Consider the following 241,035-nt stretch of genomic DNA (forward strand, 5'->3'; position numbering starts at 1 on the left):
AGCACTTTGAGAACTGACTGGTTTTATTCCGTTTCCTGGGAAGCTGGAGCTGCTTGTTGTTCTACACTTGGCAATTTTCCCAGCATCTAAATTTTGAACTAATATTTAGCATTTTCTTTACACTGGCATTTTTTAAAATTTACTTTTACTTTCAGGAGAAATTTGTGTCAAGTTAATTCACATCATCAAATGCAACAATAACTAAAAAAAAAAAAAAAAAAAAAAAAAGGTCTTCCAAGATATTTTCCAAAAATGTAGCTTAAGAGTTTTTCTGGCTCCAGTTTTCATCAATGCAAGATGTTTATGTTCTTCACAAATCTTACTGGGGTTTTCTACAGTAAGTTCTCTGGTTTCTTCTACTGTCCAGAATGATATTAACCTTAGAAAGGAGGGTGTATGAATATATGTATCATATATCCTCTTGTAAAAGATTTAGCTGCTTTCGCCCTCAGTGTGCATCACCGGCAATGAGATATATACAAGCAACAAGACTTTGTTGCTCATAGAGGGAATGTTTATATATATATAAATATATATAGTATTAACCAATGCCTCATCTAAAACACCTTTAATCACTTCGATTAGCTGTTACTACATGCAGGAACGACCCACAGACGAGACGAGGACGGAGGCATTAGGAGGAACCATGTGCTTATCTATAAGTTACACAAAGTTAAATACAACACGGGTTTCCTAAGAACAGCAGCAAACGGCAGCAGTGCTTTGTCAAGACAGATGCTTTGGGAGGAAAGAGGGGCACATGTGGGTGAGAGAGTAAGGCATGACTGGTTGTGGTGGACAGGAGAGGAGATCTGAGCAAGAAAGAAAGAAAGGAAGAAAGCACAAAGAGGAGCGGTTCCAGTTGAGTCACTGCTTGCTTCTTTTCTTGACCGATCGACCTCTCCAGCTCTCTCTCCACAACTTCAGGCCGCTTCCTCCGCTTCTTTCCCTCCCTGTAATTCGCTCCTCCGTTGTGCTGCGGCCTAAGTTCATGTGCTGCACTTGCGCATGGTCGACCGCAGCATCAGAGTGCACTCTTGAGGAACCTCTGGGTTTTCAATCATGCGCTGCCAGACCTGCTGCTCTTCCCCGTACGAGTCCATCCAGTCCACCTCGTTGCCGTAGCTTTTGCCTGCAGGAAAACGAGACAAATATTTGGTTCAGCTTGTTGGAGCGTTTAGAGATCCCAGAAGATGTTAATGTGTTCCATTAACTGAAAAACAATATTTACATTTTTAATGGTTTTGGTTAAATTACATCAGCAGGTATAAAACAAACTATGTCACATGTTTTAAAGTCATGTTTAAAAATCTGCTCCTAGTTTTGATCTAAAATGTCGCATCTAATTCTCAATATAACTTCATTACATTTTACCATCAAAAACCTTTATGTATTTTACTTGGTTTCATGCAGTTTTTAGAAATTGTACTCAAGTACATGTAAGTCAACTTATTTTTAATTGAGTAAAAGTTAGAAGTATCCAAGAAATTACTCCAGTAAGAGTTAAAAAACATGTCAGTGCAACTTTTTTGATTACATGCAAAATGGATTATGGTGGAAAATTAGCACTGAAACACAGCAGTGATGCTTTTCTACATCAGATTTGGTTGGAATATAACGGAAAATCCTGGAAGAAACTGGTAAAATACTTTTACCAGGCTTTTGACCCCAAGGAATAGCTTAAATTAAAGCATATTTATGTGGCCCAGTCAAAGCCCAAATCCAACTGATAGTATGTGGCAATTGATGTTCAGAGTTGCTTTCCATCCAGTTTGGCAGCTGAGGCCGTTTCTCAAACATAACCAAAAGCTTGCACAATAACAAAGCTGAATATCTCAAGGGGTTGAAAGGCACATTTCTGAAAAATATATAAAACTTTCCATCCACATAACAATGTTAATTCATGCTGGTCTATTGAGTCAAATCCCAATAAAATACACTGACGTTTCAGCTTTTAACGTCATAAAAATCCCCAAAAGTTCAAGGAGTATGAATAGTTTAGAATAGAAGCTAACAAGCAGATTATCAGCTGGTATTTTCCTCTCCTACCTGTCCCCGCTCCCAGCCTGACTCCTCCTAGGAAAACATTGCTGGACAAAGCCTCTTTGTCCCACACGGTCAGCTCCAGGCAGATGTTGTTGAGGTCTCCGTCCTGCAGGCCGCAGTAGGTGAAGGTGTGGTTCCACTGCGGGTTCACGGTGCGCCGCTCCACCGCCGTCTTGTGCTTGGTTGACTTGTTGTTGTCTGGGAGGAGGTACCTGTGGGAGAAAGTTTACAGCTTCTCGTTACTCTGCTGGGCTGCACGCACAGCTGAACACGGACCGGAGTGTCTCTGTTATGCGATTCTTAACATATGTTATCAGGAAGTGAGTCAGTGAACAGAAAGTAAAAGATTACTTGGGGCAAAAATATTGTCTGTAGCAGCAAGTAAGCAAAAAGCAAGAATCAAAAGATGGAGAAAAAAATGAAGTGACAAAGTCTTAAAACATTAAATGGTTTGAAGAAAAACATACAAAAAGTTAATTGAATAATTGAATATCAAAAAACAGAAAAAACTTAGAATGATTTCTCCTTAATGTTTCTTTAAATGTCTTTTATTATTCCCAATAAGTAACTAATCTCAAGGCAACGACAAAAACCATATTGACCCAGACGATTAACCATAGAAGAAAAAAGAAAAAGGACTAAATACAAGAAATACAAACTCTTAACAAAAAAGATAAAAACAGTAGTGAAATTATAAGATATGCCACAAAAATACATTAAAGGAAAAAAGAAAAAAGAAGCAAGGGGAAGTAAAAACGATTTATAAAAAGATTTTTACAAAATACATTGATTGAAAAACACCCATAAAGAATGCAAATACATTTTTAATGTTGTTATTTACAACACAATACTGATGGAGGTTACTGATTAATCAGAGTAGTAAAGGTACATTTAACATATATTTTTTTTTTTTTTTGCAACTTGAACATATTTACCAGGTTGGCAATTTAGTAAAAATTTAACTGGATGGTGGATTTTTTTTTTTTTTTTTTTACAATAAATACTTGTTCATATAAAGAGTGTAAAAGTCTTATTTTTCAGAAAACCTGAATCTCTCCTGTTAGATAATAAAGTAAAGAACAGAGTCTGGAAACTCAATGATTTTTCCATCCTTATCCAGATTTTTAGTAATAAAATCCAATTCCACACTTTCCAAGCTACTTTTCCACAGGAATCCTGCATATATTAAGATTTTGTCTTGACAAATTTCATAATTATGCATCCATTATGCAGAACAAATGTCAACACCCTTATGTGCCTGATCGTAATGTGTCCCCTCAAACATCCCAAGCTGCGTCCTGAATCTCATCTCACCCTTTCACAAACGGATCCGAAGTGCCTCCAGACTTGACCGCTGTTAGATTTTTGGCCCCTTTGACCAGCAGCTCGACCATGCCCCCTTTAGGCAGCGTGAAGCTGCTCGTCTTCTTGCCTTTCAGGAAGCTCTTCTTCACTGCAAACCCACGAGAAGACGCAGACAAAAGCGGAAGAAAACAGATTTGTCAGCACACACGACTTCAGCGCCGTACTTCAGAGACTACTGGGAATAAAAAAAGCTGCATGTTTGAAGGATTTGATCTCAGATGTGAGGGAGTTCTGTTTTTAGCTGCTGACAACTCAAAAAAATGAGTCATAAATAAATAAAAACCTTACAAGAAGAAATGTGTTTGACAACTCTCGGAGGGCTCAACATTTCTACACCTGAAAACAAAGAACACAAACTAAAAGACACACTCACACACATTGATCACTCTGGCTGATAATTTAACTGTCTGTAAACGCAAGGATTAAAAGCTTTACAGGTCCCAGGAGAAATGAAAACGGTGTAGAGTATTACTCAGGAGTTCTGCACTTTACAGTAAACAGAAAATGTGACATTTAATGGGTCTAATATTTCAGAGAGTCCTTATAAAGAAAGTCGGCGTCTGGGTGACCGATGACCCTTGAACCTTTCCATATTAATCAGAGCTGTGAGTGTGACGGCTGTCTGGATGAATAAGTCAAAGGAAGAGTGCGGTAGACGGCATCCAGAGGTGTGAGGGGTAAAACAATACCCCCATTATTAAGAGTGGACTGGGCAGCAAGCCGCCAGCGAGCATTTCACACATAAAAGTCTGAATATAAACCTGATTGAGTTTAAGTAGAAATGTTGTCATTTGTCTCTGGGAAAGAAAAAAAGATTGACTGTAAATGCTTCTGTTCAGGTTGACAGATACCAATTTATACCTAATATTTTAAATAAATTTTAAATAATAGTTTAAATAAATGCTCTGCAGCCACCAAAAAGGATCTAAAATAATTCTGTGTGGATATCTGAAAACTCTTCCATGCTTAATTTAAATTGCTTAGATGCCTGGTGTGAATCTTCGATTTGTAAAAGGTCTGAGGTCGGGGATTTGGACTGAGAAGGTTACTGGCAGCCTGTTCCATCCTGTTAGAGATTTCTGTATTGATGGAGGAGAAACGTGTGTGATTCAACAGAACAATTTGATCAATCTGACCCAAACTTCCCCCCCTTGAGATGAAAAAACAATTTAAACTGGTTGTAGTAATCAAGACACCATCAAGGCTGAAGTCTGTCATAACATTGACAGAACGGGTCTTCCAACAAGACAATAATATAAAAAAAAACACACCTCAAAGCTGGTTTGGACAAGATGAAGCATGTCTTCCTAAAGCCCCAACCTCCAAACTACTGGAATTGTATTTTCAGTAGTTTGCTTTATTTTGAGCTCCACAATTTCTGAAATGTGGTCAGATATCCATAAAGAATTTTGCCAGAAGCCCATTTATGTTGACTAAAAGCAAATAATCACGCTGCAATTTATTTATTTTTTCTGAGCCAGTATGTATCATTTTGACCAGTGTGAACTAAAGAAAGTCCATAGTTTAGAAAATGATTAAAGTTGGTGTGTTAGCTTTCTGCCCTGGAAGAGGAAACGCTCAAATATCTCTTTACGCGCGCAAAACAACATCACCTGGATATAAACTTTTCATGGTCAGTTTCAGTCATGTAGGACTTCCTGTTAATGGATAAAATGTGCCAAACCTGAACCTAAACTATTTGAACAAGGCAGGATATTCATTGCACAGTTTTCATTACATTTCGTTTTGAATCATATCTAGAAGCAGGGCGGTGACATTTCCCAGGGAAAGAAACCAACAAACAAATCCCCAGCTGTAAAAAAAAAAAAAAAAAAAAGTAAACAAACTTTCATCAGCACAGGCAGCTGAAGATTACACTAAAATTATATTTTTAAATGCAGCAGGTGGCAGGTGAGGATTCAGCTGTGTCCTAATTTACTGCAGAAAGGTTTAAAGAACCCTGTGCCACAAGGTCACGGTCTGAAAGCCTTCCTAAAACAATTACAGCTTCTCACTTTCACCTTTCAGATTAATTTCTGGTTAGCTGCAGCTGCAGCTGTAAAGTTGTATTACTGTATAACTTTATTTATCAGTTCCATCCTGATAAATTACAGTTTAGCATGAGGCTTTGAAGGGGAGCAATCCATAAACAGCAAGGGTAAAGTGATGGTTGGAGCGTATATTTAGGCTTAAATCAGTGTTTGCATGTGTGTGTGTGTGTGTGCGTGTGTGTGTATCCGGCTTCAGCATCTGTTTATTGAAATGGATTAGAGTTTGTCCAGGCTAATGCTTGTTCAGACGGTGCTGATTGCAGTCAGCTGCAGGTAAAACGCAGAAAATACCTAAGTGCCTCATTTACATTCAGTTCAAAAATGATGCTAATCAGAGAAAAAAGCCCATTGGACTGCAAGTCCAATGGGCTTTTTTTGAGTTGAGTTTGGTCCTTTCTGTTTTACAAATAATTAACATTTTCACATCCAACTTGCTAAAAGAGCCATCAAGATGCTGGAAGATAAGGAACAGAAAATAATCTCCAATGTCTTTCCCCGGCTCTGCAGCAATTGGTGATGAGATGAGAGCGAGAAAAGGCAACTTTTTAATAGCGACTTGTTGGGTCAGTTGGAACCGAGTGTTTAATTATAGCTGGGTTAGGAGAAAACTGCATTCATGCTTGTTAAAAATGATCGGCTGGCTGGCGGATTACTCATTATTACAAGCTCCTGCTGCGCTGCCAAACAGCGTTCTCACCCTCAGAGCTTCTTTTTATAGATCAGCAAAAGAAATACGAATAATAACTTCCAGAAAAACTAACTTTAGAAAGCGGCTACCTGTTTCAAACTAACAATAATTTAAATCCCAGCCTGTTATAAGTTTTGCAATTCTGGTCAAAAGTTCACATGAACTCGTCATGGGTGTGATTGTCATATTACTTTCTTATCGATTTATTTTACTACTTTTGTCCGAGGAGAAAAGCTGCAGAAGTTTGAGCGACTATTATAGATTTTGCTCCAATCCACAATCAAAACTATAAACATTGACTAAAAGCAGGATGGCAGGATGTCACTTTGCAAATGGCATCGCATGTTTCTTATTAATATTTAACAAGTTTGTGATGTAAACCTGACTAGATTTGATCAGTCATCTCGGGAGGACATGGAGTTTATTGGTGCAGACCTGGATTTAGAGCAAATTGTCCAAAAGCTTAACGCCAGTCTGCCAAACAGTTAAATCGTTTTGTCTGACCACAACATATTTTCTCAGAAGGAATTTAGTGTGTCCAGATGTGCAGCTGTACGTTTCAGCTGAGCTTGAGACGCCAGTTTTGGAGCACAATTTTACATTGTGATGACCTTAAAGTCATCTAATTGTGGTTATGATGGGTTCAGATTTTGACAATAATTTGTTTCTTAACATCCAAACACACTTTCTGTCACCTGTGAGTTCAAGCTCGGTGTTAAACATACCTTGAACCTGGTCCAGAGGCAGTGTGAGGTTTTTCTCTGCAGGAATGTACTTGAGCACGACAGTCAGCTCTCCTTTGTAGTGCATGGTGGAGTCGGTGCTGCTCTCTACCTGCAAACACACATGCGCAAAATAATCCTGAAGCATCTGAAGCTGCTTCGAAGGAAGATCGCATACGACACGGTGTACTGGCGCCGGCTCCTACCCTGGGCTGCAGAGAGTACCACTCCTCTATCTGAGAGTCGAACTCCCAGGAGTCAAAGGTCAGCTCCACTTCTCCCAGGAAGCTGTTGTAGCCAAAGCGGTCGTGGTGCCACACAGACACCTGCAGGGTTCGAGTCTCCAGCTGCGAGTGGCTGATCACGTACTGAAAAACAGAGGGGAACAACGGCTTGTTGAGATCTGTTGTTCAGACTCGTCAGGGATGAATTTCTGTGACTGACTCTCAGGTTCTCATTGAAAACGGGGTTGATGGTGTTGGGTCTGATGCTCGTCTTCCTCTTGCTCTGGCGGGACGTGTCAGGAAGCAGGTAGGTCTTCACGTACCTGCCAAAACAAAGTCGTTCGTCTTTTTTTTTTTCCACATTTACCACACTGACATGACTCTATGGGGACCAAATTATCATCAATTGTTATTAGGAAACCTCAGAGCGCTCTTACGCGTCTGTGCGCTGCCTCCTGTCGTCTCCCGTTGCCAGGTTGTAACACTTTTTCACCAGAACGTTGAGGGCGCCTGTTTTGTAGCTGTAGCTGATGTTGAGGAGAATCTCGCCGCTCACCCTGGCGTTTCCGTAGTCGCCCGTCTCGCTGTACATGCTCATCATGCTGTTGAGGCTGCTCTGTGACGCCAACACGACAGAGAAGACATGAGACGAGGGAGAGGAGGAGCCGCGGGCCCAGCTTTTTTGTAATTACTCGTCACCTCAGCTAATAGCGAATTATAGCGCAAAAATGAGACGTTCTCTGTGTTTATCAGAACTACAAAATGTAATAAACTGTAGTAAACAAAATCTTTTTTTGATAGGAAGATGAAGAAATGTGTAAGAAAAGGTCAAATAAAACGGAGGTTTATTTCAGCTAAATAAAAATCCCACAGAGCCACAAATGTTAAATCACCTTTTGAAAGAAAAAAAAAAGAAAAATCGTTTTTGATACATTTTTCTTTCATAATGTCAGGATTCACGAAACGTTTCATTGATCATTTCACCTCTTTGTCATTTTGCAGTTTTTCCCACTTGTTGTCTATGGTTGTAATGTGTTGCATTCATTTGACAATCTGAAACAATTAAGTGCAAAAAGTAGAACAATCTGAAGGGGAGCAGATTCTTTTCCACACCACTATTTAACCAGATGCATGCAGATATTAGAAAACAGACAGAAACAAAAATACCAAACCATGATGGAGCTACGTAAAAGCAATGTGAACAGTTAAAGCTGCAGCAGTGTGGCATTTTAATAGAAAGCTTGCGCTCAGCCGTGCTGACTGAGTTTTACCCATTTGAAACCAAAGGAACAAACCTAATTGTGTCTCTTGCACAATACATACCTGCAAACTTCATTTCTCTATGAAGAAAAGAGTCCCAACCACAACGGTAACAGCAGGTAATTAACTCTGGAGTAAGACTGACTGCTGGTAAACAGGAGGAGATAAAACCGTCTGAACCCAGCTGGAGTTAATCACAAAAAAGGGAAGTTTGCTTCACGCATTTCCTCCAGCTACCGACTGTGATGAAGACGACTTTTTTTTTTTTTTTTTTTTCTATTGTGGGGAGTTAGGGAAACAATAGAGACAAATATTAGCACAAACGTCCACTGAGCCAGGCAGGTGTATGCAGGACAGGTTTTTATATATTACTGAGCGATGGGTAGCAATATTTATGCTACGGCACTGCTGCATCTTTAATGTAGCAGGAAAACAGCAGCATGTGGAACCGTGAAACACGAAGACTCACGGTCTCAGCGTCCGAGTCGGGGATGTTTAGGTACCCCCACCTTCTTTCTGTGCCGGGAGTGGAGGACTGGATTCAGAACGAGCCGGGAGGAGAGGGGAAGAGAGGCAGAGGGAAGGTTGTTGAAGGAATAGGCAGAAAATGCAGCAAGACTGACACCAGAAAACCCCCATCGTGCACACACTGTTACCGTGGTGATTATCAGATAAAACCTCAGAGATTAAGAGTGGTTGGAAATCAGCAGAGATGGCCAGCGCAAACAAGCAGCAAGATAAGAAAAGTGGAGAAATGTTTCTGTTCTCACTGAACCAAAGAGAAGTCAGAGGGATAAGAAGCGCAGAGCAAAATGTAGGTTTTTTTTTTTTTTTACATTGTATGCACATACATGTCAATGAATCAGAATATTATAGAAAACGTTAATTATTTAAGTAATTCTGGCTGTAGCTGCACCGCTTTATGGCTGATAAAACATTAAGAATTTAACATATTTGCATTTTTAATACAGAAACCTCATCCCACTGAGAAGTACTGTATGTACTCAGCACTTGATCGAGGCCGATTTTGCATGATTTACTGTGTCGAGGCAGTGTCGCATTGAGGTGATCAGCCTCAGGATGTATTAAAGTCCCAGAGGCGTGAATCCATATTAAAGACAATGTATGTAAAGAACCAATAGACAATAAAAATGGTAACACTTTATTTGAAGGGGCGTGCATAAGACTGACATGACACTGTCATGAACATAAAGAAGTCTTTATGAATGTTTAAGACTGTTGTCATGAAATGTCCTTCAGTAAATAATGACACTTTAATGCAAAGTTAAGTCTTTTAATTGACTTTTAATGTAAGTTTTAATGCAACTGCATACAAATGTAGTTATTTACCAAACAATGCTAAGTTGACACTTTTAAAACGTTTAATGCGTTTTTGCATTAAAAGTGTCATTATTTACCAAAAGACACTTCATGACACCAGTAAACATCCATGAAGACTTATTCATGTTCATAACAGGTGTTATGTCACGTTTATGACCGTGTAATATTAGTCTTATGTACACCCCTTCAAATAAAGTGTTACCCCCCAAACATTAAAAGCATCAGCTGAACATGATGTATCTATTTATTGACATATTTGAACCTCTGAGCATCTGGACCAATAAATCCTGTCGAAACAGGACGTTCCTTTTGGCCTAACATTTCTACATTTTCCACAAATAAGACGGCAGACGTCTCTCGGTTTCCCGCGCGAAAGCATGTTTTTGCCGCGCAAGTTCCTCTGACGACACAAAGCAGGAACTCTCCAGCATCTCACACTGCAACTGCGTCATGCTAGTTTGCTTAAACGCAGCAGGTTTGTGAGCGTGGGAGGTTTTCTTGACACGGCTCATCCCGTGTTAGCACAGTCAACACAGAGAAAGCATGAATGCCTTGCTCTGAGGGCTTGTGTGCACAAGGACCAGAGCCGCGTCCGAGTGGCAGGGCAGCATGTAGGACTTCCCAGAGGATGTGTGTCTGTGTTTGGGATTGCTTTAACTCGGTGTTACCGTTGATGCGGCGTTGCTAAGGCGTCCGCCCCTGCTCAGGCTGTGTGCCGACATCAGGGCGTCGATGTCTTCCTCTGCGTCCTCGTCGGAAAACTCCTGCAAGAGAGGGCGATCGGATGAGCGTGACATCTGGAAGATCTGATCCGAACATCGCTGAGTGGGCGGACGGAGCCGGGCCCGGCCTAAGTAAATTCAATCAGTCGAATCCGGACTCGGCGTAGTAATCTGGTTTTCACGTGCTTGAAAACCACGGCGTCACTGCTTTTACAGTAAACTCGAGAGAATGACCGGAAGAGTGGGCAAAGGAAGGCGTAATCAGTGAGCGTTTCTCCGAACTGCTTCAAATGCAAATCGGCGAAGACGAAACAAAGCGGCGCCACACGCTGACCGCCTTCGTCGTCCGTCGCCATTTGCAAACTACATCTGTTTAGATGCTCTTTGAAGTGAGCTCTGATGTGAAATTAGCATTCAAGCCCACAGCTGATGGATCCCGGTGAGTTCATCGGCCCACGCATCCCAAGTTTGACGCGGTTACACAATAAAGTGCGTCGCAGGTGAGGATTTGAGGGAGGTTAGGACTGAATATTCGTTATCTGTTAACTTCAGAGTCAGATGAATCAGAGTGTTTGGGGTGAATTTGTTGGGAAAAGTGTGATCACTGAGCAGAAAGGATGAGACGAAGCGACCGCGCTCACCGCTTCGTTGAGCCCGGGGACGGAGCGGCTTCTGAGGCTGAGGCCATCGTCGCTGTGCTCGGAGCCCGGAGCTGACAGGTCCATCTCTGAGCGGCTGTGATCTGGTGCAGGGAGGGAGGGCAGAGGGATGGATGAAGAGGCAGCAGTCCAAGTTTAGTAGGTCAAAAGATGAAAAAAATAAAAAATAATAATAATTCAAGCAAAAATTAAAAAGTGTTTCAAATGTAAGGGTCTTTAGCTATCAAACATTTAATCTGATGATGTGGGACTTTTTTTTCTTATCGATTCTCATAATCTTGGCAGCATATTTCCTCTGGTTTGGAGAGATGCTACGGTCCTTTTAAACCTTTTTAGATTTGAAAACAAACTAAAAGGCTTTTTGAAGACGAGTGACAGAATAACTCTGCAGCATGAGTTCCAAAATTTATTAAAAAACTAAAAAATATAACTTAACGGGGGTAAATACTTATGTAAACACTTTTTAAAAAATAAATATTTTTATTTAATTGTCATTATTTTCGCAGAAATCAGTTTCACATTGACATACAAGGAGTTTTTTTTTTTTGCAATTTTTTGTCCAAATTACATTGCTCATTGATTTGTAAAAGCAATAATCTCTCGACTGCAAATCTTCCCTTTCTCTCTTTCAGTTGTTTCTTAACTTTTTAGCACCTTTGAGGTCGTCGTCGTTGTTGATTATTACCTCAAACCTTAAAGCATGACGCTGATGATTGAATCCCAACAAACTGTAAAATGCCTCACTAAATCAGATACTTAATGTGAGTAACAGGCTTAGTTACATTTGATTTTATGGTCTTTGGCTTCAATGAGGCTTAAACAATAGATTAAATAGACTTGATGTTAATTATTGAGCTTCAGAGCCACATGGGATATTTCCTGATCTTTGCAGGGAGCTGCTGCTGTTTTCCTGCCTTGTAGTTTTTTTTTGTTGCTAAGCTAATTGCCCTCAGGCTCTAACTCGATACTTAAAAAAAAAAAAAAAATCAAAATTGATTTCCTCTCAGTCTAATTGTTTTTTTTCCTCTTGAAACTACTGAATTATTCCTCTGTACGTGTCAGAAAAGGGAAACTAGAATTTAAAATTATAAGAGATCAAAAACTTTGACCCAAGCCGCTTCCTGCTGAAACAAAGCGGAGGATCACACGACTCCTGCAGAGGGACCAAAATCATTGCTAATCACATAGCCTGCTAATTAAATCAAACAAAGGAGCTGTGATCTGAAAATAGTAAAGGAGAGAACACCCTCCGCCCCGACGGTTCTGCATAAACCGCCTGACATCTGTGGTCACGACTGGAGATCTTCGTTAAAAACTAACGGCACTAATCAAAGCCATCCTAAAGCCTTCACACGCTCCAGCAAGAAGCTGAGACGACGGCTCTGACATCGAAAGAGACAAAGAAGAAGAGATTATACTTAAAAGAACACAAGAGCAGCAGCTAGAGATGAAGGAGCCGAAGTTAATGGTGTAATTTGCGGAGACGTGACTTCTGCTCTCAGCAGAGGGACTAATTTTATCCTTCCTGAGACACTGAACACGCCGAGTCGTCTCTCTCTCTCTCTCTGAGGTGAACTTAGCCTAGCGTCACCTCTGAAGTGATCTGCTGCTTCTAGCACTTCAGGAGGCTGCGAGCCGCTTATCAAAATGTTTGCGTGCGAGTTGTGCTTGTGGGAGCTGCGAGACGGCAGCAGGAGTCGTGCTGCTTGGAGGTGGGGTGCAGACAAGACGGGTCCGTGTTGCTACCTGACGACACAGACGCGCAGGAAACGGAGATGGTCGGCGTGCCCGAGTTTGCGAGGTGAAGTCCCGTCCCTTCCTTCTCGGGCAGACCCTCGCTGGAGCGCACACTGGCGACGCTCTCCGCTCCGTCGGGCTGCGTTCAAAAAACAAAACGCACAAGCTGCTGGAATAAACGCCAACCTTGGACACTTTATTTGGCGCCGAGTGTCTGTTCGGGTGCTACTGTCGCTGACCCTGACCCTCCTGTTGTTGCTGGGGTTGGGCGATTTATCTGGAGTTTGGGAACGGAGATTGTTGGGGACCGTGGGCAAACCCGAGGACTCCAACGCCACCGCAGCGCTCCTGAAAAGGAGACACGAACCCGTTAAACATCTAATATGGTGACGGGCTCACATGCAGCTCTGGTCATCCTGAGCATGAGTGCAATTTAATTTTGAGTTTATTTGGTGGAGATGTCAGATGCACAGATTTTAAACTTGGACTTTCTTTAAGCTGTTTATGCTTAAATATCTGAATACGCTCCCATTAACAACTAAATATATCCTCTTGAGCTAGCTGCAAATAAACCACACGCATTTTATAGCAATCAACAAGCTTCAGTTTTAATTATGTCTGAATATTTAAACACTTCTCAGAACTGAAGTTTGTGTAAAAAGGCTGAATTTCAGGCACTGACCTGACATTTAACCTGATTTATTTAGTTGTGTTTCCTTCTTTCGCATCATGATGGCGACTCCCACACTAACATCAATACATGTGAATATAACAGCCTACAAAACATTGCAACATTGGACCCATTGCAATGCAAATAAATAAATAAATCAGACTAACATTAAGCTCTTGGAATGACTTCAGCCTAAAACCTACTGAAAATTTATGGAATAAACTCAGTGGGACAGGAGACCATTTGATTTAAATCAATGTTTTCTGTGAAGTTTATTCTATAAACAACGGCATTAAAAAAATATTTAAAACGTACAAAATATTCTAGAGTTAATCCAAATATCAACTGTAGTAAGTGCAAACAGGAAATGTCTGGCATTTACACACAAGAAGGAAGTGAAATAATCCTAAAATGTAAATATTTTATAGGCTTTTAAACTATTATTTATGTCCAACAACCTTTTTAAAGACATGTGATGCTAGCTGGATGTCTAAATTAATCTTAGCAGATAATTTAACTTCATAAGTCGGGTATTTCATTCCACCTCCTAATAAACTCATAAAAACTAACAAACCAGCAAACAAATGGTTCAAGTAAATCATTTTAGATCCAAAGTCAATAAGACGTGCATGTTTACGATGGGCGTATGTAAACTTCTGACCTGCACTGCTACAAATGAAGCTCCACAAACACAAAACAAAAACATTTCTATTCAATTCTAACACTATAAGTTAATATTTTTTGTATAAGAGGATTTAAATGTGATGTTTGTCGGTACCTCTCAGAAACATGCTTTCCTGTCTTTTTTTTTTATAATCTTCTCATCTGATTGCTAATTGCTCTCCTGCAGTTTGTATTTTATCAGGACTGACGCAGAGCAGCGGCCTCGGTCAGATCAGGGCACCGAAACGGACCGATGAGAAAACGGTTAGGAAGGATTTCAGCCTTTTTAAATCCTATTTTTATAAGAAAGATTTAAATATTCAAGATCAAACCGCAGTCCTCAGTCCATTAAACAGAAAGCTCAATGCCAGTTATTCTTTGAAGATGCCTCATCTTTTAAAGTACAATCAGACTGACGTGTCCGGTACCAACGATATAAAGAAACTCTTTTTTTAAAATGTAAAATTCCCATGAAACCACCTTTAATCGATCTCTCCTAAAATCACACATCGTCTAGGCCTCTGATGTTATCACTTAGAAATATACACTTAATGCTGATAGAGCTTCAGAATCACATATTTGTTTAGTTTTGTTTGTGTAAATTATGTATTTCTTGTGTGTGTCACCTGTTTGAATGCTGACTCTGAGCAGAACGAACGCTTTGAGTATCTCCATCTGAAGACGACTTCGTGCTGACGCTGTCGACTCCGTTCCCTGGTTTCAGGGTGGCGCGGCTGCCTTTCTTACCCATCTTCATCCGTCTACACACACACACACACACACACACGCACGCACACACACGCACACACACACACGCACACACGCAGAGAGACATGGAGGTTGTTATCTGCTGTGCGAATGAAGCAGATCTAACTGGTGTCCATTACTTCACTGTCATTACTGTCTCCACTTTATTACACTGATTTGTGGATTCCCCAGAGGAAATACATTGTATATAAAGTGTCATTTCTATCACATTACAATTATTGTTCCATCTACTTACAGACATGAGGTGGTTTTATCAGCATTCAGAAGGATTTGGCAAGACTTTTACAGACATGGCAGACGTAGAGCCATCAGACTCATCAGCTACAAATGACAACCATAAAATTCAAGTAACTCATCAAATATACAGAAGATAATTTCTTCTAACTATGGAAATTCTCAGCATCATAACGAGGCTCACTGAAGCTTCACCTGCTGGTTGGACTTGAATTAAAATAAGTCTCAGCATAAAAATCTTCAGGTTTGTTAGGATTTATCTCCATGTTTTTTCTTTGCTCGTCTTGCCGACTGGTTTCTTTCTATTGGTGTCGTTTTCGTCTTTGAAACTTAAAGAGATGATTTTCATGTTTGCTTCTCGCCTACTTTTCCCCCCCTCTGTTGTTGATCGTTTTTAGATGTACATTGTGCCTCAACTTACTTTTCATCTGGTTGCATCCAGAGAGCTGTTTTCATCTAAAGACGCTTGTGATCCGACTCAGAGCTCAGAGAGAAGATTTTTTTTTAGTTATTAAACTGGGGGATTGGAAACAGTGCCGCAGCAGCCAGTGGCAAACTCTTTTATATTTTCTTGCCTCCCACAACGCTGTCCCTAATCAAACAGTCCTACAGAGATCCGATTTTATACCAAATGGATTTAAAAACGAAGATTTTTCTTTCTTTCTCGTCATGGCGCCTGTTTTGTTGCTAGAGGGTTAAACATTTACTGAATCTGTTATTCTGCATGACATGCTATGTTATGTTATGAAATGTTGCTACGCTGCTCTACATGATGCCATGCTGTGACATTCCATGTAATGTTATTTTATACAGTGATGTGCTATGCTACGTGATGCAATGTGATATTATTTCATGGCTTTCTGTGGTAAACAACGTTATTTTATGTTCCAGTTTTGAAATCCCAGCCTGGGGAGTTTTCATATCCATGCATGTTCAAAATAAGCATATTCTGGGTTAATTGATGTGCTCTATTTTTTCCTCAACTGCAATTATTTTGGTTTTCATGGTTGTTTGACTTGTTCAAAGTGACCAATGGCTACTGGGGACACCGGGCTCCATGACTCTGTCAGGATAAACTGCTAGAGACAGAGGATGGATGTCATGCTGTTTATATTTAACTTACATCAAGTGCAATTTGTCTTCTAAACACTTTGTATCACATCCTATGATCATCGTTTGTGGTTCTGAACTCTGTTTCAGCCAGTTATCACCCATGAAATATGCTCAAATAAAAATAACCCTAAACAATCTCCTCCTGGCAGATAACCAGGAGTCAGAAAACCACCGTTCCTTACGTTGCACTGAGAGTGGAATATAAAAAAATGCATTAAAGTTGTCAGCTCTCAAAGCAGGTATAAAACATTTCCTGTGGCAGACAGTTTTATTTCAGGAGAGAAAAAGTTGAATATGAAACTACAAATGTGCAAAACAATCAGCGCGTTTTTTTTTTTTTTTTTATTGTGTTGTGTTACACATTTATTATATCATGTTCCACTTTATAAAATTCAAACTTTGGCTCGGTTTATCTGAAATTCTTTGACTTCTGGAAAAGTTCACGTTAGAGTACGAATGAAAACACAGCTGCTCCAGGCAACAAGCAGGTTCATTATAACAAAAACAAATATGTCAAAGTGGGCTACTTCTAAACTGCAAATATCTGATAAAAAAAAAAAATCTCTTTGTTTCTGAGAATAACTAAAGCTCAGTGCAAAGTTCTTTGCCGTCCAAACTTTTATGATTAAGCAGATCTGTTTCATGCTGGTACCGTTTTGCGCCTTCAGAGACCACCAGACTGCAGTCGAGATGAGAAGTGATCACAGCTGGCAGAATCCAATTAATGTTTCTTTGCTTCAGGAAATGTATTTTAAAATACATTCCAGGTCTCTGACAAATCAAATAAATGTCCATTTGGTCATTTCAAAGGATCTTAGATTAAAGCGTGCACTCAGCTCAAAGAGCAGTTGATTAGATTTGAGGTTATATTATCCTGTCTGCATGTTTCCTACAATGTATGGCAAAAGGAAAGGGGGGGCGGGGGGGAACAGAAATAGAATAATCGGAGACTTTTGTATTTATTGGTTCATCTGTAGCTGATAGTGACTCACATTGACTGCTGCATCGGTCAGATAGGCTAATACTGCGCATTGTCACAACACTTATTTCCTGCCATAGCTACATTGATTTTCTTCTCCATGTTTTTATGTCGACGATGGGAGGCTGCAGGAAGTCTTCTCAGACACATCGAAAAGAATTTCAATGCGGCGAAGGCCTGGACTCCATCACAGGTGTTTTTCGTGTGAAAATGCGTCGTGAGCCCTTCGGATACGATCGTAACCCGTGTATTGGCATCTTACTTGATCTGAATCCTCCAAGAAGGGAGATTCTAGATAAATTCATTCACGTAGAATAAATGTAAGGTTTTCATTTTTCCAGTATCTTATTTGTGGTAGACAGATGTCAGCAATGTCAGATTAAAGAACCAGCAAAAAGAAGCTGACGGGAGAATGAAGCCAGTTAATTATCAAAGATTACCTGACCATTTTGAGCTGAGCTGCTGCCTCCTCTTTTCTATTCTGGATGTGAATTTCAGTGAATAAGACGTATGCATGGCGGCTTCCTCGTCATTACAATGGCTGCTGTTGGTTTTATTTGCTTCTCTTTTGTTGAATTGAGAACCATCAGAGCTCAAAGGTTTTACTACAGCCTGGTTGATATTCTTACAACTATAGTCCCTTTTATGATACACTAGACTAGACTTGTTATGGTGCGATCTGGATGTGGTAAGAACTTGGACAAACTAAAATGATCCTATTTGGACCTTCACCTGTGTAATAGATCTTCTGGTTTCAAAGGTCAGCTCATGTCTTGCTTTACTGGTTTTACTTTAATCTATAACATTTAGTAAGCAGGAGTATTTATTCTGAATTTTGCTTAAAATTAATTACAAATGCAGTTTTGCTACAATTTTAAATACACTTTATATTGATTTTTGATAAAAATTGTATCTACTATACGTGATTGCTGTCTTTTTTAAAATTAAAAATGAACTTTCAGACCAGTTGTTTGAATTTATTGTAGTCTTTAATACATTATGCAAAGCAGCGTGTTGCCCCCAGTGTGTGAAAAGGTTCCTCATTTTAGCCATTTAGCAGATGGCAAGCAACTAGGCGGCAGCAGCAAGATCCCTGGAAGAGCAGTTTGGTATTATTCAACGTTTTCTACTGAAACCCCTGTTTGAAATAGAAAAAGAAAAACATCTGTCTCGTAAAAATGACAGGATGTTAATATACTCAACATTGCTTGAACTCCTAGGGAAGTTTAAGCTTGAATCTTTTTTCATAAATTGAGGAAATTTGCTCAGACTTGCTGTTTTTTTCTCAACTCTTCAAGTTTAAAATACTGACTGCTCATAACTCCAGCCTCACTCCACACAACTCTTTGTGCCGTTTTCTCACCCTTTCTTTCTGGCACCATCCATGATGTTGCGCACTGCACTTCTGTTGGATTTTGGAGTGTCTGGTTTCTCTAGATCAGAGGACGCTGACAGGTTTTCTGTTGACTTTTTTTCTGCACCTTGTGACCAAAAACATTACTAATTAATAAAATCTGCACACGCCCAGCAATCGTACAGCACACAGAAGTCTTTTTGGTCATAGTTATGGTTTTATGGCGCTATCATTCAGACGTTAGCAACCAGACTGACTTGGTGGGGCGCTCAGGATGGTCTGCTTGATGACGTCACTGCTCAGCGCTTTCTGCTCAAAGCGCCTGGACCGTTCCTCCAGGAACCACTCTCCAGTCACCACCTTCAGCTCCCTGTTGTAAAAACACACACAATCCAAGACACAAAGACCAGCGGGTGAGAGCCGAGCAAAGGGTTTTCTCCTTCAGAATGGGCTCAGTGTAATCAGGCACTGCCAAATTATTAGTTTTTAAGTATATGGCTCCGAGACCAAGAACAAAAATGTAAAATATAAAATGCAAAATTTGGACAGAGTGTGAATTTTTTTGCTTCAAAAACTAAAACATAGCATTATTAAATCTAAAAACGAAAATAAAGAGAAAAGGATTGGTGAAAAAAAGATATTTATAATCTTTAATCTTTATTTTTATGTCAATTTCATGACAGTTTTTATTAACATGTCGATTTAGCAAACATTAGTTCAGTTATTGAAATGATGTACAACTAAAGAAGTCTAAAAAAAAAAAAACAGAGTATAAGAATCTATGTTATGGTGAAGCTGAAATTAAGGTCGTTAAAACTAGTAAACATTTTTGAGACTGATGTCTTGATCCTGTTTCTACTGAAATACATAATCTGGCTAAAATCCCTGTGTAAAATGCATCATACTCAGCTGTTTTTTAAACCTAAAAACCATTTGATTTGCCTATCTGGTGTTAAAAAATGGCTGCACCAACAATGAAGTCTGGTCACGGCGGCCCACGGTTGGTGGTTGTCACTGTGACGTATCACACTGTCCACATGCAGAGCATTAAGAGAAAGCTGCTGTCAGGGCAGATATGGAAAAAATCTATCATCATGAACAGAGTTCACTGAAGCACCAATAAATCTCTCCAAGTTTGACACAACCGGAGTAAGATGAACGAGACGGTGGTGAAACGTCAGCTGACCCACACTTTCAGAAATAAAAAGTGCAACAAAATGAAGCGGAAAGACTTTTAAAGTACAACAGACCAGATGGATATAAATAAAAAAAATGTAGCTGTGCTCACTCTGCTTTTCTTTTTTTTGGAGAATATTATTCGTTTTGGCTTCATCTTTGTCTATTTCAGATGAATCCTTTTAGAATCTGGAAAATACCAGATCTTATATTTACAGCCTCGTTTTCTTTAAGAGACTGTAACTTCAAAAGACCCAAAATGAACAGGACGTTTGTCCTTTTCGTCTTCTGAGTCCTTGATAAAAATAAAAATAAAACATTCTCTCATGATTGATGTTGAGTCCTGCATACAGAGATTTTAGTCATTAGGAACAGAAAAATATCTTTGCACTAAATAACATAAATTAACTGTTTGCATTTTATTTCAAGCTCCATTTAGCATCAGGGGAAATGTGGAGATTTATCCCCTCCCTCATGAGTAGGACATACATGCTCTGCTGATTTCACTAATGATACACGTGTTTTCTAGGATATTGAAAAAAAACTAAATACACTCCCTGGCAAACTGCAGCATTCAGAAGGAATAATCTAACATGAACGTGAATTGGTGCATTTGCAGATCAAGGCTGCATAATGTCTTTTAATTCATATGCAAAGAGCTGGAACACAGAGAAAAGCAACAGAGGACATAAATGGAGGTATTACAAATTAACAGATAATCAAACAATCATTTAAAACAGAGAGCGGAGGCCAGCAGACACAGAAGATGCGTCAGTGATGCATTAGGCGACATTACCAGCACTTAATGAAGATAAATGGGGGCTGTTGCATTTTGGCAACCCTTCAGGCTGAGCGGCTATAATGTGACTGTGCAAAACGTGGGGAATACAGATTTAAAAACACAGGAACCAACAAGGCCTGAGATGTGTGGTGTAACCCGGAACATGCTGAGAGAAGTGAAGACGTGTTTTAATGATGCAAACTGAAAAACCTTTGGGCTGGAAAATGAATCAATTATTAACGTTAGAAATATTTTTCATCTTAATAAAGGATTTTAAAAAACATTCAAATTTGTTAGATTTTCTTAAGTTGCATCTCTAACTTTGGGTTCCAAAAATGATTTTAAAAATGTAGCTTTTGTTGCAGGAGATGCATTTCTGATCCAGATCTGCTTCCTTGGAATTACAAACGCCAACACTCAACATTTAAATGTTTCTCTATCACAAAGCTGAGGGCTATTGGAGGCAAAAAATAAGACTATGATTTTTTTTATTTTTTATATGTTACACATATTTTTGAACAGTTGCTTGTGCCAGCATGTCAACAACACGTCAGACATGTGAAAAGTCTTGTGTTTTTGACCTTCCATACCTGGTGAAGCTCTCTGTAAATATTTACTCAACATTAGATCTGTAGAAACTTATAAATATAGGTTTGTTAAAGTGTTTTATTGAATATAAAAAAGATGCCTCCAATATATAATGCACTGACATACTGTAAATAGATCAAGTTAAATACATCATCAGGAAAGATCTAAATGTCTCTTTTGGCATTGTACATGTTATTGTACTTATGAACTGTTCATAAAAACACAACACGTTTCACTTATTCTCAATTGAAAACCTACATTTTTGTCCAGCTAATTAGTACTTTAAGGTACACATGCATTTGGCACAACAACTATAAAACAACTAGTGATTGATGTCTATAAAAGTTTAGAAACTGTCAACATCTGATCAATGGTTGTTTTTTGGTTTGTAAGGATTTTTTTTCTTCTTTTTTTCAGAATTAAACACAGCACCATAATCCCCCGAGGCCCCGATTGACAAATTGATGCAGATGTAGGATCGTTAATCAAAAAAAACACACACGTAGAGTCCATCCCTCCTCTCAGTTTCTGTTCTGCCTCTCTGCGGCTGACACACTTACGAAATCTTGGCGCAGACATTGCATCTCCACTTGCGTGAGCCGGCGATCGTTCCGCGACAGTCGCTGCAAACGCGCAGCCGGCATTCATCGCAGAGTTCGCCACGGTCAAAGATCAGCCCCAGAGTTTTGAGGCAGCGAGCGCACTGCCGCTCCTCAGAGTCCTGAGGCCGGCGGGAACCTTTCCGCTTGATCTCCAGCAGGTCGTTTTTTAACTTTCTGCAAAGCAGACAGAGAAGAGAAGGAAATAGGCAGACAGAAGAGAGAAGTAAAGTAGGCTTTGGGTGTTAAAATCCTTACCGTATCCTTTTCTCCTCACGTTTCCGCAGCTTCTCGTCTTTCTGCAGCACCTTCAGGATCATTTCCCTTTCGTGCTCCAGCAGAAAGGACAAATTTAAATCCTCGACAGCTTTCTCCATTTCTTCCATAGCCCAAATCAGCCCAGTGACTTTGTTTTGAAGAAAGACTCAGTGGGGACTACATTATACTCTTGGGCTCTATGATGCCCTGCAAACAATCGAGTGGCTCCTCTGCTGTTGGCATTGTCCAACTTCCGATTTACAAAGGTCCGGGCTCTGCACCAGCGTTTGCTCTTGAAGTCCAGAAGGAAACCTCTAAGACACGAATGAAATCCTGAAAAGATCAGAGAAACAAAGACATACATCAACAACTATCTATGGATTGGAGGTAAAAATCTCTGTTAACAATAATTAATAAATCCGTCTTTTGTCCAGTTCTAAAAACAAGAACAAAAGAGGAACTGATAGTAATTGGTAGATATCTGACAGCTCCACAGCGCCTCAACCACCAACCAATTAGACCTGGAGTACAGCGGCCATGTTTCTCTGCTTCCATTAGCAAAACCTCGACAGCATTTTCCTCTAAAAGCCATGACCAGACTTCTACGTGTTATCTGTACACCTGCATGCCGGTCGTTACAGCAGCTGGGCTTTTTTACCGACTGGAGGCCACAGCAAGGCTAGAGATGTCTCTCTAAGTGAACCGCTGCCAAGCACTCTGGTGTGAATTTACGTCAAAGTGTATCCGAGGCAACGGAGAGGCCTCCAGTCTTGTTTTTCAATTCAACAAAAGTATTCTCTCATCCTTCCAAGTCATTGATATCAGGTGTTATGGTCACTTCCCTAACACGTTTTTCGTGGAAGACCGACTCTTCTAAACGCCGTAAAAACTGCATGTCTGCTTTCCACCCTCTGAAACATTCATCCAGATAATGGAAACACCGTCCAACACATTTTTTCTGCATGGAAAAGCTAACAGTCACCTTGATGTTGCATCTTTTATTCAGGGATTAAAGCTAAGAATCAAAGAGTCGGTTGCACAGCACATTTGTTTCAATGCAATAACATTTGGGGAAGCAGCGTAGCTGAACAATTAACCCTATGATGGATGTTTTCACTGTCTCAGCCAGCAATCATGATCACAGACGGTCCGCTGAGAGCGATAAAAAGCAGTAAAAATGTCCCTCCTTCATGTAGAGCGGGAATGGTGAGTGGCTTTGATTACTGCTGATGTCTCATCTCTGAGAAATAATGTGTCTTAAATCAGAAAACAAATCAACAATATTGTTTCTGGAGCAGCAGATCCTGATTAAATGAACAGATGGGAAAAATTTTGCAAAGGAAAAAAAAAAAACTAAATCGCCTTCTCCAACCATCAATAGCTCTTGAAACCAACAGAGTAAAGTGAGCAGCAGAACATTTATGGGGGGGGGGGGGGAATCCTGCCTGAGCCTGGGTAATTGAAGTTGAGGAATAAAAATTCAAAGGAGAACAAGTATCAGCATAAGCTCACACCAGCCTCCTCCACTCCTCATTCATCCTCTTTCTTCTCTCGCCTCTTCCCTTCACTTTACATGAATTAGCACTAATGAACCTGCATCATCAAAACTTCATTTGCAGCCAAAGGCACATCGTGAAATCAGTGATTATGAGCATTTTAAGCTGCTCTGCGCCCAATGAAGACATCTTTCTTTTGAAGCTCGCGGTGCTCGGCGAATAAAGAAAACAAGAGGGGTTTGAGAATCCTGCAGATCTGAATTTCATTACAGCTCCAAATTCAGACTATTGATAGACCGCACTCAGCTGAACTACATGCAGCAAGTCATATATGGATTACTTGAGCAAGCAAACATGATTATATCCAGGAGAAATGGGGGAATAATCAGACATTTTATTAAAAAGCCACAAAAGTTCAAAATGTTTAGACAAATAAAAAGAGAAAGTCTGAGCTTTCAGATACCTTTTACCCCCTTTGGTCTTTAATTATCTTGTTAGCGGTTTCCAGCCTAGAAAAGGTCAGGTAAATTAAATATCATTATTCAGACTCTTCAAACCTTTTTACCAGCAATCAGCAGCTGTGCGCTCATCCAAAGCAGCTCTCCAAGACTTTGAATATTAAAAGTTATGCCAGAAACCAGAAGGAGTCAATGACTGAGTGCAGAGCAAAGTGTTTAGGAGGGGCGAGAGGGGAAAACTTTCAGAGAAACTACTCTTATTCTAATAGAAGAGTAATTTAAGCCATTTTTAATCTAAAAACTTGTTGAGGGGAACAAAGAGCTGCATGGCTGCAAAAGCAATGATAGAGTTGTTATCACATTGTTTCTTATCTTAGCATGAATGTTGTCACCAGCGCATGGATGAATTCAATGAAAAGTGAGCAAGCAATACAAAAAAGAGCATAAAAGTTGATAATGTAAAGATTATTTTGTAAATAAAACCATAAACCTGCAATAGTTTGACTCAAGGTAAGTAAACTGGTTTCCTCCCAGTCTCACCCAAACCTAAACGTAAGTGAAAACTCTCTCCATAAAATAACAACTCTACACCAGAAGCTCATTTTAGGTGGACTGGTTGACCATTCTGACTTGATGTTTTTCAGAAAAACTGTGTGAAAGACGGCCCAGGCCCTCATAACCCTGCAGCCATCAGGCCTTGCATCAGTACCCACAGGTGCACTGATGAATGCTTTACCACCAGGTTGATGTCATTTCCTGTCAGAACATCACAAACAACAAATGTACGCCTGACTGCATTTTCTGTCATTTGCACCGGGGCTCAGGATGGATGCATTTGGATATAATTTAGGATGTGATTGTACCAGTTTTCTAAATCACCAAGAGTTAAATTACAAATTCACATTTTTGTAGCATTTTGGGAAAAAAAAATAGGGAAATAGTTTTTGTATTATAAAACAAAACACTTGATTTATTACGATAAACTAAAGAGTCTTAAGATATTTTTTTTTATAGTAGGCACGGTTCAGTTGTTAGAATAAAGGTGTACCAATGTTTTAAAGAGCTTTAGAACATGTAAAATTGTCCACTGGGTTTAAAATCTTATTTATAAAATCTCAAAACAAATAGACAAAGTGACCAGGTGATTCTGCAAGCTTCAAATAGCTGGCTGGCTATAGTCCTACTTCAAACCAAGATAATATCAGCTTGCTCCAAAACACACACTGAGAAATCGGTTTATAAATTAGACTCAAGATTATTTTCAGCCTAATCTGCCTTGACCTGTCACAGGAAGATCGAATGCCCTGAAGTAGCGCTAACATTTTGGGCTAGCAACAGCTCTTCCTGTGTTACTATGAGGATTCAAAGCTGTTTTTACTATTGTGGTGCATTTTAATATGACGTGAGAGAAACCACAGAGAGGAAGTATAAACTTATCATAGTTTGTTTGAACTACTGGGACATTTCAGCTGTTGATTTAGGCTTCAAGAGAGCAAGAGAGAGCAAGACTTAACGTTGGTGACGAGAGGCTGAGCAGAGTTGCTCTGTTTCCTCCTGCTGAGTTTTAAACATCTGTCTACATGGACCATGCTAATTTTGGAAATGTTGGCAGGTTTTTATAAATCTCAAAGTTAAAGTAAAGGTTAACATTCCCTGCTATGTTAGTTTTGCTAACCACATTAATCACTAAAATAGGATACGAAAGGAAGCTCTCTCGTTATGTTGATGTTAACAGATCACAACAGGATGTCAGAAAACATTTAAACTTCTGTTTATATCATACGATCTTCTTGTTCTTAAGGAGGAACCAAAATCAACAATGCCTGTTTTCAGAAAACAAAAGAATAACAAAAATAGTCAATCAGAAATCGCATCAATGCTTATGTTACACTTTAAAGAGCAGAATGACAAAATGTGTCATATTCTACAGAAATAAATGGGGTTTATATTTGGTCATTTGCAAGGGACAAATACAGTCAACGGTGCATCTTTTGTATTTTATAAAGTTGATTTTGTAACATAAACTTGGATAAAGTACTTTGTATATGAAGAGAGCAGAGTAGTGGTTACTTTCATAGCTGTCTAAACATTTCGAAAGCATTATAGATATTTCTATTAGAACTGTAATAATATATTATTTTATTAGCAGTATTGATTTTAGCCTTTTTGTTTTAAATAAAAAGTTTTCTAACATATTGAACCATTTCCATGTCATACTTTGTATTATTGTTAGGTTGTCTGTAGATGTTTTTAGAAATGTATTTCTGTGAGTTTTAAAGCTTTTTTGTTTGTTTGTTCGTTTATATCTTGGCAGGTAATCCAAAGCACCACAGCTAATAAAGTTTGTTATGAATATTTAAAGCAGGAAGCAAAAACAAATACCTAGACAAACACACGTCACCTCAGCCTGCTGAGCCAGACGATTCTCCCGATACATGACAAACGCTCCGTAAACTCTGCCAATAAAGAGAAACTAATATTTATCTGAGCTTTTCTCATATTACAGAGGAGCTGTGTCTCTGTGTGTGTAGGTGTGTGTGTGTCTGTGCACAGGGGTGTTGTCCTGACGGTGCCCTCCCTAAGAACACATGACACACATCCCCCGGTGCTGCTTGCTGTGCCCTGAGTAAACACGAGTTTGCTGCAAAACCTCCCAGACGAGGAAACACACTTTCTCCTTAGCTCTGCACCAAACGACGCGGACTCTCAGCTTTTTAAACATCCTGGTTTCCACCTGTTAATCATAATCTACACTGTTTTGGGATGTATTGGTTAAATTGCTGCTGATCTGTGTTTGTAGCATCTGTCCGTGGGGCCAGAAAGCCGACTTGTTGGTGTTTTGTAACTTTTGCCAGCTGTCAGTGTGGCGTTTTCTGCAGGTGGCCGAGCTCACAGGCAGCAGAATCAATCTGCCAAGCAAGGACCACAGGTGAGCCGCAGACAGCTGGCCTTTGCTCGGCAGTAAAGCAAAGCAGGAATGAGTGAAAAATGAGCAAGAGGTACGCCGAAAACAGTCTGCAACGGCTGAAGAGAGAGAGAGAAAAAAAATGTAACCTTGCAGTTGAACCTCAAGGTGACGCGATGCTCCCTGAACATTTTGTCAACATTATCCCCAAACTGCTCAGCCACCCTGAGCCGAGACGATGGGTTTGTTTCCCCTCCTCATTGTTCGTGATTCGCCCACCAGAGCGTTTTGGCTCTGAACTGAAAACGCTCTCATGTTCTCTGAGGGATAAGCCTGTTGATTTTTAATACATTTTTCATTGTTGCCAAATCCTCCCCAAAGACCAAAAACAACAACGAACTGATCCTCCCAACATGTGTTGCCTCTGTAGCCAAATCCGGCCTTCCTGTAACTTATCTCTCCACCTTTAGCGTCACGATTGTTTTATTCACGATGATGAATATCAGCAATGCAGTAAAAAATAAATAAATAAGAGCCCAGAAATGTTCAGATTAATCTGTTTGAGAAATATTTTAACACAGATCATTAAATTTGAAAATTGTAGTTGTTTTCATCTTTTTTCTGTGCAATATGTGTTTTCCCCCCCGGGCCACGTTGGTTTGCTTGTCCCTGCTGCCGTGATAAAAAAAACAACAAACATCTGTTCTCTCAAGGTGTTTGTTGTTTTATCCTTTTTTTTTTTCCCCAGCAAATGTGTGCGGCTCTCGGGGATAAAGTTTGCCACAAGCTGGAAGTTTTGTCAACATTGGCAGGACATTATGGAGGCAATTAAGCACAAAATGTAAACATGACACTATTTTACTTGGCATGTGCCATTGCATCGAGGCAAGCTGAAAATGAGGCAGGGGAGAGAAAATATTGAACATAAACAGACGTTACGGCGGCGTGTGAATTTCCAATTCACTGAATGTGAACAACAAAACACCATGAAGTCGACTTTGTGGTAAATTACATGAGAATAATCATCAAGAACTCAACGGATCTATTAACAAATGCAATCTCCAACACATTTCACAGCTGTTCTGGAGATCTTATTAGCTACACTAAAACAGAAAAGCTTAGTTTGATATGTAACGTGAGAGTGAGGTAAAAAGGTTATGTTTCTTTTAGACGGTGTATGTAAATAACTGGTTTCCTCTTAGCCTTCCTTCTTCTTGTATTCTGCTCCAGCAATTCTTGAAAATAAAATGCATTTCCAGGTCTGCAAGGTAGCTTTAGATATATATATATATATATATATATTTTATATTTAAAGCCAGAAACTGTAATTGTCCTTGAGAGTTATACACAAACACATGTTTATTTTACGTTTACCATGAAAACATGCTAAATTAAAAACCCCTCTAATGCTACAAATAACAAGCAGGAATCAGAAAGTCTACCTCATTAACCACACGCCTCCAGTCCAGATTCATTATTAAACTATGTGTATAGTGAAGTTTTATTTGGTCTGAATAGGTAAAAAAAAACAAACAAAAAAAACATTTTTCTCTGCAAATGTGTCAAGAAAACAAGTAGATGTTTCATTCGTGGTCACTGTTTACAGCACACTTGCAAGATTGAGACATTAGATGCTGCGTAAGTAGTTTTATGAGAAAATGTAGGTCATGCTGAATCCTTGTGCTGAAATTTTTATTCCTCCTTCAGCTCCGGCCTTGTTGTTGCTGCAAAAATGATTCCAGGTTGTTTAGCCTTAGAGACAATGCACATGAATCAAACCGTGGCTCGTTGGCTGTGAATTAGAGGGTTGCTTTTCTCTGTGAGAGGTTAAAGATTTTCTCCTAAATGTCTCCAGCCACAAAAGGTTTCAACTAGATTAAATAGATCACAGTTCACACAGAAATGCATCTGAAAAACAGGGGAAACCAGGCTGGCAAACATTACACAGTTTCACTATTTCCTACAGCTGCACTGTCTGAAAGTGATCGTTAGCAATGTTACATTTCAAAGGATGGCCCCTAATTTACAGTGTGATTCACTGGATGCTGAATCATTAATGCAACATACAGATAAGTGTGATCGCGAGCGGCAGAACGCGTCTCTTAAGACCATTAAACAGCGAGCATTTTCAGCTTTCTTTAGTCAGAGCACAAGGTTTTCCACACATACAGACAATGGACTGGCTCTTAGGGTAGGAAACGTTAATTATTCATCCACAGGTCAATATCAACACACTTCACAGCTACTTACACGCATATCAAGCCAAACACTGGAGAATACATCACAGATCTTTACATCCTGCTTTAACAACTATGCCTTTAATCACCAGCAATAAAACATCTATCGTTGCTGTTCAACGCACTTTTGATTGGATTAGCACTGATTTATTTTTATTTTTTTTCATTTAGCATTTATTTAACCAGGTTTGTCCTGCTGAGATCAGATTTCTGTTTTACAAGGGAGAGACAGGCAACATCGTTACATTAAAAACAAAAAAATACATACATTAAAATGTGTATTTATCATTCAAGCCAAATATAAGCACTAACATTATCAATAAAAATTATTGAAGCAGCAATCTTTCGTAGCAATGACTCACCAGACAACAATTGGGTGGAAAGCTTAAGCATAAACTCTCCAAGAACCAACATTAACTATTTTACGGGCTGCATAAAACAGTACATAATAGCTGCATTTAGTCATATTTTCTAACAAGCTGATATTAAATCAGCAATAAAGGACCAAAATAACGAGCTCAGACATGCTGTCAATATTTGAAGTTTGCAAACATTATAAGTTTGAGATATTATTTTCATGAAAAACCACAACTGTTATCACAATTTTTGTTTTGTACAACATCAATAAACTATAAGATAACTCCAAATATGTATCTAGTCCCCAAACTAAGCAGTAAAGAGAGGAAAAAGAGTTTAAATTGTTTCCATTTCAACACATTTGGAAGAATTGCTTGAGACAAACGTGCACAGATTCAGGTCCGTCTGAGAATGTGAACGTTTCAAGGGAATCTAGGCATCTTAAAACATGACTTCATCTCGCGTCCCGGTTTTAAATGCTTCTGTTTATTCACTGGCACGTCCTGGCCTGTTCATAACAGCTGTCTGCAGCATCCAGTTAAATATTAATGGGAGCAGTGACCCGCAAAGACAAAAAAACAAACAGAAATGAAAACAGATCCATTTCTGCTGCAATGAATAAACTTCTTTGGTAATAATGTCAGATTTTCATGTCCCCTCCCCCCACAATGCATTCTGCTTTGTGGGGGGATGCAAAGAAGCACCGAGCTCTTCAGACTGACTTCTGGACATAAAATGCAGAGTCAGGCTCGTCTAATTTGCCAGCGGAGCCTCGAGAAGACAAGTGTTCTCTCAAAGGCAGCGAGAAGAAAAACAAGCCTCATGCTGTGAGGAGCCTGAAAGAGATCACGTTCAGAAATGCTTTCTGGCTGCTTATCTCGATTTAAAGGAAACAAGACCAATAAGATTTATCCTGCTATCTCTGCAGCGTCTCTCTCTCTCACTCTCTCTCTCTCTCTCTCCCTCTCTCTCTGTCTCTCTGCATATTGTCCACTTCCTGAGACAGGTCTTGTGAGAAATTCTGTTCCCCTGTGAAAATCTGTTCCCCCTGTGTCGGGAGCGCGCATTGCAGCCAGAGAAGTGGATTCGGCGGATCTGACCATTTTCACGGCGCTTCTGATCGATTTCTCGGTAAAAACTACTCATATAATCATGTCAGTGTTGTAACTTTCAGTTTAATCGGCAGCTATCAAAATAAAAATACATACGTAAGATATTTGGTTTCCTTTCTTACATCTTGTCAAATACTGTGATATGTAAAGCTAATTTTTCTTTTCTTTTTTTTTTGTGTAGATAGAGTGAGCCCTGGGGTTCAGTGTTCTTTTTGGGTGGGGGGAGGGAATGCGCTGTATGTAATATTTTATTTTATTTTATTTTTTTTGGTTGGTTCTGTTTGTTTTTGTATGTCTGTATAACAGAAAATTCTAATAAAACTATCTTGAGAAAAAAAAAAAATACATACGTAAATAAACGAGGTCTGGTGTGGAGGTCTTTTTACGCTGTTTTGTGTTATTTTAAACGTGAAGAGAATCGATCTTTTTTTTCAGCTTTTGTCTCGTAAGCCTCACAAATAAAAGTCAGTCAACAAACACAGGTTCCCAACACGAAGTGTGCATTTATAATTTTTCATTTCTGATAAAGGAGGAGGGAAGCTGGCTGATAGCAGGGCACAAAAATAAAGACTTCCTGAAAAGATCAGAGTGTAAACTTTTTGGCCAGTCACGTTCTAATGATAAATAAGGAAAATAAGGAAATGTCTAGTATGCTATCACACATAATAATTTTTGAGAATTTGGAAACAGTTACTTTTTATTTCCCAAAGTTATGGGGGAGAAGAGGAGAGAATGGATATTTCACCAGCCTGATAAAATCTGTTCCCCCAACTTAAAATGGAAACAAATTAATTTACCCACAAAGTCTTTTACTGTCTTCATTCCCTCATCATCAACAATAAATCCTGTGATTTTCATAACATTTGCTCTATTTTTGACAAAGTTAGGATGGGGGAACAAAATATCTTAACCGCCTGATAAAATCTGTTCCCCCTACTTAAAATGGAAACAAATTAATTTATCCACAAAGTCTTTTACTGTCTTCATTCCCTCATCATCAACAATAAATCCTGTGATTTTCATAACATTTGCTCTATTTTTGACAAAGTTAGGATGGGGGAACAAAATATCTTAACCGCCTGATAAAATCTGTTCCCCCTACTTAAAATGGAAACAAATTAATTTACCTGCAAGCCTTTTGCTGTGTTGATTCCACTCATTATCAACAATAAATCCTGCAAGTTTGAAAACATTTGCTCTATTTTTGCCAAAGTTAGGATGGGGGAACAAAATATCTTAACCGCCTGATAAAATCTGTTCCCCCCCTTAAAATGGAAACAAATTAATTCACCAGCAAGTCTTTTACTGTGTTGATTCCACTCATCATCAACAACAAATCCTGTGATTTTCATAACATTTGCTCTATTTTTGCCAAAGTTAGGATGGGGGAACAAAATATTTTAAGCGCCTGATAAAATCTGTTCCCCCTACTTAAAATGGAAACAAATTAATTTACCTGCAAGTCTTTTACTGTGTTGATTCCACTCATCATCAACAACAAATCCTGTGATTTTCATAACATTTGCTCTTTTTTTGACAAAGTTAGGTGGGGGAACAAAATATTTTAGCTTTCAGCCACCTGAAATAATCTGTTCCCCCTACATGAAATGGACATGTACAGTGAATTATTTTCTTTGTTACCTAAAATGTGAATCATTAAATGAAGCTGTTTATTTCAGTTTGCAGAAAAAACTCCTAGCAAAAGAGGTTGTGGATTTTCCTGTTTCCACTGCGGCGTCTACAGCATGAGGTTGGACATTGCTGTGAGACTTATTCTTAACAGTGGTTGTTATAACATTAATATTCTTATTTTGAGTGTTAATGAAAATTTTTGTCATGACTATAATTTGTATGTTTTGATAAAAAAAATATGTACTTAGCCAAACTTAATACATCAACATGTGAAAACAGTTATTTAACAAAATTGTTAAATATGAACACTTAATAAGTACAATAACTGAAACTTCAATAAAGGTTAATTTCAGATGTTTTTTGGATCTGTGTCACATGAGACCTGCTCCAACTCCAAAACTCACACCTAGACTCTTCAAATCTACACTAAATTATTCTCAACTAATAGCAGAATATTTTAATCCATGTTTGGGATTTGTGAAACCTTTAAGTGATTTGTCAGACTTCAATAAAGATGAGATTACCATTCACACTTGTCCCATGCAGTCTTTTTCAAAATCAATTCTAATTCTTCTTCTTGAAGAGGAGAATAATCTAGTCCAGATTTTAAGTGTCACATTTTTAATTTTTTCTAATAATGTTCATATGCAGGATGTTGGGGGTTTTCTTGACCCTCAACCGCATCTACTTTTAATTAACTACAGGAAATGAAATTATTAAGTTATAGACAAACAATTTTTGTTAATTAATGTTATAACAACCACTGTTAAGAATAAGTCTCACAGCAATGTCCAACCTCATGCTGTAGACGCCGCAGTGGAAACAGGAAAATCCACAACCTCTTTTGCTAGGAGTTTTTTCTGCAAACTGAAATAAACAGCTTCATTTAATGATTCACATTTTAGGTAACAAAGAAAATAATTCACTGTACATGTCCATTTCATGTAGGGGGAACAGATTATTTCAGGTGGCTGAAAGCTAAAATATTTTGTTCCCCCACCTAACTTTGTCAAAAAAAGAGCAAATGTTATGAAAATCACAGGATTTGTTGTTGATGATGAGGGAATGAAGACAGTAAAAGACTTTGTGGATAAATTAATTTGTTTCCATTTTAAGTAGGGGGAACAGATTTTATCAGGCGGTTAAGATATTTTGTTCCCCCATCCTAACTTTGTCAAAAATAGAGCAAATGTTATGAAAATCACAGGATTTATTGTTGATGATGAGGGAATGAAGACAGTAAAAGACTTTGTGGGTAAATTAATTTGTTTCCATTTTAAGTTGGGGGAACAGATTTTATCAGGCTGGTGAAATATCCATTCTCTCCTCTTCTCCCCCATAACTTTGGGAAATAAAAAGTAACTGTTTCCAAATTCTCAAAAATTATTATGTGTGATAGCATACTAGACATTTCCTTATTTTCCTTATTTATCATTAGAACGTGACTGGCCAAAAAGTTTACACTCTGATCTTTTCAGGAAGTCTTTATTTTTGTGCCCTGCTATCAGCCAGCTTCCCTCCTCCTTTATCAGAAATGAAAAATTATAAATGCACACTTCGTGTTGGGAACCTGTGTTTGTTGACTGACTTTTATTTGTGAGGCTTACGAGACAAAAGCTGAAAAAAAAGATCGATTCTCTTCACGTTTAAAATAACACAAAACAGCGTAAAAAGACCTCCACACCAGACCTCGTTTATTTACGTATGTATTTTTATTTTGATAGCTGCCGATTAAACTGAAAGTTACAACACTGACATGATTATATGAGTAGTTTTTACCGAGAAATCGATCAGAAGCGCCGTGAAAATGGTCAGATCCGCCGAATCCACTTCTCTGGCTGCAATGCGCGCTCCCGACACAGGGGGAACAGATTTTCACAGGGGAACAGAATTTCTCACAAGACCTCAACTGGAGCCGTATAGTCCCAGCTAGATGAAATCAATCGGCAAAGCACCATCTCTGCAGAAAGCTGAAGACGACGAGACGTCTCACACCGGCGGGCGCTGAAATTCACCGGAAGACCTCCTTCCTCCATTTTCCGTCTTACTGGATGCGACGTGTTTGTCCAGCTGGGAAAAAGTATTCCTGCCTTTCATTTAACCGTATCTCACTGCTTCGCTCCCCTGCTTTGTCTGGACTTGACAGATTCACACAAGCGCACAAGCGCTTCACCTCGGGGCAGATAGCATATCTGCGCCGCTGACCTGTCAGGCACACACTGTTCATGTCGCTGCCAATCGTCGCTCTTCCTCATCCTCTGAACTCCCCTGCATGTCAATGACTCTGTACACACACTGCACTGTCAATCAGAATCCAATTAGAAACCTTAATTACTCGCCTGTCTTACAGGTAATGAAGCGGCATTAGACGTTAATATGAGTAACTCACCTGCGCCGAGGCCGATACTTGGCATAGCGGTGACTGGCATTCTCTCCCTGCCAGATTTGGCCTTTTGTCTCTAATTACAAGACTGTGAGGAGGAGGAAGAAGAGGAGGAGGAGGGCGAAGACGCCACATTGCAGCAGGAAGAATTAAAGGAGGTGCAAAACAGAACCCAGGTAGAGCTTCAAGTCCAGAGATGGAGGTTTACGGTGTCATCTCCACACCCCATAAAAGGCAGTAAGCGCTGCTTTATGTACCAGAAATCATCAGAGCCAGCAGAGTGTTTCTAAAACGCGTGGCCACCTGGGAAAAGTTGAGAGCACAGAAAGAAAAGGTTCAAACTATATATATTTTTTTATTTAGGTGTGCTGAAGCAGAAAAAAGTCGAACTCGTGCTCTGCTGTGCATCTGGGGATTATGGCTCTCACATAAAGTAGTGACTCGAATGCAGACACATGTCTTAAAACAAGAAGTAAAATGGTCCTCTGACAGCTAACAGTGGATTTTTATCTAACAATTCAATTCAACTTAATTCAACTTAGAAAACAAGTATTTTTCTGACTATGTCGTGAGGTGGTGTGGTTGCGGTGAGGAGAGACGCAGAGACCCAGGTTAAGGTGAAGATGAAGATATTTAATGAAGATGCTCAAACAGTCCAACAGGCAGCACGGCAGAGAGACAGGCACACAGCCAAACACCGGTAGCAACTGAACGACAGGACTTTGTGCGAGCGAACACCGACCAGGACTTAGCAGTTCGACTGGAGAGTGTAGACGACATACAATAGACAATGACTACGACATGGACACTAGGGCTAACGCTAACCAGGACTTAACAGTTCAACTGGAGCGAACACTAGACGTCAGAACACTGACAAACGACGACACAGATTAACGACAAGGACCCGACCAGGAACACAGACAACAGGAGGGTTTAAATACACACGGGGTAATCAGGGGAATGAGACACACCTGGGGAGCAATCAACGGGGAGGACAGGACAGAGACTCACAGGAACACAGGACTGAAACACAGAGAACTCAAAAATAAACATACAGAAACACGGAACATAACAGTACCCCCCTCTCAAGGGGCGGCTACCAGACGCCCAAACAGAAAAAACCAAAACGACCCAACAGGGTGGGCGGAGGGGCGACGGCAGGAGGGCAAGAGTCCAGAAAACAGTCCAAACAAAAAACAACCCAACAGGGTGGGCGGAGGGGCGATGGCCGGAGGCAAGTGTCCAGAAAACTGTCCAAAACAAAGGAAAACAACCCAACAGGTGGGCGGAGGGACGAGTCCGGCGGGCGTCGCCGGCGCAGGAACCGGAGTCCCGGAGGCGGGTCTGGCGGGCGTCGCCGATGCAGGAACCGGAGTCCCGGTCTCTTCCGCCGCCGCAGGAAGTAGAGACGTGGAGGCGGGTCCGGCGGTCTCTTCCGCCGGCGCAGGAAGCAGAGACGTGGAGGCGGGTCCGGCGGTCTCCTCCGCCGGCGCCGCAGCAGGAGGCCCTCGGGCCCGTGGGGCCGGCTGGAGGCCCTAGACGGCCGGCAGAGGGGCCGGCCGGCGGGGGGCTGCGCTCCGGCAGCCGGTTCTGGAAGCTCTGGAACGGGCTGCTCGTCAGCAGCGGGCTCTGGAAGCTCTGGCGGAGCAGGCTGCTCGTCAGCAGCGGGCTCTGGAAGCTCTGGCGGAGCAGGCTGCTCGTCAGCAGCGGGCTCTGGAAGCTCTGGCGGAGCAGGCTGCTCGTCAGCAGCGGGCTCTGGAAACTCGGGGGGGATCAGACTCTGGAAACTCGGGGGGAGCAGACTCTGGAAACTCGGGGGGAGCAGACTCTGGAAACTCGGGGGGCTCGGGCGGCTGCGCTCCGGCAGCAGATTCGGGGGGCTCGGGCGGCTGCGCTCCGGCAGCAGACTCGGGGAGCTCGGGCGGCTGCGCTCCGGCAGCAGACTCGGGGAGCTCGGGCGGCTGCGCTCCGGCAGCAGACTCGGGGAGCTCGGGCGGCTGCGCTCCGGCAGCAGACTCGGGGAGCTCGGGCGGCTGCGCTCCGGCAGCAGACTCGGGGAGCTCGGGCGGCTGCGCTCCGGCAGCAGACTCGGGGAGCTCGGGCGGCTGCGCTCCGGCAGCAGACTCGGGGAGCTCGGGCGGCTGCGCTCCGGCAGCAGACTCGGGGAGCTCGGGCGGCTGCGCTCCGGCAGCAGACTCGGGGAGCTCGGGCGGCTGCGCTCCGGCAGCAGACTCGGGGAGCTCGGGCGGCTGCGCTCCGGCAGCAGACTCGGGGAGCTCGGGCGGCTGCGCTCCGGCAGCAGACTCGGGGAGCTCGGGCGGCTGCGCTCCGGCAGCAGAGGGCTCGGGGAGCTCGGGCGGCTGCGCTCCGGCAGCAGAGGGCTCGGGGAGCTCGGGCGGCTGCGCTCCGGCAGCAGAGGGCTCGGGGAGCTCGGGCGGCTGCGCTCCGGCAGCAGAGGGCTCGGGGAGCTCGGGCGGCTGCGCTCCGGCAGCAGAGGGCTCGGGGAGCTCGGGCGGCTGCGCTCCGGCAGCAGAGGGCTCGGGGAGCGGGAACGCAGCTGGAGACGGGCAGACGGAGGTGGCGGCTGGAGACGGGCAGACGGAGGTGGCTGGAGCGGATGCTGGAACTGGCGGAGGTCTGACAGGTGTGGTGAATACTTTCCTTGCGAGGAATTCTTCATAAAGTTCTTGAATTAGGTCCATCAAGAACGGGTCGTTATGGAACATGTTGAATAGATGATGGAAATCTTCCTCATACTCCAAATTATAAATGTCCGGGGATTTGAGGAATGGATAGACGGGTGGAACTGTGGTGGTGGTTGCTGGGTCCATGATGATGGCGTTCCTCACCGGTAGTGGTCGGGTCCTTCTGTCGTGAGGTGGTGTGGTTGCGGTGAGGAGAGACGCAGAGACCCAGGTTAAGGTGAAGATGAAGATATTTAATGAAGATGCTCAAACAGTCCAACAGGCAGCACGGCAGAGAGACAGGCACACAGCCAAACACCGGTAGCAACTGAACGACAGGACTTTGTGCGAGCGAACACCGACCAGGACTTAGCAGTTCGACTGGAGAGTGTAGACGACATACAATAGACAATGACTACGACATGGACACTAGGGCTAACGCTAACCAGGACTTAACAGTTCAACTGGAGCGAACACTAGACGTCAGAACACTGACAAACGACGACACAGATTAACGACAAGGACCCGACCAGGAACACAGACAACAGGAGGGTTTAAATACACACGGGGTAATCAGGGGAATGAGACACACCTGGGGAGCAATCAACGGGGAGGACAGGACAGAGACTCACAGGAACACAGGACTGAAACACAGAGAACTCAAAAATAAACATACAGAAACACGGAACATAACAGACTAAATCAGCAATTAGATTAAATAGTCAAAGTGACGACTATTGTTTCAAGTGATGGGAGTAAATGTGTTTGATTTTAAAATGATTATCTATCTATTTATCCATCCATCCATCCATCCATCCATCCAACCATCCATCCATCCATCCTGCCTGCTGGACTGAGAGCATGCACGGTCAAACATACATGCTGAGTACAAAAACAGCAAACACGTTGGCTATCGACTACGTGGAGCAATAAGGGCCAGTTCTAATTTCAGTGGATTGCATCAACAGCAGCCCTGCTGTAATAGAATGGAGTTCCTTTCAGATTATTATTTTCCCAGCTCCCAGGCCTCTTTTGTTAATGGCATGTTCGTGACGGGCAACGACTAACAATTAAAACGCTGTCCTCACAGCTATTGAACCCGCGTGTCACCGTCGCTGCAGCATTACAACTCTCGCCGGAGCGCTCGTCAGTAACGACCTATCCAGCCTCCGGGCCTCTGCTCTCTTCTGTCGGGCCAAATGGAGCAGAAAATAAGAAAAGCAAACCGACATTTTCAGAAGCTCTAAATAACGTATCCAAACATGACCTTTCAGCTGGCCTCTCTCTTTCTCTCTCTCTCCTCTTTTCTTCTTTAACCTTTACTTTGCTGAGTTCTGCTTGCTGCATCTGCTGGTGGGATTTCAGCCTCTAATTAAGGGGAAAATTACAAAAAAACAAAGTGCTTCTCTTCATCCAAGCAAACAAGAGAGTGCAGTGATACGAAATAAATGCGTGTTTATTTCATTGCGTACGAGTGAAAGAATAAAGGACCAGCAACAAGAGAAAGCCCACCTGAACTCCAGGACGACATTTGGAAAGGTACTCAGTAATAACCAGAACAAAGAGCTGCGCTGTAAAAGCCTCAGTTTAAATTATTTACCTTAAAACAAAGCAGTATGTGAAAGCAATGCTAAACAAAGACAAAGCAGCATTTTTGGTCTTTCTTTCTGCCCCGGATCGCTGTTGCATGAAGCTAACGCTTTCCTGAATACACTTGAAATGTTAATGGGTGCTTTGAAATGAAATTGCTTCGGCATTATGAAACAGAATCATGTTAACAAATATCCAAAGCCCCTTATTGGAGATGAAGCTTTAGCCTTAATCAATCTTTTTAGTTTTTTATTTATTATTTATGGCACATTGAAGCATATAAAAGAAATCTACAATTGAAAAAAATATATTTAAGATGTAATATTCTAAGAAGCTTTTCACATTTCAACAACAAAATAAAGGTTTTTGTTCGTTGTGTTTTTTCTTTCATCGATTCTGCTTTTCATCTCAATCCACCATGTGAGTTGTGGGTCAAGCTGTAGAAACCATGTTAACCGTATTTCACCAAGATTATTTAGTTTTATAGAGTTTCCATTGGAGAAGTGGATCAACACACACGCATGCACGCACACACACACATACACGCACGCACGCACGCACACACACACACACACACACACACACACGCACGCACACACACTCACACACACACACATCTGCCGCCTCAAGCTGACTTCCTGAATGCAGCTTGCGATTATGTTAATAAACACAGCCTGACATTTTAACATTATTATCTGGTAATAATGACTTTTTATGAAAAAAAAAAACCTGTAGCTTCAGTTTCCAGCAGACAATTTATTAACAAGATCTTTTACAACGGGCAACACACTAAACCACTTTTATAAGAACCAGTGAGGAAGGTTATTTGCCAACGGTAATTACTTCAGAACTAAACAAAAGAATGATTTCTAACTTCAAAATGAAGGCTGGGTACAGCCAGTGCTCGTCAGCGTACAACACGATGACTATCTTATTTCAATTCTGGTGTGCAGCCGCCTTGATAAATCTGCTTGTTTGTGTTTATTTGATTAATTAAGAAGAGGGGGAGGTCTCCTTCTGGCCGAGGCAGAGACGCCGAGGACGAGTGTTGACCTTTCCACCTCCAGTCTCCAGCGTAATCAGCGCTTCCCGAGTCTGAAACCGGCCAATTTGTTCTGCCAAAACAGAGTCCAGCCTGGAAGCCGCAGTCTGCTGCTGGCTCCACACGCCGGGATCTGAGCGTAAACTGTCAGATGGATCAAGCGTCGGAAATCTGTTTTGTAGGGAAACAAGTATCTTCAGCCAACTCAACTCTACAAACGCAGCTCTTTTAGAAATTTGGGATTTTCGAAATGTGTTTCATCGCAAGCATTTTTAATAAAATCCCTAGTTTCATCCAGTCGGATATGTTTTTTTCTTTTTTGCTGCTTTTAAAAAAAACAAAAAAACAACAGATAAGAGCTTCAGATATCGAGGCGGGATGTTATTAACCTAGATTTAGTCGTAGCCTCGACTGCAGCTGCTGAGGCTTCACTGCCAGAGAAGAAGACCTTCGGGTTGCATTCAGCTCCCTCTTCTTTCACTAACACGACTGAATATTTCATAACTCCAGCTCCGCCACAATGAGCGGCTCTACTGAAACAACAGCAGGCTAACGGAGTAAAGTCAGAAACGCTGGCATTAATCACAGAGGACTGACTGAACGGTGTGTGAAATTTTTATTTTATTTTATTCAGCAGCATGCAGAAACATGGAGGACACACTGAAGCCTCCGAATGAAGATTATTAAGTGAAATCAAACTGAGAGCACATGTTTCCTGTTTTAATCATTTTACTTCCCAACTAGACTCTTTTTTAAAAATATTTTTAGGTTTGTTTAATTTGAATTTTAGAGTCTCGGTTCTGTGTGGTTACCTTCAGAGTAAACTATTTCATAACAGCCTGAATATGAGGTCAAACAACTGCAGCTATGAAATAATCAAAAGGCGGTGAGCAACATTTAGAGGCTTGACTGTTTTGACAGAAAGGGCATCGTGATTTGTGTTTCATCAAAACCAGACACAATTACTGAATCCTCATGTAAGAAAGGAAAGAAAAAAAAATCTAAAGTTCAGAGCTGCTCCAGGATTTCTGATTAGCTCTTGGTACATTTGTCACAAAGATACATATGAAAAGTTACCGAGCCTTGGCTCAGCTCGTGATTTCATTATTTGTAGATGCTGATGTTCTGAAAAAGGACTTAAAAGTTGTCGGGTTGTGAAATATCCTGTTATTAAAGCATGCAAGCTACAAGAAGTGAGAACAAAAGAGCGGGGCTGCGGAGAGGAAGCGACTGCAGCTAAAACCTGATCTCAGGGCCTGATTTCTATTTGGGTTTTTAAAGTGGTTCCAATGTTGAACCAGGCTGAGCCACATTCAGCTTTTTTCTGTGAAAGAAGCCAACATGCTGCCACAAAACAAATCTCATTTTCAAAAACTTCACAATCATACTAATTATACAGGAACGGATTTCCATTTCCATCGCAGGAGTTTACAAAAAGGCTTTTCAAATCAAGCTAAAACTCTCACATTATTTTCATATAATGTTGGGAATTCACAAGGACTGACAACAGATGGTGAGAATAGTAAAAAAAAACAACAACTGGGATTGACACAAAGAAGCAACTTTTAGGGTCATTTGGTGGTTCTATGAAGCACTATGACGGATTAATTATTTTCAGTCGAGTCTGATGGAGATACAAACAGTCAAAACGAGAGATCTTACATAACTGAGCCAGTTAATGACTAAAACATGATGGATACTAACATGGATGCTGAGGCCGAAGCAAACAGTATAAGGCCAATGACGCTCTTCACATATTTCACTGGTTTGAATCTGTTTTCCTTTTTAAAGTTCATTATTTAATTAGTTTCCATGCGTGTTTGCTACATAGCTAAATATTTGACATCTCCAAGCAGCAGTCATATACAGACCAAATGTGGTAAACATTAGGCACTCTACAAAGTAAAACTAAATTAAATTTGTGGCTTGTATGTGTATGTGACTGAATCAGGTGCTCAATTCTAGATTTCCCTTATCCAGTCGTTACAATTTAATTTGTTCTTTCTGTTGGAAATAAAAACGTATAGCTTCAGCTTTCGACTGACTGAAACGTTGGCGAGCGAAGTGGTGGAGCTGTGACGGGGCTTTGACTGGACCCCTTATCAGTCTGTCTCCTTGACAGTAAATAGATGGAGAAATGAAAGAGTTTTGCAGATCCCTGAAGGATACAAAGCTGGGGCTTGAAAAGTTTAAATCCGATCATTTTAATTCGCCCTGATCATCTTCAAATTCATCTCCATGCTGAAAAATGATCAAGAAACAGATGCAATGTTTTTAGGATTTTCATGTTAATGTAAAGAATAGCAGCCAAAGAACAAATATCCATCATAACAACTAATAAAAACTTAGCCAATTGTACTTTGAGCTCATTAGCATTGTTAGCAGTACTTTGTTATGTAAACGAATGCCTACTATGATGTTTCAGACAAAAAAATGATTGATGCACAATATATCACAATTTTATTATCACAATGTTAGTATACACAATCTCAATAAATAAAAGAAGAGCCTATAAATTTACCAACTATATCACATACTTTTTTGATATTGTGCGCCCCTCATTTGGTTGTATAGAGGCTGAACTATGTATTATATATGGGTTTGATTGATTCTGATGCAAAGCCTAACCTGTGTGTTTTAAATGCCTCCTCTGTAAACGTCACATCATTTTTTTCGGTATCTGTGCAAAAGGACGTCCAAACAACACAGGGCTAATTCAGAAATGTTGTTTTAATCAACATGCAGTGCTTGTGAACATCCCCTACAGTCTTGACCAGCTGACCTCAGATCAGTGTCTACCTGCAGCGCTGCAAACTGGAATCAGACTCGGTGCTGCAAGAGGATTTATTAAAAATAAATAAATAAATAAAAAATCCCCGGTGATATTAACATACCGACATTGATTTTATGAACAGATTTAGAAACAAGTTGTTCAATACAGCACACTGACTCATAAATAACTCAGTGGCAAACAAACAGCCTGTGAGTGATACGTGAGCTCATGGCATCCTCACTTTTATGAACGTCGAGGTTTTAAATTTTAGGGTTAAAATAGACAAATTAAATCCAAAGCTAACAGCAGTTTTAAACGCTACGCTCCCAACATTTTGATTTGTTGTTGGTGTCTACCAAAGTTTAATGGTAGTTCTTTTATTTATGTATTTAGCACATTTGTAACTATGAGCACCACGCTCCCATTAGTTTGGAAAATCCCTGTTCCCTTCCAAAAAATGAGGAAACTCTGGCCGCGGAAGTAGAAAGAGTCAGATAAATTGACTCTGCTTGTTTGATTTGAAATGCACTAACGATTCTGGAGAATAACAAATATTTGGAAAGAAAAAACAGTGGGTGAAACATGTCAACCGTGGCAAACGGCAAATAAAATAAATAACAAAGATTTCCTGGAGATGATTCGTGTTTTTCATGCACAGCAAATGACCGCAGCGTAAACACTGCCACCAGGGCACATGTCCTGTTCACAACTTTTAAGGTCAACACCTAATGTTTTTCTGCATATCAGTCACAAAATGATATTAGAGTATTTAATGAATGGTTCTAAATGAACAAGAATAATTAATCTGAGCTATAATCCCTCAGCCAATCCAAGCAAAACCATTTCCTCATGATCTAAGTGAGTATTTTAACGTAATCACTTACTTAAATAACATCAAATGTTATTAGAGGGAACTAGAACCATTGAATCCTGAATAATCTGGATAAAATGGACATTTGTCTTTTTGTCCTTTTGAGATAAGTAGAGGAAAATGTAGGGAGATTTTTTATTTGTCATCTTACGTGTAGGAGATCCGAGTAGTTTCCATTTCTTTACTTGCTGTCAAAACTAAATTATGTTCACATCACAACGTTTATCGTTGCTGTTCTGCAGACAGACCTGAAGCTCAGCAGAAAGCGAATGAAGAAACCTTTTATCTGTCAGATTATTGCTTCTATAAACTCTTTCAGACAGTTCACAGAACAGAGCGAAGATTAACGATCTCCATATTGAGGTGTGCTATCATCTAAAAATTAAATTTCCTTTCACTGCTCTCATAGAATAACCATCGCCTTCTTGCGTTGTTTCCCCCAAAGTCACGGTCCGAGCAACTATAAATCTGCAAATTTCTATGTTTTTAAACTCTTTGTATGAATAAAACATTTGATAATTTAGTGTTGAATCCTAAGTCCTGCCTTAGAAATGAACCTTTTACAACTATTAATTGATTCAGCTTGTTTGGGTGGTAACCAGACGAAAACATTTCAGGGACAAATATTACACTTTTCTGAACAATATTAAACAATGAGCAATAAGAAATAATAAAGAATCAATCCTTAAATTATATAACATCAAACAGGCTAATTGCAGCTACTGAAACAGATGAAATGTCTGCGTAGTCTTAATATACACAGCAATAAAAACAAAGTTATGACATGAGTCATATGGGCAAATGGAAAATAAGGTTCAGTTTAAAGTCTGATGAAGTTGAAGGCTGGTAAATAAACCCACACAGAGAACAATCTTTGCTCTCTAGAACAAACATAGGTGAGGCTGACTGAAAATAGAGATCATTTTCCAAGATTGTAAGACTAAAATGCTCGGAGAGTCGTTATTTAAAACCGCATCAATAATTGTTCATCATATATGGAAGAGAAAAACTGACAAAATTCAGTCTGATCTCTTGAAACTATTCATACATTGTATTTTTATGTAATGTGTTTAAGACATAGAAACTGGTTTGTTGCTTGTCACTGGAATAAAGGGTCAGTGACATAAAGAAGCACACACAACTCCAAACTGCACCTATAGGTTTAGGGGAGTTGTTTGCTGCAAATTTGAAAGAAGGTTTTAAAAGTTGAAATTTAAGTTAATGATAGACTTGTTGACCAATAAAAAAAAAGACCTGGTGATGAATCTAAAGGGAAGATGGAGCAGAATGCAGTGCTGCGGTTGCTGCTTTCTATGAGCAAGGCCTCTTAGGAGTCCAGTATTTTCACAATCAATTTTTTTTCTTGGTTGATCTTCTTTCTTCTTCTCTGTCAGATTTCTCCCCTTCAGGGGTCACCGCAGCGAATCATCTGTCTCCATTTAGCCTCGTCCTCCGCTCCCTCACAAAAACTAACTTCACGTCTTCTTTCACATCGTCCATAAATCTCTGTTTTGGTTTTCCTCTTGGCCTCCCTGCCCTGTGGCTCCAACCTCAGCGTCGTCTACCGCTTAATGTCACAATGATTTATTTAGTCTAGTTCATATTTTATTTAGCTACAACTACCAGAAATGTTCTAGAGATTTTTTTTATTACTCACCTATTTCCTGTATGTCACCATAATCGTCTTGAATGCTTATTTTATATTTCTGTAAGGGTTGCTTTCTAGCATAATCTCCACTTGAATATGACTTTACAGACTCTTTTCCCTTTAATTATGTACCAGGTGCATTTAAACTCTGCTTTCCAATAATATGTTTGGCCAGTTGGAAGAACTTTCTTTGCTTTTGGTGCCAGCATCTGTGAGTGATGAGATCCTGAAGCCCAGAAAGACATCTTGGATGTGAAAATGTGTATTAATTGTTATTTAAATTGCATAACATTATAATTTTTCCAAATATTTTTTTTTTTTGTAATAAGGCTTTTTGAAACAGTGTTTTTGTATTATTTAATGTTTAATATATGTTTTGCCTTTGAAGAAAATATTCCTTTAATCTCATGTAACATAATTGTATTTATTGTAGGCACGGCTTCATTCTTTATAATGTTTTGCATGTGGTGTATTTTAAAAACAATTTCTCACATTCATTGTTGTCATTACTGCACATTTTCACCTTTCCAAAAATATTTCTTGACTAAACGTGACATTATTGCATCTTAAATCCACAGAAAACCAAATTAATGTCTGTTTGAAGAGCACCAGAGCTGTGTTGACTTTTCCACTCAGCACATCCTGGTAGGCATCCAACGGCAATAAAATACCAAAAGTTACAACATTTAAAAATATTTCTCATGTGATATATATTTACACTTAGGATTTTACTATCTGCCGTTTAATATCTGCTGCTCAAAGCACTTACGGAGGTAAGGGTCCTCATATTCCAGGTTTAAGGAGGGCAAAAGGAAAGCAGCGCCCTCTGACATCACTGCAATCTATTACTCAGCCAAACCATTTCTTCCTCCAAATTGCATTTCTGCTTTTAGTTTCTTTTTTCTTCTTCTAGCAGCAGCATGAGTATGGATGTCGTGTTTATAGGTTTCCCACTGATTGCCTCGCTGCGGCCCAGGCTGAAGAGAGGTGTGATGTATTTCAGAGCCCAAATGGAGCTTTAGGCTGCATGTAAAATCGCCATGCAGCAGCAGCAGCAGCACACTTTGTGAAGCGATGGACAGGAACGGCTTCAGAGCGAGTGGGAGGAAGGGAGGGAAACCCCACAAAACACTGCCCTCCAGGGAGCAGATCTCATTCAGCACAGCAGCTCTGATTAGCGCAGATACAGAAGCTCAGGCTATCAGCAGATTTAATCTGGATCTAATCTGTCTCTTAGCAGATCATTCTCATGTGTCAGAGACTGCTACGCATGCATCTCAGACATGAAAACAGATGCACGCTTAAAACACAAACTATTTACCAGTTCGGCATCAATGGAGCACGAAATGAAGCAAAAATCACGATCCAACGCCTAAAACGTGTTCAATTCAACTTTAGATATTGAACTAAGATACTGCTAGAGGTTAAACTGGACTACCAGCTAATTCAGTTCATCTCAAAAACAAACAGTTTATACTTTTTCAAAAAAAAAGAAACTAACATACATGCTAATAGTTTCTGCTGAATACTTTGTTTGGACCTAAATACCAACTACAGATGACGCTTGACTGAAAAATGAAGAAAAGATTTCAGTTAAGAGATGCAATTTGAGGACATTTTATGTGTCCTTCAACAACTACCTGCTTAGAAACAAAGACAACTTCATTTTGTTGTTTTAAAACAAGTATCTTATGGCAATTTACCTTTTAGTATTAAATCAACATTCTGCTGAGATGATAAGTCACTGTGATGGACTGGTGACCTGTCCAGGGTTTAATCCATCTCTTATCCAATATAAGGAAACACATGTTTCCTTATATTGGATAAAGGAAATAGAATATGGATGGATAACAAGTCACTCCTCAATGTAAGTTGCAGAATTTGTTTTTATTTTTAATCTCCAACAACAAGGCGACGCCACCGTTTTCTTGAATACAACCCGTGTTCACATTTCTGTCCTCAATCATATTGTCTGAGTGTTGTTAAAAAAATGTTTGATTGTTGTGTTTATAAAAAACAAAGGCTTCTCTTGTCCAATAAGAAACAAAAACAGATTTAAAATAGCAATTAGTGAGTAACGTACAAAGAAAATCTAAGCTTCATGTGACGCCAATCGAGCGCCTTATATATAAAAGTTTCAAAATGCTGTTATTAGAAAATTATAAACATTTATAAGAAATGCTTCAGCTGCTGGGGGAAATTATTTTTTATTTTCTGGGAAAATGTTGCTACTGCAAAATAAATAGAAGTTAACCTTAAATTTATGTTGAGTCATGAATGCAGGGTGGTGCGTCTCAGATTTCCTTCATATCTACACCTTAATATGTTCTTTGTATGTAAACAAAAGTTGTTTTTTTTATGGCTGCTCAAATAACAGAAAGTAAAAGCGACTTATGACCTAACGGACAGCTCCGTAGCCTGGAATACCTGTGACACAGTCACAGTCAAACAGGGTGAAACCTCTGCTATAATACTGCGTCTATATCTGTCAGCGTACGCTCACGTCGTGGTGCTGAAGGGGCTCCGTTCTCAGTTGCCTCATCGTGGAGATGCAGCCCTCTAATGCTGTGTGACTGCTCTCCCCAGGGGTTTCTTTTCGCTCTGCTGCCTGAGCCTCGGTGCCTGCACGGAGAAAAATTAGGGAATCCCTGCATTCGCCAGCTTTCTCTGCTGCTTTATTCATCCATTTGTTCCCCCTCCCCATCCTCATCCCCCTCTCCCTCCAGCCTGAGTGCTGTGCAAAGGCTCAGTTATCATTAGGGAGGTATTCCTGTGACAATGATAAAAACAGCCGCGGCAGATACGGCATCTTTTTTGCTTATGGAAGCCAAATGAACCAATTTGGAGGAGTGCCACTGTGACAAATTATAATATAATAGGATATCTTAAACTGAACCCTGGCTTCTTGCTTGTGAAATTCACTGCAGCATACATTCTTAGCAGAGATCATTTGAACCAGAAAAACATGCCTAGAGACAATAAGAGTGGATATTTATCACATCGTTTATCATTTATTACGTCATATTTTTGATTTATTGTTGTCATGATGATGTTTAAAACCACCGAGACTGTCTGTGGGAATTGTTAGCTTTGGTATTTTCTCCACTGTTTGTTCAATGGCAATATCATTACATGTCAATACATTTGAAAATATGATTAAATGCTGTTACTGTGTGCAGTTTAGTGATACAAATTATGCTTCTTTATGTGAGAAGGGGTAGTAGATAGTCACTTTTATCGTTGTCACAGTAATGCCACACAATATTATGACAGCACTTTAAGTCTAGTGGCATAAAAAATATTCATATCCTTAAACTTCTCCATACTTTGTTGCATTGGAAGTGAAAGGTTTTTAGTTTTTCTAAAGAGCTTTTCGTCATTGTGATACAGCTAAGGAAAGTAGTGCAAAACTATAAAGTGTAACATGATTTTTAAATGTTTATTCATCAACAAAAATAGAAAAAAGCATGGTGTGCATAATGTATTCAATCTGATGCCCCTAATAAAATCAAGTGAAACCAATATTCACCTAAATAACAGATTATTTGTAGCTTCTTGTCAGCATCAAATGTCTTATAATGAAATTTTGAATTTTTTTTAAGCAAATTTCATCTAGAAAAGCAACAGAACAAAGTTAGGCCATAATAAAACATATCCAGCCAGAGCAGCATCATGCTGTGGGTTTATTTTACAAACAAGGACGCAACAGTCAGCAATGATGTGAACATGAGTGGTCTGTTAAAGGCTGCAAAACACTCAAGACGATGAGAGAGGTTCAGCTACGATGGGAGGGTTTAGATTAAAGCATCTTCAAGTGTAATAATGGCCCAGTCAAAGTAAAGAACCAAATCCAAGTGAGAATATGTGGCAGCACCTGAACACTGTTCACACAAGCTCTGACGGAGCGTGAGCTATAAGCACACACACACTTTGCTTACTGCAATAACATGTTTTCTGTAGCTACTCACTCAGTGTAAGTACCCACTTAGGCCAGCAGCCAAATGCATCTGACAAGCGAAATAGCTACTTGGAAAAGCTGAATATATCTTTGTAATATTTTTACTTCGCCATGGCAGCTCAGACTGGATACAGATCAATGCTTGATGCCAAAAGGCTGTGTGTATATACAAAAAAAAAAAAATCCAGAGTAATTCACAACTCCTTAAACCACAAGTGGAGAAAAAATATTTTAATTTTAGTGACAAGATCAGAGGTGAAAGTAAAAAAAGATATACTCAAAAAAGTCAAATAAAATAAAATAAAACCCTCAACAGTTCTGCATCCTTTCTCAGTTAATCTGGATTCATTCTGGCTCTGAACGTAACAAATCGCCTCGTCTTTTTATCTGGACGAGGCGATTTGTTGCACACAACATATTTTGTGTGCAACAAAACACTCATGTTTTGTTGCACACAAAATATGTTAACTAAACATTCAGCTTAACTCAACGTAAAATCCGGATCTTTCTGATCATATGCAGGGGGCTTCAATTATGAACAATTAGTCCGACAATACAAACATCTGCATCTCCTCCCATCTCACATCATCATATCTGCCGATCTGAACCAAAAAACCTGCGAAGTGGAATGAGGTCAGCCTGTGTCTTCCTCAGTGCATTGTGTCATCTAACCCTGCAGCAGCAGCAGCAGCAGCAGCATGTGACCTTTTCCAGAAACACCATTCAGCCCTGAGGGGACATCCTGGGGAACCCGTGAGCAGGGTCAGCATCAAACAAGCACAGACACACACACACACACACACACCTGCTAAAGTGCTCCCTTCTTCTTGTCCTGGCATTTAAACCCACTTTTATCATTTGATCTAATCACCTCCACCTCCCTGCATGGAAGAAGTTAAAGTGCTACGGATCAGTGTTTTACTAATGCATTGGTTCATCTGTTGTCGGAGCCAGTGGAGGCGGCTGAAAGCAGGAAAAGGAGCTTTCCTGCTGCATTGCACCTGCCTAAACGCGCCTAACTTTGCAGGGGAAGTGGGCTGTCTGCTCCCAGTAATGTGTTCCCGGTCCACCGAGGTCGTGATGATGGACGGAAAAGCACCCCCTCCCATCCTTTCCTCCTCTATCCAAAACAAGAAATCACTCAAAAAATAATAATAATAATAAAAAAAAAAACCGAACAGAAAGAAAGAATAAACCAGGAACTGCAAACCGGCGACAGCGGCTGGCCACATGAAGCCTGATAACAGTAATAAAAATTGCACTGGGCTGACCGGCAGAGGGGAGCCTTACCTGGCGGCTGCGGGGATTCTCCAGCAGAGGAGCGGGGCAGTGCTGAGGAAATCAGTCCGGGAATCGCGCCGAGCGTGTCCGCCTGTCGGTGGGTCTGAGCGCCGTCTGAAGGCTGAGATCCACCGCCAGGGTGTTCCCGACAGGAGGGGGCGTGGTGTGCGTGTCAGTGTGTGTGCGTGCGTGTGGGGGGCACGCACGCAACCTCACAGATGTGTTTTTATTATTATTATTATTATTTTCCCTTTTTCCTTTCCTTCTTCTTCTTCTGTCAATACGAGTTTTATTCCCATGTTTGCGGACTTTATGAATGAATCCGTAGATAATTTCGCTCAGAGCAGCAGATCGCTGCAGAGCTGTGGGAATCTCCCCATTGTCACAGCCCACATTATGTACCGTGGATTTCCCTGCTGCCATCCGCTGGGAGTCTGGGTCTGTTTTAGTGGAGCTGCCAGCCGCACAGTGACCGTGGGGACTGGAGGTCCGGATGAAACACTGGTCAGTTTAGATAAACAGCGCTGTGAGACACAGATGAGATCAACAGATATTGATCTCGTTTGCTGTTGTGGTACATAAGGAATAACCTTGTTTGAGAGCTCCGTGATCTAATGCACTTCTCTCAAAGCTGCTCTTATTGAATTACACTCACATATAGAGAGACAGCTGATGAAAAATTGGCTTCTGGTCACTGTTATTGGCCTAAATTTACTTTTATTGTGTGATAGATAGATAGATAGATAGATAGATAGATAGATAGATAGATAGATAGATAGATAGATAGATAGATAGATAGATAGACAGACAGACAGACAGACAGACAGACAGACAGACAGACAGACAGACAGACAGACAGAAAAGACACTCGGTTTGTGTTTATAGTGGTAGAAAATTGTGAAAGAAAGCCTATTGAACCCATTCAGTCAATAATACCTTTGCAGCAATATCTAACACTATGCAAGCACTGTGATAGTGGAGAAGCATCATTTCTCTCATCTTGTATATGTGCTCAACAAAGGATTATTCTATTCTATTCTATTCTATTCTATTATATTATATTCTATTTCTAGCTAAATGGTTGTCCTAAAAGAGATATTTCAGAACAAACTGAGACACTTTAAATGAAACGTTTGTTTAAGGAAGAAGAAAAAAACAGAAGGAGAAAATTTAAATTAAAGACATTAAAACAGATCTTGATGGTTCATTTCCAATACCAGCTGTTAAAATGTGTGTATCCAAAGGATTCTAAGGTATCTGAGCAATTATAAAATTATTGCATGCGATATAGATTTTGAAACTTCCCTTAAGAAGGTGGTCATTTGTTCAGACTCAAAAGTAAGAATCCAGAAGTGCAAATTAAACTAACTGATATATTAGAAACTTTTTCCCCCCTACCAGAGTCTCATTCCACTGAAAAAAAGACATAACGGAGTTTACGAATCCCTGAAACCTAAATAACGAACGGCGCACTCATAATTCATCCCAGTAGGCGGCGCCAACACTCGGCGTAGACCTCTCATAGAGAAGAAGAAGAAGCGTTTCAACAGGAAAAACAGCAGTCATCAGGGATCATCACAAAGAGACGGGCGGTGTTTTGTATGCTGACAGGGATGGAGGAGTACACCTCTGGGGATGATGTGAAGTTATTTTTTATTCTTATACATTTATAAAAAGCTCTACGGTCAACGTTTTAAATCCGTGTCCGTTTGTCAAAGCAGTTAGCCGTTAGCTCAGTCAGTTCGCTGATGGGTGTGGTTGCTCTCAGCATCATTTTCTCTTTGTTTAACATCTATGATATTAAAAAAAAAAAGACACAATGACAGGTGTACTAACTGAGGGACAATATATTTACTTAAACATGATTTAATTCAATAAAGCAGAGGGTAATATATAACTAAACTAAAAAAAAAAATCAATCACTTGATGTTGCACTTATACTCAGAACAAGACAAATGTAAGACAGTTATTTCTGTGCCTTTTTGGCCTCTTAACGTTGTCAAATCAGGGTTTATGGTTGATCTGTGCTTGAATCATTAAAAAATAAGTTATGAATTAAAATGTCTCCTTAAATATGATTTACTAGTAGGATAAGATTTACTATCTTATCCTACTAGTCATTTACTAGTAGGATAAGATTCAGATTACAACATGGGTTTTTAAACTGAGCTGACCAATATTTTGCTAAATTTAAAGCCAACTTAACCTTTGTGTTGTCACAATCATAGCTGTGAATGAATCTGGAAATATTTTTTTTATTAATTTTTGTTTCATTTTAGATCATTTTAACATGTAAAGCTGTTACTAAACCTTGTAGATGATTTCTATGGGTCAAGTTATTTAAAGATTGTCATCAGTCTGCTCTTCCTCTTCTACAAAGTCTAAAAACTGTTAATGTAGCAAAGAGAAAATAAATTCCATATAAACTGAATTAACTGTTCTGTATATTGCTGCTTTTTGACTTTGTTGCAGTGGTAGTCATTATAGTTGATATGACATTCAACCTATACTACTAAATATATATATAAAAAAAGAGTGGTTTGCTGTTCTGTAAAACCAACTTCATGTTTCCTTCCATTGCATTTCTTTCAAAACAATCCTGCAGGGCAACTTCAACACTGACGAGACCAGCGTCTTGGTGAAGGAGGTAAGATTTTACACCTTAAAATTATGAGTACCAAACTTCATTCAAATGCAGTGCAGGTGAAAATCCCCCTGGTTGTCGCTTTGCCTCAGTGTATCGAAGGAGTGATCGGCGGAACGGACTATAACCACAACAAAGTGAACCAGTGGACCGCCAACATCGTTGAGCATTCGCTGACTCACCTGGTGAAGCAGGGTCGCCCCTTCAAATACATCGGTGAGCCGCCGTTTGCATCATCCACATGTGATGACGTAGAAAGCTTGCACTTGATGAAACACATAAAGTGTAATCTGCATATGTGTAACACTGTTTGTTGCGATTCAGTGAATTGTACCATCATGCAGAAGAGCGGTGCAGGTCTCCACACAGCCAACTCCTGCTACTGGGACACCACTACAGACGGTAGGAGGCAGTAGAGCTGGGTTGTGTGGCACTGAGTGCTAAAAGCACCTGCTGATGGTTTTATTTGAATATCTTTAAAATCACAGACTAAAACCAATGCTTTGGAAAGTCATTCCAAAGTATTAAGCTAACATTTATTTCAATTGAAAGGTGCGCCATGAGAATTAAGAGAGAATGCTAAATTTGTACGGTTCATGATCAGTAACAAGTTCTTAAGGATGGAAGTAAACCAGTCATGTTCAAACAAGCTGCTCTTTTCTTTGATGATTTCATCTCAAACTGTATAATTTGAAACAAGCTACATCAAAGAAACACATTGTTTCACAAACCTCTTGCGTTGATTGCAGTTTGACTGCTTGGATAATGTTGCTAATTTCTGTAGCCATCTAAGCTGTTGATTCTGTCTGAAGGCTACATTTTTGGAGTTAAATTGCAATATATTCCATGAAGCAGCTGGTTTTCTTACATTTCCAGGAAGCTGCACGGTCCGGTGGGAGAACCGCACCATCTACTGTGTGGTCAGTGTGTTTGCTGTGGCGATGTGACAGCGGCGCCGAGCTGCAGACGCTCTCCCTCCAAGCGCCGTCAGCTCCGAAGCCGAGATCAAAGCGACGCCAGGTCCAGAGACGAAGTCCTCCCGGGACTCGATTTCTCCCCTCGGGCAGCTCTGCGTATGTGAACTGGTGTCCGTGTGGATGAAGGTTATTTTCAGAAAACCGGACTGGTAGAACCTATCGTCAGTCAAAAATAAATGACAGTCTGCAACACTAATTGGTCTCAATCCTCTTTGCAATAGTTGTACTTTCTTATTTATACTTAGAAAATGCTAAACGTCATGATACCTCATTGAAGATTAAAAGGTTAGACTACATTTCCTGATTTTGCACAACGCAGAAAGGCGTAGAAGAAAAAAGCCTCGTTTTTGTAAATGTTAATTTACTATAAAGTGTTTTCTATTAGTTTATATTGAGGTTATTTGTTCTGTGCATGTAGTTCAGAGGTCTTTTCTCATTTTCTGGGTTAAGTTCCTTGAATGCAGCTTCAAAACTATTGATGTTCAGTAAATAAATGTGATTGTCCATATTTTACTAGTGTGTGTACGTTGTTTCTTTTACTTGAAGCAAAAAAAAAAAATTATATATTTGCAGTTTGAGTAATTGGCCACTAGATGTCAACACAGCACAACATGAAAACAAAACGGGCGCAGTCTTCACATATAAATCTAGATTTATTTTTAACTAGGTATTTATCTTTTATAACACTTTAAGTGTCTCAGAATGTTTTATTTTTTGGCATTAAAGGCTGCGTATTTGTACGAACAGAAGCATTCTGGCAATTCCTCTGCAGACACGGTGCAAAGACACTGATTCTCTCAAATGTAAAGTTACATTTAAGATTGAAAACAAGCAACTTTTTAGTGGTTTTTCTTTTCACGGTTACATCTATTTTGTGCACTCTGAATATCCAAAGTGATGAGACAGAAAGCATTTCACGTCACTATGGCTGCTCGACTGTTGAGTAAAAAGACATTTTCTTATGTAAACGTGCAAAATACATATTGATGCTTCTTGGAAATGCCTGTGCTTTACAGTAGTATGTGAAGTGGATCAAACATCTCGTCGTCAAGCATGAGCGCATCACAGAAGCAGAGTGTGGTAACCGTAAAGCTATTATTGGAGGAGTAAAAAAAAAAAAAAAGCTGATTGCTTGCAGCCATAAAACTGGCGAGTTTCCTTCTTAAAAGCTGTTGCACCTCATCTGAGGTCGGACAACTGCATGCATCCATGCCAAAACAGGACACTAATACAATCAGATTAAATGCATTGGCTCGAGGTTATCCCTACACAGCATGGCCTAAAGGCTGCAGGGAGGAAGGTGCTTGCTGGAAATATGAGCGATCATCATATCTGTTTGTTTGTAGCCACAATGAATCTATAATTGTCTTGTTTTTGTTAAAAGCAGACATTGAAATATGAGATCAGAGGACTGTAAGACCAACAGAGGGACACGTGTGGCACTTTAAAGGTTACGAAAAGTCTGCTGAGTGGCACATTGGGACTGCTGTGATGCTTCAGACGTTGCAGGACATACTGTGGCTTACATCCCCGTTGACTCCACCTCTGACACTGTTTTCCACATTAGGAACGTCGTAGATCGTGTCATTGAGAACATCGTACGTGGTGTCGTTTGGCACGTCGTCTGCGCTGTCGCTGGATGTGTCGGGACGGTTGGACGGTTCTTGGTGGACGGAGGTCTCCAGTGCCGCCCTCCCCGTCGGCCTGCTGTGAGGGGAAGCAGAGGTGCACAAGACGCAGAGGAAGGACGAGCAATCCCAGAGGCCCTGCGTCATGCTGGAGGAGAAGAGCCTCCGGCACGGATGGCAGAACTGGTAGAAGACCAGCATGAAGAAGACGGCCATGGCGTAGGCCAGCAGCAGCTGCAGCACCAGCAGAGGCGCGAAGATGAAGTCGTAGAAGTCCGTTTTGTACATGTACCACAGCAGGAGCAGCGAGGCGTTCTCCACGAATCGCACCATGTAGTACACGGCCATGCGATACCAGTTCTGGGACTTGTTGATGAGGTCCGGGTCGTTCAGCTTCACCTGCACGGCCGACCAGCAGAACATGTTGATGCCCGCGTAGAGAAACGTCAGCAGGCACAGCACAATGGTGGTCCCCACCCTGGTGAGGGTCTTCTCTATGTTCTCGGGGAACGGTGAGTGACTATGCCAGAAGAGGATCCAGGGGTAGAAGAAGAACACCGAGAAGTTCAGGAAAACCACAGGCAGGACCCAGAGCTGCAGGACGGAGCTGAACAGGACCAGGACCACCACGCGCGTGGCGATCTCGAAGCCTCTCCACAGGAAGATGCAGAGGTAAGCCATGGGCCGGATGTCCACCTCGTAGTCATCGTATTTGAGCTTGATGGCCAGGATGTTGCAGCGCAGCGCTCCGTACACGATGGACAGAAGGGAGATCACCATCAGTGTGCCTGACGGAGAGCGGGAGAAAAAGAAGAAGGAGGTAAAATCTGTTAAAAGTGTAGGACTCAACGTCAGAAACATAAAATGCAACAGCACAAGGGACAAAGCACCATGTACAGTTTTCGCATGAACACTGAGTTACAGTCCGACTCTCTAAGCTCTTCACCTGAGAGGCATTTAAGAGAGAAAAGCAGCATTTTCATCATCTGTACCAGTGGGGTTGTTGCATAACTCCACTTGGACTCAACATCCAGCTCAGCCCACACTGTAGCGCGCTTGTGACAGACTTGCACTAATCCCTCCCCCACGCATCTCCTCCTCCTCCTCCTCTTCCTCACCTCTTCCGATGGACACCTCCTGCTGCAGCACGCAGATGTAGAGCTGCAGGGTGAGCTGTGGAGCCGATCCCAGGAAGGCCTGGATCACAGAGGTGCGGGAGAACGCAGCTCGGTGTGTGAACAGCTTCCCCTCGGCCTGACCCACCTGCCGCTCCACTTCCTCTGACTGACCCTCGCGGGGCATCTGCTTCTTCCTGGTGATGCTGACATAGGGCTCCTCCACCTGGCCCACGCTGCCGTAGATGCAGAACGCCTCCAGACACCTGGAGCAGCAGAGAGCAGAGGCAACGACAAACTAATGCTGAATTTCTCAGTCTGTTGCATATCATTCCTGACTATAAAAATTACTTGGCTTCTGCTGTATGTACTGTCATCTGTGAAACCTTTTATAGAAGAAAAAAAAAGATGTTCCTCAGGTATGTAGCTTCCCTTCAGATGAAGAGAAGGGAGATTGTTCGGTTATTGAAGCTGTAAACACTTGATAAACCATTAATAGACTGGAATTATGTTCCTTATGCTGAGGAGGAAATTCCCTTGAAATAGGTGTTTCAATGAGAATATCCCTAAACACACCAGTCAGCAAGCAGCATCCTGGTTTCACACCAGTAAGATTTATGTTACAGAGCAGTCCATCAAATCTCTTAGAAAAGCTGTGAGGTCCTGGGTTGAAATCACTCCCTAACAGAAGCGATTTGACTTTTTGCAGCACAGACGTGAAGCAGTTTTGAGAAACTGTGGTTATATGACCAAATATTAGTTCAGTGATTCATCGGAAGCCAAATATTCAGGCAAGTTTGAGTTCAGATAGTAAAGGTTTGTTTTTGGAGAAAACGTTGGCTGCTTCATAACTGCTAGATATTATTTTTTTCCCCCTCACTTTCACTTCTGAGAATTTATCCTGGATCGATTACATTTCATTTTTGGCTCACGTGTATTCTTAATTCTACAACATTTTCTTCTCCGACTTGGTTTCAGATTATTTACAGCATCTCGTGCACAAGAAAGGTGAAGGAAGGACGTCTTTGGCAGCCGGTTACAGATTTTCACCTTTACCTGGGCATTTCTGCATAGCGTTTGCATTTAAAAGGTGAAACAGAAGCTGTAAGTGACCAATTAATGATCCTGCAACCAAGTAAACATGTTTGAAAATGATGACTACTTATTGATGCTTTATAAAGTATTGACAGCTTGAACAATAATAATTCGTAAACTGTTTAAACTGATGTTGAATTTTGTTCTGCCTTATCTTACGTTTCAGTGTCAAATTATTCACCTACGATTTACACGTGGTTTCAAATTGACAATGTATTTTTAGGAGTTTACAGAACACTTTGAGCTGTTTTGAGATCAATCAATACTTTTTTTAATCAATCACAAATTGTAACATTGGCCAGAGATGATAATATTTTTACTTACATTTAATAATCCAGTCATTTACGTTTTTTTTATGACAAATATATACATTGCAGCGTCTACTACCATCGTACACCGACAGCGTTGATTAGTGTTTCACCACATACAGTGAAACGCTGCAGCACTGAGATGCTGCAGAAGCTCGATAAGCCCGAGGTAACTTTACCGCCAGGGTCATTTTACATCAGCTTTTACTAGTTTGTCATTATGGAGGTCAAAAGAGCCATCACTGCCAGGGAGAGTCAGTAATTTTCCAATCCAATACTAAAGACTCTGAAGAGCAGAGCAAACGAGCTGAGGGTGGAGCGGCGCTGATCAGCGGCCAGTTAAACAGAAACGACGTCAGGATTGAAGCCAGAGGTCTGCAGAGAGACCAAATGTTTATCTGCTCAAAAACACGCCGTGAAAATCAGACACACGACTGGAGTGCTTAAAGCATTCGGAGTGGAAGGGGGTTTTTAACATGTTGTAGTTCTAAAAGGGATCCACACATTCATTTAAAAATGTTATATTTTTTTCAGATTCAACATTACAAGGAGCTCCAAGTCCTTCACATTCATTATAAAGTACAAAATGTTCAAGTTTCTCAAGACTGTAAGGAAGTTAGTTATACAGCAGGAAGGTATTGAACACAAAGAAAAAGGGAAGTACATGAGGGAGAAATAAGAAAGGACCTGCGCATGCCACAATAAACAATAAATCAATTAATCGCATGAGAAATTAAAGCAAGCCGTTTTCATAATTTATAATTTTTCTCTTTCTACCAAAAACTCTTCAGTCTGGTGTTTTGGTCTCAACTAGCCCTTTTTTTTTGAAGGAACAGTTTTGTTTACAGAGACTTCATAATTCATTTTAATTGTTTTTTTGTTGTTGTTTTGTTTATTTATTTTGGATATTTAAAATGTCTTCCAGTTCCAATGAATTAAAGCTTATTGAGCTTCAAGAATGTGTACATTATCATGCCGTTGCCTTTCTATTGAAAACGGTCTCAAAACAACAATATTATTATCGTTTATCGCAATAACTTCTGGGACAATTTATCACGAAACTTGTTATTCTGACCGGCCTAAGAGGAACTTGCACTGTCACGCCTCCGAACCGACGAGGAGAAAGACGCCGTCCTTCAGATATTCTCATGACCCGTATCTGACTTTAAAAAGGTATTTTGGTCAGGATCAAGATTACAGTCGACTCAAAGTCACTTTGGTGTAAATGCTATAAATACAGCTATAGTTGAGAATGTGATCTTCTGGTGCAACTTTTGTCCCTCTGCTCACTTTCCTTACTAACTTCCTTTAAATGTGGACTTTGTGCTTAAAAACAGATTAAAACTCCAGGAGGAAAAACTGTAAACATACTGCGAACCTTGCACTGAAATGATTTTATCCGACTTCTGCACTATCAAGAGGAACTTAAGTTCATTTTTTGCATGAAGCATCTAAAAAGAGGAAATGGGCATTTGTGAAGAAAGAAAACTAGTTAGAAATAATTCACAGAGCAGAGAAGGCCGTTTTAAGAGTCCAGCCCAACAACTATCGGTGTCACAGCTGCAGTGACGGAGTTAAAATGGTGAAGATAATTTCAGCCTTGTTGTGTCTGGATAAGACAAGCAAATGCCACTTTGGCTGTTTGCAGCAGAGACAGACATTCCCCTCTCTGCTTGTGCTGTCGGTGATAAGCAGCCTGCAGTGACGCGCGCTATTCTTAGAACCGTGCTTCACGCAGGGAAGATGTAAATGTCTGAAGAGTAATGATTCAATGAGTTCTGGAGGGGACAGAGACTGCTACAGGGAAACAACGAGAGAGCAAAGCAGGTTGTCACCGAGTCATCGACACAACCGTCTCGATTGAGGCGTCATCACACGGAGAGTTTCTCCACATGTCGAGTCATAAACCCCACAAACAGCTCAGGGGGTTTGACTGCAAACAGTGTCCGTTCCAGAGCTGCTGTAGAAATGTAATTTAGGGCTCTACAGCAGCTCTCGTATGTTCATAACTCAGTTTTAAGAGTCGACCACAATAATTAGGAAGACCTGAAAAACGAATAATTCTCCTCATTCTCCAATATCTGCCCAACATTATAATCTTTAAGGCACCGTCTGTACAAACACAGATATGTCATAAAAAAAAACATTTGCAGAAGAGGCTGCACTCCTGGTAAATGGGAAAGGATTTTCTATTACGGAATGTTCTTTTCAAAAATGAATATATTTTTTAAAAAAAAGCAGAAACTAAACGTTTACTTAAAAAGCTTCTGCTCCATCAAGTACGCTTCTTTTAGGTTACATTTTTATGCACATTCAATTTTCATTTGTGTACAATTTGTGGCAACAATGGCTACATTTAGCCTGCTGTTTTATAACTTTGCAAAGTTGGTTTCTTTACTGCATCACATTCGCTGTATATGGTTCACCGCAAGAAACACAACATAGATAAAGATCACAAGTCAGAGTGGGTTGGCACAATAACCAACCCTCTACACTAAAGCTGCCTTTCCCCCCCCCATTACTGAAAAATAAAAAACTCAAAACAAAAACAAACATGTACCTTAAGAATGATTGGTGTTCTAGACACGATTATTGTACAAAACATGACTGTGAAACATCTACAACTATCTAGCTGTAGACAACATACAGGAACCCACAATCAGGAAGTAAAGTTATGCGTGGTTTTGCAAATAAAGGTCTCAAACCTGTGGTCTGTATTGTGTAGCTTTAGTAATATTTGCCCCCCAAGATTTGAACATTTCACAATCTATCAAATTGATAATAGTTTTATTGCAGCTTTTCAACACTGTGAAGTTCTGTGAAACTTTTGTTGTGTGTAGAACAAAAGGTGGTTCTCCACAGTATGAACTCATTTGGGGACTAAATACAACACTTTTCAATTTTTAAGTGCAAAAACAAAATGAAAAGCCATGCTGTATATCTTTTTCTTTTATAGTTGATGACTGTTTAGTGTCGGCATGCTACATGAAATCCCACAAAATTACAATCTTGTTTAAAGATGTGAAAAGGTCTTACTTTTAAAAGCGACCAAAGATGATTAAACACAGATAACCACAACAGATGCAAAATACTTTTAGTGGCTTTGCAAATCAGCCAGTAAGTCAGCTGTCACAGCGCAGCCTAGATATTAGAGTGGTGAGTCGGTTTTACACCAAAGTAGATCTACTGCTGTTTGCACATTGATCACAGAGTTGGTGTGGGTGTGTGCGCACAACAGGGAGGTGTTTTTTCTAAAAGCAAGATTAGTCTCATGTTCCTGTAACCAGATGGTCCAGTCAGACCGCAGAGATGAAGGTTTTGTTTAATGGCTCCTTCATCGTTGCTGAGCTGCGTGGTGCTGAATTTATCTATTTCCAGACATGAATCAGGCACTGAGTGGGCGATTCTGATGAAGGTGTGAAGACTTGGCTGTCAAATGTCACGGGGAATGTGGAACTTATCGATGGCTCTATTGATCAGATGTTTACTTCCGATCTAAATGACACTCGCATGCATCACACTGCATCAACATGAGGACGACCAGACAAAGGCAGAGAGGATGCAAACAACATGTGCGCAGAGCATTTTCAGCAACAAGCAGGTTAGAGACGATTCAAACACACACACACACACCACTGACGGGGACATGTCCCCGTCTGACACGGCGCACAGCTGGAGGAACCCACTGCATCTCCACAGACAAACACGCCAGCTCTGACCTGACAATGGGACCGAGCTGCAGGATGTGCAGCAGCAGGATGAGGGGTCTGTCCCTGCTCAGGTCCCGGTGGATGAAGGTGAGGGTCAGCTGCACCAGGACGGACGGGACGAGCGTGAAGAGGAGGGTGAGTCCCTGCCAGATCTGGTCTCCGGCGGACCGGTACGTGGTGCTGAGGTACAGCGCTGCCGTGGTCTCGGCCGTGAACAGAGACACCGACACAAAGATGGAGCTGGGGAAGCGCATCCTCACTCACTCCACTCCGCCATCCGGGGGGATGCGGCGCGCTGCTTCGCCCCGGGTCCTCGCGTCCATTACGGGAACCACCGAGCCGTGCGGACGGCGTCGAGCCACCATACGGGCACGCCGCCTCAGCAGCTGCTAATCAGCGAACTGAGGAGGGAGAGGCGTCCTCAGCCAAGGCTACTCCACAGAGTTGCGGCAGGGGTCGCTGTGTGACACCGAGGTTGATGCGATGACATGCAGCGATGTAGTCTGTTTTTTAACAACTCGAGCAAATTAATTGATTTTGGCAATTAGGTTTAAATAGTGAAGATGATGTAGTAGACGCACTATTCAGAGTTATACTCACTTACAGAGCTTGAAAACCAATAACCCAGATAATAAAAAAATAAATAAATACATAAGACCAGTAAAAGAGCAGTTTTGTCGCAGAAATATTTTCTTTCTGATTAGTGTGAGGCATGAAGGCATGATCAGCTGATGCTGAACCCCATCAGCATCTCTTTAATAGCCACCTTCAGCTCTTCTGAATCTTTGGATCTTGGTGTCTCTGCTCTTGCCAAAGGGTGCGTTCACACTGCAGAATTTGGCAATTCCGGTTTTTCTGCCGGGGCCGTTCACACTGCCAGTAAATGCGACCTGTATGCGTTCTGCATTGTTTAAACGAGCAAACGACCTGAAAGTGTCCCGCATGCGCAGTAGAGGGCGCAATAGCGTCAACGTTCCCAGTGTTCTGTCAACTGCCATAAAAAGAAGAAGTGCTCAGTGTTTGCGGAAGTAAACATGGAGGCTAACGATGGAGCTTAGCTTACATATTTGAAGTTGTTGTCCGGCTGGAGCAGCATATTAATGACTTAATCCTCATATAATCCGTCATGGTTGTTGTTTTTCTTCCCTCTTGCTCTTATCAGGACGCAGAATAGTGAGATTTGTCGAGTATCAGTGACGTTCAGTTCGGATGAATGCGACCTGGATGTTAGGTCGCATTTGAATCGGATACGTATCGGATATGGGTCACATTCGAAAAAGAATCCGACCTGTACTGTTCACACTGCCATGAAAAGATCAGATACAGGTCGCATTACGTCAAAAAAATCGGAATTGAGTCACTTCAGGCTGCAGTGTGAACGCAAAGATTACCTGAGGTATACAGCTCTGGAAAAAAATGTAAGTTTCTCTGATTTTACTCTTTATATGTTTGAGTAAAATGAACATTGTTCTTTTATTCTATGAATTACTAACAACATGTCCCTTAATTTTGTTTGTGAATGTATGTAAATAAGCAGTTAGATTTAGAAAACCGCACCAATGAATATCTTCTCATGGGTCTTAGCCCTGCGAGGGGCTAAGCACCCCTAAAGGTCAGATCCTAGAATCGGCCCTGGTCAGATCTGACTCTGTGAATATTTATCAGTAATAGCTTTATATCTTAGGCCCTCTGTGGAAGGTGTTAGTACTGATAAATTTAAAGGAAAAAACAAATCTTTTTTTAATATTCTCAGTCTTGCAACTCATACAGAATTCTTTCAACCAGAAAGCTACACAAATAATTTCAAAGTTGAACATTTATGTGTGGTTTCTTCCATGCGGATCTGGGCTGTCTGTCTCTGAGGACAGTTTGATCTAATTTCCTTTGCAGTCTGAGGTCAGCTTAACACTAAACAGATTCAGGTTACACAAGTGCAGCTACATAGTAGCATAAATTATAAAAGGTGAATAAGAAAATATATTAATGAAACACAGCACCAAGAAATATAAACTGGACTGTAATAAAAAAAAGTAATTTAAATAAATTTAGGTCAGTAAATACAGAAATGAATGTTATGAATAATTCAGGACATCTAAACATGTGTCAGGCATCTGGCAGGACAGATTTTTATCAGATACCTGCTTCCTTTAACTTTTAGATGCAATGTACGAACAACATGGAGTAATTTGGTTTTATCCAATTAAAATTGCAAGTGGACTTGGGGAAGCAGAAGAGAGAACAGAGAAAATAATGGATTCCAACTTTAATTAATCTGCCTTCTAGGTGTCAAATCTTTACAGAACGACTCGTCCAGGTCTACAGATGCTTGAGACCGGTAGTATTAGTTATAAAATGATGCCTACAGTTTGATTACTAAATGTCTATACACTCAGAAATATTTGTTAATAGCTAAACAAGCATTTATGTTGCGAAAACCCCACAACCTAACCCTGAATTTTCCTTCTTCAGGACAATAAAGGTTGTTTCCATTCTGTCATCCAGTACTACCGATGGTTACCATGGAAACTAAACAGACCCATGGATCATGTTAAACGTCTTTGGCATGTTCACCTGCTGATAAGATCCAACATCTAAAGAGAGATATTACATCTTCAATATTCTCCGGACAAGAGGACGTTATATATTATTAGTCTACCTGAAATTGTTATTAATATATATAAAATATAAATATAAATATTTTTACATAAGGTAAAGAAGTCTGCAAGCTGGAGAAATTATGCTGGAAGATATTTAAAAGTGTTGGTGGTTCGTATGGAGCATAATATGGTTTTACTTCACAGAAAAATAATTAAAAAAAAGAAAGGAACAATGAGTTTGCTTGAGATGAACAAAATTATTCATATTCAACTTCAGTTTTAAAGAGCCATTCACATTTTTATTCAGTGAACATTACAGAAGCGTATTTCGATAAAACCCAGCTTTTATACGCCTTAGCACATATACAGCATGTCATTGTGATCAAGATTATGTGTTGCCAGAATAAAGCAGAGCATCCGTCTCCTTTTGTTCATTTATTTTCTGATCTGGACACTTAACAATAATCCTGTAGATGTTTTGAACAGTTTGGACTGTAATTGCAACAACATTCACTCACTCATGTAGCTTAGAAATATGGAGCGACAGGCACATGTAGCGTCAGAAACTGCTTTGGTTTGCTGTTGTTTACAGGCCGTTTTTTTTTTTTTTTTTTGAGCCACTTGTTCACACAGTAAATGCTGGCCAAAGCATCTTCCATTTGTATTTTAGACTTAATGATAATGATTTTTGTAAGGCCACATTATGACAATTAAAGGACATCAATTATTTACGGTTACACAGCTTGGAAAAAAGTCACTTCTGGAATTCATTATGAAGGAAAATAAGAAGAAAACCAGACTTTTGTTTTTGTTCTTTTTTTATCACAGAGTTACAGCCCAGAGCAGATTGTTTTCATTTTCCACAGGGTGAAACAAATTACAACGTCTTACAGTTTCAACACGGTGGCTAACAGAGCTGGACACACCGAAAACAGGAGCCACACAGCTGAAACAGAACAAAGGGAAACTGTTACAACAGTGAACAAATATTAATCTCAACATTTACCAGCTGTACCTCTAACATATATCAGTAACTCTGAAAGCTTGGTGTCATTGAACCACTTTTTTATTCTTTAAATATTTAAGGTTTTGACAACAGCAAATTGAGAGATTATGTCCCTAAAGACTTAAATTAACTGCATTTTGTGATGCTTAGCTGGTGTAAACTTCAAAGGCATTATGTGACTCATGTTTTTTTTATATTTGAGCGTATGCATGACTGAGTTGTGATTTCATTTACTTTAGGCTGTCGATAGTGCACATGTTTATCTCTGTCCTGAGATTAAGGGTACACACACTTAAATTTTTTTCTTTTCCTTTTTAGTTAGAACTCTGAATGGGGTTTTGAAAGATAACTACAAGAGAAAATAATAATTATTAAAAATGTTATTGGAGTTTTTGAGTTGATTTCAGCTGAGTAGTTTATTAGTAGCCTAGCTAGTGATGCCGTTGTAGCGGCTAGCCATTTACCAGTAATTTTACTCAAGCAGGAGCAACGGAAATGTTTTATCACTGACAGAGACGCCTTATGAGTAAAAACAAATACCAACAGCTGAGACTGAATCTCTGTTTGTTGTTTCTGTTTTTGCACAGACGTGCGTTAGCGCTGCAGCAGAGTCAGCCACTAGCTACCACTTGTTCCTTTAGCAAAATGTACATGCTGCCAGTGTTTACAGATTGATTTGTTTGTTGACTCATGTAAATATGTTTAATAAGATATTTTGCTGGTATATATTTTTTCAGAACATTTGAACTATATTTACTCGCAGTTTGAGTAAATTTGTTTTCTTTTATGCACGTTAGCTGCTGTTATTTTTAATGCTGAAGCAAATCTGAGGAGATTCTATTAGATTCTGTAGATAAGGGAAATCCAAAGGAGACTTATAAATACATATCTCAGGTTCAAGAGGCTGTGAGCCCTCGTTTTTGCTGACTAAACTGAAACTTAAAACGTTACTGGTGATTCTGATAAAGCCTGCAAGATGTACGTTCACACAAAACAAAAACTTTCTCTTCCACTGCATCAGATTTTTTATTCCAACTGAAACCCACTCACATATTGTCCTGGTTTTACAGTGTATGTTACTCCATCTATTGTAAAAACTATAACATCTGTTCTGGTCAGGAAACAGCGCTACGCCGGATCCGTTCACACAAACACGCTGAACAGAGGGAACTCTGACTGGTCTGGTTGCAGGAGGTCGACCAGGAAGCAAACGGTCCCGGAAAGGCCCTCGAACAGGCTGCAGACGCTGGTGACCGAGAGAGAGCCCGCCTTAAACTCCTCGGTGAAGATAAACTCTGCGAACCTGTGGGATGAAGAGAAGAACACAGAAAGAGATGGATGATGAAATGATGAGTAATACAAGTGTCTTTCAGATTTACTGTACCAGGGAAAACAAACACAAGAACATTTGTTTCTCAGTAAATATATATTCTAAATGATCCTACTGACATGAAATGTAAACCTGAATACCAAGTAGTCCACACATACAAAGAAAAATGGGACAAATTAATTTAAATACTATGGGTAAAATGTGGAGGAAGTACAAGTGAATAAAAGGAGATGCAAAAAGTCATAGAAAGCCAAGAGAATCAATGAAATCTATTTTTAGAAAGTGATCCTGCTGCCTATTAGTGCAAATCAGCTGGTGTGTTTTAACAGATGACCTACAAAAAGGTTTCTACTCTTCAGGAATAACACAAAACATATCAGTATGGCTACATATAAAAATCTATTTCAATACCTTTGCAAACCATGTTGACGGCATTGGCTACAGAAATATTTGGTAAACTCTGAGTGTTGCAGAGTGAAATATTAAAGCCAGAATCCAGAAGTGTTCTTCTGTTAAATGTAATATTTTCTGACAGAGGAATCAGCCAAGTTGTCCATCACCTGAGGACCAAACACAGGCAACCTCAGACAAATCTCAAATTAGAATTGGTTAATAATTAATATGCTCCACCACAATAACCTCCAGGACTCTGCTGCTGAAGAAAAAACAAGATTATGAAGGAATACAGGAAATGTTTTGGCGTGGTCATTAAAATGAAGTTCTTGTGCTCATCTCCAGCCATTATTGAGTGCTAAATTGGCCAAAAACTGAAATTTACTAAGAAAATGTATTTAATTCTCATTTTTATAAACTACCACTGATCCATTATTGTCTTTATAGCAAGCAGTTTTAACTTGTCTGAACACATAAAAAATCTTATGCAAATGTAAAGATCTGTTTATTAGTTTTTATATTTAAGCATTCCTGTTATGCTTTCATAGATTTCAAGAATCTCTAAAGCTTCCATATTAAACTGATTTGTCTAAGATGACGAGATTACTCCTATAATTAGACACCAGTATGATGAACATGTGTGACACAACAGCTTTTCGTGCACAGAAAATGGGGATCTAGACCAAATATTCATTTTGAGTTTAACACAAAAAACAACATTAGAAATGTTAACATCCTGAAAGCTAAATTATCAATTAATTGGCAAGTAGGCTGGTGAAATTAGGCTTAAAATATTGTTACAGTAGGGTTTTTAAAGTGACATTATACAACCTCACAAAACCTCTTAGAAAGTAGATTATCGGTTCAAAATGTACACAAAGTCAACAACAGTACTTTATAGAGTTATCTGTCTTAGAAAACACATCATTGGCTTGTTCTGATATGCATTTAATTTTCTGTACATTTGAGATTTACATATAATTATGTGTTTTTAAAAACTTCAGCTCATCAATCTGTATTGTGAAAACTAAAACGAAAGTCAGGAATAAAAAAAAGTTGAGCCATTTTATACTCTGAGCTGATATGTGGTGCAATCAGTTCCCAACATATTGGGGAAATAAATTTTACTGACAACGTGGGACACGACTCATGAATTTCTGATATTGAAGACGGCTTGTGGCCTGTAGACTGCACACCGGTGGGAAAGAGGAGAAATGATTGCTTGCCTTTGGGCACGGTAGAGGTATTTGGAATTGCCTGTGAGGCGATAAAGCAGGAGAAAGACATAAGCGCTGCCTGCAACCCCGTGACAAATGCCAGGTCCTTTCTTCAGCAGGCCTTTCTCCCAGACGAGCTCCCCACTGCGGATACACGTGTCCAGATACTGCGGCTTCTTATTGATCAGATAGGCTTTTGCGAAAAGATACGCCACGCCTGCAGGATGAAATGGAAACATTATAGTAAGAGGGAACGTGATACGGGGCGTCAGTAGCCGTGGTTGTACCTGGGGCGCCGTGGCACCAGTGCACCAGCTCGTTTTCCCTCTCGATGATTGCTCCCAGCTCTGCCGGCCAGTTGCAGTTCTGCTCCTGAGTCATGAGGAAGTCGACGCTCTGCCACACCAGGTCCTTCTCTGCCCCGCTGAGGACGTCCTGGTAGCTGAGCAGCATCTGCAGCACCGAAGAGAGGCCGTGGGCCGCACCTGACAGGACGCAGGGCGAGAAGCGGGTCAAAAAACATGCGGCAAACAAAACCAGCCATGCAGGCCGACACCATGCCAGGCAAACAAACAGGCACGACCCCGAAAGATGCGAGCAAAAACAGACTGCCTGGAGACTTCCTTTTGCCTCTTGTGGTTCACTGACCTTGCTCTGCCTGGCTGCAAAGAAAGAACTTTGAATAGTGAAACACGTCTGGCTTTGACATCAAAAACAGGAGGCACCACATACAAACTGACTGAAGGTGAAAAGAACCAGAGTACTGAAATGGTCAATTAGTAAAGAGAGAGTACTTAACACAACAGCTTTAGTAGACAAAGTGCATTTGTTTGATATTTCAAGTTTGTATTCAGAATCAATTATACAATTATGGCCAGAATTATTTATAAATACGGTGGTGGATTTTTCTTCTCAAAATTGAGCTTTTTTCGAACAGTAGTTTGGCAGGAAAGAGGGTGAAGACAGAAGGAGGAAACATGCAGCAAATGCTCTGTCTTGTTGTCTAACAAAAACATTTTCATTGTGACTCCAAATGGTCTCTAAAGCAGTTTAATGGGCAAATTTACCACATTGCTTAGCAAATACACACGTATAATTGACCAAAGTTATATAGCTGTAATAGTGTTTATTTTCAGTATAGATCAGCCATACTTTTCCTTACTCATTTTTTTTTTTCTTTGATCAACAGTGACTAATAAAAAATCAAATATTGCTGACCTACAAACTGCGGCAACCTTCTGACCCAAAACAGATTATTTCCTCCCCACGCTAAATCAGGACAGACCGGTGAGAAGAGGAGCTAATTCATGTGAATCCCAAACTCATCAATTCCACCAGATGCATGCAGGGCAGCCACAGCTCTCTGCTACATGTCAGACTCTACAATTTTCTTTCATATCTGAATATTCACAGCAAACAGTGAGCAAATGTTTTAGGGCAGGCAAAGTTTAACTCATGCAGATCTTTAAAAGTGTCATTAATTAAACTCTCTGAGGGAGTCAACTTTATTTTTTTTAACTCTGTTATCTCCCATCAGTGCTGAAACCATGCAGAGGTGACCAGCAGGGCTATGCTTACTATGAACTCTGTGCTGGTCTGAAAGTTACTGAGGATCTCCAGCCCTGATGCTTCGCTTCATCCGATGCAGTCAAGAAAAGCAAAGTTAGCTCCGTACATGTTAGCACAACAGCTCTGGAGCCAGAGAGAGACATGTCATGTGTAAAAAAGATAGGCCACCCTTTTTATGACACGCTTGGATATTGGATAACTTCATTTGTTGATCAGAAAAGGACTAGAGATGTACAGCTTCCATAGAAAATATTTGCTCTTTGAGGAAAACATGAAGACAAAAGAGAAGAACGTAGAAAAAGAACCAGACTTCTAGAAAAATTTTGTTTTTTTTGATAGATGAATCAAAAAAGTTATTATTTGGACACCAGACCAGACGACATGTTTAGCACAAGCCAAATGCACCAGGAAAACAATGGACAAGCTATGGAGCATGGCAGAGTCATGGTTTGGTGATGCATTGACCATCATACAATCTGCCAGTGATTGCGAAGAATGTGAGACTGTATATAAAAAAAATAAATAAAACTGTACCAGAACTGGACCCTGCAGCTTACAATGACCCAAACCATACCAGTAAAACCAAACACTGGTTGAGAAATCAGTTATCAGGACTGTGCGAACCTTGACACAGTCCTAATTGATTAAACAATTAGGACTGTGCAAAGGTTTTACTGTTCCAGTAGTGATCCTGATAAGTAGATCATCTGATCATATAACTGCAAGAAACCCTGATGACTTTGGAGGAACCATATAAAGAAATGAGGGATGATTTGAGACTTTTGCACAGCGCTGTTAAAGATATTCTCACCAAGATATTCTGTTCCGTAGTATGAATACATCAGAGGGAAAGGCTTCCTCTTCCTCCTGGCGTATTGTTTTCCTGACTCGATGATGGCTCGGCAAATAGATTTGATCTGATCTTTGCTCAGAATCTGTAAAATGAAAAACACTCGCGTTATCTGCATAACAAAGACATCTTTGATAATTTACAGGATTAATCTGTAGTCAAAATCTGTAAAAGGACTAGAAATGTTTTTGTTTTTTTTCTTTCTGCTAGCAAACCACAGAATGCAATGTGACTTTCTGAGGCACAAGAGTGATTAATAAGACAAACTGAAGTGAAATTGGTCTGGGAGAGATGTGCCATTACTGACTCACAGTTTCCTGCTAAGACCAGAAACAGAAGAGAGTCTGAGGTCACCTGAGGTAGCAAACTGTCAAGGATGTCAAAGATATACTGTGTCCTGTCGAGTCAGGCTGGAGGGGGAGCGAAAGAGGTGACACGGCCTCTTCCTCGTCTCTCTGTCCACACGTTTGCTTTTCTCTTGTTGGGAACTTTGGTGTGATGATGTGAAAATGTCACACAAAAAGGAACAACTGTAATACAGGCTATTATGAACTGCTGTCTGTTTTATACTAATGCAGAGCATCCAGTCACTCTACAAATGAGACAAGTGCGCAAAGTGCTTTATGGACTCATCTTTAAGCTTAAACTTGAGTATTTTGGTTTTAGTAATTTACTTGTTTAAAAACTGAAAATCACAACCAAGAGACTGCATCTAGAAGGATCCCCAGATTGTATGACGGCGATTAATTACAGCTTTATTTTACTCTAGAAGGCAGCATCATTTCCAGATATTACATTAACTGAATAAAACAGAGTTCACATATAAGATCACCGTCTTGTGAGGTCACCAATAACATCAGGTATGTTATGCCAGCAACAAATGCCATGTATGTCACTTGAGACCATCTAGGTCACCCTTCAGCCACAAGAGACTTTGTGTCACATTTTCCACCTGCGCAGCACCATAATAACTCAGGACAAGTAAACAAACAATGTTGTAAAAGATTTATCAGTTTCTTCTTTTGTCTTCACGTTTCACATTTAATTTTCATTCAATTCAAAAATATGTTACTGATCCCAAAGGGAAATATAACATTTAAAGGGAATCGGCCTATTATGCAAAATTTTTTTATCCACGGGATCACTTCAGAAAATGAATAACATCACTAACTGAAGATTCATATTAACATGCATATTGCTATATTTACAAAACACCACACTTTCAATTCATTAGAGTTTTCTATTGTTCTACTACTGAAGGAAATGATTTCTTATTTGAAAATATCATCAGCAAAAGCTGAGGTTGTTTATGTTTCCAGGTCTCTGTGATATTAGTGGTCAGTCAGGGTGAAATAAGGCACACTATGAAGTTTATTATCAGAACTGCTTGGTGAAAATCGCGGTGTCTGCCTCACCTCAATGCCCAGCTTCTGCTTCAGAACCAGAGCGGCGCACAGATAGCCCGCCCTCCCCACGAACAGCTCGTCCGAGCCGCACTCCAGGAAATTGATGGGCGCACACACCTCCCACAGGTTCCGAAACTTGGTCAGCGGCTTTACGAAATCCGCCAAGCCCAGGGACTTGTATATCATCGCGGCCACGGCGTAGATGCCCGCCCCGCCGAGCAGAAAGGCGGCTCGCATGTTTTGGTCAGGCTCCGCGTCCGCGTACCTCACCGACACGTCGATGATCTGCTTGGCCGTCTTCAGGTAGACGTCCCGCTGCTCGGAGAACAGCGGACACTCGCTGACGTGGTACAGCATGTAAGCGACTCCGGCCGGCCCGTCGTACAGCCCTCCATCGCAATCGCTGATGTCGACCGGGATCTTTTTTAGGATTTTGTCAATTTTGGCAACGACCGCCGGGAGGACGGCCTCGGCGCTCTGGCCCGGCAGCAGCGCGCCTCTGTAGTCGGAGAAGCGGTTCGCGAAGCAGCGGGTGTTCTCCATCAGGCCCAGGTCGGGGTACCAGAAGCGGCACGGCCACGGCGAACAGGCAGATCTGTGCTCCCTTCTCAAGGTATCCAAGGATGAGAGAAGAAAAACAGTTTGACTGCACCAGCAGGTCCCATCAGACCGCAGCTGATTGGATGGGAGCAGTGATGGATGGATGATGGGAGGTGCAGGCAGTCCGCTTCCAAGAGCTCCACCAACACACAGGTGGAGGAGATGGTTTACATCAAGCCATGTTTATTACTGATACTTTGGAATATTCTGGAAGGAAAATATGGTTTTTTTTTTACATGTTTTGTTTTTTCACATGTTTGCTGCATTGTAATTCTATTCCCCATTTACTCTGGTGCATCTAAATAAAATCCAGTGCAGCCAGTTACCTTCCGACTGTCCATCTGTGAGTAATTAAAGGAGACATAAATCTAGCTGTTCAGTGAGGGCCATGTAGATTTGTTTGAGAACATTAGTGAGCAAACAGCATCAGGGTGGACATGAAGCCCACCGGGATATTTCGAAAGACATAGAAATCCATCTGCGTTGATGGGAGTGGAAATCACTAATCACAGGAACAGCAATAAGAACCATGGTATCTCTGGAAGAGAATATACTTCCTAGCCCAGTAATGGATTGAATTATGGATGTGAGCTACAGAGATCCACAGCTCAGATGTGAACAGGGTAACTATTAGTTCTGCTCTCCTCAAATCCAACCTTTACAAGAGAATAGTACAAAGAAAGCAATTGACCAAAAAGTCATTTGAAGTCCTGACAGCAGTTTGTGACAAGGCTCAGAGAGCAGAAACCATGTAGCTGAAGGTGGCAGAGGAGACCAAAATGCCCCAAAGATATTTGGACCATCTATCCATAATTAAAGCATGTTAATCTCTAAAGACTAACTTTATAGAGTAGCAACAAAAATCCTTTTAAAATCTTGTTGGTTAACTTTGCTTGTTCATTAAATACAATCTGTTTTTAGAATATAATTTACCTTCATTGTAGATTTTCAGTGTTTTCCCCTCCCCTCTCTTTTTAGCATCTGACACTTATTCTGTTTTTAGATAGACATATTTTTTCTTTTTAATTCAGTCACAAGTTACTTCTGCATAATGTATTATTGACGGATAAGTGATAGCTCTATGCTTTATTGTCCCCACAGGGGAGTTTTGACTTGGACATCATGTGCTAAAAATGATAAATTAACTACGCTACAAATAGCAATGTTGAACACTAGTACCACAATAAAAATCTAAATACACATATTGATCAATAAAAACACATATTGCGCATTCCTGCATATCCAACAAGTAAACAAACCAACAAATCAGACCAGAGCACTTAATGAAGCACTTAGTATAATGAAATGTTGTGAATTTACCTGGCAGCTGTTGTTGTCTTCCTGTTTTATCGTCTGTCCGCCTTTCCTTCTGTCTGAAACCTTCAATATGACTTTTATTTCTACTGCAGCAGCTGGAGTGTCCTCCAGCGCTTTGTTCTCTATTGGATTCAACATAATTTACTTCTGCAGCTGTTTCAATCAATCAATTTCATAGTCAAAGGAGAGTTTGACAAAAGGGAATGAAGATTTATTTTTTATTTTTGTTTTCTATCTCTTTTTTGGTATATATATACATAGCAGATTTTAATTTCTACTTGCTGGTCAGGTAGTTTCCTATCTGCTGTTTTTCCTCAGTAAAACTTTACTGTAATTGTTTAGTTGAGTTCTAAAGCCTGGAAAAAGTCCATGAATTGAAGCTTGTCCTTGTTTAAACCTCTCACTAATAATCAATTTTCAATAACCAGATCAACAAATCGCTGTGAATTTATTTTTGAGTTAAAGTTATTTATCTGGTGTGTTTGTGTCAGGGAATAATTCTCCATTTGGTTTTGATCTATGCTTAAAGAGCCTGTTATTCTCCTTCTCATAAAAATAAAATGTTCAGTTTCAGGAGTTCACCCTTTCATTATTTCTCATGTGTTGTTACAATATTCTGCTTTTTCAAAGTTTAATCTGTGTACATTTCCTGTTTTACAATACATATCTAACCTTAATCTTAAATCAGTCCATCAAAGATAATTGTTTCCAGCAGGTGGCGCCAGAGGCCTGCAGGCACAGCCAGCTACTGTCCATGGTGCTGAAGAAAACCTGCCGGGTTTTGTGACTTAAAAAGGCGCAGACACTGTTCTCGTCGTGTGCGGTGGGTTAGAGTCATACAAAACTATATTTTTGTGTAATTTGTTAGCTCTGAAAAGTGCAAACACAAAGCAATCTGAAAACAAAAGTAACCACAGAAAGATTTATCAGAAACAACAAATACAAGTTTTAATTACAACCAACCTTCCCCACATATTTCTGAAGCTGTAATAATTAATATGTTCAAGCTGGATAATGGGAACAGATATGAAATGGCATCCCCTCTTCTCCCACAATGTTAAAGGTTGAGTTTCTGTCCAGTTTAGCTTTAGTTTTGTTTAGTTTTGACCTGATCTCATTTACTCAGTCTTTGAAGTGAAAGATGTCCAGCTGAATTTTGAATTGTGTGTTCCCTATGCTCTTTCTTCAAACTCATAAACTATAACAACCATTTTAAAAAAGCAATAAATATCCCAGGTAAACAAGAGCAAACCGTTTTTACGAGAAGTATAAGCAGGTTGTTATTGTGCTGCATTAAAATTAGGATTTAATTGGCCTCTATGTAATTGGAAGAGATACATATGGACACCCTTCTGACAAATTTTAATCAGAGTTTGATGGATTAATTGATATTAATTGATATTAAACACACCCGAAACATATGTCACATATATCATATGATGGCAACTTTGTGACCTCCTGACCTCCCTCAGTGACCATCTGCTCACCATTAACTCCTCCCGAACTCAAAGCCCACAGATAGCCAGAATAATTGTAAGTGAATAGTGAATAAATAAATATGCTATATTCTAAACCATGTTGAATTAGATTGGGAATGATGTAACTACCTCTGGTTTTAAACAGATTGTCTTCTTAATACACAGCGTTGGAATTAAATGCCTTTAACTCTTGTTCCATAAGAGACAGAGAAACCAGAGAGTCTTGCTGCGTGTGCATGAGTGTGCATCTGTCCTCAAGCAAAAGAAACCTGCAGGATACGTCTGACAATCCTTCAGACAATAGCTTACGGTGCGTTATTTGGTGTTGGACTACAGATAAGTGCTGGATCATACTCTTTAACAGGATATAAGATAACCTATAGCTAGGCAAGAGGGGCTGACCTCTGTGACATATGTTTAGGGAAGGGGGGTGGGGGGGGTTATAATATCAATTAATATCAATTAATCCATCAAACTCCGATTAAAATTTGACAGAAGGGTGTCCATATGTCTCTCTATTGGATGTGATTGGATTAGAAGGAGTCACCTTGACTGAAATGAAATTTAGACCAAAATTTGATTCTAATCAGAAGTGCCAGGTATTTGAGCCTGTTCATCATGTCATTGCATTTGTGATATTAGTTATGAATTGTCTCTGTATTGAAATGAAACTGAATGAAGCTTGGATTAAAATGAAACAACTGGGCTGAATTTAGTTAATAATTATCTTCTGAATTCACACTAAAAAGATCAAATAAACTGAATGAAATGTATTTATTCTGGTCATATTCCTCTTGTTGTTGTTTTTTATGTTATTCCTGTAGCTATAACACTTCACCCAGTGAATCTGCATTTGTATCTGACATTTGCATCTGTCACAAAATAAAATTGGAAGCAAAACCTTAAGTTCGAGCTATTATTGAACATCTATTGTGGCACCTAAGGACCAGATAGGCGACTCGTTAAGTTCCCAGACAAGATGTTCTCACCAAGGATGCAACCTAAATCTTAGATGACAGTGAGGCAGTGAAATAAAAAAAGAGCTTCTCATCATAAATTAGCATTTTAATGACATTAGATTTTAAACAGCCTGTCGCACTGATTACTGGAGCCTTGTTTTGAAGTGCATCTGTGACAATTTTGTCTGAAGGACTGAAATGACTTGTAGTTTTAATTTAGACCTAATTTTCCTCCTGCTGCCGCCACCGGGATCCTTATTTCATGCATAAGAGATTCTCTACATGTCATATTTATTAGAAGGTCCGAGTTTTCTCACAGCTGCATTATCTGATCTTTCTCATCAAATGTTTGTCTTTAATTAAAATAATTTTTTTTTAAATCAAAGAAATTGTATGTTTCTCTGTTGTAATCACAGATTTTGGTGCATTTTGTGTGATACAGCTTAATACAGGGGAAAATCTGAAAAGTGAAAAGTGTGCCATGAAAATATCGTAAGTCAAAACTTTTACAACCACTATTTTTGTTATGGCACCCCCAAGTCTTTTGGCATGATGCTGCCACCACCATACCTCACTAGGCTTTTCAGTGAGTTCATAGAGTTTTACATAAAGACCCAAAGTTTCGTTTTTCCCCTACATGTCGCTGCGTCGAGCCTCGATTGGGCTCCTTGTAGCTCCTTTATTTCATCAATTGCTTTATTTTTTTCCCCTCCTTACCCATTGAGGTCAGACATGCGGAGCGATAAACAAAGTAAAAATAAATAAGACAAGATCTGTGTCAACTACAAATCAACAAATATTCTCTTGTTGAAGAAGACAGACATCTCACGTATTCGTCAGAACTTTGTCTCATTGTGTCATTTCCAACACGAGCCTATCTGAGTCGAGGCTGTGATTGTAAGAGACGCGTTTGAACATTTTAATTTGAAAGCAGCGTCTGTTTGAAAAGACACGGATATAAAAGGAGAGGATGAATGCCACGCTGATACAGAGGTGTTGGCAAAGGTCGGCGTATGAATACTGAGGTAATTAAAATTTCAAGGCTAAGTGCAATTTCTCGGCTCCAAAAATGTAACTTGAAGCAAAGCAATTTCAAGAAAGGCAAGACTTTTCAGAGTATTTATGAAAATGTGAGCAAGAGCTGCAGTTCTGGTTATTATTGGGGGAAAAAAGAGAGAAGAAAACAGCAGTGGATCAGCATCTGCTTCTGAGGCGTGTCTGTTTATGTGTTTTGATAAAAGTCTTCATAGAGTCTTACTTTAAAGCTGCTCTTTTCTCAGACTCACATTATGGACAAGTTAGAAAATTAAATTTTTCTTTCTAAATATTTTTCTTTTTATTTTATTTTTTGGCATTTTTGAGTAAAAGTTGTCAGATGTGGTCGACAGAAGAGTCGGGAAAATTAAAATAGTTGGAGTCATGCTCGGAGATGCGTGTTTTTCCCTGTCTTATCTGGAGAGAAAAAAAAAGAAGGACAAAAAAGACCTCAATTTGCATTTATATGAGAAAATGATGTAGGACTTAACTGGTCCCATCTAATTTTGCAGAAAATAAAGCCTGTACATTTCTCCAGCTTGATATGCAAAAGGCTTTAAAAATGTGGGTGCAGATGAAAACATGGGAGGAGGAGCCACAACAAAAATGACAGAAATGCCAAATGAAGATGATTCATTCAGGTATTTCAAAATGAACTACAGATGAACATAGTCTGGTGCCGCTGCCCAAGTCTCCTTATTATTAAACACAGTGCATCTGTGTGCAGCTTAATGTCAGTGTAAATTCAGCTGTTCTGTGGAAGAGGTTTGTTAGAGAACATCGGAAAAAACAGAGGAACACAGAAGAGAAGGCAGAGAAAACGTTATGGAGAAGTTTAAAGCAGAGTTAGGTTACAAATTAAAATCCAAAAACAAGCAAGCAGTACGGCACTTTGACCAAAATCTCTTGTTTTTACTTGCTATGTAAGGTTCTTTTTATTTATTTTATTTCAAACACGATAGAAGCATAAAAATCACACACACACAGGAACAAGGAAAGGAAAATACACATTTTGTACCACAATAATCTTAACAGGCTCGAAAAGTTGAAGGAAGAAGGAAGATACTTATGAACTCTGACCCCATAAACACATACCATATTTTTTAAATGTACCCTCATTATTAAATCAAATTAAAAAAAAAATTAAAAAAAACATTGGTTAATTAATTTTCCATTTTACGCACACACTCATATGCGTTAGCCTCAGTTTATATGCACACATTAGTGATATATCTCTCATGTTTCTATATCTTGTGAAAATAACCTCCTTATATTTCCTTTCAAATTGTATTAAATGTTGCCTTGGTTTTAACTCCTCATTTAACTTGTTCCATCATTTTACACCATGAGTTGAAATACAAAAACTCTTGTTATCAACATAAATTGACATTGATGCTGACAACAAAATGTAGAACTACATGTTCTGGCCAAATGGCACCAGATCTGAGAAAAATTATCCTCACAGATGAAGCATAGTGGTAGCAGTATGATGCTGGAGGATTTGCTTCTTTACGGCAAAGCGTGGAAAGCAAAGCAATATGTATGGAGCAAAATACATGACAAACAATGAAGGACACCTGTTAGAGTTTCTACTGGTACATTAGTGCTATAAAACATTCTCTGTTACGAAAACTGACACTTTATATCTATTTTTGGAACCGAAAAAGTTATCTTTTTGTTGGTATGTTGCATGAAATATAATGAAGTTGAGGATATTTTGCTTTCGGGTGAAATTTAAGGAAAATCTTCAAAAGTTCATGTGCTTTGATATTATATTATGGGTGTAGGGCACTAAACAGGCAGGGAAACAATGTACAAGCATGGAATTTTGATTTTCTTATTTTAATAATGCATTGGCACAAATAAAAAAACAAAACAAAACAAAACAAAAAAAACAAAAACAAAACAAAAGAAGTGCTGGGAATACTGCAACAGAAAAAGGTCAACATCTCAGTACAATGTCCGCATCACACAAAGCTAATTGGTTTATCGGCTCACAGTTCTCTGCTACACTTTCTCATTAGTAATGATAGCATTTAAGTAATTATTTTTCCAATTTGCCACTCTGAATGAAAAGCTTGGACAAGTCCGACTATTAATGAGACCGACGTAAAGAGAGAGTGCTTGCAGACATTAATGGGCTGTTTCAGCTGGCTGATTGGCAGGAAACACTACCCCAGCAGGAGAGCTGTCCGTTCAAGCCTTGAAAAGCTCCATCAATTTCCTTCAAGAAGGTCATTCAGCATGAAAGTTGTGGCAGAAAATACTGGCTTGTCCCAAACAGCTGCAACTGAAATATGGAGCAAGTGCAAACAAAATAAAAAGGACAACAAAAAAATTTAAATAGGGTAGATGAATAAATATGTCAGTGTCAGGACAGAAAACAGATTGTAAGATGCTTGAAAAAGAAAGAAAAAAAAGGCGCAGAAGCAGGAATATAAGTTCTAATGGAAATCTAAAAAAATGGGAGATCTACAGACAGAAACGACAAATATCTGCCGTCGTCAAGAGCAAAGTTGGAGACAACGGGTTGCAGTGGACCTAAGAGAAGCAGCCATTAACTGTGAATCACTAGAAGAAAGAGAATGAGTCACTGCTCCGCGCTTGGCGAAGAGATGAAGCCAGAACATCTTGATGACGGCCTGGAGAGAACAAGAGCGTCTCAGCAATCATTGTAGAGTTGACATATAAGGTAAAACAACCAAACAGATGGTCGTCATTGCTTCAACATACAATTGGTGAGTCAGAACACATTTCTTTCTCTCATGACGAATAAACAGCGCGATGCACATTCACTGGTATACCAGCTAAATAGGGTTAAAACGCAATCAAATAAATCCATCCTCATTGAAAGCAGACATGAAAGATTGTAATTTTTTTTGTGTGGTGAACCATTTAGGTATTGATTTTGCCATCGCTGCAAAAACACAAAACCTTAGAAAGTATTTTTTGGTCTAGTTTGTAGTGCAAATATCTTAGTAAAGTTGAGATAAGGCAAAACTAACTCATAACTTTTCAGCAAGATATAAAGGCTTATTTTAAGTAAATAATCCCTTATTATTGATGAAAACAGTCTTGTGCCATTGGCAGATGATTTAACTGGTATCAAGATATTTTTCCTGTGCTATTTATCTGCTAGAATAACAAATACGTTTCCATCATTATTAATGAATTATTTACTTAAGACAAGGCTTATATCTCGTTGAAAAATAACTTTTCAGTTAGTTTGTGCTATTTCAAGTGTACTAAGATATTTGCACTAGAAACTAAACCAAAAAAAACTTGCTAAGATTTTGTGTTTTTGCATCGATGTGTTTTGATTCATTCTCCTGCTTAAAGATCCATTTTCAGTTTTAGCAGCAGAGGAAACGTAACTTTTACTGCAGATCTTCTCCAACTTGAAATGGTCTTCAGCAGCTGCGGTTTTGGACCAAGTTTACCGCATGTTGTTTCATGAAGCCTCAGAACAAAAGAATGAAGTAAACAAACAAAAAAGGCCAATATTTGAATTTCATGCATAATAGTTTCTTCAGTGTCTTTCCTTCCTCCACAGTCTCAAATGTCTCCAGCCTGAGACCGACCACGGCGCCAGCCCTCCTGACGATCTCGTTCAGTCTGTGGGTGTTTCTGGCTCCACTGCTGCTCCCACACAAAACAGACGCAAAAACGATGATGCTGGAGACAACAGACTGTTAGAAGATCTCCAACGTCTTGTTGCACACATTAAAGCATGTCCTCAAAAAGTAAAGTTGACTCATTCCTTTCCTGAATTCCTCTGTGTTAGCCGAGTCTGTTGTCAGTCGTGACGGAAAAAGCCGTCGCTGTTTTCCTGACATGCTTCCCAAGTGGAAACCGAGTGACAGCAGAAGGCCACTTTTTGTGCGTCTGAGCAGAAAGCATAAGCGTAGGGTGAGGGGTTGCCACCTTATTTCATGACTCACTAAACTGTGAAAAGGTGCATATTTGACTCTTTTTCTGGGAATCAATCGAGGTAAAAAGCCAGAAACGAGCTCTGATTCTAACTTTATATAAAAGCCAACATATGTGGCTTTTTTTTAAGATGACCTCAGTGACCTTTTATCTGTTATTTCCATTGATTATGGCTGTTTAATAAATGTGGGAGGCTTCGGCATCCATGCTGACAGGGGGAAAAAAAACTGCGTGATATACTTCAAAACTTTGGTTTGACTCAAACGCGTTGCACAAGCAACACACAATCGAGGACTCACTCTGGACGTGATAATCAGCAGCAGTGTAAATATTTACAAGGTCTCTGAAATTGATGTCGCCCTATCTAATCCTCTCTCTGTTATCTTCAAAAGTGCAAATCTCTGTTGACTCACTAAGACAAAGAGATGCTGTTGCAAAACTCTCTTTTAAGGACAACACAGGCTGAAACTTTTAATCAACTTTACTCTTTCAGTAAATGAGTTGGTAAACACTACTGCAGAATTACAGGTCAGTCTCCAACCTTTCCATTCATCAGCACCCAGAAAAAAAAACACCCAGAGAAATCTCACAAGGACTTGTAGAATACAGTCTGAAAACAATCATAATCATGTTAGTTTCCTGAGAAATTTACATCTGAAATATCTTTGGTGATTTTTCTGAGATTTGAACACAAATTAATAAGAGAAGCTTCCATTTCCACCCCACGTTTCCCTGCGCGAACATGTTCCCTGAAGCAGAGCTGGAGCCAATCTGAGGCTTCTGAGAGCCTGACTTTGCCAAATCCTCTGGACATCCTCCAAAGTGACAACCTGACGTGATAGAAGACGACAACAACCAGCAGGCAAAATGCCATGACACCTGTTGGAGAGGAGAACTGCTTGAAAGCAAGAATCCAGACAAGATCCTTTAAGATTCGTCCTCATGGCTCTGACTTTGTTTTCGGGCCTTCGCTGTTACTTTAGTAAAATGTTCAGGTTCAGTGAAGATTTTGGCCTCTATGAGCTGTTATTTTTGGGAGAGTTCAATGAGATTTTTTTTTAAAATGATTTCATGTGCATACAGAGGTGTGTGTTTTAAGATAAACTGAGTGGTTCATTAATTTTGCAAACCCACTTTATTCAGTTCAGGCTCCTTGGGGGTTGAACCTTGCATTTTCAGAGCAGGAGAGACAAGTTGCACTTTAAACAGGTCACCCAGCCATTTACTAAAAAAAGAAATTTAGCATTTTAAATATCTCCACAAAGCATGAAAATGTGATTTTATTTGAGGAAACGGAGTCAGTAGATAGCGGTGAGAAAGAGCTAACCCTCATCAGGCCATCCAAGCTGAAGCATTTTTTTTTTCCCCCAATGTCAACCTGCACATTATTTAGTTGCTGAGTTTGATTCAGTTTCAGAGCAACAAACGCAGGTATTCAGAACAAATGTATACAATTAGACTGATACAAATACCAAATGCAGAATCATTTATTTTCATACAAATTATCTGTTTTTTCTCAAGTCAAACTAATAATAAGAAACAAACAGTCGTTTGGAGCCTGAAGGGCCACCATTTAAATTGACAAAGAATAACCAAAATGGTAAAGACCCAAAGAAGGTGGTTAAAGAAGGTTTCTGGTGAGCACTGCAAACAATAAACTACTATTTATATGCCAGCAAGATAATGACCTGAAGCATCCAGCTGAAGCTACACAGAAACGGACTGAAGACAACCGTGGAGTGGGTCCAGTCAAAGCCCACACCTCAGTCTGATGGAGAATTATCTAAAATGCCTAATTATGTTGATTATAATTGATGTTTCCAGGCAATACAGATGGTAAAACATCCAAGGAGGTGAATACTTTTTTTAGGGACTGTGTGTATTTATTTCTGCATCGTTTTCTTCTGGCATCGTCTCTGATTCATTTTCAGTCCAGTTTATTTGCAGCATCTCATGCACATGACCGGTGAAGGAAGGAGGTCTTTGGCAGTGGGTTAGAGATTTGTATTTTCATTGTGAGCGAGCTGAAGGCCTCCTGACAGTTCAGATGGAAGCAAGAATATCCTGGGTTCACATCCAGGTCAGGGCCTTTCTGGATGCAGCGTGTGTAGGGTCACTTCAGATACCCTGACGTCCTTCCACAGGACTAATTAGGCTCTCCAGATTGTCCTTGTGTGTGTGTGTGTGTGTGTGTGTGTGTGTGTGTGTGTGTGTGTGTGTGTGTGTGTGTGTGTGTGTGTGTGTGTGTGTGTGTGTAGCTGTTTTTGCAGTATATCTTTTTTTTCCCAACTGAATCATATTGAATTCTATACATCATATCATTTATTATAAAAATTCTGACTTTCCTGGCTGTTTCCATAAGGACGTGCAAACTTGCATGTTCCAGTATGGTGCATCTAGACGCACCGAGTCACCAGAGATTTTTCATGTAAAGTTTGGCTCCTCTGCACACTACCATAGCTGGTTGGTTCAATACTGGAGCTACCGTGTTCTTCGCTCGCTGTAATGGATAATTGCGTCCACAGAGACATTTTATTAAAAAATGCGTACATTCGCTGTTTACAGAATCACATAAACAGAGTTAAAGTAGCACCTATATCTGTAAATGCAGATTTGTTTTTGTTAATAATTTAGTGATTTTTTTTTTACTTTTATTTTTTACCTTTGTTAAAAATTGTCCTCCAATTACGAGACAAACAACAAACATTACATTTTGTCAAACAACATCATGAAAATAATCAAAAATAATCATCTTCAAATATATTGATCAATGTTCCAGAAGTTATAAAGGCAGCTTCAAATAGATGGGTGTGTAGTTTTGATTTATAGCAGTGGTGTCCAAACTTTTTGCCATAACGACCAAACTTGTCAAATTGAAACCACTTTCAGGCCACAAAAAGTACTTTAAGATTTCTTTTCTTCTTCTTTAAGGTTTATCTGCTCAATAATAATCTAAATTAAATGTGAAATTATTATAGACAGAAAACATAAAAAATGTTTTGCGCAGTTATGTTATTATTATAAGACAGGCACTAAGTTTTTAACTTTATGTGGTTGATTATTTTCTTTTTTGGGCTGAGTGAAGTTTGAGTTTGAGGTTTTGGTTACGCCAAACGTAAAATGATTGCAGAAAAGTTGTTAATAAATGTGAATCTGTTTTTTGTGGCTCATATTTTTTAAAAGACAATGTTAATTATCTGTAAAAGAAAAAAAATATACACACACACACACACACATATATATATATATATATATATATATATATATATATATATATATATATATATATATATATATATATATATATATATATATATATATATATATATATATATATATATATATCTCAACCACCTGCTTGCATTGAGGTCAGGAGGCCGCACAAAATCCTTCAGAGGACCACAAATGGCCCCCGAGCCTCACTGTTCAAAACAGCTGTTTTGCAGTTTTACTGAAGTTTGTGGAAGTGCTGTATAGAGGAAGAATGCTGCTTCTCTGCATTTGGTTCTGGTTCTGGGGACACAGAGCAGACCAGAACAGAACCAGAGCTTTGGAAAGTTGATACAACAGCAGCAGATCTTTTATGTATTTTGGACCTCTGCCATTCACTGACTTATAAACTAACTCTCTGAGCTGCAAGGAGCCAATGTAAGCTCTTTAAAACTCGACTGATGTGCTCTATCTTCCTGGTTTTACTGAGAACACCAGCAGGAGTGTTCTGGATCAGCTGCAGCTGGAGGATTGATTGTTTTAGACAGACTGTGAGGACACTGGTGCAGAAATCAGTGTGACTAAAGAAATATACATAGATGAGTTTCTCTAGCTCTTGTTGGGACATTCATCCTGGAAATGTTGTTCAGCTGATACATCTCCAGGAAGCATCACCCGATTTTATGTTTTTATATGTCCCTGGAGAATAATAATGTAGAGCTGTGCATCATCTGGAGGGACTTTAATGCAGTGCACTGTGGGATTAAAAGTCCTTATACCAACTTCCTGTTGTTCGTCCATCATGGCTGTAGGTCTAACAATTTCTTACTAGTGGAGCATTTATCCACAGAAACATCTTCCTACCGGACGCAGCCTTCGCTTTAATGGGAGCACTGGAATCAATGATGTCTGAATTTTTAGAAAGGGAGTTCTAAAAATTCAACTCATCCACTGAATTACACAGGAGATGGAAGAGTACATTTGTTTCAGCTGTGTTGTCCTTATGAAATGTTTTTGCAATAGCATCTCCTTGGCTAAGTGAGTCAACACAAATTGCATTTTCAAAGATAACAAAAGAACAAATGCTCAGACGACTGACATCAATTACAGACTCCTGGGGTTGTATTGTTAAAACGTAATCACCTCAGACATAAAGCGAAATCACAAGGAAAAACTGAGCTATTAATCACAACTCATCGTTTTCAATTAATCACAACTTGTAGTTCTGACTTTTTCTGAATTTAGTTTATAATTCCAGTTATTTTGAGAGTTTGCAAATTGCAACTTTCTGGTGCTTAATGACTTTTCATCTCCTTTTTCCCCCCTTCCAAAGTATGAGATGCTTATTTACGTTAGCATGTTAACTTTATTTTTCCTGCACAAAATTGTGTTTAATAGCCTCTCTGAACAACAGCATGAAGAACTTGGTGCACCAAGTCTGACTTTAGTGCTTAAACGTAATTAATTTTGGATGGGATAAAGAAATAAAGGCACAAATAATTAATGGTAGGGATTAACCAAACCAATAATTACATCCATCACCATTCAGTTTTTCTGAGGGTTTTCGCTGATTAAAAAAGAAATGAGCATCATTTAAATGACTCATTTTATCATATTTTAAGGTCGGAAAAGATAAAACTTGTAAAGGTGTAAAATCTTGATAAATCACCTATTGTTGCTAAATTTTTTTAATTTATTTTATTTTTTTTTTGTAAAATAAGTCAAAAAGTCACTTTTCTGACACAAAAAGCCAAACCGCTGTCTAACATATAACCACTGGTTCTACATAAATTATATCATTATCACATATCACATGTAGCAGCAGGTTTATTGTTCTAAACAGAGACCATGCCTCTTTTCCAGGCAGATCTTTCTCACTGGAGCATGTTCAATGAGTGAGCATTTTCCAGAGATTCAGTTTCAAAAGAAAAGTTATAAAAGTAATTTATAAAACCCTTTATAAGTTAGCAGCTCAAGAGGGCTCCCATTAAGTAGTCTTGGTGTTCCACACACTTTTTGTGAAATTAAAATCTTTAATTCAAAGGGACAATCAACCAGTCGATGCTGGAGTTACGCTAGAGAGCTTTAGTTGAATCAAAAGCTTCACAGTCAAAGTGGCCCCAACGTGTTGCTTGTGTTTCCGAGGTAAAAAAATTATAAAAATTTTTAATCTTGGATTTGACTTTTTATGTGTCCCTGTCTTCACAAAACCACTATATACATGGACATAACAGAGAGACTTTTGGCTGCTTCCATTCACTGTTTAAATGCATCTCTAAGATAATAAAGTCCTTCACAGCTGAGTTGACCACCTTTAACTTGTAAACCAGTATTTTCTCTTTCATTCTATCTGTCGAGAAAACTGGGATTTAAGTTTAGTCAGGTCTTTTCATACAAGTACAAATGTCTTAGCTCTCCAGCATCCATCCTATGCTCCATGGAGTGACGCACGACCCTGTAGGAGGGCAAATAGTTCATAAAGCTGCCAGAAAACCATCAGCAGCTCATCAGTCTGTGTCCTTCACTCTCTTGCCGCGATGTCCCTGGAGGATCAGTGGACTTCGTCGCTGGAGGACAGCGAAGCTTTGCTCCTCAATGTCTCCAAGATGCTCTGGGACTCCAGCCCGGAACGTCACCAGTACGCCGTCTGGCTCCCCGGCATCGGAATCGCTGCCGTTTACGGGCTCATCATCCTGGTGGGTCTGGTCGGGAATATCACTCTGATGAAGACGTGTCTGCTGGTGAAGTCCATGCGCACCGTGCCCAACCTGTTCCTGTCCAGCCTGGCTCTGGGGGACCTGCTGCTGCTGGTGACCTGCGCCCCGGTGGACGCCAGCCGCTACCTGGTGGACGAGTGGCTGTTCGGGCGCGTCGGCTGCAAGCTGATCCCCTTCATCCAGCTCACCTCCGTGGGGGTCTCCGTGTTCACCCTGACTGCGCTCTCCGCTGACCGGTAACCTGCCGCGCAGCCCGGAGCCGCGATGTGGGCTGTGTCAACTTCTAAATGTCATTTTTACGCTTAAATTAAGCTGTTTGAAATGTTTTCCTGCGAGACTGCAGCACTATTTATACATTGCACATCACAGTAAATTATATTAATCCGCTACATTTCCCGGGGCGCCTGCAGAAAGTTTCGAAGGCGACCACCAGACTAAAGCATGTTCAATTGGACATGTTGCTGTGGCTGAAAGTAAAAATGTAAAAATCTAGAAATATTATATTATATTATATTATATTATATTATATTATATTACAAATAAAAGTCAGCTCATTTATAGTGTCTACACTTTTAAATACACATTAATAGTCTTTTCTGTAAATATGTGATCTGGTATCTTTTTTCTTTGGCATGACTAAACACTCAAAAAAGGAAGCTTCATTGTCAAACTGTATTGATAATAGACGAGCCTTACTGGGACAATAATTAAAAATTTGCCAAAGGCAAGTTACTGTCTAGACAACGATTCAGGAAAATGTGAAATGAACCTGTCACAATTCATGATTCTGACTGCCTTGTTCTAATAAGCCGATACAGAAAACAGACATAAAACTGATTATGTGGATAAATAAATTCATGTAAACGTTGAAAAACAATCAGGAAAATATACCGTGCAATAAAAAGGTGCACAAAATATATCAACTATAATAAAGCTGAAACACAAGCTAAAAAGCTGAAATGTTGCACCATCTATCCTTTCCTCTCCTGAACACATGCATATCTAATATTATAACACTAAGAACAAGGGGAGAAGTAGAGGGTGGGGTCAGCATCAGAGGTGGACAATAGGATGAACCACCAAGCCTCCGTCTCTCCTCGTCGGTTCTGCAGTAGATTTGCAGATTTGACAGATTCGTCTCCCTCTGCAGACCCTGACAGGTAAATGGTAGCGACTATTAATCATAAATAGAGCAATGCAGCTTTTGAACTCTGACAGATCCTTACTTCTCTGCCAGCATGCCTAGGTGGGCCCCATGTGGGGGGAAAGGAGGGCTGATATATGGGTCCCATATGGGTTTGTCTGCGGGTTCCACGATGGCCCCACATGGGTTTGCCCATGTAGGGCCACAGCCCACATGGGCCCTACATGGGCCCTATATGGTGGTGGCCCACATGGGTTTGTCCATTTAGGGCCCACCTAGGCATGCTGACCACTTCTTTCCTTGGCCATTCATTCTAACATTTTTTTAATGCTGTCAACACAAAGCATTTAACCTACTTAATGTCCTTAACATTTCACTGAATTGAACCGAGTTAAGTAGCTTAAAGAGCAAATTATATAGATAAGAAATAATCCCACAGAAACCTCAGTAAAACAAATACTGTTAAAATACTGCAGCACACCTCCAAAGGTTTCACAGATTCAGAGGATTCGTTCTGATGAGCAGTTCTCCAAATCTAGGCTGATAAATCTACTTGCCCAAAGGCACAAGTTCTGCCTGGGATTTTCCCTCTGATTACCGCTGCTCTGCTACCGTTTTGATTTTGTTCAGTGGAATTATTCATTGTTTTAGCAGCCAAGCCGAGCAGCAATCTCCAGGGCAAATAATACATGCAATTTTTTATTTCATTTTATCACGTTTTGCAAAATTTTAACTGGAACGGACCTCCAGCAGAACAAGGCCCAGTATGAGCGTCTGTTAGCAGACACTGACTTTTCTGTACTGATGTAGTAAATTGACAAACTTTGTTTAAGAAAACTGACAGAAAAACAACTTCTTCTCATCTGAAAAACTGTAAAATTAGCATCCTAACTTTACACGCATGTTTCTATGGGTTACATATGTAGATTGTAGGACTGGCAGAAGATCCTGGTTTGAGTCCTGGCCTTGGTTCTTCCTGCATGCAGTTTACATTTTGTTTCTGTGGATCCGTTCGTTGTCTCTGGGCACTCTGACTTCCTCTCCCAGCCCAGAAACATGACTTCTAGGTTATCGGGGCTCTTTAAATTGTGTAAGTGTGTGTGTGTGCATGTTGCTGGGTTGTTTGTTGTCTATATGTTGCCCTGTGATGGACTGGCAACCTTACCAGGAAGTACATAGGTCTCGCTCTATCTATACATTTATCTGGCAGATATTTTATTTATATATATCAATATAGACTTTATAATTCATGAAATTATTATGAAATGCTAGTCTTTTTAACATTCTCTATTACACAGGAAAAATAGTATTTAGATAAAAAATTTCTCAACATTGCTCTGCTTCCAGATCATCACCATGTAGATCAAGACAAGTATTTAATACACAAGTGTTTCCGTAGTTTATTCATTTATATTACGGTGGACAGCAGGAAAAGTCCTCAGTATGACACTGGGAACAAATACAGCTCTCTGCCAGAATTATTTCATTAAAAATAGTTTGAGAAGATCCGTAAACCTTTAGACTGACCCTGCAGGAAAGCAATCATCCAAAAAATGTTTTCCTTCTGCTCCCAGAAACTGTGCACACACGTTTGTTTGAGCACACTGACGTCTAAATGCCAAATAAATAACGATTAAAAATAAAATAAAGGTTCATGGACTTTTCTAAGTCTTATTGTAGAAAAATCGAATTCAAAATTTGTATTAGTTTATATTGAAAGCGCAGCTATTTCGATGCTATACAGGTTGTGTGAGAAACACAAAAACACTCACATGTTAAGGTGAGTGTTTACTAAAACCAAATGTTTGTATAAAATTGGATTCAATTTGGAAAAGGTCAGTTTTACTATTCAACAAAAGAAATCCATCAACCAATCCAGGATTTCTGGGTTTTTTTGGGTTTTTTTACATTTTATTTATTTATTTTTATGATTTCAAGAGGTTTTTTTTTCCATCACAAAACACCAACAGGACTTAATATGCATACTACTTCAAGATTATTAAATAAACTTCAGTTTGCTAGACCAATGTAACTTAAAATTCATGGTGTAATTCTTTAACAAGATTTTTAAAAAATTCCAAGCATAGGCACCTATTGCACCTACTGCAAGTATTGCAAAAAGCAATCTTCTCTGGGTTGTTGTTTTGTTTTGATTCTTTAGTCCAGAGACACAGCATTCATTTACAAAGAGAAGAAGAAAAAAACATTTTTTTTTAAAGTATTGAAAACTAAGGTCGGTAGAGCTTTGAAGTTTTAAGTGCAGAGACAATTCGTCGATTGTGGAGCTCGTATACAGAGCGAACACGTACAGCTATTATGACAGATAGATGCATCTACCTTCACTTTTAATGGAGATAAAGTGCAATAACATGTCAAGAGCTTTTAGTGTTTCCAGCCTTATTCTCCTGCCATCTTGTGCTTCTGAGAAGAGCAAATATCAGAGTTAGGCAGGTGTGTTTGGATTGGACATTCACCGGCAGTCATGATTAATCAGATGATCTCCACATGCAGCGTAGATGGCCTACTGTTCCTGTCATTCAAAGCTTGCTTTGATTTCCTCTGTTGGGAAGTTAACTTTTTTTATTTTTTTTTACAAATGGGCTCTTTTTCTTCATGACTTGAGCTGCCGGCTTCATGCTCATGTTTGATTGAGTTGTGCTTAAATCTGAAAACCTCCTCCTGCTTTTGGACCCGATTACAAACAGCTTGGATCTGACATCAGAAGAATACGTGAAGTTTGCAGACCTGCAGTTATTGACATCTCTTCATGATGCTCAGCGGCATCCTCTGATGTCGCGCTGAGATTTTATGTGGCCTATGTTGAAGAAGATTTTAGGTTATAGTATATTTTTGGGAAATATCTCTGGCTCAATCTTCTTACGGATCCCAGGTTCTCCCGGCGGACCGCGTGTAGCCACACAGAAAACAACAATGAGTGTTGACGTCACAGAATTACAGAGTTTAATCCAATAGAAGACAACGTATGAAATTACAACAGAAACTGCAGAACAACAGAGACATACATTCATTTACCTGAGACAAATGGAAAAGAAGAAAGAAAGAAAGAAAGAAAGGCAAAGAAAAGCAAAGACGCCTTTGGAGAATTGCAAGAGCAAATCTGATTTGTTACTCCTGTGTACAAAGTTTTATAGAAAAGGCGTATTCTTGTCTTTAATTTATTCAAATAAGGCGTACTTTTGCTCATCCAACCCAATCATTCAATCGGACCCTTTTTAAAACTCCCTGCAAGTCACGATCTAAGGCCATTTGTGCCCATTATCTAAACAAAATGGAACCAGAGACTCTCCTGAACTCCTGCTCTTTTATGGCTTTTCACGGATCTGTGTGAAAAGCTGGAACTTCTGCTGATTGTTTTCCCACACAGACAAAGGGCAGATCAAAAGATCTTAGCAAACGATCTGCTGTAACTACAGGTAAAATAAAGGTCAATAGGCCAGAATAAGTTAGTAATTTTAAAACTATAATTAGGCTATTTCAACCAAGACATAAGTTTTAAAACTAGCATATTTTAAATTTATTTTCTTAACACCGACCAATTTGAGTCTGAGTAGGTGTTGTTCCCAATCTCTTCCACTTTATTATGAGAAAACCTTAAGGGACCAAGCAGTGAAAACACAGAGGACACAGGAAAAATGTCTTCAAAGTGGGTTTTTACATCAGTCACCTGAGAAAGATGGAAATGTGGGAATTGCCTGAACAGAATCACAAGCTGCTTTTGTTACAGTAAATGGCAACAGTTCAACCAGAAATGGAGTCTTTTCAGTTTTATTGTGGGGTGAAAGCTGACAGATTCAGATGGTTCTGCTCTTTGAAGTAATTTTCCTTTGTTGCTTTTCCATTTTATGTTGAAGTGAAAACGGAACTAGTTTATTAGCCCCCTGAGACCAATACAGTTTTATTAGTACTTTGCTTGATGGATGTTTCTTTTACTGCAGCAAACATCAAAATTGGACCAATGAACCTAATTCTTGATTTAACTGATCGCTAACTCTTATTGATTGTTCTCTTGATCTTTAATTGCAGGGTAAATTTTCAACGTATCCTTTTAGTTCAAGATCAAGGTCAAGGACAATTTGTCTGATTTTGAGAAAAAGCTGACAGCTTAAACCTGCTCTTCGTTTCTCAGGTACAAAGCTATCGTCAAGCCGTTGGACATCAACAGATCAAGCGCCACTCTAAGCATCGGCCTGCGCGCCGGGACCATCTGGCTGCTCTCGGTCACCCTGGCCATTCCCGAGGCCGTCTTCTCCGACCTGCACACCTTCACCACCAGCCACACCAACGTGACGTTTGTGACGTGCGCCCCCTACCCGCACGCCGGAGAGCTGCATCCGAAGATCCACTCCACCGCCTCCTTCCTCGTCTTCTACGTCATCCCTCTGCTCGTCATTTCCGTTTACTACTGCTTCATCGCCCGCAGCCTGATCCGGAGCTCAGCAGACATCTCCGCAGAGGGACACCTGCATCTCCACAAACAGGTGTGCATCGGGACGCCACAGGGAAACTTTAGCGAATGTCCGTGTTTGTTTGTCATCCATTACATATTTAGGAAGATGCAGAACTCTCTTGTGCACAACAAAGACTTGAGACAAACTGCAAAAAACATTGAAAAAAAACGTAAAAAATTATCTCTAAGAAGTAAAAAGTGATTTTCATGACACAAAGAAACAACTACACAAGACCCAATTTCACACAAAACACTGACAAAGTTGTTCACGCCGCTGCTGAAGGCTTATAACGTAATGTTTATTTATAAAGGACCTACTACAGATAAAAAATTAAAATAAAAAAGTGCTTCACAGTGAGACGAGAATTAAACACAATAGCAAGATGATTAGAAAACTGAAAAATTACATTTAGTAGAAAAAAAGATGAAACTGACACATCAATGGAACAAAAATACAATAAAACACTGAAAGCAGTAAAACGAAGGCTCTTGCTAAAAACCCTCAAAACAAAGTCACATTTTTAGCTGCAGCAAAACCCCACACTGAAAAAAATCCAATATTTAATTCAAGTATTTATTCTGTTAGTAAACCAATCAAATTATGACACAATTTAACACAATTGTTTGTACCTCTTTCAGTGTTTCAGAACAAAGCTGAAGTGCTCTTTAAATCAATGCTCTTTCACAGCGGAGCAGATTTTCTCTAAAGTTTTAATCAGAAACTGATGTCTTTGCTTCCGTTGGGCATGAATATGATGTTACTAATGGACCCATTTCTTCAAAAGAAACAAAAACAAAACAAAAAACTTTGCAGCTCCTGTTATAAAAGAGTAAAAGAAAAATACCCGTTTTAGAAATGCTTCTGTTCTGTTTACATTGTAGAAACTGGTAATATTTGAGGCTTTTCAAAGAAAAAACAAATGACCAGAATTTGTTATCACTTTACAAATAAACTCAAATCAAAGGGGTTGATTTCACTAAACTTGATTTCAAAAGCAATTTGGCATTTTAGACCCAATTTAAAAACCACAGTTCAGTTGTTCAGTTTGAATTTATGTTGTTTAAAGATCAAGCAGGAGGTCACATGGTTTTTTATTGACCGTAAAAAAAACAATAAACTGATGGTTTAAAACATCAAAATGAGATGAAGCAAATCAAAGACAAAGCACATCCATTGATTACAAATCAATACTAAATCATTTTTTACACTCACCAAGAAAATAAGTACAGTAAAGAATAAAATGTAATGTGTAAAAATCAATTTTTCAAACTCATCCAGGCCTGGAAAAAAGTATAAAGACAAATCCGTACAATCTCTAGAGAGCTTAGCAACCTTGATGCATGATTGTGCTGCTGCAGTACATTTTTAAACAACATCTTTACTGGGATTTAATATAAACATGAGGTTGCCGTTAAACCTTACTATAACCTTCAGGACAATTGCATAAGATATTTATCGTTCTGTCAAACAGCAACACAACTTCATATTGTCTCATCCTCCCTCATTTCCACAAGAAGCAACTATCAGCACATATACCTTCATGAAATATACAACTCCTGGTTTTATTCTTTGATTATGGAGTCTGAGGCTGTGTCTGGAGTGGAGCTTCTTCACTGAATACTTAAAGTAACATTCTTCGCTTTACTGCAGACAAGAGGCTTCGCACCCAAAACAACACAGAAATTGTTTTTATATTGGATGTAGCAGCAGCATCTGATGGGCGAATACAAATTTCTCCCTCGTCTATTGTCAGAAGAAAAGGAAGGCTGCTCAAGCAAAGGAAGCAAAAGTTAGACAGAATGAACAACGATACAGAAAAGGAAAGGTGCAGCATTATGTCATTTTAGCTAAAAGAAACTCGGATAATTTCCTTTAAAAGAAAAAAAAAACACCTATTTGACTCTGTGTTTAGCTGCTATATTTGACATGATAACAAACATATTATTTTTGTTCCTGTGAGCATATTCTACATAAAACCAATTGAAATATGCTAAAGCACCTGCAGGAAATGGTGGTTATTTTGTGACTAATTTCCTGGTGTATAATAAAAAGGAAACCATCTGTTAGAAATAATCATGAAAACCAGCCTGCCAGTATTTCTATACCACAGATCGTCTCTGTCGGGGTCTTCCAGTTGCTCTGGTTGCGTCGCGATTTCTCTCGGTCCAGAAGGTTCATGGTTAAGCTGCTTTGCCCTTTGCACTCTTGATTGTCTATGGATTATACACAGAAGTGATGATGTCTGAAGTGCTGATCTCAAAGGAGGTGCAAAGAAGATTTTCTTCCCTCAGGCAGTTTGTCTCGTTTCCAAGTTAATCGACTAAATCTCACCACTTAAGAGCTGTGAATCAAATTGTTCCTTTTTGAAAATCTGCAATATGCTGTTCGGTGTTGGTCCAGAACAAATAGCTACTAGTTATAAGTATTTCTGGAAGAAAAAAAACATCTTTTTATTTTGACTCCTTTCGGTGTGGAGGAGTAGCAGCTCCACTCCGAGCTCCTCACTCTTCCTCTGAGGGAGAGACCCTTCCGCTCTGCGGAGGAAGCTCAGTTCGGCATCTTGTATCTGAGAATACAAGATACTCCCCAACCCCCTCCGCTGCTTGTATCTAGGGAATGTTTTTAATCTAATCAGTTTATATTAATGTTTTTTTCTGAGATCAAAGTGGAATCAGAATCAGATTCCTTGCCTTTGTGCATAAACTTTGGGAAAATAAAACTGAATCTGATGGATAGCAACACAGGTTCTGTACAGTAACATTATTCCTCTATTTTTACCCGTATCCATCACAGACCATCACAAAGCAAAGCATAATGGCGAAGCGGAAAGAAAGGGATAAATGGTTTTTAAATGTTATTTTAAGCAAAAAAAAAAAGAGAAAGTATGGAAAGTGTATGAGTGTGATCTGCTTTCCTCTGCTTTCATACCTTGCAGAACCTCCTTTCACAGTAATTACAGCTGCAAGTCTTTTTGGGTTTGTCTCTGCTTTGTTCATCTACAGAGAGCAAGTTTTGCCTATTCACCTTCGCAAAAATGTCAAAAAGCTCAGTCGGTTTTGGTGGAGAGCATCTGTGAGCGTCGAGTTTCAAGTCTAGATTCTCCAATGTTATTTTTTTAAACATAAATACGCTTACACCCATTTTATTGTCATGTTCAGGTACATTTTCCTGCTAGAAAGTCAAACTCCATCCGAGTCTTAAGCTAACAATAACCTCTGCTTTTGTGATCTCCATCAATCTTCCCATCAACTCCAACCAGTCCTGCTGGCTGCATGATGCTGCCGCCGCCGTGTTTCAACATGGAGGTGTTGTGTTCAGGGTGATGTGCACCATAACGTAACATCTTATTTAGCATCTTTTTTTTAAAGTTCCTTTTTAGTCTCGTCTGTCACCTGTTTTTAGCACAACATTTGGAGAACAATTTATTCACGTTGGCTTCAAAACCAGGGTTAAATAATGAAGCCCTGTCAGCAGGGCTTCTCCAGAAATGTAGGTCGAACTCTGGGATTTGTGTAGGCCATTTTCAATAAACTACGGATTCATCCTTTAAAAATGGTGAAACGCTCTCCTTTGCTTGATTTTGAGACGTATAATTGGGCAATTTTCTCTGAGATATATTCAATGTGAACAATTAAAATAAATTGCTCCAATTTTCCGCTGAGTGACAGGTGCGCCTCACTTGGATATCAGTGTGTAGGCAAATATTTGATGACAACCAATTAAAGCTAAAGTGGTAACTCAATTACTGAAGACACTCAAGTGTAATTTCTCTTCCTCCTCCTTCTTCTTCTTCTTCTTTTCTTCTTCTTCTTCTTATTCGTCTTCTTCTCCTGTCAGATCAAGTCCAGGAAGCGTCTGGCCAAAACCGTGCTGGTGTTCGTCGGCCTGTTTGCCCTCTGCTGGCTCCCCAGTCACGTCATCTACCTCTACCGCTCCTACCACTACGACCAGGTGGACACGTCGCTGGCTCACTTCATCGCCAGCGTGTGTGCTCGCATCTTGGCCTTCGCCAACTCCTGCGTCAATCCCTTTGCGCTTTACTTGATGAGCAAGAGCTTCAGCAAGCACTTCAGGAACCAGCTGCTGTGCTGCAGCTCTCCCAGACGGCTGTACAGCCAAAACAGCGCGAGCACAAACGTGACCTCCGTCTGAAGGAGCCCTGTTCCCCCCCGCCCCCAACCAAACGCAACGTGTGCTTTACAAGGACTCTGCTACCTTTGATTCTCTTGGATATGTTGGTAAATTATTCTCAGTTTGTTGGAAAAGGAAAACCTGATTTTAGATATCAGTTGGTAAACTAGTCCATGGTGGGAATGGGTCGTTTTTGTTGGATGTATTCTCTGAATGTTAAATATAAAACTTAAACCCAACAGCATTGTTTGTGTCATTTGTGGGTTTGCAAGAGATTTAAATAATGCAAGTAAAGGAGCGGTTGTTGCTCCCATATTGATAAACCAGACAGACTGTCCCTTTATTCTGCATGTTTTGGTTTGCTGTAGCGGTCGCTTAAAAAGCCGAAAGTGGATTTTCAGCTTTGGCCTTGCTGGAGCTTCGTTGTCAGTTTTTGACTCGTGTTTTAAACCATTTCATCCACTGTGATTCCTGACAATCATCCGTGGAGCATCTTTTCTAAGCAGCTCGTATTACGTGAATGGCAATCTATGTTTTCAAATGTGGGTATTATGTAAAGAAGGAAATTTGTGTGGGGACATTTTTCAAGATCCACAGTTGAAGAATTAATGGTTGTTTTATCATGAACAAAATAAAAAAAATTCCATGAGTTAAAACATCTCAATTAAAAACAAAAACAGGGAGATATTTTTATTCTTTGCACCTGAGACATTGTTATTAATTATTAAATGTTCTATATTTTAAAAAAAAAAACTGTTGTTGGACCATTTTGGACCTGTGATGGAGTTTATGATGTCTTTGTTTTCTTTTCTTCTGCAGAGTATCGTTATTGTCATTGTTTAAATTATTACATTGTAGTCCTTTTTCATTTGACGCAAAATAAAAAAAGAAACTACAAAACATTTTTGACTTATATGTTGATTATTCAGACAGCAAGAAAGTTAAACATCCAAAACAAAACATATGAGTCTTGTAAAACCATCCACATAAATTATATAGTGATGAATTTAAACTCTATGATCCGACTTACTGAACATGTTTTACAGCCTAACAGTTTGTGAGCGCAAGGATGAGGCAAAGAGGTGGAAACAATTTCCCCCTTTTTTATAATGTTCTCTTTTTTGTCATTAATGAGCAACATTAAACATTAAGAAAGTTTGTTTTTACTTCCACATTTCCACTATTAAATTCCTTTAATGCTGCAGGAATACATTTTATCTCTTATGCACTGACTGACTTCCACATGTCTGCAGATAATTATCTTAATCTCCTGTGGGTCTTTTTTGTTTTTGCACTGATCTACAGAATCATGGCTGTAGATGATGTAGATGATGGACTGTTTGCTTTCTTGATTGTATCTTTTAAATGTAATCCTGCAAATGAGAAATCCAGTTTAAAGACTGAAAGAAATGAGGAAAAAATAAGATCTAGACTTTAATTGTGAAAAAATGCACGTCAATACTAAATCTTACATTTACGTTTTAATGCACCTGCAGAATTAATTAAACCTGATCTTGCTTGGTCTTTGTTGTTTTTTTAGCTAAAGTTTGAAAGTTTAGAAGAAATGCAAGAAAAACTTTAAAAAAAAAAAAACAAACAAACAACAACAGAGCACATAGACAACATAAAAAGCTGATTAACTGAATGGAATCTACAGGCTTAAAATGAACTCATTGTCTGCATTTTGAGGATGTGTTCTGGAGATTCCAGGGTATTTCCAGCTCTCAGTCGACTTCAAATGGGACACGAAGAGTAAACACGTACAGAGACGTGCCCAGAAGTTTCCCCGAGCAGATGCCTGAACCGATGCCAACAGAACAACACTGCGTGCAAAATCCAAACATGGGGCCCGTCGGTTCCCAAACCAGACGCCCTCCTCTCTGCCGCTGTGTTGAGATTTTGTCCATGAACGCCAAACAAATGATGACAAGTCGTCCACCCTGCTGCAGTTCAGCCTGCGCTTGTAAAAAAACCTTCTGTTATTCACAGGATTTAAAAATATATATATCAACTGTATACCGTTGAAAACTATACATTTGCCTGTATTTCATCTTACTTTTAAGTTCCCACTTTGAGAGACTCACTGTGATGCTGCCTCCTAGGTAATCAGGAATAATTACTTTAAAAGAAAATAAAGCTTTTAGCTGAATTGATTTTTTAAATAAGACAGTCCCTCAGGCTGTTTGTCTTATCTTCTCCCGCAGAGGAGCACATCTGAATGGATTCGTAAAGTAAAGTGTTGAGTCATTCTCGAGAGTAAAATAATGACAGACATTGACTGGCCGGACCATCTTTTTGTAAGGGTAACCTCGCTGCGAAAGGTGTACGATACCCTCAAATTGATTTCATCCGCCAATGAAACGCAGGTCTTTTTGATTTCATTGCGACTCCAGCAAAGGTTACAGAAGTAGAAAAACACATAGCAAAGCAGCATACATCTCTTTCAGACAGTTCTTCTGAAGGCTGAGGCTTTTTCCTCGCTATTTAGCTAAGGCCTTGTCAATTCAAATCTGCCCGGACAGCATTTTTCAGGTCTCTGCTGAGGTGACCTTTCGGAGTGGCATTTGGAAATTAATTCCCCCTGAGCAACACCAAACACTGAGCATCCAAACACGGCTCACCCTTCACTCCTTTACAAGCCACAGTTTGGGTTTTGTTTCTGTTTGTAAATTTTTGTTAAGAGAGGTGTAAATTTGAATAAAAAAATAAATTAATAATAATAAAAAAAAACACATTAGCACGATGGTGGTGCCAGATATAATGAGAGCAGTGGCCCCAAGCGTTCTGAATTTCTTACATACATCTTGAGAGACAAATAAACGAAGCAGAGGGGGATTCAACTAATTTCCTCTGCTTCATTCAATTAGTAATCTGACCTTTACTCATTTATGCCCTAGGGTGTCCTAAAAGGACGATTATTTACAGAATGAGTAGTAAGTCTTTAATATGGGGGAAATTTTCTGATATAATCCAGGAGCACACATTTTCAGTCTGAAAGCAGGATTTCACGTCTTTTGTTCTCAAAACTTTTAATGCTTGGACTTAAAACTTCTCGCGCTCAGAGATATGCTGGGACTCTCTGCTCGCTTACGAAACAGTTTCTGCTTGCTTCTGGAACATAAATGCACCGTCGCCTAGCAATCTCTCAACCAATGGAATGAAAGTGTTGTACTGGGTGCGTTTGTTTCCTTCTAGTGGGTGTGACTGTGTGGCTGCTATCGATTGTAGCAACCTGCGCCTTAGGGAGTTGGTTGCATGAACAAAATCCTGCCTACGATCAGTAGCTGGTAGCGATCAGTATCACTGCTGGCGGATGTTTAGTGTAACACGGAGCAGAAAGCTGAGGCCATTATTTCTCTCCACATCCATCATTCAGTGAATAGAGAGCCTTGTAAAGGTATGGACGCCTGTTGTTCATTTTTACATCTTTCACCAGGCTAAAGTCAGAAATTTCAGGTAATATAATAACACAATATAGTGGACATTGGATGTCAATAAATGTTTAACAAACACAATTATGAAAATTGCAGTGTGTACCTGCTTTTTTTGGTCCGCCCCTCTTCCTACTAACTAAAAACAAGTTCCCTGTTTATAGTTAAAATAGCTTCACAAACTTCTGCAAGTGTGTGTGTGGGGAAACCAATCTGTTCCACAGTTTAGCCTGGCGGCATGCTTTCAAGTCAATACACAGGGCAAATCTGAGCCACCTCTACCGCCGTCCCGCCTATCAGACACTACGAAGGGCAAATTAACCCATGAGCGTGCACTACCGAGGACGACTGAGTGAAAGACTTTTTTAAAGGTAAAAAAAAAACTGTTTATCACATTATGACTCTTTCTGTAACATCCGCAAAAGCCAGCTATATTTTGAGGGAACATTTCAGAGGGTTTGGTTGACCACCCTCAACAAGGAGGGAAGAAGAAGGAAATGCGCTAAAGGCGCTAGAGGCTCTTGCCCATGTCGTCCATATCAGAAACCGCCACTGCTCCCACCTGAGCAATGCTCCCACCTGAGCAATGAATCTATGCTGCTCCTCTGTGGAGTGAAAATAGTCTCAAAATATGGAGTTATCATGGGCTTCTTGGCTGCTTTTCTGTATATAGATATTGTTGAACTGAATTTTACTTAGAGATGTCAGAGTAAAAGTTGTGAAATGCGATTGCAATTTTCTGCACAATTGTGAAAAAATAATGCGTTAATATGTTTCCCAGAATCCTTTTGAAATATATTGAAGTTTGTTGTTGAAATGAGACAAAATGGGAACATTCTTAATGAGTGTGAATACTTTGGGATGCTGTAAATCAGTTTGATCTGAGCTCTAAATCCACATCTCTGGACCTGACTGACTTTTCTTGGTAATAATCAGATTACTCCTTCACAGTCCAGCACTGTAAAAATAACACTTATTTGTTTCCTGCATTTTGTGTCATTCTGAATTTCACTCGAGAGCCCCCTCCCATGTTTAATTAGATTTGTTATTTTTTAATAAATGGAGCTGCCTGTTACTAAGACTACAGCAGCAGTGCAATTAATAACCAGAAAACGGGAGCAAATCACATCTGTTTCACTGCACCGACGCAAATGCAGTCAGAATTTTGTATGGCACCGAAACCCCAACCAGCTGCTGAGGGTTTCAGTCTAAAGAAGAAAACAAAAACTCTGTGACTTGAGTTTTTGGTTCTTGTGAGAAATAAAAATTATTTTTAGAATCGTGTTGCCTGTTTTAAAAGCTCTTTTGGGTTTAGGTCTGAGGTACTGAGTCAGCCCCCTTACCTACAGTTATCAGAAAAAATAAAAAATAAAAAAAATTCCACCTGTCACTTCAGGTCTATTGAACGTTTTTTTTTTTTTTTTGTAAATCCAAAAAGCTCTACATCTCCTGCTTTTACTTCTGTGTGAAGCACTTTAAGGGCCACTTCAAAAATATTTCATGTTCCATTAGTCTATCATATATATGGAAGCTTTTATTCAACTTTTTTTTTTTAAATCGTTTACTTCTCTTTAATTGTTGCCTTTGCTTGGCACATGCTCTCTGTTACTGACATCAATTCCCAAAATACTTTCCATGGGTTTTCAATTGGTTTATGTAATAGATTTTTAATGCAATCCTAAGTATGATGAAAAACCAATTTAGGTTAAACAAAAATACTACAACTTTTTTGCATATCTGAACGGTATAGTACATTAATTCATACAAACTAGTCTTCTGCTTTTTTTACGTTGGAGCCAGAACAGTGGTGTGAAAACGTATCTGAACCTTCCTCATTTCTCTCTCGTTTTTTGCATGTTTGTCACACTTTAATATTTCAGAACATCAAACCAATTTCAATATTATACAAAGATAACACAAGAAACCACAAATTGCAGTTTTTAAATGAATGTGTTTATTACAAAGAGGGGGAAAAATCCAAACCTACACAACTGTGTCAAAAAGTGATTCAGCCATGCCTTTTGTTGGTCATTCCACATTTGTTGATTGAAATTAACCGATCATATAAGCTAAACTGGATTAAGAAAAGTGTGTTATGATAATGAAACTATACAAAATTGTATTAATTGCCGCACTGCATCAACATGCAGCGCCTGCTGATGGCATAGAGCTAATATTCTGCTCCTTTCTATCCGTCTTTCCACCTGCTTTTAGGGTAGTCAAAAATCCTCACTACTTCCTGTATTTTATCGCCTTAGGAGCTCTCTTAAGGCCTAATATGCTGACTGAAATAAAACTCTTAATTTTCCTAAAAATGACGTCTCAGGAGCTACGAGTCAATGGGAATACGAGTCGTTCAAACCTTCCTTCCTGCTGTGTCTTCTTCACACTTTTATGTGCATGGAAACATGACAAAATCAAACAAATATTGACACATCAAGACTTATCATGACTTATTAGACATCTTTGATTGTATGTCACTCCTGTTCTTAAAAGCAAGATGGTACAAGTACGTGAAATTCGCAGTATTCTGCTGCATCCAGACATGGTACATTACTTTTGTCATGATCTTGACCTTTATGTTTAGTATTTTTATTTGGTTTGTGGTCGAGATGTACCGAGTACAATTTGAAAAGTGCATGTTTGTACCGTAGCAGTCAGTTGAGAGATCTAGCATGCTGAGATAAGGTTATAATGAAGCCAAAGGCAGCTATGAAATATTATATTGAGGGTTAAGAGAACAAATTGTAGGACTAATGCTGTTTTTTTTTTTTTTTATTTAAAAGGGTTATATTTTCCTCATCTGTTGAAATCCTTCCTTGAGCAGAAATCTTGGGATGAATCAGGTGTTTAACGAACCTGCGTTACGAAAATGCCGCACTGCAGATATAACTTCTAAAAGCCTCACTTTTTATCAAGCTTCTTCTCTTCAGCCACAACAGACTGTGGTTTATCTGACATTCAGACAGCTCCCTGTGGAGCCACAAAGGTTTCAGAAAACAGTTCAAGAAAGAAAAAAAGGGAACATCCAGATATGCAACTGGTTGTGTTCACCTTTTAAAGAAATGGATGCTAAACAGGCAGATTTAAAAACATACAAAGTCTGAGTCATTTAAAATGTAACCTGAGTACAGCTTAAATATCAAATATGATCCTAAAACATACAAATGTGCAGTTGTCGTCTCCTTGAGAATATTATTCCTCTGTAACTATTTTACAAGGACAATCGATGATTGATGGGAGGTCCATGTAGCCGACAGATGTGTCATTTGTAGAGGAGGAAGTTCTTGATACTGCGAGGAAGGAAGAGGCTGGAGGTTTTGTGAAGACGAGGTCGCCCAAGACTGCGGCGAACGCAGAAACGGGAAAGCTCAGACAGAGAGCAGGGAGCTAAAACAACGAGAGAGAAAACAATGTTTAAGCTTGATTCTCAGGGAGTTAATGAAGGCTAGTGGATCGTTCCACACACACACACACACCTCTCCTCTGCAGAGCAAATCGAACCGCGCTGTTTGGTGCCGACAGATCGAGAGGAGTTTTTCCCTCTGCATTCCTGCTGGCTCTGTCTGCCCCAAAGTCCAGGAGAAGTTGAACAACGTCTGCTTCTCCAGCACAAACTGCAGCGTGCAAAGGGCTGATCTGCCCACATCCAGAGCCAACATCTGCACCTGCATGTACACAAACAGAGAAACTCTCAATATCAGAACGAAGAGGAAATAAAATCAATTAGAAGTACAGGCAACCCCCTCCCAACCCTTTGTGTTGAGAAAATTAAAGCATGTAAAGTAAGTAATGAGGGAGTAAAAACATCGACGCTAATTAGCGCTATAAATACAACGTTAAATGGTTTCTCGTTACCCCAGAACGCTCTGCAAATTAAGACGACTGGAAAAGCTTTGAAATGTATGCTGCTGTGAACTGTGAAGCATTGCTTTCTGTTTCCATGGAAAAGGACGGAAGGGGGCCGGACAATTAGACGGCATAACGGCTGAAAATCCCCCCCGCAGCAGTGGGAACAAAAGCCACAACTGAATCTGAAGTTTTGTTAGACGGCCGCAGATAGTTGGCTAATTCAGGGATTCATTTCGCAAAGGTTTTCTCAATTTGGCAGAAATCCGTCTTCGTCTTGGGAGGTAATTTAACTTCAATCGAGAAATAATTTTTTTTTTGTAATTTTGTCCAATCAGTCTTCAAATCAGAGAATAGTCCTTGTTTGTATTAAAATATGTCAAAATTAGATAACTACCAATATTGCTCCTATTAACTAACATTTTCTTTTTTTCTGAATGATCATGTCAACTCAAATTATTCGGGATGTAAGACTTACTCATTTATTCAAGTGTTTCCTTATATTATTTTCCAACGTTGCGGTACAACATTTGTTTCTCTTACCTAGACAAACGATTACAAAAACTACCATGGCCGCCTCTTTTTACAAGACATTTCCATCACAAAGACGACCTCTGAGCTCCCGCCAGCAATTCATAAAATCACAAGTCAATTTTGCGAAATCCCGCAGAATTGAAGTTTTTAAAACAAACAAGCCGGCAGTGGAATAAAGATAAAATCTGTGTCAGAAATCTTTCTAAACTGTTATTTTCAAATCAATAATGCTTAACAAAGTCAGAGAAGAAATCTTGATGTTGACTGAGCAAATGCTTCGAATTCAACAATTTTTGCTCAATTCTTCAAGAGAAGTGTCACCTTGAAATCGGTGAACTTGTCACCGATTTCAAGGTGACGCATTTCAAAGTCAAATTTCTTTTAAAACACGTTTGACATATACAGGATTTTTATAACAACTTAAGGTAACGTAGTTGTTTGATTGGGCTATAAAATGGCACTAGCTTTTATTTATTCATAAAAGTTTATTTCCTAGCCAAAACCTAAGTCATTAGCAGTGTATGTGTCTGCTCTATAAAGCCACGTATGGAGGCTATAGCAGTAATCAATTATTTGCACTCACTGTGTATGTGGAGTGAATCTAGAAAGTATTCACAGCGCTGCACATTTTATGCGAAAGTCTTATTCCAAACTGAATTAAGTGAATTCCTTTCCTCAAAATCCCGCTGACAAGCACCGCATTATAACAACGTGGAATTTCTTCTTCAGTAACGTTTATAAGTTTAAAAAATACGATTAAGATCAAAATTAACGCGTAAAAGTCTCACACCTTGTAAATATATATTTCTTCCTGGTAAAAAGAGTGGTTTATTTCCACTGTTGTCTGCCACATGCTTGCTGACGTCAGAGACTCATTAAAGTCATCAAGGCTTTATTCTTCAGACAGATTATAATCCAACATTGAATTTTTTGTCTTGTTTATTTGGGAGGGGGGTGTTTGCATTGAATTTTGACCGTAAGTCAAACTAATATGTGTAAGAAGCTAAAAAGTAAACTTGTGAGGTCTTGCAAAAGGTTCCTCCTCGTTACTCGGTTTCTTCAGGTACCTGAACGCAGCAGCAGCTCCACGCACTCCGCTGCCGCGGCCCTGCAGGCGACATACAGCGGGGTCCCCACGTTTGGTACCTCAAAATCAATCTGGGCTCCGCTCGACAGCAGCAGCTCCAGACACTCTCTGTGACCTGGACAGAAAGAGACACAGCCTCACAAAACCTGCGCTAAAAACAAATCGCACCTTTATGCTCATCGCTTTTAACGCCCACACACCTTTTTTGGCAGCTTGGTGGATGGGTGAAGCCAGCTGGTGGTTGGGGTGGACGGAGGCTCCGTGCTGTAAGAGGAGTCTGACACAAGCTACGTTCCCACTGCTGCAGGAGTTAGAGAGAGGTGTGGCGCCATCTGCTGACACTGCCTGAGGCTGACAAGGGGAAAGAAATTATTTACCAGGCTCACCCAAAGTTACAGTATATACCATTTAAATCCAGAAAACGATAAAGCATTTGAAGATACTTGAACATTATGGATTTTAATGCATTTCTGTTGTACTAAAAATGTATCTTGCTTTGACCAGAGAAGATAAAATAACGAAAATGCAAATAAATACTTCCACTTTCATATTTTTTTATGTGCAGTTTCACTTTTGTTGGTTTGAAAGTGTGTTTATTAAACATTTGAGTGTTTGAGATGAACACACTGTGTGTGTTTGGAAAAACAGATGAACATATTTACAGGGAGAATCATTTTGGGTGTTAAAATAAACAGGTACAGTTTTCTTACAGCCACCATAGGCATGAATGCCTTTAAGTTGGCATTTTGATCATTTAAAAAAAAAAAAATGTTTTGGCTCCATATGAAGTGATAAGAACAGGGTGCAAAAGTTTAAACTTGTCGTGGCTTGTCGTTCTTCCACCTGGGTTCAAAATTATATGCAGGTGTTGAACTCTTAAAACACACTTCCTTACAAATATTTCTCCCTTACAAACTTTCACTTGGACCATGAGAAATCTGCATTTACAAGCTTCCAGCGTAACAGAGGCTGGACATTTGATCACTCATCTTGAAAGAAGCGGCTAAGCTAGTTGAAAACGCTTGATTAATTTCCTGGCAGGAACACAGGCTTCAAACACGGCTCACAAATTTTAGGCCTGTGGAGGCTTTCTCCGAAACCTAATAGCAGCCAATCACAGATTTGTGCTGATGTGTGTTTTTGTTGGAACGCCTAGATGGATAAAGAGATGCACGAGAGGTTCAACATCCATCAAATTTAAAATGTGTCATCGCAGGAAATTATTGCACTGAAGTGAGTTTAATATCAACATAAACTTTGAGTTTGCAGGCCAAGAAAAACAATCCTGCTCCAAAATAAACAAGCTCGACTGAAATTTGCAGGACTGTTCGTGGAAGAACAAAAAGCCGAAATGTCACGCAAGAGACAAACGACAGTTTGAAAGGGTTCCCTAGCTATCAACCTCATTTCATCACTGGTTTTGCTGGTTTAAGTGGATAAATGAATGGAGAAAGAAGGCTAACACCAAGTTTGTAGGTAGTCGAAACTTGACCCCACTTAAGAGCAACATGATAATCCGAGACCCACAACAATAAACTGACTTTACAATGAGTAAAAATGAGGTTCTACACGGATCCCGAACGCGACCCCATTAAACATTGCAGTCCACACTTAGAAGTCGAGTCTGAGGCAAGAAACCAAAGTGGTTTCTCTTTAACCTGTAAAAGGGACAGTTAACCCAATACCAATAAAATGAATCGTTCAAATTCACTAGTAAAAGAACCAAACAGATATGACATCCTGGTAATCATGAGTGTATGTAGTCTTGTGACTGGACCCGACTCCACATTTACACAAAACCATCATGTTCAACTCTGAGGCAGAATAACATTTTTTTACATTTGCACCATTGTCTAAGAGGACCCTGGCACACGCGTAGCGACTGGTGAGGCATGCCTCATGAAGAGGGGAAACTCCGTCCAGGGTGAGAGTGTTGACCTGGAAGCCCTGCACACAGGTTTAAATCTGTCATCTTTTTCCAATCCTTCCAGTCACTGAAAGATAATTCCTAGTACAGAACTGTTTTGTTTTTTTTACCTGAGCCATGAGAGTCATGAGGTGAAGGAGTTGGCCTTGACAAGCCGCCTCATGGAGGGGAGTTCTGTCTGAATACGTATCTGTGGCAAAAAGAAAATCAAGACAGTCTTAAACACAACAAGCAAAAAGTCTTTTCAGATTGTAATTAACAAGCAATGAAAGCTTTTAAATCCTGAACTATGTGGAAAATGTCCCGTTTTGCTTGGCTAAGGAAGAGACCGTCCCAGGCGCCATGAAGTAACGGGTCTTTCCAGCTGCCACAGTAAAAATCAGCAAAGATAAAAACACTCACCAGCCATCAGCGAGTTGCATGGTAGGCCTTTGTAGATGTACAAGCGGTTTTGCAAAGGTTGGGACCTCGCGGAAACAGTGGCCATCACGAGAGTCGAAGAACAACAAACTCCTTCAACTCTCAGGAAACACAAACCCAAACTCGGCGTTGCTCCCACTCTTATCTGGGTAGCTGGTCACCTCCCCCACGCCTCAGCTTCCCAGGATACTGGCCAAGACGTAAATAACAATAGCAGTTGCAACGGTGCTGGAGAATGTCTTTTAGAGAAAAAACACTTCTACATGTGCATATGAAGAGAAAGATGTGCCCAGTCTGGGGGCACAATGGGGACGGAAGTGCAGCTAATTCACTCTTGCAACTCTGCTGCGCTGTGAAGGTTTTGGGAGTTGGGGTCAACAAAAAGATTGTTTCAATTCTTGGATCTGTTTCAGTAAAATGAGAAAGAGATGTTTTTATCTTACTGGTTTGACAATATTAGTTAAGGAATCTATGCAACCAGATGCAGAAGGCCTTACCAAAATAATCAGAGATTGGGTGGAGAGCTCGTCCGTTCAGGACGTGCTGCCCGGCACATCTCAGTTTAACTTTGACCAGCTCCCGTGTCCCTGCTGAAGAAAACCATCCCCACAGCATGATGCTACTACCGCTATGTTTCATTATGGGCATTTCATTAGTGTTTTGCTTTTGGGCCATAAAATTGAAGTCTGCTTTCCTCTACATCGTCTCCTACAGGTAGAAGTTCGGATGAAGTGCATGACTGGTAGTTGCACAGATTCTCCTATTGGAGCTGTGGATCTCAGCCGAGTTACCTTGACCTTCTTGACTGATCTGCGGATTATCATATTGATCGATTGACATCCGTTAGGTGTTAAAGCCTGGGATACAGTTTAACGTACAGTTCCTATGAAAAGTATTCACCCCTGTGGATGTTTTACCCTCTTTTATTGCTTCTACGTATCAATCATGATCAACAAAATTAGACTTTCTTTCAGGTTACTGTTTTAACTTTATGTGTTCATCTGGCACAGCATCTTTGAATTCTAGAAAATAAAACATTAAAAAACAGACAGGTAGAAACAGTTTTTTTTAAATGTAAAAGTATTTTTATTTCCTAGATTGATTTTAGGTCAAATGGAAAAAAAAACAAAAACTCATGACATTAAGCTTTTTTATAAAAGTAAATTGTATAAATCATTCAAGCTCCATTTATAACAGAAGACAATATACTGCAGCTCGCTGCTTCCTTCCTTCCTTTTTCCTTCCTTCCTTCCTTCCTTCCTTCCTTCCTTCCTTCCTATTTCCTTCCTTCTTTCTGTGCAATTATGGCACTGTGCAAAAGTTTAAAATCTGAGTTCTTTATGCGTCTTTTCCAGAGAGTCTGATTTCTGTCTCAAGTTTTTAGTTGTCTTGGTCAGTAGTTTTCAAGACTATTTGAACATTCATCAATAGTTTCTTATGGACTCTCCCTGCTTTTTTGTGCTCATTCTAAGACCAGTATGCAGTTCTGGTACTTGGGCAGTATGTGGCTAAAAATGAGTTAAAGCTGCAGTATGTAACTTTTATAAACAACATGATTTTTTTTTTACATATCTGTTAAAACTGTCACCATGTCGTGACAGTACGTTATGAGAAAGACAATTTGTGAAAAGGTCAATCTCCTGCACCTCTTCCCAGAGCTACCTGATCAATAACAACCAATCCGAAACAGGAGGAGGGTCTTAGCGCTGTCAATCAACCTCATGTACTCACTCCTAAGTGTGCTAATGGGGGAGAAACAACTTACCTCTACAAGAAAACCATTTATTCACCATCATCAATGAATATGATAACTATACTGAGCATTCACAACAGGCTTTGCTAGCTGCAGCGTAGCAGAAGGACGGGGAGAGGGGATGAGTAGCGCCACACTAGTTTGTGATTGATGGCGCTAAGGCCTGCCACCTGGCTCTGATTATCACTGGGAGCACTGGGAGAAGACAGAGGAGCACTATTTTTTCACAGATTATCTGTTTCGTACCATAGTGTCATGACATAGTGACAGTTTCAACAAATACGTAAAAAGCAGACAATGTGGAAGAGAGAAAATAAGGATTAGAAATAAACTGTCAACCTGCAGAATTTTAAATATACAAACTATGAAGATATTCCACCCCAAAAAATTCAGAACTACAAATCAAGACCAGCTTTAAATTCATTTTAAAAGGAGTTTCTTTCTACTTTCCTTTAATTTTAAAAGAAAGCATAAAGAAACAAATGAGGTCTTTTTTGCACTGAACCATATGCTGTATAAATCTTTAAAAAGTGTACAAACACCTTTAACACAAAGTCCCTGTTGTTAATAAAATGTAAACACCGATAAGGATTCTCCTGAGCACATTCACAAGAGCGTCGGCTGGACTCCTGCAACACGGCGTCAAGAGCCGGAGACCAGATGTTATCGTTTCCGCTACTCGCTTCATGGCGCGTTAGCAACCAGCATCGCTAGACTTAGACTTCCTACTCTCCTTCCACAGACCATGTGGGCCTGTGGCATCCACAGCCATGTCCATGTGCCGGTCTGGTGCCAACCACCGCAGGAGCAGCAGGAACAGGAAGTCCAGCACAGCACAAAGGGCGAAAATGGAGCCTGCAACGGGGCCGCAGTGAGACCTGAGTCTCCGTAACCTCCTGTCCAGTGGAAGCACCTCTTCTCCAGCTACTCTGTCATACACCTGGGGGATCAAGGGGAACAGCGACAATCACTGTAGAGCATTTACCTTTATCTGTCAGTGAGCTATATAAACATCAACACGTACAGAAGGGAGAACATAAACGGTAGACATTCGAAATGAGATCATCCACCGATCATAATCATGTTGGAAAAAACGGAGCCACCCACTTCGAGTGGAAAGTTGTGACCTAGCAGGCTCTGTTGTTTTTGCAAAGTGTGAGTTTTCATTGCAGAAGGCAGCATGTCAGCACTTGCCTAATACAAGGCAATGTTTGAGCTTACAAGAAAGTGAAACTCATTTAGATTACTATGACCCCATTATGTCTAAAAATAAAGTGTTTCTTAGGGGATAAAAAAATGAATAGATGTGACGTCTAAATGTGTATTATCTAGGAAAATGTCCTTGTACTGAAATTATATTGTAAAACATGCTCATGAATAATTTCCTGGATTTTATGCCCATTGGTTGCGACATGTTGGGTTTTTTATCTTTATATGTCGTTTCTACAAACAAAACGTATCTGATATGAGATATGCCAAATATGATGAAATATAATCTCAGAAGTTGTAAGAGAATGCGTTTGATAAAAGCACTTCCAAGCCAATAAACCTTTATTCTGATTTTGTTATGGCTAGAGCTGTCTACTTTCTCTTAGGATTTGGCTCTGAATCAACTGAATTTTGACCTTTTAGAATCTCAATTTGACGCAATTTTGTTTGCTTGCCGTATTATCCAGAAATTTCCACATTTATTGGGAAAGATGTGTAAAAAAAAAAACAATTAAAGGTTGGATTTTTATTTTTTGGGGGGGTGAAATCATGCTACTGCAAAAACAAATGACTTGCGTGACTCTGAACTTGGCAACAGATCCAAGCATTCATGTCGAGTTCAAGAACCAACCTAAAACAGAATCCTGCCAGTTTTTTGCAAAAACCATCTTTTCTTGGAACTTCCCCCAGCTACAGTCAAAGGCTGTTGCGTTATTTTACAGTCTTACCTTTTCAGTCCTCTCTGCCACATTTTTCCACGTGTAGAGGTTCTTCACGCGAGAGTGGATGGAGGCGGGTGAGGGCACCGAGCCAGACCTCTGCTTGGAAATTACCTTCTCTAATCCAGCACACAAGGAACGAACGGTCGGTTCACACAGTGTGATCAGATCCTCGGGCAACACCTCTGGAATTCCACCCACACGAGTGCTCACCACCTGATGATAAACCAACGCATGGTCAGGATCTCCTCAAGTCAGACATGCCAAGTTCCTCAGATGAGTCAAAATAGTTCCTTGGTATCATATATCATCACACTAATAGAGTGGAAAAACGGAGCAGGTGTCATAACCTGCTTTACTGTGACAGTTGTAGAAAAAAATCAAGAGCAGCCACATTTCAAGTAAATGTTGTGTAATTGGTGAACATGGTTCTCCTGTGTGTAATCTCAGCGGATATGCAGCTTTTCTCTGGAGGCCATAGAGCACAGGTGTCAAACTCAGGGTTCACGGGCCACAACTGGCCCTCTCAATGTTAAAGGGACATTTAATTTAAACTTTAAGATAACAGCTGTTTGCTTAAATGTTATTTTATCAGTCAAATCAATTCAGTTTTCATTTGTACAGAACCAAATTACACCGATTTAAAAAGACGCTAGAAATCGCTACGTTTTAAGAAGCGCTAATCGATCACAGAGGAAACTATAATGTTTCAACAGTTTAATGTCAATACATTCTGCAACGTTCTGCCCTTGGAGCACATCCATGACGTAGATGTGGCCCAAACCTGCCTTACAGCCTTGTTAGAGGACGGGAGTAGCAGACGGGATACAAAAGTGAGGAAGTTTAAAGCAGGTTATAAAAGAATGTGCTTGAATTATCATCAATGGAGCAATATCAACTCATCTGCAAACCTACCGAAGCATGGCCTAGTCAGAGTCTAAAGCTAAACCCAATTAAGAATCTGTGGTAAAATGGTCCCCATCCAATCCTACTGAGTTTCAGCTACTTTGCAAAGAAGAATGGTGAAAACGTGCAGTCCATAAAGTTTCTAAAGCTGGCAGAGACATAACCCAAAAGATCAGCAGCTACACGAGATGTGAGATTTACTTCTGCAAAATACCGAGCACAAACATTACAGTTTCACGCGCCACTTTGTGTTGGTCTGTCGCATAATAACCCAATGAAATAAATATATTAAGGTTTTTGTGGTAACTTCACAAAAAAAAAATGTTAAAATCGTAACAAGACAGACAGGAAAACCATCAAAAATAACCCAACACAAAGAAACAGAACAAGTCTCTTGCAGATCTCAAATAAATTGTCATTTTATTGAAACAACTGCATCTTGGTTGGTGTTCTGCAGATCTTTCCTCGAGATCAGCATTTGAGATAAAAGCACAGGGATCTCCTGTCTGAGCAATATGACCACTGCTGCTTAGTGAACAGTTTTTAGTCTTTTTTTTTGCTACATAGGTCAATCTGAATGAGTAACTGGATTCTCTAGACCCAGTTTTTAGAATCCCCATCAGTTAACCGGAAGGAAGGAAAACTGCTCCCGCAATACGTGTGATTCTCTCGTAAACCGAACAGCTGATGATAAATGTTGCAACCACAGCACTAATATTTTCACTTCAGCTTTTTTCTTCTCAGCAGGATAAGAGTTGTTCTGCTAGGTTAGTCACCAAATGGATCAGTTTCTCTGGTATTGTCATCAGACTATTATTCCCTGATGGTCTGATGCAAATGTTCACTTGAATAATCCTGTTTGTCACTCAATGTGCACAGCTGACCTCCACTGTCAGCTGTGGAAAGCTGACCGTTCGAGATGTGCATTCATTAATGTTGCCGCTTCATTAAATCCTTACATACACTCATGTTCGAAATAATATCAGCGTTTAAAAGTTCAAAATAGATTTCATTTCCATGCACAGATAGATTATTAGTATTTATAGCGCTGTTCAGAAACTATGTTTCTTTACAAGCTGAAACAGCTACTGCATGAACTGAAAACATATTTACAGCTTAGCTTTTTCTGAATCCTTAAACTCATATTGGGTTATAACAGCTGCTTCCGGGAACATGCAGACCAGACCAGCTATTCCAGTCCAGGATGATTATGTAGTTTATTTTTCCCCATGAATGGGATTTGCAAGAGCTGTTTGTTGATACCTTGGTGTCACTTACAATTGTTACAGAACACATTAGACAACAGCAGACCATATTTAATCACTTTGTTGCAGATCAGCAGCTGAGATTTTGCCATTTTTGCTACGTTTTGGTCTCATTGCTGTCTTTCTGGTTTTGGCCGCCATTTTAAAACTTAGCAGAGCAACCGTAATTTTTCCTGCACTCGTTTATATACAATTACCTCTACTCAACTTTTTAAATCAGACTTCTTCAAAGTAAAACGTGGAACGCCCCATTTAGCTCTGGAGACACATACGGTATATAAGGCCCATCAGATTGGCGCCTGTTTTCCACAGAATGAATGACACTGCTGATTAAAATCTGAACTCCTTTTGTTTTTAAATGAGCACCACTTAAATAAATTTTAAAAAATCTGGTTACACTGGATGAGCCGGACCATGACTGTTGAATCCGATTGTTTTCTATTGCTCTACGACACTTAATAATAAATGATTAACCCTGTAGAAATGCCATTTCTCCCAAAAACGATAACTGATCTGGTTATTCGTGTTGGATTGTTTTTACTCTGAACATGATGGCACTTCCCATTACCTGCACACAAGAAATATTTTGTACTCTAATGCTAATTTTAGTATTTATCTATGCAAGTGTAGCTTATAACTACACTGAAGCAGATTAGATATCACTTATTTTTTTTCCTCCCATTTACATTCAGAATTTAAAGATTATATTAATCTTACTTTCTGATATTTTCTATATTTCACTAAAACAGAGCAACAAGGCCATGTCCTCATGCCGAGTCATAAAAAAATTCATTTTCAATTTGCTTTGCATGCTCACATGAATTACTGTGGTTATTGATGCATCACCTGACCAGAGAGGTGATGCAACAGTGATGCAACCAGTGATGGGAGTCAAAAAGGAAGGCTTGTTCTTGTTCATGTCCCAACTCAACCACAATAAAACAGAAGTGAAACTTTTCCAGACAGACTAGAGGACAAGACTGCACAAGACCGTTTTTCCATCGAACAAGGAGTTGCGTTTTCTTTCAGGGATTCCCTTCTCACTCGAAAGGGGTTTCCCTTTCGAGTTTAGTCTATTGTTAGGATCTTTACTCTGAAATCCTTCTGATTTCATAACCCTGAATAAGGGTTTGAGTGAGAGCACACCTGCAGTCCACAGCTGGCTCCCTCCACAATGGCCATGCAGAAGGCCTCGGTCAGCGACGTGTTCAGGAAGATGTGACCTTGAACCAGGACGCCTCGCACGTCTTTATGTTCCAGGGCACCGAGCAGACGTACCCTGCAGGAAAACAGTAACAGGATGCAGACGCATTTCGTGAGGACAGCATCTGGACTTATGATCAGTCTCACAAAGACGTGCCAAGAAAAACTCAAAAGTATTTCCATGAAAAAGTTTATCTTGGTTAAAAGCCAAAAAGCATTGACAGATTTAAGCTCAAACATCTTTTGAGTCACACTGACAGAGCAGGTCTGACCAGGAGATAAAGTGTTGCTTATCATTTTTAAGGGTGATTTTCCCAGGAAAATCACTCTTAGGAGTGATTTTAATACAAACTGTGTCCTTAAGAGATTAAATAAACTCTTGTCCGTGGATGATATCAGGACTTGTATCCGTCCAGCAGTACCTGTCATGAAGTTGGTATTTTTCTCTCACTTCCTCCAGCACGAGTCTCTTCGGTCCCTCGCCGCCAATTAAGAAATGCAGATCGGGATGTTTGAGGCAAAGTTCTGGGATTATTCCGCCAAGCAGGTCGATTCCTGAACATGAACACAGAACATGAACTCAGTTAAAGCGAACCAGCCATCTACATTCAGCATCATTTTTGAGGCAGACGTTCTGTGACTTAGGATATGTTTTCTCATGAGACTCAATTGTCAGATCAAAAGAAAGTTTTGAAAATAAGAACCTTAAAGTAAATATGAAATATACCTTTCATTTAGCTCATGTTTCTGTAGCAAAAAAGATGGTTATTTATAATATTCTAATGTTCAATGTCATGTTTCCATTAGATACAAGTAAAACTCATCATATTTAACAGAAATAAAGGCTTGAAAACACCACTCCGTGTGTACTCATTTTGTTTTCTATAAACGCCAGATTTCTGTAAGGCAAAGCCTTGACCAAGCAAAAGATTTTTCCAACTGAGACATGAAACTCTGCAGCTGCCCCAGCGTTACCCCGGCCTGTCTGTTTAAAGGGCCTCTGCAGGTTTCAGCAAGTCACATTTATGATGTTTTAATACTGTTTTTAATGTCACTCCTCATCCTGATGTATTACAATTAAACATAGCAAAAACTTTTATTTCTGGAATCTGCCTGAGGCTCTTGGCAGTGAATGTGCTCTTCGCTCACTGTATATAGATCGCTACAGTCTCCACATAGTGCCAAACTTTAAATGTTTTTTGGGTTTTTATGCACAGAATGAACCTAGCCTCACATGGGTTGGCAACAGAAGTGAGCCAGTTGTGAAAAGTCAGTCAACGGGCAATAAATCTGCACTTACCCATAATGGACACAAACAAACAACAACAAAAAAAACATAAAAATAAAATCGAGCTAGCAAGGTAATATTAGCAGCTAGTTACGGGGTAACCTCAACTGCATTGACTGACAAAACTCAATGACGATGTCTGCACGCAACTTTTTCCTGCAAGGAAAAAAAAATATACACATATGGCATTAAACAGCACTGCTACAACAAAACCTAAGACTTGTGATTAACAAATCTAAGGGCAATGTACCTTTTTCTAATGAATTTAGAACATTGTAAGGCGTTAATTTTAGAAACATGATTTAAATGACGTGTGGACACCCAGATTAAGGTGGACATATACATCTTGCTGGGTTTGCAGTAAAAAGCATAACATTTGAATCTTCTGATCGCTAACTGAGCAGAGCTCCGTGAGATATCCAAACCTGCTAATTAAACTTCTCCCCATCTCGTCATTGACCTGTTTCATGTGGTTTTAGGTTTTCACGACGGTGTTTGTTCACTAATGTTCTCTAGCAAATCTCCGATGTCTTCAGAGTTGAAAAAGATCAAGTGGTATGAACACCTTTGGATGCACTTTAGTTGATTTTGGAACAGATTTAACGCTCCAATCAAGTACAAGCTCTTGGCAATAGAACAAAATGGGTCCAACAAGTTTCCACATGATGGCAAGGAAAAGACATTGTTTATATATTTAAGTTTTAACACAAAGGGTGTTTTTTAGACCTCCAGAGAAAGACTAAAGCTGATTCACAAGTCAGTTTTTGCTCAAGCGCTTGATGTGGTAGCTGAGACGAAGCTTCTTCAACATTCATGAGTGTTTTGTATTCCAACACCACAATCTCATTCATCGTCACGGTTGAAGGATGAAGATTCAAAATGTCAAATTTGAGTTGGAACACAGAAGCATGTTTGTTTTTTCAGGTGTTAATACCAGTGTCTGATTGCACAAGGTGCACAGAATTAGTGAAAGCATTTCACTAAAGTGCTTTTACCACTTTAATGTCTTAGTTTAAACAAAATTAACCAAACTTTAAACATTAAACAAAGGTTAATTATTATTAAACATCAACTTGATTAGAGAGAAATGTGGAGATAACAGATTGAATATGACTCTTTAATGAAATATAGTATTGGCAGCAGCAACTAATTAGGGTAATAATTAATACAATGAAAGACACATTGATAAGCCTGTTCACTTACATATTTCCTGTAAAAGTAGTTGGTGACGTGGCATTACAATGTTGCGAAACAGTCAGGAAGTGCCAACAATATGCAAAGGTGAATGAGAATACGTAGGGCAGAATTTGCTCTTTGTTGTATAATGCTCTCAGGAAGTACCAGTTTTATTTAGAGATGCTCCGACCCTGGACTTTGGGGTTCCACTCTTGATTTCTTCATTTAAATATCTGCCAATACCCATATTTGTCAGTCCACACACACACTGTGGTTTGAGGCTCTAACATCATAATACATTGCCATTTACTTTAAAGGTATCAGAATAAAGGGGCTATGTGTCATGCGTGTGCAACTCCAACCGGGCCGACATTTAAATGTTCACTGGTTACCGTGGTTTCCTGCATTTATCCGGCTGTTTTAACATTAGCTGGCATGTTGTGGGCATACTACAACTGTTTATCACAGCGTAATAAAATAAGTTAGTTTAAATCAAATTGACATTAGTGAATGAGATGCGTCTTAATGATCCATATAAGAATTAAATGCAGGTGAGTCGATAAATTACGAGAGAAAATGACTCAAACTTCGGTGGCAGATGTCATCACGAGGAATATTTTTAAAAAACTGAATTTATATTTTGCTTGCAAAGGACAAATAGAATACAATCATTTCTTCCTATTTTGTCATCAGTGGGAAAATGGAGATGTAGCTGAACCCAACAAGGCAGATGAGAAACTAAGCCTTCAGAAATTGAAAATCCAACGGGTTGATCCGGAAGCAGTACGAGGTACAGAGACGCTGTGCTAAAAATAAAACCTCTGACAACTGTAGATGCTGCAAATTTTCACGTGGGAGTTACGCCGGGAGGAGAGAGAGGTGATCACTGGCGGTGAATTGTCAAATATTTTATTAGTGTAATTGTAAATAGTTTAAATAGTTAGAATAATGTATTCTTGGCTGCCTTCTGAAGGCGACATGAACACCAGAGTTGCTGCTGACGCAACGTGACATCGACTGATAATACCTCTGTACTTGAAGTCAAGTATAGAAGGTCAAGAATGGTAGGGTTAGATATACCCGACCCAATAACGACCTCTATACCTCTATACTTGGGGTCAGTCATTGGGTCGGGTATATCTAACCCTGCCATTCTATCGCGCCTTTATTGGCTCCACATGATGCTTACAAAAGTTAACTTTCTGTTCTCCAATAAGGGTTCTTACACTTTTCTAAAGTAAAAGTGGCACAGGTTTTCTGACTAAAGAACGAAAATGAAAGGAAAGACACAAAGAAACAAAGAACGAACAGAATCACACATGGATGAAAGACAGAAGGACTGTAAAAGGGAAAAACACCAGGAAAGCACTGATAACATCGTTTTCCGTAGTTTTCCAGTTAGCTTTGCTGTTGCTGCTGAAGCTCATTGTAGCTCCTCTACAAAGCTTCCAGCATCTATCCTCAGTTATTAATACTGTAACAATCCTGAAAACACTCTGTTAAATTTATTCGTGCATTATAAAATGCATGCCTGGGATCATTATAAGACAAGCTTTTTGAGAGAACCCATCACATGCTCAAAGATTTTCTTTACTTTTGGATTACGCAAGTCAAATGGTGTATTCTGTCTCGAACACCTTTTCACATTAATGTCTTCACAAGCCAGGACACCTCACGCATAATTATTTCAATGCAATAAGACTTGAAATGGTGCCACAGAACGTTAACTTCTTGAAAGAGTTCCAGGTTGTTGACACACAGATCAAAATTTCTCAAAATTCCACCCTAACAGAAGGGTGAACTGACAAACCCTTTAGTAAAAGTTTGTTCTTTTACCATGATTGTGATGAATCACACACGTACGCATGCACCGCAAAGACAAAGATAACCTTTAACCTAGTACTAAAACTGGTTTAACAAGGACGGCATTTGCTTTTATTCCGTCTCATAAGTACGGAAGCTTAACGTTTATTATTCCTCATCGCTACAAGCAGGTTTTAATCAATTTTATGCATTCATTTTGGAAGCTTTGTGTAGATTTTTAGCACCTCTAAATTTTGTTTATTGTTGCAAATTAATGGAATAAGACAGAGCCAATGTAGTACGTGGCAGTAATTTAGAGGTGCCGATCATTTTTGGCCACTTTTTAATTTTCAAGTCACACTTAAAAGTTTCAGATGAGTTTATATTGAGACCAGTCAGCTACTTTCTGAGTGGCTTTAACTGAGTTTTGGCTCCTTTTCTGAATTACAAAGCCTCTTCAACTGTAAGCATCAAAGAAGGCAGAAATAACCCAAAGAAGACCCTCAGTATCGCTGTACCTTTACGGTAGACAAGCCGGCTGATGACAACAATTGTGATCCGGTCGGGTGGACGCTGTGAAGGGTCCGGGGTGAAATCCGTGGGGTCGACGGCGTTGGGGATAACGGACACGATCTCTGGGTTGAGTGCTGCCCGTAGAACAGTGTTCTCCTTACTGGTGTACGAGACGCACACGATGTGGTTGGTGTCACAGAGCGACACGGTCAGGAGCTTGTTGGTCAACACGGAGCTGACGTCAGCAAAGCCGAAGAGAGAGTGGTCAGTGAACACCTGAAGAGAAAAAAAGGCACTTATGTTCATAACAGCGACGAAATGAGAATAGTTTGGTCACATTCTGGTTTCTCTTAAATGCTACAATTTCCTGGGATCAAAACTGTAGCCCTTCCAGCAAACATTAAAGATGCATTATTTATATTAGCAGCAGAGGATAAATTTCATTTTGTGGGAGAGAAAGATTTTATTTATTTCAAAACAAAGAAAATGACTATGGAGATTAAATTCTACACGTTTAGCATTTTATGTTAGTTACTAGTATCAGTTACTGTAAACAGCAGTGTCTCTTGATGTTCCTCAGTGAATGTACATCATTAACTTAGGGTGCATTCACACCAGCCCTGTTTGGTCCACTTTTATCAAACTCTGGTTCATTTGCCTATAAAGTCTGGTTTACTTGGGTAAGTGAGAATGCGCAATTGAACTCTAGTTCGCAAACTCTGGTTAGCCTAAATTCCTATAGGTCTCAGTTTGGTTGAAGTGAACTCTGGTGCAGTTTGAATCCATATGAGGGTGGCAAGAGGACCAGAGACCGCTCCAAAAGCAAGAAGTGGACAAAAAGCGCAGGGCATCATGGGTAAATACAACCAAAACAAGTGTGTGTCTCTAGCACTAGTGGGACAAATGTCTTGTGGTCTTTTACCAAGATATTTTTAGTTGACAAAAGAGATGGCAACCACTAAAATCTGACATCACTCCATTTGTGTACAGTTCGTGAAGAAAGAAGTTCTTAGCAGTGTCTTCTTCTTCAGAGGTTTTCATGTTGTTTCTTGGTGCAGCGCCACCACAGGCGAGGAGGGCAGGGAACGGGTTTTTCCAAGGGTTTGGTTTATTTGAAACAGTGCAGTATGAACCACCTGAAAATGTAACAAACGTTGCAATTTTGGACACCAATGGAACCAAGTCTACCAGACTATCAGGTGTGAAAGTACCTTAAGATACTTCATCTTTAGATTGTCCAAAGAAAAGGTAAGATACTGAAAAGACCAAAACTTCAATAAAATGACCAGAAAGGAGCTGAAGTCTAGCTCTTGTAGAAACAGCCAGAATGAATAGATCTAATGCTTCATTGTATCAAGAGTACAATTACTGTAATTTTCCTTTAAATAGCTTGTTACATATTTTATGTTACTTTTGTGATTTTGTTTTAGACTTTCATGACACTAAAAACTGCTGTTTGAGTCTTCCTCTCCCAGAAAAAAAAATGTCCATGCTCAAGAATGTTTTAGTCAAAGGAACCTGGAAGAGCCGAGGCACAGCGTGTTCACCAAACAAACACTCACTAATCAGGACAGACAAGGCCAAAACCAGTCTGACTGAAGTCAACAATATTTTAGTTTTTAACAATAAATGACCTGCAGCTGATGAGCCTAAACACATCCAAGACGTCAGGTCACGTACCGTGTTCAGGCCCAACGTCTTGGCGTGGAACAGTGCATCGTGGGCCATAGCAGAGAAGGAGCTGTGTGCGTGCACCACGGTGATGCGCTCCCTGACAAACACACAGCGCAGCAGTGGGAGGCTGTGGAAGCAGGTGGTGGCTGTGGACTGGTTGTACATCACCTGCAGGGGCAGGTAGTAGACCTTCAGGCCGTTGGTCAGGTACCGGACGCCTTTCCTACTGCCATAGGCGTGCGTGGCGATTACCACCTTGTGTCCCTTTTCAATCAGACACTGAGACAGCTGGTAAATATGACTTTCTACTCCTCCCATATTTGGATAGAAAAAGTCTGACACCATGCAGATGTTGTGCTTCCGGCTGTGGACCTTAGAAGCGTCTCCAGATTCAGTCTGAGATGAGGGAGTGTTCATAGATCCAACTTTCCTTCTCTGGCCCATTGTTCAGTCTTCTGCTGGTCTGAAGTCAGTCAGTCCTGAAACATTTGTATAAGAGATCAAACAAAGAATCAACCAGAGACACCTGATAGAAAACAACCAATCCAAAGGAAATTACCAGACGAAGCTAACATAGTTGAAGAATAATACACTTAATCAATATAGTACAGTACATACATAAATACAAGCTCAATCAAAAAGGAAAGTTTTAAGCTTCAACTTAAGAATTGACACATGGTCTAAGACAGGGGTCCCCAAACTACGGCCCGCGGGCTGGATCCAGCCCGCCACGTCATTTGGTCCGGCCCCCTGAACAATGCCGGATCCGGCCCGCCTGCTCATACCAGAGAGCATTCAGTGTTTTTTTTCATATATTGTATTTTCCGGTTTATATGTGGATTTTTCTTCAACCACCAGGGGGCTTTTGAGCAAATGTGAAACTTACTTTCCCTCAATGGAATATATACTCGTCAGTCACCGTTTCACTCACGGTTTTTTCCATTTGCATTCTGGGTAAAAATCTATCCAAAAGCGCGAATGTGTCGTCGTCTCCCCCCCCCCCCCTCGGCAGTTTCAAATACAGAACAACCCCCCCCCGTCGACAAGAATTTTTTTTTTTTTTACTGCAAAAACTAAGACCGGCCCCCGACCACAGAAAGGAACAGCTATGTGGCCCTCGCAGGAAAAAGTTTGGGGACCCCTGGTCTAAGACTTTGATTAACTTTGCTTGTTTCTCTAACTTATTTATTCTTCTACTTCAGAACTGATTACTGTCATGTTCTGAATGACTGAATCCATATTTTACCCAATTGACACCAAATTACCAGCTGGTGTCTGGGTTCTGAAACATTTTTGACATTCAAAATTATTCAAATTTCCACAATTCAGAGCACATTCTCTCTTTTTTTGCCAGATTTTTACATCCATGGATGGATGGATTGTTGAAAACGTGGTTTAGTTGACGGACGGATGGAGGAGCGGATGGATAGATGGATCATAGCCAAAAATACATGAATGAATGATGGCAAAATCTGCAGAAACCACACAATGCATGCAGATGGATAAATGGATAAAAGGTGGGATGGACATAAACTTCTATACTTTTCCAGACTGTTGACTTCTGCAGTTACTTGCATTATGTATTTGAAACAAAATTGTTCACTTAACAGTTCAAAAACTTCACAGACTTAATGTTAAATATGCTTTGATATCTATAACAGAATAAAAACCTCGATGACAAGTGCTTTCATATGTCAGTCGCTGTCAAATCAGCTTTTATCTGTAGTTGCTTCCTATGACGGCTGTTTTAAAAGCGGGTTTCTCCTCTCACTAAATTTGTCCGACAACGTAACTAGTGGACCCCCATTGCTACAAATACATAATCTAAAAATATTTAACCTCAGGTTTAAGGTAACAAACCCTGGTTTACTTCCATTCATCACGGCTAACTGATTCATTAGCATTAGCATTGACCATCCGTTTCTTTCCCCCTCTTGGCGAAAACAACTTGACATTTCCGTGATCCTAACTGTCTTACCTTTGACGTCAATGTCAGTCTTGTCACAACTTGTTAGACAGACATTTGGACTTTTAGCTTCGTTTTTCAGTTACTACCTCCATGCTAAGCGCATAGCCGCCCCCTTGAAAACATACTACCGCGACACGTAGATGACGTAAAAGTGAAACTACACGGTGTATGGCATGCCGTTAAACATAAAATCAGTTTAACCATAAATTCCAGATAAGTGAAATTGGTTAATAAATCGACATAATAGTTCATTATTTATGTAATAATATAATAAACTATAATTTGTTAATTAACTATTATTAGTTAATTATTAGCTATATTATAGCTATAATATATTATATTTTATTTAGACAAAATACCTAACTGAGATATCTTTAATCAAATTCTGACAAGTATAAATGATGTAAGAATTACAATTGATCTGTAAATCCATTTGATCCATTGTAGATTTCTTGAATTGTAGATTTCAACTCAAGAAATCAACAAAGAATTACTGACTAATTTCAACAATTAAATTATGACTAGCCATAATTCCTAAACAGATATCTTAAGTGATGTCAATATTAAAGATATCTTAAATGTATTTTCCAATAGGAAATATAAGATTTGACCAGTGAAAAATAAATTGCAGATATATTTTATGCAAATAATGACTAGGCAAAAATTAATTTAGAAATATCTAGAACTGTAATTTTGACTAGTCAGAATTGCTTTTATGATATTTCAGTATCATTACTAATAATAATTACTCTGTCTAGTCAAAGCATCCCAGATTTACGAAACATTTAGAAATTTTAATGAAGAAAATGAAAGGAAATGGGGAAGAAAGTTTGAAAAATGTTCCATTTTAAGATTGTGAATGGGTTGACACTAGTACTTTTAGCTGTTTTAGCTCATATAACTATTGTCAAGTGCTATGTGTGTGTTTGAAGAAAATAAATAGACAATATTTTCTGGAGCAGTCTTCAAGTTTATGAAGTTTTTGTTCTCCGCATATTCTACATTTTCGCATTTTTAGTCAAGGACACCCAACATTCTGCAGGCAGTGTTTGGATAGCTCAGTGGCTCCACTATGGAGGCTACTCCCCTAGGAAATGTTTTAAGTTATGAACTGTCATAAAAATAACAAAAAACATTTGTTATGTGTATGTTTTAAACTCATATTATACCCCCTCCCTAACTCCTTCTGAATTAGGGAAAAGTCATAACAATTTCTCTCCACACCATCCACAGGTCCATTTTACAATCATAATCACTTTTGCACTGATATACCATAAAATGATGTGTTGGGCAACTCATCACGAAATGTGCACATCATAAAATTTAAAACTTTGTACAAAATGGAAACAAAACATCAGCAACCTGTTTTTATTATTTTAAACATAAATATAGAAATAATTTTTTGTCATTAATAAAAATCCTTTGCAACCTTAGTTTGTTCTGTAAAGGATTTTTTAAATTGAATTTTTATTTTAAATGTTGCTTCTAAATATGGTAGATAATTAAATGTTTTCAGAAGTTAACACCAAAAGTCTGTTTAATTTTTTGAACAGACATAAACACCCAAGTTACATACATAGTTTATAACTAAAAATTGTAACGTAGCTGTAAAAATGAACTATCATGACCTCTGAGCTGTAAGATATGTTATTGCCACACTTTGTTAGTGGTTAATCCAGTTCAACAGATGGCACTGTTTATGGAACATTGAAACCTCTTATTGACAAGCATCATTTATCTTTACAGACTTGTCTTTTGACAGTAAACGAAGAAGCCATAGTGGAAAGAGGTGAAGTAAGATGATATGGCAACTTTGGTTTCTACAGTTGTTATCATACCCGAGTCAACAGCATTTATATCACATCCCGCAAATGGCAGGTGTTTTACAATCTTTCTGTTACGATTCAGTGTAACCTATTATAAATAAAATCAGATACAGAATATAACCACAAACAGATAAGGTGAATCACCTTGTTAAACAAATACTGCAGAAATGGATCAAGAGGCAGAAACTCACCCTCTTCCCACCAGAATGCGTCTTAACAAGCCCAACCACAGGACTGCCGACGCAGCAAACTCTCAGCCATTATCCGGTTGCTCAACACCTAATGTCTCTTTGAGTGACACAAGATTAATTTGTTTTTTGATTTTGTGAAAGGTCATTGTGAAAGTAAATCTGAGAAAAAGGTACTTGCTGGCTCAGAATGTGCAGCTCTTTGTTTTACACCGTTAATCTGAGTTGACGCCATAATGTTTACTTCACCTAGACGTAGGAACTATTCCTGATCATCGTATTTCAAAGGTACGAGAGACAAATCCATTTTCATTTGATCAGACATTTAACTTTTGTCACAGTGACTTCATTTCCATATGTATATGTGTAACAAATTTTACTGAGAATATTGGGTTATTTGTTTCCATGCATGTCATCATCTGGAGTACCACATATTTTTTGTTTAATGAAAAATAACATTTATTTTTTTCTGCTCTTTCTTAACTCTACATTTCATTAGGTTGCTGTACATAGGGTATTGTTCCATGTTCTTCTAATTGAGAGTCTTGATCCCTTTAATTATTCCTTACCGCCAAAGTAAAACATTTTGATTGTTAATATTTTTCGGGAGAATATTGAACAAAGCCATAGACTCCAATAAACTCCTGAGAAAAAAAAAAGATACTAGAATGTTTCTGGTGGTGGGCTTCATCAGGGTCATCCAAGAAAAGCTGCTGAGTCAGATGTTGGAGCGATTTTTTTAAGGAAGTAAATAAAAAGGGGATAAAAGGTCATGGCCAACCAAGCGTGAAATAAAAAAGACAACATTAATGACTCTTCCTTTGGCTTAGGAACAAATGAAAAATGTATCCCCTGAAATACTTTCTACCAAGAGTCTTTTGTTTTTGCTTTCTCATTTAATGTATCTTGAGTCCTGGTATCACTGTGAAATAAGAAATCCCTGTTAATCTGTCACACTTTACTGAAGTTAATGTTCTAATTGGGGGATTAAAACAAAGGAAAAAGGCAAAAGATGTACTGTGAATCCATTCCTCTAAAGTTTGGTCACTCAATCTTGTATACATTCACTTTTTATGTCACAATTGAAACACCGACATAAAACACTAAATTCAATGAATATTTTTTGTTAAAATTTGCTCTTTGTTTCTTTTATAAACTTTCATTTCCTTCTTTTAACCATAAAACATGACGTAAAACACAGAGTTTCTTTATTATGTAACATGAGAAAGACTTGTCAGCTAATTTTCTAGAAAAAAAAAAGAATTTTGCTACCAAGTTTCACAGAATATATCTGCTGAGAAAATGATGTGCATATTTGTATTCAGCCCTGTTTAATCTTATGCCTTGAACAATAATAAAGCACAAGCATGATTAATAACATAAAAAGTAAACCTTGTAAACTAGTTTTGTGATTTACTCTCATTATTAATCAAGAGGACTAAGAAACACAGCAGACGGCCATAGAGAAAGTTGTGGAGAAGATTGCAAATAACTGTGAGAAGCATATTGAACCTTTGGGCCTGCATTGCGAGCATTGTGTGTTTGAGAAAACATGGAACAACATCCCTCGCCTTGGGGATATGAAAGTGAACTGTTCGACCTGTCATTGTGATCACTTGTCATCTGAAACTGGAATGAACATACGGCACGACTGCAACCAAAAAATGGCTGCTGATATAAGCTGACAGGCTGGACGAAGAGAGCGTTGGTCAGAAAAGATGCCGCTGCTTACCGTAATACAGATTGCTGTGAGTAAAACACAGAAATCCTGTGGAAGGAGATGCTCTGGTTGAAAAGGTTTGACCTGCATGCAATAAACAATGGAAAAGTTTCACTTCACAACTGCTCAGAGTTTATAGCAAGATGGACAAACCTAAATACAAGAAAACCCCATCAAAAGATTCACCTTCCCAAAACAAGAAGCTACAAAGAAATGTTGTACGTCAAAGCGCATTCATATGGTTTATAGTCTGTGTTAAGAACTGACTATAAACCTGTCCCATCTGACTGAGCTTGAGTTATTTTAAGATAAGTGGGCAGAAATATTTCCTTCCTGATGTGCAAAGCTTGTAAAAACGTTAAGGTGTGGCTGCAGATTATTGATTCAGGACAGCTGAACGCTCTCCACACTTTTTAGATTTGTATTTGTGAAGTATTAGACACATAAATGAGAAACACAACAGAAACACTGGGAAAATAATATTAATGTAAGAGAACACAGGGAGATGAATACATGACATGATAGATTGATAAACTGATGTAGCAAAGTCGAAATAAATGAGAGGAGATCAAAATGGAAACCCAAATGAGACCTAAATCAGTAAAGTCCAAGTTATTACATTCAAATTAGAGTTATATGTTTAATAAACAAATACATTTGCAGTCATATATACTAAATTAGGATATTGCTATATTAAGTTAATTTATTTCAGAAACTCAATTCACTAACTGGTTATAGATAAATTCAGCACAGATTGAAGGTTTCAAGCCTTTATTTCTGTCATCTATGATGAGTTTGAAATATATTTTTGGGGGTTGTCCATAATTCTGACATGCATAAATGAGGACTCAGTAAGACAGACTTAAATAAGTAAACTCATTTATTAAGCAATCCAAATACATTTATAGATTAAGACAGCCGAACATTTGGAGACCAGTTGGAGGGACAAAGTCAATAAAAGTCACCCCTGAAACTAGAGTTTCTCTTGTAGGGGTGCAGGGAGCACACCCACAGCTTCCCATACTTGGCATCACTGCTTGTGATGACAAGCCGTGGTCTTTATCCATGCTGGTCCATATGTGGCAGACTGTAGATATGGAATATGAAGGTCACTCCAAGCGTGAAGATCTCAGCTTGGGTATGCCACTGAGATATAAAGATACAAGTTTCATTTTACAGCCATTCTCTATAAGTTAGAATCATTGCCATTTGAAGAAATAAAGGCATGAAATTCTTCACTCTAGGTGTAATGACCATACATAATGAGTTTCTTTATTTCTGGTATATTTTAATTTTAATAGTTGCGCTTATCGTATTCATTCCAGTTTTAGGTTGAACAGTTCTCTCAGACGTCCAAAGCGAGGGATGTTGTTTTATGTCGTCTCCAACATACAATATTCACAATGCAGACCAAAAGGTTTAATATGCTTCTCTTTGAAGCCCTGACCTTCTTTCACAAACTTTTCCACAACTTTCTTCCTGACCTGTCTGCTCGGTTCACGATGCAATTTGTTCTCTAACAAACCTCTGATGCCTTCACAGAATAAATCTCTAACAAATACATTCTATTTACTATATACATGATTTGTGATGGATTCTATTTAAGGGTATAAGAATAAGATCTGAGTATGTATCATTTTTCTCAATACGAGTACAATATATCTGTGAAACCTTTTTGTAGCAGAATAATTATTTTGGAGACTTAAGGCCAATTTGATGATGAGACTTTCTTGTTCTATGTAATAAAGGAAGTGAGTCAGGTCTCAAAGCATTTTTGGTGGTATAAGAAAAGGAAATGAAAGCTTATAAAAGGAAATAAAACCAACCATAAACAACATTTTTCTATTACATTTTATTTAAAAAAATGCTTATAAATACATTTTGTACATAAGTCTTTCAAATCCCAATATAAAAAGGAAGTGTACAGTCTGACCACATTTTAGGGGCAGGGAATCACAGTACATTTCTTTAGCTTCTAGCTGCATCTCCTCAGTGAACTGGACATTGTTACATTTGATCTAACCAGATCTGAATGAGCACCTTTCCTTGGTTATATCCGTTTGAACATTAATTTGAAACAGGAATTCAAAAACAAAAGACAAAGTATTCCAGGGACAAAAGTTCATTTTCCTTTGTTCCTGAGGAGGAAGAGTCATTATGAGCTTTTCCTTTAAAAACTTTGTTGACTCTGACCTTTTATTCACATTTTGTCTATTTCTTTTAAAAAAAAACCCTCCATAGTTTGAATCAGCAGTTTGCTTTGGATGACCCTGATGAAGCCCACAAGCAGAAACATTTTAGTATCTTATTTTCTCAGTGCAGTTTTATTGGAGTCCAGCTCCTTTTGTTCAAAATCCTCTCTAAAAGTATTAAAAATCAAAATGATTTTCTTTGGCAGTAGGGATTATTAAAAGATATAAAACCTCTTGAATATCTTACAAAAGTTATATACTTTCAACTGAAAGGAAAAACAAACAATATCCTATGTACATCAACCTAATATAGGTTAAGGAAGTGGAGACAGAAATAAATAATATTGTCCATTAACAAAGAACCAAGATGTAGTTCTGGATATGACTACATCTGTGGAAGGAAAGAAAGAAATATTAATCACCCTATATCTCAATATATATTTGTTACATATTTACACATATATAGATACCAAAATAAAGTCACTGTAAAAAAAAAAGTAAATGTAATATTTCTGATCAAATTTGAATAGTTTTACTTTGCATACCTCTTGATTATGTATGTTTTAATTACAATGATTAGACTTAGTTTTTACATCTGGCTAAAGTAAACATTACTGTATTGGCTCAAAGTTTACTAATTTTCCTCAGATTGTTCCCATGAGAGTTCAACATAAAAAAATAAAAAAAAACACATTATGCCAAAGAGACTGAGAAGGTGTTTAGCAACAACAAAGTACAGGATGCTGGCAGAAAGATTGTTGCCTCCTGTGTGATAGTTGCATCTGCAGTCTTTTGATGGCTCTTGTTGAGACACATCTTGATATAATAGATCAAATCAGAATCAGGGTTGTCCATGTCTGCTCTGTAGCAGAGTGCAAAGTCCAACTGGAGGCAAGCATTGTTATCGCTGCTGTCTTCAGGCCATCTAGTTTCCAGTAAGTCACACACTCCATGCGTGTGGTTGACTTTGGCAGGATGACACAGCTGTATTAGACAAGCTCAGTAGATGTCCCTGCAGAGTTCCTCTTTCGATGTCTGTTGATAGACAAGTATGAAAACTGAATTGTAGAGTCTGTCAACAACAAGGTGTTTCAACAATTGATAGTGAATCCAGTTTAAATTTCCAACAACTGCTGCCAAGAACAATGTAAACTTTTATAAGTTTACATCGTTCAGCTGCTTGGTCATGCTTATCGGTGTAGCAATAATACAATTCTGGTTGTTCTTAAATATTTTTGCTTTTTATTTTAACATATCTACATTAACATATCACACACATGCATGGTGTCCAGCCAGTGCATCATTATTAATCATATCAGCAGCTCTCTGCTTTCTTGCATTGCTAAAAATGTATCAGATACTGCCAAAGGATGCAATAAAACCACCTCTTGTGTGTAGATTTGATTAGAAACACCTGTTTGGTATGACTGCTGAAAATACTCTACTGACATATCTGGTTATCGCCATACCAGCTGGAGAAAAATACTTTGCTACTAAACTAAACAAACAAAGCCAAATAATTACGGTCCACTGCAGACATATAATAACCTTCAAGTGTGAAAGTTGAGAGGCAGTGAAAAATAGAGAGGATTTAAAATTGTTCCAGTAGGTCATATTAAGAAAATACACTTGATGAAAATGATGAAATTATAAACTACTTAAATTATCATTTAAAAAAAACTCACAAATAAAGGTAGCCTACGACGAGAAGAAGAAGAAGAAGAAGAAGAACTACTGCTGGAATTACAGTGAGGTTCGCCCGGGAAGGCAGAGATGCTTCGGTTGGCGTTATCGAAGAGGCTCCAAGTCTGGACTCTGTTTTAAGAAGTAAAAATTAGCAGCAAGAGTTAGGACAATGTAAATAAGGGAATAATTTACACATATTTTGATATAATTTTTGCGACATTGTTTATGTGTTTACAAAGAGCACTGAAACTAATTATACAGATTGTAACAATAATGGATTACAAATTAACCATATTTGAATATGTGGAGCTTCACATAAAAACTAACCTGTTTTTGGGGCGACATCTGTAATGAGAAAGAAACCAAACATTTTAAGCTTTCACACTAAAGGCGTTGAGATTCACAATCTTGATTCATTTTTTTTAGGATCCCTCAGAGAAAATAAATGACTCAAACTCACAGTCACTGCTTTTTAAAACACAATTATGCATTTTTTAACAAACTATGCAAGGTTGGATCTTTCATGGATTTAGAGACAAAGCTATTAAAATAGTCAGTTTAAAAAAATGAAATAAACTGGAAATTATTGTACTCACGTAATGTCACAAAATGTTTTTCATATAGGTTACTGTCAAAACAGCATCTGTATATCGCGTTGTCATCCAATGTGATGTTCTTCAGAAGTATAGAGCAGTTACCATGGTCTTCTGGAAATGATTCTATCCTGTACTTGTACTTTATGTTAAATTTTGTGTGATCAGATGGGAAAATCATGGGAGCCACAGTCTCATTCTCATTCTGCCACCTAAATATTTTATTCAAATTGTTCTGGCAATTACACTTCAAAAGTACAGATTCATTCAGAACCCCGTAGACATGGTGGTGTTCATCTAGAAAAGAAAAGACAGTGAAGAATGAGTACATTTCAGTCTGTAACAATAACTTTGCAACATACAGTGACAAATGAAGGCTGTCCTGGTGTGGGTAGGTGTTTATCCCATTAAGAAGGAAACCAAAAGGAGAGAGCTATTTCTAGTTGAAGGCATGTAAACAGGCACACAGACTAAGCCTGAGAGCTGCTCAGTCCTGCTAATATGCAACAAGTAATTTTGATTTAAATGAGTCTTGTGGAGAATTTAACTGTATTTTTTTTACTTGATATATCTTTAATTATTCATTGTTTTAATACAAGTATACAATTCTTAATTCTAATGTTTAATTTAGATAGCAGTCTTAAACATGTTGATCAGAAAAATATACCCAATGAAATATAGCACTCCAATAAATAACAAGCATTTACTAAGATTGACTTTAAATGTCATCAAACTCTGTCCAGTCTTGTTCCACCATCCCTTGTTTGTGTAAAACTTTGATAGTTTTTTGGATCTTTGTATCTAATTTCTATTGATGTTAACAAAAAAACTGAACATGTTAATGATCGGTCTACTAGACCAGTCTTCAACAAAGGAAATGTTTGTTCATGTTCAACTGTTTAGACTGCAACATTACACTCAGAAATACAGCAGTGTGCAAAATTCTTCTGCCAATTTAATATGTAACAGATGTATAACTTATTATGAAGCTACAGTACATAGTGCAAGACTGAACAACTGACCTTGAGCTTGAGAGAGGACTCCTGTAAAGAAAAATAATTGAAACAGTTAGAACAGTCAAACTTAATGTGTATGATTCATTAACGATAAACAATTTTTAAGATCCTTTTTAAAACATGAATGAATAAGAAATATTCTTTCTGTTACAGTTTATGTTTACAATAGAGCTGCACATTCTCACAGAGTTCAGCAAGATTGGAATGAGCAAGAAATTTTTGCTCTTGAACTTGTAAATTGAGGTTATATAAATTAATAGTCTAAACGACTGATAAAGTCTTTATGAGGGTAGTTTTGCATCAACATAAAGGCATAATTTGAAGCTGTTGATAATCAGCATATAATTCTTAGTCTTTTTTAAGAAATATGATTTGCACTGTTCCTTGACAGCCAGCTATTTTTTATGATTTTAAAGATAAATGTAATATCATACTAAAAAAATAGGCCTAAAAGCAAATAATCTGACAGAGAAATTTATTCTTACTGCTTCAAGATAAAATATATGTTTTCAAAGGATTCACTTCAATGTTGAAAAAAAAGGTAATTAATAAAACAGCTGTTTGGTTTCTTTATTAACAATCTAGTGTGTGTGCATTTAGATTGTTTTCTTGTTTCTCAAACAAATTATTACAGCCATTTCTCCCATTTCCTCAGTTCAATTCAGTTACTTTCAGTTGACTGTTTGACTTTCACCAGCCAGTGTCCTCCCTGCATGTAAGTCCTGCAATTCACTGTTTTATGTATAACTCTTTTCTTTCATTTAAAAACAATAAAAACATTTTTGTTGTTTTTTTTTTTTTTAGAAAAACTTCAAACCCAAGTTCAGCCTTCATGAACTTAACTGTTCGTTAAAGTCAGTAACTATGCAAAAGACATGGTGTGTTTGAAGATTCTTTCCTTCTTCACAAATACAATTTTAACAAAACAAATATGGAAAATAAAATAAAACCACAACATTTCCAACAAAATACTTTGTAAAACAAAACAATGTTGACATATGGTTCAATCACATAGAAACTGTGGAAAGTGTTAAGTACTTAAGTGTTAAGCAGATTCCAATAACATATAGATTGATATTTAATGCAAAAATTTTGCTGTGCACATAAAGTGATAATAGACAGAAAGATAATGATAAAAATATCACAAATAACAGGTTGTTTTAAATGTCATATGCAAATACTTTTTATAACTTACCTGAAACAAGCACTAGAAAAAGTGATCGAAAAAGAAGTTCCATTTCTATTTGTATGTTTTCTTCTGAATTTCTGAATCTGGTGATCTGTACCAATTTTTGTTTTTGTGAGTCCTAGTGGCCTGAGGTTCCAGAGTCAGATCTTTCTCAGAGGCTGAGTAGCACCCTAATGCAGGGGCAGAGTCTGTGTCTTTTTATCTATGCAAGTGACAGTGGAAAAAAAAAAATCTGGAATGGATTTATGGCAGTCAAAATGGATTACGACACATCCTCCCACTCATTCTTCCTCCTTATAAGTGCGAGGGGAGGGGCAAAGTCTGCTCACACAGTAACAATTTTTTTAATTTTCTTTATTTCTTTCCTTTTTACAAAATAAGTGACAAATCTGCACAGCAGTGTATTATTATTATTATTTTAACATTTTATATGTGTTTCCTCAAAAACAAACTCTGTACGTATCAGGGACTTCTCACTTTCTTCTTCCCAATTTGCATTATTTGAGGTTTACATTTGTTTTCTCCGCGTTATTTTTCTCCCCATATCTGGTCTGGCATTATGCTTGGCTATCGTGCCTTCATGGAGGAGGGCATCGGCTGAGATAATGATGAAAAACGTTCTCTCTTTTTCTGCTGTTGACTTTTACCTTCCATGTACATAAACAATAATCGAGTTAATCTGTTTCTTCTGTTTATCTGCTCTGTCTTCTCAAACCCCCAGTCATTGTGGCAGACGGTTGTTCTCTCAGCCAAATTCTGCCGGATGTTTCTTTGTGTTAGGCAGTTTTTCCTCTCCACTGTCGCATGCTCAGGATGGGGGATTGCTGTTGTCAACAACACAACAAACGATCTTTGTGATTTTATGAAAATGCCCATAACACAAAACAATTAACCAGTCCTTTATTATTTTAAAATTGTAGGCATAAAGGTATATCATAAAAAAAAATACAAAAAAATCAGTCTATTGAAAAAAATAAATAAATCATTCAATGTCAAAAACGAATGGCATATCCTCCCACGTGTTCTTCCAGCACAGGAGGGGTCAGTCAGGAAGGGGCTGGGCTCGGCAGGGTTTTCAGCATGAAGTTCGCTGACTTTAGATTTACCAAAATTGCTTTTAGAGATGAAATAACTGGTAAAAGCAATGTAGAAGCAAAATGTGATAGTTTGCATTAGGGTCTTTCGGTTGATTAGCATACTGCTCCAAGTAGACTTGATTTCAAAATGGGTTTATATTTAGAAACCAATCCCCGTTTCAATCCTTTCAGTCTCATGCAGTGTACAGCAAAACCAAAGTTTATAAAACATGAGAGAATCATCGCAAGAACTATGCGCTCGACTAGGGAGATCTAAACCTGGTGGCACAAAAATCACGTCATAAAGAACCGGGTTCATATTGTCAGGATCCGTGTTTTTGTGTGTTTATTTTTGAGTTTTCTGTGTTCATTCCTGTTTCCCTGTGAGTCTCTGTCCTGTCCTCCCCGTTGATTGCTCCCCAGGTGTGTCTCATTCCCTTAATTACCCCGTGTGTATTTAAACCCACCTGTTGTCTGTGTTCCTGGTCGGATCCTCGTCGTATGTGTCGAAGTCAGTGTCGTTTGTGTCACGTCTTGTGTTTCGCTCCAGTAGAACTGAGAAGTCCTGGATAGCGTTAGCTCTCGTCTCAGTCCTGTGTAGCAGTTGCTACCGGTATTTGGCTGTGTGCCTGTCTTTCTGCCGTGCTGCCTGTTTTTTGGACTGTGAGCATCACCATTAAATCTTCATCCTCACCATAACCTGGGTCTCAGCGTCTCTCCTCACCACCAACCATACCACCTTATGACAGTAGGACCCGACCAAGACCGGTGAGGAACGCCATCATGGACCCAGAAACCACCACCACAACTCCTCCTCTCTTCCCATTCCTAAAATCTCCGGACATATATAATATTGAGTTTGAGGAGGATTTCCAGTATCTATTCAACATGTTTCACGCTGACCCGTTTATGCTGGAGTTAGTGCAAGAGCTCCACGAGGAATTTATTCAAAAGAAAGTATTCACCACACCTGTCAGACCTCCGCCAGTCCCAGCTTCCGCTCCAGCCACCTCCGTCCGCCCGTCTCCAGCCGCCTCCGTCCGCCCTGCGCCGCCGGAGGTCCCGGCCCCTGGGCGTCAGTCTTCCCCGCCTCCGGTCCCCGCGCCGGGGCGGCGTCGGTCTTCCCCGCCTCCGGTCCCCGCGCCGGGGCGGCGTCGGTCTTCCCCGCCTCCGGTCCCCGCGCCGAGGCGGCGTCGGTCTTCCCCGCCTCCGGTCCCCGCGCCGAGGCGGCCCCAGTCTCCCCAGCTCCAAGAGTCCCCCGAGCTTCCTGAGTTCCCTGTGGCTCCGCCCCCCGAGTTTGCGGACGAGCCCGAGCTTCCAGAGTCTGCTCCCCCCGAGTTTCCAGAGTCTGCTCCCCCCGGGTTTCCGGGGTCTGCTCCCCCCGGGTTTCCGGGGTCTGCTCCCCCCGGGTTTCCGGAGTCTGCTCCCCCCGGGTTTCCGGAGTCTGCTCCCCCCGGGTTTCCGGAGTCTGCTCCCCCCGGGTTTCCTGAGTCTGCTCCGCCCGAGTTTCCTGAGTCTGCTCCGCCCGAGTTTCCTGAGTCTGCTCCGCCCGAGTTTCCTGAGTCTGCTCCGCCCGAGTTTCCTGAGTCTGCTCCGCCCGAGTTTCCTGAGTCTGCTCCGCCCGAGTTTCCTGAGTCTGCTCCGCCCGAGTTTCCTGAGTCTGCTCCGCCCGAGTTTCCTGAGTCTGCTCCCCCCGAGTTTCCTGAGTCTGCTCCCCCCGAGACCCCAGCCGGCCTTCCTGCCGGTCCTGCGGATCCGCCTCCACGTCTCGGCTTTCTGCGCCGGAGACGCCGCCCGCCGGATCCGCCTCCACGTCTCGGCTTTCTGCGCCGGAGACGCCGCCCGCCGGATCCGCCTCCACGTCTCGGCTTTCTGCGCCGGAGACGCCGCCCGCCGGATCCGCCTCCACGTCTCGGCTTTCTGCGCCGGAGACGCCGCCCGCCGGATCCGCCTCCACGTCTCGGCTTTCTGCGCCGGAGACGCCGCCCGCCGGACCCGCCTCCACGTCTCGGCTTTCTGCGCCGGAGACGCCGCCCGCCGGACCCGCCTCCACGTCTCTGCTTCCTACGCCGGCGGAAGAGACCGCCGGACCCGCCTCCACGTCTCTGCTTCCTGCGCCGGCGACGCCCGCCGGACCCGCCTCCGGGACTCCGGTTCCTGCGCCGGCGACGCCCGCCGGACCCGCCTCCCCGCCCACCCTGGTGGGTTGTTTTCTTTGTTTTGGACTGTTTTTTCTGGACTCTAGCCCTCCTGCCGTCGTTGCCTTCTCCGCCCACCCTGTTGGGTAGTTTTTTGTTGGACTGTTTTCCTATGGACTCTTGCCCTCCTTCCGTCGCCCCTCCACCCACCCTGTTGGGTTGTTTTGTGTTTATTTGGATTTTTTTTTTGTGGGCGTCTGGTATCCGCCCTTGAGGGAGGGGTACTGTCAGGATCCGTGTTTTTGTGTGTTTATTTTTGAGTTTTCTGTGTTCATTCCTGTTTCCCTGTGAGTCTCTGTCCTGTCCTCCCCGTTGATTGCTCCCCAGGTGTGTCTCATTCCCTTAATTACCCCGTGTGTATTTAAACCCACCTGTTGTCTGTGTTCCTGGTCGGATCCTCGTCGTATGTGTCGAAGTCAGTGTCGTTTGTGTCACGTCTTGTGTTTCGCTCCAGTAGAACTGAGAAGTCCTGGATAGCGTTAGCTCTCGTCTCAGTCCTGTGTAGCAGTTGCTACCGGTATTTGGCTGTGTGCCTGTCTTTCTGCCGTGCTGCCTGTTTTTTGGACTGTGAGCATCACCATTAAATCTTCATCCTCACCATAACCTGGGTCTCAGCGTCTCTCCTCACCACCAACCATACCACCTTATGACACATATCTGTCCATCATTGAATCCATCATTGATTTTAATCCAACATAAAACTCCTTCCAAAATTAAACAATAGTGTTTTCACTGTAATATTTTGTGCAGATTAAAGGTTATTGCTCAGATACTTGGCATCGCACATTACACACAATGTAATGCAGCCCCCCTCCCTGCTCCAATCCCGACACAAGCTCTAGTTTTACACCACCGCCACCTCCGGGAGAAACAGGGAAGGATCACCGGGATCGGAGAGCCTCGGCTGACACGTTTAAATCTCTTTAAACGTTTCTCTTTTAATCCAAGCGACACAATCCGTGGTCACGACGGTGGTGCTAGATATCAGGAGGCCGGTATGGGGGAGAACACGGCGTTTCTGCTCTTACTGGTGGCGACCTTGACGCTTTCATCTGAGGTGAGCATATAGCGGAGAAACCGCAGCCTGTGGCGGGGTGTTGGCGAGCTGTTCCCAGGCTCCGATAGGCTGCGGCGGGCCTGTCGATAGAAACGGTGGAACCGATGTGGCGCATTAAAATAACGGCTATAACGTAGATGTAACGGCTAAACCGTAGACTGTATAAATAATACAGGTTGCCTTACTTATCTGACAGATGTAACACGGTTTATTATACTAATTATACTAATAAACGGTATCCACTTATATTTAAGCTTACAAAATGATTTCTTCTAAGCATTTATAAGATCTTTTTTCAGGGGCTCATCTCGATAACAGGCCTGTTAGAGCACACAGATTTACTGCGTAGGATAAACAGTCACATCAAAGTCCAGGCCTACCGTTAGATGTCAGGGATTGACAGCTAGGTCTTTGTTGCCATGTTGGATGTTTTCAATCTGATTCGAAATATTTTTGGAATCCGCTCATAAATCTTCCTTAATAAAGGTTATTTTTCTCAAACATATTCAGATGCAGGGCTCAAGTCAGCTAACGTCTGCTAGCTTTATTCTATAAACTTTAATAACAGCTTTGGCTTCTGCTAAGAAAAAAAAAAAGATTTCTACGTCAGTTTGGTCTTTTGAAGGTTACACGACACGACGGACATTTCACTTTTATTTGGAAATATCCAGCCTTTACTATACACAGCATGGAGGGTTTTACCAAAGCTATTGTGCGATAGCTGCGGGCTAGTGGTAAACTGCTGAGGAGAATGGAAAAAAGATGCAGACCGATTAGTTTCACTCAGCAAGATGGCGCCTGTAGCTCCTGTGCTGCTGCTGCTGCTGCTGTGCTGGACCAGAGATGCTGCTCTGCCCAGGCCTGCATGCCTACACCGTACATTACCAGAGTTAACATGACATTTCTGATGTAATTTTTGAGTAATACACATTTAGGGTCTCAAACTCTCTATTGTGGAGTGAAGTTTAAGATTTACTTCTATTTCAACCCACTAAGTAACAACCTAAATATCACTCAGTATAAAATGCCTGCACTTAAAGCAAAATTCTCATTTTTCATTCTAAAAACTGACCATTTTAAGTGTTCTTTAAAACGGGAAATCTTGTATTGTGTTTATTAAAATATTTATTAATGGTGTTTCCACTTAGGTCCAACATATGCATAGTTATTACTACGTTAATCCAACAGTTTACTAGATGTAAAGCTATGAAGAGAAACAAAAACTTTGTCAAACTTCATTTGAAGCCAAAGGCTTTCTTCACAAAAACAACGAAAAATGGCACAAGGACAGAACACCTTATACTGTAAAGTGTCTCCATAGTGAGGCTCTACATTATATTATAGATTTATGGTTATTGCCGCATTACAGTATTAAATATCAGCATTGCAAAGAACTATTAACTGAACTACTAATTGTATGCAAGCACCATTCTCTCAGTGTCTCTATGCCGGTTAGTCAGATTTATTGTTTAATGCAGTAGAAATTCTTTTAGTAGGGAAGTATGATAATCTATTAAAGTGATTAAGAAACTGACATTTTTTATCTGAAACCATCAGATAAAACCAGCTTCAAAAATCTTAAGATGAAAATATTAAACGTGACTTTTTTTCTAGTAGCTGGATATAACACTATGTCTCCAATGAACCTAAATCAAAAAGATATGAACATTATTTGTGTATTTATTGGAAGCCATAATATCACTGGAAGCCATAATATTGGGTGAAGAAAAGGCCAATCAAAGTGATGGTGTTGAAAATACTGGAGTGCTAAGGTAGCACCATCTTAAAGCTACAGTTAGCAGCATGTCTGTTAGGTAGCATGTGCAGTCAATGCTATCTGGCTGTCCCTGAGCAGGTAGCTCGGCTAATCAACCAGCCACGAGTGTCAGTTAGCATTGTGCCTAAGCATGTCAGCTTCCCAAGAAAAAAAAACAATAAATTAATATTGCATTTAATCCTTATAACCAGGTGTAATTAGAAGTAGTTTTTGCTTTTCAGTTTTCTTAAATAAATGCAATAATAACATTTTATAAAACATACTAGATGATTTCTGCAATGTGAGAAATTCCTACCTTGGTACCTGCTGGTCCCAAGCTTTCTGAAGGCTTTTTCTTAGACTTTGTCATTTTTTTTGTTGTCATTTTATCAATGAAGTCTGTAGCCTCATTATGATAACATAATGTTGCTGTGCAATTGTTAAAATCAAGCAAGTAGATAGTCAGACCTGAAAGTAATAGTATGTCAGAAGATAAGTATTTTCCGGAGAGGAGACGTGTCTTTCATCATCACTCAGTTAACAGTCTGCTGTAGCTTCTGTTCTGAGCCATCTAAAAATCATGTTGTTGATGGTACAAATGCTATTTAATGTGTATCAAACTGTGTTCATAGTATTTTTAATAACTTTGACAAATGCCTTCGAACAAATTTGTTTTGTGTATTTGTACAGATAAAGTACCGGTATCTTCAACTTAGGTGTTCATTTATGCTTGGATAACTCAGAGCAGTTCAACAGCTAACAAAGCAAAGTGAAAGAAAAATAAATCACTCTTCTGAAAAAGCTCACAACAAGAATGTCTTAAAAAAAAAAGTAATAAAAAAAAAACACAAAAAAAGGATGAACATCTTATGTGTATCAGGTGTGACTCAAGAAGAGTTACTGTTTTTAATTTTGCTCGTTACCATTATACAACATGTATAGATGCTTTGTGGCAGCTAGGCTCGGGAATGTGTTTTGATTTTTGTAATCCAATTGCACCACCTCATTTCAATGGTTGGCTTATTATTTTTGATATTTTTAAGAAGGCGCCCAGTGGAAAACTACTACAAACCCAACAAAAGCTGTTATTGAACAAACCTTCTTCAACTTTCAAAGGTTGCCGCTCCTTAACCGCCACGCTTTGTTGTTTGGCTGTATGCAAAAGCCAGTCTGACAAGTTGTATTTGTGCAAATAAGGCAGGGGAATTTTGTTGACATTACATTTCAGTGTTTACAGATGCTTTAGGATTCTTACTTGAAATCCATTATGCTGTACAGCATACAATAGACGGCTTAGCATTGAATGCTGGAGTTATTGGCAGATGAAAACAAATATAAACTGTAAAATATGAAATTGGACCACACACATTCGATTCAGTGACTGACGTCATGCAACTTGCCTCTCACGTTTGATTAGAGCTGCAAAGAAAAAACATGTTTTGCAGAAGGCGAATATTGCGCTGGTTCTTTCAGGCAGAGGATTCAGCTTTAATTTTACACATAAGCATAGATAGGAATGTTTTGCCAGATTGTGGTGCCAGTATACTTTGATAGCAGCTTTGTGAGGTCTGGAAAGTAACACTCAAAATGAACGCAATCATTTCACACATTTGGTGGTCTATAAATGGATAGAATAGTTTATTTACTCATGGTTGTGCTGATTGTCCTTTTTGTTCGCTGCTGTCTGCTAAAGCCCTGTGGAGCAGTGCTGCTTTGTTGTTGTCTACTTTCACTTTCTCCAATTTTGAAGGTTCTAAGATAGCCATAACAAAAAATACCATCTTCCCGTGTTTTTGTTATGATTTTTATCTCTTGGGTGCCCAGGTTCCAAAGAACAAAGGACTTAATTTTTCTTGGCTGAGAAATGTCTTCCATTTCCATTGATAAATATTTATCCTGTACAATTCGGCTGAAAAAAAAAAAAAAACAAGTCTGTAAAATGTAAGCTTATGAAAAAATAGAAAAACGTGCCATAATCTAGTTTAAAACCGTGTAAATCATTACACTAAGGCTTTCTTGACGCACCTTTTGATTCAGTTTAAGCATCCAGTCCTCTACTATACTTGGTAATATTTGCCCACTCTAACTTGCAGAAGATCTCCAAATTGATCGGACTATCTTTCATTCTTCATCCTCTCATAAATCTTCTGTTACATTCTGGTTAGACCATTCCAACTGTTTTTATTGTTTGTAAACTGTCTGCAAACTCTGGCTTTAGTTATAGGATGCAAATAAGCAAATCTCAAGAATTTCCTGCTCGGATTATTTACAGTTAATTTAATTCTCCATATTTAATGGCAGGTGTGTCCGCAGCAATGGCAAATTATGAAATCGCATCCAAAGAGTTGAATGGTGTGAGCACTTAGCAGCCAGCTTATTGTAGCTCAAAGTATTAATACTTATTAATTCTCAGTGGTTTTTCACTGCTGCCATCTTTCTCACTCAGGTGCCCATGGACGACTCTGTGGGTTTGCTAACTGAGCCTCAGGTGGCCATGTTCTGTGGGAAGTTGAACATGCACATCAACGTACAGACTGGGAAATGGGAGTCTGACCCATCTGGCACCAAGAGCTGCATTGGCACCAAGGAGGGCATCCTGCAGTACTGCCAAGAGGTACTGAGACAGAATGTCACTACAGATAGACTGGGAACAGAGAGGAGGATGAACAGAGATCCCACATAAAGAACAGAAATGCAAATAATGCCATATAAAATGCTTTAAAATCACATTTCTTTAATCAGGTGTACCCAGATCTACAGATCACAAATGTTGTCGAGGCCAACCAACCCATCAGCATTCCAAACTGGTGCAAGAAGGGTCGCAAGCAATGCCGGAGTTACACACACATCGTGGTGCCGTACCGCTGCCTGGGTAAGCAGCTGGGATGCTGCAGCTGTGGGTAGCTGAGGGATGATGTTCGAAGAGATGAGTGTCCAACGGTAACCTCATGACTGTGTTGCAGTCGGGGAGTTTGTCAGCGACGCCCTGCTGGTTCCCGACAAGTGCAAGTTCCTGCACCAGGAGCAGATGAACAAGTGTGAGAGTCACCTGCACTGGCACACTGTAGCCAAGGAGGTGAGGATGGACAGCAGGCGCTGCCGGGCTTCACACGGTTTATCGTCACTTATCTTATCTCGTTTTGGCTTTTTTTCATCCAGCCTGTACTTTTATCAGTTTCAGACTTACTCCGCCACTGTCCTGCTGATATGCGTGCCCCTTATCTTTTTGAAAAAATTTTTTTACATTCTGTTGTATGTCACTTACTGAGTTATTTAAGCAATGTTGAAATCATAACCTCATGCAGGCTTAAATGTCACAACTGGCTTTTAGAACGAATCCACAAAGTGTCTGCACATCCTTAAAAAGTCTTGAATTCATGTATCTAAAATTAAGGCCTTAAAATGTCTTAAATTCATTAGAAGAATGTAAGTCTGCACTAAATATGTTAATTACAAATCTTAAATTTTGTCTTGAAAGGACTGTTTAATCTAATTTATTCTATGTATTTTTCTCATGGGGCATTTCTGTCAGGCACCTTCATTGCATTATGTGACTTGCTGCTAATGTACCCCGGCTAGCTCCCTAGTTAGCTTTTTTGCCTCTATCATGGGTGAGTGCAAATTTACCCAGCTGGACGAAGATTGTAGATTTCTTCGGCGATGCAGGTCTTAAGTTCCATTCACAGTGGTCTTAAAAAAAGTCTTAGAAAGTCTTAAATGTCAATCGGTAAAAGCTGCAGAAACCTTAATTCGGGTTTATGTGGTGTGGCTTTTGGACGGCGTTTTATGCAGCTCACTAACTGAAGACTTCTTTTATTCAGTCTTGTGGAGACCGCTCAATGAATCTCCACGACTACGGGATGCTGTTGCCGTGCGGCATCGATCGTTTCCGAGGCGTGGAGTTTGTGTGCTGCCCGGCGGAGGAAGAGCGCAAGTCGGACAGCGCGGAACAAAACGAGGAGGAGTCTGACGTCTGGTGGGGCGCAGCCGAGAACGAATATTCTGACAACAGGTACATCACATCGGCGCTCACCTGCACACATCTGCACCCGTCTGCCCACGCAAACACTGACCCGGCTCCTCCGTCGGCAGCATGACGCGCCCGGCGGACACGCAGCCGGCCGCCGCCGAGGCCGAGGAAGACGAGGACGAGGAGGAAGACGCTTTCGAAAGGGACGAGGACGGAGACGGAGATGAGGATGACGAGGAAGACGACGACGACGTCATTGATGAGCGGGATAGCGACGAGCGCAGCTCCAGCGTCGCCATGACGACCACCACCACGACCACCACTGAATCTGTTGAAGAAGTTGTGCGAGGTGAGGCCTGAGGCTGGGCGCCTCCTTCCTGTCGATCCACTTTATTTCATTTTGACGTTTTCCATCACATTCAGAAGCTCCATTCCTGCTTTGACGTTTGTTCCAATGTGCCTGTGTGTGTACGTGCGTGCGTGTGTGTGTGTACGTAACCTCAGCGGTGTGCTGGGCCCGCGCCGATTCAGGCCCGTGTCACGCCATGCTGGAACGTTGGTACTTCGTCCCCAAAAAGGGCCGCTGTGCTCCCTTCCTTTTCGGGGGCTGCGGGGGCAACAGGAATAACTTTAATTCGGAGGAGTACTGCCTGGCTGTGTGTAGCAGCTCGTGTAAGTCCTTCCTGACTGGAGCCGGACCACGAAGTGTCCACCTCACCGGCCTGATCCCTGTCCTCAGGCTGCCGCTGCTGACCATCTGTTTTCTCTTATTCAAGTACTCTATAGTCGCTCTGATCCCTCCTAACCACTCAGAGCTCTGACTGTGTATAGCCTTGTCTTGTGTTGAGCATGAAATGCCATCGTCCGTCAGGCCTGTCTGCATTCTTTTTCTTTTATGCCAACTAATCTAAGGGGATTAATCTTAATCTTTTAGTTCAGCTGAAGTCAGTTCAGTTAAAATTTTGAGATTTTACAACACGTGACACGCCGACACGTGATTCTCATCCAGTTAACGGAGACGTTCTTAATTTTCCCATAATTGTCGAAATAAGACACCACATTTCATCGCTTTACACTCACTCACTCAGCAGACACTCCTCCTGCTGCAATCTCTCCCTTATTCTCCTTGCCAGTTTTTCTGGCAATGCATTATTTTCATTTGTCTGAAGGGCTAGGACAATGCTAGTTTGTTTGCTTTTTGAATTGTTGGTTGTTTGACTCATAACCTACTTGCCTACAGTTCCAGATGATGATGCGTAGATAAAAACTTAAAGCAAAACTTAGCTGTTGTGCTGCTGTATACAATGTATTGTTTATAAAATCTGACTGCTGTTTCTGCTGCTGTTTTTAATTATTCTCCTTCACCCCGAAGACTCTATAAGACCCAGAGTTAAAATATTACATCTCTTTTTCAAACAAAACACTTAACAAATATTGACTTTTTTGTTGTTTTTTTTTTTTTTTTTTTACCCAAACTTAGATATTGAACCCTATTGTTGGAATGCTATTGGATTGAAAATTAGAAATAACTTCAGCCCACAGGGTCACAAAATATCACAACTTGAAAAAAGAAAATCTCTGCGATTCACTGCAACATGATCATTCAGAAAGAAGTCATTTAAATGTCTCTTCAGTTGTACAGTGTCTACAACATATGATCATATGTAACAGTTCCATAAAGCCTTCCAAATGCAATAAAATCAGACCGCATCCTATTTACATCTCCTATAAAGCCATCTATAAAGTTGAACTGTTTTTTTTCCGCCCCACATCTCTGTGTGTGGGTGTTCCAGACTGGAGGGCCTTTTTCATTGTGAATGTATTTGAAAAAGGTGGACAATCCTTTTGATTCTCTGAGAAAACCCATATTGATTAAAGAAACAAAATAACGTGCACAGGCTTACAAGAGAGGTACACACACACACACGCACACACACAAAAAGCAGGCTGCGATTTAAAGACAATCTTCCTGCTGCTCAGCTCCTGGGTGTGTGTCGCACAAAATGACAGACAGCAGACCAGCTGTGGGTGTCTTCAGCTGAGTTTTGTAACAGATGCCGAAACCAATCCTGTAATAGAAGTAATTGGGACAACGTAAAAGAGCCGTTTGACTGCTTTCAGGTTTTATTTGGGAGGTTGGGTTAATTATTTAGCCTTGGGTGTCTTTAAGAAAAGAATAAAGATGGTAATATCAGCAGGAACAACCTGACCTTGGGAAGGAAATCTAACAGACACCCCTCTTTACGTCACTTTATTAGTTTCAGGGCAGGGAAATTCTTTTAGGCCCAGGTTGTGAAATACTTCTGGATGTCTGTATAACTGCTTTTGACTTTATGTGCTTTTATCTGGCTGAATTAGAAAAAATGTTAAATGAAGGGGAAAAAAAATGTTAACTTCAGTGTGTGCATCACAATAACATTAACGTTTTATTCATTTAAAAGCATATGGAAAGTTATAGTTTTGCTCGGAATGTTATGAGATGAAGGATAAACAACCGATGATTGCAGCTGTTAAATTCTTTATTTTTTGTTTTGTTTTGTTTTATAGAATAATATCACCTTTTACCAAGTGTATTATTTTATAACCATTTAGTCTTTAAAACACAGTCAGCAGTTGGGGTTTTGACATTTGAACCCCAAAGTCGGAGAACAGTGCTAAGACGTTGCGTAAAAAGGAAGCAGTGGGTCAATCAAGGATAGAGCCCTTTTGACAGACACGATTTATATTTAAATCCATGTCATGTAATTATTGCTGACCTAAATTACTAACTCTTCTTCCAGCATGAAGACAAAAAGGTCTCGTCTGCGTCTGCATGCGTTTCGACTCGTGTGTCTGCATGCTTTGCTCTTTACGGTTGTTACTCTCTGTCTGTCTGTCAGCTGAGGGCTCATAGCTGAAAGAAGCTGTGAGCGAAAGAACTGTTGGCGCAGTTTGCCCTGATCTTGAGTCAGCGTGTTGCAGCTTGTCTGCAGAAGCCCAAAGATTATTAATTTTTTTTAGAAATCTTATCACTTCATGTCTTTTCATAGCCTTTGTGTCAGTTACGAGATTGTGAAACCTTTCTGGATGTTTATATAACTGCTTTTATGTGACTAACTGCTTATCAGTGAAGACAAATTATGCCTTTCCCCCTAACATCTCGCACCATCTTTTGTATACAGTACACAGTCCGCTCTGGATTCATTTCTCTCATTTCCCCTCCCCATTCAGTGCCCACCATAGCGCCCAGCCCCCCGGATGCAGTGGATCAGTACCTCGAATCGCCCGGGGATGACAACGAGCACACGGATTTCCGAAAAGCCAAAGAAAGCCTTGAGGCCAAACACCGTGAAAAAATGTCTCAGGTGCGTGACTTCACATCCGAAACACCCACACATGGATCGTTCTGGTCCCAAGGAATGTAATCGTAAATTTGTTGATTCTCAGGTGATGAGGGAGTGGGAGGAGGCGGAGAGACAAGTGAAGAACCTTCCTCGTTCGGATAAGAAAGCTGTAATTCAGGTGGGACTCACGTGTTTGTTTCCGTGAAATGAAAGCAAAGTTGCAAAGTTTTTTTGTCAGGTAAAATCAGTAAACCGATTGCAGTTTTCTGGCCGATTACTGATCTTTAAAAAGCCTGACCTGCCGATTCCGACTTTGGCAAATACTGGTGTTTTTGTCTGAAATGTTGCTAAACATAGAAAGAAAGCCACTGAGTTGTCAACAGGCAGTTAAAACTTTCTCATGGTAGAACAAAACATGTTAGACCTCTGTCGAGATAGATTAGATCGATGGATAAGATCGGCTTCACATATAATTATCGACCGATCTCCCAAAATTAACGAAACCTTGGCCGATTTGTCGGTGCACCCTTACTTCCTGTGACTCAAGGTGATTTAAGCGACCACTTACTGTCTGCTAATATACCCTTACTAGCTACCAAGCCTTTCTGCATCTATCACAGATCAGTGTAAATTTACCGCCAGTTGGCTGGACAAAATCTGTTCATTTCTATGGAGGTATAGGTCTTAAATTCAATTCATAATGGTCTTTTAAAAGATCTTAAAGCCTCTTAAATTTGAGTTGGTGAAACCTGCAGAAACCCTGACACCAACTGACTGGGTTTCTGAAACGTTTCATGCACGCAGCACTTCCAGGAGAAGGTGGAAGCCCTGGAGCAGGAGGCTGCAGAGGAGCGGCAGCAGCTGGTGGAGACACACATGGCCCGGGTGGAGGCCCTGCTCAACAGCCGCAGGCGCCTGGCTCTGGAAAATTATCTCAGCGCCCTTCAGGCTAATCCTCCTCGGGTACTTCTGCAAGTTCACATCACACCAACAGAACCACATTTTAATTACACTTTCCTGTAAACGTAATCACGTGTCATCGTCCCATCTCACAACCACAAACTTCCGCATGTTTTATTAGGCATTTATTTGATGGGCCAAAACAAACGTCGTGCATCACTGCAGTAGTAAAAAGAAAGTGAATATCTCAAAAGTGTGGCGTGCATTTGTGTACTCTTAATTGAAATCCCATTAAAGCCATTCACGGTTTTAGGAATGGCTTCTAACCTGAGAAGATGCTCAGGTTAGATGAGGCCAAAAATTAAATATCATTGTTTACAAGCAAATCATTCTGTGTGACTGAAAGTAAAGTTAAGTTATCGCTCAGACACACCATCCCCACAGAGACACACGGTGGTGACAGCATTATGCTGTGGGAAAATTTCTTTTTAGCAGTGGCAGGGAATGCCTCTGCTAAATTTTAGTTCACAAAATCCCAATTAAATGAACTGAGGTTTGTGGTTGTAATGTGACAATATGTGTATCTGGAATGTGAATGCTTTTTAAAAGATACTGCATCCGAGTGTAGAGTTCCCGTTTGTACCCTACTAATCAAGAATTGGCATGAAACACGTACATGTTTAATGGCTGGTGTCACCGACAGCCGCGACAGGTGCTGAGCCTGCTGAAGAAGTACGTCCGTGCAGAACAGAAGGACAGGCAGCACACACTGAAACACTACGAACACGTCCGCACCGTCGACCCCAAGAAGGCCGCTCAGATCCGCCCTCAGGTGCTGAAACCTATACACCACAACCACTAAGTAAAAGTAGGATATCTTTACTTTCAAGAGTTTTGACTCCGACCTCTATTTTCACCTTTTGACCCTTAGGTTCTGACTCACCTTCGTGTGATTGAGGAGAGGATGAATCAGTCTCTAGGTCTGCTCTACAAGGTGCCCAGTGTGGCCACTGAGATCCAAAAACAAGTTGGTAAGTGTTCCTAATGACGGTGTCTGGACTCACTTTGTCACACAAATCCTCTGCACTTAAAGAGATTTGTTAGGAGAACACATATTTCTTTTACTGACTGTTTGCAGTAATTAGCTGTAATTCTAAAACTAACATGACGCTAATCCCAAGCAAACAAAAAAAAGAGTCTTATTGCAGTCGGCGGAGATTTGACGACTTAGCTTTGTTTTAAATCAGTGGAAATCTAGATACCACGAGAAGGTTATTAGACCGATTTCAGGTGATAGAAACTCAAAGTAGGAAGTAGCCGTGGATTAGATACTTGCTTTTTAAAGGTTTTTACAAATAAAAATCTCACAGTCCATAATCAGAAAACGCTAAGACGGCATCACAGTCAACACACAAAGATACGACATGCTGTAGACATCCACAGCTCAACTGGACAAATGTAAGTCATACAGGCCACAAATCAGGCTTTTATGAAAAGGCTTTCCTTCTCTGTTTGAAGGAGACGCCACATACCAAAGGCTGCTCTGGCCAGAAGAGACCAACATTAACTTTTTTTTTTTTTGGCCTCTGTTCAAAATACTGAACCCATGAAACACAGTGGTGGCAGCATCGTGTTGTGGAGAAGATTTCTTCTACAGGGAAATTGAAGCCGGTCAGGTTCAGTTTCCAGCTGGACAATAACCTGTAAACAGACAGCCAGCACTACAATAGAATGGAATGGATAAGATCAACACATTCTTGTGTTCAAATGGCCTAGATCACAGGTGTCAAACTCCAGTCCTGGAGGCCCACTGCCCTGCAACTTTTAGATGCACCACACCTGAATAGAATAATTGGGTCATTAGCAAGGCACTGGAGAACTGATCTACACAAGGAGGAGGTAATTAAGCCATTTCATTCCAGTGTTTTGTACCTGTGGCACATCTAAAAACTGCAGGACACTGGCCCTTGAGGACTGGAGTTTGATACCCCTGGCCTAGGCAAAGCCCAGCCCTCAAAACCAATTCAAAATCTGTGCCAGTGCTCAGAGTTTCTCCATCCAATCTCACCGAGTTTGAGCTAATTTGGGAGGAAGAAATCAGCCTCCAGAAGAGTAAAGCCAGTCGAGATAAACCCCAAATGACTCACAGCTACAGATGAGTAGCAAGTATTGACTCAGTGGTTTGAGCTACTTTGTGGTTGCAATAAGATGTAAAAACAAAGCTTAAGAGAGGCAGTTTATCAGATTCGGAAGTGATTAGGTGCCAACTTACGCAACATTATCTTTTCACCGTACAACCAGAAAAAAAACAAAAAAAAACTAGTTCTCCTCTCACTGATACAGGATTATGCTGGTTCCCTGTGCTTAATCAACTGGAGTCCAATATAAAAATAGTGAACTGGCAGTCACATAATTTAAGAGTTCAACTGTGTTAAAATTGTGCCACAGTATGTGATTGACTTGCCGCATAGACACTGAGACAACACTGTGCTGCACATGGATGGATTAATCACTTTGCGAGGAGGTTTGTGAAAGTTTGAGGCGGTGGATGAATCAGGCGCGCCATATGTGGCGCGTGTGGGAGATTTGGTAAGGACAGAGAATGAATCCAATGTTAGATTCCCATTGCCATCACTAATTTATTAGACGTTTTCTTTGGAGAGCAAAGAGGTCATCCTAACCCTACAGCAACAATAAGACATTATATCTTTTTAAATATTGACATTGACAAATTGTCAGGATGAAAGAATCAGAATTTAGGTCATTTTACATCCTATCGCCTGCTGTAAGGCAACTCTAAGTTCAGTTCAGTTAGCATGGCGCCGTCATGCTAACTGCTTTCACTCATTTACCCACTCCCACTGTCTCTGCCTTCCACGCTCACTTTGTTTCTTTCCCTTCCAGCGATTATAGTGCAGAGAGTCCAGTCTGAGCTGTCTCAGCAAGTCTCTTCCCTGCAGAGCGACGGGCGGGTGAGTCAGGCTGCTCCCACTCACATATGCCTCCTGCATGTATAAATAGCGTTACAGCCAAACAATATGACAGTTGGGACAAAGTCACGAAGCACAAGGAAACTTTAAATGCTTACGTGGCGCAAAAAATAAAAGCTGAGCTCCAAACAAATGTATCAGACTGTGGGGATCACAGATTTAGGAGAATTTATTCCGTATTTTTGTGTAATTTTGGCTCTTAAGACCATCGACTGAGTCTTGCAACTCGGTCTTTTTGGGGACAACTCATCAGATTTGGAAAGCCTTTCAATCTGACGCGTCCTGATCAACGTCCCTCTGCGTCCGCAGGTGGACGGCAGGGTGAGCTATGGCAACGACGCGCTGATGCCAGATCAGGCCTACAGCTCTGCTCCCATGGAACCCGGCCTGGACGGACTGGGCTTCATTCACCCGGAGAGCTTCAACCAGCCAAACACTGAGAACCACGGTAATGCTTAACGTAAAGGGGTCTAGTTGAAGTAAAATCTGTGAACGGTGAACCTCTTTAATTAAAAAAAAAAAAAAAAATTGGACTACTGTATTTTCCGGACTATAAGGCGCACCGGATTATAAGACGCATGCTAAAACATACGGTCAACAACAACAAAAAAAAAAGGTAACAAAATCAAAGCAGTAAGTTTAGATTAACTTTATTCGACTATGTAACAACACTCAAATTATTTTTTTCCACAAATCCATCAAAGTCCTCCTCTTCTGAATCTGAATTGAACACCTGGGCAATCTCACCATCAAACATGCCAGGTTCCCTCTCATCATTGTCGGAGTCAGTCTCGTTGCCAGGTGGCTGTTCAGCAATCATATCGGCTTTCGAAAGGCAGATACATTAGCCCAGGCATCCACAATCCACTCACACATGGTGGCGTAACTCGCCCGGCGCCGTCTCCCCGTCTTAGTAAACGTGTGTTCGCAGTCTGTCATCATCACTCCCACGCCGCTCGCAACTTCTTTTTGAACTCCCTGTTTACACCAATGTCCAGCGGCTGGAGTTCTTTGGTTAATCCTCCTGGAAACTCCGAATCAGTTTGCTTCACTTCCTTTTTCACAGTAGCAGTGAGATGGGCGCGCACGGAGTCGCAGATGATGCGTGGAAAAACCTATCTGGTTTTTACCGGAGGCGTATGCTGCAGAACTCGGACAACAATTCTCTGATTGGTTTATCGCTGCCAGCGTACACTTTACGTCTCTGTGTCAGGGACAGATTTTGGAGTTCATCGCACACATAAGGCGCACCGGATTATAAGGCGCACTGCTAATTTTTTTAGAAAATTTAAGGCTTTTAGTGCGCCTTATAGTCCTGCAAATACTGTACTTCAACCCTTGTGCATGCGAGGACTGAGGCAAATGATACAAATGATACGGGTGTGGGGTCAGCTGGACCCCATTTGTAAACACAAGGGTTACATTCAGTATCTTTGAAAAGCAGCTACATTTCATTAGTATTGCATGACCTGCTCGGGTGTTTAGGTGTCATTACTCGTCTCAGCAGCTCTCTCCCACACAAACAAATGTCTGAGCGGCTGTCGCCAATGCCGTCCCTCTTTCGCTTTCAGCGTCTTTGTAAAACTGTTTGTTTATTATGGAAAACCCAGATTCATTAGCTCAACGTATCACGCGAACCGCCTGTAATTTAGAGTGGCAAGTCGCATACATGAAAGCAGGTTGTAATTGTTACAAACCACATGATTCCCTGAGAATGAAACTTGAATAAAGTCACAGACAGTAGAGAACCCACCACCGCTATCAGGAATCCAGTTTAGTCTTATTCAACATTGTTTTGTTTTTTTTGCTCTTTTTCTCTGCAGTTGAGCCTGTCGATGCTCGTCCCAATCCAGACAGAGGACTCCCGACACGACCTGGTATGTATCTGTGTTTGCAACACCCTTTTTGATTTCTTTAAAAAAAAATTTAAAAAAAAAAGTTTAAAACACGTAAGTATTTTACCAATCATTATTTTAGGGATTTGTTCACCTGTTCTGAACTAAAATATCTCAACAACTTTTTGATGAACTGCTGTTTTACTTTGCACAGATACAGGTAATTCTCATTTTATGGATTCTTTTTGTTTTTTTATTCTGGTACCAACATGAATCTCAATGTCATATTTTCCCACAACTGAAAAGAAAAAAAAATTATGGAAAATGTTGCATAACTAAAGTGTTTTTGTTTTTTTTCTTCTTTTTTTTTAGCTGTAAAATGCTGCTGACTACGATGTGCAGGCATAAAGAAGCAAGTTATAGTTAAAAAGGCCCATTGTCTGTAGTTTTATAATGAAAAACTGAGGTTGGATTTTACTTTCCCTCTCTGTTTCTCACCGTGTTTGTACTAGACATAATAAGAACAAAAGAAATGCAACTGGCTTGGAGTCAAGTCTTTCTGATCCTTTTTAATTTGTTTGGAAATAGTTTCCACTCAGACCGGTCTGACAAAGGACCCATATTTATGTGCATATTTCAGCTTATCAGATTCATCGCATTGTTTGTCCAGGAAAGTACCTGCTCATGTGCCCTTACTGCATTCATATCTTGAGAAACGTAAATATTTAACTGCTGGGCTTCAAGGGATTTTTTTGTCCCTTTCAAGCTATAAAACCAGTCTTGTCAATCATTATGTTGTTGCCGTGTGAGTTTCTTTTTTCTGTAAGCAGGTGTGTGATAAAGCACTGTTAGTGAAACTTTCTGTTTTCAAACGAGGTTGATTTGTCTGATTTCAGTTTCTGCCTTGAAGCCAGAAGAGATACCAGAGGTGCGGATGGACACCGAAGAGAGGCAGAGCGCTGGATACGAGGTTTACCATCAAAAACTGGTAGGGATCGCCAAGCGGGTCATTCCCTCCTCCCAGAGTAGTTTAGAACAGGGTTCAGACGCAGTCTGGAACCCGGATTGAGTCTTTTCCTGGTCTGGATTAAAATTTTAAAATAAATAAAACCTAAAATGAACACATTCAGATTTCTAGACTTTTTTCTCTCTTTTGTGCTCTGCCAGATCCATCCATCATAAATTCATGGGCTGGAAAAACTGAGCTCTCTGAAAAATTATACCAAAGAAATGAATAAAGGGGTAGAAACTCTATTGTTATTTTAAAAAAAATCTTTATCTTTTGGCAAAACCGTTTATATATCCTATGATAGCAAAGATTGCAACCGTGCATCCATACAGTAAAGACTTTTTAAATGTCACTTTACCAGATACAACAAAGGTGTTTAAATGCTGCAAAATTAAGAATGTTTATAGCATTTAGTCCCTTTTATTGTACTGATAAATAGTCCTGACTGATGCATCTCATCTGTAGGTGTTTTTTGCTGAGGACGTGGGGTCCAACAAGGGCGCCATCATCGGGCTCATGGTTGGAGGGGTCGTCATAGCGACAGTCATCGTCATTACTTTGGTGATGCTGAGAAAGAAGCAATACACCTCCATCCATCACGGTGTAATCGAGGTAAAAAAAAAAAGGCTAAAACCTACATGATGTGATACTCTATAAACTTCCTCCTTCATAAACTCCCTTTTTTTCCCCCGTGATTTATTTATTTAATTTTTTTTATCTGTTGAAGGTGGACGCAGCAGTGACTCCCGAGGAGCGTCATCTGGCCAAGATGCAGCAGAACGGCTACGAGAACCCGACCTACAAATTCTTCGAGCAGATGCAGAACTGAGGGACCGCTGGCTGACGTGTCCTTCAGGTGTGCCTCGCCCGGCTCCACACGGTCACCGTCGCGCTCTCTTCCATTCTGATCCCTTGCCCTCAGCCCCTGCAGGGACCACGAGAGCGGCTGGTCAAAGCTGGTTTTTAACGTTGCGAACAGAAAAGATCAATCTTTTGCATGTCTCAGTCAGGGGTTTGGGCCAAAGGATGCTGGCATGGAACGAATATCTTTTTAATCTTTTTTTTTTTTTTTTTCTGGCTTGATTGTACAGAGCTAAAAAGTCCCCCCTCCCCACCCCCACACCCCTCAAGCAGACAAAGGTACCCCGGTTTACCTGCACGTTTCAGCCAATCACAACTCCTCGTGGTGTTTGTACAGGAAATACCTTTGTGTTTATATGACATCATCATCTGCCCTCAGATAACAGGGCGGGGCTCTTAGAGCTCCTTGCCGCATGACTGAAGTGTTTCAGGTAGGTTTTACATAAAAAGCAGAAAACAAAGAAAAAAATATATCCTCAATCAAAATATAATAAAAGCTGATTATATTTAATGTTTTTCTTTTTCATGTGTAATATAATAAGCCAGAGATTAGCTGTAAGTAAATGTAGTGCATGGCATTTATCGAAGTATGCGGATGTCCTGAGAGCGGACCTCCCTCTTAGATATTTTAGCAGGATTGTATATTTCCAGTGTCAACTTTGTGATCTTGTGATATGAAGGAGAAAAAAAAAAAAAAAGTATTGAGAATATGTTCTGCTTTGTCGTCGCACAGACTTGCTTTAATTGAAGTCCACTCACCTCCATGCTTCACTGTTGCGTTAGCTGCATGGGCCAAATGCTCTCTCCTCGTGTGAAATATGAAGTCTACTAGAATCTGAAAGGAAGAAGATCGTGTTACTGTTTGCGTTTCTATGCACTCGTCATTTCCGAAGCCTGGCTATTATCACCAAATATGAATAGCGTTAATTTTGATGCCGACTGTCGCCGCACTTTGTGATCTCTTCTTTTGTTTTAGAACGAAGATTGAAGGGGTGGTCCAGGATTTTACAACGAGGTTCTGTGGAAAGATCGTAAGCAGTTACTATCTTACCTGCTGCGGATAATTTAGTGTTCACCTCGCTCTAACCCGCCATGCTGCGTGTGAGTCGTGCGAGCGTTGTTACACGCACAGCAAAGGTCTCAGAAGAAATCTGAATTAAAAAAACATGTGAAAATATCAAGTTTTACCCTTTAAATGGACTAATATGAACAAAGCATCAGGCACAGCAGCAAGGAGAAACTCTGAGCTGCTTGTGTGTTGCAGATGCAGCTCTGCATCTGTAATATTAGGAGGGTAAGAATACAATTTAATTCAACAGTAAAAATATGTTTATGCTTTTAAACCTGCTGTGAGAAAATCATGTATTTGACTATTATTATTTATTTATACTGTACATATTTGAGCCATAGTCACATTTGCAGTCGGTGGGTATTTCTACAAAAGCGATTGATTATTTACCTCAGAGGTGGATATTGGAGGCGGTGCGCCACCGATGACCTTCCTGTGTGAAACGCGTACGGAGAGTGGAACGTGTAAAAGCTTTTCTGGTCAGACAAGTGAGGCAGTTTAAAAATCAGCATTTTGCACTATTTTTCTTATGCTGTTGATGTTTTTTAAAGTTTTGGAGTTGCTTTAAGCCTCGAGGATCAAATCACCTGGATTGATACTACATGAAGTCACAAACGGTAAAAACAGTGATGTACTGCTAGTAAGATAGTAACTGCTTCGAACCTTGAACAGAACCTCGCTTCTGGATCCTGAGCTGTCCCCCTTTCATGTTAAGCTTTAGAAAGCTGTTTTTGTTTTTAGTAAAGCATATCATTCATGATTTAACTAAAATCTTGATTGTAAATACTTGGCCGACGGAGCATCTGGGTCTGTGGAGCCGCTGAAATGGTGGTTTCCAGTTGTCTGCTGTTTTGTCCTCGTCTAAAAATCCCCCTCGCCCCCCAGCTCCTCACATCGACTCCTTTTGTTTCCAATCTGGCAGCAATATTGTACAGAGCAGGAGTTGTTAATCGGACATTACCGAGGGGCAGTACTTACTGGAAAGTGCTCAGATGTTCTCCAGACGGTTCTGTATTTACACCACAAACATTCCTTCACCAAATCAACCCTTTCTATTTTTCTACATCTGCTGTGTATACATGTACAGTGCTGTAACGTTTCTTTCCTTGCATATCTGTTGTAATGCTCCTCGAAGCGAGAGACGTGTTCAACTCCCCTTAAGTTATTATAATAGTTACCATGAATGTGACATGCATATATTGCATTATGAAAATACAACACATATCACCTCTGCAAATGTACAGACACCAACTGAAGCTCTTAAATCAGGTGAATGTTTAATTAAATGCTTTTTCCCCCCCTTCATTGGTTTAGTGACCTTCCTTTTGTGTGTGGTTTGAAACATTTGCTTAAAGTCAGAAAAGCTTTCTACACTCCCCCATTCCATGAATAAATTTTGAATGTACATATGACTGTGGCTGTTTTTTTTTCTTTTTCTTTTGTGGAGCATAAGTGGGGGTGGGATTATCTGGAAAAGATTTACAGTTCACACAACCTTGATAGAAAATGTTTGTTACTTTATTCCCCCCTAGTGGACACAAAAGGGTCCAGCACTTCAGGGAAACGCACTAAATAAAATACAAAATGGCTCTTATGAAAATACACTTGCCTTCGTGGCTATCAAAAACCATGACATATTTGTATATACAGTGGATTACAGACAAGGAGCGCACAACACCGGGCCTCTACTAGCAGTTTCAGTCACTCATTCAGCCATGCACACGACAATCTGCAATTATAAACACATTCTTTCCTCATCCTGAGCTCGCCTCTGTTGGGTAGAGTTAGTGAAAAGCTAAAAAATACATCACCTGCCTCAGTCTAAGCTGAATTTAACTGTGTATACAACAAAGTTTTTTTTTTAAATCCACACACTGATCGGGGATCAGCTTTGTGTCTAAAGGGACGCATGATTTCCAGCCAGCGCCGCGGCCTCCTTCAGCTGTCCTTGTCCAGTGTGGTGGCCAGCGTGACTGTGGTGATGGGCTGTCCGAGGCCGTGCATCTGAATGCGAGCCAGTTTCTTCTGCTCGCACTCCGTCACCAGGCTGTTGAGCTCGGCGGCGCTATAGCCAATCAGAGTCCTCAGGTCGCACACAAACTTGTAGACGAAGCGCTTGCCCTGCACTTTGCTGATCATGTCCCCGTCGTAGTAGTACCTGAACCCCAACAGGTAAAGTTGATAATTAGTAAAAAAAAAAAAAAAAAATCATGGTGTGCATCTCCACTCTATTTTTAAAGCTGCAGTATATAACTTTTATTTTAAAAAAGTGTGTTTTACATAATTGTTATAATGACAGTATAAGACAAATAATCTGTCGGAAAAACCCCCCAAAACGAGTTCTTCAGCTTTCTCCCAGAGCTACCTGCAGAAATACACAGCGTGGTAAAAAACAACTTATCAAAGCCAGAAGGAGGGTCTTACTGCTGTTAATCACCCTCCTGTACACACCGCTAGCACTGTCCTCCTTGCTCTAAGCTACAGCTAGTTCCTGACATTAATGCTCATGCTAGTTAGCATGAACACCGATGACGACAACCAATTGGTTCTCCGGAACGATAATCTGTTTCTCCGCCATTAGCACATTTAGCAGCTTGAACACATGAGTGATTGAGAGCGCTAAAATCTCCCTTCTGGCTCTGATTGGTTGTTTTTGACTGAATTGTCAAAAATTCACAGTCAAAAATTAAAAATTAAACTGTCACAACAGCATAAATAAAGCTGTTAAAAAATTAAACTTACATACTGCAGCTTTAAGGCACTGTGTGTATGACTGTCACTGGAGCAATAACACCTCCACCCAATGTAAACAGTAAAGACACTACTGCCAACTGAAGTGAAAAAGTCTCCACTCCAATACAAAAAAAACAAGTACTGTGTTGTTGTTTTTAAGCTAGCTATTTATTAGCAGCTGGGATTGGCTTCGCTAAAGTCACTGAAATCAGTGAACTGTGCCAAGACGTTTTCGCAACAATTTCTCAATCAGTTTCAGCTGATACTTGGATCACAAGCACTCCGGTCCTTAAGATTCACTTTTACTCAAAGGAAAAATGTAAACTGGTTAAACAAGTCCAAGCAATATAAATAGATTTACTGACTTGATCTGCTCTACGAGGCTTTGTCACATCCGCAGAAGTGTAAACAGAAGAAGTATGCGTTAATCTAAGTGTGCCTGGCCTTGTTGGAGAAAATGCTTCCTCAAAGCATGATGCATTATGGGTCGCTGTTCAAGAGGTGCTTTAAGGGGAATCTGCAAACTTTCCTCAACACCAGGCGGCAACCTTTACTTATTGAAGAATAACTTATTTGGGAAAAACTGCTACATTTTGATTACCTTTCCATTTGAAAATAAAGCTAAGTTCTTTAGCATTTTTGGGCCACAGTGGGGGCTGGATCTGCAACTCTACACAAAACCTTTTCATCACGTAGGAGAAGAGCACCTTCTTTAGTTTTTCTGTATGACTTGAGGCAAAACCCTTGCCTTTCTTACATGAAGCTCAGATTTGTAGATTGCATCATTACTATCTGTTGCGTCAGTAGACTCTCCCGCCTGAGTCACCGCAGGCCTCTCGGCTGCTCCTATGACTTATCCTCTTTGCCAGACCTTCAGGGTACAGTTGTGGAAAACCCTTTTAATTCCTACACAAGGGATTGAATCATTCAAACCTTGGGATTAATCTTCATTTAAACCTCCTCACGATGTCATCACTGACCTGTCTCTTGTGTTTTTTGGTCTTCACAAACTTCCTCTATTGAACCTCTGTGACTTTCACAGAACAGGTTTATGCTGAAGTCATGTGCGAGCAAGACAACTGGTTGCACAGGACTTTGAGGTGTGTCAGGCTAAAGGGGCCCAAAGATCAAACTACCATGCCTAACCTTTAACTTTATTTTAGAAATAAATTCACAAGTAGGCACTATTATCATATAAAACACAAATACAACACACTGAAGTGTCTGGGTGTGACTTAATACAATGTCAAGAGGTTTTAATATTGCTATAAATACCACATGTGGAGCTAAATAATCCAGCCAATTCATTTCTTAAGAAACATTTTTACAAAAATCAAAGAAAGAAGCAATGAATTAATTTACAAATTTAAGACGTAACTTAATGAAATCAAATGAAAATCTGGAAATATTTAGGAATTTTTGAAGTCACAAATTTGAGATCAATAAATTTAACGCTGCCAATCAGGAATGTTTCTAATGGGTAAGTAAGCTGTATACTTCTGCATTAATTTGACACCAAGGTTAAAGTTCAAATCCTGGAAGTCTCTAAACTTCAATGAAAAAGGCATCTAAAATAACCCAGTGCTTCTGAGAAAGAAAAACATGAACTAAATGAGGAGAAGCAAACCTCAGGGCTCTGCTGAGCTTCTCGTAGTTCATCGTCGGCTTGTTTTTGCGTTGGCCCCATTTCTGCGCCACGAGCTCCGGCTGGTTCAGCTTGAACTCTCCCTCCTCTCCGACCCAGGAGATGCAGTCTCTTGCGTCTTTGTCCGTCAGAAGCTCCAGCAGGAACTGCCACAGCTGGATCTGACCGTTGTTACCTGGAAACCGTGGAGACAGGGCAGCCATCACAGAGGAAATAATGAAATCAGTCTTTGAAATGAGCAACAATCAAACTCAGCAACAATCATTTCTACATGAGGGCCAATAATAAACCCAATTAGTGGTGTTTTCTGTAGAATGTAGTACATTAATGTAGAAATGTATAAGTTTAATGATATAACTCCTCAATGGGAAATGAAAGTATATACACGTTGAAGTTAGTGTGAGGCGTTACCTGTGCGGTTGCCGGGGGAACTGCGCTCCTCTCCTGAAATTCTGGGCGCTCTGGGGCCCCGGTTGTGTTTCAGTACTTTTATAGCGGTAGGTGTGCTCACTTGAGCTGGAATTATCTGAACAGCTACAAAGACAAACGAGTGATCAGGCACATTGCAGCTAATATATTTATGAGTCTTTTTTTTTCTGAGCTAGGATAACGCAAGTCCCACACATCAAACCAAACTGGATCACGTGTGACACTTACGTTGATCTATAGTGACAGTGGCGTCCCCGCCCGACTGGTCCTGACTGGCCAACACGTCTGAGATATATATAAAGAATTACTCTCTCCATAGAGGCGAATACTTAGCAAAGAACAGACGACCTTTCCAGTATTCAGAGCAAACAGAGGTTTGTTGTGACGTACATTTGCGCAGCAGCTCCAGGTGGCTCCACAGTATCTCTCCGTTGGGCACTTTCTGAAGGAACTCCTCTTGGTTGAAACTGCAGAGCTCTCGGCCGGGGATGTGGATGCTGCCGATCTCCATCTCGTCGATGTTGAATTCCTTCATGACCCACACAGCCCAGTGGATCACCTGGTCAGCTGTCCAGAGCAAAGGATCTGAGGAAGAGCAAGGAGGTTAGGATCCTTACAGCCACGGCTCGTGAGATTAAAGGTTTCAGCGAAGGCGTTTCTCACCGTACGGTATTCCGAGCCGGACCTGCTCCTTGCGGTAACCTTCCAACGCGGCGGCCCAGCGCGTCACCTGCTCCGACGTCTCATCGGACAGGGAGGACCGCTCTACTGCGATGAGCTGTCCCTCCTCCACCAACGACCCATCTTCTCCCGCCGCATCCGGGTCAATCACAACTTCTACCGTTTCTACAGGCTTCACTATTTCCAGGATGTTCAGCTTCTCCTCCCCTGGGCAAAGACAAACGCCACACATGATGATTTAGTGAAATTTGGGTTTTTAGGATAATCGTGTTCAACACTTCTGGCTGAACTGGTACCTGGTTTGGCTACGATCTGCAGGCTGAGCTGCACGGTGCCGTCCGTCTTTACCCCCTGATCGAAGAGGCTGTGATCCGGGTGAAGCTGAAAAACAAAAAAAATAACAAATAAGTACAAAATATTTGCTTCAATATATGAGATGATCTAGTGCCACGCCAATCTGACCTGAATGTCTTGTAAGCAGATGTCGAATCCATCCAGACAGAATTGGACGCGAGGCTCCAAAAGCTTCTTCAGATTGCCAATGGGCTCATTGATGTCAATGTCTTGTTGAATCAAATCAGACGCTGTGATGGTCTGCTCCTCAATGCTACAAATGCAAGAAAATGAGAATGAAAACATGTAGGATCCCCACACTTTTTAAGTGTTTAAGTGATCGTTTAGCTTACCCTTCCTCTAGGCACGCCTGTTTCTCCCGTTCATCAATCTCGATCTCTATCAACTCTTCTGTCTCGCTTTTAGACATCTTGAGTTACAGGTCCCTTGAAGACAGAGAGAATAAGTTTTGCTCAGATTCATTTCACTTAAAGGTTTAACACAAAAATGAGCAAATAAAAAGTAAAAAACAAAAAGAAAATAAAAACAACTATCACAAAGTTGATTTTTACAAGAGAATGTATTTTAAAATCAACTGATTCATACATTTAAACAAAAAACGATTTAGTCCGGCCCAGGGGCTAAATGCATTATCATTATTCATAAAAAAACATGTACTTCGTTTAATTGAAAATCTGCAGTTCTTATACTGTCCACGAGGGGCGCTGTGTTTTATTCAGAGCACACAACATGATGCAACACTGCAGCGGAACTAACAGCAGATGGCAGCACTGAGCTTCAGGTTCTGTAAACAAGTTCGATTCTATGCTTTACCAGCTTTTTATTTTGGCCCTGGCAACCTCATATTTCTCGTGCATGCTAACATACATACATGTTATGTATGCAAGTTTTTCTATATGTATGCATTTTATGCATCAACAAATGTACTTAATCAAATGTCTGTTTAAAACAGCTGACACTTAAGATTTCAAATGTGTGAAGCCAGATAATTTGTTCAAATTGCTTCCCAGATGTTGAAAATTGATTTTAAATCTTTTCTTAATTTTTGTCTGTTGTATTTTGTGATGCAGGACAGTGTTTTTAAGTTCCAAAAACTGTGAATAAATGTTTTGCAACATTGTACAATCACTGAGATCATTCTTATGCATAATGCACTTAAATAAATGCTTAACTGAGTAAAAGTATTGTTGAAATTGCAGATACCTTTCTTAAAAACTGAGATTATTCATAATATATTTTGTAAAAGTGAAATTTGTTTAATATAAAAATCAACAACAAGTCCACTTTTATTGGTTCTATTTAATCTTGCAATGAGTTTACTTGTGTGGCCCTCTGCAGATCAGATTAAGCTGTATGCAGCCCCTAAACCAAAATGAGTTTGACACCCCTGGTTTAGATTCACGTTTGAAACAATTCTTTATGTTGAACTATGGTGCCCTCTAGTGGTTCCCATATTAGCTCTCCCTCTATCCTGGTACTGGCAATTTATTGTTTGAGGGTGATACTTTTAGTTGTTATTGCAGCCAGTTCTGAGTAGGACATCTATGAAATTTGGAGGGTTTAATTGTATTAAGGTATAACAAGATTTAAAAACCACCAAAAAACTTTCGTCATGCAGATTTTGTGGTTTCAGGTCATTTGAAAAAGAGGTGAGAGAAAAGTACCAGGGACTTTTATCTGGTTTAATGCTATATAAGGTGCTGCCCCTCCTCCACTTATTGCTCTGCATAAGAGGAAAGAAAAAGTTATTTTTAAAAATGCAAATGTAACTTTATCCACTGATATTTGTTTTTCCACTATTGCATGTGACTTCAGAACTTATAATTGATGAAGCTGCAGTGCCTTCAAACTGTGTGTGCATTAACTTTTTTAATGACTGTTGTGAATGTATTTTAGCAGACTGCTCTCTGAAATCAAGCCAAAATATGCAATATTTTATGAGAAAGGGCCAGGTTGTTTTCCTTTGATTTGTCTGCAGAAACTATTTAAGGCCAAATCTAGGAGAAGTAATTTATCAGGGTTTTATTAGACAGCCTAATGTCCTTCCAACAAGAATGTTTATTGCCCTACATCAAGAACTTTGATTGTCAAAGTAATGACGGCCAAATTCCTTAGCCACAATTACAGCGTGTGGAACAAATTAATGCTGCTATATTATTCAAAAGAAAAAAGTTAACAAAATAAGGACAGAATGTACAAATGTAATATTTTATGGTCTACAATTAAATATAATGAAAGATCTTGAATGGGAAATCTGGGCTCATTTGAGACTTTTTAAGACAAAAAACCCCCAACTATGATTAAATTCAAGACTTCCTAAATACATTTAGGGAGCTATCAAGCTGTGAGACACTCATTGACTTATACCTAATCTGTAACAAACACCAAAATGTATAGATTATTTTATTATACAGTAATCAAGTTTACCTTGTAAGTAAACTTTACAAGTTTACTAATAAACTAATTAATTTTTATTCTTTTTTGACAAAATGTTTCGATTTAGAAGTTATGCAATGCTATGTAGACGTAAGAAAAATATTGTATTGTTTTTGTCACTACAATAACAACCAATCTTCAACTCCATTTTCATCCTGTGTGACTACACCTATGGAAATGCATTTATCAGTGGTAACTACACATTCCTGGCTTTGAAAAATTTATTTTTCAGTTAAGAGGTTTCTAAACAAAAAGTGAATATCCTGTGAATTAAAGCTCCTTCAAAATGTATACGTAAAACTCAGCTACTCAAGATCGTACTGAGATTGTTCATTTGTTTCCTTTTATTTTATGTGTACTTTATCTCATGGCAAAATACATGAATACAGAAATCAAACTTACTGCAAAAGCATCTATAGAGTAGGATACAATTTAAATTAAATTAATAAAATCTGAAAGGTTTGGAAGATTAATTAAAACATTAGTTTAACTTGATATATATAAGCTGACAGCTTAAACAGAGCACAACCTCTCAAACCTCAACTTTTCTCACGTAAACAACATAATTATATGAGCAGCTAAGTTTTTCCTTGCTAGAAGGGCCTCTGAGTCTCGCCTCCTCATTGGCCGCCTGGGACACTTCACTCCTGGCCAACGTTAGCCAAGGCGAGGTCGAGGCTGTGGGGTTCAGGGCCAACTGTTAGGCCTCGAACAACAAAACACTCTCTAAACATAACTATTAATCCCAATTAAGTGCAATATGAATGTACAAAAGTCTATGTCAGATAGCAGGCTACACGTGTGGCAACAATGGAGCAGGCCTGTGTTGGACAAGTTAGCTACAAAACAGCAGCGCGGGGCGAGGCAGTCCATTACACAACCGTCCATCCTCCGCTGCCTCCAGTGCTAAACTACGTTTGAAATAAATTAAAAACGCAGGAAGGGTTACAACTTCAGCGCGGCTACGTTAAACGACACTATAACTCTGGATGTAGAAAACTTTTAAAACGGAAATAGAATAAACGGAAACAAAACAGCATAGGGCAAATGAAAAGGAGCCGGAAATCCTGGCTAAAGGTTTACAGCGTTACAAGACTTCCGAGATCCGCCGCTCGGATCAACAACACAGCCCGCTTTTTTTTACAGGAGAACTATCGCCTAAAATCCATCGTGATGTTACAGATTTTATTAAATTAAGAGCGGTTTGTCATGAAATGCGGAAGTATGAACTCAAATTCGCTTAATCCTCTCGGGATGTGTACCTACTGTCTGCTTGTAGGGGGTCAGCGGTGGCTCAGCTTTACCTTCGGCTAACAGCTAGCGTTTCGTTTCGTTGCTTTCTGTGTTCCCACAACGACAAAAGCCCAACACCAGCTGTCTGTGGTAGTCTGAGTTTACTCACCGTCGGTAGGGTTGTGCTAGTTAGCCGAATAGTGCTTGCCTGGAAGGTGGGCGGCCTCTTCCCACTACCCTCACTATACTTTCAGCAGCTAACAGGGTTAGCTTGGCTAATTCAGCTGTAAAATAGCGGGAAGAGTCAGGGCACGACTAAACGGAACCATCTATCGTTACACTAACATGTTACAAAAAACTCATCCGAGCAGATAAACTTTTTGCGAATATCAGTACCTTTTAAAGTTCAAACTTTTAATAATCAGAAGTCCAAAATTCACCAGGTCGTGTCGTATCTTCAAGTTTTGGGCCAACAACACAGCTACCGAAACAAGGGGCGGAGACTAACTGGTAATACTGAGCTCAAAACTTGCAAACAAAATACAGGTAGTTAAAAGAGACATATGCTTTTTTTCTGGCTTAGCCTATGTGTAATAATTATGCATTGTAAAGAGCTTCACAAGAGTGTTCTTTGGCCTATTCAAATATTGTCATGTAACAACCACACAATTTATTTTTACGCATTGGGATTTTTTTGTGCACAATTGTTTTGAGGAAAGAGGATGAGTTTCTAAAAACTAAAACAAATAGGTCGTATATGGATTCAGTCCCACCGAGCAAACTATTTTGTAGAACCTCCTGTTTCTGCAGTTCGAACTCTATTACTTTTTGTTATGTCTCTACCAGCTTTGAACATCCAAAGATAAGAGTGGTTTGGACTGGTCTATTCTAAAACATTGATCTAAGCACCATTACTGTTCTGGCTGTATGTTTAGGGAGTTGTTCATCTGGAAAGTGTATCTCCTCTCCAGTTTCAAGTTTTCTTACAGAATTGACCTGCATGTAGCTCCATCCATCTTCCCATCAAATCACCTGACCAGCTGTCCATTCTGAAGAACAGCATGATGACGCCACCACCCTGACAATACCACTAATTAGATGATGGTTGAGTCTATAAGCAATACCATGCATTTTAAAATGCCTCATATCAGTTGGTTTTGTAACAGTCTAAAACATAACTCAAAAATTCATACACTAAGTTTCTCATAGAAGCATAAAATAAAATTAAAAAACACATGACTATCTTGCAAGCCTGACTTTCACTTGTCTATCTTGGAAGCTTGAGAACGAATCATTTTTGCATCATCTGTTGCAACATGAAAACCTATGTAAACAAAGCACAATACATTTTTAAAAAATGACCTCAGAACACTTGAATCATCCCATAAGTCCAAGTGAAGATATGTCAAGTATCTTCACTTACACCATCTAACACTAATCACATGAGTGTTGTAGCAGCCCAAGACTCTTGAACACAATGCTAAGATTTTCTGGAAGCATTTTTTGTAAAAAGGCAGGCAGATCAAGCTAGGAGCACATGTTAAATTGTGGCCATTATAAATGGGGTTACACTTAATTAGCTTCTTTAAAACATCATCCAGTCAAAAAACCATTTCTTCAGTTCAAGTTCCAATACTGTAAAAATATTCAGTTCAGTGAAATTACTTCATTGGGAGAATAATTCAGTAATGTATTTCCCAAAGCAAGTGACATACATTCTGTAATATAAAATCAAAATAATGTAAATATTTTGCTTATCATCTATGCTGACAACTTACTTTTTTTGATAACTTTGTAAAGGTTCCTTAAAACAATAAAGTGAGATTCACTGATATACCATCCTTATTAAAAAAGGTAGTAGTGCAACCAACAAGCAAGGTTTAGTTTCTGTTTACTATGTTGAATATTGAACTAGAGACATTTGGATGTTTCACTTCTGTTAAACTGTAAATGTCAGGCCGCCACATGTGTATATCTGAAAAGTATTTGCATGAATATATGGCTCTTTTCCCCAGTGGATCATGTAAATACTCAATCTTAAAATTAAAATAAACTTGTATCAGTTTTTATATTTTTACATCCATGTGTTAAGTATTTATTTTCATAAATTCGTCCATTCCTGGAATGTCTAGTTTGAGTTGGAACATGTATGCTCATCCACTAACTAAACAATCCTGTTCATGTTGTTGCTGATGCTCAGCTTAAATGTACATCAGAAATTTGGAAAGCACAATCAATTTAAAGATTAATGTAAAATAAAAAAGGATAGAAAAACCAATCTATGAACAGGGGTGGTTAACTTATTCAGAAGTTGTACTCAAGAGTAGCACTACTTCAATATGTTCACACTCAAATAAAAAGTAAACCATCCAAGGAATTACTCAAGTGAAATAAAAAAAAAAAAATCTATTTAATATCTGAGTAACAGATCCTAACATCTGATTTGGTATTATGAAGTCATGTCAGACAAAAATATAAAGCTGTGTGCAGATTTTGGTATTTTAAAAATGAAAATAAAAATGATAATAGTACGATTACAATATTACGGAGCCAATACCACTAAAAGTTTTAATTTTTTTTTCTGAAGGTTGCTCAAAATGTAACTGAGTAAATGTAACTAGTTATTGTTGCTCCCTTTCTGTAATATGTAAAAATAAAATAAGTTACTGTGATCAGATTAAAGTAGAAACAACATTGGGTTAAATAAAAAGAACATAGACACATCGAGGTAAACTACAAAATACATCTCACATTATGATTCAATCACTGACATATTGTCTTTTTTTTTTTTAGAATGCTGTTTCTTTAAATGTCGTTTTGTTGTGAAAATTGAATGTTGACAGTGAACGTGCTTTTATTGTGAATAAAGCGTGCCGGAAGTGTACTAGTCAATGTTGCCTGATTTGAATAGCGAGCCAAGATGGCAGAGTATCTGGCCTCCATCTTCGGGACAGAGAAAGATAAGTAAGTGATTAATAAGTGCTTGGTTAACTAATATGTATTTTCATTGTCCACGATTTTTAAATGAGAATAGCTTTGAATATCAATGCAAAACTCACTCAGTTCTTATCGAAATGCCGCAGCATTACATTAGCCGTGGCTACTAGCGCTAGCATGCTAAATGTCGTCGCACACGACAGTTAGCTTTTGGTCTGAATGAGATGGTAAATGAAAAGTGGTGTTTAGAAATCATAATCTATTATTGACTAATAAAAATTATTTGAATTAGCATTAATACTGGCTTTACTCAGTCTACTAGCTCCCTTTGTGCTAACCTCAAACATTTCTTTGTTTGTAGCAGAGAAAAACGTGATGCTCGTGGTTAGCTTTTTAAAAAATTAAATTGTCGTAAAGAAATTAAATTATTGTAACCTTTCACTAACATTCTCTACGCACCCCGAAAACTACTAATTGTAATTATCATCATCATTTTTTGTAAATCAAGAATATTGGATATTTTTCCCCGGGCCTTTTTGATAAACATTAAAAAAAAATATAAAAAATAAATAAATCATTAAAGTCTTCTTTTGTTGTTGTTAAACTGTCTCAAAGAGACTCAGGAAGCAAAATTTGATGAATAAATTAGTAATTTGTTTTGCATACAGTATTTACCTCTATTAAGTTGAGTAAAACTAGTATTTACCAAATCAATGTGAGCAGTTAGTCCTCAAAATTTCAAAATATTAACCATGTCTGATCTGATATTTGATTCCATGTTTAGACACTTATTGCAAAAGTAATGCTTCCTATAATATTGCATAAATGTGCCAGTCTACCTTGCTGTTGTACTAATGACCTAAAAATAAGGTAACATTTATCATTATAAAGAAGAAGCATGTAGATGCATCCATTTTTTTTTAAAATTGTGTTCTCTCATAATTTAGTATCTTCATGTAAAACAAATAGCAAATTAAACTGTATTACAGTAAAGTTTTTACTATATATGTATATTTAATTTGGGTTGTCTTCTGTAGAACTCTTGTGTCTTTGTTTGACTTTAATGTTTTTACTTTATTTTTTCCAGAGTCAATTGTTCGTTTTACTTTAAAATTGGTGCCTGCCGACATGGCGACCGCTGCTCCAGATTACACAACAAGCCAACATTTAGCCAGGTAAGTACCTCTTACTGACATTCTTCCACATATACAGCATGAAGTTGAGACACTTGTAACAGAACATACATTTTTCAATGTAAAATACCTGTAATAATATAACAGTATAGGATTAGATGACAAAAAAAAGCATGTAATTTGACAACATTAAAAAAAGAGCCTCTAATGGCCTAAAATCAGCAGAGAGAAAATCTACATGAAGGATGAGGTGAAACTTTTTTATTTTGTTAATTCTGTACTATAATAATATTACATAGTTAGATTTTGCTCTGGAAGACATCACTTAAGTGGAAAACATTTCTTGTAGTTTGATGTTTGGCTTCATGTGTTCAAATGTGAGTTTGTTTTTTTTTTGTTTGTTTTTCAGACAATTGCCCTGCTGAATATTTACAGGAACCCTCAGAACAGCGCTCAGTCTTTGGATGGATTAACCTGTAAGTAAAAACCTAAAATGCAGTAAAAGTATCTTTTTTTTTTTCTGTCATCTATCTTTCTGTAAGATATTAAAAGACAATGAATACCAGGGATTTGACAATGCATTTATTCATGCTGAAAATGTTTGGTGTGAGCCCGTATTGAATTAATGTGATGTTTATATGCTGAACATTGTGTTTTCTCTCCTAAGGTTAGAAATGACACAAAAATAATTAGACACTTAACGCAAATGTAATAATTTTATCCGTTCCTGCTTTCAACCAAAAATTAACCCAAAGCTGGTTAATGGATTTGAACGTTGATTTTATTTCTCTAATGCAAGTTGAGCTTACAAACATGACAACAAACTGTGTCTCGTTTGAAATAATGATGTATTTTATTCAGCAACAAATGTTGATTTTGTAAAAATATCACCAAAGGTGATTACTTTGCCCATGCTGAGAGGCTTTCTGCCAACATGTTGTAATCATAGTTTCAATAATCACTTTTTATTTATTATTGTCTGTTGCAACCACCAGGTACCGTCAGCGACATGGAGATGCAGGAGCACTATGATGAGTTTTTTGAGGTAACTGGTGATTCATATTCTTGGCAAAGTTTTAGAACATTTATTCATCGCAAATCCATAAACGTGGAGCTCAAAACCTCACTCGTAACTCCTCGTTTCCTGCCACTGCAGGAAGTCTTCACAGAGATGGAAGAAAAATACGGAGAGGTGGAGGAAATGAACGTTTGTGACAACCTTGGGGACCATCTTGTGGGAAATGTTTATGTGAAGGTGAACATTGTTCTAAAATGAACACGTTGTTGTCTTTGCGCTGCTGTGATGGCTCATTTGACTCCAACATGTTTTTTTTTGTTTTTTTTTTTAATTAATATCTCCTCTGATCGCATTATAGTTCCGTAACGAGGAGGATGCTGAGAAGGCTGTGATCGACTTGAACAATCGATGGTTCAACGGGCAGCCGATCCACGCCGAGCTCTCTCCCGTCACAGACTTCAGAGAGGCCTGCTGTCGCCAGTATGAGATGGGGTGAGTAAAAACGGGTCTGCATCATTACAGACATGAAAACAATCCTTCTGGAGATTAATTTATTGCACTGGGCCACAACTTGTGCTTCCTGTACCGTAAGATTTAGATGTTTTACAACCTGCCAGCCTAAAACACAACATTTATTTACATTTTTAAAACTTACCTCCTCACACGTTTGATAATGTTAGATTTTGAATATGAAATAAACCCCAACTTCTGGTTCAATAAAATAACGTAATATCAAATATAGTATAAACAGAAGAGTTTTTGTCTTTTCCTTGAAGTCCGTTGAGTTCACAGAGCCAGACTACAACTGCAAATGCTCTGTCATCTTTCAGCCTTGACTTATTCATCAAAAACAGGCCATGATCAGTCGACCTCATGGTCCTCAATGGTGATGATGCATTGCTCAGGATGGTGGGTCAAACAATTTTAATTCAAGTGTTGATTCACGCAGACTAAACACAAACATTGCTGATTAATTTACAGTTTAATCAGCAATGATGAACCCAGCTGATTCATCGTTTGAATCAGCTGGAGCACATCTTTAAGAAACAGAACATCAGCATTCAGCAGTGGAGTTGGGTTCGGCCGCTTTGGGTGTTTCTGTGTTTTTGCTTAAAGAATAGTGCAACCCCATTTCTACCATCTGTTGTTTTCAGTGTACGTTTTCATTTCAGAATATCCCAGAGTTGTTTATTTTTTTTAAGTGACTGACTGTCCTCCTTTCTGCAGGGAATGCACTCGTGGAGGTTTCTGTAACTTCATGCATCTGAAACCAATCTCACGTGAACTCAGGAGAGAGCTCTATGGACGCCGCAGGAAGGGGTGAAAACATCTCTTCCATATTAAGACACGTTTACCTGCCTCTGTGAAGTTTTTTTGATGTTTTTTTTTTTTCCTTTCCTTCCCCTGCTTCTTCTTTGCATGTGCAGCCGCCACCGGTCTCGGTCCCGATCCAGAGACCGGGACAGAGGCCGAGGAGGAGGAGGAGGAGGAGGAGGAGGAGGAGGAGGCCGTAACCATGAGCGGCGTCGGTCCAGAGACAGAGAGCGTTCAGGGCGATTCTGAGCCACAAGCATCGACCACTCAACTCTCCATCCCTGAATCCATCACTGTGTTGTTTTTTTTTCTTTTTTTTTTCTTTTTTTTTTTGTTAGTTTGTACCCTGCCTCATTTGGATTTATTACAAGGCAGCAGGTTTTGAAGATTTGTGGAAATAAGTTTCACCTCATTAAATTCAAAGTTTCTACTCAAAAGGACGTGTGCCGACTCGTTCGTTCTTTAACGAAACACAAGTTTTCATGTTTTTTGTCCAAGTTCATAATTTGTTGAGAACGTTTGATTGGCTGTGCTCATTTTATTTTTTTTTTAACTTTGTCCTCTTTTTCTACCACACTTTTTCCTTCCACTCAGCTTTCCATTAATATCCCTGGATACAGCACTCTGTTAAATATTTGCAGATCATGACTCGTGCCCCTCATATTCACACTGAGGTGACCCGGTGTGTTGAGTTTGACTATCAGCTGCTGTTCTTGCTCAGATCTGTTGTTTGATTAAAAGTTCTGCTCAATTCTTGCAGTGCTTTCAAATTTTTGATTTAATTTAATCCAAATTTTAACTTTTAACCAGTAATATTTAAGGATGGGCTGAAATTTCACCCTAATGTAAAACTAGCATAAATTTATTTTTTGTGGTTTTTATGAATGCCATCATGAACTTTAATCATAATTGAAATGCCAGTTTTGTAATGAAAGTCTAAGTGGTTTTATCTTTATAAATAGAAATGTACTGATTTATAGCGCATACATTTTTTGGACAAAATTAAAGTGAAATTTTTAAATTAATTTAAATATGCAATTTTATTTTAAAAATGTGTTTCTTTCAGGAGTAAATATCAAATTGATACATGCTTCACATAGCTTTAAGTAATGAAAGATTTGAGGGAGGGAAAAATTACAGTTCAGTCCAAAACACAATATTCTCATAAGTTAATGACGTTAAACTTGGCAAACGTGAACCTTTGTTGGGAAAAAAGAGGCAGTAAAAGTAAGAACTTCATATGTTTCAAGATAAGTAAACCTGAACAAAATACCTTCGGAATTTGCAGAAAAATAAAAAATAAATTGAAGAAAATCTAAAACAAGGACTTGAGTATAAGGAATGTGTTTTCCAAATCTGAGATTATTTGTGAGTGGCAAACCAAATACTTAATTTTATAATCTGTAAATTGATCCAAAAAGGCATAAAGAAGATTCGAAATCCTCCGAATCAGAACAATTTGTTTGCAAAGTTTTGCTTTACGGTGCCACATAGGTGGGAATGCTGCAGGGGGTAACAAGGAGTCCGGAACCCCCCGAATCTAAACAGCCGAGAGATTTTTACCTCAGTTTCTCCCTTTGGGCGAAATCATCCTGCACAATAAAACGGCATTCATTAAAATCTCCTTCTTTAATAGAGAGTGTAACGTGTTGAAATGCAGAAGACTTGCATTCCCCCCATCGGTGCACGTCAGTGGTTTGGTCCCCTGCATGCAGCCCCCAAACCCCCCACACACTCTGGGTCTGGGAAGGAGCCTCTTTTGTGTGGAGCAGCCTTTGGAAGTGTGTTAGTGGCGCCCAGCCTCCTGTGAGTGAGTATCCTCTTTCACTGCTTCACCGGAAAACAAATGATGCAGCAGAATTTACTGAGACTTTATCTAAAACTTGTGCAATTTGGTCGAATTTCATTCTCTCCGTTTAATTAGATGTTGAAAACCCGTAAGGTTGACATGGAGAGAAACTACCTGCTTCAAAACCTGGACAAACTGTTCACACTGTCTTCTTTAGCTCAAATGGTACATGTGTGTGTTTTATGCAGCTTATTTTAACGAATTAAAGGTGCAGCTTCAAATGCAAAAAAAATCATTCTGATTTGCTGACCGCAACATGAGGTTGTTGGAGTTTTAGATGAGTTTTAATTTTGGCTATAAAGTTTAAACTAAGTATGTCTTTTTCCCCTAAACTGCTTTCAATTATTTTGGAAACAAATTAGAACTTATTCCATTGCAATTAAATAGATTCAATTACAACTGAACGTATTTAAAAGAGAATGATTTTCCAGGAACCGAACTCTGGAAATAAAATAAGTGATTTGCTATTTTTAAATAATTAACTTTTATTTATAGCCATTTCACAAAGCAGAAGCATAAAAAAAATAACTAATAAGAGAACTGTATGTGAATGAAATGTATGTGAATGAAATGCATATATTTTTTAACTTTTCATTAAGAAATGGGGTCAAATTTTATTAGGAGCACTGAAGATATTTCTGACAAAGAAAACCGAAGCAGGAGGAAATGGCTGAATATTTCTGTGTATCAGGAAAATGTCTTTTATAAATAAATCATTTGATTGGTAATAAAGCTTTCCTCTATCGGCGGCATGCTGAAAAATGCATTTGTCAGCAGAACAAGAACTGAAGGACTTGTTCTTCTAGCAAATGCAGAACAAGACAAATCATAAAGAGGCGCTGCACACTGCTAAAACATGACATAAGAATGTTTCCAATAGATAAAATACCTGGATATTTTTGTAGCGTATAAAGCCCAATCAGGCATAAAAACAAGTGTTTTTTCCCCTTGTGATCTTTATGGAACATTTCTTTGACATATGCAGAAAAGCAGATGATGGGAGCAGTATGTTGGTGCAGAGCTTATTTAATTTGAAGACACAAAACAATCTGACTGTATAAATTCATCCAAGTGCGTCTGCTGCATTTTAAAGCTTCTCTGTTTAAAGTTTAAAGCAACGTTCTGCTGCAGGTGAGCCATGCCTTCTGCGTCTGGAAGCAAATGCTTGAAAGATGCTCAAACTCCGTGTGCAGACGAAGGAAACCTGCCGTACGCAGAGAAGAAGTGTCCCGTGGACGGAGTTGTGGAAATCTTCCCCGCTGCGCAGAAGTCGTCTGCGTTCAGAGGAGACGGCCGCATCGACGAGGAGGACAAATGCCACCAAACGTGTGAAGAAAATGGGGCGAAAGAGGAAAAGGCAGAAGAGACGGCTGCTCAGATGAAGTGGATTCGTCCTGATTTACCCAGCAGATGCAGCTGGAGGCCGGGCGCGCCGATGTCAGAGTCCCCTCACAGCCAGCCACCACGGTAAGAGTCACACCAAAACCAAAACAACCTGTTAAAGAGAAGACCATTCACTTTTTTTTTTGTCTTTTTTGAAGGTGTCGGGAATAAAACACAAAGGTGTGACAATAAAGCCACATTCTTGTCTTGTTTTGTCTGGTGTACTGTGCAGAAGTCCTTATTTGATCCATGATATAAGTTCATATTTTCACAAAGAAGAAGACAATGATATAAAACATTACTGATAAATTTGAAAGCTGTTGTTTTAGGTGAGGCTCTTACACTCTTGCAACTCCTGTTTGTGATGAAAACTGTTTGTCGACATTGTTAATAGAGTCACTTGTCTTCTGTTCGCTGCAGCATCAAGCCGCCAAGAATCCTCCCCAACATCCTCGGACACATTGGACACACACCCCTGGTCCGCCTGAACAAAATCCCAAAGGAGTTTGGGTTAAAGTGTGAAATGTGTGAGTGCAACATGACACAACCGCACAGGAGTCAGATCAGCTTCTGGAACAGGTTTTAGAGACACATTGGACACACACATCCTGCTAAAGATTGGCAGGATGGCAGAGAGAAACTTAAACCAGCAAAAAAAGAACGACTAATCCAGTAAAGTCAAAATACTTTAGATTCTATTAAAGTTTATCATGATAACTGAGGGGGAAATGATCCATTTCACAGCAAAAGACAACCCAAGTTTCTTCACCAACCTTTTGAAAATCACCACTGAGTTTTACCTGCGCACCTTTCAGAGAGTCAGTCCGCGTTAAAACAATCCATGAAGGCGGAATAGGTCATCCTGTTAGCTTCCTGCTTACCTCTTACACATCCAGTATCACACACCTCATGGCCTTAAAACTGGGTGCTGGTACTGGTGGGGTTTTGTTTAAGGAGGCAGTCGGGTCCATCGGAGAGAAAGGTGAAAATGAAAGGCTCTTTGTTTCTTGAGCCAACGGAGAAAAACACCCACAAGCAAAAACGCAACGTGAAACCTGAAAACATTCAGGATGCCTGGTAGAGAATCTCCTCTGCTGCCTCACGATTTGCTGAAAAGGGGAAGATTTTATATCACCTTGCAAATGTTTTCACCCCTCCTTGAACTTTACAAACAATAATCTTCACTGAGGATTTTATGTGATAAACCAACCAACACACAATACCTTAAAAGTGTGAAAAGGAAAATAAACGATGCGAGTTTTTCCCAGTTTTTAGTGAATAAAAACCTAAAAGGTTTGGTGTGCATTCCAACCCACCCTCTTTATAACAACTATATAAGGACTGAGGTTTGATAAGTGATCAAACAGCATGTTGAGGCCTGTGGTAAGTCTGGAGCAGCTGCAGAAATCCACGGCTCAGGTGGGATCACTAAGACATGTTTAGCTCAGAAACACGTGGACGCAGGTGCTCTGTACCAAACCTTCTGGCCTCAGAGATGAGAATGACACGTCCCAAAAGACTTAAAGCTGTAGTTGCAATGAGAAGTGGATCTGCAAAGAATTAAATGCGGATGGATGGCACAATTAAAAAAAAAAAAAAAAAAGTAAACCATGTAGCTTTTTCTTCCATTTCAAATCTATATGCTGTCTTAATCCCATCTGTTTGAGACATGTGGAGCAAGAAACAGGTAAAAGAGCTTCATATTAAGAATATTTGTTTGCTGCCTTTGAGACCAATTAAAATAAATGTCCTTGCCTTACAAACAGCTGCTCGTATTTTTAATTAAGTTCACGAAACAACACAAGACGGGTGAGAAAGAACTGTTAGACATGAAGCTGTATATTTCTGTATGAAGATTGAATCAAAGCTTATCTCATCTGTCGCATACTAGTCGTAATGACATTGTTGGGTCATCGTTATATTAGAGGCCCCAGCTGCTCGGGCGACATTCAACAGCTCTCGAGATTCAAGTAGATTCTCGCAGTGCTGGAGTTTGTCTGCATGCTAACACAAGTTGTAGTTTTCGGACTCACACTAGAGTCCCTCTGCAGCTTGAATGCGGTCACGTGAGCTGAGAGCCCCAGCAATATGTAACCCAGAATAAAAACCCTCCTCCAAAAGAAAATGAGCAGAACAATATAGGCATTATCTGCTTTCCGTCCCTTTACAATGCTCCGTTGACTGAACGGAAGGGCCGCAGACCAATTATAATTACATGCACATGCACTGGATGCTTCACTGCATCTGACCCCGAATTTGTGCTTTTCAGGAAGATTGCAGTTGGCTGGTGCGTGCAGCAGCTTGAGGGAGCGTGATATTTACCAAACGGAGATGTCCTGCCGGGTTATCTGTCGGCCTTTGTTGATGCCACAACCAAACCTCAAGTGAAAAATTTAGATTTGAAGATTAAGCTGTTCTTTAATTAGCTCTCTCTGCGCTGATGCGTGGAGCCTTGGGGAGGAAACTAAAAGAGACATAGTTAAATGCTGAGCTAAAACAAAAGAAAATGTGCAGCTCTGGAAAAAATTAAGAGACCACTTGAAATGATCAGTTTCTCTGATTTTACATTTTATAGGTATATGTTTGAGTAAAATGAAGATTGTTTTTTTATTCTGTGAACTACTGGCTCTCAGACCTCAAATAATGTTAAGAAAACAAGTTAATATTCATAGATACAACAACACTAATGTTTTAACTTAGGAAGAGTTCAGAAATCAATATTTGGTGGAATAAAAAGTAAATATCTTAGCAACTTTTCCAAGTGGGATTTATTTGGGTCAATAAGGCAAGACAGTTTATTTACATAGCAACTTATTACAGAGTTATTTAAATTTCATTACAGAAAAAAGACAGGTAATGGAAGTAATATGCATTAAAAACACAAAATGCATAAAAACCCAAAATACACATTAAAGAACAGCATCACAAATTTTAACTTTTAATCTGTTTCTCATTAAAAGGTTAATCAAAATCCATGGATTTATTTTACCCCTTCTCTTAACTGTTCACACAGCTTTATTTCAATGCCTCCTAAAAAATAAAAACTGTTTTATTTTCACCTTTAAAAACAACATTTTTAGTTGAACTCTTGTAACAACCAACGATGAAACGCTACGAATTTCTGGTATGTCTTAGAAATAAGGAAATCACAGCGTTGACGCATCAGCTTCACATTCCTACTTGTTTAATATTTTGTTTTTTTTTAAAAAAGTGAAAATGACACAAAATGTTTCTCATTATTATTTCATTTTTATGTCTCCTGGTTTAGTTGCCAAGTGTGAGTATTTCAACGCAGGAGGCAGCATTAAAGACAGAATCACAATGCGGATGGTGGAAGACGCCGAGGAAGCCGGGATCCTCAGACCAGGGGACACAATCATTGAGCCCACCTCCGGTAACACAGGTACTTCAACAAGTCTTTCACCTACCTGGGATTGTATTACTTAATGTGTGCCGGCCACTGCAAAGCACCAGTTTCGTCTACTTCTAGGAATCGGACTTGCTCTCATAGCGGCTGTGAAAGGCTACCGCTGCATCATCGTGATGCCTGAGAAGATGAGTATGGAGAAAGTAAAGTGCTGCTTCCTGCATTAAGTTATATTTTTTTATCAGACTGTCGCTCAGCGCATGCAGCTGATCTTCCCCTGTGTTGTAGGTAGATGTGCTGAAGGCTCTCGGGGCAGAAATTGTTCGCACTCCTTCATCTGCAGCTTTTGACTCGCCGGAGTCTCACATTCGCACAGCTTGGAGACTAAAGAGCGAGATTCCCAACTCGCACGTCCTGGACCAGTATCGTAATGCCAGTAACCCCCTGGCTCACTACGACACAACAGCTGAGGAGATACTGGAGCAGTGTGAAGGTTTTTTTTTTCCTTTTAGTATGAAATATGTTTATAGTGAACTGTGGACATAACAGTGTACCGAAAGGTCTGCAGATTTCCAGTTCTGTAAACTACATGGAGCGGTTTCATTTACTCTTCTATCATTATGGAACATTTAATGACTTTATTTGTCCAGTCAATTTCAGAATAAATGCAGCAGACACACAACTGAAATGATCTTTTTAGGTCTAACAAAGTTACATGTTCAGGGTTCAAATACTTTTGTTGATATATATATATATATATATATATATATATATATATATATATATATATATATATATATATATATAAAATAAATAAAAGGGTATGTTTCTACCAGCTTTCACTTTTTCTAACTAAGATTTTAGCCTGTTCTTATTAGCAGAATCTAAAAGAGTATCTAACAGACTAAACATGTTTGTGTCTTTAAATTGCTAGTAGGCCTGTTTAGAAACTATGTCCATAAATTTTATGATCAATTTCATTAAATTTGAATCCGTTCTTCTCCACTTAAACTCATAAATGACATTTTGATAAATTAAGAAAATATGACTAGTTTGTTGTTGCTTAAGCCAACTAGTTTTAATATGTTTAAAAACGTAATGCATTTCTTGAACTTGAGTTTTTTCTTCTACTGAAATTCATTTGTTGAATTCACTGTTATAGATAATGAATCAAACTAGAAAAACGTGCATTTCCTGTGAAAATGCGGCGTGAATGCTGAATAAGTGAAAATTGAAGAAGCATTTGAGGTCAACTGCAAGACTTTCAGAAAGAAACAGGCAGAAGCAGCTGAATAAAGAAAAAGCCTCCAAAACACAAATAAAAACTGTAGAGGAGTGAAAACTTACAGTCAATGCAGAAATCCCACCAGCAATTTATACGCTAAAATGACCTAAAAAACTGAAGCTAGCTTTAGCGTAGTCAAAATGGTAGACAATATGCTAGCCTACCATGTTGACCTACAGTAGCATCCTCCATGCAGTGTGTGAAAAGAACAGAAGAAAAGAAGGACTAGCTTTTAAACAAGCTAACACCAAATATAAATCACAGATTAACAAAAATTCTAAACCCTGCAGATTTTTTAACATTAATTTTTTTTTTTTAAATGATAATTAATTACTTAGGGAGAAATGTGATTTTCCTTTCAGGTAAACTGGACATGGTTGTAGCTGGAGCAGGGACCGGTGGTACGCTCACAGGCGTAGCTCGAAAGCTGAAGGAGAAATGCCCCAATGTCAAGGCAAGATCTACATTAAACCCACTCAATAATGATTTACCAAGGAACGCTGCTTTGATTTTACGTTAGTTAACAACAAAAATAAAGCATTTTCCCCAGGAAACACACCTTTTACATGTCTGTAAGTGCTTCCTTTGTAATTTGTTTGCAGATCATCGGTGTTGATCCTGAGGGCTCTATGCTGGTTCACTCAGAAGAGCATCAAAGTGGTCATTTCGAGGTTGAGGGCATTGGATATGACTTCATCCCCACGGTGTTGGACAGATCTGTGAGTGTTGGTGTGAATTTGGAAATGTAATTAGTTTTCAGCTACTTCATTTTTCTCTTCACCAACCCTCCAGCTTGTCCACCAGTGGTACAAAGCGAGCGATAGGGAAACATTTAACATGGCACGCAAACTAATAAGAGAGGAAGGCCTCCTCTGTGGTGAGTTTGGACCTCTGCTCAGCTCAGCATGTTAGTTTTTTAAAAGACTTTTAGTGTTGCTTTGCATTAAATTTGTTGACGATCCAGGTGGGAGTTCTGGCTCAGCGATGGCGGCAGCAGTGAAAATGGCTCAGCAGCTGGAGGAGGGACAGCGCTGCGTGGTCATCCTGCCAGACTCGGTCCGCAACTACATGTAAGAGAATAAAGAACGTTATAATAACCAATACTCAGAAATAAGACTTCCATTATCACCTCCCGCCGTCTGTTTGACCAGAGATAAAGTGAATATTAATTCACATCTGTATTTTTAAGGTTCTAATCGTTTATTTTTAGAGTGGTTTTGTGCCAAGAATATATCTAAACATTTTAAATTTGATTCTGGCTTTGAAGCTCTTTCAATCTTCAAACTCTCAGTATTTGACACGGATGAGAAACAGTAATGAGCCAGGAAGCCTTTATTAGTTGCAATCTTTGCCACCAGATGTCACTAAAGGTTTTGTTTCCATTCAGAGCTAAGAATAAATGCTCAACATTTTGGTATTTCCCATCATTTTGTAAGGCTTTACAATGTAAGAGAACAGTTCAAAGTTTAAGTTTAAGTTAAGTTTAAGTTTGTTTAGTCCTTTTAACTTACAATACACACTTTAATATTTAATTGGTCCATCGAGGCTGTATTTATTGCAAAAATGTGTACTAATAATAATAAGAAAATAAATTTTGCATGTTAAGGTGGTAATTTACTATTTACCGTAAGGCACAAATTAGTAAAGTAGAATAAAAAAAGACGATGAGACGTTTTGTGGGATAAACTGGATCATGATGATGAATGTGGTTCAATCTACTGTCTGGTAAATACTAAACTTTTAGTTTATTACAATGAGAGAGAAAAACAAATACCTGCAGGATTCAATCTCCAGGTCGAAGTTCCTGTGCGATCAGTGGATGTGTGAGAAAGGTTTCCTGGAGAGTCCGAATGAGATCAAACCCTGGTAAGAGTGAGAAAACTAAATCTCTCCCGTTTGGGTACGACGTGACAGCTGGATGTTTTAACATGTTTCCGCTGAAGGTGGTGGAACATGACAGTCCACAGTTTACACCTCTCCACTCCGCTCACCTTCGCTCCTTTCCTGTGCTGCCAAAAAGTCATCAAGGTCCTGAAAGAGAAGGCTTTCGACCAGGCGCCAGTCGTCAGTGAATCTGGGTAATTCTCTTCAGAGTTTATTTGACTGGAATCATTTTATCAGATTGTATTAAATCTTAGTGTGTTTCATCTTTTAATAGCACACAGTTGTGTCTTTTATGAAACCGTCTACAACTTGATTCTTCTTTTCAAGGAAAGAAAAGAAGAGAGTATTTCATTTGGATATTTCTTGATTCGTGTGGTTCTGCAGTGAGATCCTGGGCATGGTCACTCTGGGAACCATTCTTTCCAGTGTGCAGGATGGAAAAGTCAAACTATCAGATCCAGTCAGCATGGTGCTCTTCCAGGACTTCAGACAGGTCAGTCTGGTGGTGGAGACACTAAATCCTCTGCAACACGGATGGCTGCCGTGTTTATTGCAACATGTTTGCTTTTAGGTGCGCCTGACGGACAACCTGGGGAAGTTATCCTGCATCCTCAAAACCCAAAACTTTGCCCTGGTGGTGGATGATCAGATCCAGAGTAAGAATATTTTTAGTTGTTTTGAAACAAACAAGCATGTTTAGTTAATTCACTGCTTTGTGTCCACTTACTGGTACGACTGCTGTATGTTTTCTACATAAATTCTGCAAATACTAAGCCTTTGCAACTTTGTGAAAATAAATTTGTCCAAAATGTGCTTTTTGGGTGTTTAAAATCATCATTGCCTATAAGTGGAAATGTTTTGGAATAGATGCATATTTTTGATTATTTGATAATCTGTTATCATTTTAATCTGTTTAAAATAGATTTTAAAGTAAAATATAATTTGCTTAAGGTCAGTAAAAGCATTAGGTTGAAAGTAACACTGTAATTTGACCCACATGTTTCCATTTGACTGAAGTGAAACAGAATCCAAGTTTGACTTTCAAACGTTTTTTTTCTCTAAAAGATAAAAACTGTTTTGTTTTTTTAATTAATTCTCCTTTTGTGTTGTTTTCTGTAAAATCTTTTGATTGTTGCTTGCCTTTTTTCCTGTCAGAAACAAAGTCCTTGGTTGAATGAAAATAATTTGTACTTTTTAAATCTAAAACTGCCCGGTGTGTATAATCTTTGGTCTACCTGCAAATCACATTTTAATGTTTCGCAGAAAGAGATTTTATGACGGAATTTTACTTTCATAAAAAGAAAGTCGGACACCTTTTTACTCTGTTTCCAGTTTCACAAGGATTTCTTTGTGTTGAACCAGTATAACCAGTGGGACGTTTCTGTTTCTGTCCAGACGATGCGGCGGGTTCGGTTTGTCCGAGGCAGAACGGGTTTAGCGTTGCAACGGCGATCGACCTCCTGAACTTCATCGCCACACATGAGGGACAGAATCACCCATAATCCTCCTGTTCGCCGTCATGCAGTCAAACAGCGAGGTGTTTGGAGGTTTTCACCTCCTTAATTAGGTCGTTTAAAAAAAAAAAAAGCCAGCTTGATTAAAATAAAATATTGTGAGTAATTATGCTTCTTTTAGTCACTTTGTTTTGTTTTTCAATATTGCAGTAGATGTAAATACCTTAAAACCATTCAATGGTTAGAATATGATCGATAAGCAAACTTTCTACACTTCAGTTTTATGTTACATTTATAAAAAGTTTGTAGAAAAATTGCAGATTAATAATTCTAGTATGATTTGTTTTATATAGTTTAGGTATACACAGATTATTTAAAGTATTTACATGAGTTAAGGAGTTGATGTGATCTCTGTCAGGATCAGTTATGGGATTTGAATCTTGTCATATGTAAAACATTAATGATAAAATAGACACTTCAACTTTTTTCATTATTAATGAACAATGTTTCGTGTGTTTAAATAGATATTGTGCCCCTCCTTCCAATTTTGTTCCTGTATTTGCTTTTGCTCTATTTGCCATGTAAAATGTTCAAGTTTTTTTTTCTTGACAGATTCAATGTCGCCATCTGGTGGTAAAACTTTAGCCAAGAGAATTACGGAAGTGTTTGAGTGTGAAGTATTTTGTTGCACATTTAAGCTTTTTTCTGTGTGAATTTGTTATTTTTTAGTTTAATTAAATATAGTAAATAAATAAATAAATGAACACGAGTAAGGCTGTAATTTTCCAGACTGAGTTTGTTTCTCATTTGAATATCTTTGGAACATGACATGATGTGTTGCTTTTAGTTATTTTAACCTACAGGTAATGTTTGTTGGAGTCAAGCTTTGTCAAGTGAACAGCATACTGTGGGTTAAAGATTTGATAAAAAAAAAAACTGATCATACATTCACGAATCCCGAAGCAGGATGGAGTGTCTCATTAAACCACAAGAGGGCAGCATCGTGACGCCACAGAGAAACGGACAGCAGCACGGTCAAACCTGCGTGACGTTTTAAAAACATCTCTTTGTATGAACCGAGCCCTGAACTTCTGTCATTTCTGTGGTGAATTCAATCAGCAGATGTTTTCCATTTTCGTCAAATTACTGCTGAAAGCCTTTCTGTGATTTAATGTGACTGCGGGGAAGAAAAGTGGCTCAAAAGATTGAGTTTAAATAATCTCAATTCATCTTTCAAATGTGAAAAGCTTTGAAGAGACCCTCGGGAGGGGCCTCACTATAATCCATTTAAAATGCGTCATGCCCAAGTCTTATTAGTTGATTAGGAGATTTTATTTGGTGTAGTTGTTGACTTACTGTTTCACATTCAATCATCTCTTTGTTTTTCTATTTTTTTTTTAATTTTTTTTTTATTTTTTTTGTATGACTAAACCGCAAGATTCCTGAATCAACTTTGTTCCTGACAATCAAACATTAAAGAAGGCAGTTCTTCTTCATGGGTCTTTGAGCATAATAATTTTGTTTTTTTAAAGTACCTTTTGAGGGTGAGAAACTGCTTGCCTTGACCTTTTCTATCCATTTCCATCCAATGGTAGTTCAGAAGAAAGGTTTCTCTTTTCAAAGAAATTGCTAATTTCCTAACTTCCTGCAGCAGATAGCTGAGCTACAGTGCTAATACCGACCTGTTTGTGAACAGAAACAGCAAATAGAGGTCTGCTTTTAAGCAACCAGCAGAACCCACAGTAATGACTAAAGGAAAAAAAACACAGTAAATACATTGTTGTGAAGAAGAAGTGAAAGTCTGGCAACATGAAGTCGACAAAATAATCTTTAAATCTTTGCTTTTGTCCTCAAGGCCATAAGAAAAGCAAAGTCACTGGCATCCGTTGTTCTGTGAAATGTTACAAAACGGTTCCTAAAGCTTCGCTGCTCAGTGATAAACCTTCCTGGAAGTGGCCGGCCTCCCAAGATTTCTCCATAAATGCATCAGTGACAGAAAGCCTCACTAAGTCAGGGTTAGTGTTCACGATTTAACTGTTGCAGTCATATTCAGTAAATTAGAATATACCTGATGAGTCTCATTTGTACCTTTTGAAAACAACCTTTAAACAGATCTTAAACTTTTCCATTCTGTTTTTAAAAACAGTTTTATTTATTGGACTGATGTAACATTCTAATTTTAAATGTTGATTTTTGTGAACTGTAGTTGGAAAATCGTCATGATTAAGAGAACTAAAGTTGCGTGTATATGATGTGTTTCACTTGGTGATAGAGTTACTGAAGCAAATCGACTTTTCAATGCAATTCTAAGTTATCGAATGGGTCTGTAGAAACAGACCAGGCAAACAACGGTTAAAACCATTTACGACCAAAAGGATGGGGGAATTTTCCTGCTACAATCCAAGAGCACACATTTTCAGTCTAAAACCAGCATTTCATGTCTTTCTTCTCAAAACTTGAAATGCTTGTAGTCAAAACTTCTCCTCGTGCTCAGACTTTGTCTCTGCTTGCCTTTGAAATACCTTTTGGCACAGTCGCCTGGCAACCGAAAGTGTTGTACTGGGTGCATTTGCTTCCTTCTAGCAGGTGTGCCAGTGTGGCTACTATCGAATAGCAACCTGCGCCACCCACTGGATGTAGGGAGAAACAATGACGTCACCTTTCTGCTCCGTAGCACGTTAAAAATCCTCTAGCAGTGCTACTGATCACTGACAGCTAATGACCACTAACAGCTACTAACTGCCAACAGCTACTGACCGCTAACAGCTACTAACTGCCAACAGCTACTGACTGCTAACAGCTACTAACTGCTAACAGCTACTGATAGCTGACCGCTAACAGCTACTAACTGCCAACAGCTACTGACCGCTAACAGCTACTAACTGCCAACAGCTACTGACTGCTAACAGCTACTAACTGCTAACAGCTACTGATCGCTGACCGCTAACAGCTACTAACTGCTAACAGCTACTGACCGCTAACAGCTACTAACTGCTAACAGCTACTGATCACTGACCGCTAACAGCTACTAACTGCTAACAGCTACTGACCGCTAACAGCTACTAACTGCTAACAGCTACTGATCGCTGACCGCTAACAGCTACTGATCTTAGCAGGAGTTTGTTCATCCAACCAGGTCCCTATAAGTCATGTAAAAAGTTGCTTTTACATGACCTTCAACAGTCAGTTAAAGGAAATCCTCATTATAAAACTGCTTTTGTATTTATAAATGTTATTTTTGTCTGTTATTAAAATTTGGTTGATGATCTGAAACATTTAGGTGTTTGATTGCAATGGAACAAATACATCCTCAAAGCGCTGTAGCTCCCAAAAGTCCAATTCACCATTAATTGATGTGAACTGTAAAGATACTAAGTGCTGACCGAAGACACATTTGGGCTCCAACTAAACAAATAATGATTCTGTTTAAATTAGAAAAACAGCCAGTTGAAGGAAGACAAAATATTCACATAGTAGCAGAGGCTAAAAAAACAAACAAAAAAACAGCAAAAAAACTTCCAAATAGTAATTTTGAAAATAGAAATATTACAATCTTTGTCTTTAATTCCTTAGTGTTGATGAATCGCTGCTACCTGCATTTTCACAGCATCCTGTGTTAACCCAAAACCTGTGAAATTAGAGCATCATCCCTCCAGCCTCTGACAGCCTGTGAATCATTTCCAGTGATCTGCTTGTCATCACACATCATTTCCTGACGAGGAATCGTGTCAAATAACAGCTCCAGTGTCACAGAACGCTGACTTCACTTGGAGCCGACAGAAACTGCAACCATCAACTCCATTATTTACCAGAGCCTCTCCACTGCGGCCAAACTAGTCACAGTCCAAACGCGTCACACGGAGGAACTGTTGATGTCACGTCACGCTGTCCCCAGCTGTCCTTGGATGTCCTCTCCAGTCCTCTTTACCTCACAGGACATCTGGGTCTTGAACTGGGAGGATGCTGATCTCGTTTGGTCATCTCCAATGTTCATGACGATGAACAAAACCAAGAAAGCTGAGTTGTTGAGAAGATCTATATCACAGAGGCATCGCCTTGATGAGCTGTTAAACTACTTTACTCATCTTAAGAATATTGTGGTTGAGAGGAGATTCATGATTCTATCAACTAAAGTAAATTCCAGTTAATAAAGCAGCAAAACAGCCCCAGAGTATCATACCACCACCACCATGTTTGATTATTTTATTTTAGAAATGCTGTGTAAGTTTCAGCTTTCCAGATGTAAATGGTATGAACACCTTCTAAAAAGTATAACTTTTTGTCTTTTCAGTCCATGGAATATTTTTGCCAAATGTTTTGGGAATTATCCAAAACTTTTTGGGTCAGTTCAGGATTTAATCTCTCTGTTGTTTTGAAACTACAGCAGTTTAGGTCTTGTGATTCTTCTATGCGATTTTTGCCCATGAACCTTGACCTTAACTTGCTGTAGTTGTTTTGAGTTTTTGTTGTGACCTTCTGGTGATGCATTCTGGGATTTTCCACTCCTGGGAAGGTTTACCGTTGTTCCTCGTTTTCTTCATTTGTGGTCATCATGGTGGTTCTCTGGAGTCCCAAAGCCATAGAAATGTTAATATCTCTGCTTCTTATTTGTACTACCAGGCAGGTACTTTTTAAAATGTTTATATTTCATCTTTAAGTTCTGGTGTTAATATATATATATATATATATATATATATATATATATATATATATATATATATTTTGCCAAACCCCATTTGTATTTTCTCCGGATATCTGTGTATAACACCATTCAATTAATGCTGACAACATTTAAGTGTGACAGAACAACAAAAGCAGAAGAAATCTAAAATCTTACATTATAATCCAGTTTTAATACATCCCAGTCAGATACAGCTAATCATAAAACCTCAATTAATAAAAAACTGTATTAAATGGAAACATTTTATTGCATCTGGATGTTGATTTTGCAGAATTTCCTCATGTCGAGCAAACACGTGAGAGGAACAACTCCATTTTAATAAAAGGTCGCCTCCATCAGAACCCGAGACAAAATGATCAGCCCATTTCTCATGACTGACTGGAGGCTGAGAGGACAGGAAGAACCACAGATAAACAAATAAGCACTGAGTCAGGGGTACTTTCTATGGGATGAAATTCAGTAAGACAACACAAATGTAATGGGAGTAAAAAATGTGTCCAGTTCTCAGTCCAAGCCTGCAGCAACCAAAGCCAAGCTAATGGTCTGTATCAGAAATAAAAGCTTTGAAGCTTTAGAGTTGAAAGTAAAGATGAATTACAATGAAGGATGACTCAAAACTTTTTACAGAGTCGTAGTTTAGTGAGCCTAAAGAAAGGAAGACTTAACATTTCTGTGTAAAGTCTACATAAGCAGGCTGCATAAAATAGGAGCTGCATGCAGAAAACTCCCAGTTAGACTCTTAACTTTCTTCTGCTCCGTTATATTACAGACAGATCAGAAGGTTTTGTCTGCCTACTGAAATATGCTTTGATAATGGTTCATAATAATCCTTTTTATCCGTTTACTGAAATGATGTAATTTTCCTTTGATAGTAAAATAGCTCGAACATTCTCGTTGTTTCAGTCTCACTCCGTTCAGTCTGGAAGTCCAGCTTGGATCTCAGATCTGCCTAAAGAAGAAAATTAAACAAATTTGTCTGAATCGACAGGTCCTCTCAAACTCCCCACACTGCTGCTGTGAGAGCGGGAGAGTTTTGCCGGCAACCACAAGGTGTGGAAATTCAGAATGACGCACGCAAAGGTCATTTTATCCAAGCAGCTTTCGCCTGCAGAGGATAACAGCAGAATTAGAGGTTAATTATTCACCTCAGGCTCCAACATCGGAATACACTGATCAGCCATTGTGAACTTCAAGCGGTGAGCAGAACATTTCCAGGGAGCGTAGGTCACATCAGAAGCAAAGGCGGAGGTGGAGATGTTTTAATTAGTCGTAGCTAAAAAGCATACTTTACAAATCGTGTGTGAAACATTTTCTTTTTGTTGCTTATGGTGCTAGTGGCAAAGGTATTTCTACCTATTCTTCTTTACAGCCAGAATCGTCAATGTTTATCACACAAACTTCCAAATTAGGAAGGCTGATGAAAATCTGCATTTGTTTTTCACTCCCTTCACTCTGACAATTAAAACCTTCACACACGTTTGCATCCCAGTGATGGACGACGCGGCTACATTTAGATGAACTATAATTGAAGTGAATGCGTTTGTGGCTGCTGCTCTGGATTAAAGCACTTTTGAGTGGTTAATATGACTAGAAGCGTTTATTTAATTAATTTACTTTTCATCCAGTTAGTAACAGTTTCCACTCGTGTGTAATTTAATTCCCGGTGTAAATTGTTGAATGCCTCGGAGGTTTGCTCGGGACCAGAACCCAACAAACAGAAATCACTGACGCTCTTTTCCTGGAAGACCAAAGTTCCAGGGAGAAGACTGGGAATAAAACAATATTCCAAGCTTGGAGCGTCTCACAGTGTTTAAACCGTCATCGGGAAATGGAAAGATTACTGCACAGCTCCAAATATAACAACATATAGCAGCAGATCTACCAACATATTACCCAGAGAAACGGCCCAAAGGCCCAGAGTAGCTATGGAGGTGCTACTGAAGTCCACAGCTCCGGTTGTTGCCAAATGTTATATCATTTTAATTTCTTTTTACAAAATTGCACCATTCTGTGTTGGTCTGTGACATAAATTGCCAACAATACATAGACGGTTGTGTTGTTACATGACAAAATGTGAAAAGGTTTAAAGACTGCAGATACTTTTGCAGTAAATTGTAAGAACATAGTTACTCGTAGGACGAAGTCTCATTGCGCCACAAAAGGAAAAGTCCACATCTCATTCAGTTTCTGAACAATTATCATCAAGAAAAGCAGAGTTTGTCGCCTTTAAAACTGAGCATGCTCTAAACACGTTTTAATTAGGTTTCATGCTTCACTTTTGATTTGGTCGTAGTTAGTCCTCCTTGTACAAACTCCTAACTTCATGTGCCAAAAGCTGCTTGCTTTTGTTGTGGTCTGAGGCTTGTTGTGCGAACGGGTCCGAAGCTCCAGCTTGGAGTTCGTTTCTCTGGGTTTCTCTTTATCCTTGCTCTCGTTTTATGTTCTGTCATTTCCCATTTTGTTTTGGCAGCACAATCCCTTATTTACGGTCCTGCTGTTTGCGTTTGTCACCACCAGCATCTGGTTCAACAGCCACCCAGTTGATTTCCCTTCGTCATGAACTCTCTCAGCTCCTCGCTGCCTTTGTTGCTGCTTGTAGTTTTCGTCAGTAGATGAACTGGTTCGTTCTTCAGCTAACTGGCTGCTTCATTATGCTTTAAGCCTCTGTTGTTGCATCCATTTACTTTATGTCAATTTTTTAAAAGATTTATCCTCCATTACTTAAGATGCATATCTGGGTTTGGTACCAAGAATGACAGAGAAATCATCTGGTGGAGACAGACCAGTCCACCAGTACGAGGACAAGAGACTTTTATATCTCTTTCATTTTATAGATTTCAATCTACACAGACAGGAATAATGTTCTTATGTGTGCGTATATTTACCACCATGTTGCAGAAACCTTAGAAAGGTATTTTTGCAGTGCAGAGAGAAGAGTCGTCTTTGTTTCTCCTTCCTGTTTAACTTGAGTCGTCTCGGTAGCTGTGCTGCTAAAGGCTTTGGCTTCCGGAGGACAAGCTGACCACTTTTCCTCACTTTCTTCTTCTACCACTCTCCAATTTGCATTACTTAATCCAATTGAAATTTTAACTTTATATATTCTGTTGGTTGTTTTTCTCTCCACTAAACATTCTGCCTGTCTTACTGATAACTTTTTACTTTCAAAGACACTCCTACATCAGTTCTTTGTTCTTTTTTTGGATATTCTGCTCCGTCTTCTCAACCCCTCAGTTGATTTTGAAGTTTTTCCTGTCAACTGCTGCTACATGCATGATCAGTACAAATGATTGCTGTGTTTGAAATGTGTCTCAAGACGGCATTTGTTGTCAGTTGGTGCTACTTAAATAAACTGAATTCAACTGAACCTTCTTATGTTGTAGCAATTTAAAAGTGCTAACCCGCCTCTTCTTAGCAGATTTATTATTTCCTGAGAAACGTCACATTCAGTTTTTCCATCATTCTGACATGTCAGCATTTTCCATACTAGTACTCTGACTTCCCGTTTCCCTGTCGGCCAACCTCTACCCTTATTCAGACTGACCTCTGCACCGTTTCATATAATAATCAAACCACTTCACAGTTTGGCTTCGTGCAGCAGTGAATGTAAACCTGTCTGGAGAAATCTCATACTGCAAACATGCACTCACAAATGAGATTTGGTAATGTCACACACATTTGTTTTAGTTCCTAATAAATAAATAAATCAGTGAGAATTTAGGCAAGACTTGTTTCTCCTGTGCTGAGATTTAGAGAGCAACCGCAGCACTCTGTTTTGGGCCTCATATTTACAAAAACGTCTAAGTTTTTGTGAGATTTGCAAAGGATTTCTGTGATTAGAAAATGATTTTCTAATTTATTTTAACCTCCAATCCCTGCTGTAATCACTGAAACATGAAGTCAAAACTTTAACAAAAATAAAATCTGCTGTTCTTAACTCAAAGATAAAATTATTTTATGCTTTTCACCCAAGTTGAACAGAGTAATTGCAATTTTATGTTTATGTCATTGAATGCACCATCAGTCTCAGCTGTCTTAGACAATGTAAAGTAAGAAATGAAAAAAGGATAAAAAAAATTAAACAAAAATTCACCAATAAGGCATAACATTATGACCCCATGATGTGTGCAGAAAAGCTCCAACGTGATGGGTCGACTGCAGCAGAACCTTGAAGGCATGATGGTGTCTGGCACTGAGAAAGTACCAGCAGGTTTTTTTTATGGAACTCCAAAGAACCGGAGTTAGCGGTTCAAGACATGCATCGACACAAAATTATCATAAAAGGAGAGACTGACATAAACACACTCAGGAACAAAGACCTTAACTTTCTGATAAAAAAAGGAAGAGTTTAGCCAAAATGACGTGTTAAATTTAAGAGGGAAAATGGTGAAACTGTGAAGCCTGAGAAGTACTAGCTTGGCAGCTTGACATTACTGTGGATATTCTGGTGCACTTCACAAAATAGATGGAATCAAGAGGAAAGAACAATATCGTCATGATTTGGTGAGTAGTGCAGAAGACCGAAAGTGCAACGGGATGAGGCAGCCATAGATGAAAATACTTTAATAATCCTAAAATGCTGTTCACAGGGACAGAGCAGGAGTAAACAAAGATGATACAAGAATCCAACTGGGAAACGATGACACAGGTGACACACAGGGGCAACTAAGGAAATGACAAACAGCTGGAACCAATTGCCAAAAAAAGGGCGACACAATCAAAATAATAAAAATTTACACAAAGGAACTCAAAACAACCCAGAACCAGGACAAATATGCGGAAATATTGAAGTATCGCTAAACCTCAGCCAGAAAAATAAAGCTTTGGTACAAAAGGGTTTTCCTAATGAACTATGACCGTAAAAACTTAGCCAAATGAATTACAAATGTGTCCGTAACAATAAAGTTAACGTTTTGGGGCGACAATTACAAAATGCTGATTCCAGAAAGAGTGTAAGTGTGTATGAACAATGCGGTCAACAAACGCTCCCCCCCACCAGTTCTGTCAGGACGAACATGAAAAATTATTTAGCAAAAATAAATAATTTCTGGAAGGATGGGTGGAAGTCAGGATGGGTGGAAGTCAGGCTGGGGAAAGCTTTTTCTTTTTTGCCAGTGTTGGTTTGGGATAAAAAAAATAAAAAAATAATCAGACAAAATCCAGCAATTGTTGAGCTCTGAATTTTTTTCTTTATGCAATTTCTTCAAGCACTTAATTCCAGCTCGCAGCATGACATGCATTCACACAACAGGAGGGAGAGTCTCCCTCTGATCTAAGCCACCCGGCTTTTAAAGGATTGGCTCCTACCAGGACTAATTAAGGGGTGGAGACAACAGTTACATTTCCAGAGAGGAAAGGTCACAATTGTACTAAACTATATTCCTAGAAAAATATTTACATAATCACAACTAACACTAACAACTTAAAAACTAAAACTAAAACAATCTGGGCCCAACAAAATCCAGAAACATCTCCCCTCCCTCTCAAACAATGGGTTTTCCCGGTGAGGCTGATTGAAAACACCTTTTTCAGCACTGCTCATGGACGCGCTTCCATGGCAACACATGACCAGGTGACCTCAAAGAGAAGAGAGAATGATTACAACAAAATATTAAATAAAGCAAGTTACTTCTGTCAAACAAACAATCCATTTACCAGATAAATTTAAATATACAAAGTACAAAAGAACAGCACCTGTTAGGGAGAGGGTAAAACCCTTGCAGCCAGATTTCCTCCTCATGAAATCAAAAACCTGACGGAATCAAAATACGCGTGTTGAAATCAGACTTGCTGCTGACTTGAGTTTGACTTCATCAAACTCAGTGTAATTGACGTGCATGTTTGTGCGTGCAGAGCACAAACCCTGCAGTGTGACTGATACCTCTCAGTCGCAGCGACGCAGACTGAGCCCTGTCAGTTCTGAGCCAATGCTCAGCGGCTCCGGGCTCGAGCACAATCACTGCGCTGCTGATTTTGGTTATGTCACCCAAGCCTGCCGTCTCCGCTGTCACCCTGTTAGTGTCAGTAACAACTTTACTGGTGCAGCCCATCACATCCCCAGGCCGTCATTATCTAACCCACTGGAGTCAAGTCACTGGGTCACGTCAGCTGCAGTCCCGACCCCTTTCCCAGAAAGTTGCACTTACGTCAGCAGTGAAAAGGGTTCAGCCTCTAATCTATTATCACTGTTAATCCATTGTGGGAAATCAATAATGGTGAAAACAGGCCGATGTTTAGCGCTGGAGAGTAGTATTTACTTGCACAACGCACTTTAGGTCTGAAATCTCTACATTTCATTTGGACAAAAGAAAGTTTGAAATGCTGCGAGGAAAGTTCAATAAGACGATCAAATCTCAAATCTGCACACTGTGTGCTGGCGGTTTCCCCTTCTCTCATTGTGGACAATAAACCTACCGTTTGTTTCACAAAGTGTTCTGGTTCTGAAAGTGCCCCAACAGAATCAACAAACAAGACAAAGAGAGCTTTTATTAGAGCTTGAGTAACAACTGGATTTCAACGTTTGCAGCACACGTCTCACATGATCCCGGCAGAAAAATATTCAGTATATCTACTGTTGTTTTTCCTACTAATTTTTCATTCATCTAGATTTCATTTTTTAGAGCTGCAACATTTTTTATGAAAAATCTGTTGTGTGATTTTAAACTTTGAGGCAAAACGTTGGAATCCTAATTTGCTCCTTTTATCTTTGGGGGGTTTTGCCACACAGGTTTCAGGTCATCAGACGCATTTTAACAAAGACAGAATGAGCAAATACACACTGCAGTTTTGCAGCAATGTTCTCACATTGAAAAAAAGCATGCTAACTTTCTTCCTCATGTTAATTGGCCAAACGGTTGATCTATATGATCAGATTATCAACCAACACATAAAACAGAAGTCAGTCCTTGAGTTTGACACGTGATCTATTACATTTCATCACATTATCACACTGGATCATCAGATGAACCACATGCAGCGTATGACATATTCTATTAGTTCAATGGTAATGGTTTCACGGTATCTTAATAAATCAAATTATATCTACTATTGTCATATTAATTGATTCGTAAGTTGAACCGGAAAAATCATAGCATGCTTTTAAATTATTCTGACTTGTACGTTTAGTTAGTATGAGTATGGTTGTATTTTTATTTTTATTCTTTGACATTTTCAGAAGAGGTTGTTGTTGAAAACATGAATTTGTTGTTAATTAACTTACCTGGTAAAAAAAAAAAAGACCAAATAAAAAAATACTGTATTGTGTCATACCATGCCGTATCGTATCGTATCGTATCGTATCATACCTGTTTAAGTGCACCTTTGGCTCCTCTTTCTCCATAAACTTTGACCTCTGACATTTAAAAGTAGCCCAGAAGTAGACCTGTGGTTGATCCCTGAAACGCTAGCGCCTCCTTCCCCCCTCAGGAGCACAAAGGAGAACAATGTGGGTTTTCATTAAACACTTTGAAGCAGGACACAGAGGGGGGAGAAAAGCACATGTCCTGGTTTTAACTTTCTCATTTTGCGTCATCCCTGTCAAAACATATAAATCACAACAGTGTCATCTGATGAAACGAAGGAGGATCTGCTTCTGCGGTCTCTCATCGAGTTTCTCCTTTGCACTTCCTTCGCTCTGGTTCCCTGCTGTACCACGTGGAAGCAGATAAAGAAATTTAATTTCAGCAGAGGCAGATATGGCAGGAATGTATGTGGACAAACAGACAGACGTGTAGCGGAGAGTGAGAGAAAAGTTGAAGCGAATGGAGGGCAGAGTGGCTGTTTGCTCTGATTTTCTCGTGTGCGTCACTCTCCGGCCCCTCGGGGGGGAACGCAGCGCCTTGAAACTACCCATTGTACTTTAATCAGCTGAACTACAGTTGTGCTGGTTGAACAAATAGTATTTCTTCATTTCTGGTGGGAACTGGTAGTCGAAAAGTCACATCTACAACAGAAGAGTCTTGAAGTTTTAAATGTATTTTTAGCAGGACTGGCTTGTAGCTCACCTAAACTCTCCTGCAGAAAAGTCACACATCCCCCACATTACCGACATAACTCCTCCACAGCTGCTGCTGACGCTCAGCGGGATGGCAGAGGGCCTCAAAACTGTTTAAGAGAGGCTCAACAATCATGAGGCGAAAGGTTAATTTGAGCACCAAACCCCCCCCCCAAACACAAATGGAAAGTTGGTCCGACGGCATCTGTGGGACGCATTCCACAGCATCTATCTGTTTGTTGTGAAAGCAATGTTAACTGACCCACTTTACAGGTCACCAATCCTGCAGGCGGGATATCACCCAGTGTCGCAGGAACTTTAATTATGTCAATTAGTGAAGCAACGTCCTCTGCAGCTGCAGGTGGATTCATCTCGCTCCCATTTCCAAACCCCGTTTTATACCGATTTGCAGACAGATTTGTTTTTGTGTTGTTTCAGATCGTGAAGGTTAGTCCTTACAGAAGATAATCAAAATTATTTACATAATCATTTTTTAACAGCTGCCATTTCATTTATTGAGGGGAAAACAATCCATGTTTGGAAAAGTAATTATCCAATTGTTAAAAATCATAAATTAATCACAATTCTTGGATCAGTTTTACTAACTACACTCAAATCTGAAAGAAATGTAGAATCAAGTATTGCTGTAAATAGAACCTGCCTGGCAACACAAAGTAGGCTAAAAGATCTGAGAAAGATCAAAGCGTGTCCTGTTCAAAGGAAATTCAAGAACACGAGGAACAAAGTCGTTGAAAAGGCCTTTCCAATGATTTAGGTCTCCAGTGGACTACAGTTAGAGCCTTTATCCCCAAATGAAGAAAATGTGGAGAAGTGGTGAACATTAACCCCAACACTCAGAGGTAACACAGAGACCCATCTCACATTTCTGGAGGATCCCCGAGACTTTTGGTACTCTTTGTTGATGGAGCAAACCACCTCTGAATGGCTTAAAAAATAGCTTAGGAGAAGCCTAGTCAAAGTTCAGCCCTAAATACTGTATGATTGAGATGCTTTTCAACCCTCCAATGTGGCTGAATTCAAACAGCTCTGCAAACAAGAGTGGGCCAGAACTGCTCCACAATGAAGTAATTGTCACTCGTTATAACATTTTACGGCAGTAATTGCTGCCAAGGATGTTAATAGGTTAATAGATTCAAGGGACAATTACTTTTTCAAAGAGTAATGCTAGTTTATATGACTTACTTTTATTTAAAGTGGACCTATTAAGAAAAATAAATAAATTTTGCATACTTTTGTGCTTCCATTTGGGTCTTGACTGCTTCTAAAAAACGTCTAAGAGCATTTTTTGATGTCTGGAAAATGAGATTGTTGAATCACAATTGATTGGCACTGCACTGTCACCTAGCAACCCAAACTGAGCTCCAGCATGTTTGGTCAGCTGGTTTTACCACAATACAATAGCTGCTGGAAAAGACAAGAGTTTTGTTGTTGACTTAATATTCAGAAACCATTTTCTGCATTCTTGTTGATTGTGCAGGAGTCTCCTCTTCTGCTTTTCAAAGACATATGCTTATGTAATTGTGCACCTATTTGCTGTCATTTTTATGTGTGAGTGTAAACGTTGAGTTGGGTTCGCAGCCAGCAGCAGCTTATTTGGATTTAAAGTGACAAGAGGCCCTGAAACAGCTCATTCTGAAAGGATCTCAAACTAGGGAGAACTGAGCAGAATAAAACCTCATTACCTAAGAATGATTCTGTGCAAAAAAAAAAACCCTGTTATGAACATGTTTTAGAAACCTGTTCGAGGAAGCATAATAGGTCACCTTTAATAAGTGAAGCTGTCATTTGAAAACTGAGTTTTGCATTTACAGATTTTTACTGTCTACGCTTGATCATCTGAAGTGTTACAAAAATTTGGTGTGTCCTCTAAGAAGGGAAGCTACCTGCAAGACTGCACTCTGCAGATTTGAAAATGATGGGAGGGTGCATTTCATATGACATGATAATAAAGGAAGAGGACAGAAGAAGATTACTAGGGCACAGAGGCAAAAGATCACTGGCACAAAGAGCCACGCAAACACAAGCGCACCGAGCCAGTCATGCCTCAGAGAGGAGCTTGATGCTGATGTGCAGTGAAAGGCAGAGGTGGTGCATAAGATGGAGTGTAGAGCAACTGTGAGTCAGACTGTGTTGCCGTGTCAGCTCGTCCAGACAGACGCTGCTCTCCAGGCTGTGTGTAGGTGTCTCTCAGGGGGACAGGCGGGCTTTTCCGTTATGAAACCCGGAGTTGAGGCCGGCTGCTGCTGCTGCCGCGGCCGCAGCCGCAGCCTTTCAATTCTTTATGACACACAAAGGACCGAATTAACAACAGCTTTCTAAGCCGAGCCCGACCTGTCCGATGATGCAGCGAAGCCCTTCGTCTGAGGGGGTCACCGTGCTGCCGAATGAAATGGCTTTACATCACATGGCCATTAGCAGATTAATTGCAGGTTTTGCTATAAATCCTTAATTACATCATTCAAAAATGATGTTTAAAGCTTGTTTTACTCAAATTCACGGTTTTATCACACTGAACCGATAGCTTTGAGGTCTGGAGACTAAAATATGTACAAGACAAGATATCAGCCTTATCTGGAGATTGTTCCTACATGTGTCTGCTGACATTAGTCGAAGTGTTTCTTCCCCCCCGAAAGGCTCTGGTGGATTTGACACTTCAGCCTCGTTCTCTACCAGTCACCTTCAATGTCCCTGCAAACCACGCGCTTATGCAACTGTAACGGTTTCTGTCTTAACTCAGACACACAAAGAGCTGCGAAAAATATTCACTTATTTACAGATTTCTTCTCCTTTTTTCTTCCCCCCCAACATTTCTTCAGATCAAAATTGACCAGTTAAACACAAAATGCAGGAATCGTGCCTCCCTTGAAGGCAACAATTGGCAACAAGCATGAAAACGGACAAGATCAGGCCACAGCCTCGCAGGTTTAAGTGAAGACTTTGACTAGGCCACTCTAGAGCCTCCATGTTGTCTTTTTCAGGCGTTCAGAGGTAGATTTGCTGGTGTATTTTGGATTATTGTCCTACCACATAAATCAAGCAACTTTAAACTGCTTCAACTGAAAGTTAATGACTGGACATTCTTCAAATGTACATCAGATGTAACATGACATACACCCTCCATATAAGTTTCATTTTTGTCCCATCAGTCCACAGAATATCTCTCTTTTTTACAGAAATAGTAGATGGACCTTTGTGTTCATTTTTGCAGAGTTGTTTTGTTTTTTATGCATATTTTATAAGATAGTCCTAATCAGGTGTCCATTTCTTCCCGAGTATGGTATTTTTAATACCTGGATTAACTATACCTCTATGTAATAACTATATTTTTCTGATGTAAATTTGCTCTTAATGTAGATTAACTTACTCATTTTTTTTGTCATTACCCTTATGTGAATCTGCACAACTTTTGAGTTTGTAGCTCATGATTTTGATTCTCATCTACTCTTGAATTCATGAAGATCGGGGCACAATTTGCTGCTTTTGGAGATAATTTAGCCTGCTTCGTGTTGTCAGACGGGTTCTTTTTAAGTGTTTTTCTTGATGCTACAGGTCAGGTAACCAGGTCCGGATTCGGTTTCTGAATTTTCACTCAGCTTTCCAAATGAATGCTGTTAACTAGTAAATCAACTAGAGGGATGATTAAACTATCTCAAACATTTAAATGGAGGCGCACTTTTCTTCATAGCACTGTGGGGTCTCAGCTCTCACACGACGGTTATTTCTATCTCATTGGTAGCAGCTACACACATTTGAAATCTGCTCACAGAGATAAATGTTAAGGGATTTGATTTTGTTTGTTTGCGTGCCTTTACGCCAGATGTTGCTTTTTGTTACAGCGACTAGAGAGCTTTTCCATTTTGGGAGCCCCCCTTGCCTCCTTTTTTTTTTTCTCTTTTCATCTCTGACGTCAATGCTTCCAGCCCGTCTCACAGTGAAAGGGTTTTCCCGCTTAGTGCCTCCTGAGAGCTGCCCCGCTTTTTCACAGGTCACTTGTGTAGAAATTGCGAATCGGCTTCCTGACTGACTTGCCAGCTTCCCCGTCTCCTTTGTTAGAGGTCTACTTTTTTTCTTTGTTTTTTTTCCACACAAGTGTTTCTCTAGTGCTTTGTGAACTAATTTGTCTTTTTTTTTTCCAGCCCGGCGAAATGGCAGAGTGCACACGAACCGATGGCGTCAGCAGGATATGCGCTCACTTCCTTTGAACAAAAAGCTTGTTCCTGTCATTTGACTCGAGGCCATACAATAACGTTGGAAACAAATGAGCAGCTTGGAGGTGAGAGACGGCGTCAGTAGCGTGAAAGCCTTCGGGAAGATTTGAAATCTATTAGACAATCAGCCTGACGGGATCTGAATACGTGACACGGAGGAGGACTGATGAAAGCAACAAAAAGGGAGGAAATATAAGACAAACAAAAGGACTAAGCTTTCAGTCCTGAGTGTTAATTACCACATCATCTGAATGACTGCAAGGCTGCTGCACGACTGCCTATACCCTGCGTCCCCGACCTACGTCTCTGCCCTCCATCCAGTTTGTGCAAACACACCCAACCTACATGAAAAAGCTTTCACACACGCTCACACACACACACACACACAACAAACAAACACACACACACACACACGAGCGCGCGCATGGTTTCTGCAATCTTGTATAACCCACAGTTCAGAGAAATGAAAGGCCGACTTGTAAACAGACCGATGACTGTTGGCTGCATTGTGGAGCCGGTGCAGCTGACGTCAGCCAGGCCTGATGACTTCATGTGTCCGCTGCCGCCCGAGGAGGTGACAGACAGTTCGACGGAGGAAGGTGACACCGAATAAACGAGCTGCGCAAATCAGAAACAAGGAGCTGAGAGGGGGAGACGCTCTGACGAGACAACGCTGGTTGAAACCAAATGCTTATTGGCGTGTTATTAAACCGCTACTACCATGGCGCTGGTAGACGAATTAGCACCACATCACAGTGACAGACGGTTTCCCTCAGCATCAGACATCAAAACATAGGGTATGGGTGGGCGTTCAGCTCTGCTTTCCTTAATCGTTTTCCCTGTACGCTTCTGTTTTTTTGGTGTTAATTTTGGGTGTGTGACAGAAAGGGGAATGAGAATTAGCATACACTCTTCTGTTTAGCAACAATTTTGAGATTTCAGTGTCTTTTACTCGTACATGCCCTTTATACTCAGGTGCTGAATTTTGCACCCTAAATGAACATAAACCAAAATCTGCTGTTTTTAGGCTTTTTCATTCAAATATTCGTCAAAGTGCATCTAAATCCCCTGTAGAGGCATAACTCCGCCCCCAAACATTTTTTGAAGAATTCCACCAAAGTGGGCGGAGTCAAGATACACTGAGGGGCGTGGCCTACTGCGGGGATGAGTGGCTGTGGTCAAGACGAAGAACACTGTTGCCAACTTAACAACTTTGTTGCCAGCTTTAGTGACTTTCAGACTGTAGAAATTTATTTTTTTCAAAAAAAGCAACTGGTACCAAATCTTTTTTCAGTGCTATTGGAGACTTTGGCAACAACACTTGAAGCTGACTGAGGCAGATGGTTTCATACACGAACGCGGGGCGGTGACGTAAACATTAACTAAGTTGTACCATAGTCAGTGGCGTGCCATCAGGTTGCAGTCAATGCACGTCAACTATACTTGAACAACACACATGTTGTTCAGGACAATGCAAAAACTGCACCACACCAAGCCACAGGCATCCAATAACATGCAAATGAATAAAAACACGTCAAGTAAAGCAACAATGGTCCATTGTAACAAACAGAAAAATTTGACTGCCATTGCCTTCGTTCATCCCAAAGACAGTTGCAGGCTAAATATTGCAAAATTAAATAATTTTGCACAAAAATATCACAATTAGGACGGAAACTAAATATTGCACCCTTAAAGACCAAAACAATATTATTTGGGTTTTAGTTACTCTTTAAACAAGCTCAGGCTTACATAGAACTGCCTCCAATAGTTAATTAATGTCCATAAAATAAACAGAATAGGATGGATTAGGGACAAAGACTAGTAACAAAACTGATTTAATTGTGGTATATGTAGTGCCAAATACTTCCTGTGGACACAGCGGTCAAAAATACCTTTTTACTTTCATTATTACTACAATTTAATCTAACATCCACTGTAGTACACAACAATAAGTTTGCAGACATTAAATGGATGTAGGTTCCATCCATATAAGGTGCTTTATTAAAATGTAGCTACTGCTAACTGCATTAGTGGTTTATGCAAAAGCCCGGCTACCGTTGCTAAAAGAGAAGTATGGCTGCATGATTACTTTATTACTGCACATTCAAATATTTTCAGAGCAATAACTGATGCAATAGGGTCGTTTATTAGTGCAAATACGATCTGTCTGGACCTTCACTAGTAGACTTCTCATAGTGACAGCGGCAGAGGCGAGAAATGTGATCGCGCAGCAGAAAGCAGGAGTGCTAACTCTGGTGATTACAAGCCAGCTGTAACAAGAGACAGAAGCCCAGGAGTCAGGCTCAATGACGCAGCTGCTGCATGACTTCTACTCCTCGAAGTTTCCACCGAGACACAACTTCTGACACTCCCGTGTCATAATATCACCACGAGGTGCAACGAGGCCCTGTGACTCTCTGTGATCACTGTCTCTCTGTTCTTTCTCTGTTGCACATCACTGGCCCTCTGGAGAAAAATGAAATGCTCAGGAATTTATCTGAGTAGCAGAGCGTTTTACTTTAAATAAATTAGAACACAGTGTATCGAAAGTACTGCTTCTGCATTAAACTTATTTCGACATTTAGATTCAAATGTTGCAATTTGCACAGATAACCACAGCTTCTGGTTCATTAACAAATAGTTCGCCATGGCTGTTGATTTCTCTTGGTAGTTCAGCATTTACACTCTAAAAATGATCACAACCCACATAATGTCAAGACGTGCATAACATATTTGCTAGGGATGCACGATATTGGATTTTTGGTCGATATCTGATATGCCAATATACTAAAACTAATTTGGCCGATAACCGATACCAATACCTCCTAGACTCCTGAGAAATCACATGGAAGGTGATGGACTCTTGCATTGAACGTACTGCTGTTTGTGTGATTTTAACCTGCCTTGGACGTCCTTGTATATATTCTGCACCTGCCATCTTTGTTCACCTGAAGAAAAGCTAAATACATTTCACTAAAGTGATCTCTGGCCTTGGGCAGTCATTTTTTTGTTTGTCCAAGTCATAAGAGAACCCCGTCACAACCTACTTACTGAAACCATACAGCTCTCTCTACTGTGGAAATACTGCATTTTCTTTGTAAATTGTCTACACTTTCACCTTGCGTTATGTTTCATGTCAAATGTATTAATGACATTTGCTCTTTAAGACAGTGACAACGCTCAAACAGGGCAAATGTGATGTGCAAAGTTTGGCTTCATTGGTAATAACTGCGGTTGTTGTTTGTTATTATCTACACTTTACCATCAGTAAAAAATAATTAAAACACCTAGAATAACTTGTAAGACGAGGAGGAATTATGAAAAATATTAGGAGCGAAAGAGAGCATGTGTGTTACTGAGACACAGGCTAACTCGACATGCAGCTGCTGGATGAACTCGGTAGGAGAGAGAACTGGAATTTATTGCCTGTAGTGGAATGCTCACACAGACGGCAAAGTCTAGTGCACAATATTAACACAGCCCAACGTGCGTCATAGCTCTCACAGCTGACACTGTTTCCCTTGCCATGTGTGTGTGTGTGAGAGAGAGGGAGTCAGTGTGTGCCTTTGTGTTCTGCGCTCCTCTTTAATCTCTTTACTGTAGTGCCACATCAGTCTGGTACTGATGCATGAGCCAAATCCAAGTCCTGTGTAACGTCAACATTATGACGAGAACAATGACAGAGCTGCACGTTAATGCAATGCGCACACAGAGAGCGGTGTGAAAGGAGTCTGAAATAGAGCTGGCAACGTTACCCAAAACTGTTCAAGACAAAAGACGTCCAAGAGAAATAATGCTGCGTAGGAAGGCTGTAATGATAATAGTTTTAGACTTATTGTTTTGGATGGCAGTCCACTGCTAACACTTCATCTTAAAGCTGAGTAGTTCCCAAAGTTGTGGCCAGGACCCCACTGGAGTTAACGCAGAAGGTTGGATTCTCCAAATGTCATTCACATACGCAAGCAAATGCCAAAATGCTAATTGGAAAATATTATTGATGACATAAATCTTTCATGAGACTCGCATCAACCTCCTGAGCTATCAGTAATCCATACTGCTTTGTAAAACTATTCCCTGCTCCTGAACCACATTTTGTTATGGATGAAGGAATATTAAAATTTGTGAACCTGTTCTTAAGCGTGTTCTGCCTCATCGCGACTTCTCTGCTGGTCAACACATTCGCTCAATATAAACAGAAATTGGCCAGCAGTCAGTCATTTTATGAATTGTCCCTGCAGGGCGGCTAGGTATCATCTGACATTTGTTTAAACTAGTTTATCCAGAACTGTCAGATCCTTAATCAGTCTTAGGGTTGAGTCATTTTTTAAATATACATGTAGAGAAAAGGACGTGCAGAAAACTAGATTACAATGTTCCAAAGAGAAAATAGGGTGTGCTGTTATTAACATTTTAATGTTGCATTAATCTGGATATACAACTTAAAATATGCATCAAGTAGATTTATCTTGCAGTTTAAAGCCTTTACGTTCTGGATCATTTTTAAATGGTCAGCGTTTCTGGGCTGCTCAGTGGGACAAGAAGGTCCACAGTCTAAAAACATTAATTTAATTGAATTGGCTTTTTCTTTAAACTTTGTGTTTATGTATGCATGTATGAAGATTAACACAAAATTAGCATACAGGGTATATCATTGATTATTACAAGCTCAGAAAACCAAAATACTTTGCAGCAATGCTGATACTATTATGGTTTGCTGTTGCCTGAAGGGAACACATGAAATTTTCCCTGATGACCCTGATGATGTGTTGTTCCCTCAACAGTAGTAGTTTCATTTTAACATGTTTCTGTTAGCAGTGTAACGGGAATCGCATTCACACTGAAAGTAGTCAGTACATATACCAAACAAATACAGCTTACCTGAGCTGTGACAACGACTTAACTTTGAGACAGTTCTTCCATTTTTTTCTTGCATGTGACAATAGACAGATCGTCATCCTGGTCTCTGTCTGACGCAATCAGACTCACAACCAGTTAAGTTTCATCCTCACATACAAATGTAGATGCTGTTACTTTCCACTGACCCTCACTACAGCGCAAGATGATTTTATTACAATAGGGCCCCCAGTCATTCAGAAGACAAACCATAAGTTTCCATTCAGATAAAGTTAAACACACTTATTTTCCTTAACATAACACATGCAAAACATCTGCAATGGTAAATCTGTGAGGGAATTTTTCTGCCGTAATTCGAGAGCACACATATTCATTTTGAAAGCAGGACTTCATGTCTTTCTACTCAAAACTTCTGCTCTCTTTCAAATATTCACTGTGCTTTCTCAAACCTTTCTCCTTACGCTCAAAACTCGTCTCTGCTGGATAAAATCTCCGCGTGCAAACCTCTCTGCTCGCTTGCGAATCATTTTCTGCTGCGCTTGGAACAGAAAAGTACCGTCGCCTGGCAACCTCTCAGCCAATAGAATGAAAGTGTTGTACTGGGTGTGTTTGTTTCCTTCCAGTGGGTGTGCCTGTGTGGCTACTATCGATTGTAGCAACCTGCGCCGCCCCCTGTGATCGTAAACAGTAGGACACATACTACTGCCCAGGCAATAAGTAGAAATTGTAACAAAACTACAAATTAAAAGTACAAAAAGAGAACAATATCCACTAGAAGAGAAAAATAAATATCAGCACTAAACGAATCAGGCTCTGCTCATCTCTTGCCACCTCGTTGCGAGCATAAGACTGAAACTTACATGCGATTGTCACGGATGTGGAAAAATGTCAAGGATGCTGCTATCAGGCCCAGTTTTTTCTGGGATACTTTGCTATTTAAAAAAAACAAAAAAAAAACATACAGATATTTATAGAAAGGACGTCTGTCTGACAGAACACTTTCAAGATGCAAATAGAATGACGTCTCTCTACATAACACGAAAAGGATCCCACCACCTTTAAATCATTTACAGGATGACCTTTTGGATGTCCAGCAGGAAAACAAACACTTGACTGGGTGAAAGATGAGTAAACATTCCTGCAGCAGGCTACAGGAGTTTGAACTTTTCCATTTGATAGCTCTGCACCTCTTACAATGAACAGACCTGAAATACATTCTGCTATATTGCTTATATGTTCATTAAAAGGAGAAAAGGACTGAGTCATTGTATGGCTCATTCTTTACTTGCATTAATCTCATCCTCCTCTGCGTTTTCTTGTTAATGATAATCCTTGATTATGTGTCCACCATGTTGGGGTTTTGTGTTTGACCAAGCGGGAGACACTGGCCGCTACGCGTCCTTCTGTCCAGTCCTAGAGGTGGACACTGCAGAGTGAACGTCCTGATGCTGTGCCTCATATCTGAGCTGAAACCCAAAGCAGCAGTGGAAGCGGTAGTGACTCCTGCTACCCTGTGGGAAGTAGGACAGTCATAAATAGGTAGACTTTCTACACGACTAAAAAGTCCTACTTATTTATTATTTACTGTAAGTCTTTCTGCTATATGCTCCCTCCCAAGCGATGCTTAATGGAAGTTTAATTAATTGAGATCTTCCAGAAAGAAAACCCCCTACATTTCTGTGTTGCATTATGTTTTTAATCGTAACGTAAGTCACTTTCAAAAATTGTTAAAAGGGGTCAATATTACATAACTGTAACCAGCATCCTATTTTAGTAACATAAATAAAATAGGCCGTTTTCTGTTTGGCCACAGCGAGGGGAAAATACCTTCTGTAGTGGTTTTGTTCACATGATGACATGTGATTGCGTTTTGTGTGTCTCAACCCCAGTTTCTGTAACAGCGGGGTGCTGATTAGCTGCAGCTGCCTGTGTGGGGGTGGACTTAAAGGTCAGCCTCAACCTGTGTCTCCTTCCCCTAAACATCTTCAGGGAAACCAAACAGTCCATGGTAATTCTTTTTCTTTTTTTTAGTGAATGTTCACTAATCTTCTTCATCTGCCCGACAAAGTGGAAAGTACCAGTGACTAGCCTTTTAATGGTCTCTGTAATTTAAGTTTGCTTTAGCCAGGCTGTGCTTTTAGTGCGGCTGTAAGCGCGAGAGGGTTCAATGTATGAGGCTGTGGAGGCAGATATGGACCCTGTGTGTATCTGTGCATGTGAACTGAGCGTGCAGGTTATTACAGTTCAGTCTCGGTCATCCAGTGCAGAGAAACGCAGACGATCCGGACAAGCTGTCCCTGAGCTCCCGGTGCTACATGGCCGTCCACGTGCTTCAAACAGGAAGTACAGCAAATTCCTCTGACGCTGCGGGATCAAATGACCAGCAATATAGTTTCCACTATAACATGGATCAGTGTTTATGATCCCCAGTCCTTAAGGTGCTCTGCATGTCCCAAACACACTCGATTCAAAGCATTGGATTACCTCGGGAGCAGGTCAACAACCTTCGTCCAGACATCTGGTGGTGATCCGCAAATTCGTTCCAGGTGTGCCTCTTTGACTACGGCTGGAGACGGTAGCAAACACTTTGTGCCGTGTACGTCAGAAAACAGAGCAGGATGTCCTCTGGGCTTCATTTTGTCTCTTAAAACATTAGGCTGAACTCGATTTGATTTGATTTACTGGTTTGATTTTGGGCATGGATGCCAGCCAAAAAGCAGGACACATGCTTAAATGAAAGAAAAGTTAAGTTGTGATTAAAGGGAAAAAAAGTAACACATCTGAAAGCTAGTAGGTAGAAGCAAATGCTTATTTAGTTGGATTCCACCGCATATGCAATATATGAGAAAAAGAGAACATAATAACATAATCTGTGAAACTCATAGTAACTTTTAAACTAATTAAGATTTTCTGTCATTTCAAACTATCAGGCCACTAAATGCAGTGGATTTCCTCACATGAGATTAACAGGAAGTCAAAGGGTAAACTACATTATTCCCTTTTGATTAAGTTGATCTGTGCATAGCCCTGCGACAGACTGGCGACCTGTCCAGGGTGTACCCCGCCTCTCGCCCGGAACGTGAGCTGGAGATAGGCACCAGCACCCCTCCCGACCCCACTGAGGGACAAGGGTGACGGAAAATGGATGGATGGATGGATCTGTGCATATTCAATGTATGGCTAGATGCAGAATGCTTAGTTATTTCATCAAAAATATTTCTTTTAAAAGGTGAAATTATTGTATTTGTCTAAGATATCTGTGAGGTGAAAAGTGTTTCTTTGTTGTAGTTTGTAGATTCCTAAATAATGAAGCCATAAGCTTGACACTCTCCGTCCTTCCCCTTCGGTCCACTTGATGACGAAACGACAAAAAACCAAACTGGGTCCTCTTGATAAAAGTTAACGGTTTACTTCAAAAATAAAAACGGCACAAATGTTACTTTTCCACAAAAACAGAGTAAACAAAAGAGTCCTAAGAGAGAGAAAGCGAGAGAGAGGTCAAAAAACTGTGGCTCCACTCCAACTGGCCAACTAATTCAGCCTAGCCACACCCTCAAATCCTTAACTGCAATTATGTATGCAAATTTACAAGAAGACCTTAGAATAGTCCAATATAAGAAATTAGTATAAGAAATATAAACATAATTTATCCAAAAGGTCTGAATGAATGAATTTAGGCTTCTACATAGTTAAAAAGAACAAAATGGGATGAAATTCCACATCTGTAAAAGCTGTACCTGTTTAGAGATTTAGGACTCTTTTTACCTCATTGGCTGGATAATAAAACAGCTCCCTGTCGCCAGAGTGTCTGCTTTGGATTTGTAGACCATGCTGACACGTTTTGGAGGCGGAAGCGCCTCTCGTCCTTAACCAATAATAACTCGGTTTTGCAGGAATAGAGAGTCCATACTTCACCAAGCGGAGATCGATCATCAAGCTACGCCAGGTTGCAGCGGTTGTTTGCTTAGCTGCTCAAGTTGTTCTGAAAGTGTTTTCAACTCATTTGTGTTTGTCCCGAATGAGTGTTTTAGGCGTTTAGCAACCTCCTTCAGGTTGCTAAAGTGTTCATGTCTGATTCTACAAAAACATCTACAGAAACATGTTTGGTTAAAAAAAACAACTCCCCAAAACAAAAGAAGACAAAAACAAAGAACAAAAGACAAACTACAGATGTTTTAAAATAACCAGCCTAATGAAGCCTGTTTTTTTTTTGTTTTGTTTTTTTTTTTAACAGCAATCAGGTTTTTTTTTTAGTGACTACCTAAAATTATGACCAGCATTTTGAAAAGCTGATTGATGTTTATGAGAGTGTTTGGTTATTTTTGCTTTGTAAGTGTTTCATATCTTTGGAGTTTAATAATTTTGTACCCAACTTTTTAGGCAGGAAGTTTGATATTCACCATGGATCAAATCGCCCTGCAGCAGGATCATCTCATACCAATTTTGACAGCTGATGATTTCAAGTAAGTTTCTGTTTCACTTTTAGTCTGTTGTACTTTGTAATTATAGCCGGCTTCGGGATTATAACAAACAGACAGCGCATGGCCTGGAAGTACTACAAATCCCAGAATGCTCTGCTGGTGCCAAAGAGTGTCTTACAGATAGGGCTGGTCAATAAATCAGTGACGATATATATTGTGATAGATACATGACCATTATCAGTAAAAAATATGTTCAATATTGAACATTTTTCAATAACTTAGCTGAATTCTGATTCAGAACCACACAGCATTCTGGGGGATGTAGGCAGAGGAAAAACTTTAGCTACTCAACCTTTCACAGCCAATTAAACTAGGTTGGTGGCATCGTCTCTCTCTCTCTCTTGCTCTCTCGCTCTCTGGTTACCTAGCAACAACCTGTTGAGTAACTGGCACAGCAGCAGTTTCAGGTTTTTGCCGCCTGCCTCACAACTGCATAAAAATAAGAAACACCAGCGTGGAGTGAAGCTCGACAGGAAATAAAACAGGAAAGGTCACCAGTTTGGCAGCGTTTCAGATATTTGCAACAAAAAAACTAATCAATTGATATCAACTGATGAAATGCCTATATTGTGACAGGTTTTTCGGCCATATCGCCAAGCCCTGCTTATATGACACTGAACTTCACATATCCTTGTAGTACTAAGCTTTGTTTGTATCAGATTCAATATCAAAACAAAACTTAGATTATTTTTTTTACAGTATGAAAAGATTTATCAACATTTTACCAATACATATCAAAGCTTTCCTATGATCTTTTAAAATTTCCTTTTTGCTTTTTGCCACTTTGGATTTGAGTTTGACACGCCTGGTTTACTGTGAGGGAATTTGCAATGAGTTTGTACAGGTGTCTTTATCTGTCATATTTCAAACAGTCACAGAGATCAGAACTGCAACAAACGGAAAAAGGCTTATGAAAACTTTTAGCAAGCAATTAAAATGTATTATAATTAGACATGAGTTTCAGAACGGAAACAGGAAACAAGTAGGGGCATTAACTTTAGGGATCAATTAACACAATTCATAAATACCAGTTAGTGTCAAAAGACGCTGCATTGTTTGAGAACTGACAGCAAATAGTGTTTATGAATCCAGCCTTGAACATGGAGATCAATAAAATGAAAACAAACAGCAGTAAGAGTAAGGTACGAGGGAAAATTAAGCAAATCTAACTGTGGATTTTATTGTTTTTGTTAGAAAACAATAAAAGGGGAAATTCGTCAGATTTCAATTGGTTGTTTGTCCCTAACAAAACATTTTTTTTTCCCTTTTTTAAAGCCAAGATTTTGACCGCAATAACGCTGGTTTTTTTGTGTGTTCTGGAGTTGGTGGCGTAAACAGAAAGAGGAGGAGTCAAGCAAACCCTGGCTCCAGTTTAGTTCTGGAACAAGTTTAGTGAAAAAAAAAACTAAAAAAGAAACTAAAAAACTTTGTGAGACAAAAAACAGAAGAGACAGAAGATTTAAAAAAAAAAAAAGCAGATGCTTGCTGGGGGGGAAAAGAACGAGTGCTAAAAAAAAACCCTTCCCCTCACAGTAATGAGGCACAGATGACAGAGGAAGTTAATGTCTGATGACAGAAGGGGAACTTCATGAGGTCAGTGACACAGGAACGGCTGCGTCGCTGGCTCTTTCTGTAAGGCAAATGCTTGCTGTAAATAAATCTCCTGAATGTGACGGAGGCTGATAAACGCACACTCAAAGGCTCTCCTGTGCCGCCGCCGTGGAGGCTTTCAGATCTTCCCGCCTCCCGGTGAGATTAGCACCCTCCTAATTGTGCGTACGTGAGTGAGAAACTGTGTACATGCGTCACTGCCAATAATCGGCCTTTCTGGCGGGGCGAGTACGAATACCAGAGGATCTGTGGAACTCGCGGAGCCGCAGAGCCGAGTAAATAAACAGCGTTCAGCGGAGCACGTCAAGACTCCGCATGACAGATTTGTTGTTCTTGCAGATTGTTCACATATCTCTCTCCTGAAGGCTTCTGCTTGTTGGCATTTTTTTTGTCAAGTATTTCAGTAGAAATCAAATATTTACGCACACGACCTTACTTTTTTCTCTGTCCTAAATTGGGTCGAGTAGCATAACCAAGTTATTTCTACTTGCTAAATACCAGAATAATGAGAGAATGTTTTCACATGCACTTTTTTAAAAAATAGTTTGCTTCAATTTTGGCCCATTTCTTCTGACTGAACTGGCGTAACAGAGTCAGGTTTGAGGTCGTCCTGCTCTCACACTTTTTCAGCTTTGCCCGCAGATTTTCTACAGGGTTGAAATCGGGGTTTTATTTGTGACGACCTCTCCTCAGCTTTAACTTCATTGCTCTTAAGCCTCTTTGTAAATGATTTGGTGGTTTGCAAAAGGCCACTGTCACTTTGGAAGACCTGTTTTTGCCAAAAGCTTTAACATCCTGGCTGATGTGGTAAGAATATTTCCACACAATCTTCTCTCCTCATTATGCCGTCGTTGCTGTGAAACACCCACACAACATGATGCTGCCACCCCCGTGCTCCACAACTGGGAGGATGTTCTCAGGCTTCCCCCTTTTTTTCTGTGGAAGTGTTTAGGGCTAAGCCTCCAAACAAAAGAAAAAGTATTTTTACAAACTGTAATTCGGTCTTTGACGTTGCTTCTAGAAATGGCTTCTTCCTCTCAGAACGGCTGTTCAGCCCATGAGGAACTTTTGTCTTCTAAAGTTCATAAACAGATTTTATTCATGTCTGAATAAAAAACCTGATTCCTTCCTAGATAGTTCCATACTTTTCACGCTACGAGTAACAGGTTGCGTTGCGTGGAACTTGTTAAAGTACCAGCCAAAACTTATTGAAAACTTTAGTTACTTTCCTCGAGCTTACAAATTACTTTCTGATAATTACAGGTTACTTCCCAGTTACTTACAGTTTACATTTCAATATGACCTGGTTACTTTTCTCATTATAGTCATCAGAATTTATAAGTTGTTGTTTTTGGACTTATGAAACCTATGAAACCTATTCTTTAATCTCCTGGGTTTTCTTACTGTTTATTGCTTTATAGTCCTGCCACTCTGCTATTTCCAGGAGCTCCCAGTGAGCTTTAAGAAAACACAAGTTTTATTATCACCCAAAATACCTGGGAGAGATTCAAACAAGGGAAAGTTTGTGACCATTGCTAAATCATTAGACATCCATCAATTAGCCATAACAACAAAACAAGTCAGCTCGTTGCCTTTTCCCCAAACACAGAAAGCTGCGAAAGCGTGCACACAGGGCTCGTAAAACCTGTTCAGAAGCTTCAATCCTGCAGCTAAATAGAGCAGCTTGGATGAACAATACGGGCTTTGTCTTGTGAAATACAATTGCCTGCTTTCATAGATGCCCACTTTCCTGGTAAGTTAAATTATCACCTCGGTGGATCTGATAAAGTTTTTCTCAAAATCTATTAGCTGGGCTTCACCATTTCTCCAATAAAACTCCAAGGTTCTTGTTGAAACCCAGTAAAAAAAATGTTTTATATATCTGATGCTTTCTTTTGTTGAATACTAGATTGACATTAGTTTTAAGTCCAAATTGGATAATTGTAGCACATTCTCCATGACCTGCATTGTGTGTGACCTACAAAGTAGCATCTGGTGCAGTGATTACAAATGGTTTTGTTTGGTTTGCGCCGTCAGCTCCAGATGCTTACGCTGCATCCAATGAGATGCTTTTCCTGAAGCTCAAATTGCCACAAAATGATCAGGCTACTCGAGAGCACCTATCAGAGGTGAATAAATGTTTCAGGAGGGGTTTGGCCTCGTTAATGAATGTTGTCAAAGAAAATATAAAAATAGCAGCGAAGCACGCATGACACACCCAGGAAGGTTTCGTGGGAGTTTTCAGAGACAAACCCCAAGCAGTAGGTCAGAGGTAGCATCGTTTATTGCAGCCCTAACCTGAAGTTGATTTAGAACAGCAATTATGTTCATATTTCATTGTTTTACACTGTATCTTTGTGTATCAAAACAAATATCCATGACGCAAACAAAATGTCAGCTGTCTCAGTTCTGACCCAGAACATCTCCTTGTCACGCGTCATTCCTAAACACCACAAAAGTCCACCTGTCAGGAATGCTGGTGTTTGGTGTTGACAGGAACCACAAGGCCTTCTTCGTCTTGTCATAGTTAGACTTTTACTTTTCATCACAGTTCAGATATACGGGTCAGAACACAACATACAAACTCACACAGAGCGATGAGGACTACTCAGACCGGAAACCCAGACGAGGCTGCCGCAACACACCTGCGGCTCGTCAAACCTAAATAGCTAACCAAACGGGTGACTCAAATTATTAATTAGTGGACAAAGGAAAAACCGGTAATACTCAAAAGTAGACACTAGAAACCTCAAAATCAACTCAAACTAAATGGAGGACACAGAAAAATCCACACAAAAAACCCAACATATGACACCACCTGGGTGTATAAATCCAGCTGTTCAGAGGTTTACCAGAGAACATTTAAAGAGCAAACAGCATCATGAAAATCAAGTAGCGCAGCAGACAGGTGAGGGATGCAGTTGTGGAGAAGTTTAAGGCTGATTAGATCATAAAACCACATTCCTGGAGCATCGTTCAATCCATCATCTGAAAGCAAGAAGCCCATCTAACCACACCAAGCCTACTGAGAGAGTTACTGAAAATGAATGAAAGCAGGACGACGTCCTACTTGCAGTTTCAAAACATCCACACAGGGAACACCGGAGCCGTAGAAGAAGAAGCTCTTCTTCTACTGCGGTTCGAGATTCATACATATTTGGTTCTTCTAGCACAGGTTGTTGGACTTTTTATTTTTAAATCAAGGTAACATTAATTGCTATGTTACATAAAGCACACAGTTTTTCTCTTTTTATTTTCATGCCTTTATAGCAAGTAGAACCACATTTCTTGTTTTTTATTTAATTTACTGATTTTGGTAAAACAGCATTTTACAAATCCTGTTCTTATAACTGAGAATAAATGTGTTAAATTGAATCCAAAAGAATTTGGAAACTAGACGCCTTTCTTTTAACACAGCAAATATTTTTTTACGTTTTGGATCTACGATGCATAACATCCCCTCCCTACAAACAAAAAACAAGTGATAAACAAAAAAAATGTATAACTTTACTTGCTTTATTTTAGTTCTCTTTTTCCTATTGGCCCGCAAATACTTTTGAATCGACAATTTTGACCCACGTCACAAAACGTTTGGACATCCCTGCTTTAGATCAGTGTGTTAGAATGGCCCAGTCAAAGTCCAAACCTATGACAAATCAGGGATATTTGGCAAGATAAGCAAGTTATTGTCCAAAGAGTTTGAATTGATTTGCAAAGAAAACTGATGTTTAAAGCTGATGAAGCCAAACTGGGAAATGGTTTTGAAGGGTAAGATGATTCTAGACAGTCTCTGCTCAGAAGGGTCTGGATAAAAACACATATTATTATTATTATTATTAATAATAATTTATATATTTTTTACGGATTTTATTTCTGGAGTTAACTTTTAAGTTTTTGGGGGGGTTTTTTTGCAAAAACTTTCAATCTGTGCTCAAAAACCAGATCTTGGTTTGCTTTAAACTGAGAGCGCCTGAGCATTAGCATTAGCATTAGCATTCGGGAAGCAAACATATGGGATGAGTTCTCGTCACCGCGAAACTGACGTCAGAAAGATTCAACAGAATTCCTCGGGAGATTTGCATTGCAGATACTTTGCAGAGATGTTCTACTTGCATTGAACTATATCTCTGTGTTATGTGGAGCACGTCGGCCGGCTGATACCAGATCAGCAGCGGGCAGCAGCTGAGGGCTGATATGTCTGTGCCAGCTGGTCATTAACGTTCCTGTCAGGCCGAGGTTTCTGCCCGGCAGGCAGCCATGAGCCAAATGTCGAGACGTATATTGCGCGGGCGGCTCATATATTGGCTTGCAACAATTTAAATGTGTGTCATGAGGGAAATCCGCAAACTTTAAACATGCATCTCTTACCCCCATCAATGAGGGGATAGTAGCGAGCGACCGGGCATCGCAGCAGAGTCGACTCGGTTTGCGGCGGGTCGTTCAGTTCCTCACGTTGCGTCATTTGACTCCCGCATAGCGCATAGCTCTTCCTGTCAGACACCTGTCCTGGATCAGCGGGAAGGTCGCCGGGGTCAGATGCATCATTGTCATCAGCGAGCCTCGTTGGAAGAGGATTGGGAGAGATCCATTTACAGGAAACACCGAGGGCTAATGCCAGTAACTTGTGATCCTTCTGCACCACTTGTTTCATTTTTTGTGTATTAAGAAGACGTGACGTGTCAAAAACACAGTAAATTAATCTTGTATTGCAGTAGAATATTTTTTTTCTTTATTAAAAATTGACACATTTCCTGTCTTTAATTTGAGAACGTTTATATGGCAGGGGATAAAAAGAAGAAAAAAAACATCCATTAAGAATTATTTTTCACAAAATTACCAGTGCTGCATTTCTTGGTACTCCTGACAATCTAATATAAACTATTGAACCCTACTTAATTCTGTGTATGTAAAAATGCTGGTTTAGAACTTTAATGTATCCCAAACCCTTTTTTATTAATCTACTCAGGGGGAAATGAGAAAAAACTGGCTGACAAAACGTGCTTAGCATTTAATGAATATGTTGTTGATTGGATTGGATTCAAACATTCAATGTTTTTGGATGAATCTAAAGTCATGTATTTTATTGCATTCTTCCTTTTTTAATTTCTTAAGTTAACTGTACAGGGTACAGGTCACTTAATACTTTGGAAAAGTTTTGAAATGACTTGCAACATTTTTTAACTACTGCTATTCCTTTTCCTTTACATCCACTGTATGCAGTTTCTTTTTAAGTTTAATGAGAAATCCATTGCTTCCTGTTTACGCCTGGGGATGACAGAGATAGGTTTCATTTAGTCACTCTTCACTCCATCCCAAAGCAAATAAAAAACAGAAGATCATTTGAAACATCTGATATAGAAAAATGCAGAGACCACGGCTCATACTTCAGGAAGTGAACTTTATTTAAATAAATAGCCACATAAATAAACAGTCTTTCTTAAACAAATATTCTCTCTCCTTCGTCCTTCTGGTCCTCCTCTTCACTTATACACACACACACACACGCACACACACATAAAGACGTGATCATGCTCAGTCAAGTAACAATTTTAAAAAACAAACAGGAAATACTTCTTATTATCTGAAGTTTTTATCCAAAGGATCATCTTATTGATTTGCATCACAATTCTTAGTGTTGGACAGTTTTTTTTTCCTTCCATCATGAGAAACCAACAAATGAAAGAAAATCCTTAACATGAAATAAAGTGCAAATTTTGCTTCTGTTACAACAGCAAGCTTAAAACATTTTTTCAGAGGGACCAATGAATGAATGAATGAAAGCATGCATCATCCTTTTTTCAGTCACAATCTGAGAGGGAAGGTTCTGATTGAGAGTTTGTTCGAGTAAAAGGCACAAGTGTCGGTGGTGAGTGAGTGCAATCAACCAAAAACTGGAATATCAACACTGCACGTTTCCAGGTCCAGGAGCCTGGAGGAACACTGCTCTCCTATGAGATGTTTCACAGATATGAGACAAAGAACTGAACACACAATAACACACATCGCTTCATCTGAACTAAGGTTGTAGCCACTGAATAAAGTTCAGCTTCCTTCACAAAATGGTATTGCTATATTTAGTTTTTTTTTTTTTTTGTTTCATTTCCTTTTTCTTCTTCTTCTTTTCTAAAAAAGTACAAAAAAGAGAGAACACAACCATGGTCCTGACAGTAACAGCTAGAGATACAAAGAAAAGGTGTAGCTTTCGGATTTGGTGGCCAGCAGGAGTTTCAGATCGCATAAAAATGTTTGCTAACCACCCGGCTACATCTTGAGACAGCATTTGAAAATAAAAGGAAAAAGTCAGTAGTGTGTCTGTGACAGATCACCTGTGCTGTTCACTCTTTGGTAAAACCCCAAATTTTCTTCCTTTCTGTTAACTACGAGCGCTCTGCAGGATGAAGCAGCAGTTGTTTGTTTGTTGTTTTAAATGCCTTCCTCTAAATCACTACAGTATCATGTTTATTGGATCGCAAAATAACGAGTACCTTTTCTGGTCGGCCAGCAAGCAAAGCGAGATCAAACACAAATAAAGATAAAAAAAAAAATAAATAAAACGAAGGAAAACCTCAGGCAAAACACGTAATTTTTAACCTTGTCTTTCCGTCAATCTTCTGTGTGAAATATTGCACTGTTCCCACAGTCTTTGTTCTGTCCAGCTTTCCTCTGATACACTGGGAGTGAAAAACAAGGACACAGAAGTGGAGACGCCTCAGGAGCGTCCGGGTCGCAGGTCAACGTCGCAATAGTGTGAGGGCAAAAGCGTATGGAAGGTAGTTCTGTCCTGAGGGATTTAGGTGAAGCATAATAGAAAAACCCTTGTCAATTTGCTCACTGATGTTCATTATTTTTACATCAAATCAAAATTTTATTTTGTCACTGTTGGTATTAAGTGAACAAATATTGCATACAAGAACAATTTAGTTGAACGTAAACTTTTAGTGTTTCTCTTATTTTCGCTTAGTTTTCTCTCCAAGGCCAATTTGCCACTCACAATATGGCGGATGAGACGACCTGTCATTTCTACAGGGCAGCAACGCGTCTGCTCTTCCATGTCTAACGTGAAAACGTGTTCTCTAGTGTGATTTCACCCTGTTGCCTGAGGAGGTAGTAAAAGCATCTAACATGGAGCCGCCCAGCAAACGAAGACACTGTGGATCTTCACCCCGATGTACCTGTTTGTGCTTGAGCTAAATCAACAAAACCACCTCTACATTCAGCAGTTTTGGTCGATTACTACATCGCAGTCTTCCTGCAGCTTGAGGTAAAAAGCAGCATTTTGCGCAGCATAAACAATCCCGCATTGGAACAAACAAACAAAAATTCGTCACAGTTTCGATACACAGTCCTTCTTCAGTGAACGCTTTCGAGCTCAGCGCGCTGTGCTGCATGTTCATTGCACTGCTACAGAGAAAAGTCTCCAGAAAGGCGAACAAAGTGGGGAAGAATTTTGGTCTTAATTAACCAAAGAAGAAGTCGAACAAAGAGCAGAGGAGGGAATCTTCTTGTTCACTTAGACAGCATCAGAATTCGAGTCAAAATTTTCAGCTGATCTCATTCAAGTGAGTCCGTCGGAGAGCTGGAAGAGAGCCGTTCGCTCTTATTGCTTCTCTGGCTGCTGAATTCACCGCCTCATCCAGAGTTTGGTTATTGCTTAGTCTTTAGCTTATATGGTCTCAAAACAAACACACGTAAGTGGACACATGCTCACGTGCCAGTTTGTCGCTTGCATCAACTTTTTGTTTCTTTCGCTCAGTTGTGCTCTATTGTTTCCTGGGGACAGTCCTCCGTTTTATTTCACCATCACGCAGCTGCCGAGCTGCTGCTGTCCGGCCAGGCCCAGCTCCTGCATGCCGGCGTCGGCGCCGGAGGCCGGGCCCACGCTCCACATGGCCAGCTTGGACTGGACGGGGAAGGGGGCCTGCGCGGCAGACTGAGGCTGCTGCAGGACGGCGAAGGGGAGAGGCTGGGGCTGCTGGCTGATGTGCAGGCGCGCCTCGAGCAGGTAGGCGGCGGAGGCCACGGGGGACAGGGAGGAGGAGTAGCAGCTGGATGTAGGCGAGGAGCAGCCGGAGAAGGAGGAGGTCTCCAGGGTTTGATGCCAGAAGCCTGTCGGAGTCGGCTGCTGAGCAGGAGGAGGGGGAGGAGGCAGGGCGGGCTGGACGGCAGGAGCATCAAAGATGGAGGAAGGGGAGAACGTGGATGTGGGTGGAGGAGAGGGCGACTGCTGCTGGGCCAGGAAGAGCAGGGGGTTCTGGGTAGGTCCGGTCTGAGGGGCCTGGACCTGAGGTTGAGGTTGGTGCTGAATCTGCAGCATCCTGGAAACAGATGCAAAGAATTAGATGCTGCTCTAAAGTCAGGATACAAATCTACCATTAAAATTTCTACTGATCACATTTCCAGACATCACAACTAAGAACAATTTCTTCTCCTTAAATGAGAAGAACTTTAATTGACTTTTTGGGATTACTCAAGTATTTCTGGTCTAGTTTATCATGTAAATATTGTGGTAAACATAAAATAAGACAAAAGTAACTTACAAGTAACTTTGCAGCAAGATATAGGCGCTTGCCTTAAGTCCTTAAGTTCCTTAACACTGATGGAAAAAGTACTAGTACTATGTCAAGCTGAAAAGTTTCTAGTGAGATAGTTTCGTCTTATTTTAAGTGTACTAGAAACTAGACCAAAAATACTTGGCAACATTTTTTATTTTTTGCAGTGAATTCCTCTGCAGGACATTTTTCCTCTTAGAAACTTCAAGCAAATTAAAGTTTTGAGTCTCACCTTTGTTGGTGCAGCACCTCCTCCAGCATGCTGCGATGCTCAGAGAAGGCCGGGCCGAGGGAGCCTCGGCTGCCGCGGTTGGAGGTGGGCGGGGGAACGGCCTGCCTGGTCAGACCTTTGATCTTATTCAGCCCCAGAAGGCCTTTGGTGCGCGTGTTTTTCCTCAGCTGCTGGCGGAAAGCTTTGAGGCCTACAGGAACGCAGAAACCTTAAGGTGACACGGTGCAAACACACGGCAGGTCGGGTCGTTCTGGAGGCGGTGGTGTGAGTGCTTACCTTGTGTGAGGGAAGTGTCGGAGGCCCTGCGGCCTTCCTGGAAGCTGACAGCGGGCAGGCTGCTCTGAGCTTGGGGAACCAGGTGGGAGGAGAGAGCCAGAGGAGCTCTGGCAGGAAGCCCCGCTCCACCTTCAGCCCTGGAGGCCAGAAGTGTTGACATCTCCCCCACAGCAGACTGCAGTGTGGGAGCCGGACTGCATGAGGACTTCAGACAGCTGTCTGACGACGCTCCGTCTGAGGGACTCACCACAATGCCTGCAGAGACGGAGCAGAGGAAGTCTTAACATCCTGACCTGGCAGGGTGAAACATGTAGTCATGCTTACAATGAATACTGACATGGAGGGTTGCACTGGTGGAAACGGGCGGAGACCTCGGCCAGAGTGTGTCTGCGGGACGTTGTGGGCGGAAGCAAGGGCCCGAGGCTCTGCGTGGCCTCCTCCTCCTCCAGGTCCCTGGGACGCACCTCCTCGCTGATGCTGGTCTCCAGAAGGCTGTTGGGTGAGATGGAGCGGTTCCAGAGGAGTCTGTTCAGGCTGGCCTCCACCGGGAACACCACCCGCTGAAAAGCAGAAGGAGCAAGGCGGTTGTTGATGGAGACCGGGTGCTGAATTTCCAACTTGTCAAGACTCTCTAAGCTCCAAAAGCAAAATTATTCCAAGAAAAGGTTGTGGGCGGCGACGGGTCGTTTGTTTCTTGAACGCACTTCCGACTTGATTGTTTGAAAAGTATATGTTGTTTATTTCTAGCAAAAACATAGACAAAATATTAGCTAAGTGGTCACAAAATCGTTTTTAAAAACTTCCCGTCGCCACGCCGGACATTTTGACAAACAAAAAAACGTCCACACTGTATCTTCTAACTTAAATGGGACTTTTGATTCATACAACCTAAACATAAATGGCCTCTACCTATGACAGAGAGCTGATGAAGGACGTCAGGTTTTCAATTTACCTGGAATAGTCCACCTTGGTCGCACTCCACCTCGGAGTAAACAGGAGGAGTGTTTTTGGATGGGAGTGAGAAAGGAGTAGCTCTAAAACTCTCACTGGACTCCATGATGACCTAGAGAACAGACCAACAATAAAAATAAATCAGCTTTTGACTTAAGCTTTAGATGAAAACAGGTCTGAGTTTTGTACATCCTGGTGGAGCACTGACCTCTGGGCCGGTGGAGTCGGACGTGCTGCGAGGCCTCTGGCTCCAGGTCCCACACTGACGGCTCAGCTGCTGAGCGCGATGCTCTCGCACTCGCTCCAGCAGCAGGTAGTAGATGGCGGAAAAGTGATTATAGCTGCTGCTCTGCAGAGACTGAGGGAAAAGGAACAGCAGATTAGTGACGGAAATTAAACACTTCAGTCGACTGGTTGATCTGCAGCATCATGTTGTGGTGCCACTTTTTCCAAGGAGGGACTCGAACCTCAAGTAATAATAGCAAGAGCGTAAATATATTTACGAGAAGCTCTTTTTCTCACCTCGATTGTCCGCTGGCGATCGATGCCCAGCGTGTTCATGATGCCCAGCACCGGTTCGCTGTAATCGCCCAGGTTGGAGTTGTACTCTGTGAGGGAATGGCTGAGGGTCTGGTGGACGGCCGATGGGTCGGCCAGCATCCAGCGGTGCTGCTTGATCTGGGCTACGCTGATCCTTTTGGCCGGGTCCACCACTAGCATCTTACGGATCAGATTTTCACAGTCTGTCGAGGGTAAAAAAAAAAACTTGCAATGAGCCCGACTGTTTCTGGGTAGTTCACTTTCAGATTTTGTCAAAAAAAAAAAAAAGGAGGTGTGTACCTTGGGACATGAAGAAGGGAATCCTGAATCGTCCCTCGGTGACTCTCTGTCTGAGAGCGGGAAGGCTGGGAGCATCGAACGGAAGAGAGCCGCAGACCAGAACGTAAAGCACTACGCCGAGGCTCTGTGAGCAGAAAGCAGAAAGGATTAATTTATGCTTTAAACTTCCAGTTAGCTGTTTTGTTTTTATCCATTGTGTGCTTACCCAAATGTCAAGCTGTGGCCCCTCGTACTCTTTCCCCTCAAACACTTCGGGAGCAGCGTAAGGCGGGCTGCCGCACCACGTAGACAGAGGCTCCCCTGCGTTGTAGAAGTTCCCAAATCCAAAGTCTACAAGGCACAAACAAACGCGTCTATCAGAGGAACATCCTGAGAAACATGCTCACTGCTTAATATCTGTCCTAGTGAACAGACTCAATGGTTCACGTTCAATCAGCACTGATTTAATGATAGCCGTTTAGAAATCCCAGAGCGGCTGCAGATACTCTTAAACCAATTAACTCTGTCTCGCGCTTTGCTTCCCAGTAAATCTGAGAGCAGCGAGCGGTTTATGTTGCAGACCTACCGGCCAGTTTGATGTTCATGTTGGCATCCAGCAGCAGGTTCTCGGTTTTGAGGTCACGGTGAACGATGTGATGCCGGTGGCAGTAGTCCACGGCCGTGAGGATCTGCCAGAACTTCTTCCGTGCCTCGTCTTCACTCATGCGGCCGTTTGAGGTCAGGTGGTCTGCAGGGGGAGAGGGCAGAAGGAGAACGGACGTTTTAGTGGCTAATCTGAGATGAAGCATGACGTTTAATGACAAATTAAATAGACGACTTTATTATTATTAGCATTGCTAGGATTTTGTTCTTTAGAAAATTTTTAAAAAGCCTAAAAAATTCTAATGTTTTTCATAATTACTTTCCTTTTTTCCATATTTATCCAGAGCTGGGAAATTTTAAAAGCGAATTCCACACTTTTGCATGCTTAATATGAAAGTCAAAGGGTTTCGTGTCAAACTATCCAGATCAGATGAGAACTTACCGAACATCTCTCCATTCTTTGCATACTCTGTGACAATGTACAGCATGTCTTTGGTCTCCATGACCTAGGAGAGAGAAAGGCGAGTTTTAAATGACTGAGTCAAGTGTAAAACTTGTTCCAAGAATTCCTGTGCAGCCGCGAGACGTTTCCTAACCACCAAAACCTCCTTCACATACTTCTCCATAAACTTGTTCCACTCGTTGCAAAAATACCAAAGCCTTCCCATCGCGTTACATAAGCCGACCAATTTCCTGAACGCATTTTTATCATGTTTTAAACACCAGTTTACACACGTCAACACAAACCCTAACTAAAATTCTTAACATTCACTTGCAGACCAGCTACTTAAACGACTGGGAGTGTTAGCCAGTGGCTAGTACCAGTTGGCAACAGATGCTAGTGTTTCATTTCACGATTCCCCAGCCTCCTTTTGGCGAAGAAAGTGCAACAGTTTCACACAGGCTTGCTCACATGGGGCCTGTCTTTTGTATTAAAAGCAGCGTACGTGCGGTAAAAGTCCCAGTCCTTTCCTGGAGCTCACAGAGGGCCTCCGTTTCCTCTGAGGCCCCCGGGGACGGAGTAGTTTCAGCTGAAAGGTTGCACAACAAAGCAATTTTCCGTCAGATGACAAAGAGCCTGTATGGATAATGCCGCCGGCTGGTTTTCAACTGAATGTCACCAAATTCCACTGAATGGAGGAGTTTTATTTTGTCCAGACTCTTTAGAAAACCAAAGGGGGGGTGAGTGAATACTCAGTCCACCAAGAGGAAAACAGTGTTTATCTGTGAGATAGAGCCATTCTCTGGAGCTCAGTCACCTTGAGGTGATGCTAACGTCATACACCTGCTGCTTTAAAGGCCCCCATTCAGCCATATTTTACATTTGAAAAGCCTCACAGAAAAACCTTCACCTCCATTTTTGCTTACATTACAGGAGATTGGCTAAGTTTACGCTCAGTGCCCCACCATTGGGGTATTTCTGAACCCAAGGGGCTTGGATGAAACGACAAAGAAAGGTCAGCTATTGTTGATGATGCAGGGGGGAAAACGGATCTTGTTCCCATGATGATGGTAGGAGAGAGAAAGCAGCAGCAAAGCAAAAAAACAAAAACAAAAAAAACAGCACAGACACAAAGATCATAAGACTGCCTTATGCCAGATTCCTTCCTTTGTTCAGGAAGGAGAGGATTATGTGACTAGCATCATCTCCATCAAGCCAACAGCCAGAGGCTAGGTCACAAAGAGGCTAGAGACAAACACAAGACCCATCGGAGTGATGTAACACCACCCTTTATCATCAGTTACTAGATTCATGACTAATTAACCAAATTAAATTGCTTCAGCTGCTCCGAGACAAAGCGCGCAGAACATCAATCGGTTCTTCAGCCCGCTAGAGCCTCAGCGTTCAGACATTAATCATCTTCACATTCCTCACAGGTTGAATCATGTCAATCCATTTACAGAGAGGGCTTAGTGTTTGCTAGTCAAGACTGGGCATTTGAGTTGTGCTACTCTACAAAGAGAAGAGAAGAAGAAAATAGATTTTGTTTTTTTGGGCTACGTGCAGATTTACTTAAAAAAAATATGCTGTGAATATTAGTGGGTGTTGTTTCTGTATTTTATGTATCAAAATAAAAAAAAATGTTGTTGCATTTCTGCTTAATTATGAACATCATGTTCATGTTAGCTGTGAATGTCTGGGTGAATACAGATAAACCACGGTGTGTTTTACTAGAGCTAGTTATTTTAACTATTCAGTCAGATAAATCCAACTAAGATGCAGCTCGTGCAAAATTAATCCCAACATGTCAGCATCATCGTTTCATCACAGTTTTGAAATGCACAATGATTTTTTGATTTTCTGCATTTTCTATGGAGGGTGTAAGCAAAAATTATTCTCAGCTGCACATAAAACTGCTGATGAAGAAACGTCAAGGTGAAGAAAATAAGATAATTAGAGAATTACTTTTTAATTCAATTGTAAAAACACACTAAAGAAGTACATTAGATTGCTGTCATTCCGCTAATTATGATTATAGATCAATATTGATTTTATATGTACCTCTGCATATGGGGAGAAGTAATGTTTGGAGGGGGGGATTCCCAGAAATAATGTCTTGCTCAGACCTTACAATCCGACATAAAGTAATCCACAAAGGCAGCAAAATGAAAAGAGAGAGAATAATAATAAAACTGCGCTTGTTTTGCTTGTTACCCAGGGGTATTTGTTTGTGTGTTTGTTGCCAGACGTGTGCCAAAGTGCCTGCAAGGTCAGCTGAGATGGTAAAAGCGGATTCTTCTCACTAAGTCTTCAATTTGATTAGGAGTAAAGCAGCGCTTTGTGAGGAGGCTTTCACGTGATGCGCAGACACATTGCACTTGGCTTTAACAAGTGCTAATTGGACTTAATGTTCTGATCCTGCACACTTCCTTCACCAGCACTCACCTGACTGCTCCTAAGCCCACATTTCTTCAGCCAACATATCATTATGTAATAAAAAAAAAAAACATGCTACAAATGCATTGTTTCCACAATCGACTGGTGCCCATAAATGTCCTTGCGCAGAGCGAGAGAGATAGTGAGCGAGGTCAAATAGGATTGTACTAATGCTGTTGTGCTGTACTTATGATTTAGAGTACTCTGAGAATCAGCAGCGCACCACCAGCTGGTGAAAACCACTTACATGCCAAATGCCCCTTATTTCCTTCTTACTTATTGCCACTGCTATTTCCTGATGTGTGCAATAATGATGCACAGTGCCTCTGCAGTCCAGCACTGTTAAATGTGCAAAGTTTTCCACACAAACTTATACAAACTCCCAAACATAGAGAGGGAAACTCAGAAACTGCACGCCTTCCAGTAATCTGCACGCGTACTGTTGCACCCCATGCAAAACCGCAGCAGAGACGAGATAAGATACGACACACACCTGGTAGAGCTTGATGATATGGGGATGGTTCAGCAGCTTCATTATCTGCACCTCTCTGTAAATTTTCTCCAGGTTAGAGGGGCTCAGTCTGGTCTTATCAATGATCTTTATTGCCACCTGGAAAATAAAATGCATGAAAAAGAATTAGCATGCAATAAATAAAATATATATATATAAATTAAAAAAAAAGGCATGCATTTTAAAATAATTATATGTTAGGAGAAAGGCTGCTGACCTGTGTTTTGGTGACTTTGTGCTTGGCCAGTTTCACCACTGCAAAGTTTCCTTTCCCCAGGGTGCGGATGATCTCATAGAAGCCGACCTGAAGTGGCCTCCCCTGCGCAGGGCTGGGCTGAGCAGCCCTGCTGGTGTCTGTCATGATCACCATGGTGCACCAACTGTAGTAGCAATGCTTAGATAAAGGCAGGCTTGTACCTGTAAAAACGAGCAAAAACAATTACTCATTTAATATACCGTAATCTCTATTGAACCTATACAGACCTAGGAAATCAACGAAAAAGATGTCAAAAATATATTATTATTATTATTATTATTATTGTTGTTGTTGTTGTTATTGGAAATGTTATTATTATTCATAATAGATATACATATTTTGTTAAAGAAGTCTGATATTTTATTATAAGTCACTCCAATTCCACAAATCAAACACCGAACAATCTTTAATAAACTAAAAGTGGCTAAAAAGTAAAATGAGAAATTATCGCACATGACTAAAGTAGCCAAATTATTTATTTACACATTTTGTGTACTTTTATTGTTTGTTTGTTTCTTGCGACGACGGACTATAAACCAAATATTAAGCCATGAAAAGTGATAAAGTCTTACCTTAGAAAGACATAAAGCGCCTTCTCTCACAGTTCAGACTGTTGTGTGACGAAAAGTGAACCATTCCACCACAGCTCCGAAAAACAAACGCATCAAAGAAGGAAAAACTGCGGGAACCACGCGCGGTGCAACTTTTCCCTTCAGCTCTTCTCTCTGAGCTCACAGGAAGGCTTTCGGCCCGGGACTGCGCTGCGGTCGGTGTGTGCCTGAAAGCTCCGCCGGAATGCAGAGCTGAGGGCTTCGGCACTCGCAGAGGGAACTCCTCCTCCTCCCTTCCTTCCTTTCCTCCCCCCGCTCGCTCCCCCAGCCACCATAACAAATTGATACCCACCTCATTAACGTCACACCCGCGTCAGAGCTCCGAGCTGGGTGCGAGGCAAGGCCGGACCCGAGCGCGACGCACGGGTTGCTGGGCAACCGCTCGGCTAGGGCGCTCGGTGACGCGAATGCTGATGAAGAGGTTGCTTGGAGATGGGAACGGTGACGTCAGTCGTAAAGATGTGTCACCACGTGATGTTTCCGTCCGCCGGGCTGGCTGCTCACGGGCTCTCTGTCTCGCGCTTCGCCGGAGCGGGAGCGCGCGCATCCTCAGCGGGAACAGAAACAGAAAGCAGGCTGGTTTGTTTCGCTGCTCTCAGTTACCCAACTCTAAATTATTGTCAAATTAAACACATTTAAATCTGAAACTTTTATTCTGAAGTATTCCTCCACATGCAGGAACATTTAAATACCCTTAGGAAACAAATAAACGTATAATTATTATTTTTTATGTATGTGTATATATTGCTTTTCTGAAGATAATTACAGAGTGCATGTTGCAGTTATAAAGCTTCTACCCTGCAGCAAGGAAGTACTGGGTTTGGATCCCAGCCTGAGTGTTTCTGTATGAAGTCTGCAACTTCTCCCTGGGCATGTATTGGTTCTCTACAGCTTCCACCCACAGTCCAAAACATGACTTTTAGGTTACTTTACTCTAAATTGCTGAATTGGGTGGACATATATGTGCATGCTTTGTTTGTGCTGCTTGTCTCGGTTGTCCTGTGATGGACTGGTGGCTTGTCCAGTCTATCACTTGTCCTTTTGCCCAATGACAGCTGGAGATGTGCACCGGCCTCTGGCAAACCTGCAAAAGAAGCCTGTATAAATAATGGATGGATTGATGGATGTTTCAATTATGTAACAGGCAGTTAGTGCACAAGGAAAATAATCAGTAATACAAAACAAATACCAAGTTCACAGAGATGTATGAGTTCTTGCACCAACTACACTGTACTTTAGGATTTGCATAGGCAAAGGATAGCAATGCATGCTAGCAAAGTTAGGGAGTTAACCCAGATACATATGGAGATAGCATCAAAACATTCCTATGAAGTAATTTTGCAATATTTCCAAACATTTATGGAAATGGCAAGTTTATTATGGGTGTAAAACATTTAAAACCCTGATGTGTAAATACACATTTCCACTCAGAACTGATGTAGTCAGGTTTGCAGGACACCTTGCTCACACAGACCTCTTATGAACACTGTGGGTCTGAGATCCAGAGTTTTTGATGGTTTCTCCAAAACATTATTTTCCTTAAACCACTATGTAAATTATTTGGCAGAATAATTAGGGCATTTTCCAAATTTACAGACCTCTCTGAATCCTAGGTTTAACTTCCTAGTTTGACACAAATATAGATTTTATTTTGACACAATGTTCTGTTGTCACATTGCCACAGGTTTGCGAAGCACACCAGTTCCTCCTGCAACATAACACCCACAAACTAAGGTGCTTCTGCCCCCGTATTTCACATTTGTAGTGACATTTTCCACCTTGCTTCCCCCCTCCTGCTCTAAATATAACAATGGTCATTGTGACCAAGCACTTAAATTTTAGTTTCCAAACTGCAATCTTGCATTTTCATGAAACTTCTGGATTAAAGGGTCATTCCTTTTGGCCCATGTCAGTATTTTCACAAGATCTTTTGCATTTTGTTCTGCACAATTCACATCGAAGAGCTTTCATCTCTGTGACCCAGAACATTTCTCCCTCTTAAATAGTGTGATGTCTAGACGTGTGTGTTGTCTTCATAATGCTGTAGTTTGAGCCGATGTGAACGTGACATCTTCAGGCATCTGGAGAATCTGTGGTAACTCAGATGGTGTGAACTAACCTGTTAGAACAAACCATGACAACATCTGGGGTTTCCCACATTGTTTAGAGGCAGATTAATCTTAGTGTGTGTTAGGAATGTGTGTTATTTTTAATGTTTTTGAAAAATGTGAAAGAATTTTGATCATATAAATTTATCTAAAATAGGAAACGATGATTTAATGCCAGTCAATTTAAATATCTTGTTTAAAATGTATAAATATTGGAATAAAAATGACTCTTAATCCAGAAAGTATTATATGTAATAACATATAATATGTTATTACATAACATATGTAATAACATATTACATATATATATATATATATATATATATATATATATATATATATATATATATATTTTAAGTATATTTTATACTTAAAATATAAGTAGATCAGCTATGGTTTTTTTTTGTTTTGTTTTTTTTAATTCAGCAATTAATTTTTGTCTTTTGGTCTAAAAAAAATTTATGAAATGGATTTGTTGCTCTGAATGGAAAACATAAAGAAAAACACTACAGCAAATAGTAGATGAATTCATGTTTAGCTAATTTTCTGGTGATTAACTGAATAATTAATGAATATCCTGGTTCATTTTCAGTCGTATGCATCACATTAGTTGCATTAAACCCTGTATGCTGCATGTCAAACATCCTTGGCATGCTTTTTAAGCAGCTTACATGTTGCTCAGTTTAAAAGAAGAAAAAAAAAAGGTTCAATCCACAGAGGTCACACACCTCCCATGAAGGAACAGCATGAAATAGTTCAGGGACCATGACATGACTGATGTGGTGGAACATCCAAAGAAACTAGCTTTGCTACACCAAGACGTAGTGACTTTGTCAATGCTGGGAAACTACTACCATCCTGTTATGAAGCTAAATGAATTCTCTCTCAATTTCAAGGATTTCATAGACAGATCTAAAAACCTATTTCAGCTCAACCTTTAATCAGCTCAAACTGATCACAGATGCTCTTTTTTTTTACTTCCTCTGAACTTTCTTTGGCTTCAAAACGATTGTGAGCAAGTTTTCGTCAGACTGGGGAGTTTACCCTGAGGCTGGAAGGCTGTCCAATGGCCTTAAGCAAAACCAAAACAAACCTGATTGCTATCAGTTAAGAAAAAAATGATCTCCCTGAAAGATCAAAGATTGAAAATAAAAATGACACAATCAAATTTTAACAAAGTGGATCAAATTTGTTTCTACTCAGCCTCGCTACTTGATTTGCTGTGTGGTGGGAACGACAAACAATTTGAAAACACACAGCTTAAAGTGCATCCAAATAGCACTTTATTATAATGTAATGCACTTTATAATTAGCATTTTGTCTTAACAATGTCAAGAGATTATTTTCAGCTAAAAGGAACTTTTTAAAAATAATCTTGGTCAGAATAGTGAAATGTTTACATCTGTGAATTAATTAGTGTCTTCAAAGTCTGTGTGTTTCTTGATGCGACACTTTTATGAGCACAATTAGCAACTAAGACATGTAGCAATTATCTTCTGTAAGATCTTATCTCTACTGCAAGGTTGTGGTGAGAAGTTGCTCTTCTTTGCATATTTCTTGTTATTGTTCTTTTGTTGCTTAATGCTTAAGGTTTGCAGGTCTTTGCTTTGCATATTTCACTTAATGTCTTCTTGTGGCAGCTTTTCATTTGGTTTGAAGTCTGCTTTGTGTTTCTGGATGTCAAAGCTTAGTGATGATCTCACACCCAAATCAAGCAGAGTCATTTTTCAGTTTTTGTATTCAATCACTACTTTTATCAAAAAGAGCTGCAAAAATCTCAACTTTATGCATAAAAACACAAACAGCAATTTCACAAATAGATGTTGCAAAGCAGTTTGCTTCCTGGATTTGATTGACACAGTCTATCAAATGCACAAACAAACTTTTATAACCTACATGCTGATCATTTTCAGCCATGTTGAATTTATTCCTGGCTTTCCAGAGCAGGATTCTTATTCTAGAAGCCATTTTATTAATTTTCCCGATTTGGAAATGGGGAATTTCAACTCCCAAGGACAAATCGAACTGATCATTCCACTGGCTCATTGCAGCACCTCAATATTTTTCATTCTCAGCCATTAGGATATAGATTTGCTGCTGTGTTTAGAATCAATATCCTGTTGCTGACCCATTTTAAACCAAGCTGGCCAGCCATTTGATCGCTTTACACAGTGTTAAACATAAAAATTCTTGGCATAGACTCTGAACACGTACTGAAGTTGCAAAACAACTTTGCAAAACAGCAAAACTGGAGACATCTCTCTTTTTTTTGCTTATTTTCCAGTTTTGAGTTAATCACACGCAGAGAAAGTGAAACAGTTGCTGTTTTACTCACTGCTTCTGCATGTCTGGTTTCGGGTTTGTGGAAGTGAATGTTCATCTTGAGTTGCATTAAGACAATTTAATAATCACACAAATCGAATTTGATCATTCAGAGGTGAACTGAGCAGCTTAACTTTGAAATACAGTTATATTGGTTGCTTGTTCTCAGGATAGTGGAAGAAGACTTTTCTGTACTTCTTGTTTTGTTTTTGTTGTTTGCAACTTTTCCTTTAAACTGTTGTAGATTACACATCAACAAGGACATCGACATTTTACAAATGCTCGATCTTATCTGTATTGGCAGAACGACTCCATTTGCTTTCACTTGACTTTTTAATCGCCACACAGCCACAACAAGTATGTTAAATTCACCTCAAAAGGTCTGGTTATGTTCAGTTCTATCTCTGATTATCAGGTTGGAAACAAATACAAAATGTCCAAAGACAAAAGTCAGCAAAATATGTCAGCGCTGCCGAGTAGCACAAGTCACAGACAAGGGGATAGCGTGTTGCTGTAACACTGCGTGACGTCCGCAGGAGAGAAAAGTCACTGTAAATAGCAAACAGTAAACTCCTAATTGTGTTCTGCCACAGTCTGAAATGTTAAAGGAATGCAAATCACATGCAAAATGTCACAACTCAAAGGTCACACAGTGTTTCGATGCACACTTGCAACATAAAACCGCACGGCCCACAGAGTACCTTGTCACGCTTTTTTTTGTAACCAAATGTCTGCTGCCATTTGAATGCGAGCATCCCTTGCTTGCATGCTGCAGTTGTTGTATTTCCTGTGTGGGCAAAGCACACAAAGTCGCCTTAGTCAGCTTCTTCTGAAAGCAGCTACTTTTCTAGCACAAAAAAAAAAAAAAAATCCAGTGATATTTTGGGATTCACTCATTTGAGTTTGAGTCTAAATGTAATTTATCAAATTTCTAAAAAAAAAAAAAAAATCTCATGTATTTGCAAGGAAAACTGCATTCTTTAACTTTTTTCAAATGATGTTGTTTAGCATATTTTTTGTAAGAAATATCCTTCCACATTTGAGACATACAGAAACTTGCAAACAAAGAACACAAGAGTTTAGAAACATCGACGCAAACTCCTGGGTTTGCTGCTCGGTCAGCTCTTATCGGCCACTTCCAACCCTTTTCCCTTTACACCCATATCACGTTTATACAACAAAGCAGCAAATCCTATATTTCCTGTTTACGCCAGCACATGCGCCATTTACGTTCCTGGTGATGCAATACACTCTCGACATTTGGTGTTGACAGATCAAACCTACAAAACTGCTCAGCTGGACAAAGGCTGTTGTTATTCAAGATTGACTTTTGGAAAACAGAAAACTCTGAAGATGTTATTTAAAAGCCAGATCTGAGAAGAAACCAGCCAGTTTTGAATAAGTTCTAATATTTCCACAGAGAGGGACGGTCAACATCCAGCCAGATTATCACACCTGAATGAATGAATAAAATCTTTATTTCGATCATATATGAACTAAAACGTCAGGAGAAAAGAAGCAATAAAAATGAGTTCTATTAAATCCTATCCTTATTTGAGTCATTCAGGATGCCGGTGTGATTCTGGGGTGTTTGAGCTTTGGGATGCAGCTCTGTGAGTATTTAGATGATCTCCTTTCTTCTAACAGACATTTCTCCAGTTTTCTCTGATCAACTTCTTCTACCTTTCCTCACGGCTGCACCTTTAGTTTCTAATCAACCACCTCCTCCTGGTTCAGTAATCAACTTTCCTGCATCAGTCTTTCTCAGTCTCTCACTCTTGTTACATTATTAGCCTCTATTCCTATGTTTTCCTTGTGTGGTGTTACTGTGGCGGCCGCCTCTCTGCGTTTTGGCTCCTGCTGTTCAACTTTTATAACATATACATTGTGGATTTCTATCTCAGTACCTTCCACAGTTAAAATATTTCAACCTGTAACTCGTTCATGTCATGATTATCCAATGTACGCTACCTACAAATGTACTTCTACAATTTGTGATGCTGCCTGCAGCAACGACAGCTGTAGACAGTCTTCTGTGAGATCTGACGTGGTTGAGATGTAAGTTAGTGAATACAATATTTGTCTGAGTTTGATTCGTTTTGAATGAGTGTGAATTAAAGAAAACCTGTCCACCATTTATACCATTTTTTAAAAGTGTCTCTGCTGCAACACAGCTGGTCCATCTCCTGCAGCGGCCTGCTAATGAACAGGTGTGTTGGACCTGGAAACAAACTAAAACATGTGATATAAATGTTATGTAATATGATGAATCGTGGAAATGATGCCTTGTCGGGAGGAAGCTACATTTCCGAAAGTGATCAGTAATACCGAAACTGAAGAACTACTATTAATAACAGAGTGAATAAATGTGCTGAATAGTTCAACCCAAGTCAGCCTTATGAGAAGACGTTCTCTCATTGTCTCTCTCTCATTCTCACTCTTCCTCTCTTTCTCACACTGTCAGACAAACACCGAGGCCTCCATGACCTCTTATAACACTCGCTGTTTAGTCACTGCCTCCCGGCCCACTGCTCTGTCTGATTGCACATATTAGCAAAAGCAGCTGCTAATATTCAGCTGTGAGTTGAAATCGATGTGGAAATGTTTTTTTCTTCTTCCCCTGAATGTCAAAAAACAATCACGTTGGATTTCCTGCTCTGAACGCAGCAGGATATCTTCAGTCACAAACTGCTGAACGTCTCAGAGTTCGTCTTGAGCAGCAGCGACAAAAAGAAGTGACTATAGCTCCTCCGTGTTGCACTGTGTGGTGAGCAAATACAAAGAACGACACGTGTTTCTACCCCCCCACTCCCACTCCTTATGACCTTTACACTAACATGGGCGAAAAAAGGTCACCCCAGAAGGGTATTTCAACCCCTTCCTTAAATTTTGCAACCTGACAGTTAGCAGAGGGCGTCTGATAGGACGTGATGAGTCACAAATGTGACCTGAGAAGTTTCAGTTTGCTCAATTCAGGTTACAGGTTGGGTTTTGTTTTTTTTCTCTACTCTATGCGCTGCCCAGATGTGTGACAACATGAGCGCGAGCAGAAACCGAAGCTTGAACGTGGAGCTCGAACATCTATTTCTGTTTGTCTTTTTCTGTGTGATTTGTGCCGTAGCTGTTAAAAAAAAAGTTTGTGTTTTCCCGCTGGGATCAAACAAACTGTCCTTTCAAAGACCTCTCTCCAAAGACTGAACTGACTTCAGTCTCGCACCTCATAGCACGGGGTGTGATGCATGCTCCAAAAACCAGGTCTCGTCTTGAAACACAAATTTAACCCCCGAGTTCTTGGTGCAATATGTGAATTAACTCTGGCTGTGGGTGCCAGCAGAGCTCAATATTTATCACCTGGGATTTATAATTTAAATCCTTCTTACAGTGGAAAAAGAGTTATGCTCCTCAAGTTTTTTCCCATTTTGTCTCATTGTACAGCAGAAAACGTCATCATGTCATAGAGCAACAACAAAGCCAAACAGAATTGTGGAGCTGAAACAGAAATACAAAATGTTTTGCTTTTCTTTCTATGTATAAAATCTGAAGAATGTGCCATGTATTCATTTTCAGTAAATATTTTGTAGAACCATCTTTCACTGATATTATAGTTTTAAGATGTTGGGGTAGTCTTGTGCGAGACAGAAATTTCTGAACATTTTTCTTCACAAATCTGCTCAAGTTTTGTCAGACTGGATGCAATTTGTTCAAGATCTGTAAGTCTTGCCTCAACTGGATTTGAGAATCTATTTCTAGATCTCGAGATCAGCAAAAGAACCAGTTTCAAGTCTTTTGCTGCCGGTAACATTTTACTTCCCGAGCTGTATTTGTGTCGTCCGTCTTCCCATCAGCGCTGATTAGCTTCCCTATAGCTGCTTCATAAATGCATGCCGAGGATTGTGCTAGTTTTCTACCACACAACTTGTCTTGCATGTAGGTTACTTAAATTTGGGGGCTGAATAAAAACCATGCCACACTTCTCAGATTTTTGTCCCAAAAAAAAGGTACTTTTTCCTCCCTCTCTTTATAATTATGTGCTACTTTGTGTTGGTCTGTATAAAATCCCCATGAGGAAGCTGCACTAAAGTTTGCACTTGCGAGGTGGCAAAATGCGATAAGGAGGAGTGTGAATACTTTACAAGGTGCAGCTAAGTGCTGCAGTATTGTAGAGTATAGAGCATGCACCAATCACAGGGGGAAGTAAAACACAACTGCTTCCTGAAACATGTTGGATGCTTCTTTTTCAGTTTCTGCTTTCAGCTTCAGACTATTGTTTCCATACCAGGAAAAAAAAAGAAAAACTTGTAAAACTGGAAAGAAATTAAGGGGCAAGTTCTCCAAAGTTTCTTCTGATTAGTCACTGTGAATGTCATGACACTTAATTGTTTAAAGCCAATTTCAGGAACAGGGTGTGAACAAAATAGAACTGCAAAAATGTCAGATCATTAAAACTTGATGGTGAAAGAACAGGAGTGGCATTTGCAATGTGCTGTGACATGTATAAAAGGGACGCTGTGGAAAATGTTTGACTTTTTTTTTTAATTGTGTAAAGATTGAGACAAAAGCAAATAATTAATCCAGTTTTGCTGTACAGAGAGGATTGGACCAGGATATTTGTTTTATGTAGTATTATGTAGTATGGCAATATTAGTATTTGTACTTTTAGTAAAAATATTTGTTTGGTGTGTTTTTTTTTTACCCACACAGTCAGGCTGTTGCATATATGTGCTATTTTATCTTCCTTTGTGATGCTTTTAGCTTTTATCTCTGCCTGAAGGTTTAAAAATTATCAAAATATTTGCAGAAAAAACATTTTTGGATTATTGAACTAATAATTTAAACTTTCTGGGCTTATAATAGAGGTGGACCGAGCAGAGATGGACCGAGCAGAGGCCTCCCCAACACATGCATGTCAAATCTGTAGACTGCATATTTGACAGCGATGTGTTGATTACCTTACTAACACAGTGGTACAAATTACTACTTCCACTATTTATTAGTGTAGTAAATGCACTAATTTATTCAACAAATACTTATTAAACATTACACATCTCATTATGTCACATAGGCTGTCTTCAATTCTTAAGTGTCTATTTTATTTAGCTTAAATAAAATCAGAACTTGTTGAGGTTTCATCTCCTGGAGCTTTTTGTGTAAAAATGTTTTTGTGTGATTTAATTTTAGGCCTTTTAGTGCATTCTATCAAGGGGGAATGGCCAAAAAAAAAAACTATGTCAGTAAAAGACTTTATGAGGGACTTTGCCCAAACTAAAGTACAGTACAGGAGGACAGGAAGGAAGAGAAATAAAGGAGTTTGCAAAAGGAAAACAGTAAACTGACAGCCTTAGATGATTATTTTTGTCTCCTAAAACACTGATGAATTAATATAAATTTAAAATATTTCAGTTTTGATAGTGGGAACTGAACGTGGTTTATTTTATGATGCCACATGACGTTCTTCGACCACAACCTTGCATCACAAATTTAGCAATTTTACTGAAGTTTCACTTTTGTTTTCTTGACGTTTGTTTGCACACATATGTAAAAAAAATAAAAAAATAAAACATCCTTAGGCAAAACTTATTATCTTCTTCAGGTTTTCCAAAGCAAATGAGAATAAAAACATTAATGGAAAGTTAATTAGTGTTGAGTACAGTAATCTTTCCAGAAACGACTGCTCCACGCAGCAGCAGCAGATTATCTTTATTAAAGTCTGGCACACGGCCTTGCTGGAGACTCTCCTCAACTCTGTGGATCATTGAGGAAGGACAACAATGAAACTTTGGGTCAATCTCTATGCAGTTTATATTACGATGAATCATATAAACTCTGACTGCCTACACATTAACCGTGTTGAACCACCAACTATCGACTCAACTCCTCGAACAGTAATGTCACACCCTGGTTAAGCACGCTACGATCTTAATCTCGCATGTTGCATTTTTGACTTAATAATATGTTTTTAAAAAGAAAACTTTTGCAAAGCAAAATAAAACATTAAACTGAATAATAAAATTAACTGACCTTAAAAAATGCATTTTCTGGCAAGCTTTAACTAAGAAACTAAAGGTCATCTTGCCTTTTCTCTTCTCTGTAGGAAGTGCTCCAGGCTTTATGCAAGAACCTTCATGCATAACTAGACTGAGGATTGAACAACAACAAAAAAGAAAATTAAAGTTGAAGACTAGTTAAAGAAAATCTATCTGCTTATTTCACGAACCACAATATTATGTGGACTCCAAATGCTGAAACCAACCAAATGGAAAAATATGACAATTAGATGATAAATGCAATAGATAAGACAGGTAGTTGATATGTTATGTAAATTTGGTTGCATTTTTTATTTCCTCATGGTTATTCCACCAAATGTTGATTTCTGAACTATTTCTGAGTTAAGGCATTATTTTTAAATGAATATCAACTTGTTTTCTTTGCATTATTTCACATCTGAAAGCATTGCATCTTTTTCATTATTTTTGACCGTTTCTCATTTTCTGTAAGTAAATACTAAATTTTTGCTTGGAAGTTCGGAGACACGTTGTCATTAGTTCATGGAGTAAAAGAACAATGTTCATTTTACTCAAACATATCCGTATAAAAAGTAAAATCAGAGAAACTCATCATTTTAAGTGGTCTCTTAATGTTTTCTATTTAAGTAGATATATAAATAAAACAAAATGTCTTCACTGAGAGGAAAGAGGAACCAAAGTCAAATTTCTTGTTAAAAAATACAAATTTACTTCTTTTAAAAAAAAAGTCCCAACCTTTTTCAGAAAGCGTTTTATGGCTATATCGCAGCTTTGTCCTTGTTTATACTTGACCTCTGGATCGTCTGGCATCGTGACGCACTCATTTTAAAGCATAACTGTATGTAGAGACCCAGATAACGAGCAGAACACACAGTCCATGTTCTAGTCACTGACCTCAACCTGCTTGTCTTCTTGTTTTGCTTCGTGCTTTTGCAAACCCCAGCAGTCAATGAAAAGCTCCTTTGTATGATCATTTGGTGTCATTGTGTCCTGCACAGCACAGTGGTACCATTCTTCATTGGTAATTAAGGGTGATCTGTCTATGCTTGTTGACTTTGGCAGGCAGGGACTATCCTTGTGAGCTTGTGCGTCAACCTATCATCCAGGATGTTCGGCGGGAAAACTCTCCTCAAACTGTCTGAGAGACCGCTGGCCTCACAGGCCCTCTCCGCACCATAACAAACAATTCCCACAGATATTACAACCGTCTGAATCATCAGAGAAGGTTTATTAAAGCCAGAAGTTACACTATTCAATTTCTCTCAACAGGAAACACACTGAAAAATCAGCTGGGTGGTTATCTGCTGCTGCAGTTAGTGTTACAGCCTCAAGGAGACTTCAACACCAACAATTTTCCACATCAGGTAATGGGTTATGCATGATGCTAGATTGTTACTGCTAATAGAGCATTTGTATTTTGCTCAGATACCTGAAATCAGTGCAGCATGCATGAGACTGTCATGAAACAATGGTGGTAGACGTAAATGTCTGTTTTCTCTGTAGTTACTGTGCTGAAAGTGAAAATAAATGGATACGGATAGAAATGAGATGGAGAAAGATCAAACCTCCTGCATATTTTTGCTATATTAGGAACATCTCCCAGGCTTTTGGCCCTTAGAGGATTTGATCAAGAGTAGCTAAGTACTCTGCCATCTGAGCATTTTACCTCTAGATGTCATAAAACAAGGCGGTTCCATTTTACTTGTACACTTTCTGACAGGATGGAGATGCTCCAGTTTGGAATCGACATGAAAAATAAGAAAAGTAAGACTGGAAAAGCTGAATGATACAAAACTGTAATGATGATCAAGCTACAGTAAAGATACAGAAAGGTAGCTTTGAGAGTGAAACGGCTTCTAGGTTGGAAATATTAAATATTCTGCACCCACATGTTTGATTCCCAAAGGGTGAATATTTATAATCTTCACAGTCAGAGCTCCATACACATAGAATTACACATTTGGGATGGGGAAAAAAACTATATACAGTAACTTACCAAGATCAATATTGCTCTATTGAATGTATGTCACCATTGATCAGCTGCTGTAATAACTCAAGGAGGAGCTGCTTAGGTTCAGCTGCTGGTACATTAGCTCAATATGGACCTCATCATTCTTGGTTTCTCTGAGTCTACCTTTCTTGTTTCCTGTATGAGATTAATCTGTGCTTTGTTCTGCAGCTGGAGACAAGGAAAGTATATCATAAAATATGATGACTGCAACACAGATTTAAACCCTTTATGAGTTTTCCATTTCCCGTCTTCTTCGCATTTTTAATGCAGAAAAAGGGGGATGTTTTTAAGCTATTAGAAAATAAATATGAGGATAGATAGTTTTGTTAACTTAAAAAAAAACGATGAGGTATAATGTTGTGATTGAGTCCGCAACATTTTAATTTAATAATAGTTACAAAGTAACTCCGTTAGCAGTATCGCTACACAGCCGTTAGAAAAAGAAAACATCCGTTCAACAACCGTCGTCTCCTAGCAACGGAGGAGTGATACTGACCCCCCTCCGCAGCCACGTCAAACTGCGACACAACCGGTAAATAACACGCAAAACAGTATTACTTTACCTCGACTTTTCCGACAACATGGCCTGTGTGCCACAATAACGCAAACGAATAAGATCAAGCGGCTGTTTTAGAGTTTAAAAGCTTAAAAAGAAATTTAGTTCTGAGACGGACCGTTCCTTAAGTTCCTCTGTTTTTCACATTTATCTCTTCATGATCTGTTTTTGAAGCAGCTTCGTCTCGCTTCAGGCTTCGAGACAAGCAGAAATCTGCTGGCACTCTCTGTCGATTAAGTAGTTTTTCCTTCCCATGTCACCACATGCTTACTGAGGGGAAACAGTTGGGGTTTTCATTTTACTGCAGTGACGGCTTGACCTGGCAATGTTTGCCTGTGGTAGTTTCTGTTACGATATGTTTTATGATTTACAGATGCGAGGAGCAGACTGATTTGAGGCTGCTCTTCTGTCCCCTCTACTTACCCAACGACCTAGTTTATGTGGTTGTTTGTCAATATTTAAACCATATTGTCTGACTCACATTGACATTTTGTCGTTTCTGATGTGTGTATTTGGAAATTTAAATGATTTAAATCACCTTAAAACCACCTGAAGAAAAATATTCTAGACATTGAGTGATTTTTTTTTTTTTTTTACAGATAGAGGCAGTATAAACATTGCAGAATATTAAGCTTTTATTCTTTGTGTCATGATAACTTGTATTAAGGTGCAGCAAGGGCATTTTAAAGTTACCTGGTTTCAGTGATTTTCACTGCTTCGTGTAAAAAAATTCTATTTTTTCAGACCTTTTATTTTATCAAGACAAAAACCAAGGTCACTGTTAGAACCAAGGTTTCTTTTTCAAGGTGTCTCTATCCTGTAACATTTCCCCTTTTTCTTGATTTTTAAATCCTCTACACACCAACAGGCTTTTCATGCGAGCCCAGAATGTAGCAACAGTGCAAAAG

At 39.8% G+C, this 241,035-nt stretch overlaps 12 protein-coding genes and 2 long non-coding RNA genes across 18 annotated transcripts; 7 read left to right on the forward strand and 7 right to left on the reverse strand.

Annotated features, from left to right (window-relative positions):
* Positions 1-553: 553 nt before the first annotated feature.
* sytl5 (synaptotagmin-like 5) lies at positions 554-50,898 on the reverse strand. The gene is made up of 17 exons (XM_015007552.2): positions 50,435-50,898; positions 21,999-22,331; positions 21,702-21,917; positions 18,854-18,966; positions 18,606-18,723; positions 14,775-14,909; positions 13,055-13,163; positions 12,825-12,954; positions 11,061-11,161; positions 10,366-10,461; positions 7,534-7,712; positions 7,317-7,419; positions 7,079-7,240; positions 6,876-6,984; positions 3,361-3,499; positions 2,050-2,258; positions 554-1,132 (listed from the first exon to the last, which is right to left on the reverse strand). Exons 2-17 carry the CDS (start codon positions 22,124-22,126, stop codon positions 990-992), a joined length of 2,190 nt encoding a protein of 729 aa, XP_014863038.2. The 5' UTR covers positions 22,127-22,331; positions 50,435-50,898; the 3' UTR covers positions 554-989.
* A 1,033-nt stretch (positions 50,899-51,931) lies between these two features.
* On the forward strand, positions 51,932-54,559 carry LOC106930161 (dynein light chain Tctex-type 1). The gene is made up of 5 exons (XM_015007549.2): positions 51,932-52,065; positions 53,031-53,072; positions 53,162-53,285; positions 53,394-53,471; positions 53,946-54,559. The coding sequence occupies exons 1-5, from the start codon at positions 52,027-52,029 to the stop codon at positions 54,014-54,016; spliced, it is 354 nt and encodes a 117-aa protein (XP_014863035.1). The 5' UTR covers positions 51,932-52,026; the 3' UTR covers positions 54,017-54,559.
* Positions 54,560-54,680: 121 nt separating this feature from the next.
* xk (X-linked Kx blood group antigen, Kell and VPS13A binding protein) lies at positions 54,681-62,438 on the reverse strand. The gene is made up of 3 exons (XM_015007547.2): positions 61,912-62,438; positions 56,793-57,055; positions 54,681-56,462 (listed from the first exon to the last, which is right to left on the reverse strand). Exons 1-3 carry the CDS (start codon positions 62,154-62,156, stop codon positions 55,543-55,545), a joined length of 1,428 nt encoding a protein of 475 aa, XP_014863033.2. The 5' UTR covers positions 62,157-62,438; the 3' UTR covers positions 54,681-55,542.
* A 4,210-nt stretch (positions 62,439-66,648) lies between these two features.
* Positions 66,649-73,815, reverse strand: LOC106930160 (lanC-like protein 3). The gene is made up of 5 exons (XM_015007548.2): positions 72,280-73,815; positions 70,826-70,949; positions 68,733-68,930; positions 68,455-68,662; positions 66,649-66,808 (listed from the first exon to the last, which is right to left on the reverse strand). The coding sequence occupies exons 1-5, from the start codon at positions 72,811-72,813 to the stop codon at positions 66,649-66,651; spliced, it is 1,224 nt and encodes a 407-aa protein (XP_014863034.1). The 5' UTR covers positions 72,814-73,815.
* Positions 73,816-87,326: 13,511 nt separating this feature from the next.
* LOC106930153 (gastrin-releasing peptide receptor-like) lies at positions 87,327-97,497 on the forward strand. Its single transcript, XM_015007538.2, has 3 exons — positions 87,327-87,752; positions 92,808-93,159; positions 96,967-97,497. The coding sequence occupies exons 1-3, from the start codon at positions 87,337-87,339 to the stop codon at positions 97,279-97,281; spliced, it is 1,083 nt and encodes a 360-aa protein (XP_014863024.1). The 5' UTR covers positions 87,327-87,336; the 3' UTR covers positions 97,282-97,497.
* A 5,125-nt stretch (positions 97,498-102,622) lies between these two features.
* On the reverse strand, positions 102,623-109,442 carry asb11 (ankyrin repeat and SOCS box containing 11). The gene is made up of 7 exons (XM_015007540.2): positions 108,491-109,442; positions 108,199-108,278; positions 108,001-108,108; positions 106,362-106,512; positions 106,142-106,276; positions 104,171-104,359; positions 102,623-104,081 (listed from the first exon to the last, which is right to left on the reverse strand). Exons 1-7 carry the CDS (start codon positions 108,573-108,575, stop codon positions 103,957-103,959), a joined length of 873 nt encoding a protein of 290 aa, XP_014863026.2. The 5' UTR covers positions 108,576-109,442; the 3' UTR covers positions 102,623-103,956.
* A 128-nt stretch (positions 109,443-109,570) lies between these two features.
* On the reverse strand, positions 109,571-124,145 carry piga (phosphatidylinositol glycan anchor biosynthesis, class A). Its single transcript, XM_015007560.2, has 7 exons — positions 123,996-124,145; positions 122,024-122,496; positions 120,349-120,619; positions 115,986-116,118; positions 115,507-115,639; positions 112,199-112,405; positions 109,571-111,201 (listed from the first exon to the last, which is right to left on the reverse strand). Exons 2-7 carry the CDS (start codon positions 122,459-122,461, stop codon positions 110,956-110,958), a joined length of 1,428 nt encoding a protein of 475 aa, XP_014863046.2. The 5' UTR covers positions 122,462-122,496; positions 123,996-124,145; the 3' UTR covers positions 109,571-110,955.
* A 14,347-nt stretch (positions 124,146-138,492) lies between these two features.
* Positions 138,493-157,847, forward strand: LOC106930156 (amyloid-beta A4 protein-like). 2 transcript variants are annotated; one of them, XM_015007541.2, is made up of 18 exons: positions 138,493-138,727; positions 142,930-143,097; positions 143,226-143,355; positions 143,447-143,559; positions 144,305-144,495; positions 144,576-144,802; positions 144,958-145,125; positions 147,664-147,797; positions 147,880-147,954; positions 148,581-148,739; positions 149,380-149,508; positions 149,608-149,707; positions 151,581-151,648; positions 151,976-152,114; positions 153,490-153,543; positions 154,398-154,489; positions 154,976-155,122; positions 155,238-157,847. In XM_015007541.2, the coding sequence occupies exons 1-18, from the start codon at positions 138,668-138,670 to the stop codon at positions 155,337-155,339; spliced, it is 2,256 nt and encodes a 751-aa protein (XP_014863027.2). In that variant the 5' UTR covers positions 138,493-138,667; the 3' UTR covers positions 155,340-157,847. The 2 variants fall into 2 exon arrangements, with proteins under 2 accessions (XP_014863027.2, XP_014863028.2); XM_015007542.2 differs by lacking the exon at positions 144,958-145,125 and having other exon boundaries at positions 138,495-138,727.
* An 89-nt stretch (positions 157,848-157,936) lies between these two features.
* Positions 157,937-166,450, reverse strand: gabpa (GA binding protein transcription factor subunit alpha). 3 transcript variants are annotated; one of them, XM_015007544.2, is made up of 11 exons: positions 166,348-166,436; positions 166,121-166,235; positions 162,615-162,707; positions 162,391-162,535; positions 162,225-162,309; positions 161,911-162,135; positions 161,638-161,832; positions 161,476-161,532; positions 161,230-161,352; positions 160,801-160,993; positions 157,937-158,598 (listed from the first exon to the last, which is right to left on the reverse strand). In XM_015007544.2, exons 3-11 carry the CDS (start codon positions 162,689-162,691, stop codon positions 158,379-158,381), a joined length of 1,320 nt encoding a protein of 439 aa, XP_014863030.1. In that variant the 5' UTR covers positions 162,692-162,707; positions 166,121-166,235; positions 166,348-166,436; the 3' UTR covers positions 157,937-158,378. The 3 variants fall into 3 exon arrangements, with proteins under 3 accessions (XP_014863030.1, XP_014863029.1, XP_014863031.1); XM_015007543.2 differs by lacking the exon at positions 166,121-166,235 and having other exon boundaries at positions 166,348-166,450; XM_015007545.2 differs by lacking the exons at positions 166,121-166,235; positions 166,348-166,436 and adding an exon at positions 165,985-166,111.
* On the forward strand, positions 166,404-167,201 carry LOC148160861 (uncharacterized). The gene is made up of 2 exons (XR_015766210.1): positions 166,404-166,461; positions 166,923-167,201. It is a non-coding gene; the product is annotated as an uncharacterized LOC148160861 (long non-coding RNA).
* Positions 167,202-168,806: 1,605 nt separating this feature from the next.
* On the forward strand, positions 168,807-172,790 carry u2af1 (U2 small nuclear RNA auxiliary factor 1). The gene is made up of 8 exons (XM_015007563.2): positions 168,807-168,915; positions 169,976-170,063; positions 170,431-170,497; positions 171,017-171,066; positions 171,178-171,276; positions 171,398-171,531; positions 172,267-172,359; positions 172,467-172,790. The coding sequence occupies exons 1-8, from the start codon at positions 168,872-168,874 to the stop codon at positions 172,600-172,602; spliced, it is 711 nt and encodes a 236-aa protein (XP_014863049.2). The 5' UTR covers positions 168,807-168,871; the 3' UTR covers positions 172,603-172,790.
* A 1,301-nt stretch (positions 172,791-174,091) lies between these two features.
* On the forward strand, positions 174,092-185,528 carry cbsb (cystathionine beta-synthase b). The gene is made up of 15 exons (XM_088016059.1): positions 174,092-174,159; positions 175,334-175,669; positions 176,006-176,112; positions 178,854-178,988; positions 179,076-179,155; positions 179,241-179,445; positions 180,600-180,691; positions 180,840-180,956; positions 181,030-181,114; positions 181,202-181,307; positions 182,032-182,103; positions 182,181-182,315; positions 182,506-182,614; positions 182,693-182,777; positions 183,517-185,528. The coding sequence occupies exons 2-15, from the start codon at positions 175,341-175,343 to the stop codon at positions 183,621-183,623; spliced, it is 1,764 nt and encodes a 587-aa protein (XP_087872185.1). The 5' UTR covers positions 174,092-174,159; positions 175,334-175,340; the 3' UTR covers positions 183,624-185,528.
* Positions 185,529-199,973: 14,445 nt separating this feature from the next.
* LOC106927565 (uncharacterized) lies at positions 199,974-203,457 on the forward strand. The gene is made up of 2 exons (XR_001420321.2): positions 199,974-200,322; positions 200,404-203,457. It is a non-coding gene; the product is annotated as an uncharacterized LOC106927565 (long non-coding RNA).
* Positions 203,458-216,799: 13,342 nt separating this feature from the next.
* Positions 216,800-227,357, reverse strand: sik1 (salt-inducible kinase 1). Of its 2 annotated transcripts, XM_015003218.2 has the most exons (14): positions 227,069-227,357; positions 226,458-226,657; positions 226,223-226,339; positions 223,294-223,357; positions 222,835-222,996; positions 222,475-222,599; positions 222,270-222,393; positions 221,952-222,172; positions 221,638-221,787; positions 221,431-221,541; positions 220,816-221,038; positions 220,479-220,733; positions 220,203-220,392; positions 216,800-219,736 (listed from the first exon to the last, which is right to left on the reverse strand). In XM_015003218.2, exons 2-14 carry the CDS (start codon positions 226,608-226,610, stop codon positions 219,211-219,213), a joined length of 2,421 nt encoding a protein of 806 aa, XP_014858704.2. In that variant the 5' UTR covers positions 226,611-226,657; positions 227,069-227,357; the 3' UTR covers positions 216,800-219,210. The 2 variants fall into 2 exon arrangements, with proteins under 2 accessions (XP_014858704.2, XP_087872203.1); XM_088016077.1 differs by lacking the exons at positions 226,223-226,339; positions 226,458-226,657; positions 227,069-227,357 and adding an exon at positions 225,977-226,198.
* Positions 227,358-241,035: the final 13,678 nt, after the last annotated feature.

This window comes from Poecilia mexicana, unplaced genomic scaffold (assembly GCF_051168715.1).
Source record: "Poecilia mexicana isolate PSO_F unplaced genomic scaffold, ASM5116871v1 scaffold_2, whole genome shotgun sequence".
Classification (NCBI taxonomy): domain Eukaryota; kingdom Metazoa; phylum Chordata; class Actinopteri; order Cyprinodontiformes; family Poeciliidae; genus Poecilia; species Poecilia mexicana.

Bases quoted from the DNA above. Each gene is read 5' to 3' on its own strand.
- xk (XM_015007547.2), bottom strand. From the start codon at position 62,156: ATGCGCTTCCCCAGCTCCATCTTTGTGTCGGTGTCTCTGTTCACGGCC. The intron at 57,056-61,911 runs GTCAGAGCTGGC...CTGCTGCTCCAG, and splicing joins CAGCTCGGTCCCATTGTCAG to GTGTCTGGAGGCGTTCTGCA. The intron at 56,463-56,792 runs GTGAGGAAGAGG...GCTCTCCGTCAG, and splicing joins GGAGGTGTCCATCGGAAGAG to GCACACTGATGGTGATCTCC.
- gabpa (XM_015007543.2), bottom strand. From the start codon at position 162,691: ATGTCTAAAAGCGAGACAGAAGAGTTGATAGAGATCGAGATTGATGAA. The intron at 161,833-161,910 runs GTGAGAAACGCC...GCTCTTCCTCAG, and splicing joins CCGGCTCGGAATACCGTACG to ATCCTTTGCTCTGGACAGCT. The intron at 160,994-161,229 runs GTAACGCCTCAC...CACGGTTTCCAG, and splicing joins TTCCCCCGGCAACCGCACAG to GTAACAACGGTCAGATCCAG.
- sik1 (XM_015003218.2), bottom strand. From the start codon at position 226,610: ATGGTGATCATGACAGACACCAGCAGGGCTGCTCAGCCCAGCCCTGCG. The intron at 222,600-222,834 runs GTAGGTCTGCAA...TGTGCCTTGTAG, and splicing joins CATGAACATCAAACTGGCCG to ACTTTGGATTTGGGAACTTC. The intron at 221,039-221,430 runs GTAAATTGAAAA...TCTGCTTTTCAG, and splicing joins ACCAAGGTGGACTATTCCAG to CGGGTGGTGTTCCCGGTGGA.
- LOC106930160 (XM_015007548.2), bottom strand. From the start codon at position 72,813: ATGGAGAACACCCGCTGCTTCGCGAACCGCTTCTCCGACTACAGAGGC. The intron at 68,931-70,825 runs GTGAGAATATCT...GCGTCCTGTCAG, and splicing joins CTACGGAACAGAATATCTTG to GTGCGGCCCACGGCCTCTCT. The intron at 66,809-68,454 runs GCAAGCAATCAT...TTCATCCCACAG, and splicing joins TACCTCTACCGTGCCCAAAG to GTTCGCAGAGTTTATCTTCA.
- LOC106930161 (XM_015007549.2), top strand. From the start codon at position 52,027: ATGCTGACAGGGATGGAGGAGTACACCTCTGGGGATGAT. The intron at 53,286-53,393 runs GTGAGCCGCCGT...GTTGCGATTCAG, and splicing joins TCGCCCCTTCAAATACATCG to TGAATTGTACCATCATGCAG. The intron at 53,472-53,945 runs GTAGGAGGCAGT...TTACATTTCCAG, and splicing joins CTGGGACACCACTACAGACG to GAAGCTGCACGGTCCGGTGG.
- piga (XM_015007560.2), bottom strand. From the start codon at position 122,461: ATGGGCCAGAGAAGGAAAGTTGGATCTATGAACACTCCCTCATCTCAG. The intron at 112,406-115,506 runs GTGTGCTCTCAC...GTTTATCATCAG, and splicing joins GAGCCAGCTGTGGACTGCAG to GTGGTGAGCACTCGTGTGGG. The intron at 111,202-112,198 runs GTAAGACTGTAA...TTGATCCCCCAG, and splicing joins TGGCAGAGAGGACTGAAAAG to GTGTATGACAGAGTAGCTGG.
- u2af1 (XM_015007563.2), top strand. From the start codon at position 168,872: ATGGCAGAGTATCTGGCCTCCATCTTCGGGACAGAGAAAGATAA. The intron at 171,067-171,177 runs GTAACTGGTGAT...CTGCCACTGCAG, and splicing joins ACTATGATGAGTTTTTTGAG to GAAGTCTTCACAGAGATGGA. The intron at 171,532-172,266 runs GTGAGTAAAAAC...TCCTTTCTGCAG, and splicing joins TGTCGCCAGTATGAGATGGG to GGAATGCACTCGTGGAGGTT.
- cbsb (XM_088016059.1), top strand. From the start codon at position 175,341: ATGCCTTCTGCGTCTGGAAGCAAATGCTTGAAAGATGCTCAAACTCCG. The intron at 180,957-181,029 runs GTGAGTGTTGGT...CCAACCCTCCAG, and splicing joins CCACGGTGTTGGACAGATCT to CTTGTCCACCAGTGGTACAA. The intron at 181,115-181,201 runs GTGAGTTTGGAC...TTGACGATCCAG, and splicing joins AGAGGAAGGCCTCCTCTGTG to GTGGGAGTTCTGGCTCAGCG.
- LOC106930153 (XM_015007538.2), top strand. From the start codon at position 87,337: ATGTCCCTGGAGGATCAGTGGACTTCGTCGCTGGAGGACAGCGAAGCT. The intron at 87,753-92,807 runs GTAACCTGCCGC...TTCGTTTCTCAG, and splicing joins ACTGCGCTCTCCGCTGACCG to GTACAAAGCTATCGTCAAGC. The intron at 93,160-96,966 runs GTGTGCATCGGG...TTCTCCTGTCAG, and splicing joins ACCTGCATCTCCACAAACAG to ATCAAGTCCAGGAAGCGTCT.
- LOC106930156 (XM_015007541.2), top strand. From the start codon at position 138,668: ATGGGGGAGAACACGGCGTTTCTGCTCTTACTGGTGGCGACCTTGACG. The intron at 138,728-142,929 runs GTGAGCATATAG...TTTCTCACTCAG, and splicing joins CCTTGACGCTTTCATCTGAG to GTGCCCATGGACGACTCTGT. The intron at 147,955-148,580 runs GTGGGACTCACG...TCATGCACGCAG, and splicing joins ATAAGAAAGCTGTAATTCAG to CACTTCCAGGAGAAGGTGGA.
- sytl5 (XM_015007552.2), bottom strand. From the start codon at position 22,126: ATGGAAGAAATGGAGAAAGCTGTCGAGGATTTAAATTTGTCCTTTCTG. The intron at 13,164-14,774 runs GTGACACACACA...TCTCCTTTTCAG, and splicing joins CAGAGTCAGCATTCAAACAG to GAGCGCTGCGGTGGCGTTGG. The intron at 12,955-13,054 runs GTCAGCGACAGT...TTTTGAACGCAG, and splicing joins GCAACAACAGGAGGGTCAGG to CCCGACGGAGCGGAGAGCGT.
- asb11 (XM_015007540.2), bottom strand. From the start codon at position 108,575: ATGGCCACTGTTTCCGCGAGGTCCCAACCTTTGCAAAACCGCTTGTAC. The intron at 108,109-108,198 runs GTAAAAAAAACA...ACCTGTGTGCAG, and splicing joins TCATGACTCTCATGGCTCAG to GGCTTCCAGGTCAACACTCT. The intron at 106,513-108,000 runs GTAAAAAAATGT...TCCCCTTGTCAG, and splicing joins TCTTAGACAATGGTGCAAAT to CCTCAGGCAGTGTCAGCAGA.